At 44.5% G+C, this 256789-nt stretch overlaps 6 protein-coding genes across 14 annotated transcripts in view; 5 read left to right on the forward strand and 1 right to left on the reverse strand.

Moving 5' to 3' along the window:
* Positions 1 to 7937: 7937 nt before the first annotated feature.
* USP7 (ubiquitin specific peptidase 7) lies at positions 7938 to 94264 on the reverse strand. 6 transcript variants are annotated; one of them, XM_078600591.1, is made up of 32 exons: positions 93831 to 94264; positions 84344 to 84445; positions 80085 to 80283; positions 78434 to 78572; positions 72195 to 72283; positions 68878 to 68986; positions 64008 to 64138; positions 61991 to 62045; positions 58342 to 58422; positions 57866 to 57956; positions 56011 to 56093; positions 55460 to 55569; positions 50011 to 50167; positions 48699 to 48843; positions 48498 to 48590; positions 44805 to 44935; positions 43574 to 43708; positions 41563 to 41664; positions 40442 to 40547; positions 40248 to 40340; positions 39450 to 39517; positions 37755 to 37855; positions 35165 to 35315; positions 34128 to 34195; positions 31889 to 31991; positions 29014 to 29091; positions 27653 to 27753; positions 15801 to 15900; positions 13390 to 13509; positions 11336 to 11407; positions 10146 to 10236; positions 7938 to 9046 (listed from the first exon to the last, which is right to left on the reverse strand). In XM_078600591.1, exons 1-32 carry the CDS (start codon positions 93907 to 93909, stop codon positions 8940 to 8942), a joined length of 3390 nt encoding a protein of 1129 aa, XP_078456717.1. In that variant the 5' UTR covers positions 93910 to 94264; the 3' UTR covers positions 7938 to 8939. The 6 variants fall into 6 exon arrangements, with proteins under 6 accessions (XP_078456717.1, XP_078456708.1, XP_078456699.1 ...); XM_078600582.1 differs by having other exon boundaries at positions 31889 to 31997; XM_078600573.1 differs by having other exon boundaries at positions 40248 to 40358.
* Positions 94265 to 102261: 7997 nt separating this feature from the next.
* Positions 102262 to 117257, forward strand: MAP2K4 (mitogen-activated protein kinase kinase 4). Of its 3 annotated transcripts, none has more exons than XM_078600623.1 (13): positions 102262 to 102358; positions 106323 to 106364; positions 108006 to 108111; positions 108915 to 108992; positions 109253 to 109427; positions 109814 to 109930; positions 110316 to 110435; positions 111154 to 111205; positions 112018 to 112145; positions 113938 to 114015; positions 114574 to 114722; positions 115100 to 115145; positions 115367 to 117257. In XM_078600623.1, the coding sequence occupies exons 1-13, from the start codon at positions 102304 to 102306 to the stop codon at positions 115478 to 115480; spliced, it is 1260 nt and encodes a 419-aa protein (XP_078456749.1). In that variant the 5' UTR covers positions 102262 to 102303; the 3' UTR covers positions 115481 to 117257. The 3 variants fall into 3 exon arrangements, with proteins under 3 accessions (XP_078456749.1, XP_078456757.1, XP_078456765.1); XM_078600631.1 differs by having other exon boundaries at positions 108918 to 108992; XM_078600639.1 differs by lacking the exon at positions 108915 to 108992.
* A 23755-nt stretch (positions 117258 to 141012) lies between these two features.
* On the forward strand, positions 141013 to 169413 carry LOC144722405 (myosin heavy chain, skeletal muscle, adult-like). Its single transcript, XM_078600652.1, has 41 exons — positions 141013 to 141056; positions 141196 to 141235; positions 142506 to 142710; positions 143140 to 143283; positions 143657 to 143813; positions 144270 to 144297; positions 144685 to 144793; positions 146350 to 146442; positions 146546 to 146609; positions 147630 to 147728; positions 148261 to 148364; positions 148862 to 149000; positions 149939 to 150057; positions 150690 to 150839; positions 151021 to 151191; positions 151822 to 152131; positions 152901 to 152968; positions 153126 to 153213; positions 154664 to 154781; positions 155791 to 155914; positions 156525 to 156661; positions 156907 to 157162; positions 157469 to 157711; positions 157945 to 158121; positions 158723 to 158868; positions 158990 to 159080; positions 159226 to 159615; positions 159854 to 159980; positions 160553 to 160671; positions 161338 to 161534; positions 161831 to 162014; positions 162606 to 162771; positions 162904 to 163028; positions 163160 to 163468; positions 163969 to 164172; positions 164710 to 164835; positions 165534 to 165704; positions 165835 to 165939; positions 166703 to 166798; positions 167820 to 167957; positions 169273 to 169413. Exons 3-41 carry the CDS (start codon positions 142516 to 142518, stop codon positions 169285 to 169287), a joined length of 5802 nt encoding a protein of 1933 aa, XP_078456778.1. The 5' UTR covers positions 141013 to 141056; positions 141196 to 141235; positions 142506 to 142515; the 3' UTR covers positions 169288 to 169413.
* A 5035-nt stretch (positions 169414 to 174448) lies between these two features.
* On the forward strand, positions 174449 to 211230 carry LOC144718456 (myosin-4-like). The gene is made up of 40 exons (XM_078593919.1): positions 174449 to 174643; positions 176604 to 176747; positions 177179 to 177335; positions 178335 to 178362; positions 179251 to 179365; positions 179481 to 179573; positions 180193 to 180256; positions 180397 to 180495; positions 180911 to 181014; positions 182207 to 182345; positions 183643 to 183761; positions 183874 to 184023; positions 184708 to 184878; positions 185667 to 185976; positions 187061 to 187063; positions 187792 to 187859; positions 188255 to 188342; positions 189855 to 189972; positions 190438 to 190561; positions 191029 to 191165; positions 192603 to 192858; positions 193692 to 193934; positions 194796 to 194972; positions 196180 to 196325; positions 196844 to 196934; positions 197276 to 197665; positions 197884 to 198010; positions 198181 to 198299; positions 199877 to 200073; positions 200196 to 200379; positions 201316 to 201481; positions 201896 to 202020; positions 202348 to 202656; positions 204101 to 204304; positions 206162 to 206287; positions 206852 to 207022; positions 207801 to 207905; positions 208018 to 208113; positions 209036 to 209173; positions 211222 to 211230. The coding sequence occupies exons 1-40, from the start codon at positions 174449 to 174451 to the stop codon at positions 211228 to 211230; spliced, it is 5805 nt and encodes a 1934-aa protein (XP_078450045.1).
* A 6473-nt stretch (positions 211231 to 217703) lies between these two features.
* Positions 217704 to 240577, forward strand: LOC144722414 (myosin heavy chain, skeletal muscle, adult-like). Of its 2 annotated transcripts, none has more exons than XM_078600664.1 (41): positions 217704 to 217883; positions 218050 to 218085; positions 220299 to 220514; positions 220928 to 221071; positions 221444 to 221600; positions 221748 to 221775; positions 222490 to 222601; positions 224083 to 224175; positions 224313 to 224376; positions 224497 to 224595; positions 224948 to 225051; positions 226159 to 226297; positions 226892 to 227010; positions 227152 to 227301; positions 227439 to 227609; positions 227743 to 228052; positions 228467 to 228531; positions 228824 to 228911; positions 229537 to 229654; positions 230143 to 230266; positions 231039 to 231175; positions 231832 to 232087; positions 232207 to 232449; positions 232918 to 233094; positions 233564 to 233709; positions 233825 to 233915; positions 234032 to 234421; positions 234812 to 234938; positions 235077 to 235195; positions 235450 to 235646; positions 235935 to 236118; positions 236234 to 236399; positions 236674 to 236798; positions 236964 to 237272; positions 237449 to 237652; positions 237780 to 237905; positions 238018 to 238188; positions 238681 to 238785; positions 239112 to 239207; positions 239869 to 240006; positions 240452 to 240577. In XM_078600664.1, the coding sequence occupies exons 3-41, from the start codon at positions 220320 to 220322 to the stop codon at positions 240467 to 240469; spliced, it is 5805 nt and encodes a 1934-aa protein (XP_078456790.1). In that variant the 5' UTR covers positions 217704 to 217883; positions 218050 to 218085; positions 220299 to 220319; the 3' UTR covers positions 240470 to 240577. The 2 variants fall into 2 exon arrangements, with proteins under 2 accessions (XP_078456790.1, XP_078456798.1); XM_078600672.1 differs by having other exon boundaries at positions 217859 to 217887.
* Positions 240578 to 243823: 3246 nt separating this feature from the next.
* Positions 243824 to 256789, forward strand: part of LOC144722428 (growth arrest-specific protein 7-like) — a 37568-nt gene continuing 24602 nt past the window's right edge. Inside the window, exon 1 of the mRNA XM_078600684.1 lies at positions 243824 to 244195. Coding sequence (XP_078456810.1) covers positions 244016 to 244195 — 180 coding nt within the window. The 5' untranslated portion in view covers positions 243824 to 244015. The remainder of the gene's footprint in view (positions 244196 to 256789) is intronic.

A 256789-nucleotide genomic window follows, 5' to 3' on the forward strand; every position in this document is an offset into this window, starting at 1 on the left:
GGTGAGGGTGGCGAGGGTGGTGAGTGTGGCGAGGGTGGGGAGGGTGGCGAGGGTGGTGAGTGTGGCGAGGGTGGTGAGTGTGGTGAGGGTGGGGAGGGTGGCGAGGGTGGTGAGTGTGGTGAGTGTGGTGAGGGTGACGAGGGTGGTGAGTGTGGCGAGGGTGGGGAGGGTGGCGAGGGTGGTGAGTGTGGTGAGGGTGGTGAGTGTGGTGAGGGTGGTGAGGGTGGTGAGTGTGGTGAGGGTGGTGAGTGTGGTGAGGGTGGTGAGGGTGGCGAGGGTGGTGAGTGTGGTGAGGGTGGTGAGGGTGGCGAGGGTGGTGAGGGTGACGAGGGTGGTGAGTGTGGTGAGGGTGGTGAGGGTGGTGAGTGTCAGGCTGTAGTGTGGTGAGGGTGGCGAGAGTGGTGAGTGTGGTGAGGGTGACGAGGGTGGTGAGTGTGGTGAGGGTGGTGAGTGTCAGGCTGTAGTGTGGTGAGGGTGACGAGGGTGGTGAGTGTGGTGAGGGTGGTGAGTGTCAGGCTGTAGTGTGGTGAGGGTGGTGAGGGTGGCGAGTGTGGTGAGGGTGGCGAGGGTGGTGAGGGTGACGAGGATGGTGAGGGTGGCGAGGGTGGTGAGTGTGGTGAGGGTGGTGAGTGTGGTGAGGGTGGCGAGGGTGGTGAGGGTGACGAGGATGGTGAGGGTGGTGAGGGTGGTGAGTGTGGTGAGTGTGGTGAGGGTGGTGAGGGTGGCGAGGGTGGTGAGTGTGGTGAGGGTGGTGAGTGTGACGAGGGTGGTGAGTGTGGTGAGGGTGGCGAGGGTGGTGAGGGTGGTGAGGGTGGTGACGGTGGTGAGGGTGGTGAGTGTGGTGAGGGTGGTGAGTGTGGTGAGGGTGGTGAGGGTGGTGAGGGTGGCGAGGGTGGTGAGGGTGGTGAGTGTGGTGAGGGTGGCGAGGGTGGTGAGGGTGACGAGGGTGGTGAGTGTGGTGAGGGTGGTGAGTGTCAGGCTGTAGTGTGGTGAGGGTGGCGAGTGTGGTGAGGGTGGCGAGTGTGGTGAGGGTGGCGAGTGTCAGGCTGTAGTGTGGTGAGGGTGGCGAGGGTGGTGAGGGTGACGAGGGTGGTGAGTGTGGTGAGGGTGGTGAGTGTCAGGCTGTAGTGTGGTGAGGGTGGCGAGTGTGGTGAGGGTGGCGAGTGTGGTGAGGGTGGTGAGTGTCAGGCTGTAGTGTGGTGAGGGTGGCGAGGGTGGTGAGGGTGGCGAGTGTGGTGAGGGTGGCGAGTGTGGTGAGGGTGGCGAGTGTCAGGCTGTAGTGTGGTGAGGGTGGCGAGGGTGGTGAGGGTGACGAGGGTGGTGAGTGTGGTGAGGGTGGTGAGTGTCAGGCTGTAGTGTGGTGAGGGTGGCGAGGGTGGTGAGGGTGGCGAGTGTGGCGAGGGTGGTGAGTAACGTCTTGAGATTCAAATTAAAAGTGAGCGCCCGTCTTGGGCTGACGCGCTCACGATCTGTGATGGGCCCCGCAGCCTGAGAAGCATTCTCGCGGCGGAGACGATTCGAGAAACATCGCCTCGTTGTAAACACCGGCGAGAGATATGCAAATTATTTTGTCAAGGCGCCCTTCCCCCCTTCCAACCCAGCTTAAATATACGCTCCAAGCGTGGTTGGTGTTTCATTCAGACGCTGTCTCCCCGACAGACCTGTTCTGCACCTGAGGACGGCTGCTTGCGTTGTGGCCGAAACGTCGTGAGAATTATTTTCTTATGTTTTATTTTTATTTTTTTATTATTTCCCTTCTACGTGACTTTACCGACGAAAGAACCAAGAAGATAGTGTGCGCTGTTTATTATTCTACGCGGTTCCTTTGAAGTGTAAGAACACTTTGTTGTATTTACGTTATGAGGATCTGATTCCCGCAAGCGTAGCGCGTTCTTGTTGTTTAATCCCTCAAACCCACGCAGAGCGAGCACCAACTTCCCCCAGGCCCTCTGAGAAACTTGTTTAGAAGGAATATAAATGCCAATGCTGAGGTGTGCTCATCACGTTGATAGCACTGCGTGGCCTTAGATTTTTTTTTTTATAATATGCGACGTTTCGGGCAATGAGCCTTGATCCTCCCTTAAACCAACCTCTTATCCCCTCGCCCATCCTGCGACTGCTACTTCCTCAACCCCACTCCGCAGCTACGGCCAGGCCTACCACTACCCCTACCCCTATCACTACCCCTATCACTACCCCTACCCCTATCACTACCATTACCCCTACCACGACCCCTACCCCTATCACTACCCCTACCCTGATCACTACCCCTATCACTACCCCTACCCCATCACTACCCCTATCACTACCCCTACCCCTATCACTACCACTACCCCATCACTATCACTACCCCTACCACTACCCCTATCACTACCCCTACCACTACCCCTACCTCTACCACTACCCCTATCACTACCCCTACCACTACCCATACCACTACCCCTACCCTGATATATATATTTAAACGGCCTTTAACTTCCCAGCACGTAGATTGGAGATTGCTGGGCTCAAGTGACGACCGTGGGCTCCATACCAGCCGGGCGGGCACGTCCGCGTTGCGCGGTGCACACTCGCCGTCGTGGCATCACGCCAACAGAATCAGGATGTTTTCATCCTGGAGGAGGAATCCGATGAGCTATAAAGCTTTTTTTCACAGATGTTCAGTAGGGGCGGGTAAAGAACATCGCAACAAACAGTACAAAACACATGATAGTCGTGTCTAAGGTAAATCAATAAGCTAGATTTACAGCTAGATCCTCACTTGAGACAGTAAATCTGGCTGTGACGGTCCCACCTGATGACGGAGACTTGTGTTGCCTCCGAAACGTCGTGATTTATTATTTTATTTCTATTATTATTTCAATTATGTTTTATTATTATTTTTTTACCTACGTGACTTTACCGACAAACCGAAGAGTAAGCATGGCTGGTGTCAGAATCGGGATCTGTATTTGTACTGGAGTACCCCGTTGAGCGATAAAGATGTCCTGTGCCTGGGCCTCCTCTCTGGTGCCAGGCCTCAGCACGGTCAGCATTCGTCACCGTCGACTCACGGAGACACCGGCGAGAGGCGTCGTGAGCCAAGCTCCTGGGACACGCGTGTCGTCTGGGGTGTTGGCTACCTCGCCTGGTGTGCAGGAGGTCGTGGGTTCGATCTCGACCCTGACGCCTGCTGCTGTGTATTTGGAGTTTGCATGTTCTCCCCGGAGTCGCGTGGATTTTTCTCCGGGTCTTCTGGTTTTTTTCTTCCACGTTTAGAATGGACATCACGCGTTCAGAGTACTTGGCTGCTGTACATTGCCTGCTGTACATTGCCACGTGATAAGCCACTTCGTTCAGCTATCATTTGTGTCCAAGTCGCTTATGAAAAAAGAGATATACAGTATAACTGTGGGCTTTACCTCGTAAGAGAAAAAAGTTGTTGTCTTGTATATTTAAATTATTTGTTTACCTGCCCTATATGTTGCACTCTATTCGTGTTTTTGTGTTGTTGTTGTTGTAAAGTTCTGGCCTGTCTCGACACTGGACAACTGTGAAAAAAATTGCTTCACAGCTCATCGGATTCTTCCAGTATAAATACACATTTTGATTCTGAACTCAGCAGGCCTTACCTGGTAAAAACCAAAGTTAAAATAAAAAAGTTAGCACGGCGCCTGCTGTTCGTGACACGCGCCAACCCGCATCACGGCGACCGAGAGGGCTTCTGCTATCGGCCCACGTGGCAGAGCAGCGGCTGGTACCATGACGGGAGGCGGTAGCAACTCTGTCGGAGTGTCGTGTGCGATGTCTTCATCACGTGCAATTCATTCATTGCGCACGGACAGCGAAGGACCGCTGCCGTCAAACGTGTGACCTCTTGCGACAAGCGGTCCGCTCAAACTGCTCTTTGCCGTCATGCACCGATGTCTCGAGCGATTTGTTTGAGCCACGGATCACGTGGTCAGGGACATTTCCTCTGCTGAAGTAGTAACACATTGGCACGTTTTTGTTTAGGTGACGAACCGTACTAATTGGCTGTCGGGTTGGGGCGGATTTCACGACATTTAAATTTAAGCGATCTTGGCCAAAAAAAACAACCCCCCCCCCTCTTAATTCTGGATCTGTTTTTCGCATTTCTTTATACGTTGGGACACGTCCACATCGACTCCTCTGGAGAATGTGGATAGCGCATGTCCAGACACGAGCCACCCCCATTCCTGACGCACAGTCATCGACCACCGACCGGCAAACCTGCGGGGAGGGGGTCCCACTCCACCACCCCCCCCCCCCGATCTCTCTCTGTCTCTGTCTGTCTGGGCCACCCATGTGCTGGGTCCAACCGGGAGTCCAATCAACAACGCTTCCGATGGGCCGCAATGCTCGGCAGGCGTGTATACAACAGCAGCTCGCGAGGGAGGACATGATCTTCTCCGGTGCAAGTTGCGTCCACGATGCTAGGGGGGAGTTTATATGGATGCTGTGTTGGTGGAAAAAAAGGTTTACGACTGAACAAATTATTTTGTGATGCTGTTGGTGCTGCGTTGGCAACGGTGCACACGCGTAAATAACAACCACACATTCGTCAATAACCGTGGCCTTAAAGAAGACGTTTCGGGCAATGGCCTTTCATACATTGTAATGCTAATTTGACACGCTATGAAGACGGGACATTGCCACGATACGTTGCGAATCGATGGTTGTCCTTTTTTAAGGGCTACTGTGTTGCACTTTTGCACCACTTCCAACACAGCAGCAACATCACCAAATAATTATTTAAACATTGCTTGGTTTTAAATCCCTCTCGGGCCATATTTAATCAGCTTGAAAAGTCGCTCACGCCCACCCTGCCTTGGGAAGTTTCTTGCTCGGATTGAATCTGGCTGACAATTTTTTTAAACATGCAGTGGTTTCATCTCTACATTCGTGCATACATCTCACGGGGGGGAGGGGGATGACAACCGCCGTGAGGCTGAACACATCAAGGGGCAGCGCGACTCCTCACGTCGACCTCAACGTTTGCACTGCACGCAGCTACTGCTGCTGCAACCTGGCCACGTTCGTGAAGCCGCCGCGAGTTAAATTGGGGTCAGCCCCCAGCCCCTTTCCACGCGCGGGACGACGATGTCAAAGTGGGCGGTTGTTTTGCTCGGCGTGGGGATAATCATTTCGACGCGTGGATGACGGGAGCAGCGCGCGACCGGTTTGACCAGGTAGGAATTAGTCTGTGGCAGCAATACGGATGAACACAAACATCGTCAGGGTCGCACCGAGAGCGCCAGGGCAGACGATCGCGTTTTCGGGACGGACCTCTTCAAATGGAATGGGGTTGATGATTTTAGATGACACCACGACAACTGCCTCGTTCAATAAGCGATGTCCAAGAGTGTAATTGGGCGCCTGTCCCATCGAGGCGGTTCGCAAATGTGCACACTTTACTGTAGGGTCAGTCTTGGTTAAACAGGGCACTGCGGGCTCATCGTTGGCACGTGTATTGGGGGTAACATGGTTGGGATGTTGAACAGCATGAAAGGGTTAGTGGGGGCCTCATTCACGTAGGAGCGATGTTCTGGCGGAAAGCCGTGACAACAAGAAGCAGTGCGGATTGTGGAGAAAAAAAAAGTGGTGACAGCCGTGAGGTCAATCACAGCTGCCTCTCGCTAAAGGCAGGGGCCCGTGTGGCATTTCCTCTCTCAAGGCTGCAGCTGTCACGGGCGAAAAGATGCCAATTGAACGGAATTTCAACAGCAGCACGGATATCCAACAAGGATGGAACACTACGCGCAAAACTGTTGGTCCCGTTATATCACCTAGAAATTAATCAAATATCATCTAGAGTATGGACCTACAATACTGTCAATGAGAGTATTCGCTTTTACTGGAAGGAACCTCCTGGTTACACCAGCCCACAGGGGATTATTGTGTCCGTCGTGCAGGGAGGGTCTGGGTGGGGAGGATGGGGCTGGGTGGGGAGGGGAGGGTAGGGAGGGGCTGGTCACCCCGTGGTGCTCTTATATAACTCAACGTTTAACCTACTCACGCCGGCTTGTGCCCGCCCTCACAGTCGGGCATATTTGCGGAATACACCACGCCGCCGTTGACCCTGGCCATTGACCGAGCAACCCAACGTTCCTACCAGCTCCCTCCGCAGGAATGTGTTGTACCAATTGCATTTTAAAGATTCAATACGGAGAGCTCTTGACGATACTTTGACCCAGATAATTCACACGTTTGAAGCTTTTTTTTAACTAGGAACAGAACCTTAAACCTATTCTACAGCACACCTAAATAAGCTAGCTTTTTAGAATGTTATCCTTAATGTTTAGATATTGGGAGTTTTGATTGATCTACTAAACGGCATTACAATAAAGAATGAAACAGAGTTGTCCTCATTTCTTCACTTTATTTGTTGCAGTTTCTAGCAACCTTGCCGACAGACTGCATGTTGTATTACACAGCAGCAGCAGCATGCTGCCCGCAACAACACGGAGCAACCTACGCACGGACATACTGCACAATAGACTGTAACTGTATTTACAGTTAAGGAAAACAAAAACATTTTTAACATTATACTAATTTTATTAGAAAAATCTGCCGTCTTCCACAAACACACGACTTTTTTTTCCAGCTGGAAAAAATGCAACCGAGTAAACACGAGTCGCCGCCCTACATCATCCCACGAGAGAGGAAACAAGGTGCAGCAAAGTAATTATTTTATTGGTCAGCTCCATCGCTCCAAAACTTACATCTGCCCTGCCACTTGTCTCAAAGCGCTAAAACTAAGAACATGGTGTGAAACTCAAGACTACACTTCTTAAAATGTTGCCAATGACAGCTGAGATTTTTTTTGTTTTTTCCCTCTCTAAAACTTTTTTTGGCATTTTAACCTGGTTTTTTTTATGAAATGTCTACACTTTAGCTTCATGTGGCTGTGGCATAAAACTAGAGGGGGCGGTGGATGAGGGGAAGGGAGCGAGGCCTTCGGTAACGCAAACAGCAAGTACCGCAGGGATGCAACGTTTAGGTTCGGCAGGTCTCCGCGATCCTCTTGTTAACAACGCACAAAAGCGGGGGGGGGGGGGGGTTACATTAGTTGGGCCAGGTCAAAAGGTGAACAGAGGAGGTGGAGAGGTAAAAAAAAAAGAAGAAATTTTATTTTTAAAAGTCAATATAGGATGCGTATTGGAGATGTCAAGCATTTATAGGACCGTGAGAAAGTTGCAAGATAACACTTCAGGCGATGTGCATCTTGTGTGACTTGCGAAAAACACGCTACGCTAAAGTGGCACCGACACCCATACAAAAACGCAACGGAGGGGGGGGGGGGTAAAACGTAATAACACGCGGCGATCGTTCGCGCGAGCCAACATAACGCGATTGGTGCCCCCCCCCACCACCACCAATACCATTTAGCACATTCCTAGCCCTCCTCCTCCTCGATCCACGTCGGGGTGCTCCTCTTGACGATCCAACATCCACAGAAATGCTCCTTTCTCGGTCTCTACCCATCGTGCCGCCCGCCCTACCTCCTGTACACTTGTGAACCTCTCCTCTCCCCTCCCCTACACACGTGGGAACTATGTTAGATTTGAAAGGACAGAATTTTTTTTTTACAACTTACACTGTACACGAGAGATGCAATTCACACTCGCAGCAGGAATCCCATGAGCATTTACTGAAGAACACCTTTTGCTCCATTATTATACATACCTTTGATCTTGTCTCTAAGAGATGTTCTGGCACCCAAAGTTGTCGGCTCTACATGTCATCGTCACATGGAACATTGTTATTCAAAACCAGTTGGGCAAAAAAATGCCAAATTTATCATTAAATTTTGGACACAAGTGGTATTTTACAGACCTGGGCCGAACAGCCTTGCAGACTCAATCATGCGATTCCACTCCAGCAGTTCAAAACAGGGTACAAAACCACCCACTCACTCTCTTCCACACAAAACGGGGTGAAGGAACTTTTTTTTTATGTACAGCCAAAGGCTATGCCATGCGGTAGTGCTCTATACATCACATACTAAAAGCAGGGTCGGGAGCCCATGTAAAATGCACCTCTTCAGACGAGGCTATTGAGATTTTCAAACCTGCTCAAAACACGTGCACTGCAATCTCAAGGTACACTCTTTGCTAATCTTTAAACATTCATGAAACAAAAAAAAAGCCTGTTAAAGCGACGTCGCAATCGACGGTCGTGTCTCCACCCCTCCCCTGCGTCTCCGGTTTAGATCTTCCCTCTCGGTTGTGTCGCCGACAAGCAGGGGACGATAAACGGGGATTGGTAACTCATCGCACCCACCGGGGGGGGGGGCAGGGGGACGGGGGCTACACCTGGGAACGCAACGTCGGTCGGTACCCCGTGGAGGTGGTGTCGCCAACGAGCGCGCCGGTGGTACAGGCGCACAAAACACTCTGTCCTTTGGAGGGTCCGAGGAACCGCAAGCAACAATGTGTCAAAAAAGAAAAAAAACACATTTCAACGAGACAAGGACACTTTAAATACTATTACAGATGGCCTTGCAACCATTTGGAAAAAATGAAAAAAAAAACCCAATGAATCTAAACCGATGTATACTGGGGGATTGAGCATGAGGACACAGATTCAACACCATCCAAATTAATTTCATTAAACAAAAAAAACATTGCTTCAATGCGCAGGCGAGGTCCTATACATTTGCAAGAGTTAAATTCACATCCAGTCCAGCTGTCAAATGTGTACACCGGTGTGTGAAAGCTGCTGGTTGTTGGCTGCACGGCGGAGAGAAGACGCGCGTGGGGACAGTGCAGGAGGGAACCGTGTTGTGGCGCGGGAGAACGAGGGGAGACGGCGGGGGGCTCTGGGGCACTTCACGCAGACTGCGATGACGATGACAGCGATGATCAACGTCAGCTCGCGCTCTCTCTCTCCCTCTCTGCCAACCCCCCTCCACTGCCACCCCCTTTCCCCGTCTCTCGTCAGTTGTGGATCTTGATGGCCTTCTCCAGGTAGGGGTAGCGACTCCTCTTGGGGGCCTTGTTGAAGTGGTCCAGGCCCAGCCACGGCCTGGTCTGCACCATGCTCCCTGCCGTGCACGCGCATGAACAAAGTGGCAAGGTGGTTGTTTAGAAACCGGATCCGGCAATCCTTTCTGTAATTTTTTTAAACTGTTCAGACAGAAATTATTCCACGCGACAGTAGACATTTATGTACTGGGGGTATTTACATCTTGCCACGGTGGGGAGATGTTAACTACCTCGCCTCGTATACAAGTCGTGGGTTCAAGCCTGACCCGGATGCCTGTATATTTGGAGTTTGCATGTTCGCTCTCCCCAATGGCCGTGTGGATTTTTCTCCGGCTCCTCCGGTTTTACCCTCCACATTTAGAAACATGCATTTAGAGCTGCTATAAATTTACACAAGCCACTTCGTTGCGCTATCATTTGTGATAGCCAGGTCGCTTCTGAAGAAGAGCTATATAAGCTCGGTGGGCTTTACAGGTAAAATAAAAAAAATTTTGTTGATTTTACAGCAGGTTGAAATGCAAACACGGGAGGGCCTCTCCGCGTCAAAGAGAAGCTCGCTGGGTGGCACTCATCTGCTGGGGGAGTCTGAGCCAGGGTAGCGAGAGGGGTTTCTGTTCCCAGGGGCAGGACTGGGCCACCCCTACTGCTGATTTTCTCAACAGCAGTGCTCATTTCAGCAGCCCCGGAGCGATGATGGGCAGGGAATTGTAATCGTCCCACGAATTTACTTCTAAAGTCTTGTTTAAATATTATCTTGTTATATTGTAAGAACCGCTGTGTCATGTTTTTTTTCCTCGAGTGCTAATGTTGCACTCCATTCTTGCCCAAGTTACATCTTTGTTAGTTTGTTATCCTTCCCCCGCACCTCCGATTAGCATAGTTGGCAACGTATGGTGCGAAAGACGTTCAACATACACACATACATCCTAGAATGTGAGACTTCAATGTCTCAAAGGAGTATTTTTTCAATCAACATACAACATACTCTTGGTTCTTTCAGTAAAGTCACGTAGTATAATTTTATTTTATACCTACGTGACTTTACTGAAAGAATCAAAGAGTATGGATTCATGCAGTCACGAAAGCTTCAAATCAACATACAACATGCGAGCTGAACAGCGGCACGAGCATTCACGAGCCTCCACGCGCAGTGCAAACCTTGCTGTGGCTCGAAGTCCTTCAGGTCGACGATGTATTCATCCTCCTTGATGTACTGCGGCCGACCCATCATCACCACGGCGAACTTGAACTGCCGCGCGTGTCGGCGACAGACGCACGCAAACACCAGGTTAGTGGCGGCACACACACAGCCCAACTTGTCACGAGCATAATGGCGTTTTCCAGAAAAACTCTCTTACGCAAACGTTACCCGTCACTGCAACAACCAAGTTGACACGGTTAGTGGAGTCGCAGCTGTGGCATCGGTTCAACCAGACGAGGGACGGGTGAAATGCATCACGGGGCAGCGTTCCCCGAACCCGATCCACGATGCGACATTCATCCGCAAGGCACCAAATCCCCGGAACTGGCCACATCGTGTTTGTGGTTTGCTGCTGGCTTTTTAAAATTTATAATCAGAGGGTGGTGCAGAAAACTCAATCGTTGTATTGTACCATGCTCCCACATCTACGCTGCCCATCTTCCAACAGCCTGCACTGGGTCAAACAATACCAACGCGACCTGCACGGCACGGGGCCTGAACCCCCTTCAGCAGATTGACCAAGCAAACGTGACGGTGGGAAAAAAACTTTTCTTGCACGATGCACATTTACAATCGCGGCAAAGGCAACTCGATGTTCGAGGCCGCACGTGCATTGGATTTAACAGACACGACAGAGAGTCAAAGGGAGTCCGAATGCAGGAATTCAATTCACCCAGAGGATCCCTTCACTGCAAGTGAAAACAACGCAGCTCGCTCTCCGTTGTGCAGAAGGGAGGGAGACTAAACCAGGAATTCTTCTTTAACCAGAAGCATGGAGCAGCGGAAGATCTTTCTCACAAGTAAAGCAGGGGGTTGCGAGTTCAAATCCTGATGAGGAATCGACTCTGCTCATTATACATCTGGGGCTGATAAAATAGTTAAGAGTTTAGAGGGCAACATTGCTTTTTATTATGGATATGCTTGCCGGTTCCCCCGCCCCCGTCATGAGAATGTGGAATTTCCACCACCGGTTCAGGGCTGCAAGCCAAACGAGAGCAGAAAACCACTGCCTTTGTTGACATGGCATAAATCGAAGGGATTGTGGGTAAAGTTGAGGGCAGCCTTCACAGCCCAGGCTACTCTTACACACACACACGAGGCAGAAACAAATGTACACTCTGCATTAAACTAACAAACGCAATTTTACCTTTTCAAACTCCTTGTCAGGAACATCCAGAATGGTTTGAACTCTCTTCGCCACCTCTTTAAAAGGTTCGTCCTGCCACACAAGACAGCAGGGTGGGGTTCTAAATGAGGCACTTTCATTCAAGCAAACGTTGACTGCGGCACCATTCGGAGTTTGCACATCGTACAGGAAGCATCCATGTTGTAAAAACACAGCATCAGAAGCTTTGCAGTTATTCGTGGAGAAAACTTGTCCGCCCTGAACACAACAAGACGTTAAACGAAGGCAAATTGCTTCGATAAAATGTTATCCTAACATTTTTTTACCCTGACATTTTCTTTTTTTACATGCTTCGTTTATGCAAATTATGTAATACATTGCATTGTGTGCTAAAAAGTTAGGAAGGATTTGCAAGGCAATTGAAAAAAAACAATCAGGATAAATCATGCTCACGGATTAAATGTTCTGTCACCAAACCCAGGACAATTTAATGGCAGATTTCAGACTAAAACATTACCCGTCCTATTAATGCAAAACTGGTTTAGAAAAGCATTCCAAATTAATATTCTTCTGTGCTTCTTTAATTAATGTACTGAGAATTCAAGATAATGCCTGCTACCAAACCACTCAACTTTGTAGAAATAATCTTAAGTCCTTGGACAATTCAGAGTTATTTTTATATTATTACAAATGTCATTGTGTGGCGCATGACAGCAGGAATTTAATTAAAATGTCAACGCAGCAACCGACAGAGCATCACGTGTCGGCACAAGATAGAGTCGTGACTTTAGACCACCACTTACTAACTTATATGAACCCTTTAAAGGGAAACTATTGCAAAAGCTTGCTCACCAACGCTTGGGATTGATCTACGATGGTGCCTGTATCATCCATCTTGCTCCATGGAGGCATACGACACCAAACACTTCCCCAACTGCACTCAGATATTTATTTGTGGCATCAATTTGCATATTACAAATGGTTACCATTGCCAAGTAATTCACCGCGTGAACCATGTATTACAGATGTATCAACGTCATGGGCCAATGATTACGACAAATGGCGAGGTGTCGTCTTTGGTCATTCTTTAAAGTGTAACTGTAATGTTTTAAATATATAACTGTATAACCTATTGCTTGTTATTGTTTAAAGAAATGCATACACCCTGAAGCGGAACACCAGATATTTCGTTTTTACTCTGAAAGGAAACCAAGCATGAGAAAAAATATTTCAAACTTTGCACACTTCCACCAATTATTGTACGGGGAAAAAAAACCCCAGCAGTTTTAAACCCAGCGAGAAAATAAGTTACTTTAGAAACAAAGGGCAATTATATAAAGTATCTGGTATTGTTGCAATCTTCACCGGATCATTGCCCATAGCCACACATTTATTTTTACTACATACAGCCAATTCTGACTAAACTAAAAAAGAAACTATTTTTTATTTTTCCAAGTAAGGCCCAATAAGCTATATAGCTCTTTTAGGAAGTGACCTGGCAACAAATGATAGCTTAATCTTAATTTTAGAACTTTCGTGACTGCAGGAATTATTATTTGGTTCTTTCGGTTAAGTCACGTCTAAAGATAAAATAATAAATTAAATTAAATAATAGAATACGACGTTTCGATTGCAACACAAGCAATCATCATCAGGTATAATGAAATAGCGACATAAAATCTAACCAGAAAACTATAGACAGACATATTAGCAGACAGATATCACCAAGATACATAGCAGGAGCAACACAGGTAACAGAGAGGGGTGATCGTCTCTGTGGGGTGGCCTTAAATAGACAGAGGGGGGGGCGGAGGCAGAGAGAAGGAAGGGGGGTTAGAGAAAAAATTAGCATATCAATGAGTGGTCAACAGACGTGGTGCTGCACGGCAAGTAAGCCTGCAAATCAGGAGGACACACTAAAATTAAATAACCTAGTAAAATATCGAAATGTAATGTAATACAACACATCGGATCCACGACCTCCCGCATACCAGGCGCGGTAGTTAACATCTCGCCACTGTGGCGCCCACGGTGACGAGATGAACGCACTTCTGCGCTGGAGGACAAACACCTACTTGGCATATTCGCAGCAGAAAAGGAATCCCGAAGGTGCCGAAGACCTCCTTGTGGAAGTGGGCGACTGGGACCAGCATCTCTCGCTCCTTCTCAATGTCCACCTGGTCCACGGGAGTCTCCTGCACGCGTCGGGGCAAAAACCCAGGGGCCCAACGGCGTCAAACGCAACCCGAGCCACCGCAGTCGGCAACAACATACCGCCGTGAAACACTTGCCGACACCGAGTTCGACTGCCCAGCCAACGGCCAACTTCAGTAGGCTGCTTGCGAGCGATATCCGAAGCGGAATTCGATTGGACATATGCCGGGTTCCCAAAAGCGACATCAACGACATCAATTGGGGGAATTTAAACAGTATATATTATTCACACCTGAATGTTAAAATTGTAGTTGTTGTTCTGCATCGACATCAGTCAAGAAGAACATTCACACAAGGAGAGCGGTGGTGCAGCGGTCAACGCAGCCCGCTGCGAATCCAGCAACCCAAGTGTGATTCCCAGCCACGCCAGCCCTTGGTAAGTGGTTGCAAACAGCATTTGCAGTGACTATATGGGGGGGGGGGGGATAGTTGTGTATTTGTGCATTCACGTGTATGTGCGGGTGAGAGTGGCAGTGCATTAGTTAGCGCGTTTCCCTATAAACCTCGCAAACGAGAGTTCAATTCTGAGCCAGCGCACACATGAGTGGTGAGTAATATCCAAGCCGATCCTGGGCCTCCCCACTCATCAAGCTGCACTGATCAGTGCGGTGAAGTATGGTCAAACAATGTCCATGACCGACAACACCCAGTAGTAGACTTACAAAATGTGTACACTATTGATAATATATAAAAGGCACTAAAAATAATGATCATAATTGCAATCATTATAAAGATATTAAAATAAACATACAATGAATACACAGCAGCTTCAACTAAGGTGACACGTAAAATGTGTTTCTGAACAAAGGATGAATAACAGTAAAGTACATTTATTTGCGCAACTGTTACAACATTCATTACCACAACTACCAAAATACCCACATGTACGATTATACATCTCAATTGTAAATCAGGGGAGGAAATGACACATTTAGTGGAGACGCAGTTCCTGAAATTTTGAAACATGCTGTTACTTGAGATTATGCCAAGTAAATTATTTTCTAACTACAAATGTTTATCCAATACTCCCAGACAAACGCAAGAGAGTTAAGATTGTAGGAAGCACTGTAAATAAACAATTTTTTATTTAAACAATTTTTTTTATTTTACCAGGCAAGTAAGGTCCCACTAAAGCAATATCGCTATTTTTCAGAAGCACCCTGGCCACAATTCATAGATCAACAAAGTGGCTTATCACGTGGAAATTTATAGCACTCTAAAACGAATGTTGAGTCTAAACGTGGAGAGAAAAACCCAGTAAAAATTTCCACGCGACCACAGGGAGAGAGACCTGCAAAGTTCAATTATACAGGCGTCAGGGTCAGGACAAACCCACGACCTCCTGCGTACCAGGCGAGGGAGTTAACATCTCGCCCCCGCGGCGCCCAACGTAACGCTCGGTCAGATAAAAGACTGAGCAGGAACGTCACACGTTACGACAGTAGACGAATTTACAATGAGTACTGATTCACAGTAGGATACAGTACAACAGACAAGACGGCACCGCTGCCTGCTTTGGAAAAGTGCTAAACTTTCACGACACGCCGATCCCGACGTTCGCTGCCGAGGGGGAAGGAGGGAGATTGCACGCCGAGGTTAAAACACAACCAAACGATGGCTGCTGTTGAAAGGGCTGGGAAAGCGCCGTCCGCTTGGTGGCACGTCCGCGCGTGATGGAAGGCAACAACGAAGGACGTTCAAGTGGCTCTTCTTTCGGAGTGCAGCGGTTGAACACAAGTCAATCGATGGAGTGCCCCTGCTCGTTTATTATCGACGTGAAAATGGCCCCAGCCGCGTCCGATAAAGGAAGGCCCTGACGAATTGTTTCTGCCGTGCAAAAAAAAAATCGACTGCAACCGTCAACGTCTCTCTTAACAAGATGCCATCACAAGCTGTCAGCGCCGTAATGGAAACTAAGCGACCCGGACATAAATAGTAACCCTTCAACAAAAAAACCCGTACAACATGGAGCCGCGCAGCTCGACAACACCAGCGTTGTGGCATGTGGTTATACCAGGACGGCTGTAACCCTCGCCCCTATCTACAACGTGGGTTGTAAACGCTAAAGTGCATTCGCAAGGAGTGAGAGAACGCAGCTGCACTGGCATTTGGAGAGCCATTCTCAGGTCCTCAAAGGGCTACTGTTTACTCCAGCGCTCAACTGTGAACCGTGCTGTGTGATGTACAGTATGTTGAACTTCTATCGCACCATACATAGCCAACCAATCGGAAGTGCGATGGGGGGGGGGGGGCAGAGCTCGTGTTGACCCACCTCTATTCTGTAGGTGCGACTGGTCGCGGAGTTGATGCATTCCAAGAGTTCATCCTCTTGGCGCATGCCAATGATCTTGTAGCTCACGATTTCCAGCAGCCTAGACAGAGAACAGATGCATACACAGGTTCTAAAATACATACACAAACACATGCACGCTCACAAGCACGCACACACAAACATCTGCCATGTAGTCTGAACAGGATATTGAGGCGAGTGCTGTTAGCAACCACCTATTAAAGGCACACGATGGAATGGTGTGGTATGGCTGATGTTTGTAGACTGCACCAGGTACTTGTATAAGGCAGAGTCAACCTAGGGGAGAGGTCTGGGCACAGTTCAATATTCGTCACCGATTATTGCCATAAGAGGGAATCAAACTCGGGTCACTGAGTCCCATTGGGCAGTTCACTAACCACGACACCACCACTCCCATAAATCACAACGTTACATGCACGAACAAACACACACATTACAAACACACACTTAAAATCGGAAAAAATAAAAATACATAAACAAACACATCGGGGGTTGCTACTGAGGCACATCACAGGCAGTTTTGAGTTTGAGGCACGCAAACACGAAAAAATGTAAACACATGCTCTGCTGTGTGATGGGGATGTTATGGAAAAATGGCTTTGCAATTTTCATGCGAGTGGGCAGTAGCACCAGAAATGTAAAATCTGCTTGTGTAGTCACGCCGTGTTGATTTCATGAACTGCACTGTCATCGTCTAACATGTACTGTGTGTGCTGTACAAACACGGACGCCCACAAGTGTGCAGAGCGCAAGGACGAGAGATGGGCGACTTAACCAAACACTTTTACAAACAGGGATATCATATCTGCTCCTGCTGTTGTATCAACCTTGGCGCCCAGAGTCTGTACAACTCGGTCTGCTTTAATCCGTTGCGAGATCACTTGTAATAACCATGCACAAACAATACGTACGGGGGTGGATGATTCTCCATTACAAACAGCTTTGCTTAAAAAGCTCACCTCGAATGGCACAAGCGGCCGTGGTGACGTCACCACCACTTTATTGTTGTGATGACAAAACAAAGGCAACCCACTAAATAATGTTACATTTCTCTGCTGTGATGCGAGATGGAGTATAAAAGCAGGTGGGATGATGAAAGGGAGACTATCGGCTTTTACCGCAATTGCTTTTGAAGTAATTTACGTGTTATTCATTGCACTTGTTTACCCTCATCATGTCTCAAGACAAGTTTTTGCAGTGGGGAGGGAGGTGGGGCAATGTTTTAGTGATCTGTTTAATCTTCCTACATTTTGCACTTCTATCGTGTATTGTACTTTTTGTTGTTGAACATCTCTGACCCGCCCTAACTGGACATCTGTGAAAAAGAGCATTATAGCTCACTGGATTCCTCCTGCAGTACAAATAAAGAGTCTGATTCTTCTGCAGGTTATGTGTAATTTCAACGAAATAATTTCCAAGTATTTTTTTCAGCTTTGGGATGTTTGGCCAATACCAGTAACATTGTATGGTTTTTTTTTTATATGAGAGGAAACCAAAGAACTGCATGTAGAACATTGGGTGAACACAAAAAGAACACAGAAAAGGCACCCAAGTCTGGAATTCTAACCCAGTCCCGTAATGCAATGCGCTACTCCGATACGTGACAAACCGGGGCTCTTGAGACTCGGGTGTATACTCGCTTCATATCCTGGCATTGCGATCTTTGTAGGGACGATCAGAAGTGTTTTAATCAATCGCCTCTGGAAGATCCTGTTATGAAATGGGTTTCTTGTTTTGGGTTGGAGGGCACGTATAAAACTATTGCTTTTACAGAGAGGAAACAGGATTTTTTGCAGGGGGGTGTGACACCTATCCTGATATCGAATGAAGACTTTATTTATTAACATGCGGCTGCAAGCGCAAGTCGGGCAAAACACACTCGAGGTATTGATACGCCTATCTCGCCAGACAGGATATCATCAACTTCAACTGACAGGCGTGGAAATAGGTAAGTGATACCCAGAGCCGAGCGAGGTCAATGTCTGTGTTGCACCTGGCCTCGAGCAAAGATGTCAACATTAATGGAACGTAAAGATTTTACGAGCTCAATTACACATCTACCCTACACGTTTCTGCACTGGAGGATTAACCCTGCAGATGAAGTACGGTTAAACAAATCGCACAACTGATATGGAGGGGGGGAGGGTGATTATTACTTAGCAGCGGGTTGAAAAAATAATTGTTAATTTTTACTGTAAATTCAACGATGGTGGGAAAATTGAGATTCTCATGATTGCTGTGTTGCGGTGCCGATGAGGTCTGTCTGTGTTCTCTAGCGGAGACCGTGCGGATCTCCACGTGTGTCAGCGGGGTAGTGACCTGCACACAATGAAGACTTTGTGCAGGAAATACACGAGAGCATTCTGTTACCAGTAAGATGAAACTGAATTAAATGTTAAGAGTATTTTCGCACAAATGATTAAGGGAACAGAACATGATCCAGATAGAAGAGGATTTACGTGCAGTTTAAGATATTAATAGAAAATTTCCGTTCACCAATTAATTTATGCACATTTTTTGTTAAATGGAACCAGCATTGCTTAAATGTATAACGCAGATCACGCAAAAACTACGTTGTGGTTCAATAACAACACACACTGCCAGCCGCGCTCACTCGGTGCCAACAACACAGCAGCTCACTTGAATACAAAATGAGTAGGCCAGGCTCCAAAACCAACATCGAACAATTGTGATTTAAAGCGTTCGTGACTGCAGGGATTCATATTCTTGGTTCTTTCGGTAAAGTCACGTAGAAGGGAAACAATACAATAATAAAAATATAAAACAATACAATTCTCACGACGTTTCGACTGCAACACAAGCAATCATCATCAGGTGTGAAATCCACAGCAAGAAAATTTGAAACGTCGTGAGAATTTTATTGTTCTATATTTTTATTATTTTATTGTTTCCCTTCTACGTGACTTTACCGAAAGAACCAAGAATAAGAACAATTGTGTCAGTTCAAATGGAATTCGCACAGGGGTGGAAAAAACCTAATTTGAGGATTAAGGTTCAAACCTTAATAAACCTCATGGTTTTATTCGCAATACTCCCAGACCAGGTACTAGTCCTCCTCCGACGAGTTCCTGTCGTAGCTCTCGGACATATAACTGCATTCGGCGAATGCCGCAAGTCGCTCTTGAGGTCGAGCAACTTCTCCACCGAACTGGGCGCCAAGCTGTTCCTGAGCTTGCTGTGTATGAAGCCCATAGTTGAGAAGTTGCAGAGGATGTCGCCATTGTGAACAGCTTGACGCCGATCTTCTGATCAGGCCAGGCCACGCCGTTAGACTGCCAATACTGCTAAGGTGTCTTACATCCCTTGAGCAGCATAATGAATCTAAATATGCCGGCATCTTTCTCCTGCTACGCCGAAATTACATACTCGGTGAGCTGCATAAAGAGCGCCTCTCGTCATCAACTGCCATCTCATCGTCGATCGGTGTGTCCAGTAAGATGTTATCCAACTCTTTTCGATTAGCCAGGCTCAAGTCCTCTCCAATGAAGCGAGGATCTAACAGATACGCCAGTCCATCGACCTTTCCGTACATGAACTGAAAGAGACTTGCTGCCAACTTGATCAGGTAGTTGATCTCTTCAGTGCTCGCATGACCATCTTCGTGCAGTTTGGCAAACTCAGCGGGGAGGGCGTGAAAATCCGGCAAGACTTCAGAGACTGGTACAGAATCGGATTGATATTTGACAATCAATGCATCGATGGGCGTGAGAATGGAAAGGGACTTCTGCAAGAGACGAAGTCGTCGCTTGTAATGATGGTCTTGATTCGCATTCGCTCGGATTTCTGAGCTGCCGTCCCCTTGATGAAGTTGCGAGCTGTGACAATGGAATGCAGAATCATCTCCGACGACAACAGCGTCTCGCAACAGCCTTTGATCGTTCCCCAACGTGAAGGAGCCAGCCGGACCAAAGCTCGAACGCCAGCAATCTTCTGTTCAGCCTGCAGCTGTGCCTTGAGAATGTGACTGTTGTGAAACAATTTGACCGTGTCCTTGTACCCCATGATGAACTCGAACGGATATTCTATCGGGTATGTGTTCTGGTTGGCCGGGTTTGCTCGTCTTCGTGGAAGAGAATATGTCCTTGACAAGCAAATGCAGAGCATGTGACGTACAGCCTTGGAAATAGGATGGGTGAGCCTTCGAGAGCTGTTCCCACGCATTCTTGTTGGTGGATGTGTTGTCGGTGACCGTGCCAACGAATGTAGTCTTCGGATGGGATGCCATCACAAGTTTAAGATCCGAGGCGATCCAGTCAGCGTTGTGGCCCTGATCTCCAGGGAACACCGACTCGAGAAACAACGTTGTGGACGGCAATGTAACCATGCAGTTCACAATCGGTTCATTCTTGATGTTTGACCACGCATCAGATGTCAAGCAAATGGTCTTATTGTCCAGGACGGTGTCATCCTTCTTCCTGTCGATCAATGGTCAGGCCAGCCTCTTCCTGTTCGGCAGCACTGCATCTGGGTGAAGGGCCTTCACAGCGATGACCAGGTTCTTCTCCGACCCACTGGAACGACGTGCCCGAGAAAATGTAATGCATTGCTATGGCCTGCTCGAACTTCTACTTCGTTCGCTTATGGAGCTTGGGTATGAGGTGATCTTTGATCGATCCTCGCTTCATCGACGAAGCATTCGATGTAGATGGAGTTGAGCTGCCACTTGCCTTCGATGGCTTCGCCCGCTTCTTGTTCGACGCATACCACTCGGGACGATTATCTATCTCGGTGCCATTCATTGCCCTCCGAAAAGCGGCGCATGCATTCAGGTGCCTAATCGCCTGCTCACTCTTCTTGTGATGGTTGAATCTGGTGCGACAATGGTTGCAGACGCCACTCTTCAACTTGTGCGGTTCCGGATCATCGATGAAGTAGTGCCAAAACTGGCCCATCGAGCGTCCTCTGACCTTCCCTGCGTTCGCCGACAACCCGTCGGCCACTCTATCCTTCTCCATCACAATTACGACATCACTATCACATTCTTCGGAATCGAGTAAATCCTCATCCAGGTCCTGATCCATGATCCTGCTCGTGGTGGAAATTGGGTTCGTTTGATGACACTAATAACTCAGGGAATGCCAAGATTTCTGATTTCCGTGCTCCGGCCTTCCGCAGTCCGTTACTTCAGTCAGACTTCCTGCAAAAACCAAAATGGCGTCTTTTTATAATAAACCTCAAAACCTCACCCTAACTGGCCCTTCGGGATATTGAGTTTTATTTATTTATTTAAACCTTATGAAACCTAATTGTTTTAAACCTCGCCTTGCCACCCATGATTTCGCAACAAATTCTCCACACAAGCATGGAGCTGTGGTGCAGTGGTCGGCCGGTCCAACCCACTCCTTCCATAAAGGGGCACTGCCCTGTGTGGTGAAGTATGGTCAAACGACCCACGTGAATGACATACAAGATGCGACGCAAAACACCAACCGCACAAAAACAGGCAGCACTAGCGAAATGGATTTTCTAAAAACATTTACAGAAACGTAATGCAAACAACTAATCAATTCCCCAGAGAAGAGGAAGTAATAACTTTCATACAAAAAGCAAATAGTAAAAATCTACGGGGTTCATACATATGCACCATTGACACTTCCACAAGGACAATTACCGAAAACCGTTCCACTGTGTACATACACAAACAAACATCTATTACACGCCTGTCCCAAACATTCCCCCTCTGGCAGATTACAACGCACCTATGTTGTTTATTGATGGAGAATAACCCTTACACAGCAGCGCAGGCCTGGGCACTGGGTACAGAGCGCCCCTCACTACCCTCGCCCAGCCCCCCCCCCCCCACTGGCCTCACCTGGCAATGGCCCAGACAGCGTGACCACAAACCCACAAAGCAATCCCAACGTACAAACCCAGCCTGGGCGCACGCACAGCATACCTCGCTCCTCTTTCTCAACCCAAGCACGTTGTCATTTTGTACAGCGCTCGTCACCTTCTTGCCTCGCCACGCGCAAACGCACCTAGCGCCGTGTTGCCGCGTGTGGCCGGTGTGAGCTCACCTGTGATTAATCACGTGTATAATTGTGCACTCTGCAGAATGGTTCATGTTCCCATATGCTACAGAGCTACGGATAGCCAAGTGCGTGTTTGTTATCCTGCGGAGTGCATCTCAGCACCTCGCCTGTCGCCCCCACAGATGTCCTCTTCTCTCCCACACCCCCAAAGTGTGCAGATAATATTTACTCTGTTGTATGTAAATAAGACAAATAATTAGGGGGGGGCGACAATTGTTGTAAACCTATTATTGGATCAACTTTTCACCCCCACATCCGAGGGGGGGGGGGTTCACTTTCTATAACGTTTTGATTCAGGCCTTCTGAAAGTCTCTAATAATTTAGTTGACGGATAAACAGACAAAATGGACAAACGGAACCCCGAGCTTTTATAAATCGATTATTATTTAAGATTAGGCAATAGTGATCAAAGGTTGGACCCTGAGCCCTCACGTGCACAGTGGAGTCGGAGGCACATCCCAAATGTAGATCTGGACCGGTAAGCTGCACTCTACATTAGCTACAATAATATATAACTGTTAAATTGATATTACTTGAATGTCAATCGACTGACAGGAACTTGGTAATGTTAATCGACTGTTGATTGAGTTATTGGCAATAATGAAAATATGCACAATTAAGACTTCGATATTAAAGTTGATTTCAAAATATCAGCACTGGTGCTCAATCCCACTGACAGAGAGATTCAGCTGCAGTGTTGTGACGTGTGATGGTATCTTTGATCGCTATTGCAGATACACAAATTGCCCTTCTGAAGAGGACTTTTGAAATAAAGTTTTGCCGTTTCACAAACCCCCCCCACCCCCCCGCCCCGGTGCTCAGCCGTTGTCGAGTCGCCCACTTCTCCAGAACAAAACGTAGAGTCTACTCATCATCTCAGAACTTTGTTAATTATATTATTTGTGCTCTAGTTAGCTGACCTGTCCGCCCCCCCGCCCGCCCACCCCCCCTCGAAAGGATTCACGGGGGTGGGAAGAGAGCGGACACGGCAGACGGGCTACACGTGCGAAGTTAATGCACCTTAAACATCCATCTCATACTTTATCTTGCCACTTAAATCTGTTGAGTCACGGCTCTCAACTGAAACTATCAACTATTGGCGGCATATCCCAAACCCCCCCCCCACCCGCCATCGACTAAAATGTGGTAACTTTTTTTTCTGGTAGAATTTTGCAAACAAATGGAAGCGTTTTACGTGGTTCACTCTTAAACGGTAAATAACACGGTTCATTATTTAACAAAAATGCTGGAAATCATAGCCAAGTGAATAACTGCCAAAGTAGCTAATGTTATTGATATTTAAGAAGAAATCACTGCGAAACACAAATAATAACTGCCTACACAGGTGGATAGAAGCGGAACTTTGCACGGGTGCGTTTCTTAAACTCCCGACTTAAAAAGCCACTCTAAGATCGAGGAAACCTTCCGATGGCAAGACAACTTAGCCACAGCCAACATTAAAGTTAGAAGCAGACGTGACGAAAAAAACATTCATGTCAGGTGGTTTAACAAATACGCTGTTTCAGAGTTATGTGATCTGGACCCGGTGTCTGTGCCGGGCCTCTGCGGACAGGCAGACGATGCTCGGGTGAACCACCAAAAGGCTCTTGTGCAACTGGGTTGACAAAACATTTTTTTCTCAGTTGGCAGTTAGTTTTTCACACACGGAAAACGAGCCGGGCCGTGGATCTCGGCCAGCGTGCCTTGGCAAGCCTGTGCCTCCTCGCTCTCAACTTTGGCCTAGAGGGAAAAAAAAACCGCAACAACACTGCACAACAGCGGCCCCGGAAAACGACCATGACACTTCTGGCTTGGCTCGGTGCCAACAATAACCAAAGCTTTGCTGGAAAAACAGCTGTAGGAACGGCGGGCGAGCAGCTTCCAAAGGAAAAGCTTTAAGCAGAAAAACTGAAACAATGCGTTAATTGTGTATACATTGAGGCGCTGCTACGATCGCGACAACCCCCGTCGCCACTGTGAAGGTGAATACAAACGGAACGTAGACATGAGCAGCGAAACTATAGTACGACGACGATGCTGGGAGAGAATGTGCTTTAGTCGATGAACAAACGACTCCCACTCATTCAGTAATCAACACCGTACTGTACTCCCCCAGATGCCAGACAATGGACAATCAGCTTAAGGGTACAGATGTCATCTATTAGGTAATGGTCTCTTCCAAACCTTTCGTTGGTTACACATTAAAAATATTATTAGGTAGTCAATGCAGTGCGCGGAACTTTAGAAGGCAGAGCTTTTTGCAGGAACTCATTCGAGCAAGGCAACTGTGTACGTGTGCTGACCATCCAATTAAAATTCTACAAATCATTATCTTTTAAAATTTTGCAATGGAGAGCTCCAAGAAGTGGACCGCCACTCAAGACCTCACACTCTCAACTGGTCACAAAAAACCCTGCCCCTTGATGGCCCGCACTGCCTCTCACACAACAGATCCATCTCTACGCGGTCCACCAACTCCAACCTCTGCAACACACACATTCCTTGAGCAAAAGCAGAGAAACGCACAAGCTACGCAAGCAGCCTCAGCGATGCTTGCTGTACGAGAGGGGGGGAGCACGCCGGCGACGATTACAACTGACAAAACAATGTGCGGGTCCCCCACCCCGGTTACGGGCGAACTCTATATAATTAGCACGCAAGCAAAGCTTGACGCTTTTTAACACTGCAATTAACTATAATGGTGAAATAGCAAACGGCCGTTTCAACATTTTTTTTGTATTATCGTTAATGTTCTCAAGCAGGCCCCTTGTCCCTTTTTAAACTTCTGCTGCAATGACATGACCCAGCAATGTGCTAGCACAATGAGAACGCAAGTCAACAGGAAGGCATGACAGAGGATGGCTCTGTGGAATAGGCCCAACCCAGCGGACAGCATTTCCCCCCACCACCCCCCGTCCCTCCCCCCCACCACCATGAACAAGAGCTGCTTCCCATTCCTAGAATAAAGGCTAAAATTATAATACAAATGGAAATAGGCCACATCCACAAATTGTAAAGTTTGGCAAGTGAAACGGGCGAAGTGTTAAACCATCCTAGCAAGACAAATCAAATTCACAAACCTGTCGTTTTATAGTAATAATAATGAGAAACCCCAACCCTTCAAAACTGTAATTACGCACTTTCTGGGTGTTTATTTGTTGTGCACAGTCCCCGAGTTACGGAAGGGTTAGGGTTCCCGAGAACGACCCGTAACCCGAATTTTCCGTATGTCGGAAACTGAACAATTTCCCCCCAAAATAAAAATTCCATTTACTTTAATCCTAGCGAAGCTCGCTCCACGGAATTAATTCGCAACCCCACCACGCTGCACCACTTGCCCTTACGTAACTAACGCAAACATTTGTGTGTGTAGAATTTTTTTTAACATGATTTATGGGAGCATTTCTGTAAGGTTCGATTTCCGTAAGTCGGGTCTTCCGCAACCCGGGGACTGTCTGCAATCATGCTGAACAGAAAGCTTGAGACAGACTGCTTGTGTAGAGCCATATCATTGGAATCAAATCTAACTGCACAATCCTCTAAAATTAAAGTGATCCCCAGCTCAAAAACTCTTCTGACCGAGCGATTGATGTCACGTAACGCTCAGTGAGCGGATGGCAACGCTCCTTCTCGATTATGAACATGACCGATACCGGGGATTTGATACAACTCAACTCACGTGGGCTCTGTGCTGTACCGACAATACACCGCAGCTGCATCGATGCCTTTTATACGAAGGCATAAAACATTACTGCAACGTTTTAAATAATACTATACTTATTTTTAGTGTCGAGTAAACAGTCACGAGATTTGTCTATTTGGCGTTTGAACATCTTAACACCTCCCGTGTTATTGCCAGAAGGACTAAAAGCCTATTTTTATCTCCTCATTTTGACATTGGCAATAAAGATTCGATAGATATAATTGCTCAATCCGAGCTATTCATGCTTTGATAATTGCATTGCCTTAGCACCGTTTGCATTTTGGCATTCTCTGGTCTAACACCAGTGAGACGAGGCCGTCTCTGGTGTAGGCCAATCAGTTTCAAAGACAATGCACACATTATGACATTATGAGAGCAAGTTTGTGTGCATGTTTCGCCATAAGCAGGTGTGGTCAATGCAGACTTGCAATAGGCAGGTGTCTATTTTATGTGTCAACATCTTAACACCTCGTGTTATTTGCCAGAAAGGGGAAACCTATTCGTCTTATTTAATCATTCTGATAATGGCAAAAAAGGTCCCGTAGATTTGTCATGCATCCTCAAATGTGTGTTCATACAAACATCTCACAACGCACACGTCTGTGCCCTCATTCCCCTGGAGTAGAGAGAACATGAACACCAACCACTCTGCAGAGAAGTCAACAGTGGTTGTCCGATGTACGTGTGTATGTTGAACTTCCTTCGCACCGTACGCAGCCAACACAGCCAACCACGCGGACAAGGACAACAAACTAAACACAAAAACCACTGGCTCTGGGAAAATCAACAAGACAGCACCACCCTTGAGCTCATCAGGGTAAGAACACTGACCCCCCCCCCCACGGCTACTGACTGTATCTGCGCTTTTTAAAATATATATAAAAACACACTTGCAGAATATTACAAGCGTGCAAAACAAACAAAGGGTAGAACGGCAGCGGTGAGTAAAGATGTGACATCACACAAGAACAAATAAGTCAACAGTGTTCGTTTTTGACGCTGGTGAACTCTTTTGCCCCCTTGCAACATTTAAGTGTGAATTCTTCGTGACTTTGACAAGACAGATTTAGCAATAGAGTGGATTATGCAAAATACAGATCAAGGTTTTTGAGTATTGGAAAGCTCATCCGGAATAATGGTATTTCCCAAAACACTCGTGAAAACAGCCATTAGTCATCAGCTCCTGACTGATGCCATGTGTCCACCTCCCAATGCTCGTTGATGTGTGTAAGACATTATCGAAGCACCGCATAAGGCTGTGAAGAGGATGCTAGACACGGTGCAATCGAAAATTATGAAAAATAATAATAGGTTTTAGCCTTTCTGACAACAAAACAGGTGTGAAGATGTTCAAACGCCAAATAGAAACCTTTTGCAAGGCACAACATCCGCATTAACCACACGTACTTGCGGCATGTTTGTTTGCATGTTTTGCCACATTAAGTGGTGAATGCAGAATTGATGCTATGCAAAAGATGTCTATTTGGTGTTTAAGCATCTTAACCGCTTCTGTTTTATTGCCAGAAAGGGTAAAAAAAAACCTCTTCTGATGTTTTATAATTTTTGATTCTGGAAAAAATGTCCCATAGATACCGTGGGTCTCAATCACAAAAGTAGGCCACAGTTTCAACATCGTAGCCCAAATCCGAGATTTAAAAATGTAGCCAACTAAAATGCAAAGTGTGAGTAACCATCTCCACAGCAACAGCCACCGACATTACACTTGAAAACATAACATTACGACTCTAAACAGGGCCTCACCTTGTCAAGCCAAAAGTCACGAAGGCTCAGACTCTCCAAAGGCAATTAGCATGCTTGTGCTAATCCGTGCTTTATACTTATAAAATGGCAAACTGTGATCACCATTACAAGTGTGTGGGTCCAACTATGCCACTGAGTGCACTCGGAGGGGGATTTTTGGAATTCCATTAAATAGCACAAATAGGACTGGTGGAGAGTGGGAGAAGCAGGACTTGTGTAGAGTGGTACAAACAGGACTTGGTGGAGAGTGGCACAAACAGGACTGGTGGAGAGCGTTACACAATTGGGGTAGCGACCTGAGTTTGCCGGAGCTGGTCTCCGAGAGGGTGACCGTCTTCTTGCACTCCTCGAGCAGGTCCTGCACACAGCCGTGCTTGTCCGGGTAGAGCGTGATCTCCTGCGGGGCAGGAAACTCAGCCGTCACTCTAAAACTAAACAATTTTTTTATTTTGCCAGGTAAGGCCCACTGAGCTATATAGCTCTCTTTCAGAAGCAACCTGGCTATCACAAATGAGGGCTCAACGAAGCGGCTTATCAGCCAGAAACTTATAACAGACAAATACTCTAACTGTATGTTGATTTCCAAATGTGGGGGGAAAAACGGGAGGACCCAGAGAAAAATCTACATGACTACAGGGAGAACACGCACACTCCAAATATACAGGTTAACTCCCTCGCCTGTTATACCTTCTGTATAACAGGCGAGGTAGTTAACATGGTCACCGTGGCGCCCGCCACTTGTCTGCCAGCCGTCTAACCCAGCCACACTCAAAACAGTCAATGTGCTTCCTACTCAAAAGAGCATTGATGCTGCTCATCTTCGATATACAGCCCTGAGCCAATGGTGGAAATTACACATTGTTATGGCAGGGGCGAGTCTACCCATAGGACAACCGCTGTCGACTAATAACCAAAGTGGTAAACATTTTATCATCCAGAGGGATGATGGTGGGGGGTGCACGACTGCGAGTGGCTTGCTCTAACGCCGAGCGACCCAGCAGGTACACGTAAGAATCAAGTAATGCATGCCAATTGCATATATGATAAATGTATTATAGCTTGAGGATAATGGAATCAACACCACATAACACGACACACTATATAGATGAGCACAAGAGAGTACTTCTTGAATGTAATCGTGGCACTGAATCTTGACGGTTAATTGTTAAGTGGCCCACCAATACTGGCTGTGACTCACAATCAGAGGTCGCAACCGGGTACCCGATACCCGTACCCTACCCGATACCCGGCTACCCGGCCGGGTACGGGTACGGGTACCTGTTTGCGACCCTGGTGCGGCCGGGTACGGGTAGGCCGTGAGTCACTGGTGAGTAACTGTTTGTCACTCATTTCCTAACGTCTTGTCTCTTCTCACAATTCAAGTTCCTAGAATCATCCCACCCGTGCCTGCAACATGTCTTCATCCCAGAGGTCGCAATCACGTACCCGATACCCGTACCCTACCCGTACCCGGCCGGGTACGGGTAGGGTACGGGTATGGCCGGGTACGGGTACCCGTTTGCGACCCTGGTGCGGCCGGGTACGGGTAAGGAATCAAAACCCATTTGCGACCTCTGCTCACAATCTGGGCACATGGGCTACAGTGAAACAGGGCGACTCGTTAAACGGTGGGCACGAGCAGAAGGTGCAAACTTACCTCTTCCACAAAGTTGCTTTTCAGCCAAACGCATTTGAAATTCTTTTTGTTTTCAAAGTCCGTTATCTTCATCTTAAGCTGCAGACACACCGTCACAAAGTCGCATTCTTTATTGTAACATCGGGTTAAGATTCAACGAGACAATGTTTCATCAAAGAACTAAAACAAAAGCACAATACTGGTTGCAGTAAAATTATAATGGATAGACTCAAGTACTGGGAACATCTGTCACTTTGAAAAATGAAATCAATACAAGACATGCACTACATCCTGAAATAATGTTCATATTTGTTTTTATAATACTCACAATCTCTATTCGAAAAGGCTACTACATGAGAATTATTGCACCTCTAAAAGGATGTACAATAAAGGAGAGTCAGGATCTCGGGTTCAACGGGAATATAAACGCGGTTGTATCTCACGAGCGCTTAAAAAAATATATAATGCGCAAATATAACGACAAGTTCGGAAAAAACAGGCATTTACATGGTAACATAATTCCCTCGAAATTTACAAACTTGCTATTCTCGAATCGCATCTGGAACCCTGCACGACTGCATCGAGAGAGAAAGTGATGAGATTAAGGGATTAGATTAAGTGATGTGATAAAGTGGTGAAATTAAGCGATGACGTGATGCAAACAAGTGATGAGATCATCACCATCGTTACTGCATCCTCCTACTGTACATCATCATCAACATAATTGAAGGTAAGTTAATTTATAAAGTATTATTTAATATTCTATGGTTCTTTCGGTAATGTCACGTGGATAGAAAAATAATAACAATAAAAATAATAGAATTATCACGACGTTTTGATCGCCATACAAACGGTCGTCATCAGGAACTGATGAATATGAATTCCTGCAGTCACAAAAGTGTTAAGTCATTATTATTTAATACTTTCATATTTACTTTATGTTTATTATAACGAATCTAAATGTTTTTGTGTCGTAATTTGCATTTATTTAATAGCATATTTACATATTTAAGGTAATTTTAAAACATTATCCGCTAAAAAATGCTATTCACAAGCATCTCCGGAACGTATCTTTTGCAAATAACGAGGGCATACTGTATACATTATCCGGATTATAAGATACACACCCACAACTTTTGTTTTAAAATCAGAAGGTGTATGTATGGAGAACTCCTTTCGCACCGTACGTAGCCAACTATACTACTCGGAAGTGCCCCTTATAATCTGGAGAATACGGTAATTAACTTTGTTTTCATACAAATCAGTAGCGTCACAACAGCCGGACTCTTTCACAGCTCATTTCGCAGCCATGGTGATGTAATGAGAACAGTGCTTACAAACTCTTCTATTCAGCAAGCGGAACGGAACATCCCTGACAAGTACTCTGCTGCCATGTCGTACGTACGTAGAGCTTATTTTGCACAACGTACGCAGCCAACCGTGCTTATCGGAAGTGCGGTTGAACGTTATCAAAATTGGGAGTCATAATCGTCACTCCCTCACGACTAAGTAAGCCAACACTGGCATTTCAGCCGACATGCATGTTCGAGGATGTGCTGTATATCTGCTTTTGCAGTATCTAATTAGCCAAACACCCCCAACCGTTCATGACATTTCTTAAAGTCATGCCCGATTTTAATGATGAAACCCATACTTTGCAGAGGCAATTACATGGAAATCACACGGCCTGAAACTATTGATTCAAAATTTTCCAACCAATTATTAATTAATATTCTGAGTGCACATGACCACGTGCTGCATAAAAAGACCCGTGGCTTTCACAGCACGCACTGCCAGTCCGTGTGAGACCATGCCCAGCCGATACTTCACTGCCAAGAGCCAACGCACTATGGGTGGCATGTGTCCTCCGGTGGAAAATCACCAGGAATCCCGCTGCGTACGACAAAATTCCAGACCTCAAAGTGCTAGCATCAGCGATTGCCTTTTAAGTTATAAAACCCCATGGACTCAATGGTTTCTACATCTTTCAGGTCACACTACCTTCACCACTCTAGAGCCAAGGGTTTTTCATTGGGCATGCTCTGAAAATATGAGCTCATAAAAACCAAAAAAAATGTGAGTAGGTGGTACAGGGTGGTGGGATGTGTGTGCAGGGAACACGGCGGCTGGTCACAGATGGAGGCATCTGAATTGCGCCCAGAAGCCGGAGGGCCAAGGGGAAGGCCTAAGCCCAGATGGTGTTGGTGATGAGGTGGTGAGAGCGATCCCATGGAGGTTGTACGTCCCCCCCCACTGTGCTACGGCTGTGGGATCTAGCATAGAGGAACAGAAGTGCAGTTTTATACAAGGGCACCAGGGTGGCAAAATGTTAACTACCTCACCTGGTATACAGGAGGTCATGGGTTCGATCCCGACCCCATCGCCTGCTGCTGATTTTATTTGGAGTTTGCATGTTCTGTTCTTCCCGTGGTGGCCTGGATTTTTCTCCAGATTCTTCCGTTTGTCCCTTCGCATTTAAAATCAACATGCGTCTACAGTATTTGTCTGCGATAAGTTTACAGATGATAAGCGATTTCGTTGAGCTATCATTTGTGATCGCCAGGTCACTTTTGAAAAAGAGCTACATAGCTCAGCGGGCCTTACCTGGTAAAATGAAAATAAACTAAATAAATAAAATATGAAATATTGACATCACCTCTTGAGATCGACCGACGTTAAACTGAAGACGTAAAAAATAATAAGAACGTACATTCGGCTCAACAGTTAAATTGTTATGAAATTGAAAGCCAGGCCACGAATATGTGCGGAAGGCGGGGCCACTCGCTGCTGAAGGCCTGGGGCTGTTGTGGTGGAGTGCGGAGCGCACGGCGTTTGCTGCCGAGCGACTGGGAAGCCGGTTCTACCCGCGTAGCCCCCCCTCCCCCCCTCCCAATACCTGTTGATAATAGAGCTTCTTGGGTTGCCTGGGCTTGAAGTACTGCAGCAGGTCTCGCAGGGTGCCCTCGTAGGTGTGTCGCAGCGGGTTTCCAGGCCCATCCCTGTAGCTACAAAGAACAGATCTGATAAACAGCTTGCTGTCCACCCCCCCTCACGCCGTCCAAAGGGCTCCCGCGCACGCGACGGCAGGCGCGACGGTGGAGCGGAATTGCAGACAAACTGGCGAGGAGGCAATTATCCAGCAGCTAAGACAACTTCTACCGGCAACTTCTTTTAGACCTTCACCAACCACTGAACCAGAAACTAAGGCTGCGCTCATAACGACGCATTAGACAAGGCTGCACGATCTGTTGGCTGGTTTCTCAACGGTTTGGTTATTATAAAACGTCCGTCTCAAAAATGTGTGTGCAAGGATTTATTTAAAAGCCACCACTGCGACTAAGCATGAGGCAATTTACACTCGAAGTTACACCAATCAAAAAAATAAGAACTTGCCAGTGTATTTCACGTGATATTTTTTAAAAGTTTATATAATCGGTGTATAGATTCCAGGCAGATTTCTACACTGCAGGATTGTGAGGGATGGGGGGTCACCAGTGGGTGGACCGTGACTGATGATGATGAAGATATTATTTTACAAATCATACCAATGCACATTTAAGGAATTCATGTCAATTTAGCGCTCCTGCGTTTTGCACTACAGAAACTACTGGGCTGCTTAAACAGCTGGGACAAGTTTGCACTTCATGTTCATGTGTTAACCGGATGGGTGTAAATACAGTCTATTCTGCTATAACGTTCGTTTTCATAACACAAATTGGATATGACGCCATTAATGTATGAGGGAACACATTTTTTTCTAACGCGGACGCGAACTGGATATAACGCGATTGAGTGCACGGAACTACGTCTTGTGAGTAGGAATAAGCGGTTGTATGGTTGCCTTGGCATAGCATCACACAAGGCAGGGGAGATGATACTGGATGCTTCTAGATGTTACCCAGCCTGCATACGCATCTCACGTGTCATCGCGGACCTTGCTTTATCCTATATTATCACGTAATTTTTACATAACGCGCTGTTCTTCAGGAACGCAACTACTTCCACGTTATAGGAGAGCAGTGAACAACATGGACATCCTGCAGCAGGCCGATACATAAACCAATGCACACTCCGGAGCAGTGGTTCTCAACCGGGGATTCGCAGACCCCTGAGGGTATGTGTCAATGACCCAGAAAGTACACATGAGGTGATTTATAAATGTGTGAAATTACATCATACATGAGTCACTGGTGAATAATCATGTATGAATCTGCCAATATAATATAACTACGATAACATTTGAAGCCATATGGTAACCTATAATTATGTAAAAGGCCTTTCTAAACTCACTGATCATAAACAAGGTGGTTTCCAAGAGGAACTAAGCGATCGCGAACAAATTATGTCATGAATGCAGAGTGTCCTTAGAATTTTTTTGTATTCGCTTGCAGTTACTCGCAGCGAGTTAGGGATACCTCACAAAATGGACAATTGGTTAAAATACTGATGTTCGTTATTCATACATTTATTTCTCAGAACCACGTTGAGTTAGGCAAGGGGAGGTACCTGGATGAAACAAAAATCAACAAGGGGTACATGCAGTAGCCAAACAAAGTTGAGAATATAAGAGGTTTTTGGGTTAGATTGAGAAAAAATATAAGCCTCTATATAAGGAACGAAACAGGTGGACTTCTCCACAAATCTGGCTGTGGTCTGATGAAGCTAGTTGTAATTACTGGCGAAACGTCGTACTCAGATTGTAAATGTTGTGGCTTGGCTCTCCAACACACCGGTGTTGCTGTACTAGTGACGAATTGGCCACGTTCTCTTTACGTGACAACCCTTACTAGTTGACTGCGTCGGGTGGTGGCTGGTTTAACGACACATTTATATATTTACGCGATCGAACCCAAAAAACCTCTATTATGGATAAGCGTGTCGTTAAACCCGGCACCACCCGACCACAGCCAATTAGTAAGGTTCTTCGCATGAACAAACTCATGCCATTTCGTTACTAGCTCAGCACAGTCCACTCGCCACTTCTCCGGGAGAATAGATTGAGGCCAGAGGGAGCGGACTGCAGCAAGACGAGGCTCGTCAGGTTGGTGGGTGGGGAGCGCAGCCTTCCCCGGCGTGCCCTGGTGAGCAACGGGCGCCACCCACTGACCGCACGTCGCCAATACCACAGCACGTACCCTTGCGATTTGAAGAACTGGAGCAGCATGGGGTCGGTGTTGAGCCTCTGCGCTACCGTCTTTGCCACCTGAAGAACGATAGACACACAAGGTGTGGCAGGTGTCTTGCGCGTGATACGTATGTACGCATGTTGAACAACGCTTCGCACCGAAACGGTGCTAATCGGTGTTACATGGGTGTCTGTCACGCATGATTCACGGGTGTCTCTGTCACTCATGATGAACAGGTGTCTCTGTCACACATGACACACAGGTGTCTCGGGTGTCTCACAGATGTGCACAGAAGAGACCCAGAGCAGAGGGCGTACATGAGTGTGAGGCCTTTTTAAACACCACAGGAGTAAATAAACACAATTAACTGTAGAGCCTGGCCTCTCGGTCATGAAGAGTTCAATGGAAACCCGTCATCCTATTTCAAGGATTGTCCCAGGCTCTGTCTGTGACCGTTGTAAACATTATTTCTCTGAGGTGTTCCTAATTTTATTTTGATGTTAACTACCTGGCCTGGTACACAGGAGGTCGTGGGTTCGATCCGGACCCTGACGCTTGCCTGTATATTTGAAGTTTGCGTGTTCTCCTCGTGCTTGTGTCGATTTTTCTCTGGGTCCTTCGGTTATTTCCCTTACCCCATTTAGCAACACACATTTAGAGTATTTGGCTACTGTACATTTTTATACAAGCCACTTTGTTGAGCTATCGTTTGTGGCAATGTCACTTCTGAAAAAGAGATATATATAATAGCACAGTGGACTTTAGCTGGTAAAATAAAAAGTTTACTTTGTAGATTAGAATGGCAAAAAGCAGCTCTGGGTTCCAAATGCCAATGGGCCCATCGTAACAAATCTCCATTAAAATAGATATTCCACTCGGTGCCTCTATAATGGTCTACCCTGTGAGACTGCTCCCCCCTATTTGATATTTAACATGAGGCACACGAACCTCAAAGGTGGATTCCTACCAGAGATAACTTATAGGACGTAAGTCTAAGAGGGCGAGAAATGCTGGCCCGGGCTACGTCACAGGCATGGCAACGTTACCTGGAAGTAGGTCATCCTGTTTGAGAGTGTGACGACAAAGCCGGGGTCGTTGGGGATGGTTTTGTCGCAAAAGGTGACGTCCACACGGTGGTACAGGTCGTGGAAGTAGTCCCTGGCGGTTGGGAGCTCGCTCGTGTTGTCAGGATCGTCCCTGTGTCATTGGTGGCACAGGACACAACGTGCTCTCAGTAAGCACACTTGTTCAATGGACAGCCCTTGTTCTCCTTCACACGAATTCTGCGGAGGCACCTTTGCGAATATTCAGACAATGACCCTCGTTTGTGATTCATTGAAGGTTCATTCTGCAACTTCACATCAAAGACAAAGATCCCCCGTATAGCCTTAACAGACTGTTGGGGCAAGTGCTGTTAAGCAAGCACCAATGAAGGCCTGGTACGGCATACTCGGGGGTTGATGGCTGGCACCACACCTGGCCGCCTTTGTCTCCCTAGTGGCGATGTTTACACACTGCACCAGGTACTCATTTGAGGCCGAGTCGACCTAGGGGAGGCCCAGGACCGGTTCAGATAATCGTCACTGGTTTTGGCCGTGAGCTGGAATCGAACTCGGGTGGCCGGGTTCGTAGTGCAGCACGCTAACCGCTACACCACCGCTCCCCACTTCACAACAGGCATTGGCACACACCCATGCCCAAGCCATGCCTGATACAAATTTGAAATAAAAACTACACTTTCTCAACGTAACGAAAATATAACACACTTTACAAATGTAAGCGTTTATCACTAGATGAAGCCATCATGTTTCACATTTCTACATAAATAACACACTATTGTCCAGTGAAATAAATGTGAAGAGTTAATGTGAGAATAGCTTAGGTATTGCCCCTATATCCTGAAATTGATAGAACGTTCCAGAAAATATATGTTTTGGTATATGCACTGCCGGAGCAAGTACCAGAAAATATACTTTTTAAGGCAAACAGTAATAACCAAACAGTGACACGTTGCTCAATACAAATAAAATAAGGGATATGAAGATTTGAGTCACAAAAAATAAATATCACATGGTTTAGTTCAGCCCAGTGATCAGCTGAATCAGTGGCAGCTTCCACAGATGTCTGAGGATGTTTATTTTGCTGGCACTCAAAGTAATGTGTGGCTCTGGCCTTCACATTTTGCCTTGGCCTGCACACATTTTCAAATTATAAGGATCTCCATTGGCTCGAGAGGGGACGTTTGCTCGAGTGGTGTAAGATGATTGGTATGTCTCTCGACTGCCAAGCATCTTACACATGGGGCGCTGGTGGCTATGCTGCAGGTCTGTAATCCAGCACTGCTGAGGCAAGGGTTGGTGGGTCACACAAGTTTGTGAAACTCCCTACCCAAGTGCATATCATTGTCTCCATCTCCTGGCTCGTCATGGTATGGCAGTATAGCAAATGTGCTACTTTCCACCTGTACAGTAAAACCTTGGATTGCGAGCATAATTCGTTCTGGACACGTGTTTGTAATCCAAAGCACTTGTATATCAAAGCACTTGTATATCAGTTGTGATCACGTGACGCTCGGCAAACAAAGCGTATACACGTACTACTCGTATTGCAAGACCTCGCTCGTTCATCAAATAACAATTTATTTAAAAAAAAATAACCCGTAAAAACAAAGTTTTTCACTATAAATCCTTTATATGCGTGGCGGCTAGAGTCCTCTCGTCCTCTGGCTTGAGATGGCTGCCACCTATGGGTCAGATGATTACATGGCAGCATTAAGCAATTGGTAATTAAATAGAATTTATTTTTTCCTAAAAAGTGTAACATTTTAGAAAAAATGTTCACGAAAATAAATTGTCACGCACAACGAGTGTGCAAAATGTCAGCTCGATTGGATCACGGGAAGTGGGTTAAAAAACGACCGAAAGATTTGCACGGTCGTAAGCGCGCAAGCAAGCAAGTGAACTTCATATAAAGGATTAAAAAATTGCTCGTCTTGCAAAACACTCGCAGACCAAGTTACTCGCAATCCAAGGTTTTACTGTATTTCATCTGTACGGGGGATCGAGTGTTACCCCCCCCCTGGGTACTCCAGTGTCCACCTGCACGTATAAACTCATGAATGGAGCTGGACAAATATCCACAATATAGGACCACAGCGCTGGGGCATTTATTGGTGCTGGTTCCGACTGCATTCCCGCTTGTCTGCGGTTTCCCGCGTCCCTCGCTGGAAAATACAAAGTTAATTTATAATTTGATATAGCTAACTGCTAAGGGATCGGTGTACCTTACATTGGAATGTACTTCAATAGTAAGACGAAATCATGGGCTGGAACAGGACATGAAGCAAAGCAGGCTCTGATAATAATTTATACACTGCTGCTGTGTATAACGCTTGAAAAACATGATTATTAAACTCGGTTGAACCCTAACACAAACTTTTCAGGATAGATTGAGCGCTGGATCTCTGCGTCTCATGAAAACTAGACTTTGCCTGAGAACACTCACAGAGTTTTTAAATAGACATATTAATAAACACTTCACACATTTACTCCCGACTTTGAAAGATTTGAAGTCTTGTCGAAAGTGGAATGTCAGCGGGGTTTTGTGATTTTAGTCAAATGCAATGCGGGCACTAACTTCTGAAACACGATGATGTCTCCATCCATGAGCTCGTCCAGTGCCTTGTCCAGGCAAAAGTCGATCTCTTGAATGCGCTCAGTGAGATTTGGTTTAACTTCCTGTGGGGAAGAAAGGAAAGTGGTTCAGAGTCATTACGCGCCACACACAAAATTCCAACCCGTAACCACAACCAACTCGAGAAGCACAAGCCAAAGGATCAACAGTAAGAGTAGAACGCAGAACCAGGGATGACGTTTACAACGACTCAAGATTGTCAATGCACATCAAGTAAATTGTTTAAATTTTGACTTTAAACTTTCGTGACTGCAGGAATTCATATACTATGGTTCTTTCGGTAAAGTCACGTAAAGAGAAAAAATTATAACAATAAAATAATAATAAAATCGAAACGTCGTGATATTTTTGTATTTTTTTTTATTCACTTAATTTTTATTATTTTACTGCTATTTTTTCTCTCTACGTGACTTTACAAAAAGAACCATAGAATATAAATTAATTTAATTTCAGTTGTGTAACAAGCACAATGAATAAAAAAAACTCGCATTTGTCAATCACACTGTGTCCTTAAAAGGAACTTTGGAACAGGCAACATTTTGGGAAATGGCCCTTCTGCAATGGCACATAAAACTCACTTGTGTGCCATCAAGGGTCGTTGCCCGAAAGGTCACAGACTATGTAATTTTTCCTTTTAAAAAGGGAACCCCCCCCACCCCCAGTGGCAACTCTCCCCTGTGCAGCTCGACTCTAGCCTGCAAGTGGGCATTGGCCTGTCAGTAGGGGAGAGGGGGGGCAATGATCACTGTATGTAATCCACATTGAGCAATGTCATGTTTATAAAGGACATTTAACATGCAGTCGTGAGAGTTGGAATCGAACCCACGATCTCCTGTATATCAGGCGAGGTCGTTAACATCTCCACTCTTAGTTTTTTCGTTAAAGTCTTGTAGGTAAAAAATGAAATTAAAATTAATAAAAATAAAATAAGAAAAAATCACAACGTTTCGGAGGCAACACAAGTCTCCGTCATCAGGTGGGACCGCCACAGCCAGATTTGCTGTATCAAGTTAGGCGTCACTTGATACAGCAAAAACTTGATACAGCAAATCTGGCTGTGACGGTCCCACCTGATGACGGAGACTTGTGTTGCCTCCGAAACGTCGTGATTTTTTATTATTTTTTATTTCATTTTTAACCTACGTGACTTTACTGAAAAAACTAAGAGTATTAATCCTTGCAGTCACGATAGCTTCAAATCTAGAATCGTTAACATCTCGCCAACACAGCACCCCACTACAGAGCATGGCTTTTGACAGAACACGTGGTGGGCATAAAGTTTTCATTGCGAGACTGGCACTGATCTGGCAGTGAAAGGCTACGTGTGCACGTGGAGACTGCAAACACGCTCAAATTAAATTTAGATATAAATGAAATGAGATAGTCAGAGTATACACAGGGCTAGAATAACACACGAGTAAGTGACACTATTAAGGCATGACTTGGACAGAGCATGCCCTTCAAGTTATTTTACACCTAAGAAACACCAAGCTCAATTATGATTTAACAAAGTAGAGGCAGTCTGTATTTTACAATAGACTACTACGGATTTTCCGCTACTGTATTCTCCTTCGACACACACACACTGCAGTCAAGTGGCAATGCTGCGACAAAACAAATGGCAGAGGTGGCACTGACCTCATAGAGGATAAGGTTCGTTCCCTGTGGGAAGCCTGCTCTCTCACACATCACTGGCAGCAGATCTCCTGGCAGGGCAATTGGGGAGGGGGCGGGAGCACACAACAAAGTCGGCGTAAACACATTTTTGAAACCACAAAAAAATTGACAATTCCATAACTGCAAATACAATCTTCTGGATAACGTTATTTGTAATTTCCACAATCAGAAAGTTGCGAGTTTTCATCCTGGAGGTTGTGACTCAGCCCAGCATCCCTTCGGGGTAGATAAAATTAGTTCCACTTTGTGGGGAAGTCTAAAAACTCAACTATTTTTTATTTTACCAGGTAAGGCCCACTGAGCTATATAGGTATTTTTCAGAAGTGACCTGGCCACAAATGATAGCTCAACAAAGTGGCGTATCATGTGGAAATGTATAGCAGTAGGCAAATACTCTAAAAGCACGTTGATTCTTAATGGAGGGAAAAACCGGAGGACCCGGAGAAAAATCCACAAGGTCGCGGGGAGAGAGACATGCTAAGCTCCATATACAATAGGCATCAGGGTCGGGATCGAACCCATAACTCCTATATACCAGGCGAGGTAGTTTACATCACCACCGTGGCGCCCAGAGTTGTCCTATAGCAACACTCGCTCCCACCATATGAATGTCAAATTTCCTCCACCTGCTCAGGGCTGCAAACAGGTGATGAGCGCACTGCCTTCATGCTCATTTGGATAGGAAATCACTTTTGACTATCGTTTGGTCAAAGCTACGGTACACACTGCAGAAAGAAATGTGGGGGATGGAGGACTTACTGATTTTACACGTGATGGGCGTGTAGATGTGCCCGCAGTAGTTGAGGGTCTTCGTCTTGGGGTCGTACATCTTCAGAAACAGCATGACGTCCCCTGAAACGTGATTTCGCACTTTTTACATTGCGGGTTTTTTTAGAGGCTGGTGTGCGGGTGCCGAGGGAGCCGGCAGGGAGTCATTAACTGGCGTGACTCACGATCTTTGTCGAAGGGGGGCAGGGCGCCGCCCGAAGCCACCGTCTCTGCATCCACCGTCTCCAGGAAGATCGTCCACGGGTTCTCGTTCTCGCTCAGCTCGATCATCTGGGTGGCACAAAAACAACGCGCCGCCAGTCAGCACCATCGGCGTCGCCGTACGCTGGGAGCACCACGGGAGAAAAGTTGGGGGGGGGGGGCGGGCGGAGTGGGGTAACGGCAAAGGCCGTAAATGTTTCAATGGGAAGGGCAAGCAGTGTGGCAGCCACAGTGCTTCTCAAATCTTTGTTTGGCTACTGTACACTACAGTTTTTATATTTTGTTTCAACTGAGTGACCCCCCCCCCCCGCCCCTTGCCTGACCCCAGCATGGTTCTGAGAAATACATGTATGAATAATAAACATCAATACTTAAACCAATTGTCCCATTTTGTGAGGTATCCCTAACTCGCTAACTGCAAGCGAATATAAAAAAAAATCAACGGACGCTCTGCACGTGTGTACTCTTGGAAACCCATCGTTTACGATCAACGAGTTGAGAAAGGTATTTTATGTTGTTCGAGGTTACCATATGGATTTACATTTAACGGTAGTCATTTTATATTGGCAGATTCATACATGATTATTCACCAATGACTCTCATGTATGACATAGTTTCAAACATTTATAAATCAGTTCGCATACACCCCCTTGGGCATTGACCGTGAACTAGAACAATTTTTTATGACATTGACCGTATGTACAATTCAATCACGAGTTCCCAAGATACAAAAAATTCGACGTACGAACGGGTCTCAGGGATGTAACCCGCTCGTAAGTCGAGGACTGCCTGTACACCTAAAACTGCCCATACAATGTGAAGGATAATGAGATGCTTACAGCATCAAACCAATAAAAGCGCTCACAAATTAGCTATTTTAACCGGAAGATGAAAAGTCAAATCAACTACAAAGTGGCCTCAACCTTTCGATATTAAATATTTCCATTTCTGTGCACGCTTTCATGATGACAGCACTCAAAACTCACTCGCCCCCCACCCCCCCACATCCTTGCCGTCGAGGGTTGAAAGAAAAACGGGCGAACTGCGGCCTGATTAGGAGCATGCGTGCGAGAGAGCGACTTACGTGGCGCCCGTTCTCCGTCTCGTAGTCCTGCATGGCTGGCCGCCGGGTGCCATTGCGCCGCGCCTGCATGGGCCACAGCCTCATCTGCTCCGTCGAATATCCCTGCAGGCATAGAGAGAGCCACGCGCACGTGAGCAGAGACAACACAGATCCCCCGCGCAGCCTTAACAGCCTGTTGAGGAAAGCGCTGTTAACAAAGCAGAACCTATGGTCCACAACACAATTTTTTTTGGGTTAGTTTGGGTGAATATAAGTGTCGTTAAACCCGCCACCACCCAATACAACCAATTAGTGAGGTTTGTCACCTGAACAGAACATGCCAATTCTTCTCTCCAAATTTAGAAACATGCGTTTAACAGTATTTGGCTGCTGTAACTTTCCACACGATAAGCCACTTCGATGAGCTATCATTTGTGGCCAGATTGCTTCTGAAAGAGCTACATAACTGACGTGATGGACACCACGTGACACGGATAATCAGGAAATAAAAACAAGCCCTCTGATTGGTACTTAACGGGCCTGAAAGGGGATTGGCTAAAGGCAGGGAATTGAAGGGAATGGAGGAGAAATACAACATGGAAAGGGTGGGAAATGGAGGATGATTGGACAGGGCAGACGGTTGGAATCCATTACACAAAGTGGATGGTGATTGGCTGAAGGGAAGGCGGATGGTCAAGGAACCTTTGGTAAAAGGGCTTGAGGGATATAAAGAGTTAGGAAAGTGAGGGAGTTCGGAACGCTGGGAGTGAAGTGAATCCTCGATGACTGTCTCATGCTGAAAGTAAAAAAAACGTATCTTATTGAAGACTACTGCGTTAGGTGTCACTACAAATGTATCATTTGATTTTGGATGATAAACGCAAGCTTCGTGTATGTGGCGTCTAAACGCTTGGTGGGTATCACAAGATGCGGAAATATTTTGCGCAGCTTAACATTATTTATTCAATCTACGATTAAAATGTTTTCTTACATTCACATACTTCAAATCGTGCACGTAGGCGATTTCCGATTGATGAAAACTACAAGCAAATTGTACTGTTAAGCCATTTAAACCAATAGCACAATACAGGAGACGTAACAATACAAACACAAATACTTCCTTCCTGATTCATACGCCGACCCCGAATAATGAAAAATAAACGAATTGTGGGGGAAAAAAAACATTCCATGCTGAGTTTCAGCTTTCCCCCATGTCCCCAATCTAGTAGAATAATTTCCAAAACGCCACTACTGAATGGATTCAATCAAACAAACAACAAGCGCCCCGTAGACGGCTTTCCATTAAGCCATCAATAAAAGGGTGACGTCCGCTCCCTGCAGGGTCAAGATGACGCCACCTTTGTGGAGCGGGAGAGCAGGACTGCCGCCGCTACCGCCGCTCCCCGCTGCTGCCGAGCGTTGATGCGGCGTGTGCGAATGGCCCTCGCTGCTGCGGGTAAGTAAGTGAGCGAGTCCTCTCTGACCGCAATGGTAAATCCAGTAGCCGCCTGTGTCCGTTGAAATGTTGAACATTTTTGTTGTTGCTATTTTCCTGGAAATTACCAGAACGCGGCAACGGGCCAAATTTGTAGCCGACTAAAATGTTGGTGAGGTGTGTCATTATGGTAGTCTGGCAATGCCACTGTGATATTAATGCAGTATATAAATCACTATGAGGCTACAATGGATCGCTTGACAGTAACAATGTATATAAATACTTTGTAGTATTTATATCTCCTATCTTCGTGCATGGCGCACAGAGATCCCTAGATGATTTGCGCCTTATAAATGTTAATTATTATCTCCCAAGTCTCGATGTATACACACTGCACCAGGTACTCATTTGAGGCTGAGCCATCCTAGGGGAAACTCAGGACCAGTTCAGATAATCGTCAAAGGTGTTGGCCATGAGCGGTAATCAAACACGGCTTGCTGCATTCGTAGCACAGCGCGCTAACCTCTACACGACCGTTCCCCACAACACACACAATAAAATACACAGTGTGCCACGGTGTTAGCGAGCGTCACCCACCATCGTCTGGGAGAGCGTCTGCATGAACTCGTACAACGTGCAGTTCTTGAGCACCTTGAAGATGGCGTACTTCACCTTCTCCTCGTCGTACATGTCGTTGCCCTGGTGTCCGCAGAACTGATCTTCGGTCACTATCTGGAGACCGGACAGCAGCAAAAACATCACTGCAGCTGCGCGACCACACTATCCAATTCGCATTATGAAAACAACACGGGTTATTGGAGAACAGACTGTCCCTATGCGAAAGATTTCCTTGCGTTTAATAGCTATCGAACAATGCTTGGGGTATACAAATAGAACCACGAAATTATGCAATAAAGAAATGGATGTGAAAGGTAGGAGTAATGTCTGTGCGAGTGTACGGGGTCGCAGAGCGGACATTAACGTGCGGGGCGACGACACGATTGTTGCGCACTTGTGGATAGGCCGTTGAGTTTTGAAGATAGAAATCTGTGGTAGTGCACCCACAGCACTCGTTGCAGACAATGCTGTCACAGCAAAGTACCCTGGCAGCCCTCACTTTAGTGGAAAATGTTAAGTTTTAAATAATTAAAAGATTTAAAACTTGCGTGTATCGCTACCCAGATATACTAAGCATACTGTCCACATGCAAGCACGTGTACAGAATGTGAGGACATTTAATGGAAGAATATCATCTCCTGAAAAGCGTTCGGATACAACAAAGAAAGATATTAACCCTTTCCCGTTCCAAGGAATGCAAGTTGCAGGGTGCGTCCCGTTCACCGTCGAATCTATGAATGCGGAAGCGGCTCTGCGTTGATTTTATTTAGAGAGGCGTAGCAGCGCCGTTGTTTTTAAAGACACTGTACTCACTGCAGAGAACCGTAGCGACACGACCGCACTCTACGACTGCTGGCGCCAAAGTGTGCCACACCCTCCTGCATGGTGTTGTGGGAGCCTCGGTACTAATAAAGTTATTTAATTTTCTTACTTCCGGTTAAGTTTTGATTACGTATACGTATGTCATCGGAACGGGAAGGTGTTAAATTGGCCAATGAAGCCTCCATGGGGGTGTACTAAACAATTTTATTTTTATTTTACCAGGTATGGGGTCGGAATTGACCCCACGACCTCCTGTATACCAGGCGAGGTAGTTAACATCTCGCTACCGCGGCAACATCTGGAAATCATCGGCCGGAGAGCGCGAGCGTGTGTAGCGATGGGGAGTGGGGCCTGTCACCCGCACCCTACCCCCGCACGTGTGCCGCACCTGCAGCTGCATGTACAGGTGAGCCTCCTGCCGCTCCTTCCTCTTCTGAGCCTCCACGCGCTTCTCCTCCTGCAGCCGGTCCACCAGCTGCATGGGGATATCCGTATCCTTCACCATCTGCAGCACGTAGTCTGCGGACACGGCCACGCACGCACACACCACGGTCAACTGGAGACATTTGTAGGGGCTGCTATGCCACTTGTGTGTTAAACAGCAGTGTGGGGGGGAATGGGGGGGAGGTTGACGCGCGCGTTTACCGGATTAAGTATGCGGGCCCCGCAGAGGCAGGTCCACAAAGTGACTCGAATATAATTCAGACACATGCTGGTGAGGCAGTCTATTTTCGGAGCCTCAATATTGTTGGAACAAGTGCTGTTAGCGAGCACCTATGAAGGCTGGCACGGCACAGGACAGGCGGAGTGGCCAGCTCCCCAGTGGCGATGTTTACACACTGCACCAGGTACTCATTGAGTCAACCAAGGTGAGGCCCATGACCAGTTTAGATGACCTACCGCTCCCCACACATGCCATGACACACACAAAAAAGACAAATAAACAAACACGCGCACACACACAGAGTGTGTGAGCTAACACCCACGCACTGACATTATAATGCACGTGCGCAGATCACAATGGTCAATTTCTCTAATCCATGTTCCACCTTCTAATCTGCAGTGAAATTCAAAGCATGTTTAGTTTGTCCTTCCCCCGCACCTCCGATAAGCACGGTTGGCTACATACAGTGCGAAAGAAGTCAAACATACATACAGCTGTGTATCTCCATCATGCGTCTTTTTGTATTTTTCAGGTGTTGTTCCGTTAAGTACGCACGCAGAAAACTATAACAAGTTGATAAAGTAACCAAAATGTTATTGTGCAGAAATGTATAAATTCCAACAAGACAAAAGAAAAAAAAATGGAGGCTAAACGGCTGTCGGCAGACTCAGCCTTTCACAATAAGTGAATAAAAAATCGGCACACACATTAACATCACCAGAGACATCATCCTGGGTAGGTCTAACTGAACCCAGGGAAAGGCCCGCATCTAACAATAGTTTTATTTTACTGCGGTTGACCAAAGCCAAGCCGGTAACATTTCAGCCGCTAAATCTAAGTGAATCTTCGTGACATCCCACAGGTCCCCCCATGTTTACAGATTCAGAATTATCCAGCGAGAAATACCGATAACACGGAGCGCAGAAATGGCACGATACTTGCATTAGCTACAAGTGGTGCTGGGATGTTAATTTTTGTGACAAGCTAAAGCCAATGCGAGGGAGGGGGGAGTCACTGAGTGTATCAGCTGCAGCATCATCGGTTTGGAATGGCCTTGCCTCAAGGGCCCAAACTTCATCTCTTGATGAAAAACGATTTCACGTTGCCAGCAATGAGAGCTATCGCTTGCAAAATGATGCCAAACAATACGGACAAACGACCTGGGCACGTGTCATGCTGTGTTGAGACAAGGCTAAAACAATCACATAGTGACAGTGAAAAGTAAGAATAGGGTTTTTCCACTTTTTTTGGAAAACAAAAGTGAAACATTTTTACGAGGAATCATGTCTGCATTAACCACAATACTTGTGGTCAGATTGCAAACAAAAAAAACTCTGATAATATATGCATTGTCCTTGAAACTGATTGATCCACACCAGAGACAGCTTTCTTTTGAGCCTCGTCTCAAATGGTGCTAGGGACCAGAGGACGCCAAAAGGCGTACAGCTCAAAGACAATGCACTATCAAAGTAACGAGGGCTCGGGGTAAGCATTTTACCTCTTTTGCCAGTACCAAAATATAATAGGGGTTTTCCCCTTTTCTCTGGCAACAAAACTGAAACCTTTTACAAGGAATCATGTCTGAGCTGTACGCCTTTTGACGTCCTCTGGTCTAGCACCGTTTGAGACGAGGCTCAAAAGAAAGCCGTTTCTGGTGTAGACCAATCAGTTTCAAGGACAATGCATATATTATCAGTGTGTTTTTGTTTTCAATCTGACCACAAGTATTGTGGTTAATGCAGACATAATTCATCGTAAAAAGGTTTCAGTTTTGTTGCCAGAAAAAAGGGGAAAAGCCCTATTCTTATATTTTGGTACCTTCAAAGGAGGTCAAATCATGAAGACAGTTCTACGTGTTAACATGTCAGACTGATATAGTTTTAGCAAATATTAATTGTGTTTCCTTTGTTTCATTTAACGTCCAATCACATGATTGATCTCTTTAAAAAAAAGGTCAATTATTTAATCTTATTTAGCACATTCAGAATTGAATTACTTCTTTATTTAAATGTTATATTTAGCGTGTAAATAACACTTTCTTAGGATTGCAATAACCAACAAAATTGCAGATGACATTACAAAGGCAAGTACATGACATATACAACACAATCAATCGTATACAACTGCAGGACTGTGGTATCTGCACACAAACTAATGACAATCATGTCATGATGTCTTTGACATCCATTTCACAGCCGAGTCGATTGATAAAACCCCGGGAGAAACCGTCAGGCCGCATCACAAAACGGATGACTCAGTGCGGCATGAGTCAGCGACGGCCACGCAAATCTCTCAGCTTCCCAGTCACGTGGCAAAGAACCGAGAGATTTGAGGGCTTCATCAGCTGTAGCAGCTTTTGGCTCGGCCATCGAAAAAAATGACCGTCACTGCATTCGCATGCTTTCGGATGTGCTGCGGCCGTCTGGAACGCTCTTCTTTCCGACATTAGGAAGCTACCGAAGCTATGTACTTTTAAATGATCTAGATTGAAAACTCATTTATTTAAAACTACTTTTTGTGTTTAGTTTGTTGTCCTTCCCCCACAACATACGTGCATAAGTCACCGGACACCATCGAGAGACTCACCGAGAGGCGAGAACCAATGTGCTCGCTTCACCGATCGACATTGACCAATGTGGTCAAGTATGGTTGAACAACGCCCGACGATTGGTGCATATACATATTAGTAATAATCGATATTTATAGAGCTCGTCTTTCATACCACAAGGTTCAGGGCAACTTGACACGAGTTAAAACAACAAAAAAGCTATTACAGAAAAGGGGGTAAGAAAAAAAAAAGACTCGGAACGTTATAGTACATTGAGGGGAAAGGGAAACATTAACGAAACAGTAAAACGATCATAAGATGCTAGAATAAATCAGCATCGTCCTTGGTAATCTTGCTTGGGGCCCATAAGCCATAGGCCCTAGTTCCCTGCAGCAATAGATCCACGAGCCATAGCGTACTCTGGGAAGGAGGAAGCAGTGGGTGCTAACCAGAATCAATGGGTATGAACAGGGGGCACAGCTTTTGGAGTTGCTTATCGCCACATCCAACACGTGGGACTCTGTCTGGCGACTCAAATCTTGCCGAGATAGAGCTGAGGGTGTGATGGAGATGGAACTGGGAGAAATAACTGGTACACGGTTGGACTCGGTAGGTTGAGGAAGAAAAAAGGGGAGAGACCCGAATACAAATTTTTACCATCGAGGGAGGGCCCACAGGATCTACGCCACAAGTAGAGTTGCCGGTCTCCAGAAGTCAAACAAGGTCTTTCGATTCAAGAGTACAGTCGGAGCTTGTTATAAACGAAGCAAGCTTTCACGCAAAAATACATTATTTTTAATGAGAAAAAAATGCAAACATTTGGTTGGCCCAAGCACAGATTATTAGGTGGATGTTAGGTGGAATATTACATCGCACGATCATGAGAGATGGCGGCGGCTTGGGGAGGCCTTCATCCAGCAGTCGACTGACCAAGGCTGATGGTGACGATGGCTCCAGCATCTCTGTACAAATTATAAGACGTTTTAACGAATGAGAGACACGGCCGAGCTCCCGGCCCCTGGCCCACAGACGTAGCGTTGAGAGTGTGCGTGGAGTGGGGGAGGGCTCACCGAGCTTGCTCTCGCGAATGTAGACCAGCATGTAGGCGTTGGTGCAGTGCCGCACGGAGAAGTCGTCATCCAGCCCGCCGTAGTTGTGCTCAATGGCCTCCTTCTTGGTGCAGCGCGAGACGACGTCGTCATCAAACTTACACCACTGCACGAACACAAACCCCCAAGTTGCTTGAACAACTCCTTTTAGAATTATTATTGTGTCACGACCAACTATTACCTCTTCCATTATCAACAATAATAATATAGTCGTAAAATAAGATATCTACTTTGTGTTCAAGAATAAACACAAACCGCAAGTCCCTTGAACAACTCCTTTTATAATTATAATTGTACTAGCCTTTTGCCCGTCCAAGGACGGGTGTATTGCAGTAAATATGAAACTTGCAAGTGAAAAGCAGACAGCGACGTGATATATTCATAGCATTAATGCGTGTGCAGTTTGTCAGGGCACAGTGACAAACCTCTTTCATGTTAAGGTTATAATCCCTTGTTCATTATGACGTCCTTTTTACTTTGATGTCTCAACAGTGTTACGGAGATCGCGTGACGTGAGGGTTCTGCCTTTGTAGTGAGGGTTGTAAGTTGACGCCGAGGAGGGGGGAGGAGGCGCCTCGGCCCCCCATGTGGAGTGACGTCACCCGATAATTATTATGAATGGATGTCCATTTGGAGGACGTCACCTTCTCATGAATATTGAGGGAGAGTTGGTCGATGTGGAGTGATGTCACGTGCTCATGATTATTAATAAGGGAGTGTGCTCCATGTGGATTGACGTCACCAACTCATGATTATTAATGAGGGGGGGGGGTGTCCATTTGGAGGACGTCACCTTCTCATGAATATTGTTGGTAGATGTGGAGTGACGTCAATAGCGTTAAGGACATTCCTGGGTGATTATAGTAGGTATTACTACGACGACTACCGCTTCCACTATCAACAACAATAATACATATATTGATCATTTATATCTACTTTGTGTTCAATAATAAACACACGTCTATGTGATCAAACAATCCTTTCCTCCGTGGCGTCGAACTCCAAAGCTTGTGCCAATTGCATGTAATGGCATCGACAGAGATAACTTTTTTTGTTGTGTTTAGTTTGTTGTCCTTCGTTGCCTTCAAACGTTGTATATTTTTACAGTGAGATTGCTTCCTTTGAACATGAGAAATGACATTGTCTACTTCAAGGTCTGAGCCAGCTGTGGACGCTGCTGCGCGCTTGCGGGATGGCCCAATCGCGAATCCCCGACGCTGGCCCCGAGCCGTCACCAACGCGGTGGTGCTCACCTTGCCGTCGCGGTGCTCACCTTGCCGTCGCCCATGGGGTTCAGGTAGACGACGTAGTGACCGCCGTGGTTGTCCCCGCTGTGCACCAGCACGGCGTGCAGGATGTAAGTGGCCGAGTCCTCTGCGTCCAACTTCTGCAGGAAGTCGTCGAGGATCAGCCTCTCGGGGAACTCGAACCTGCCAGGGCATTGAGCAGCAGCGAGCAGCAGCAGCAGCAGCAAGCAGCAGCAGCAGCAGCAAGCAGCAGCAGCAAGCAGCAGCAGCAGCAGCAGCAGCAGCAAGCAGCAGCAACAAGCAGCAGCAAGCAGCAGCAGCAAGCAGCAGCAGCAGCAAGCAGCAGCAAGCAGCAGCAGCAGCAGCAAGCAGCAGCAGCAGCAGCAGCAGCAAGCAGCAGCAGCAAGCAGCAGCAGCAGCAGCAGCAGCAAGCAGCAGCAGCAAGCAGCAGCAAGCAGCAGCAAGCAGCAGCAAGCAGCAGCAAGCAGTAGCAAGCAGCAGCAAGCAGCAGCAAGCAGCAGCAGCAGGGACAACATTGTGTTAACGTCAGCAAGGCCAAAAGATGGCTTAGGAGCCTACACACAGGGCTCTACAGCCTGTTCCTTCTTCTGTACGGCTGCTGATGGAGATGCAGTGCAAAGCAACTACAATTCCACGCTCAGGTGGTCAAACCGGATAACTGCGTCAGGAGTAGTAGCAGAGTGTATAGCTGTGACATCTCCTTCGTATTTGTGGATCGGGCATTGCGTTGTTCTACGTTGTACGATCTGTTCTGGATGACCACCGTCGCGCACTACTGGAGAGTTTTTAATTTTCCATTCGTGAATCAAGTATCTGCATCTACTGCCATGGTTTGTGCAGTGGATGCAGTTTAGAGTGAACCATGAGCTTCGTGAAAGATCAAGCCAGGGATCTTCTGCTCTACAGCCAACCACTCCAGAGACTCCATGTATGTAGAACTTGTTTCGCACCGTAAGTCACCAACCGTGCTAATCAGAGGTGCTCCCATGGACACTATTAAAGTTGCAACCGAAAACAGCAAGTGTAATTTTCATTTATTTTAATACGTAGGTTTTCTCAGCCGACACTTGCATTCATAATTGATGTTTAGGTTAGGCCACATTACTGATTTTGCGATATTTACCCTGCACCAGTATGTTTTATGGACCATCTTATAAGCACAGAAATAATTCCAAATACTTATCTCACCGAAACATGTAACCGATTGGAAAGCTATGGGAGATTTCACATCTAAATTATTGCAAGAAGTTAATATGCGGGGTCTCCATTACTAAGACAGCAGTGCAATACACCACGCCAAAGTGTTTTTGCTGCTTTGTCAAGATGTGGATGCGGCTCTGCGCGTGGCCTTTCATAGGTACTCACTAACAACAACACTTGACCAAAACAGTCTGGTCAGACAACGTACTATCAGAGTAATGAGAGCTCGGGGTAAGCCTCTACATCATGAGGCCTCCTTGCCAGTACCAAAATATACTAGTAGGGTTTTTTCCCCTTTTTTCTGGAAACAAAACTGGTCGAACACCATTTGAGACTAGCCTCTAAGAAAAGCTGTCTCTGGTGTGGACCAATCAGTTTCAAGGACAATGCATAAATTATCAGAGTTGTTTTTTGTTTGCATTTGACTGCAAGTATTGTGGTTAATGTAAACATGATTCCTTGCAAAAGGTGTCAGTTTTGTTGCCAGAAAAAAAGGGGAAAAACCCTATTAGTACGTTTAGATTTAACAACACCCAAAGGTGGTCTGCAGTGAATGTACCTCAGCCTTATCCAGACCACCAAGCTCAAAAGCCCCAGTGTGGCATTTTATTATCCTAACAAATTATCATTAATTTGAATATATTTGAATGCAAATCAATTAATTATATGACTGTAAATTGACATTCTAACATAAAGGAGAATGGCAGGATAACCATATTTTCTCCACTTTTTGAGATGGTGGTCCGGATGACAAAACTTCACACTTTTTATTTTTTGCGAATTGTTTCTGAAAAAAAGATAACCGTTATCTTATCAGGCTCTACCCCGGGGGCCAGGTAGGTCATTGATTAATGGATCAATTACAATTCACCGCGATAGCTGCTAGATTGTTAAATGCCGGAGGACAGTGACACATCAGTGTATTTTTGCAAGCAGCTGCAACGATCTTGCTCAATGGAGCTGTCCCCAACAACTCGTTCGAGGGAAGTTCTCTTACAAAAGCTTAAATATTCATCGAAATAACCCACAGCGTGGTTTAGCAGAAATCATCATCTCACAATGAGGGTGATGCTGAGGATACAAAAGATGATGGTGGTAATGATGAGGACTGTTGAAGATGATGGCAAGGATAGCAACTGATGCTAACCGATGCTGAGTGCACAAAAGTCCAGTGACTCAGAAATTTACAGAATTAACACGAGACCAGACTCAGTATTGTATTTGGTACATTGGATTTTACCGACTTTCATAATATTGAGCATTAAGAATTGTATATTAATCATTTCTATATTTGAAGCATTCGTGACTGCAAGGATTCATATTCTTAGGTTTTTTCGGTAAAGTCACGTAGGTAAAAAAAATTAATAAAAGTAAAATAAAAAAATTAAATAAAAATCACGACGTTTCGGAGGCAACACAAGCTATCATGCTGTGACGGTTCCACCTGAAGACGGAGGCTTGTGTTGCCTCCGAAACGTCGTGATTTTTATTTTATTTTTTATTTTACTTTTATTAATTTTAATTTTTTACCTACGTGACTTTACCGAAAAAAACCTAAGAATATATATTAATCATGAATGTATACAAGACTAAAACGGATGAAGATCAAAACATTAAGGTCCTAACATTTTGTAGAAATGATAAATAACAGACGTTGAATTTATGACCATCGGGGGGGGGCGTCTTAGAGCTCTTAACACACAATAAGAGACTAAGATAACATCTCATAAAAATATTGGAAAGGGGACCCCCCATTGGCAGCTGTCCCTGTGGGCACAAGATGTGTCAGCACCTGACCTGCAGCATAAGAACATTAGTTTACAGGTAGGGGGGTGACGATTGCTGTGTCATCCCTAATTGAGTAACTGGTAGCAATTTTTTATTTTATTTGGCAAATTTCGGAGCATAACGCCAGCGCACTTTGCACCACTGTTTACAAATTAGGTCACGTGATCTTAATATCCACTGTGAAGCAGCTGGCGTGTGTAGTAGTATTTGTATGTATGTAGTCCATTCTCCTATAATGCGTGTTTTCGCGACGCAAGTTGGATATAACGCGATGAATGTATTATAGGGAACACGTTTTTATAGCGCGGATGCGAATTGGATATAACACGATTGAGTGAGCGGAACTAAGTCGCGCGAGTAGGAAAAAGCCATTGAACGGCTGCCTCGGCGTAGCGTCGCAAGGCGGGATTGCTGCTGGATGCTTCTAGATGCTACCCACGTGAATCAGTCTTTTGTTGAGCCTGCGTATGCATCTCACGTGTTAACGTGGACTGTGCTTTAAATCGAAATTCATTTTATTATAACGCGATTTGTCCATAACGCGGTGTTCTTTAGGAACGCAACTACTACCGCGTTACAGGAGAACAGACTGCATGTTACATTTATTTCGCAGCGTACGTAGCCAACCGTGCTAATCGTTATCACACTCCGAGCGTGAACTTGTGCAGCTAATGACAGGAAAGATGGACACGGATAATGAAAAATCACGGATAATCCAAAAATAATCAATTTCTGCGGATCTCTATAACAAACACCACTAACATAGGTATAAATTACACTAGCAATCGACAGACCACAAATCGGATAAACCGCACGCGGATAAGCGATAATCTACTGTATTTAGCATAAAAATGTAAAAGAATATTTCTGACGATTTGACCAGAACGGCCTTTTTCTCTGGTAATGCTACATACGAGACGTCTTTGCAACCCGGGGGGGGGGGGGGGGTGATTCCACGGAGGGTTCTCAGGGTTGCTTTAAACAGCGATGCTGCCATCGCACAGCTATTCATAGAAATGCTCAGGTGGGCGCTGCACAAGGAGCAAAGGATCCTGGGTTCCCAGGACTCTGCAGCACATCAAGCACAACGTCACCGCCAAAGTAGCAAACGCCACTTTCGCAATTAGATTTGCCAGTTCGTTTTTTTTTTAAGTTGTGCTTTCGTTTATTTATAGCAGTGCTGCTCACAAGTTTTTCCTCGTGCTTACTAATACCATCGCTAATAACAGCCAATTGATACGACGGTATATTCTTACCATAGCGCTTACTCATACTTACTATACATAGGTATTTACGAAGATGAAAATTATTTATACCCCCCCCCCCCCTGCCTCCAGCTGGTGCTGTCATTCGCGACGCACCACAAACTTTGCATTTTCAGTTTTCCTGATGCCACGGTTTACCCCATGCGTGTGCGGGCACGGTCTATTTGGGGTTAAAAGCGAAGTGAAAAATGCCCTCGTGAGGCAATCTCCTGGGACCTCCTCGTATCGTCATCGATAACCTCCTCAAATCACACAAGTTACTGCGTCAATGGCTCTGCGTGTCAGTCACAATGCCCCGGTATGTTTAACGTCACCGAGTGTTGCCTCATTTTGACTCCAAGATACTAGAGACGTATTATGGTGTTGACCAGGGGTCGGCAACCTACGGCTCCGGAGCCGCATGCGGCTCTTTACGGGCTGCTTCTTGACGATATGTACGTATGTACATAGATGCATTGCGGCTCTTGAAATACTGAATTTTGTACCGAATTGGAAAGAAATGGCTCTTCTTGTTATTTTGGTTGCCGACCCCTGGTGTTGACGATGAACTAGACACGACATGCGACTTTTGACCTAATTCTGATCGCGATCAGTGGTGCGCTGTCAAGTGGACAAAGTGAGGTAATGCATGTCACGTAACAGGTCTAAACAAAACTAAAAAACATTTTTTTTATTTTACCAGTTAAAGCCCATGGAGCTATATTGCTCTTTTTTTTCATAAGGAACCTGCCCACAAATGGTAGCCCAATGAAGAAGCTTATAGTGTGGAAATGTAGAGCGGCCAAATACTCTAAATGCACGTTGATTCTAAATGTGGAGCGGAAAACCAGAGGACCCGGAGAAAAATCCACGCGGCCACAGGGAGAACATGCAAACTCCAAATACACAGGTGTCAGGGTCGGGATTGACCTCCTGTATAGGAGGTGAGGTAGGTAGCATCTCGCCACCGGGGATTCACATTGTTGACAATTTAGATTTTACCTAACAATTTAGAACATTATGACGAGTGACTTGGAATTGGGCATCACAAAACTGTGAGAGAAGGCTAAGGTGGAAGGAGGCATTCACCGAGCAGTGGATCGATCACGGTTCTTGAACACGATCAAACACACGACTTAATTCTTCAGACTGTGCCAACAAGTGTGATACCCGGCTCTGGGGCGCCAAACGGCGAGTAGTGTGCGTGGCATCGCTAACTCACCGGTCGTTGATCTTTATGTTCTGGTCGGTCTGTGGGTCGTACATGAACCTCATGAGTTGCAGGTGCAGCACGGGTGGAAATGACAGGAACTTCACACCCTTCTCTGCCTCCTGCACACAGCATGTCAACAAAACGCAGACGTTCTCAGATCTTTAAACACGCTGCTCATATTTTATCTACCACAGATTATTAATTATTTACAATTTCCTGCAATTGTTTGTGGCTATGTTGTGTTTTATTTACAAACCAGATATATATTTTTTATTTTACCAGGTAAGGCCCATCATGGAGCTATATTGATCTTTTTCATAAATGACCTGGCCACAAAAGATAGTCGAACGAAGTGGCTAATCATGTGGAAATGTAAAAAATACAAATAAAACTTAACTATTCTTTATCTTACCAGGAAAGGCCCACTGAGCTAATGCCTTATTTTTCAAAAGCGACCTGGCCTTAATCATCATGTGAATATTTATAACAGTGGCCAAATACTCTAAAATAATCCCAAGGAGGGGAACACCTTGTGGCAGAGGGGGGGAGGGGGGCGGCACCTGTAGGCCGTGCTCCCCAGCGTCGTATTTGTTGTCTCCGTCCAGCTGCTCCACAGCCACATAGTCGTTAAACGACTCGTAAACTGGGGGGGAGGGGGGGGAGAGGAGCGAATACGTGGTCACCAACACTCACGACGACGCCTCTTGCCTTGCATCACAAAATCAAGGCTCGCAAGAGATTTTCAGTTAGGCGACGTACCAACCCGGTCAATATTTGCGTTAAGACCCTCCCCGGTGACTTCACTGCATTGACGTTCGTTTTAAATGTACTGGAGTGACCCCACAGTGTTTGACTCAAAGTTGGAGAGCCTACAGACACATCTCTGGTGCACATCTCTCCAGAATAAGTTAATACCCTACCACCACCCAACACAGCCAAGCAAAGTAAAATATCCTGCATGCAAGCGTTTAACATGTCAATTATTATTGTTTCATCTCGTCAGTGAGTTCAAGCACAATTCTCACCACGAAATGTAGCAATTAAGGTAGAAGTTCCGCTTGCAACCGAATCAAGCATCTTCAGGATAAACTCATAATCCAAAAATCTATTATGAATCATAATGCAGTAATTCCTCATTTAACGTGGTAGATGTGTTTCTGAAAAGTACCTAGTTAAGCGAAAACTATTTCCGAATAAGAAATAGCGTAAAAGGTGGGGTCTGCAATATGTACGTGTGTATGATAAACTTATTTTGCACCGTACATAGCCACCCGTGATAATCGGAAGTGCGGGGGAAGGTCTGGTGCAGACAGTGAGATGGCGGGACAAAGTGAGATGAGGGTATGTCGTGTACTGCGTCATTCTGCGCGCATACCCAGAATTCCCACACCGCTCAGCTCACGCGCATACCCAGAATTCCCACACCGCTCAGCTCAACAAAGTAGTTTGTCGTTAACCGCTCAGAAAGTCCGTTAAAACGGGCACGTTTTAACGTTCCCCGACAGAAGAGCCGCGTCATAGCGAAAACGCCTTGTGCGAACACGAGTTAAGCCAGGACTTGTATTAGCTGGGCTGTGGTAAGATAGCCAAGTTATGTATGGAGCCAAAACTGGGCCTCTGGGGTTCGAGTTTACGGAGCAACACCAACATCGGCGGCGAGTGCCATCTGCACCGATCCTAACCAGTCCATACGTCACCAGTGTGGTAAAGTATGGTCAAAACAACCTCCCGAAATCATTACTATTATACAATAAGAACACTTTGTATGCTGTAAACACACCTCTTGTAAAAACGCAAAGCGCCACAATATGGTATTTCTAAGCATGCACTTAAAATGATAATGCAAGTTTCATTTCCAAATTTATCCAGTACAAATACAGAATATTCTGTTTGAATGACAGTTATTACATATCTATCATACCCAAAACTCTCTATTTTGTACAATAAAACATTTTTCCAAAAATGTTTAAATTGCTTTCCTCAAGTTCTTTTCACATTTGTCATTATTTTGCCACTTTCTTTAAGCTCTTTTGAGACTCAAGTGAAAAAAACAAATCATTTATGTTACACATGTCGCACAAACTCGCCGAGTGCCGGTTGCAACCCGTTAAGCTCTTCCGTAAGCAAGTTTCTTTTTTGTAGATTTGGTTTAATATTCAAATATGGGATTTCCATTATGCACCGACTTCACAATGGATGACTCTTAGAAATGGTATCATAATAGGGAGAGGAGGGGGGGCTTTATTCACAACTTTGGTGGAGGGTTGGATGTTTACTTTTAAAGTTCCAGATATTGCTGGACAACCAAGGTATACAGGCCACTTATGTGGTGTGCATGCTGACAAATAACATGTCCAGTCTACAGGGAACATATGTGGGTATGAAGAAGCAATGCTGCAAATTGCCAACACTCACTGTTTTTCTTGCCCTTTATACTCAGCTGGATGTCATAGTAATCTTCAATCCTTTCTGAGCGGTAGTCCACATGCTTGCACTGAATGTAGGACTGAAAAAGGAAGAGCATTTCACATCCTGAATAACTCCGCAGGCACCTAAGTGGACACATTCGTCAACAATAACGACGCCTTAAAAAGAAGACAAAAATACATCTGGAAGATAGCGGTGACGTTCCAAGCAACGGTCCTTCATCGCAGCACGTCAAGGTGATTTGCCCAAAATGTCGCCAATTAATATAATATTCTTTGAAGGTAGTGTTGTTGATAAGTGTGCCAAGATGTTTGTTAATTGTCTTTGTGCACCATCACCAATGCAGCAGCAAGACGAAATGTGTTTGATTCTAAAGCATTCAGATGACCTAATCATTTGTTTATAGAGTGAATGTGTGTTTTTTACATTGAAAGTTTTTTTTTACACAAGTAAAAAACACTTACCACCATCTTTCCTCCAAAAAGCTTCGGAATGGTACCTTCCACGCACGTCCCTTTCATCTTATTCTCTACGTTGTCAAGCAGCTGTGCGACGGAGAGAACACGTCAACAATGCAGCAAGGTGGTGAAGTGTGCGCTGGTGTGCCTGCACTCTAAAATGCGTCGCAACATTTGTGCAAGATTGACTTTAAACATGTTTTTACTCCCTCCATTTCTTCCATTTTCTTCCTCTTCCCCATAAATAGACTGCTCACGGACACTAACCCGACCTCGCATGGTAGGACGGCATGCCTGTATGCTTTTGTTCAATCCTCAATCTCGAGGGTGCATTACGTAAAGCTTGTTACACTTCTCGTGTGAAATCCACATTGTTTTCTGGGTTCTCTAATGACAATGAAAGATTAAAAAAACAACTTATTTTTACATTTCTCAAATGCACAAACATAGCGCAGAATTATTTTGGACAATTTAGTTGTTACTGCACTGAACGGCAACGTGGCAGCGTTTGTGGATGGTGGTTGCCAATAACAGCAGACCAGAAGACAGCAGAATTTGCTGATGACAATGGGAGAAGTCAAAACCAATGCCGAGTTTCACAAAGTTCTATTGCAGCCAAGTACAATTGACCAACTACTTTGTGCCGATTAGCTGAAGATGCATTATTTGGAATTGTTAAAATAATAGTTTTATTGCTTGGCTGTATTGTCTCATTTATACTGTTTTGATTATAGAATATATGGCGTCTTGCCTGTACCGTCACATGTGTAATGCCCGACTTGTCAGCATTTTCGTTTGTACTTCCAATCTCATTTGTAATGTCTCCACCTTATTTGTCTGTTATATCCATACTTTTTCCATATCATTTTTATAGCCGTCTTTGTTGCTAGTACTGCCTCACCTGTTACTGCCTTGTTCTGTATCATTATAAACGTCGTTTATTTGCTTCTGTAATGCGTCTGGCTTGTACCATCTCCTCTGCTTCCCATATATGTAGCCTGACTTATTTGTACCGTCTTAGATTGTTTTGTCATATGGACTGCTGCGAAACATTTAATCGGCATGGTCTGAAATATTGGCCACGTCTGCCCTGTGCGGTCTGCTGGTTCGGAATGCTCTATGTGTCATCTCCAATGTTCTTTGGCATTCCATCCAACTATTTTATTGAAAAGAAACATTTTAACAGCATTTGTATTGTATAACTATCGCAATTCGAATGTATGAATTGTTTCGGGCTCGTAGAGCGAATCGATTTTCATCCAAGAATCATTACAGGTCCAGCCTATGTACCGTGTCGCTTGACGCCCTTGACACCCTTGCAAACAAGGTGGCATTCCACCAAGGGACATCGGGTACATGTTTGAATAATTAAATAAATGCAAAAAACATTCCAGGCACATTCATCTGCTATTTAACTTTCTGCTTGGTGGGCCGCTATTAATCATGTGCAGAGGATTTAAAAAATCTTGTGTTGTCAAGGGTTGCTTTTACTATGTTACTAAATGTCAAATTACAGCCGATATAAACTATTAAAAAACATTATTTTACCAGTTAAGGCCCACTGAGCTATTTAACTCTTTTTTAGAAGTGACCTGGCAACAGATGATAGCTGAACCAAGTGGCCTTATCATGTGGACATTTATAGGAGCATCCAAAAAAGCCTCTAAACGCATGTTTCTAGCCACCTAACACCACAGTGACACGATGACCCATGAAGAGACATTCTCAACAAATTGTCCCTTGAGACAAATTAATCCCATGACCGTGTCATCCACATTTCAAATACCACTGCATATTCACTTAAACAGCAGTACTTCAAATTTCACTTCGTGATCAGAAAGCATTCCTTAGATTAAGCTTCGCATGCATTTTTCCTGTCACTATGGTTCAAGGAAAATAAAAAAAATAGCGATGGGATACTTTAACCACTCCAAATTTTAACCACCGAACCAACTAATCAGATTTTTATTTCCCAATGAAGATTAGTACAATCATGTTAATATAAGCAGATAAGCGCATAATTGTGGTAACTGGTACGTAATGGAATTCCTAAATGTATTTTTTTTCCTTGTATGAAAAACGATTTAATTATAGCGTTTGTCTTGTCATTCGAATGGAAAATTCTTCAAATGTCAGCATTACAGCACTATACGTGGTTGTATATGGGCTGGAAAATTTGTAGGAGCACCGCAAATGCACAATCACGCTAAGTAAGCTTTCAAAAACGCAGCGACGAGATGCTTGAGGCATGTGTAGTGTAATAGCGCCGGCTAGTGACCAGCAGCGGCCACTGCGATGGACAAACAGTACACACGCCGGTGAGCATATACACGGGTGTGTCGGCAGGGCGGAGGAACTGGGGCAAGGGTCATGGAGGGCCCTATCTGAAAGCCCCTGGAACTTGCTAGTGAGTTCGAGAAGTAGCACAAAAGGGGCCGAGAGCGGGTGCTCGAGGCTGCCGGTTCTGTGATTGGGTCGTCTTGTCGTTGCTGTCGTGTCGTCGCCATTGTCGCTGCCGTCTTAGCTCGATATTGCGCTGCTAGATAGTTGTTGGCCGTCTCCATCAGCGCCGTCGGTGTTAGATGGCGAGTGTTGTATATAGGCTAGCGACTGTAGAGTGTGCAGGCGAGATTGTGTGTTCAATAAAGGAGGTGCCTCTACAAACCTCGTCTCCAACTCACTGACACTACACATGTACAGAGCATAGGACCAACAGCAGGGATAGACCAAGGGGAAGCGAGTCGCCTTTTGGCCTAGGTTCCATTATAGGGGGACAAGACAATACCCAATGCCAATATTCTTGTCATTATCAACTCCACCACCTGACAAGACCGATATGTTTCCAAAGAAATTATTTATAAGTGCCAATTTTTTAAATAAATTTCTGATCAATAACACCACCACCACGCACTGAAATGTTTAGTCATGACCAGCATGCTTTATTGGTCAGAATTTGATCAATACGTCTTAACTACATATTTATAAACTTGACAATTCTGTCTGGCGGTGGAGGGGGGGTGAGTGACAATTTTTTGCAAAACTACGTGGCCTTGATAAAAAAAACAAATATGGACCATAGCATTGGCTAAGCAAAAAGCTATATTTTAAGTTAACAAGACAAATTATTTGTTTTCAGTCAATGAAAACCGCATTGGTACATTGCCAACACCGGCTGCGGCTGACCCCTGGGCCACAGAGGGTAAGGGGTGAAAGAGGCGGTGAGGAATGAGGACCAGGAGAGGGAAAACAGTGGAAGGGGCTGGCTCCGAGTGGCCGTGGCGATGAGGCATAATGCACGACAGGAAGCTCGTTAAGAGCCTGCTGCTGTCAGCCTGTCAGAAACGTTGCTCCTCACGCTACAAGGGTGCTACGCACACCAAATAACCAATTGAAAATCATGAAAAGCTGTTCCGATTGCCTTTTGCACATGCAGCATCCGGATATATATGGGGTAATATTCACATCGTGTTGATTAGCGCGGTTGGCTACGTAGTGTGGAAGAAGTTCAACACATGTACATATTCATTAGATTTTTGCAATGATGTAGATATCAAGACGGGAACGATACCCATGGTCATATTTAAACGTGTACAGATTCACATTGTAAATGTGGCGACCGGTCATGTGCATGTCCAGGAAGGGCGCATGAACTTACCACTCGGCTGAGTTCTTGTACATCGTGCTGCATGAAGCTGTCCAAAGTCTCCCAACTGTGTAACAACAAAGAGCATTAAAGGTAACTATTTTACTTGGGTGGCACTTGGGAGGCGGGGTGGCGCAGTGGTAAAACTTGTGTGTCACAGCAAGAAGGGACCCGAGTTCGATTCCTGACTTGGGCGCCTTTCTGTGTGGAAATATGTCTGTTCTCCCCCTGTTTGGCACGAGTTTCCTCCATGATCTCTGGTTTCCTCCCATTGCATACCCCCCCCCCCATAACTTAACTGGTATTGGCCAAAACATCCCAATGCTGAAAAATTACCTGCAAATTACTCAATTAGGATTACACATATCAGCATTGCCACCTCCTGCAAAACAAAAACACTTGGCAGGACGATCTTGGATTGCCCCTTTTATAATTCGGTTGTATTCCTATTCGTGTAGAGCCGTGTCCTGCATTGCAAGGCCAGCGACCCATTGGCGGCTCCTGGTGGCCTTTCGTGTGGCCTCCGTCAATACAAATGTGAAAACACCCCCAATCATGCTGTCAAACCCAATGGTTTCAAATGTGTGGCTGCCTTCGCACTGATGATGTCGTATCACGGAAAGTGACCCCCTCTCTGAAAATGAGTGAAGAACACTGGTGGAACAATCATGTTTTTCTTCTCTGTTATTGCTCATTTATGGGTTTGTTTTCGTCCCAAGTGTCTGTTATTCTGCAAGCCATTTTCCTTCATCTCCATGTCGTCTCTCTGCCTCCCACACCTGCCATGATCCTGGTTGCCATGGCAGCCCCACTGCTCAGCTGCTCCTGCTGCTGTTGCCGCTCGCGGTCTTGCACCCTCAGGACCTGGCTGCTTGACGAGGCTTCCTAACGCCGCCTCGCATGAATCATTTACTTTTCTGACCCTACTACAGTCCACAGCCTGCTGCCACTCCTCACACTACTGGTGCATCTTCATACTGGCCAATGTTTATTATTATTATGATGGGTTTTTTTTTACCCACCCAGCAAAGCCTCACCGAGTAGCAAGACTCTTTCAGGAGTACGCTGCCAAGTCTTTGCGCAGGGTGTGATATTGCCATGCGTCATTCCAATTGGGTAAATTTGCATGTATTTTTTTTGCATTGGGATGTTCGCCCAATAATATTTAGCATTGCAAATTGATTTTAGCTACCGGAGAACACTGGAGAACCCAGAGGAAGCCTATGCAGAATGGAGGGAGAACATAAAAAATTTCATACAGAGGCACGCCGAGTCCGGATTCGAACCCTGGCCCTTCTTGCTGCGAGGCACAAGTGTTACCATTGTGCCACACTGCCAATGTTTGTTGTCATTAGCTAATTCCTGCTGCCTTTTGCTGCCAAAACCCTACTTCCTGAGGCTGCCTGCGGCCACCAGCTATCGTGGGTAGCCTGCTGCCACCCTCGACTCCCCTACAGAGTCTGATGCCATCCTAGACTCCCCGACAGTTCCTGCTGCTAGCAGCTATTCTGAGTAACCTAGTCCCATTCTACACTCTTACAGGGCGGTAATGCCGTGCAAGCGCATGCGGTGCGCTTCACACCGCTGCTCTACATATCTCATCCAGGGACACTCTCGCCTTGCTGGCCGTACAACACGAACAGCTATTCTTACGCACGCCAAGCCCTTCAAATACAACTGCAATGCCCGGACTGGATGCAACCAGTGCAGTCTCTTTCCTCCTTTGCCAACAGACAAGGATGCTGGCAAAAATACATGGAAGACCATCTCTATGTCCATATGGAAAGGGGATAACACCTTAGGGAGAAAGTTAGGCGAGGTCCACGGGACCACTTTTTTTTGTTACCACCATCACGAGTGGGCGAGCACCAAGGAGAGTGAACCGCACACACCCTACATGCCGTTGCAAAGCTAACGAGAAACACCATCTTCCAGGTAAGGAACTCCCCCCTCCCCCGCACACAACGCAAGTGGTTGAAAGGGTGGGTCGCACGGCGCATTCAGCACAAGTGCGCGCGGTGCCACTTGCCCAAAAGATTTGGTTAACTTCTTTGTTCCCACGGGCTTGTCGCTGTGCTGCAGCTCGTAGAAGACCCTCTGTAGCGCCAGCGGGACACTCTTGGAGGAATCGTCACCCTCGGTCGGCATTTGATAGACCGCCTGCAGAAACAGTAACCACCGGTTAAAGGTATTTGGAGAAAAGCTGTCCATCCTTAGCGCACTTGTTTCAACTTGCAGTAATCACCACAGCTGAATGTATTATCTCTATATATGGCAAGACAAGGCAGCAATAATGGCAATGCTTCATCTCCCTTTTCATTTTTTATATTACAACAAAACAGAGCATTCCTGCACCTGTACCTAATTTTTTTTCTGGCGCCTCTTACGCTTGACAATTTTCCAAACTGGTCCTGGGCCTACCCTAGGTCGACTCAACCTCAAATGAGTACCTGGTAAGGTGTATAAACATCGCCACTAGGGAGACAAAGGTGGCCGGGTGTGGTGCTGGCCAAGCAGCCTGTGTGCAGTGCTGGCCTTCATAGGTGCTCGCTAACAGTACTTGCCCCTGCAGTCTATTAAGGCTACATGGAGGATCTAAATAAAAAAGAGCCTATTTGCACCTATACCTAATTTTTCTGGTGCCTCTTGCATTAGATTTTCAGTTTTTTGATTAGCATGTTTAATTTACGACCATCAAATACTTTGTTAATCGAGCAATATTCCTCAAGGAGCCTGCGCTCATTCTCTGAAATAATAATCATGTTTTTGTCTTTTGTTAAAAGCGTGCTCAAGCACCACAGGTCTCCCTTGTAAAATATCTTGGCAACTGGCTAAACAGGACCACCGGTGTAACACACCAAATAAACTCAAAGCCATTAGTGACAGAAATAACAATAATTACATTTGGATATAAAGCTTTCGTGACTGCAGGGATTCATCTTCTTGGTTCTTTTGGTAAAGTCACGTAGAAGGGAAATAATAAAATAATAAAAATAAAACATAATAAAATGTCTTTCCGACAGACCTGTTCTTCACCTGAGGACGGCTGCTTGTGTTGTGGCCGAAATGTGGTGAGAATTATTTTATTGTTTAATTTGTATTATTTTATTATTTACCTTCTACGTGACTTTACCGAAAGAACCAAGAAGAACAATAATAAATCTTTAATGAGACAACATTTTTCAACATCAGTTTAAAAGACAAGGGGGGCATTCCCGCTCGCCCAAAAGTGAGACGAGGCTCATCGTCCACTCACAGGCTTGAGGCAGTCGAAACAAAGTACGCAGCCATTTGCCTGGAGTGAGTCTATCTCTGGGGTCAGCAACCTGCAGCTACGGAGCCGCATGCGGTTCCTTAAGGACTGCAGTGTGGGCTCTTGAAATTCGAAATAAATGTCTCTTTTTGTTATTTTGGTTGCAGACACAGACCATGAGAGATCCAGTTCACCATGCAAGTCCAATTTACTATGGGCAGGGATCGGCAACCTGCGGCTATTTAGGGAACTGCTTCGTGACGTTATTTATTAAGGACCATCGTCTCTCGTATTCACACGCATTGCGGCTCTTGAAATAGTTTGTTACCTAATTTAAAAAAAATGACTCTTGTTGTTTTGGGTGCCGAATCCTGGTCCACCTACCAGGAAACCAGCGTCGATTACTCAAAAACGTGGTGCTCAATTATTCAACTCTGCAGGGATGAACAACGGAAATAACCACCAGTTGGGATTGGAATTTTATGATTAAAGTCATGCGCCCCAACCACTATGCCTCTCACCTAGAGCCAATTCAGTAAAAAACACCCGTTTCTGGGATTAAAATTGCATAGCACACGATTATAAAGAAAATAAGACCCGACAAGTTCACACTTTTTTTCTCACGCTTGTTTTCAACCAAAAACCTAGAAGTGATAGCGTAGTGATATTTAAGGAATGTTTTGAAAATTATAATTACTATTTATTTCACTTCCATACTTTCATTGTATTCGTTTTAAACTTCCAACTTTAAATGTTGCTCAATGTTCATTTAATGCAAAATCTATTAAATAAAATTACTACAATATGTACCTATTAATTCTAACTGAGATTCGTTTAAAGCATTATTAGGCAATTAATGTCTTACAGTCACAAGAGTTTTTAATGCCAAGTTAACAACATTTCTCAACTTGTACAACAGCATACGTCAGCGGGTCTTCTCGGGGACCAATGGCATTGTGGGTGGGGGTCACCGTGTGGTCTGTGCACCACTCCTCCCCGTTTAACCCTGCCTGCTACCTTTCCACGTTTTTCTCGGTGTGCATCTTTCCGCGTTAATTCATCTTAATGCGTATAGGTGAGCATTTTAAATGCTTGTTTATATGAATATATAATCACTCTCTTGTATTAACTTTCATGTTTCTGTCAAACACACCAGGTTTTCATTATAATCGCAATTTAATAACCAAAATGTCCATACATTTATCCACAAACGTTGAGTAATTGATTTTCAAAAAACACATTTTCTTAACAGCTCACTTTGGTAGTCACTATGACTTATGAACGGGCTTCAGAGTACGTCCCTGAATATGACCGTCATAATTGGGCAGAATTAAATAATTGTTTCTTCTCAAAACTCTTTCACCATGTTCTTTAATGCATGCATTAGAAAGGAATGTCATTGTATCCTCTGAAACAAGTGTATTTTTGCAAGAACCTTTTATGCAGCTAATTGATTATCCATTCAACTTTTAATTAAAGCAATTACACTGAATCTAACAAGCAGTCAATGTCCGTGTCTGTCAATGCCTCACCATGTCTGCATATCGGTCTCTTCAACTAGCTTCATCTGGCTGTCGCCTGATGAAGCTGGTTGCAATTACTGGCAAAACGTCGTACTCGGATTGTAAATGTTGTGGCTTTGCTCTCCAACACACCGGTGTGCTGTACTAGTAATGAATTGGCATGTTCGGTTTACGTAACAAACCTTACTAATTGGCTGTCGGGTGGTGGAGGGTTTAACGACATATATTTACGCGATCTCGCCCAAAAAAACCTGTATTATGGATATTGGTCACAAAAGCCTACGTGTTGAACATACCCATATCGCTTTGCCTGCGTCTCTTATGTTAGTTCCACGTCCCCAAGGCCACAGGTCTGTCTCTGCCAGTGTCACCCACAGTTACCCGACTTCAGGGCTGTGTCCATGTCTTATTCACCATGTTTGTTTATCTCAGTCTCATGGTATTTGCATACACAGTCTATTCTCCTATAACGCGTGTTTTTAAAACGCAAACTGGATATAACGCGATGAATGTATTAGGGCACACATTTTTTATAACGTGGATGTGAATTGGATACAATGCGATGTCACGCGAGACGCAATAAGTGTTTGTATGGCTGCCTCGGCAGAGCATACGCAAGCCAGGATGCAGCTGGATTATTTTACATGCTACCCACGCGCCTCGATCTTTGTTCAGCCTGCATAGGCTGCATAGGCATGTCACATGTTATCGTGGACTGTGCATTACCCTATATTATAACGTCATTATCCAATATCCATAATACAGGTTTTTTTGGGCGAGATCGCGTAAATATATGTCGTTAAACCCTCCACCACCCGACACAGCCAATTAGTAAGGTTTGTTACGTAAACCGAACATGCCAATTCATTAGTAGTACAGCACACCGGTGTGTTGGAGAGCAAAGCCACAACATTTTTACATAACGCAGTGTTCTTCAGGAACGCAACTACCGCGTTATAGGAAAACATCCTATACATATACATCTCCCAGTGTCTCTGAATCTCAAATTTGAAAAGTCCTCACTGCACGTATCTCTCAATCTCCTCCCGCATCTACCTTTCCGCATTGCTCCAACTAAATACAAACTTCGCATCTCATTACAAGAGGCTCTCGATCCCCCAATGCAGCCCTCTTGACACCCCCCATAACATTTTAACTGACAATTGTTATAAAGTCTAGATGTGCACGTATCTAAAACTGTGCATTTACTACTGGTGTTAAAAATCCACCTGAATTGAAGCACCACAGTTCCTGTCATGGAATTAATTTATAGGGCAAAATATAGTATGCAAAAACTGTTTTGTCATTACAAAAATAACGCATCACTCAGTTAAAGCTATCCCCACAGGCAGTCAATGTTTCTAGTCTTAGGTGGTTTTTGCTGACATTCAATTTCAGATAGGGTCACGTCTGACGTTAATCAGACATCAGTTTTGCTCCAAAGTGAAATCTGCTCCAGATTTTAACGCGAGACCACCATTGGCATGTGCTGCCCATTTTGGCACTGAGCAAAACAATTCAACCGTGGACAGCTGAGCCATAGATCATAAGATTTGGTTACATTAGATTGTCAGTATTAAGTTAACCACGGTGTGTGCATGCAGATGATTATTTTTGCAAGTGGCTCCATCACTTAAATTAGCTTTAACATTTGAATCTATATTGGTCTATACCCACTCACGGGCTATCCCAGTTTTGGAGCCAAAAATCCCACGCAGTTTTCACGACATATTCACATGTTCCAACCTCACCATCTTTTCAATCATGCCGGTATTAATTGAGCACTTATAATTAAGAATGAAGCATTGGAGTGAATTACACATGCAAATTTCAGCTCCTTCAAAAGAGACTCAATGAAAGTCTGAACAAAGCATCAATTGTGACATTCACACTTGCGGACTCAATAAAAAAAATTCAGCTTCTAGAACTAATGTACAACAAAAAAACACATTTATAGGTAAATCCCCATTTCTGACACAAACTTGACAGAGTTTTTTTTTTTAAATAACCAGTGTATTTCCGAGTGCTTTGCAGATCGCTTTAGTTACTGCAGTGCATCGAACAGCCACTGCATACGCATCACTTCGCAGGCAAAACAACGCGCGTGTTTGTGGCTACAGTACCTTGCGCAGCTGGTTTGTGAAGTAAAGAGTTTGTAACAGGCTGTTCATATAACACGTAGCGCCTTGGTTCTTCAGCCCAACGTAGCCAGTGTACTTCTTGGAGTCCCACCTGCAAACGCAACACGAGGCAATTTACCCAGCTGTCAAGAAGGATGGCGTCTGTGCCCCGCGGCACTGAGTCAGATGGGTCATGCTGCTACTCTGTACGCTCGCAACCGCAGGTGGCAAATGACGCAAATCGAATGGTACCAATACCACGAGCAGGTTATAATCAATCGGTCCATAGCTACAACTGGATGCTGTCCAAACCGTGCTGTGCCCAAGCTCCGCTAGGTCATCAGAAACTGCGTCGTCTCGTCCCCCTCTCTCGTTCAGCGTCTCTGCACTTTGCATTGCACATATCCGTACACTCCCTGTCCACACGTCCTCCCCCCCCCCCCCTGCATGGTTTGTGATAGCTGCACGGTTGCCACAGCTGTAGCTCGATTCGTCTTATGGCTAATTATAATGTCCATTACAGGCCCCGTCATTCTTTCCATCTGCAGAACAAGTGTTATGGCAAACATGGTACGGTCATTTTATTGACTCCCTTGACCTCTTTGCCCGTGTCAGTTCCCCTTGAACTACCATGCATGTGGAGTTAATCCAATAACCAAAGTGTGCAAAGAGTTTGTTTTAACTGCCACCTCCAAAACTGGAGTAATTATTAACTCCTGTTTGGGGAGTGACTTTTACCAAAACTATTGTTTATTTTACCAGGTAAGGCCCACTGAGCTATAGAAAGCTCTTTTTTCAGAAGCGACCTGGCCACAAATGATAGCTCAATGAAGTGGCTTATTACGTGGAAACTTCATAGCAGTCCAAATACTCTAAACGCCCGTTCATTCTAAAAGTAGAGGGAAGAACCAAATCATCAGGAGAAAAATCCATGTGACCACGGACAGAACATGTAAACTCCAAATATACAGGCTTCAGGGTCGGGATTGAACCCACGACCTCTTGTATACCAGGCGATGTAGTTAACATCTCGCCAATGTGGCACCCTCTCGCCAGGACTGCCTTGTGTTCCTAGACTAATGCGGACATCTGCCTTCAACACAACTGTCCAAACAAGTTCCAACATTAAGGTTCCCATAGTTATTTTAGCACAGGAGATGTCAGGAAACCCTAAAATCACTGTACTGCTATCTGCCTGTCTGACTGAATAAAGGATCTTTCCCATTGGTATTAAAGTTTTTTTGTGGCCAAAAGTAAAGTGTTTTAAAATTGCATTAGTTACCATTGCCTGAAAATTAACACTAAAATGTCACCTCCTATAAAACACATGTGAAGGCACTGTTGAGTCCTCATGGCAACCAGCACAATTCAATGACTCTGGCTATTTTCCACTGACAACTGAAATAAGGGAGTTATTATGGATGAAAAAGACAATATTACTAATAAAATAAACTACATCGTTCTGCTAAAATAATACATTTTATGCAAGTGTCAATCCACACAAGTGTAAATAATTCCAAATATGTTTCCACGTAGCATCTAAAGAAAGTGCATCTTTCATCGGTGAGGTCATGATACTTAAGTCGCTGGGTCAAGTGCCATGGTGATTCTGCCTTCCTGAATCTTGTTCTGATGTGGCTTAATTAAAAAAAATGTCAAATTGAATTGTTAAATTTAGTGAACATTGCTCTTCAATTAAGCAGTGAGTTGGAACAATATTCATTTGCACAGCAAATTATATTATTATTGTGCACGTGTAAAGTTGCTTTGCTGTGCCGGGTGGAAATTCTTAACGACAGATTTGTTCAGATTATTCCTATATGGCCGAATCAAAAAATCTATTATGAATCATATTGGCTGTAAAAACCGCCTTGTGAAGTTAAGTGCAAATGGCAACACAAGGTCATGGGTGCAATTCTAAACACCGAGCCAAATTGGGAGTTATAATCACATGTTAACTGCCTTTTCATACGGAGCCACACAGAGTGGCCAGATTGGTAGAGTGATAATGACCATTAAATGGTTGTTAAATTTTTTCATGCACATCTCTGTTCAATTGTATATTTTGTACCTATAAGTACATGCATGCCTGAGACAAAATAAACACGTGATTTTTCCTTTGCTGAACACAGCGAAGCTTTAAAAATATTAATATGTACGAGTGCCGCTTTCAAATCGAACGCAGGAATAACAACGGCATCCGAAGACGCACGTTGGCTGGTGACGAAAACAATGGAACACAATGAACCATATACACGTGTAGCTGTGGGGGGAGGGGGGAGCACCGGGACGACACCCCGACGTCTGTACACACACAAAGCTCCGTTTACAGCACAGCGAAGTACGCCGCAGCAAGGTGCTAAATTTAACTATTTTTATTTTACCAGGTAAGGTTCACCGAGTTATATAGCTCTTTTTCATTAGTGACCTGGCTACAAATGATAACCCAATGAAGTGGGCTTATCGTGTGGAAATGTATAGCAGGCAAATACTCGAAACGCACATTGATTCTAAATGTGGAGGGGAAAACTGGAGGACCGCGGAGCAGAGGTCGCAATCGGGTACCCGACACCTGTACCCTACCCCCCGATACCCGGCTACCCGTACCCAGCCGGGTACGGGTACCCGATACCTGGCTACCCGTACCCAGACGGGTACGGGTACCCGATACCTGGCTACCCGTACCCAGACGGGTACGGGTACCCGATACCTGGCTACCCGTACCCAGACGGGTACGGGTACCCGATACCTGGCTACCCGTACCCAGCCGGGTACGGGTACCCGTTTGCGACCCTGGTGCGGCCGGGTACAGGTAGGCCGTGAGTCACTGGTGAGTCACCGTTTGTCACTCATTTCCCAACGTCCTGTCTCTTGTCACAATTCAAGTTCCTAGAATCAACCCACCTGCGCCTGCAACGTGGCTTCATCCCAGAGGTCGCAATCGGGTACCCGTACCCATACTCTACCCGATACCCGGCCGGGTAGCCGGGTATTGCGACCCTGGTGCGGCCGGGTACGGGTAAGGAATCAAAACCCGTTTGCGACCTCTGACACGGAGACACACACGCAAACACGAAATATACAGGCGTCAGGGTCGGGATCGAAACCCACAACCTTCTGTATACGAGGCAAGGAATTTAACATCTCGCCACCATGGCGCCCCAGCAAGTCCTGCAGCAGCAAGTCCCGCTGCTGCTGCAGGACTTGCGGTTTGGTCGGGTCAAAGTCAACGGCACCGCCACTTGGCACCCAGCAGCGACCTCCTCCCTGCTGAACAAGCAAAGACAGCTTCGCTCCTCAATCAAAACTCCATTACTTACGCCACTCCGTGGGGGGCGTCCGCTTGAACAGCTACCTCGAAGGTGACTTTGTCGTCTTCGATAAATCCCTTTTCTGGATCTACAATATCCTTTCAACATAAACAAACAAAAAAAACATGTAAATACATTTAAACGGCGAGGCTGAACGGTGCCACCACAAGTGCGTGGATATTCTCGACAAGCAAAAATGAGAACAGTTGTCGGGAAACATTTTTTTTAATGACATTGCGCACACACCCCTTAAGAGTACCTACAATAAATCGCACACACTCATGAGTTGCTATATTAATACTAAAACCAATATTTATCTAGTTTTAAAGCATTATGTATGAACTAAATGTCGTTGTCATCGCAAAAATTTTTTATACAGCACAAAACACTTGGCTGCCATAAAACCAGCAAGTATCATGTCAAGCACCACATTTACCCGGGTAGAGTAAGTGTAAATCATGGTAAAATTTGCCGTCAAACAACTGACAATACAATCCGATGCTGTGCCTTAGCGAAAAGCCCCGAGAATCAGTGAGACTTAGCCGAACAGGAAGAGGACATTCTAAAGGCGTCTCTCCCTAAACGAGCGTACTTTCTTCGAGAATTCGCTATCACGAGCAACTTGAATTTATACCGATTTTATTTGCAAAAAGAGCAAATGCGGGAGATCGATCTAAACATATGCATCCCGTGGCGGCAGGGGGGAGTGGCCCGTAGCTGTTTGTTTATCAGCTTTCCTGTGCTGTGCCCGCATGTCACAGCTTATCTCCACCCTTTCAAGCTTAATATAAATGACACTTTAATGTGTGTTTGCTTATTGTGTCCTGCTAAGCACTGCCGGTACACTCCCTGCACACATAGGTGCGTGCTACATTCCAGAAAGTTTTGCATTTGAGTGATTTATGATAGAATTTTGACACTGAATGTATTTTCAGGGAGTAAAATGGAACATTACCTTGAAGAGTAATTTCAAGTGTACTATCTTCAATGCCAACCTTTGTAGTATGCTTGAACTACAATGAGACTTGAATTATTGGACAAAAACTTGAGTCTACAAAACATAATTTATTGCTATACATTTTATTTAAGAGGCCTTAATCTTTTCCAAAAACGTTTTTACTTATCACACAAACGAACCTACATCATGTAGTTCCGTGGTACACAACACCAACCAAATGCCCTCCCATGGCCTTGAGAATCACGTGATCATGCCACGCATGCATGATATTTTTTTGTCATGCCAACTCAAGCAAAGACCATGCCCTCTTATTGCAGTGGCTATGCATGCCTGTCATCCAGCACTGTGGAGGTAAGGGTTGGCAGGTCACAAAAATATTGCCAAACTCCTCTCCAATGGCTGTTAAGCTGCTATACTCGGCTTTGTCAGGACAATATAGTACAGCGAAAAGGTGGACTCCACCTGTTCCTTCTGTTTGGCAAAGAGTGTTTCCCCCTTGCACATGTGTTTTTTATCCGTGCGCTCCAGCTTGCTCCCAAATGGAAACACTTCTCAATTGGTTAACACCTTAACAAATAGAGGACGACAGAGCTTGGCCAATTTTTTTGTGCCAGTTCACAGCCTTCCCGCTGTCCGTGGTTCCTCGTGCCTCCACGTTGTTCTCTATCGCTAAGAGCGAGTGAATACTGTGCGTCTTACAATTTGAAATTATGTTGAGACATAGCTGGGGTAGAGCTAATCCACATTGAGAAATGGGGTGAAAGAACTCCCGAGTGGGTGCAGACGAGAGTTGAGTCTGCACAGATTCCTCAATTCCGGCGTAAAAGTCTGGGGAAGCATGATGTCTGCAAAATCCATGGAGATGCAACTTCATCGATACGAATAGTGAATTTTCGGATCTGTCCTTGAGGCTCACGGCTCGAAAAGGTATCCTTGAGTTGCCCTGGATGAGAAAAGCTTCCAAGTCTTACTTAATTATTGTATGAAATAGGCAAGCCTCTTCCATTATCGCTATCTACCTGACCAGCATGGACATGTGATGTAGGAGTGGTTGACCAAGCGCCATTTGATCTTATCGAGTAAGACAATACCATCCTTGGACAATTTCTTCTTGCAGATGGTACCCCAGGACAATATGCTGGTATTTTAGCCAGTAATAGTTTAAACGTTATAGCTCTCACCACAAGGTCTTCTTTGTTCAGCCACCAAAGAAAATGTTGTAGGCCTGAGCCAAGTAACACTTGGAACACATTATTTGATGTTCAACATTATTGGGTTCAGGAGATTTTTTTTTTAGATTGCTCTTGTGCAGTCATTTTGGATATTGATGCCAGCGGTCACAGCAAGGGGGGGGGGGCATGTTTTTGGCTGGTATTGTTGCTTTTCATTTTAGGTCTGGAGTGCCCTTCAGAACATGCACTGCCAGTTGATTGTCTCAAGATGCAGCACTACTGCTGAATACTGCACTTGGGCATGTTGAGAACGCAGCCATGGTTGTATAAATATCAGAGCAACAGATCTGAATGAAGAGATCGCTACCAGCGGATATGGTTGCTCGAATAAAGGCAACATGCCTTTATCGAAGGGCTTCAAAACAGGCTGACCAACACTTCTAAGAATACTTTTTGTCAACTGCCTATCAACAGGTAAGACTTTAAAACTGGTTGTTGTTTTGGGTGTTGAGCCACAGACTCAACTTGAGGCGTACTTCCGTAGGGATATGCAGATATGTGGTAGGTGGTTAAATCGGGTTTGTTTTGATCTAGCAGCCTCGGCGTCCTTCCCACCCTCAAAATAGATGTTTTTTTTAAACTGTCTCCTGAGCTGATTGAACCGTGTATAGTACTAGAGAATGGAAAGCCCAGTTTAAATTGAAATACATTTTCGTTACTTTATTTTAATAGTATATTAGGGTGTACCACCTTCTTTCGTGTCTCAGACAAGACAGGCTTGTTCGAGATGTTCTATGACATTGATGACACCTTGAAAAAAAATTCCCCCCAATTTTCTGTGACTCAAGAAACTGCAGCCCTCTGTTAAAAGCTTCCATTAGGACCCTGGCCACCTGAGCCACTACCCATGACACCGGGTCCAGCCTCCCAATTTTCCTTTAAGAGCCCCTGCTCTGACAATACACCAGACAAAAAGGCTTGCATTTATACTCCAAACTTATTACCTCATTGAAAAAACTCCAATGGGGATTCCTGCCAGCAGACACGGGAAGCTTAGCCACCAAGGCAGGTTCCACACATTACTGCAGGACACGCATGTAAGAGTTTGGCCCATGAGACCATGTCCTCTGTAGGCACCACGTGGCCTAGGACAATCACGAATCTTCTTGCACTTCCTCCTTCGCCCTTCAGCAATGTGTCCCGCCTTCATCAAGGTCCCCAACTACTTCCTCAATCGGGAAAACCTGACCTGAGTGTCTATGTTTGCCGGAGACTGCATTTGGGTCCATTTAAAACGAACCAGTGGTTTTGTAATGACCAGACCACCTCAGGTGGTCTGGACCACCTCAGGTGGTCTGGTCATTTGCGAAGGCTGCCCTTATCAACAAGTTATACAGATGAGGGTAAACGTGATTTCTGCTCTTGGTGATCGACGCCAGAGATTCCATCTTAAATCGATGGTTTTGGGTATGTCTGTTCAGCCTAGTGAGATGCAGGATGGCTCTAAGCCCTCGATGCTTTGGGTACAATAAAGTATAACATGGGTAAATGCAAGAACGCCACTGATCCCTTCGGATCTCCTTTATCGCCCCTATTTCGAGAGACACTCAACCTGGCCGAATCTTTGCAAGGTCACCGCCTAGCCTCTCCTTCTGCTCTCTGATAGGGTCTCAACTGGCCTCGGCGCAGCCCCCCCCGAGTGCACGATTGTGCATCACCTCTTGGGGGCTGGCGCTGATCAAGACCTGACTTGCCCTCGCCGTCCTGCCACGTGTGGGAACAAGATTCCCGCCGATGCCACCGCCTGACAAGCCACACGGCCCCAGTTGTTGCACCGCAGGGCTGCTCCCCATGCAGGAGCGGTCGGGTTTTCTGACCTGCTGGCCATGATGGTGGGCCTCCAGCTGAGGCTTGATCAAGTCAGAGAGAGGGGAGTGCCATGCCAGGGCCTACATGCACTTCATTTGAAGGACTTGACATTGACAGCGTCAGGTTTGAAAAGTCAAGCATTAGTGCAGGACTTCATGATAAAACATATTTAGGAGACAGTCCACGTTGTGGCTATGCAGCTCAAATTGGAGTAATTTCCACCCTTGGTGAGGTACGGCTTGGACCTGGTATCGCGTGGGTCATCGCACGTAGTCAGGTTCTTGGAGGCGGCATTTAATAAGTAGCTGTCCCCTTAGTAGACCCTGAGGGTCAGGGCATCGGCAATCTTGTCCTTCCATGATGAATTCAAGGAGTTGCCATTGCGTTCAGATAATATGCTCTTGATACTGTTTAGAGGGACGAAAGAAGAGAGGCCCTTGGTGCAGATGGGTATAGCCCCCCTGAATATTGCACCTGCCTCATTGCCCTGTGCAGCCACCACCGTTCCAGCAGTGTGGAGCGCACCACACTTTTTACACGAGACACCATTAGCCAAAATACCTTGGTTTTCCAAGACGGGTTGTGGGGGGGGGTAGATTTGGGAGAGCTGTCCTTTCAGCAGTTGTTCCCCAACAGAGATTCCCCATTGACAGAGGGCTGTCAATGGCCATTGTTCCCGCCTATTACAAGCTCACAACTCGACTGATCCGGAGCGTTTAAGTAGGGTTTTTGGTATACTTAAGTTAAACCCGGTTTTGAATAGATGGTCACGGACACGCTCTGTGTCCCTCAAAAAGGTCTCGCCCATGTACACATAAAAATAAAAAAGAATGTGTTTATTTAGTTAAAATGCACAAATGCGTGTTTGGAGGTTGTTGGTTGTAATGAGTTAAACATGTTGAAACTGGACTACTTATTTCTCGCAGATGTATGCTTTGTGGTGTCGCCCTCCGCTGATTGGCTGGAAGAGTTATGTCACCGAGCTCGGAGGGCCATGTGGTACGAACGGGGGCTTACCCCCTCCCCTCGAGGGGGGATGGGTACAGCCCCTGCATGGCTATTGCATCCAATTAATTATTGATGTGCACCATTTCTAAGTGTCCAGCACAGCACGTAGTTTTTTAAATTGCTCCAAGTTGTAGTGTCAGTGACAACCTATGAAAACCCGGGATAGCGAAAGGACTAAAACTCTGTATTTCTAGGCAATTACTCTAAGTCTCAGACTCTATGTACAGGAAATGTGGAAATGAGCACATTCATCCAATGAGATGTGAAAAAAGAGTCCCCAACATAGCATCAAAACTAACACACACACCCGCTCTCAGCCTTACATGGCTAAACAAAGTTGTCTTTAGATGATATACACATCCAAATCATGGTGCATCTTATATATAAAGGACATTATCATTATTATTGCAGACATTAATAAAGACAATTTCACAAATAAACAGAAAAATCACAGGTCGACATTTGAAAAGAATAAAGCTTACAAGATAAAATAGAAAACCAATTTGACCTAAATCCCAATACTAAATTAAATATAGGCTAAGCCAATGTGGAATAGTGTGCCTCTTGAAAATAAGTGAAATGGAGTTGTGCGATATTGTTTGCAACGTGGGTTTCATAACTACTTCCACCGCAGCTTTTGCCATAGAAGCAGTTGCTCGTTTTATTGCACTTACAATCAATGGGCACGCACACTCAATTACTGGTGATTAAGTGTCTCGGGTAACTTTGCAGTTAGAGCAAAACAGTACGAGTCATCTAATTCCAATGGATTCCAGTCAGATGTGGTGCACGTTCACTGCTGAATACAGGCCGAGAAGTTTAGTGATTTACAGCTGTACTTTCCATTTCTAAAGTGGGAATTTGCATTAAAAACCACGAGCTTATAATAAGAAAAAAAATTCACACATGACCAAAGAAGAATACAAAATATACATGTCCATCAGCAATAATGAGAAGGGTTTGGAATTGTTAAACATGGCTTCACGTAAAGTTAATATCAATTTGGACTCAAAATTCAACTTCTCTGGGTTTTTCAGACACGCAATTTGGTTCGACACTAATGGTTTCAGCTGGTGCAGATTAAATAACTGTTGTACAATTCGCAAGGTTTGGAATTTTCCATTAAGAATATGAACGTTACATTACAATGAGTGAGTGTGTGTATGAGATTGGCTTAAAAGTGAACTGTGAGGCTATGGGTGGTGTGGTGCAGGGGTTGACCAGGTGTGGCGAGTACTCACATTAAAAGGGATAAAGCTCGAATAACCCCAGTCATTCTCTTTGTGGAAAAAGAGGTGGCTGATTTTACGGGTAAAAGACTTCTCTTCATCTTTCACGTTGATCACCTTCAACACTGCTTGGGCATTACAAGACCATGACCTAAACAAAAACCAAAACAGTCATGTCATCATTGGCAGAAACAAAACAGGAAATATGTAAACTTTGAATCACGTACCGTACAGTATGCACACTCTTGTTTTGATGTGTCGTGTCATGTATGATCAACTTATTTCGCACCGTACGTAGCCAATCATGCTAATTGGAGTTGCAGAGGAAGGACAATAAGCTAAACACAAAAAGCAGTTTTAAAGGAATGAGTTTTCAATCAAGATTTAAAAGTGCACAGCTCCGGTGGCATCCTAATATCGGAAGGAAGAGCGCGTTCCAGACGGCCGCAAAAGCACATCCGAAAATGTGTGATGCGGAAATATCTTATGGTTATAACCAATGAACAAAAGCGCACACGGGATTTAACACGTGACAATAAAATAGCGACAGTACCAATAAACCGTGGCGTGCGTCCCCCAATTGGCTGCATATGAAGTTCCTGGCAAATCCTGGACCCACTGGAGGTGTGGTCAAATTAAGGTGTTCAGAGCAGGCGAAAGAAAGGACACTTGCTTTAGTAAAGTAATAAATGCAATGTTTCTGATTGGGGAGCTGCTTGCGAGATCTTATCTGCCTCGCCTGGTATACGGGAGATCGTGGGTTCAATCCCGACCCTGACCCTTGTATATTTGGAGTTTGTGTCTCGCTCCCTGTGGTCCTGTAGATTTTTTCTGAGTCCTCCAGTTTTACGCTCCACATTTAGAAACTTGCGTTTAGGTTATTTGGCTGCGATACATTTCCATGTGATAAGCCACTTCTCATTGAGCTACCATTTGTGGCCAGGTCGCCTCTGAATAAAAATAGTTTAGCTTCAGTAAAGAGTTGACTTGATGCTCCCAGTTTGTCATTTGCCGAGTGTGGTGGCTGGCGAGTGGTGTCTGATGAACATGTCCGATTAACGTGTCTGGTGAATGCTCAGTCGTCAATGTCGAGTGGTTAAAGTGGTGAGAGGGTTAGGCGAGAAGTGAAAGTCTATTCACCGTTAGGCGAGTGCCGAGTGTGAGGATTAGGTGAGTTGGTGAGTGTCTGGTTAGCGGTGTGGAGAGTAGTGAATACTATCAGATGACAAGTACCAGGCGAGTTTAAGGTGAGGATCAGGCGAGTGTCACATCACCCGGTCAGCCGTAATACAAGAGACCGAGGCATGTAGTGACATGAGCAAAGCTCGCATTACGTTGGATATTACTAAGTGATGTCCAAAAATCATTCGCACATATAACTTGCGCCAAAAATATCATGAAGGTGTACACTAGGCTAAGTAATGTGATTCAGGAAGTTTAAAATAATGTCTTATTCATATTTTATTATCGTTACAATTATGAACTTTTCCTCAATTGACCGCTTCTATTATTCAAGTTTTCTTACGACACCTTTCCTTACATCTTTACCAAAATACAAACATGTTGCCGGAAACGCCAATAAACGTTACCCCAGTTTCACAAGAGGAGCATGAAAACATTTACAAACACTGTCTTATTTTAAAACCAAAAAAATTCTGCTTACGTGGACTCAGATTCTGCATTGCACTGCAGGAAAAAGCCCAAAGTCTTCTGGTTAGGCCTCTCCTGGTGGGTACGTGGCATCACCATGATCTTCCACGGCAGGTTGCGCACATAATAAGCCGAGCTCAGCACCGTGTCTGATAACGTGCCGAACTGCTCCACGGTAAACCGGAACGTGGCCTCGGATCTCCAGCTTGTATCTGCAAAGGAAACATTTTTTGTCAGCCGCAGCCAATGACCATTTTAAGGCGGCGCATTAAAACTTTTAGCATCATCTGTAAAACATGTAGGTGGAAAAAATAAAATAAACATTTAAATAAAATAAACCTTTAAAAGCAGGGCTGCCCAAACTTCCTGCCAAGTGCCAAATTGACTAACGTACCAAGAGTCGTGTATCAGACATTTCATTTTTATTACATTATGTTGTAAGTTAAAGGAAACAAATGCATGCACATTTGAGATATGTCACAAGAGCTATACAGGTTAGAGATAATTCAGAAGAAAGAGACAGGGGAGAGACAGGAGATCGATGCATTTATGAGAGATAAAATAGGTATATTCAGAAGGCATAAGAGGTAGGAGAAATATTTAAGAGATGCATTCAGAAAAAACAAAAGAGAGAGGAGTGCGATGTATTCAGAAGAGATGAGAGAGAGGACAGATTAACACTGGCCATTTGAAGCCATGGGACAGATTAAATTAACTTGGCAGCACAAATGAATAGCCCTGCTTTAGAGTTTTGGATGGGAATAAGGAGTTTCTGACGGGAATTATGTACTCTGAAAGAAACGGAAATCTCAATAATATTACGTGCCTAATGTAGACCTCGTCATTGTAAGCTTAAACAATCACGAGAGAAATATTTCTGGAATGATCTGCTCAGCACGAAACCAAATACTGCTCATAATGTATTTTATACCAGTGCCTTTAAGGCTCAAACAATAATAATGAATCTAAAACAACGTAAGCGCCCTTGAGTATGCGTCTCGGGAGAGCCATGCGCCGCATGCGAGACCAACGCAGAGTGGACCAGACAGGTGACGTGCCTGGGCTGGGCTGCAACCAGGCCACACATCGCAGACATTTCTGAGGCGGATCCATGGATTCAAAAGCAGGCTTGTGCACAAACTGTATTGTATTACGCCTAGTGGGCTAAAAAATAATAAACAAAACTACTATAAAAATCTAAAATAACATTTAGATGTGCCAGAATATAAGCCTTCATGACAGCATCTCGATAAAACTAGTTATAGGGTTTGCTCACTTGAACAAAGCCGCTTGAAATCACTGATCCAGAGGTCCTATGGGTTGGCAGACTTAAACGTTACTTTATTTAATCTTTTGGTGGTGGAGCAAACCATTGTCTATTATTTATAGCATCAAAAGCTATCTATGCCAGGACAGTATTGGCCTTCTCAGCCACGAGACAGCCCCATTTATGAGCGTGCCTGCAGGGACAGCCCTGAAGGTAGTGGGGGACATGACATCACCTGCTTCACTAAACAACTCAACACAACCCCAAATGAGATTAAAGCACACAATTAACCCAAGTACCCTTAAAAGTGACAGCTTTTTGGTTATCACAAGAAAAACATCACTATTGTTTCAGCAAAACAAACCTCTTCCCCTATAGCGTGGTTGTTTCTTTAACCACGCATTAAATCAGATTGCAAGATTTATGCATGCTTAACACATCTGAAATTGCTCTAACAACTATTTTAGAGGCGTTATTGTGCCACTCACGAATTGGCTTCGTGCCTTGAGTTAGAAACTTGAGAATACATAAACCCACTGTCTGGAACACACACTGGGGTTGTGGCTTATACTCTGCTTTATCACCAATTGGTTGTAAAGATTTTAAGACCAGAAGCACGGGAGTCCAGGAGTAAGACGACGAACCTGTCTTGATAACTGGCAACACAGCAGCATTTGTTCAATCAGGGCTTTTGTTGGCTCTGCTGACGAGACTCAAAGTTGTAACTGGCCCAATTTCATAAAGTAGCTTTTACTGTGACAAACAAGCAGACTGATTTTTTAATGTATGCTAGGATGGTGATTGTTCATGCAGTTCGTGTATTTCAAACAACTGACTTATTTCACAAGCTCCATTAAATTTGCATGATGAACTTCTTTCGCACTGTACGTAGCCAACCGTGCTAATCGGAGGTGCGGTCGGAGGTGCGGGGGAAGGACAACAAACTAAGCACAAAAAGCAGTTCTGAAGAAAAGAGTTTTCAATCAAGATGATTTAAAAGTGCATAGCCTCAATGGCTTCCTAATATCGGAAGAGCGTTCCAGATGGCCTCAGGAACGCATCTGAAAGCATGCGATGCAGTGACCATCTTTGTTCGATGGCGAGCCAAAAGCCGCTGCGAGGATGAACGGAATTTCGCGTCATGGTTTATATGCTCCTTGATGAGATCAGATAAAAACTGGCGGTGCTAGTCTCTGTTGGGACATCCCAGCCAAAAAAGCGATGTTCTGGCCACGTCTATCAGATGCTGGTAAAGTGGACCATTCTACACATTTACCAGCAGCCAAACACAGGCTCGATGTAGCAACGTGAGGAAGATAGGATGTCACAGCCAACCCTACGTGAAACTGTCAGCAGCTGCTCAGTCCTGTTTTGCAGATGTACATTGCTTGCGCGTACGTACAAACATTGCTTGCGCGTACATCCAGCATTGCTTTGCTGAGCCGAGCACGTGACACGATTGAATATGCAGCAGGGCCACTACCACCACAGCGAGCGGTGGCAACATCCCACAGCGGGTGGCTGAGGAGTGGGGAAGGCTGCTCGTAGGGTGGCCTGTGGGGCTCACATCTATTCCTATTTTGTATTTTACTGGGTAAGGCCCACTGAGATGCCCCGTGGGAGTAGGTCAGAATGTTACATTGGCTCTCATTGTCTCTTTTCCTAAGTTCTTATAACGTTTCTCAGTTCACAAAATGTATATTGGCTTGAATCCGACAACTTTACTTGATTCCAGTAGTTATTGGCCACTTGGAATGTTGGGTCATTTGGAGCCTGTGCTCAAAAACTGTGATAATAAAAATGTCACGCCATCTCAAAAAACAAAGCTGCCACTTTGGAAAAAATAAATATTTGCTAAGTTTTCTTTTTGTGCTCATTTTTGTACAATTATTTTCTTCAATAACGCGCAGATTTTTGAGAAAACGGACACAAAGAGCCATCCACTTGCCACTAATATCTCGATAATAACATCTGCCAACATTGTGCCACTCTCTAATTTCTAAAAGAGCCAAGAGGAATATTTTTACTGCCCAGGGAATAAACAAAATAACAAAACTTCTCAAATAATTGCTATTAAACTGAAAGTGAAGCTAACCAAAGTCAATTCCCAGCTCCGTTTACTTTTTTGGGCAAAATTGGCAACCAAACACTGCAGATATTTAAAAACATAAACACTTATCAGCAATATTAATGCTAGAGTGCCCCCAATGTGTGTGTGTATATATAGTGTAGCGGTTAGCACGCTGCGCTATGAACCTGGCGAACCGGGTTGGATTCCCGCTCACTGCCAACACCAGTGACGATTATCCGAACCGGCCCTGGGCCTCCCCTAGGTCGACTCAGCCCCAAATGAATACCTGGTGCGGTACGTAAACATCGCCACTGGGGAGACAAAGGCGGTCGGGCGTGGTGCTGGCCACCCACCCCCTCATGTGCCATTCCGGTCTTCATAGGTGCTCGCTAACAGCACTTGCCCCTACAGTTTGTTAAGGCTATACGGGGGATCTTTTTTCAAATGAGTTTACGCATTCCCGTGCATATACTTATTTGCCCAATTGAATCCCATAACACATTCCCCCCGCCCCCTTGAAGAACTGTCTTACCAGCTTGTACTGTTATTAATTTGATAAGTACATTGCTCTGCCTAAGTACGGCTCTAAGTGTTTGAGTGTGACACTAATTTAATAAGCACTACATTCGACGTTGCTCACCTAACATGGTTAAAAAACCAGAGTTCTCTCTTCAACCAGATTCATTGCGTGGAGACTCAGGCTCATTATCCAAATAACATATTTCGAATTTCATGGGTTCCCGTAAAACCCTGCAGCTAAGAGATGCCACATTCACCACTATGGGCAAAGCAGGAAGTTATAGCTTCTGCGGTCAAAGCTCAATGACCCAGAATCGTCACAATCCACTGACGATTCATGATTCGAGGGTGGGGGACAATCGTTGACAGTCTCAAGTGCCGAGAAATGGTGTGGGTTGGCCAGCGCACACTTTACCTTCCTCCATCTCCGCATCCTTGATGCCATTTCCATCTTCCGGAATTACGTTGCCGTTGACGATGGGAGTGGGAGCATCGTGCTGCGCTTCCTCTGCACCTGCTGAATTAAAGGCAACTTGTTACGCACTGAGCACCACAGCGGGGCACGCCACATTTTGTACAATTTTTACTGTGCTAAAACAGCCACCCTCTAAGTCTCTAAAGAAAGCTGTCTCGGGTGTGGACCAATCAACTTCAAGGACAGTGCACATTATCAGAGTTATGTTCTTTTGTTTGTATTTTGACTGCAGGTATTGTGGTCTATGCAAACATGACTCCTTGTAAAAAGGTGTCAGTTTTGTTGCCAGATAGAAGGGTAAAAAAACAATTATCATATTTTTACTGGCAAATGAGGTTCCCATAGAGCCACCCGACAGTTGTTCAGAATGTTTATTTATCCTGCAGAAATCCCATGAGCTCTGAAGCTCTTTCTCACAGATGTTCAGTTGGGGCACAGGGTTATAACAAGTTACAACAAACGAAAGGAGTGCACTGTATAGGAAATGTAAGCAAATCACTAAATGTAAATAAAATAAAGTATACACGTTCAAATTGTATATAATGTCATGCTAGCCCAGCAGCATTTTCTTAACAGGTCACACTGCCGATGAGAATCACAGAACCAAAAACAGTCCAGATGTTTAATTGCTTTTAACAAACCGTTGGAAAACCTTGGTCACCGCAACCTACAGGGGGCTAAAAGGTTATTTTATTGTATCGCTATGTGGTGAAACAGATTATTTATATTATTATCTTTAGAAAAACCTAAATCCACCACAAGAATACATCATACATTTTCAATCAGAAAAGGTAGAAATTAACTACGCAGCGACACCCTTTAACAAGGGTATCCTGTGAACAATTTCCACTGGAAGTATTAAAGGGTTGGAAGGCAACACCGCATGGCCAAACTGTGCAGTGCCAGGGAAACTTGAGAAGAAAACAGCAACATCTACAAACAAAAGCATGTTGCCAACAACATGGCTATCCGGGACTGCAGGTGGCCCGAAAATTACAAAAGGTGTTTTGGCATGGTCATGTCAGGAATAAACGAAGACACGATTTTACAATTACTCACATTACATTGATCATATAAAACGATGATTGACGAAAATCATCTGCAAATTAATTACCTGATGCTATTGTATCAATCTGAGATATACTAATTACTGGTAATCTTAACTGTGGGATTGTAAATTCTTTATTTTATGTTTTAAGGAAGCGAATCCAGCAAGCATTGTTCTTTCGGTAAAGTCACGTAGGTAGAAAAATAAATAAATCACGACGTTTCGATCGCAACACAAGCAATCGTCATCAGGTGGAAAGATACAGCAGTAGAGAACTGCTGTTCTACTAAATAAACACGGATGGGAAGACAGTGTCTAAAAATAAAGTACACATTTTTTTTCGAAAACCACAGCCGCTATGAATACTACAGCGTTAATAACAGCTACCACTGTTACATATTCATTTACAGGTCAACACTTCCTTGCAGGATACAATTTGAGAACTACCGTTTACAGACAATACCACTTGTTATAATGCGGCACTGTCCAACATTTGTATAAGGGGGGGCAACTGTTTACCAAACGTAAACACAAAGCTGGTGTTTGGAGGCATCATATTACCGTTCCTTAATGTCTGTACATTCAGCAAAGACAAAGAACCCAAGTTTAATAAAAACAACTATTCATTATTTTACCAGGTAAGGCCCACTGAGCGGGATGGCTCTTCTTCACAAGCGACCGGGCCACAAATGATAGCTCAACAAAGTGGCTTATCATCACGTGGAAACTTATAGCAGCCAAATATTCTCAACGCGTGTTTCTAAATGTGGTGGGTAAAACCGGAGGACCCTACTCTGCCATATCTCTTTTACAATGAAGAGACATGTAAAGCGTCCAGTACAGTGCATCCAACAGTGAAATGATCACTCCAATGGGACAGTGAGCTAATCGTAAAAACACAATGTTTTATTTTTTTACCGAAAGAACCAAGAAGAACATAAAATATGATAATTGGTTTTTTACCCATTATATCTGGCAACAAAACTGACACCTTTTTTTTACAAGGAGTCATGTTTGCATCGACCACAATACCTGCAGTCGTAATGCAAACAAAAACATAACTCTGATAATGTATGCACTGTCCTTGAAGTTGATTGGTCCACACCCGAGACAGCTTTCCTTAGAAAGGTCAGTGCATACATTATCAGAGTTATGTTTTTTGTTTGCATTACGACTGCAGGTATTGTGGTCGATGCAAACATGACTCCTTGTAAAAAAAGGTGTCAGTTTTGTTGCCAGATAAAAGGGTAAAAAAACAATTATCATATTTTTCTACTGGCAAATGAGGTTCCAATGGTATAAAATGTGCAGTAAAAGCATGTGCTCAACGGATAGTTTACACATTATCTTCAAGTAAACTATTACCTTACTCACATTGTGGGTCGGCTACATCCTACTTTCTTGTTTTGTGGTCCACCAGTCCCTAAAAATATCCGATAAACTAAACATGGCAACTGAGCAGGCAAGGCTGAGATCCTTGGCTCAAATCCAGGCAGTGGCTTGTGATTAGGTTCTCAAATGTAACGAGTTGATGGTCTCAGCCCGGTCACAAAAAACGATGCAAAAAATTCCATCACGTAAAATGTTTTTAAAAACAATCAGTTGCATTGTCATGCAACAAACATTACTTTCAGTAGCAGGGCAGGTGGGAAAGTACTACCCTTTATCTTGTCGAAGAGGTCACTTGGAGAGATCTCAGAAGTAGATGTGTGATATTTGGTTCTGCAGAGTCTTTAACGACGTTGTGCAAAAAAATCCTGAAGGACATTTTTTTCAAGACGTGAGACCAAAAGTACAATTGTGATAAAATTGAGGGCGGGGGAGGGTGGAAGATAATAACAAAAATAATAACAAAAATATACAAGCAAGAAAATCATGCATGCTTGGATTGTGAAGTTATTTTCAACATGTGTTTGTCCTTGAAAGTATTTGAGCAATTATGACATTGCAATTAAAGCAGCACGAGACAGTAAATGGCACGTGTGTGACGTCACACGTAATGGTGTTATCTGGAGGGAGATGCGTGTGCAATGGTCGTGGGAGAGAATCGTTTTGGTTTCGGAAACCCTTTGATTCATTTTGGCTGGTTTAAATAATAGCAACACAACTTCATACTAAAAAGTTGTTTTCGTATGGGGTCATCTTTATAACAGTTATCATGCCCCCTTCGCCACAAGCAAACACTCAATGCATTTGCGCTTTCAACTTTAGATAGCGTAATACAATCTTAATAAGAATTTGCTGACTTTATAATATAATCCATAAATTGAGTTTGTTTTACTCTTGACAGTTTCTTTGATCATGCCGCACGAGGTAAACACTACCAGCACGATACATAATAAGCCTACGTGTTGAACGGACTACTGGTACTATAAATAATAAGCCCACGTGTTAAACCGACTACCGGTACTCCACATGATGTCTACTGCTGCCACCTTCATCCTCTTACAAAACTGTTATGAATTGAGCTCCACCTCGAAATTATTACCTTTCTGGTTCTGTTATAAACGTACACAATTTGAGGGATTAACATTTACTTGTAAATATCATTGGGCACGACAGTCCGGAACAAAACACGACTATCTAAATATGACATACATGTGACAGCCAAAGAAGAACTCAAGCAGATCCTGTGTGTCCACTAGAAATCTGTTACACAGCCATTTATCCCTCAATGTGTCACCGTACTTCCTCATTCAAATGCCGCTGCCTTATTTCCCATACTTATCACCGATATTATCTTGTCCACATTTGCTCCAGTAAGGTAAGCTGAAGTTTAACCCCTTGTGTATGAACTGGCTATTTAAATCGATGCATCGTATCATGGCTACTATAAAAAAAAATTTAATGACTGAACGATACAGTGCCTGTTTTTTTATACTGCTATCGTTGATGTCACACAAGTGTTCGCAACGGGTAAAAATTATGAAAACGTTGCATTATGGAAAACGATAGTGTCAAATGACAATACCGTCCATTACAGTATACAAAGGCCATTCTTAATTATTAAATTAATGATCAACTACAATGGCGACTATTTGCACACGTATGTTCACTTGGCAGTTGCATGCCATATACAAACGTTCTGCCAGGGCGAACAGGGATGATTACATTGTTCATCGGCCTATTATGCATCACAAATGGCTTTTCAAACGTCCAACTGTACTCGCAGTCCTGTCATATTGAGGTCACTGCTGCCTCTTGTGTGGAGCTCCCTACACCTTACGGTGGCGAGATGTTAACTACCTTGCCTGGTATACAGGAGGTTGTGAGTTCGATCCCAACCCTGACGCCTGTATATTTGGAGATTGCATGTTCCCTCCGTAGCTACATGGATTTATCTCCAGGTCTTCCGGTTTGTACCTTCACATTTAAAAAAAACATGCGTCCAGATTATTTAAGAGTATCTGCTGATGTAAATTTCTGCATGATAATAAGCCACTTCGTTGAGCTATCATTTCTGAGAAAGAGCTACATAGCTTAGTGGGCCTTACCTGGTGAAATGAAAATAGTTGAATAGTTTTTGCACTGCGGGAGACTTCCCCTGTCTGACTGCCCTCATCTCCTCTGCCCATGACCGATTTTGTGAGGTGCCTTCCTATTCATCCATGGCATCCCATCACCCCCCTACCCCCCCTCGTTCTTAACCTTCTGAAAATATCCCAAACGACAAGTTTATTTTTGCCGTTCCCAAGATGCGCATAAGCACATTAATAAAATGCGCAACTCTTATAACTTCGGTTATCATTTACTTACTCCCACATCTGCACATCTAAAGACTCGGTCATATTTATATGTTCTATCTATATTGTATTGCACATTGTATATAGAGAACTGTTTTTTTAAACGATCTCCCCAATGCAACAACGTAGTTGTCAATACTGTGCTTGCACATTGGGTAAATGTTGATGAAGACGTAACTTACTGCAATCACTGCAGTCTGCATTTTAGGCACACAAAATATGCTTTATAGTATACACATGTAATTAAAATAGTTCAATTCAAATTCCTCATTATATTTGCAAAAGGTAACAACTCACCTCAAGTGACCAGAAATTAACCTTTCGAGTCAAATAAAATGAGCAAGTGAGTAAAAAGTATGCAGTTCAATTTTGCTTTTATTTCTGTCCTTAATGAAATATCTCAGCTTCGGACCAACATTAGACAACTGCACATCCCAATAACGCCTGTACAACTGCCAAGAGACAGCCAGATTCCACAACTGGTATATCTGGACTTGTTCCTAAAATTACAAATAGTCTGCACATGCATTATTGTTAGCCAGCTTAGAATAATGTTTCCATCGGCATCACGTCACTGGCACATGCAGCAGTCTGTTGCCGCCTGCAGTAAAGTTCTAGCGGCCAGTTTCACACTGCAACGACTGAGAGAGGGCAACACGTCGCGTCACAGCAATACAATCATGTCATTCACACCAAAAGCCGCTCAAATATGCGGTGCAACTTCCACCAACCAGAGCAAAGTCAGAGCTGGGATTATAACTGTTGTTGGTCATGCATTTAGCACAAATGTTGTGATGATAGACAAAAAAAAACAAGACTGGTCAAACTCGAAATGTACAAAGCAACAATTTACATTTTAACCCAAGCCGGAATGCTATCGGGGGATCTTGGGAAGGTCGTGTTCCCCAAATGAACAGCACTATCCATATGCGTGCCCCGCCACCCATTCAGGATCGCTGGCAAGGCACTTAATATTTAATTGAAGATGTCAGAGGATGCCACATCTCACAATAACTTCCTAACTTTTGCCTCATCCTAAGACAACACTTGCACTCAACACCTGACCTCCAAGCTTCCTGCGTTTAGCTTGTTGTCCTTCCCCTGGCACCTCCGATTAGCACGCTTGTCTATGTACAGAGCGAAAGAAGTTCAACGCACGTACATACAGCTTCGGCTGTCGGTGTGTCCCACAAAATTAGTTTTACGTTGAGGGTGTCAATAAAGGTGGGTGACCTACACGATGCCCCTTGTTCTCCGGGTTATAAAATCGCCACTCTCAGACAGGAGCAAACACGCAGCGGGGAAATGACTTCCTCAAAAAATCCTACACTGCAATGATTCCATACAAGAGCGGCATTGCCACATCATTACCGCCTCTAGGGCCCTCAAAAAGGTAACAATCTGCACTCTGCGACGCTCGCCATTACGATGCCACTCACCATTAGCTTTGGTCGCGCCACAAATCGCCTTTCCCATTCTCTCAACACAGGAATAACCATTTCTGCTGGATGTCGAACGCAGAAGGCACACGTATTCGCACTCTGCCGACAACACGAGCGAAAGCGGTTGCACAGAAAAGGTGGCGGTGTACTGAGACGGGGCTCACCATCCCCGACAACACCCACGGCATGGAGAGAGAGGAGGAGGGGGGGCAATGATCTGATCAATGACTGCGGGAGGAGACCGACTTGGCCTGCAGTGACGCGTGACGCCTCCAGGGAGCAGCTACCGTGGGATCCGTGCCCGGAAAACACACACGCTAACACACACACTCACTAACACACACACTAACACACACACACTAACACACACACTCACTAACACACAGTAACACACACACACAAAAACCAAAGACCCCCCCCTCCCCATAGCCTAAACAGACTGTGGGGGCAAGTGGTGTTAGCGAGTACCTATGAAGGCCGAGACGGCACACGAGGGGGTGGGTAGCCAACACCACGCCCGGCCGCTTTTGTCTCCCCAGTGGCGATGTTTACACATCGCAACAGGTAGTCATTTTAGGCTGAGTCGACCAAGGGGAAACTCATGACTGGTTCAGATAATTGTCACTGGCGTTGGCCGTGTGCAGTAATCGAGCTCGGGTCGCCGGGTTCATAGCGTAGCTCAATAACCACTACACCACCGCTCCCCACAACACACACACACACGAACACACACACAAAGATCCCCCGTATAGCCTTAACAGATTGTTGGGGCAAGTGCTGTTAGCCAGCACCTATGAAGGCCGGCACGGCACACGAGGGATGGGTGATCAGCACCACGCACCCACACGAACACACATTCATGCACACTGACGCTCACACCTATAAGTGTTCATAGCCACATGATATATATCTTTGCATTCAATAGTCCACACACTATTTAGTGTACATAAACAAAGGTTCATTAAGGCATGCCTACATACATGCGAACAAACAAGAACATTTAAAACATGAAGACACACAGAGAGACCCACAATTCCAGCGAGAGTTTTTTTTATCTCTTGACACCGAGCAGCGCTAATTATATACAATTTAGGGAGTTAAGCCAGACATGTCATCCGTTTTACAAATCAACACCAGGAAGGGACTTTTGCGAGATAGGAATATACACACACACACACATACTGTACACAAACACTTACACACATAGACCCCAAACATCATCTTAAATATTGTTGTAGCAAGTGGTTATCAGCACCTAATTTGGACAGGTTCACACTCAATCCACAATTCTCCATACAAATGACATGAACACACAGATGCACAGACATCACATCCTAAACTATAAACAATTGAGCATTTTACCAGGTAAGGTCCAGCTCCTATTCAGAAGCGACCTGGCCACAAATGATAGCTCAACAAAGTGGCTTATCATGTAGACATTTATAGCAGCCAAATGCTCCAAATGTGGACGGAAAAAACGGAGGACCCAGAGAAAACCCCATGCGACCAAATGCAAACTCCAAATATACATGGTCGGGATCGAACACACGACCTCCTGCATACCAGGCGACGGAATGAACATCTCGCCACTCATACCACACTTCTCCAACATATATACACACACTCACATGTAGCCTCAGCTACAAATAACCTAACACGCACATGAGCACACCCCAACACACGTGCACCACCCACACATTGTATTTGTGTAAACCCGCACAAACACAACACCCATTTGTACACACACTTTCACATGCCTACTCCTGACACGTACACCGTCTAACAAATCCATAAGTTTCCCAGTTATCACACACACACACTACCTCCACCAGACACAAAACACATACAAGCTCACCTCTACCCATCCACACACAAATATGCACAAACACAAATATTACCTCCCACGTAAATAAACGAATACAGAAACAAGGCCACTTCAACAAAAACAGCCCACACGCATGAGGCCTCGACACACAGTAGTAGTACAGCGGCACATGCACACACACATGTTTACAAACACACACAGTCCAGGGGTGGCCTGGACCACGATTGGCCGTCTTTGGCTCCCTAGTGGCGATGTTTACCACACCAGGGACTCGTTTGAGACCGAGTAGACCTAGGGGAGGCCCAGGACTGGTTCAGATAATCGTCACTGGTGGTGTTCGCCATGAGAAGAAATCGAACTCGGGTCACCGGGTTCGTAGCGCGCTTACCCCTACACCACCGCTCCCCACTCACTCCAACAACAGTAACACAGCCACTTTCACACACCAACATAATACACTCACAGTACTATACGCACATTATCACACACATAGTACACTCAGATTAGACAGACAAATACAGTACACACAGTACATCTAAACTAAGTCTACACGCATAGAGTATATACACATACAGTACGTAATGCAGTAATACACAGGACACGCCTAAGTACACACTCAAAGCATACGCACAGCACACACTTACACAGTAAAACGTTCTAAAATTGTTAATATACCGTACCGAGTACAAACACGCATAAATAATGTACAAAGAAACTGCACGTGTACAGTGGGACAAAGAAAATAAACAAGGTACAGTATACACTAACCATACAGTACACAACAAAAACAGACGTACAGTATCTATAAATATAGCACAGCACACACAGAAACACGCAGACATAACACACACACAACACAGAGACACACACACCCAGAGACACACACAGACACACACACCCAGAGACACACACACACACACAGAGACACACACACACACAGAGACACACACACACCCAGAGACACGTAGACATAGCACACACAACACAACAGAGACACAGACAGAGACACACACACACAGCCCACACACACAGACACACACAAACACACAGAGACACACACAAACACACAGACACACAGACACCGCGTGTACAGTCCCCGCACGCTGTGCACGCCGCCGCCGCCATTACAGCCGCTCACGCCGCCTCGGCCTCTCTCGACCCCCCCCCGCGCCTCCTCCTCCTGCCCAAACAACCCTCGAGGGAGCGGTGGGGCGTCAACATCGGCTTACCAGCGACACCATCGCAGCAAGTGCAACAATTAAAACAAACAGCCCCTCACCTCGCCCGACGCTAAACAACGATAACGCGGCCGCGAGACGACGTCGGTGGTGGGGCCCAACAGTGACGAGCCACTCACTCACTAACTCACCTTCCATCTCCATCTCCTCGGGTTCGCTGAGCTGCTGCTGCTGCTCATGCTGCTGCTCGAGCTTGACGCAGTTGTTCATCCTCTTCCTTGGCGCCAGGGAGGAGGGGGACGCGTGCCTGGAGGGGACGGACACTCGGACGTACTTGCTCGCTATTCGCCCAATGTCTGCGCGCGGGTCTCGGGCCCCGTTTCTCGCTAAAGCGGGGGGTGGAGGGGTCGCGGGTGCCTCTAACGAACGAGGCGCCTTGCGTGTTGGCTGTGGCGATGCTGGCTGCTGCTGCTGCTGTAGCTGTAGTAGCTGCTGTAGCTGCTGAGGGAACGCGGAGCGAGTGGTGATGGGACGCCGCCTCTGCCCCCACTCCTCCTCGCCGCTGTCATAGGCGGCGTTGACAAAATGGCGGCGGCGCGCTTATTGGATTTCCCACTGCGCATAGGCGGCGGTGGAAAAGGATTTACATTTCATATCGCGGATAGGGCGACGAGGCCTCACACATTCCATACAGTCGATAGGCGGCGTGGTTATACATTCCCTACAACGGATAGGCGGCAAGTTGCTACATTCCCTATAGCCGATAGGCGGCGTAGCTCTACATTTCTTACAGCGGATAGGCGTGGTAGCTCTACATTCCCTACAGCAGATAGGCGGCGTGCTGTGTTACATTCCCTACATTAGATAGGCGCGTGCTGCTACATTCCCTACAGCGGATAGGCGGCGTGCTGCTACATTCCCTACAGCAGATAGGCGGCGTGGCTCTTACATTCCCTACAGCGGATAAGCGGCTTTGTTTTACATTCCCTACAGCAGATAGGCGGCGTGCTTCTACATTCCCTACAGCGGATAGGCGGCGTAGCTCTACATTCCCTACAGCAGATAGGCGGCGTGTTGTGTTACATTCCCTACAGCAGATAGGCGGCGTGCTGTTACATTCCTTACAGCAGATAGGCGGCGTAGTTCTTACATTCCCTACAGCGGATAAGCGACGTTGTTTTACATTCCTTACAGCGGATAGGCGGCATGCTTCTACATTCCCTACAACGGATAGGCGGCATGGTTTTATATTCCCTACATCAGATAGGCGGCGTGCTGCGTTACATTCCCTACATCAGATAGGCGGCGTAGTTCTTACATTCCCTACAGCGGATAAGCGGCGTTGTTTTACATTCCCTACAGCGGATAGGCGGCGTTGTTTTACATTCCCTACAGCGGATAGGCGGCGTGCTTCTACATTCCTTACAGCGGATGGGCGCCATGGTTTTACATTCCCTACATCAGATAAGCGGCGTGCTGTGTTACATTCCCTACAGCAGATAGGCGGCGTGCTGTTACATTCCTAACAGCGGATAGGCGGCGTAGCTCTTACATTCCCTACAGCGGATAGGCCGTGTGCTGCTACATTCCCTACAGCAGATAGGCGGCGTGTTTCTACATTCCCTACAGCGGATAGGCGCGGCGTTGATTTTTTTTTCTTCTCGTGGTCGTGCGGGTTTTCACATCCACGTGTATAAACATGCATTGATATATCGATGGTTTTATTGCTGTGGATTTCCACATGATAAGCCACTTCGTTGAGCTATCATTTGTGTCAGGTCGCTTCTGAAAAAACAAGTCCAAACCTCAGTGGGCTTTACCCGGTAAGATGAAACATAGTGTAGTTTTATTTATATATGTTTAAATTATTTGTTTACCTTTCCAAAATGTTGAATTGATATCGTGTTTTTGTTGTTGTAACGTTCTGACCCCTTCCCCTACTGGACGTCTGTGAAACGAGCTTCATAGCTCATCGGATACCTCCAGGATAAATAAAGTATTTGACTTAAACTTGAAGCTTCTTTCCTGACTGCAGGAATTCTTCTTCTTGGGTCTTTCGGTAAAGTCACTGAGATAGGTTCAAAGAAAATAACAAAAAACTACGACGTTTCGATCGCAACACACACACTCGTCATCAGGAGATGACGATTGCTTGTGTTGCGATCGAAACGTCGTAGTTTTTTGTTTGTTATTTTTTGTTATTTTCTTTGAACCTGTTTACGTGACTTTACCGAAAGACCCAAGAAAACAGTCCAGATTCCCTATATCGGATAGGCGACGTACCTCTGCATTCCCTACATCGGATAGGGCGACGTAGCTCTACATTCCCTACATCGGATAAGGTGGCGTAGTTTACATTTCCTACAGCAGAGAGCGGCGTAGCTCTACATTCCCTACATCGGATAGGGCGACGTAGCTCTGCATTCCCTACAACTGATAGGGCGACGTAGCTCTGCATTCCATACATCGGATAGGGCGACGTGGCTCTGCATTTCCTACAGCAGATAGACCGGCGTAGCTCTACATTTCCTACAGCAGATAGAGCGACGTAGCTCTCCATTTCATACAGCGGGCACGACACGGGATGGGGATGAGATGGACTGCACCGGTACGTGAGGATGTGCAGCTGAGTGGACTTGCTTGAGACTGGTACCAGCGGTGGTCAAGATTGGCCTCTGTGGAGGAGGCTCGTGAAGGACGCTGCTACTGGGCAGTTGGAGGCAGTCGCCCTCCAACAACAACGGAGGGCGGAGGAGCGACGCTCACAACAACGAGCGGAGCGCCGGGTGGCTAAAGCACACCAAGTTGGCACAGTAGAGGGGGTACAGCTGGTGCATCTGCCAGTCATCTCAGTCAAATCAGCCAAGCCATGGCACCCCCTGGGCCTGTTCCCTAGCCTCCTGTCAGCAAACCTTCGACACTTCACGTGGCCTGAAGGTGCACCTAGCCTGGCACCGGCGCCGCGGTGACATCTCCGCCACTTAGTGGCGAGTGGCGGCTGTTGAAGTTTGGTTATCGGCGTCTCTTTTATTCTTTCTTACGGCTTGATGGTAGATGCAGAGCAACGACTACAATTTCACATTTCAAGGTGGTCAAGCTTCAGACAGCCACGTCAAAGTAGCTTAGTAATGTAGCATCGCTGTGATGACTCCTTCGTATCTGTGGATCGCAGGGGCATTGCGTCGTGACATGTCGATGTTACGGTCTGTTCTGGATGACCAGAACGTGGGCAGTGGTCTACTAAAGCTCCTTCAAAAAAAATATTTAAAAAGACTTTAAAAAAAAAACACGCTTTAATGAAATGTACTGTCTGAGCTGCCCAGAAACAAAAAATAAATAAATGTGTTACACAGTGTTATTAATGGAGTGGATTATGACCTTTGCTTTTGTGCCCTGGTCACAAAAAACAAAGTTTGTGGGAAATAATAGCCAATTTCTGTACTTTTGAGGCATAAGCAATTATAAAATAACACTTCACAGGAACATTGTTTTTGTTACACAGTGTAATATAATGCAGATTGACTCACCCACCACTCTTCAGGTAGGCAACAACAACAACGCATTCACCCACTCACTACACTGCAAGTCACAACATCCCACTCACCCACTCAGTCACCCATCTCCACACTACAGATCACATGTTTTTATTGTATTTCTGATTGTTATATTTTGCCGTTATTACAAAATAAACTGGAAGTGTGTATATGTATTTATTTTGTTACTTATATATTCGACAAAACGCTGATAGTTGTTTTGTGTTATGTATTCTATAGTTCGGTTAACTCAAATTGCCCATCATCCTCTGGGATCGATAAAATTGGTACCACCTTGTGGGGAAAGTCAACAGTTTTTTTTATGGATAACCTCGCCCCCGTCATAGGAGCGTTGAATTTCCACCACTGCGATCAGTGCTAGAGCCAGACGGGCACCACAGCAATGCTCATTTGAGCAGTAACTCACTCCTGTGTGGTGTCGAACTAGGGACTGGAGACTTTACCTGTAAACCAGTGGTTCTCAACTTTGTTTGGCTATTGTACACCACCCCTTGTTGAATTTTGTTTCAACTGAGTATCCCCCCCCCTCCCCTCCCATTGCATGAGCCAACATAGTTCTGGAAAATAAATCTGAATAATGAACATCAATATATTAAATAACTATCCCATTTTGTGGGTTATCAATAACTAGCTAGTACTGTAATTGCAAGCGAATCAGTGGACGCTCTGCATGTATGGCGTAATTTGTTCGCTGGTTACTCTTGAAAACCACATTTGATAATTGGTTATGTTTTTTGTTTGCATTCCGACGGCAGGTATTGTGGTCAATGCAAACATGACTCCTTGTAAAAAAGGTATCAGTTTTGTTGCCAGATAAAAGGGTAAAAAAACTATTATCATATTTTGTTACTGGCAAATGAGGTTCCAATTATGTAAAAAAACACATTTTTTACGACCAATGAGTTTAGAAAGGTATGTTATATCGTTCTAGGTTACCATATGCATTCAGTAGTTATTTTTTATTGGCAGATTCATTGCATTGGTTCGAGCCTGGCTGCTGATGAGACACTGCATGTCAAAACCGGTCCAGACTTGGCTTGTGTTGAACCAATGCTGCTGAAATGTAATCTCAGAAAGCCGTGTGGATGATGGGATGTGTAAACATATATATGTCTGTGGAGGGGCAGAAATTTCAAGGTGGAAAGTTAACTCATTTATTCTGTTTCATGAATGATGGATAATTTAATGTTACAGTGCACACAGACACTGGTTTAATATGCCAGTACACATAAGCAATAGGTTGGTGAATTTCCAAATGCATATGCAATAACGTGCTGAATCTCCCAATGCACATAGGGTCATAGGCAATGACGTGATGGATTTCCCAATACATACTCAATTTCTTGGTCAATTCCCCAATCGATTGGGCAATAGCTTGGTGAATTTCCCAATGCACATAGGCAATGGCTTGGGGAATTTCCCAATGCACATAGGCAATGGCTTGGTGAATTTCCCAATGCAGTCAGTGGCCTGATGAATTTCCCAGAGTGTATAGGCAATGATTTGGTGAATCTTTCCAATTCAATAGTCAATGGATTGGTGAATGTCCCATTGTCCAAAGGCAATTGGGGCCGTCCATAAATGACGTCACGATGTGTGACGAAGGGGGGGGGGGGGTTGAGAAATGTGACGTCACATTAAAATGCACAACTTTAAATATAGACAACACGTTCTACTTAATTAGACTTTAAAATAAATGTTTCTCCTACAACATCAGAGTGCAGCGCCACATTAAATACGCACTACAATGACAATAGTTTAAAGCGATTTGAATCATGTTTTATTTAAATAATGGTAATATGGTTTTGGGGGGGGGGGGCAGAGCTTTGTGACGTCATACTTGACGGGGGGGGGGGTCTGACTTCTTGTGACGCCGTGTGACGAGGGGGGGGGTCAAAAATCGTCCAAAATCGCGTGACGTCATTTATGGACGGCCCCATAGCGCGATGAATATCCCAATGCACATAGGCAATGGCCTGGTGTGAATTTCCCAGACTTCATCGGTGCGCGCAATGGCGCGCGGTCGCGCCTCATCCCATTGGCTCGTGCAAGGCAGCGTGCGCACGTCACGACGGCTACAGCCAATGGGAACGCGCGGATCCCCGGAGCAGTGGGAAATGTCGCGGGAGCGAGGCCGCGTCCCAGCCCCCCCCGCCCCTCACCTCTCACCCCGCCCCTCCCCGCTGGCCCCTCCCCCCCCTGCTGGCCCCGCCCTCCCTCCCCGCTGGCCCCGCCCACCTTGCTGGCCCCGCCCTCCCTCCCCGCTAGCCCTGCCCTCCCCTCGCTTATGGGGTGGCGTGAGCTGACAAATCTGCCTCGCAAGCTTGTTGTGCGCATGCGCGCCAACACGATTTTGTTCCAGAGGTCGCGCGGGACCAAATTTGGCATGGCATCGTCCGCATGCCACATTGGAGGATTGTACTCTCCCATATGCCAAAATAGTTTATTTTGATACCGTTTGACTTGGTTAAATTTAACATTTAGATGGCCCTTCTTGTAAATAAAATCCAGATTTGGAGGAGTTCTGAAGAATAGGTGGTTCTGTCGCGTGTGTAAAACTTTCATGGCCAAAATGAAAACACTCAGAAGACAGCCGCTGTCTCTGTTCACGGATTGCGGATTACGTTCCGTGATGTCTCGCGGCCAATACCCACAACCACCAGACCTTTCTCACTTGCTGCACCACGCCTCGAGGTCAACATCCCCCGAAGCAAAAACGCACCGTCGACTCCGTCACAGCGCTTGAACTCGTGCCCCGACTGGACAATCTGTGAGAAAATTACTTTATAGCTCATCGGATTCCTCCTGCAGTCTAACACATTCCTGCGGAGGGAGCTGGTAGGAACGTTGGGTTGCTCGGTCAATGGCCAGGGTCAACGGCGGCGTGGTGTATTCCGCAAATATGCCCGACTGTGAGGGCGGGCACAAGCCGGCGTGAGTAGGTTAAACGTTGAGCTTTATAAGGGCACCACGGGGTGACCAGCCCCTCCTCACCCAGCCCCACCCCTCCCACCCCCCCACCCAGCCCCACCCAGCCCCTCCCTCCCCACCCAGCCCCTCCCTGCACGACAGACGGACGGACACAATACTCACCTGTGGGCTGGTGTATCCTGGCGGTTCCTACCAGTATATCCAGGTAGAATACATTATTCAAAATGTTAAGTGGGTCTGGTCAAGGACACGTCTGTAGAAGAGATTGTCAGTGATCAAAAGGAATAACTGAGTAGCATCCAAAAATATAATTTGAAATCAGCTCGTGTGCAGGTGTTAGGCGAATTATTACATCGCAATATCACGAGGGGACTGCCGCTTGGGTTTGTCTACATCAGCAGTGGATTGACCATGGTTGATGCTTATGGCTTTAAAATATATCGTGCATATTTTGGGTCAGTCGACACTGCTTGACAGTTGTATAGATGAGTCTATCAAAACATTAACATTCAAATTAAATGCTGGACAAGAATGCCACCTCACCCCCCCCCCCCCCTCCAACTTGATTGTTCTTCAGTGGCAAATGATCAGTGGCCAGCTAAAAGCCAGAAACAGGAAGAAATGGCCCACGAGGTTATTTTGTCAACAGCATCTGCATTGCGAAATACAAACGTGTCTGTGTTGTGGAACGACGGCAAATACCGTATGCTCGGGATAATCTCGACAGTTTTCTTATGTAACGTAATGCAAACTATGGGGGGGGGGGGGGGGGAGGTCTTATAATCGGGTAGATCTGTGAATTTATTGACATCTAGAGAATACGGTACAAAAATAATCGGTGGCTCGTAATCCAAGTAGCTGCGTGACGATATTGTATTGAATTTTGATTTAAAGCTTTCGTGACTTCAGGGATTCATATTCTTGGTTCTTTCGGTAAAGTCACGTAGAAGGGAAATAATAAAATAAAATAAATATGCATTTTTATAGTTTTATATTTATATTATTTTATGATTTCCCTTCTACGTGACTTTACCGAAAGAACCAAGAATATGATATTGCATTGATATTGCAGTCATTTTGCTGCGAGTTTTGGGATGCGTTTTACTCTTAATTTACTTGATATAATATGGTAATAATAAGTCAGTGGGTCTTACTATTCAGAGTACCTCTTACTCGGTAGAATACGGTAATAATACGTTAGACTTAGTGGGCCTTACTATTACGAGTACTTCATACTTGGTAGAATACGGTGATACGTCAGTGGGTCTTATTATTCTAAGTACCTCTTACTCGGTACAATACGGTAATACTACGTCAGTGCAGGCTGCGCACGCAAGCGGAGTGGGAAATCCAAGCGCCCCCCACCGCCACCACTCAGCCGCTCCCTCTTCCTCGTCCGGTTACAGTTCGCAATTTTTTACAAACTCCAGTTTGAAACAAATACATATATTTGTTGTTGTTTACAGATAGTTAAACTAATATTTTTTTTGTTTAAAAGGGTATCCGTGTACATATTTTTTTCTGTAATACCCCCTCCCCGTCGCCGTTAAATGTATTTGTTGTGAAATGATTAAAATTACGGGAGAGAGAAAAAAACCTCGCGACGCCCGAGCGCTGCGCGCGTGACGCCTGGGCCTGAAGTCGGGCAACCCCCTAACGCCCCCCCCGCTCCTCACCCCCCCCCCTCCTTCATCCCCACCCTCCTTCACACCCCCCCCACCTCATCATCTCCCCCCCACATCACTCCACCTCACCCCGCGTCATCCCCCCCCAACCACATCCCTTCTCATCTACCCCGCACCCCCCACCACCTCATCCCCCCCCCACCTCACCCCTCATCACCCCCCTCCACCTCATCACCCCCCCCCCACCTCATCACCCCCACCCCACCTCACCCCCCCCCCCACCTCATCACCCCCCACCTCATCACTCCCCCCCACCTCATCACTCCCCCCCCACCTCATCACTCCCCCCACCTCATCATCCCCCCTCCACCTCACCCCCCCACCTCATCACGCTTCATTCCCCCCCAACCACATCCCTTCTCATCTACCCCCCCCCACCTCATCCCCCACCTCACCCCCCCCACCGCCCCCCACCCATCACTGCCCCCCCACCGCCCCCCACCTCACCCCCCCATCACCGCCCCCACCTCACCCCCTACCCCTTCCTCACACAAATGGCGACGCCGAACCCAGGCAGCGCCTCGCAGCACAGCAGCACCAGCTTCCCCGGTAAAAAAACAAACACCCCCACCACACACACACACCGCTCTCTTCTCCACGCTCGCGAGCAGCTGGAGGTGTCGCAGTTGTGGTCATTTATTCCTAAACGCCCGCCTAGTTTCGGTTCGGGAAGCGGAGGGCCTCCCTCGTCCTCCCCCCTCCACCATCAATGGCCGGGGCAAGGCCCAAGGCTTTTTACGACGTCGCCTATTTCCTCTGCCGTGGGGAGCAGCGCCTTCCGCTGGGCAACGGAGGGGCCGCAGCATTGGGTCTTGACAGATGTTGTCTCTCCATCGCTGCATTAGTTTGACTGTGATGTTTTCACCGCAGTGCGTTCGTTACAACAAGTTACTCCGTTAGATTAATGTATTTTGCTATATCCTTTGTCGTTTTTCGACAATGACTATACTGTACATTACAGTATCCTGGATACAATTAGCTTAAGGACAGTGTCGAGATTAATGTCTTTCACGATTACAATGTTCGCTTCAGTATATGTGACGCTTATGTGTATCGTATCCATCCTGGTATACGGCAGTTTTACTATAGCGCTTCTGTACAATGCAGTTCCCTGCATACAATTGCTACAATAGGCTTACTTTTTACTGTGATATAATATAGCTGTTATACAACATCTTTACTCTATACAATACAGCACTGAATTACAATTACCTTACTGTAATGTACAGCATGTTTAATATAGCAGCTTTATCACATCCCAATCGCGGTAGACTTATGCCTACTATAGCAGATCGTATGTTCACTATCCTTTATGCAATCGCGTATCTACAATGTTTTTACCACAATGTTTTCGTTAGTGTTTACAACAATAGAATTGGTCTTTTTTTTCTATAATCTTACGTAAATATCTTTGCTGCAGCATCTTTACTGGATACTGAATGATATATAACTGGAATTTACTACTACATGGGTTATACTTGTAATTATAATATTTTACCACAATATATGTATTGTACTTCTAGCCCTACCACAATGTTTATACCAATATTATTTCTAAAATGGTGCTACATCGCATTGAATGTAATTTTCCTACAATATCCTTATTAGAATGTACTACTACAGTGTATTTATTGTAATGTTAGTTTAAATGTATTGATTCCAGTCGATTCACGGTAAAAACATTATTTTTTACCATATTTCGCAATAGTTGTACTCTTACAGCGGAACTCCAACAAAAACAATCTGCCGTCCAATAATTCGCGAAGTCTTGCAATGTGCGGATTATATCCATTTGCCTTTCGGGAACCGATCTTGAAGTCCGCGAAAATTAACTCGGGATTTCTTGAGCTCGGAGTGGATTATTACATTTGTAATCCGCTGCTTGCCTTGACGGCAGCGCCCGTGGATTGTAATCTTCATTATAATTAATGTGCAATTCAAAGTCTTTATTTAATCCCTTCGCATTGAAAAGAGGCTACTGGATTTATTTTGCTAAAACGTTTTCCACCTTTCCTTCATCTATTCATCACTTTCGTCAACTTAAATATGCACCAAGGGTTTTGGTGCATTACCACGCGTAGGCCGTATGATGAGCAAAACGTTGCAATGGTCATCCATTTAGTTGCTTAATTACTCAAATTTCCCGCACCTCCGATTAGCACGATTGGCTACGTACGGTGCGAAAGAAGTTTAACATACGTACGTATAGTTTTATGACCAAGGTGCGACAAGATTCGACACGACTGCGGACGAACAAAACAACCCACATCGCAGGGGACACACAGCTGCATATTTTCACTGCGCCATCAGTGCAGTCAAACCAGCCATGGACAACGATTTAACAAAAACTACTTGGACCATGCAAATATTTAAAATGTACCTACTCTTCCTATTTAAACAAAATTAAAGTACATTGAATGGAGATCAAAATTGTTATGCATATGTTTTTGTTGCACACATACTGCCAATGCTGTAATCTGAAAGTCTGGCTCCATTTCAGATGTCACGATTTCCTGTAATTGTGAGCCTCTTGTATTATGTTTATCGTAAATTATATTTTGCTTTATGTTCTGGCCATACCATGGAGAGCCCTTTTATATTGCATCTTTTGTTATTTTAGATTTCATGTCCTTGGGAATTTCAGACCGCATTCAATCTTGTTTAATATATATTGTGTAAATATCCTTATCCCTCGCCAATATAACAAACGCCTCTGCATCCTATGTGACCTGTAATGTTACATATTTAAGCACATGCTGCTAGCTATTCTAAAGTAGGTCACACATTCATCTTATATAACATATTGACGAATAAATATTGACAGTTTATTTATACCAAAGTTGATGTCCCCTGAAATTAGTATTCAAATTGGAACTGGTATTCAATGTAGCTGACAGAAACTACTTTTGACAGTTGAATGTCAATTATTATCCCTCAACCTTTTACTTTTGTATTTTTGAAATCTTGTAGAGTTAATCTTGTGGTGTGAAATTAATCGTGTGGTGTGAATGGTACGCTATGCAACTGAACGATTGAAGGTATTACAGGATATTTATAAGGGGGTGACTCATGAACAGATGGAAAGTAGTAAGCTTTAGAAACACCGCAGTTTTCCACATATATTTACCATCAGGCAAGGTGTGTTAGTAAATTGTATTTTTGTCAGTTATTACCGTGTGGGTTACTCCATTCGGTAGCCAAGCTAGGAGTTAACAGTTTTGTTTTAACAATGTCATCTGATATTCAGTTTCATTTTTTATAATACAGTATTTCAAAAATGGATACTGTAGGAAAAAGACATTTCTATGGTGAAAAGCAGGGTTCAAACGGCTGAACCTTGGACCCTAGAAGGTGTGACCTTTGAACCGGCCAGACGATCGTAAAATTGTGAAAGTACAGTCGTGAACATAACAAGGAGGAAAAACTTAAATTCAGCTGCGTATGTGGCAAGTGAACCGAACGTACAAAATTAAACTGTTTTTGAATTAATTGCATCAAATAAAATGTCAACTTTTGATTTAAAGCTTTCTTGACTGTAGGGATTCATATTCTTGGTTCTTTCGGTAAAGTCACGTAGAAGGGAAACAATAAAATAATAAAAATATAAAACAATAAAATTCTCAGGACGTTTCGACTGCAACACAAGCAATCATCATCAGGTGTGAAATCCACAGCAAGAGATTGTATGTCAACTGTGAATATAAAATGAGTACAGTAGTGTGATATACCTGTTGTAATCTTCAAATATATCTGTAGAGTTTGCAGAGTAGGCGTTTCTGTCTGCAGTGGACTTGACAAATATCACAACATCCTTTACCGAGTTGTTTTATTTCAATATAATGACACCATTTTAATTTCCTGATTGCAACATGCTCTGTTGCTTGTATTTGGGCATGATTTCTGATTATATTTTATGTAGGCTGTTTATTCTTTCAAAAAGAAAGATTTTTGGCAGCTTTGGACATTTCATATGTTTTGTATATGTTTGCGCTCTAATGGCATTTGTATACATTACTATATGTTGAAAATTGTGCTGTGGAGCGAGCAGTGCTAAACAGTTAGTGTTCTCCATTATGAACCTGGTAACCCAAGTCCAATTCTCAGCCACAGGTAACATCAGTGGTAAGTGATATCAGAACCGGTCGTGTCCTTTCCCCCCACCAAGCTGCACTGACCAGCCTGGTGAAGTATGGTCAAAGAACCCCATGGCCAATATGAATGAATGGCTGGGATTTGTTTTAAATTCTATTAAAAAGTTCAAAACATAAATTAATCTACAATAGATGTATAATTGATCATAGATGTTTTATTAAATAAATGCATCTGCTTGTGCTTCTTCAATATGATTATACACAGCATATAATTCCAAAGTATCAGCCTGAAGTGGACATCAATGCACTACCATAACTTAAGCTTGTGCACATCATGTATCGGAGATGTTTGCATCGGTTATGTAAAATATAAATTGACTTTTTACAATTTGTATTATAAACCTGTTTGTGCTTGAATGCAGGTTTCTGTTCTCTCACAAGTGGTGGAGATGACGGAATCAAAGGTAGTAACAAATAAACTATAGAATTACTGCCCTGCATCACCAACCAATACAAATTACATTCTGGTTGATCCCGCAATGTTACCAAAAATACGCGTGTATGGAAGTTTGAAATAGAGTACGGTACTTTGCAAATGCATACTCTGACCTCGGTTGAATGGGATTTTATTTACCGTAACCTTGGCATAATGGGATGATTGTACTCAATGTTTTGTACTCGATATTAATGTGGAATGTATTGGTACATATGTCGTTTTAATTACGTGGTGTTATCGTATTATATTCAAATTGTGTTCACATTTGTATAACATTGAGCTAGGTGTGTGAATATAAAAATGTAACAATTACTTGTACTGTATTTGCACGTTTATACTTGCATGCACGTGGATTTAATCACTCGTTTTCCTTTAATATAGTGGAGCTAAATTTAGCATCCAAAATAGGTTTACACGAAGACTACGTGCAGAGTCATTCAATTACTGTACAGCCATAAAACTATAAATCTATATAACTCAAGATTTGTAGTTATTAAATTAGTATTCCAATACCTAATTTGGGTTACGAATATACGGTACATATTTGTTCTTGTCGAAGATATGGCCGTTTTCGTGATCACCGATGTCATGTGAGCAAACCATTCTTTTAGGTGAAATGCTGCTCCAGCTGATATGTCGTTTCAGCTGAAAACCCGTGTGATTGTCCGTTCCATACAGTGACAAATTCCCACCGTGCAGCGGCAACTAAAGCAGGCAAAACGTGCACAAATGTGCAGAGTTGGTGTACATTACCTGTTTATCTGATGTTGTAAGATACATTACAATACTTTGGCCTTTTAAGTTGTTTTGTTTGCCTTGACTTGTACGTGCTTAATTTAAGATGCCAATGACAAAGTGTAATGCTTGGAGCTTTAAATACTGTTTTTTAATCATATTTATGATTAAAACATACTCTGGTCTGGAATACTGCTTTAACAGTGATATTTACTGTCGGAATATCAGTCACTCACTATTTTTTTTATCTAAACAACTTAAATATGTTTTGATTTAAAGCTTTCGTGACTGCAGGGATTCATATTATTGGTTCTTTCTGTAAAGTCACGTAGAAGGGAAATAATAAAATAATAACTTCATTATATGCAGGATACATGGCGTTAACTTTATATTATCATTACATGTATCTGTGAAATGTTTTTACACATTTATGGAAGCTTACACAATGTATATTTATGTAAATAGGTCCTGTATGCAATCAGCAATGAGATTGAATACTGTGTACTGCATAGATGCCAATGGATGTTTATATGATGTTTTTGATATCCAAAGAAATGTCTGAAATGCATCCCAGGGCTGGGATGATTTTCATTTCAGGAAGTGGTCCAAAGAATGTTTTCTCTTTGGCAGGCATGAATGTTACTAACCGTATTTACCAATTGATGCTGTGTTGAATATAACAAAATGAATCAGTCTGGTTCTCATTTAAAATCTGCTCAATAGTTATGACTTTGCAAAGCAGAATAATGATATGCATTCTGATCATGTCTCGATGTGGTCACATGTAGATGTTTAACGAATTAAAATTATATTAAAATTGTAAATTGCATTCATATTCAGTATATTGTTAACATTTCTTTTCTTTTCCCCACAGCAAAAAGAAAGGCTCTCAAGCTCAACTTCGCAAACCCTCCATCCTGCAAAGCTGCACCAAAGATTATATTCAATCCTCAGCAAGTGGTTCCCAATAACCCTCACATGTGAGCTACATACTTTTATCTTGTTTCTAATTTAATTAATCTTAAATGTATACAATATTATTACGTGTTCTAAGATTGGTAGAATGAGATCTGTTTGTTTAAAATTATATTTCACAATCAAATATGCTGCATTGTCTGCACTATATACGGTAATGAATAAGTGCTTTCTACAAAAATGAACTAGTTTTAACAAATTGCATGTGTTGCCTATGTAGTAAATTCCTCATTTATGAATGAACAAAGGTGCTCAAACAGTGGAAGTGTGCCACTAATGCAGAAATGTTCCTTGACAGTTTGTAATTTCTAGATTTTATGCGAGTTGTTAATTTCACTCTGTTAACGGATGTGACTCAGCCTTTTTGTATTTGGCTGCCTGCCTCTACGAAGGTTCCATAGCTTGAAGAGGCGGTACATACCTGTGGTTTGGAATGGTATTTAGAGGGTCCTGAAAATTAATTAATAATTTGAAGTTTTCGTGACTGCAACGATTCGTACTCTTTGGTTCTTTCGGTAAAGTCACGTAGGTGAAAATAAAATAAAAAATCACGACTTTTCGGTATATGAATTTTCACACTCGAAATTCATACTTGGATTGCCATCGCTTTTTCCCCAGTGAAATTCAGTTTGTGTTTCCAACCAAAGCAAAACAATCTTTCTACATGTCACTGTTTTGAGAACTTTAAATATTGAGTTTGACAAAGATGTTTGTAATTGTGACGCTAGATTGGAGGGGCTAATTCCCCCAGGCTCCCTGTATACATTTAAGGCTGAATCAATTATTGTCCCTGTTCTCCCGTATGGAGAAGTTCTTGTTTCAAACAGGATCCGATTCCTCGACCTTGTGTCCCCAAGTCAAGCGCGCTACCCACTCTACCACCGAGGCAGGCATTATGTTTGGATAATTCATATGCGGTCAAGAATCAACAATAGATTATACAAGTTATAATTTCGTGCATGAATGCATTTCCTGCTTACCTTTTTTCTCTAAACTAACACCTTTATTGTATTTGATTGTTATTAACAAAATTACCAATTCCTGTTTCAGGGTCATTTGCAGAGTTGTAACGCTTGCGTTGTTGGTCATTTCAATGAATGAGATGGCGATTTTTTTTAAATGTTTGTATTTCTTCATCTTGCATAGTGAGCGACTGAGGACACACAGCATGGAGTCGGCAGGCAAGTTGAAGTTGTCGCCAGGGCAGCAGTACGATTTCACTGCGGATGACCTCAAAGATCTCGGTGAAATTGGCCGGGGAGCATATGGCTCTGTCAACAAGATGCAGCACAACCACAGTGCCCACATCATGGCTGTAAAGGTGAGTTGTGTTACAGATTTTTCTTTTTTGAATATTATTGTTTCCCCGCTTTTGCCTTTAGCTGTGTTGTTGTTAACAGCGTGGTGTCACTGTACATGCAGCGATCATGCATAAACAATGTTCTTTTAAGAATGTTGGCTGCAAGAATTTGCATTTAAAGTTGTATGTGGCTCTGGAACATGCAACTTTTTTCAAACCATTTAAAAAATTTAAATAAAATTACATGTAGGATAGTTGCACTGTTTAACTTTCAAGTTGTGTTTTTAATGTTGTTTATTGCATGACTGGTTAATGATTTACATGCTTTAAAATGTTTATCTAAACATCTCAAGCTACGTAAAAAATGTATAGTCCTAAATTTCCAGTTTGCTGTTTCTCATTTGAAGCGAATCAGATCGACGGTGGATGAGAAAGAGCAGAAACAACTTCTGATGGATTTGGATGTTGTCATGAGCAGCGATTGCCCTTACATCGTACAATTCTTTGGAGCACTGTTCAGAGAGGTAAACTGGTTCTGTTTATATCTACATGATTTCAATGTATTTCAGCGTTTTCACACCTTGGGGATGCCTTTTGTGCTATTTAATACAATCAAACTAATGCATAATTCACAGCCCTTTGTTGATCCATTGGTGGGTGAAGGCCTTTCCCACAGTGCTGGCCATGGGGTTGTTTGACCATACTTGACTGTATGGTTTGGTGAAGGTGATGGACATGCCCAGAACCACTATAGATACCATTTGTCACTGATATCCTTAGGCGTGAATTGAACTCATGTTGCCAGTCATTGGGCAGGATGCCAACCACTGCACCACTTTCCTATCAACGAATAATACGGGAAGTTATTGTGATGAATGTATGGTATTTAAGTTATTATTTCTTCTTCAGGGAGACTGCTGGATCTGCATGGAACTCATGTCTACCTCGTTTGACAAGTTCTACAAATTTGTGTATTGCACATCAGACGATGTCATCCCAGAAGAAATATTGGGAAAAATAACACTGGCAGTAAGTTATATTAAATCATATTTTTTCTGTTAAATTACATAAAATGTAAATTTTTATTTAACTTTCGTGACTGCAGGAATTCATATTATTTGGTTCCTTCGGTAAAGTCACGTAGATATAATAATAATACAAAATAAAGTTAAAAATAATAAAAAACACTAATGTAGACTTAGACTGTAGCCTGGTTATTAAGTTTGGTGAGTGTACTGGTAGTCTATAATGTGGACTAGCCTGGTTTTTAAGCTTGTGAACACTTGGGCTATGCCCATCTCTAAACCCTTATAAACAGTTTGCCTTTAGAGGCTACCCCCTCTATTCCTGATGACGACCGCTTGTGTTGCGATCGAAACATCGTGGTTATTGTTTTATTTTATTTCTTGAAAGAACCAATAATAAGTCTACATTATAGACTGCCAGTACGCTCACTCCGATTAAGAACCAGACTACAGTCTACATTAGTGTTTTTTTGTGTTGGTATTTTAATTAAATTTTTATAATTTTTATTTTTACTGGCTTTATTTATTATTATTTTTCTGTCTACGTGACTTTACCGAAAGAACCAAAGATTATGCATCAAATGTATTTCCTATTTTTCGTGGGTAACATGATTGACATGTTACGTTTTTTTAATGTAAATTATAAAAATGGAATAAGTAAGTTTGTACATATTCCATTTTCATAATTTAGTCAAAATGTAAATGTTTTATCCTCTCTGTAGACTGTAAAAGCACTCAACTACCTGAAGGAGAATCTGAAGATCATTCACCGAGGTTTGATAATCTTTCTTCCTCTTCTGATGCATGTTTGTAACGAACCATTTGAAACAAAAAATGCTTAGGAATAAAAAATGACGTGTCTGTAAATGCCAATAATTACGCATATATACAGTACAAGGAAAATCAACGTATGTGGTATGTAATATAATTTTTCCAATATTTCTCTGCCAATGTGAATAGTTATTTAATGCTTTTTTCCCCTTGAAAATATAATATGCATTTAATAGTGTGTGGCTTGATTTATAATTGTTTGCACATTTTTGTTAATCAAGTGTTAATTAACACTAGTTAGTACATTTCTGTCACTTGTGCTCCATTAGAATGTAACATTCTATTGTGGCCTTTAAGGTCACATAGTCACACATCTATTCAGATGAGATTACATGTTTGATGTGTTATATAAAATATTCATACATTGAAAAGGGATTGCTGTCAGATATTATACTGCTGATTCAGAACATTGTTCGCTTGGTTCACATCAATAAACCAATAAACAGCGTAAAGCAGTTTTAACACGTAGTCTTATAACATTTCTCTATGGTAAAGCGTAAAGGAACCATAGCTTTTTTTCATATGGGCATTTAGAATATTTCTGTTTAACACTTTGAATTACCTAATCAAAATTACTTTAGGGTTACATTCAGATGTTTGGTATACAGATAAATACAGCATTATCGCTGATAATGTTTTTCAGAAGTTTGTAAACAGGATTTTTTTTTTACAAATCGAGTGATTGACTTTATTTTTTTACCATTGCTGAATCTTTTAATCACATTTTTTTTGTATATGTCCCTTTCTCGCCTTAGATGTCAAACCTTCAAACATCCTTCTCGACCGCAGAGGCAACATCAAGCTGTGCGATTTTGGCATCAGTGGGCAGCTGGTGGATTCCATAGCCAAGACAAGAGATGCAGGCTGCAGACCCTACATGGCTGTGAGTCATAATAAAACATACTTTACATGTAGCGAGTTTGACTTGAGTACATACATCTAACCACACATCATCACGGGGCCTCCTTTGCCAGCACCAAAATATGAGAATAGGTTTTTCCCCTTTTATCTGGCAACAAAACTGGTGTTAAGATGTTAAAACACCAAACTGAAACCTTTTACAAGGAATCGTGTCTGCATTAACCACAATGCTTGTGGTCAAAATCGAAAAATATGACATCAAACTAGTTAAGATTAGTTGAATGAATCCATGTGGAGGGAGTCCATGCACATGAATAACATTCCCTTGTCGTCTTTGGTATTTAGGCCACTGGTGTCATCCAGTGGCAGTGTTAATGGATACAGTAAAGTCAAGAGATTGAAATACTGGTATGATTCTAGATTTGAAGTTTTCGTGACTGCAAGGATCCATACTCTTTGGTTCTTTCGGTAAAGTCATGTAGATTAATAAAAAAAAAATCTAAATAACTAAATTAAATCACGACGTTTCGGAGGCAACACAAGCTTCCGTCATCAGGTGGAACAGCCACAGCAAAATTACTGTAGTGAGCACTATAGTAATTTTGTTGCCGAAACGTCGTGATTTAATTTAGTGGTTTTCATTTTTATTTTTCATCTACGTGACTTTACCGAAAGAACCAAAGAGTATACTGGTATGAGTAAACGTGGATTGCTCGGAATAACGTTTCACTTCGGGACTAGGATAACCATAAATGTCCAATGAAAGTCAAATGTTAAACAAACTTACTACGTCATGATTTTATTTATATAATAGATACATCGCTCAGGGATTACTACAATAAATAATATGCCCCTGCACCTGAATAATAGCACGATTGTGTAGTATTATTTTGTAGAATTAATAAAACAAACATTTCAGCATAATGCATGTGAACAATGCATGCAAAATTAATATCTACATTTAAAGAACAACTACTGAAATGCTTTTTTAAACGTATTCATGGTTATGACAAAGACTATTGTTGGCTTTGATTATTGTGAGGTTGTACAACATACTCACATGTAAATTGTCTTAATGGTCTTATAATTTATTTACCATTTTGGTTGGAGCAAGTCTCTTGAAATGTTGTCACATTGCTAGGTAATAATAATCGTTGGTGGATTTACTTTATAAAATGCTTATTATCCACAGTTGATAACAAAATAATTGTGCTCAAGTCATCTTAAAAAAAAATAGATTTTAAGTCTAAAAATAGATTACTGGTTAGAACTCACATTTTCCTTTTGTGGGAAGAACATTCGCAGTAAAATGACCCTAAACATTGCGTATTAACATTAGTGTTTAATTTCCTCAAAAGATATTTCATTTTTTGTAAAGTGGTGACATTTTGCCAAGGTATTTCGCCTTTAGAATTCTTATTACTCTATCATCTGATGTCACTTGTGATTAATTAAATGTCTGGCTGCTCTGCCCCTGTTGAACTCTTGTACAAGCACTGATGTAATGTGCTAGGTTTAGACTTCCAGTCCCAAGGTTCCAAGCTAACGTCATCAATGGTGACATCATACCCTAATCTTGGATTATATAGGTATTTTCCCTGGTGGGTGACGTCAGGATAGGGCAGTTAAGAGCTGGTAAGCTCAGCGTTTAGGCATGCCTGGAATTGCCATTCATTTCATTTGACTGCTTACTGGGTGAGGTCATAGTAGGAGCTCGGTGTGTGCTCAGCACAACATTCCCCAGTTGTATCTATTGTTTTAAAATTAACATATTGGTATCGCATGTTATGTCAAATATTTTCTGCACATTTCAGCCTGAAAGAATCGATCCAAGCGCATCAAGACAAGGCTACGATGTTCGCTCAGATGTTTGGAGTTTAGGTATAACATTGGTAAGTCCATGTAGATTTTGGTGTCAACGTTGTCATCTTGAACAAAATATTTTATTTTTAAATAAAGCCTATAAAAAAAAACAGGAAAGATTAAAATGTTGCTTACAAAAGAGTCAACATCTTCATTTGTGCATCATAATCGAGATTTGTATTGCCACTTAAGCCACTTTACTAGGTAGCATGATTTAAGTCAAATGTACATAATGTAATTTTTTTAAACAAAAGTTCACGTGCGTTTTAGAAATTAAAGTTTTATGTAGACTTATTTCACATTCGCATAGTTTCAACTTATAAAACATTTCAATTTCGAATGTTATGTAATCCACAGCTTATAGAATTACACAGATTTTCACTAAATATGAAAGCATCTCAATATACATGTATGTGCCATTCAACCTATCCAATGCACTCCAAACTATCCGATTTACACGAAGCTCAAACAGTTTAAACCACTCAAATGGGTTTTTGAAACATCGACCATTCTAACAGTTAATACGGTTTCAGGTTACGATGTACACACTTCTTTGGCTAACGGTTATTTCCTGTGGTGACGGACAGATTGAACTGGCGACAGGGAAGTTTCCCTACCCGAAATGGAACAGCGTGTTTGACCAGTTGACCCAAGTGGTCAAGGGAGATCCCCCACAGCTATGTAACTCTGAGGAACGACAGTTCTCGGCTAGCTTCATCAACTTTGTCAACAGCTGGTAAATCAAGATGCTCGCTCACTCGCTCTCTTACATTCTTACCTGCTGCTTTGTACCATTACACAGTCGATCACCATCTCGCGAATGGTGGGGTTAAAGTGTGGGTACCCCCACCTCCTTTTTCAAGATGTCTGGCCAATGTGTCGGAGTAGGCCAAATGCCTTCTCGAGGGGGCTGTAAAGAGCTCCCTCTCATGGGGGGAGGACCCTTCCTCCAGCAGTGGTGTAATACACTTACGTGGGTTTCACCGTTACCTTTCATTGAACTCGTGACTTTATTCGTACCTTCAGTGGCCGCTATTCTTAGAACTTTTTTGTTTGTTACATGTAGCTAATATACAATCTTCATTAATTCTTAAACTTGTTTCTTTTTTGAAGCCTTACCAAGGACGAATCACGAAGACCAAAATACAGAGAGCTGCTGGTAAGTTTAAAATAACTCTTGTTAAATTTTCATTTAAAGCTTTCGTGACTGCAGGGATTCATCTTGGTACTTTCGGTAAAGTCACGTAGAAGGGAAATAATAAAATAAAAGAAATACGTGACTTTACCGAAAGAACCAAGAAGAACTCTTGTTAATTTCCGTTTTGTATTTTGTGGCTTTCTCGAACGTCATTGACACGTGTTTTATCCGTACGACTGCAGAAACATCCGTTCATTCTGATGTACGAGAGCCGCAACGTGGATGTGGCTGTGTATTTCTGCAAGACCCTGGATCGGATGCCTCCTTCTCCTGTCTCACCCATGTATATCGACTGAATTGTCCTCGGTGTCTTTCAAGAGAAATCAGTACCAGGAAAAGGCCTTCCTCTTTCCCGTCATCCCAATCTATTCCCTGTGCAATAAGTCTGTGCAAAATTCATTTATTCACACACGGCCTCTGGAGATCCCAATCACAATGCAGCTAGTTAGTGTTTTGCGAATGTAGAATTCATTGTTCCTGGATATCCCTGTTTTTGTGCACACCTCACTGGACTATGCTAGTTGTAATGTCTCTTCACTTGGTGTGTATCCTATGTACCGTTATGGGTTACTATGAGCTTTGTCCGAGTCAATGTTATTTAGGGCTATTAATTCTCTAAATTCATTGGTGAAGTTAATCAACCTATTGATTATTGAATAATGCAGCCAATTTAATGTATGTAAACAAATATTTAACTACATCATTCAACATTTTCTGCTAGGTAAAAATGCGTTCAGCTTTCCCGATGCAAAAGTGTGTTAGAAAACTGCTTGTGAAATGTTTTTAAACCTCATCACTTTTCCTAAATGGATTAGAAGAAAAATCCTGCAATCCCAATACATGTTCATCACCTTAAGCAAGAAAAAAGTGCTGTTAGCATGTGTTGCAGTTTTAAATGCTTCCAGTTCGGCTGTTTAAAAATATTAACTTAAATTATTAACTATTTAACAAAGGTTTGGGCTCAACAGTTGGAAATGTGCTGTGTAAGAAGTGAACACTTGGGAAGTAATTATATGGATTATTCCTGATATTTCATGACTACAAACTTATTTTTCTGCATACTTAAAGAACCACTGATCATAAAACACCATGTTGACTTTGTTATTTTTGTTAATACCAAAAAAATACTTTAAAAAAAATCTACATTACATAGTAATTACCTAAGTTTTTTTCTGTGTAACATAACATACTAACTTTAAACACGGGGGTAGATATTTTAACATGTCACATTATAAATTAAGGTTAATGTTCTTATTGTGTGTTTCATCTGGTCCTTCCATACAGCAGTGAATCAGACCAAATATTAGACAAATGTAATGTGTAGAGGTGTTGCAGCATCTTGGCTTAGTTGAACTAAGGCAGACACATTTCTCGAAGGCAAATTTATTTGACAACATTTAAAATAGGGTTTTAATAAGAGTAAATGATTTCTTTCAGTTTATCTGAAATGCTGTATGCCTGTGTATTTTGATTTTTTTCCCTCACTGTCTCATAGAGGTTTTTAAATATCACTATTGTTTTGTTTAAATTATGTAATATTACTTTCAGGTTTATTGAAAATAAGAGTTTTTATTTTAAAACACGTGGAAGAGTTGCATTTGTCGTGTTTCACTAACGCTACACAGTTGGGTTGTATAATAATGATAATAAACAAAAATAGATAATGTTTCATGTAAGATATTTGGATACTGTGAAATCCAATGAGTATTCTGCTTTGACATGGCTTTCAAAACTCTGCTCCAACCTTTAAGGCAATGGAAAGTATCAAACGTGTAAACCGATGCTGCATTCTCTACATGTGTTTGTGTTGTAGATGTGAACTTGTTCTGAGCCCCTGTCTATTAGAAACCTGTACAGTGCCTGCTTGGTTGTGTTCCGTACGTTTTAGGCATATCGTGCGGCAGTCTTTGGTTCTGAACTCTGCATTTATTTTGTTGGAAAAGTGGACTGACACTTGCAACATGTATCTGCAGCAATGCCAGATACTCGCCGTGTGTTCATTGCAAGTTACATTTACTCTTCTACTGGCTTGTACATAGTGATGTAATAAAATTGGGAAATGGTTTAAAACAATCTTGTAGTCGTTTGATAATGTTCAACATTTCATTTTATGCAAGTTCTCCAAAGTGCAGTGATATATCTTGAAGGCAGAATAAATAGTGGGGATAGCCTTCATTGTGGGGATGTCTTGGATACTGCAAATAATGTGAGTAAATTAATGTTTACATTCTATTCATATTTACATAGAAAATTAACACTTAAATACTTGAAATATTTACAGTGTAATTACAAATTTGCTCTTCAATTTAATCTGAATCATTCCCTGGAGGTGGAAAGCCGAAAATGTTTTCTTAGCATTTACCCTGATTGGTTGCATCCTTTTTAACACGGATTTGCTCAACACACCAGTGGGCTGTACTCGTAACGAATTGGCATGTTCTATTTACGTGACCACCTTACTAATTGGATGTCGGTTGGTGGCAGGTTTATCGACACATTTACGCAATTTAACCCCAAAAACCTCTTGGATGGTTGTATCCTGGCAACAAATCCAAGCGAATCACCTAAAGTTGGGATGAGACCTTCTAAGAGCATCGATATAGCAAACTTTTAAAATAACACATGCGGGCTTTTTTTACTTTTCCCATGAAAGAGAAATGCAACCATTCAAAATACATTTCATATTACCGACTAAAACAATAATTAATAACAGCTATATATCTACGAAGGCAGAAGCTCGGTAAACGTGGGACGGTGAACCAAATAACCAACGTGCCAACAATTCCAACCCACATGTCAACGTTGGCCCAACGTTAGACGCTTTACCGGGAGGCTTTTGTTGCAGGGTCGACACGAACTTGTGCGCATACATCTCAAAGTAGAACATAACTTACCAGAGAGTACAGAACGGCACAGGTCAACGCTCAACTGCAACCTCCGACGTACTGTTAACAATTGTCGAAGCATGATTTGTAATATTTTATTTTATCAATTTTTTTTCCAACATTGAAAACAAAATGTTTTTGTACGGTATACCTAGATATCAATCTATTTTTCGTTTACCCATCGCCAAGTTCTATGGAAGAATGGACAAAAAAGTTGGTTAATCTGCCCGAGGGCTCGCTATTGCAAAACAACAGAGACATGGCTCTAATATGCCGCTGCATCACACAACACTCAAATCAACATGGGTGCTTAATTCCCCATCATATGAACTGGCAATTTAACAGTGAATCATTCTGTGATGTAACCTATATCCCTTTCTGATGTGTGCTCGGGTCGTTAGCACGTGGTGTTCAAAAAGCGCTTTATAGCTCATCGGATTCCTCCGGTATAAATGAATATTCTCGATTCTGTTCGGCATATTGTCCGATGCTTTCTTTGCTCCATGTATCCGGCATTTTAACCCGAAAACGCATTTGGAAGAAGCTGCACGGCGAAAACGCGACAACCCGAGTAAGAAAGCCCATTGTTCAGATTTTGGCACAAGTGATTTACCACTGAACAATGAACAATATCGAAAAGCGATGCCAATGTGGATACGTCTATTGTGGCCGCGGATGTACTGTACAACGATAGGAAACGAAACACTGTACTGCAGTAAAAGTTGAGCTCGGTGGAAACTGATGATGAATTGTATGGTTATATACTCTAGTTCTTTCGGTAAAGTCACGTAGGTATAAAATAAAATAAATAAAATCACGTTTCGATTGCAGGTTCTACCGCTCACACACACATGTACACACATACCCACAACATTCATAATAGTCACTCGTAAAAATGATAATCTCATTAGCCCCTCTGTTTGACATCAATCAATGCACTCTATGTGCAGATTCATATTGATCAATATTCATCAAAACACTCGCGGAGGGGGGGGGGAAGCAATTGGCCCTGATTTGAATGCAGACCGCAGTCAAAATAATAATAATAATAATGTTGATACTGTCACAATTAACTTTTGCTCAAAGTCGTTTGGGATTTAACTTTTGTATTTCGTTAGTATCTAAATTCTGCACGTGCCAAGAGGCTGAAATAATATTTGAACTTGCACAAATGATCTTCAAACTAAACTCTGTTTATTCAGTCCTTGGGATATATATTAACTTTAAAGGGCATCTTGATGTTTAAAATCGCTGGCTCAATTTAGCATTCAAATTACTCTATTGTTTGCTCTATAATGTGGACCACTGGCTGTCTCTTGGGAGCAGTACAAACAGCGGTAAAGGTGCAGCCCTGAAATTGCTCACGATTAGCACGGTTGGCTACGTACGGAGCGAAAGAAGTTCAACAAACATACATCCAAGAGAGAGCTCAATAGAGCCCCTCTAGAGCAGTGGTTCTTCTTATCCTGGGGTACATCTGGCACCCCCTGGGAGTGCGAGGTGCCCTTTTCTAGGGGTGCGAGACATGGCACGATTTTTTTCAGCAGGTAAATAAATAATCGAAATACAAATTAAGTGCGGGCACGTAAGTTACAACTACATTTTCTTTAATCAAATCGATGCACTTATTACCATGATACGTGTTTTAACGATTGCGAACTAGGGGGGGGGTGCAAGGCTGGAGTAAAGGTTAAGAACTAGTGAACTACTGATCGAGAGGATATCCTAGTAACACATTGCCAACGTTGAGGCAACCTTGGCAATGTGGCTAGAACGCTGGGCCCAAATTTTCATGTCGGCTGGGGATTTTACCAGACCCTTACACGCAGTGCCGGATTAAGTTAGCGCGGGGCCTGTGGCATATGTTATGAAGGGGCCCTAAATAAATAAAAAAACACATACATATTAAAACACTAATTTTTACCTTGCATAGTAAATTGTAGTTTTTCATTTTCTATACAGCCAGATAATGCGACAAATCGCTAACCTTGAACACCCAGTCGTTCATCAAAGTTGAAGGCAGTGTAGTACTACAGTAATCGAGCAAGTGCACAATCACCGAACTGGAATTGATAGCTTGGAAGCATTTAGCGCGGGGCCCTTGAAAGTGCGGGACCCGTAGCTACTACATGTGTAGTAGCTACATGTGCAGTAGCTACTACATACTACATGTGTAGCTACTTTTGCTACGAGGATAATGCAGCACTGTTCACACACTATCCAGACGCCTTGAATGCCCTTCGTGGTCACCTGCCCTCCACGTTGCTTCTCCCCCGTCCTCCATCCTGCACTCCCATCGCAACCTCGCCTCGCACTGCACCACCCCAGGGCAATCCCAATCGACAACTCAAACAGGCGCAGTCACGCACAAGAATGAGTCGGTGGGTGTCAAGAAGAACGCGAGTTCGGTGGCTGCTGCGGCGGCCTCGCGTCTCTGCCAGGCTGTGCCCGTGTGACCTTTACTCGAGTTCACTGGCACGCGAACCCTCGAAAGTCCCCCATGGAACTCCTCCGTACGAGGTTACACGTTACGAAATCGCGGGTGTAAGGGGCCGTCCATAAATGACGTCACGCGATCACAAGTCAGACCCCCCCCCTCAAATATGACGTCACAAAGCTCTGCCCCCTCCCCCCAAAAGAAAACATGCTTCAAATCGCTTTAAACTATTGTCATTGTAGTGCGTGTTTAATGTGGCGCTGCACTCTGATGTTGCAGGAGAAAACATTTATTGAAAAGTCTATTTAATTAAGTAGACCGTGTTGTCTATATTTATTTTAAAGTTGCGCATTTTGATGTGACGTCACATTTCTCACCCCCCCCCCCTCGTCACACATCGTCACAAATGTCTGACTCCCCTCCCCTAGGTGCGTGACGTCATTTATGGACGGCCCTTAAGATAAAACGAAAACAAAAAATTGCAGCCCCCGCTCGCTCACGTCACGGCTGGCGGAAGGCCCGCGAGAGGGCGCTCGCGAGTGTATTTGGTCTACTCTTCCACGTTGGCCAGACGTCTTGGGGAAATGTGGGGATTCATATTCTTAGGTGTTTTCGGTAAAGTCACGTAGGTAAAAATTGTTTTAATAAAAGTAAAAAAATATATATAATGAAAATCACGACGTTTCGGAGGCTACACAAGCTTCCGTCTTCAGGTGTGTTGCCTCCGAAACGTCGTGATTTTTATTTTATTTTTATTTTACTTTTATTAAAACAAATTTTACCTACGTGACTTTACCAAAAAAACCTAAGAATATGAATCCTTGCAGTCACGAAAGCTTCAAATCTAGAAAAAAATGTGGGGAGTAGACACCACCCCCCCCACGCGTTTACACTCCACCACGAGCGAGCCGCCGATACGCACTCTGTGTGTGCGCGTTCTACACTGCTGGGCGTACACAGAGAGGTTGGAGGAGTTGAGAACACGTGCCACCCCATCAGTTTAACTGGCCCATTGCATGGAGAGATGGAACGGGCAGCCTCTGTCTGGATTGCAACGCGCAGCGTGGGCCACGAACACGCAGGGAAGCGTTCCCGATAGGGGGCGGCAATGCTCCGCGTTTGACATTGTAGGAATCTTATTCTGAATCACTTCCCCCACAGAAACAACACACGAATGTGGATGTATGTTACGCATTGGCTCGTACAATTGAGAACGTTAACACAAAGCAGTTTCAAAGACAATGCATGGATTATAATCAGTGTGTGTTTGTTTGCATGTTCAACACGAGTACGTGTGGTTAATGCATCCCTTTTTATAGTCTGCAGGCAATTCGCTGGTTATCTGTGCACGGTAGCAAAATAGGCTTCCTTATTGTAATACAGTAGTAGAATACTGCACACTCATTGTTATAATTCAGTACAATAGTTGATTGTGTGTCCTGAGAAGTTTAGTTCTTAATTTCCGGAATTGGGTGGCGTATTGTGTTTTTTACAGTGTAATTTATCGTTTACCTAGCTACGGCCATAACATGTTACATTAGATTTCGATTTAAAGCTTTCGTGACTGCAGGGATTCATCTTCTTGGTTCTTTCGGCAAAGTCACGTAGAAGGAAAATAATAAAATAATAAAAATAAAACATAATAAAATAATTCTCACGACGTTTCGGCCACAACGCAAGCAGCCGTCTTCAGGTGGAGAACAGGTCTGTCGAGAAGGCAGAGTCTGACATTAGCGCACGTTTCTTCTTCATTTATAATCACACGAGGCACCTGTTCCCGTTGAGAGGCACGATCTCATCGTGTCGACTCAGGAAGTTCCTGCCACCAAGCGCCAACATTTGTGGGCCTCACCAGAGAGTGTGACACCCGGTCTCTGCGACATGGCCAGTGATATTTAAAAGTCAGCCTCGAGCTACCCGCAGTCGCCTTACAAGGTAAGGAGGCTTCGCGGGTCTCCCACTAAGCTGGCTAATTGGAACTGGGTGGGGGGCTGTGCAGCAACTGTGACATATGTTGCACCCCCACTCTCTCTACGAGACAAGCGTTGTAGCCCCCATCATTGATTGCATTGGGGTTATGTTTTCCATAGTAAAGTTTTTTTTTAGGTTCGATCGCGTAAATATATAAACGTGTCGTTAAACCCGCCACCACCTGACACAGCCAACGAGTAAGGGTTGTCACGTAAACAGAACGTGCCAATTCGTCACTAGTACAACACGCCGGTGTGTTGGAGCACCAAGCCACAACATTTACAATCTGAGTACGACGTTTCGCCAGTAATTACAACTAGCTTCATCAGGCGACAACCAGATTTGTGGGGAAGTCCACCTGTTTCGTTTCTTATATAGAGGCGTGGATGTGGTGGCCACGTTTCTGCGTTCTTGTGCAAAGTGGGGGGGGGGGGGGAGATTAATGAGTCAACGTATATTACACTATGTAACACAATTTTTGTTCCTGGGTAGTAAGTGTTATTTTGTAATTGCTTATGCCTAAAAAGGATAGAAAATGGCTATTATTCCCCAAAAACTTGAAATGTACCTATATTCAATGAGAAAATGGGCAGATTTGTGTCTTTTCGTTCACATATAGTCAGAAAAAGCAACATATAAATCAAAATTAACATGTATTTATACTAAAGTAATACAAACATTACTACAAAAGATTTAGAAGTGAATAGCTTTTCGAGATTTACGATTATACTGTAAATCACTTTCACGAATCAGCCCCCAAATGTAGTCTCCCATCATGTTCTCGTTATACTGTCCTTGGTAGCGGCGTTCAAAGTCCAGTATATCCTGGTGGAAGCGCTCGCCTTGCTCCTCCGAGTACGTTCCCATGAGCATCAAGGATATGGACTTTGAGGGACATCCTACAGCCTATTGTGCCGTAGTTCTTAATCAGAGTCGCAACCAGCTCCACATAGTTTTCGATCTTGTGATTGCCCAGGAAGCCACGAACCACTGCGACAAAGCTGTTCCAAGCCACTTTATTCTTACTAGTGAGCTTCTTGGGGAATTCATTGCACTCCAGGATCTTCTTTATCTGTGGTCCGACGAAGACACTGGCTTTGACCTTTGCCTCAGACAGCTTAGGGAATAATTCTTGAAGGTACTTGAAGGCTGCCAACTCCTAATCTACAGCTCTGACAAATTGTTTCATAAGGCCCAATTTTATGTGCAGTGGTGGCATCAGCACCTTCCGGGGGTCCACCAGTGTTTCCCACTTGACGTTGTTCCTCTCCACAGAGAACTCGGTCCGCTGTGGCCAGTCCCACCTGTGGTAGTGCGCCTTGGTGTCCCTGCTGTCCCAAAGGCAAAGATAGCAGGGAAACTTGGTAAAACCGCCTTGGAGACCCATCAGGAATGCCACCATTTTGAAGTCTCCTATGACTTTCCAGCCGTACTCATCATACTTCAAGGCGTCCAGCAAGGTCTTGATGCTGTTGTAATCCTCTTTGAGGTGCACCGAGTGAGCCAGGGGAAGAGACGGGTACTTGTTACCATTATAGAGCAGCACGACTTTGAGCCTCCTGGATGAGCTGTCAATGAAGAGGCGCCACTCATTCTGGTTACAGGCAATTCCGATTGCCTCGAACAGGCTGGTCACATTGTGGCAGAAGCATAGCCCATCTTAACAGGTGAAGAAACTGCAAAATGGTTGGTGACGCTTCCTCTGCTCTGCGACTTGCACACTTTTATCCAACAAGTTCCACTGCTTGAGTCTAGATGTCAAAAGCTCGGCATTGGAGTTAGTGAGACCAAGATCTCTGATCAAGTCGTTGAGGTCTTGTTGGTTGGGGTAGTATGGGTTTCTCTCCTCAGCTCCACCTCTGAAATTGTCATTTGGATCTACAACTTCTTCCTCGCTCTCTGACTTGCTGCTCTCTTCTAAAGACGGCTGCTCTCTCTCCGGAGGAGTGGGTACGGGGAGCTCATGGCAGTGTGGCACCAGGGAGATTGATGAAGGAAGGTCTGGATACGTGATAGCAGGTGCATTCTTGCCAGTCCGACGTGTGGAAGGGTCCACCATGCAGAAGTAGCAGTTGCTTGAGTGGTCAGTGGGTTCCCGCCAAATTCTTGGGATAGCGAACTTCATGTCTCTCTTTTCCCCTCCGTACCATCCTATAAAAATACATTTATTTCACCCATGACTAATGTGTAAGAGATTATCGCAAGATTTTTCATATATGATATATTTTTTAAATAACATTGAAAATTGTAAAACATTTTCAAATTAAAAACTTTTACAATTTTCAAAATTGTAAATAGTTTCATAACATAAAATTCCGAGCAACAATTGTCCATCTTACCTTCCAGAGTTTTTCGCAATCTCTCTATTCTTTAGGGACATTGCAACTTTGTTTATGATTGCAAAACTTGTTGTTTTGCAAAAAGCCCTCCAACCTAATGTCTTCTTCCTATTGTTTTATACAGCTTATCGTCCATCAATAACACGCCAAGGTACACACACCCTGATGTGTTCCCCGGCCGTGCTCTGCGAACTCATATCGATTGTTCAGTGGATTCGTTTGAACTCGACTTGTTTTGCTGAAGCCCACTTACTTTTCTTCAAATAAAAATCAAATGTGATGTCTTTACTTCACAACTCTGCAGCGATCTTTTTCAAGCTGTTCCCACCGCCTCCGCGACTGGGAGACCATAAACACTGCCCTTGTTCGCATCCGCTGGTCCGTCCATCAAAGCAATTCGTCCACGTGGATTGGGCGCATAATGCTGCTTCATGCGCTTGAACCTTGTGGACAATTATGGAAGTTTTTTTTAAAATGTGCATTACGCAGAAGTGCAGTGCTTACACCCGGTCCAAACGATCATATCAATCGTGTCGTTGACCTAAAATATTTTTTTTACATTTTTATTTTTATTACTAATAATATGCTGGGGTCCCCCTGAATGCATAATGCCCAAACTCTGGTGGCACTTTGCTCTTATTTAGTAAATTGGAAAACATATGGAAGGAAGGACAAGATCAAAAAGCTCGCATAATGCGTATGCATAACAATGTTTAACAACGTTTTTTTTGTTCCTGGGTAGCAAGTGTTATTTCCTAATTGTTATTTCCTAACACCTGTTTTATTGCCACAAAGGATAAAAGCTATATACTTATTGTTCATACTTTAACACTGGCAAAAAGGTCCCAGGACATTGTGTATATGTACCTGCAGTAGCATTTATCTTGGACGTTGACGAAGAGAATAGCAGGAAAGGTGAAACACGTGCAGGGAAGTGTGCACGTGTGCATGCTTGCAATAACACCCAGAGAAAGACAAACACAAGGCTGAGAGAATATATTCGAGTAAAAGACACCGTATTTATTTTTAAGAAAAAATAAGCGGGCTTTGGGGGTTGAACGCCGCTATTATGAATTATGGCTGGCGGTCGAGATTAATGGTGGAATAGCAGCTAATTTGCGGTTGACACCTCAGAGTATACCCACCGTGGAGATGGAGTGATGAATTGTGGCAGCACAAGATCATGAGAGCTTGGGAGGGAGAGGGGCATTCAGCCATCGGTGGATTGCTCATGGCTGATTATGGCGATGACATTAAGAACACCGTGTGTGACACGCAGGCTTAGTTAACAAACTTATGGCTTAAAATTGGCCCGAATAATATGGCCTTGGTTCATTGACCCTGCTGCTTCAAGCCCCGCAAGCCAGTCATCCTCCCGGCCCTTTGCCAAGTATGGGGCCTACTTGGCCACTTTCCACCGGCCCTAGTTTCTGCTTGGCTGCTGGCCCTGGTCGACTGCTTGCCCTGGCCTCCGTTCAGCCCCCATAAATCTGGTTCTTGGACATGCGGCCAGCTGAGGTCTCTCTGCTCCCTTTGTCTCGACCATAACAACGATTCCATAGAGCACAAACCATCACCTCGCAAACTCCGGTCTTCCCGCAGCGGGTTTTCACTGGCCTATCGAACAAAGATTGAATATGACGTCACAAAGCTCTGCCCCCCCCCCCCCCAAATAAAACATGCTTCAAATCGCATTAAACTATTGTCATTGGAGTGCGTATTTAATGTGGCGCTGCACTCTGATGTTGTAGCAGAAAACATTTATTAAAAAGTCCATTCAATTAAGTAGAACGTGTTGTCTATATTTTTATTTAAAGTTGCGCATTTTGATGTGACATCACATTTCACATTTCTCACCTCCCCCCCTCGTCACACATCGTCACAAATGTCTGACCCTCCCCCCCTTGCTGCGTGACGTCATTTATGGACGGCCCCTTTTGTCAGAAAATGCAGATGTGATTATAATGCTCTCGAGTTTACCAGGTTCCCCTCACGAAAGAGGTTTTTTTTTTTAAATCTGGTTAAGTAAAGGTGAAATAAAAAGTACAGCAAATAAACAATGTTAACTACCTCGCCTGATATACAGGAGGTCGTGGGTTCGATCCCGACCCTGGCGCCTGCTGTATATTTGGAGTTTGCATGTCTCTCTCCCCGTGGTCACGTGGAATTTTCTCCGGGTCCTCCTGTTTTTCCCACCATATTTAGAATCATGCATTAAGAGGATGTGGCTGCTGGACATTTCCACGTGATTCCACTTCGTTGAGCTATGCTTTGTGGATAATTCGCTTCTGAAAACGGGCTATAGAGCTCAGTGGGCCTTACCTGGTTATAGATATATTTCAGAAGGCATATATTCTTCTTCTTCCGCATGGCATCACACCCGATACCATTGCCAAGGTGGACCCAACACTGTAACACGGTCAGAATAGCAACCGTAGAAGCAGACGAAGACATTTATTCAAGGCATGAACTCACTGACAGCACGAACAATAAATAGAAAGTGGAACGGCACTTTGGCTGTGATTCTCGCCGAAGCCGCGATTAAATTGGTACGGTCACGCCTACACTTCGTTCGCAGATTTTTTTATTTTTCCTTTGTCGAAATTTCGATAATTCGTGACTTTCATATTTGTATGCCATTCTGTCGCCCCTTCACACTGATGTCCATCCCAGGCAGCTGCTACTAAGCACAGTTTTCCCTGCACCTGTTTGTGTTGTAACTTGGCTGACCCAGGTGCCGTCCTGCTGGAATCTGTGGAAAAGAGCTTGGTAGCTTCTTCTTCTTGGTTCTTTCGGTAAAGTCACGTAGAAGGGAAGTAATGAAATAAGAAAAATAAAACATAATAAAATAATTCTCACGACGTTTCGGCCACAACGCAAGCAGCCGTCCTCAGGTGAAGAATGAAACACCACCAAGCTTGGAGCGCATATTTAAGCTGGGTTGGAGGGAGGAAGAAGAGCGCCTTGACAAAATAATTTGCATATCAAGAGGAATTTAGCATATTTATGGGAAATGCGTAGGAGGTGGGCGGGGGGTTTCAAAGTCATATTATGCCCGTGCATTATGCAGGATTAGCAGCATCAAAGGGAGGGGATGGGGGTAGCATAACAAAGGGAAGGAATGTTAATAGTATGTAGCTGCAGTTACTAAGCAACCACGTAAAAAACTAAAGTATAAACTACATAGTATCATCAGTATACTAAATATACTCTCCAATGAGCTGAGCTACTAACAGTAAGTAATACATTACAATTCAGATTGGTAGCTTTTCGGGATTACTCCTCCTGCAGTCTTAAATCGAGATGTCGTATTCGTCACTGCAACTATAAAGCGCAGCCAATCACCCGAGGTTGATTCCCGGCCACGACTAAAACGAGAGGCGAGTGATATCCGAACCGGTCTGGGTCCTCTCTTCACCCACTTGAACTGACCAGCTTGGTGAAGTATGGTTGACAATCCCATCATTCTTAAATTTGGAGCTTTCGTGACTGCAGGAGTTACTCTTTGGTTCTTTCGGTAAAGTCACGTATAAAGACAAAATAAGAAATTAAATAATAGCATAGTATTCAATTATTTAATTTATTATTATTAAAATGAGAAATTAAATAATAGCATAGTATGCTATTATTTAATTTATTATTTTATCTTTATACGTGACTTTACCGAAAGAACCAAAGAGTAATCCCATCATTAACACAATGGGCATCATCCAGCAGTGGACGTACAATTATGATGTTGTAATTATGATTACGTAAACTTGACAGGGAGGCTTTCGCGACCAATCATATTCATAATGAAAGTTATTGTATTTGGGTGAGATCGCGTGAGTATAAATGTGTCGTTCATCCGCCACCACCCGACACAGTCAACCAGTAAGCCTCGTCACGTAAACAAAGACATGCCAATTAGTTACTACTTCAGCCCACCGGTGTGTTGGAGCGTTAAACCCACAACAATTACAATTTGAGTACGACGTTTTGCTGGTAATTACATCCAGCATCATCACAATTCTGGCAAAATCGCTTGATGACGCTGGACGTACTCACCAGCAAAAACGTCACGCTACTCAAATTGTTAATGTTGAGTTACTCACCGTGGTGCCTGAAGTAGTAACTAATCGACACGTTCTGTTAACGTGACAAACCTCACTAATTGGCTGTGTCGGGTGGTGGCGGGCTAACGACACATTTCTACTCACGCGATCAAACCCCCCAAAAAAACCTTTAATTATGAAGTACGTAAACTGTCTACGAATCGAAACTAAAATTTTTTTTAAACATAATTTCTTCTAACTGCACTCTCATCTCGTATTACCGTAAATAATGGAATGCTGGTGCCTTAACAGCGGCAAGGTATGTCAAAGGGAACCACATCCAGCGATTTAACAGACACCGGCCTTGCATGTGCATTTAAAGTCAATAACGGTGCGTGGCAGTGCCTCCGCAAAGCTCGCATTGGATGTACGTTTGTTTTTATTCATCGCTGCATAAAACACCTGCTTTAGAGACGCGCGCGTTAATCTGCCGTGAAATCGATTGGTTAATTGACACGTTCCACTTGCACGGTCTGCCAAATGGCCAGCATCAGTGGCGACATAAGATAGGGGACAGGTGCTACGATAACGCGTGAAAATGATCCCTCTGTGGTTGGATCCCAACCAAACGCAGCAAGGGCCAAGAATATCGTTGTATCTGATGTCTCGGTATTCATGCCGGGCGGATCGCTTGTTATTTACAAGACAAAATGTGCCGCATCTTACACGCTGCTGTACCGTATGTGTATGGTTATTGAAATACATTCAGGGATGCTGCCGTCGTGTTAATTGTGGCTACGCTAGACCTACGATGTGAATAGTTACCCAGGAAACACAAAATCGTCTCATTGCGCCGTGTTCCCTGAAAGCGTTTTAAGATGTCGCTTCGAAGTGGTTGTAAGTCGAGAGGTCGGCCGTTCGTTCTCCCGGCGTGGCAGTCGAAACGAGTTTCTTAAATCAGCATCTCCGATTAGCAAAGGTTGCCAACATACTGCGCGAAAGAAGTTCAACGTACGTACGTGAAACTGGGTGCACCATAGTTGGTCGAATGCGGTGGGGTAAAGTGTGGGTAGTCCCACTTATTCCGAGACGTCTCTACGGTGCAGAGGGCTTCCACAGAGCCCTCTAGAGTGGATGCCCTCATGCCAGCAGTGTCGCGAGCGAGACATCGTAGCGCTTTACACTTTTTACTTTAAATAAAAGTTTTTTTTTTTAATTACCAACGCCACTCCTTGAGGCGTTACATCTCTTGAGCATAAACAATTATTGTTGTGTACCATTAACCTCTTCCCTAGCCTGCTCACCCCGTCCCATTCTCTCCTGCACCTCCTTGCACTCCTTCAAAAGTGCTCGTGTGTGTCTGTGCGTGTGTGCGCCACAAATGCCACGACTGTGACTTGGACCTTTATTAGGTCTGACAGCTGATGGCTCCGAATACTTTTAAATAGAAGTGACATCAAGAAGATGCACGACTTGGAGGGCATTCCAGACGCAGGGACCTTCTGTCATTCTTTCCACTGCTCGCGTTCATTTCCCTCGCCTTGTAACTGTCCTCAACTTCCCCACGACATTTGTTCCTCGCTCCTTACTCGTTCTCAGTTAACGCCCAATACTGGACGGTCTTCTGCATTGAATGTCACCTGCCATAAATTTCGATTTAAAGCGTTCGTGACTGCAGGGATTCATCTTCTTGGTTCTTTCGGTAAAGTCACGTAGAAGGGAAATAATAAAATAAAACTTTTTACATAATAAAATAATATAAAATAAAATAATAAAATAAAATAATAACCTGCCATATTGGGGCTGTCAGAGCTGTCCCTACCTCATAGAACGGGCACATTAAACGCGTATAATTTTAGCCTTGATTATATGTACGTGATGATAGAGCCAAGGCTGTATTTGTTACATTTCTCATATTTTAATGGGTGGAGTGGTGGCGCATACACAATTTTAGACAACTTATTTGGTGATGCAGCGTTGGCAGTGGTGTGAAATGCACGGGTAACAAATAGCTCTGCCTTATGAAAAGAAACATATATAACAGATGACGTTTCGGGCAATAACCCTCGTTAAGTACTATGAAGAAGGGTCATTGCTCAAAACGTTGCCTGTTATTCCGTTCCACCATTAAAAAGCATCTCTGCTCAGTTGACTATCCCACTGCTACTCGCTCTCTTGGCCCCCTGGCTACGACCAAGCCTACACCAACCCCTACCCAACCCCTATAACGACCCCTACACCAACCCCTACCCCTATCACTACCCCAACCCCTACCACTACTCCTATCACTACCCCAACCCCTATCACTACCTCTACACCAACCCCTATCACTACCCATACACCAACCCCTATCACTACTCCTATCACTACCCCAACCCCTATCACGACCCCTACACCAACCCCTACCCCTATCACTACCCCAACCCCTATCACTACTCCTATCACTACCCCAACCCCTATCACTACCCCTACACCAACCCCTATCACTACTCCAACCCCTATCACTACCACAACCCCTATCACTACCCCTACACCAACCCCTATCACTACCCCTACACCAACCCCTATCACTACCCCAACCCCTATCACTACCCCTACACCAACCCCTATCACTACCCCTACCCCTATCATTACCCCAACCCCTATCACTACCCCAACCCCAACCCCTATCACTACCCCTACACCAACCCCTATCACTACCTCAACCCCTATCACTACCCCAACCCCTATCACTACCCCTACACCAACCCCTGTCACTACCACAACCCCTATCACTACCCCTATACCAACCCCTATCACTACACCAACCCCTATCACTACCCCAACCCTTACCACAACCCCTACCTCAACCCTTATCACTACCCCTACACCAACCCCTATCACTACACCAACCCCTATCACTACCCCTACACCAACCCCTGTCACTACCACAACCCCTATCACTACCCCTATACCAACCCCTATCACTACACCAACCCCAACCCCTATCACTACCCCAACCCTTACCACAACCCCTACCACAACCCGTATCACTACCCCTACACCAACCCCTATCACTACCCCTACACCAACCCCTATCACTACCCCTACACCAACCCCTATCACTACCCCAACCCATATCACTACCCCTACCCCAACCCCTATCACTACCCCAACCCCAACCCCTATCACTACCACAACCCCTACCACAACCCCTATCACTACCCCATACACCAACCCCTATCACTACCACAACCCCTATCACTACCCCTACCCCAACCCCTATCACTACCACAACCCCTATCACTACCCCTACACCAACCCCTACCCCTATCACTACCCCTATCACTACCCCTATCACTACCCCTACCCCTATCACGACCCCTACACCAACCCCTATCACTACCCCTACCCCTACACCAACCCCTATCACTACCCCTACCCCTACACCAACACCTATCACTACCCCTACACCAACCTCCTCCTTAACCACTTCCACTGTCCTCCTAACGGCACATCTACACCAGCACCAAGACTAAGCCCCACTCTTTATTTGAACCACGAGCACCTCACGTACCTCATGTACAATGTTATTATGACTGTAGGCGCTATATATTATATATACATCGAAATAAGAGGCCATCGAGGAATGTGTCGAGGTTGATTTGTGTTAATTGTGGTGCAGCAGCTTCACCAAATAATTACCGTGTTGAGATTGATTTCGTTTTTGAGTGACCGCCTCCTTCCTGTTGTTAATTGCCGTCGAGGGCCATACATTTGTTCGTGGTACCGACACAATATTTGAAACGGCGAACACTGTAGCGTGTTAGAATCTCGATAATAGACCGTCAGCTTTCATGTAACTTGAGCCGCAACTTTAATACTGCGTCTAGTATATTAATACAGGCCCAATGGTACTTATCTATTCTAGATTTGAAGCTTTCGTGACTGCAAGGATTCATATTCTTAGGTTTTTTCGGTAAAGTCACGTAGGTAATTTTTTTTTTACCTACGTGACTTTACCGAAAAAAACCTAAGAATATGAATATGGGTACTTATCTACTCACGTTTCTTCTCATAGTTTTACCGAGTTACTTTCTCGACAGCTCGCATTGGCCAAATGGACTTGAAAACACTTCAACCGGAGCTCAAAAGTTATTTTGTTATGATCGTGAACGCAGGTCACTGCCGCTCTGAACTCACTTGGGATTGTTTGTTCGAACTCTGGAGGATTTAGCACGTATGAGCACACATGTGCTCCAGTACGTGCATTCCGTGTGCCCCGACATGTAATAATGCATTTACAAGTTACACCAGCTGCCAAGGCGCAAATACTTTTCTATTAATAGAGCATATTTTTTGGTTTGTATTTCAACGTTGTTTTTTTTTCTCGGTGGCTCCTTTGGATGACTTTTGTTGTTGTTAAATGTATGGTTGGTCTCCAAGCAAATATTTATTTGAAGGTAGCAAGGGGGGTTTTGGTTCGCATGATGTTTTTCACTGTTCACAGTTTGGCAGAGGTGCGTGCCCCAACCCGTGCTGTCTTGCAGTAGTCAGTGATGGATACAATTGCCATTGTCTTTTATCAGATTTTTGTCATTGTTTCTCTGAACATGCCATCGGAAGTTGTACTTAAAAAAAGCCTTACTTAACCTCTTTATTATTCTCTGCACGTGTTATATCAATAGGCTCCAAAATTCCAAGTTTTTTAAGGATGGCCGTGAGTGATGGCTCTTGTTTATAAATTGCAGACAGCCGGGCATGGTCTTTGTGCAGGAGTCAGGTTCTTCTTACAGAACCCGACACTTGGGAGCAAAAGTTAAGACGACAGTTCATTTTACAGCAACCTTTTTGTCAAGCCATTGATGTATTACGGTAACGCCCCATCGCTTGATCGGCCACGAAGGTTACTGGGCATACAGACTCTTTGGTTTTTTCGGTAAAGTCACGTAGGTAAAACAATTCAAATAATTTAAATCACAACGTTTCGGACGCTTGTGTTGCGCCCGAAACGTCGTGATTTAATTTATTTAAATTTTTTACCTACGTGACTTTACCGAAAAAACCAAGGAGTATGAATCCTTGCAGTCACGAAAACTTCAAATCGAGAATTACGGGACATACACTTCACCGTGCCCTTTCGTGTGGAGCGATGGCGCATTGGTGAGGCCTGCCTCAGATATTGCTCGTTATTCACGTGGCAGTTATTACTGCACAAAGAGAACAACGGAATGATGCAGCATTGGAGTTGTAAGAATGGCATAAAGTTATGGGGATAAAGGGCTTGTTATTGGTAAACTAGCCTTTTGCCCGTCCTAGGACGGAAGCTGTAATATTTACGAAAAAATTTAGCAGAGTATAATTGTATATCTTGTGTAAATTTAATGGCAGTGAATCTTGCACAAAAGTACGTCATCAAACACTTCACTTCATGTCACTGTAGCACTGTATTAATGGCAGTGAATCTTGCACTTAATGTCACTGTACCACTGTATATAACTGACCTTCAATTTGTTCAAATTCACTGCTCTGATACTTTATTATCTTCTGCTTTCGGTCGCTGGGGTTGAAATTAATTGGAAATCGATACAATATCTAGAAAATTACCGAGAAATGTCTATTTTACCACAATGTATAGGAATATATTAGAATTACCCTTTGTCTCAAGTGCTAAAGAAATAAAGACACCAAATCCACTTTGTTGCTGCGTATAATTATTTATTAGATTCACTTTCAATAAAGAAACGTCAAACTTGAAGCGAATTTGCGAAAAAAAATCTTTCTTCTCGACCTTCTTCTGCGTGAATGTTAAAATCCACCTGCTCATGAATATTCATGAGGGGGGGGGGGTGCGGAATGTGGAGTGACGTCACGCGCTTTTTACACAAACAGACATTCTTAGCTCATTATAGTCATAAGAACAAAAACATACAATGTCGCAATGCTTGAAGTTAAAGTGTAATGCATGATGTCAATTTGTAATCATCATAAAATATCAACAATTTTAATGGTTGTAAAAGTCATGAAATGAGAAGAGTCAGATACAACCAATTTGATGGCACAAGTTGCTATTTTCTGTACACTCATTGAACTCTTTAATCGATCACATTTTTACTTTGTTTTGTACTTTTAAACTTCATTGGCCACACTAAATCATCATCGCCATCATCATCATCGCTTTGAAAGTGTTTGGAGCAATAAAAAATGTCTTTAGTAAATTACAAAAAAATCACAACAGACATGATCATTAAACTTTTCCCTTGTCAAATGTGTCGAGCTTGTATCATATACCGCACTTGTAAGTGTCCTTTGTTTTAAATTGTTGAAGCTTGAAATGTAGTTTTGGACCAAAAAACCCAGCGGGCAAAAAATGTTCCATGGTGAAGTTTTAATTGTATCTTCACGTTGTGTTTGGAGCACAAAAGGGCAAGAGAATGGTGTACAGCAGTGGAGAGAAAGGAGTTAAATTAGGCCACGGGGAATGGAAGGCTGTGCGCTTTGCGCGGCGCTGTGATCGTATTCTGCTGGCAAAGCAAATGGAGGCTACAATTCGGTGACCAAAAAAGGCCTCCCCTAATCCCGGCGAGTGCACGGGGATTGACGTTAAGGGACCTTGGCCGTCCACAAGTGGTGGCAGCTACTGACTGAAGTGGTATCAACATCCTTAAAGAGGTTTACAAATCAACGTGGCCGGGTTGTCAGACAAGGCGTTAACACGTGGTGTAAGTGGCCATGAGAGACGAGGCATGTGTCCTGTTTTTTCTTCGAGTTCTCACTTACGCTTTTTGTTACAGGGCTTAACTTTTCTTGATTTTTTTTGTCCAGGGCCTCCCACCAGGGAAAGATTTGTCTGAGCTCAACCCACAAAACAGATCCGATTTATAATTAAGCTCAGACAACATACGACGATTGTGCCGTGATGTGAATTGAGTAATAATTTGTACAGCATTACGACAGTATTGCAAGTCGTCATCAACATCTTTATTTCAAGTTTGCAATACAAATCTCAGTGCAGAGTCTCAAGAAACGCGTTGACAGCTATATATATGTAATACACCGTTTATACATTCGTACAATAGTAATGTAGGAATCATAATTTTAACTCTTTATAAATCTACTCCTGGACGAAAGCCTCCACCACGACGTGTTGTTAATGGTGGTTGTTTGACCATACTTCACCATGCTGGTCAACGTGGGTTATTGAAGGGGAGGCCCCAGGGCAAGTTCAGATGTTTCACGCCACCGATGTTTCCCATGGTTGAGAATCACACGCAGGCCGCTGGGTTTATAACGCAGTGGGCTAACCACTGTGCTACCGTTACACCTTCACGGACTTTACAATAAACACGTGGCATTGACTGTCAAACCAATGACATTTTTTTCTTGCTGTGGTTGTCCCACCTGATGACGATTGCTTGTGTTGCGATCGAAACGTCGTGATCTATTATTATTCTACCTACGTGACTTAACCGAAAGAACCAAAGAACAATAAAATTATATAAAGTAAAAATAATAAACCCAAAGAAGAGTATAGCGGTTCATCTTCTTGGTTCTTTCGGTAAATTCACGTAGAATGGAAATAATAAAATAATAAAAATATAACATAATAAAGCAATATAATATATTTATTTTATTATTTCCATTCTACGTGACTTTACCGAAAGAACCAAGAAGATGAATCACTGCAGTCACGAAAGCTTTAAATCGAAAAAAAAGTATAGCGGTTATCCAGCAGAAGATCCCTAAAGACACTCCGTGGGATTTAGGACAGAAAACACAATAGTCAACAGTCAAATACAAGCATGAGATGGATAAAATTGACTAAGCGATTCAACTCCTATCCACGGAAAAGTGTGTATCACCTTTGAAAGTCTGTCAATAAATATTGGAAAATGCACCCCTGTTGTTGTGTGTGTCTGAAAGACATGAGAATATCACTTATCTACGGCCCGATTACCCACGACTCCTCCTTGTAGGCAACATTGTTCGTGCAGTTGAGTCAACCTGCAGGAACTGCGGTACTCTATACTCGCGAGAGGACAGCGTGTCATATGGACGTGGTGGATCTTACACATCAGCCTTACTCCCCCCCCCACCCCAATTGACCACACTTGCAAGTCACCACTTACCGTCTTCCTGAAGATAGTTGAATTCGTCCATAGATCCTCCTCCAGCAGTCTTCCATCTTCCATAAGTGAATAGGATGCAATGGGGATCATTGCATTCCGTGGGTGGCACGGTGGCGAAATGTGAACTGCCTCGCCTGGTATACAGGAGGCTGTAGGTTCGATCCCCAACCCTTCCTTTCAGCTGCATATTTGGAGTTCACATGTTCTCCCCGTGGTCGTGTGGATTTTTCTCCGGGTCTTCCGGTTTTTCCCTCCACGTTAAAAAAACATGCGTTCAGAGTGTATTGGCTGCTATAAATGTGCATATGATAAGCCACTTGGTTGAGCTATTATTTGTGGGCAGGTCGCTTCTGAAAAAGAGATATATAGATGAGTGGGCCTGACCTGGTTAAATAGAAAAAAATGTTTCGTAGTTTTTTTTAGAGAAGATGCATTTTTGAATGACCAAATACCTTCCAGAAATAATCTACAAGATACTGTAAATAAGCGTCCAGCAATGGGTCACGTGTCTACCAGCCAGTTTGTTTTCTACCAACAGAATTATTATATCGGGCATCATATGAGAACGCCTATTGCTCATCAAACACGAATCTTATTTCTCTGCGGACTTTCGGTTCCCGTGAAAACTTTCCAAACTTTTGTACAAAGGCAAATCAAGACCGACCAAGATCAGCCGCATTGTGACGTTTTCAAATGTACACCAATCACAACGTTTTGTACTTTAAGAAAGCCGTTCATTGAGCACGTTGATGTTTGCGCCATTTGCACACTGCAAGGCAATCGTGTTTCATGGACATTGTCTGTATCCGTTGCATGTTAGTGGGGCGATGTTTTTCAACCCAGTCGAGTATTTTGCAGATCCGTTGTCCGAATTTGGCAAATTTGGATGATGACGCTGGCACACAATGGCCTGCTCATTTTGAATGTTGCGGGAGGACCTTCGAAATCCAAACACGAAGCAGACGGTGCGCAGTATTTAGTAGTCAAGACACCACCCAGCAATAACCAGGGAGACTTGCCAGATTCTAACCATGAACCTCCTCTGAAACAAGTGGAAAACGTCCTATTGCCAGACGTTCACACCCCCACCCAATCGACAGTTGATATGTATATACAGTATATATATTACTTTCTTAAATTTTCAGAAAATTTTACGTGGTGCAGTAATGAAGCACATTTGAAGAACATTTGACAATTTATAACCAAAAAAGAGGCATCATGGGGCCTCCTTTGCCAGTATCAAAATATAAGAATAGGTTTTTATTGCCAGAAAGGGGAAAACCTATTCTTATATTTTGATACTGGCAAAAGATGTAGCTGCTCACCCCGAGCTCTCAATGTCCTAATAGCGGCATTGTCGTTGTGCTGTTCGCCTTTTGGCGAAGTCTTCTGGTCTAACACTGAGACGAGGCTCTATAGAAAGCTGTCTCTGGTGTGGACCAATCCGTTTCAAAGACAATGCATATACTGTCAGAGCATGTTTTTTGTTTGCATTCTGACCACAAGTATTTGTGGTTAATGCAGACATGATTCCTTGTCAAAGGTTTCAGTTTGGTGTTTTAACATCTTAACACCTGTTTTATTGCCAGAAAGGGGAAACCCTGTTCTTAAAAAAGAGGCATGTTTGAGTCTTTGTTCAATGGAAAGCATACTCGTGTAGACTAGCTTCACCCGCATAAGGAAACCAAATATAGACCGTTTCCAAAAGAAGAAATCCACCTGCTTATAACTTTAAGATTATGTTTCCAAAGCTGGCTCTAAGAACTCGACACTGAAATTGATAGCAGTTAAACAGAGCATGCCCTTGTGGGTGGTTTAGTCGTGGGTCAAGCAGCGCGCTGACTTAAGTCAACGAGTTCTACGGTGGTCGGATTTTTTTCTTGGCATTGTGTCCAGGAACAATACCACTGGTGATTATTACCAAGTGAGAATGTGTCTCTTTTTGCGTCGTTTATTTCCGATTGCAGCCATTGGCATCATGCCATGAAACAAGGCGTCCTTTCAGATATATTGTAGGGAAGTGTAATGGCCCACAGAAGTGGATATGACAGCTACCTCTGAGATCCCTTGAAGTGACGTGTGTCCCACAGAGTAAGTGGGCACTACTTTACACCTGCACTCAGACAGACCGAGAGCAAATGTTTGTCGCATGACAGTCAAATTGACATTTTAAATCCTAATTTAGTATTTGGCCAAGTTAAGTACACAACCAAATCTGCCGTCATGAAGGGTGTTCTTTAATTGGTGACCAGGTTGAGACCATTCACCCACTACGCACGCTGCTTGGATTCAAACCTCCGATCTCAGCAGTGCCACCGAGCGCTCTGAAACCATGACCACGGCCACCTCAGATGTTTATTTCATTTGAATATTTTTTACGGTGTTCGTTAAAAATGTGAATGATTGACGAGTGGGGTGAAGTGGTGGACCCAGCACCTTCTCAACCCATCGACCTGAGTTTTATTCTCAGCCACAGTGAGCAATGGTGAGAGACAAGCGATATCTGAACCGGTCCTGGAATCCCCCTAACCTGGTCAAACAACCCCTGCGTTCAAACACGGCGTGGGGAAAGACCTCCTCCATCCAACAGTGCGTTTGCAAAGGCCCGTGCTCTATAATTGTTAATTCAAAAGCGTGGCCTTAAGTGTCCCGGTATATAGGAGTGAATTATGCTCTACCCTATTTTTAAAGCCTGCATATAAGGCGTGCAAGTGCCAGTGGTAAAAGGAGTGGGCAAGGGAACGGTGGTTGGGACGGGCTAAGGATCGAAACGTAACCCCTTAGAATAAATGAACATGTATACGTGCCCCTTCAATATGCCAGAGTCAGCACAGACGTGAAATGAAGGCTTCTCTTTACTTTTTTCTCAGCACCTGGATTTACACACTCGCATTTTTGGGAACTCGCAAACTCTTGCCCTACATTTGTTTCTGAGAATCCGTTTTCCGCACGTTTGATTGTCAAACGCATGGCTTGTGTCGTTTTAGAGCGTTCGGTCTGTTAATGCCTCAATAAAACACAGATTATAAGTTGCCGGGTTCCCATTTTTGTTTAAACCCGCGGTATAAGTTTGCGGAGCGAATGTGCACATGAATGATCTGGGTTTTTCTATACATACCGCTGCGAGGACTGCTCTCAAATTCCCGTTGCTTTTCTTGAGGGCAGTAAGAGTCATGGTGGTCCTCGTATGTACATAACATGTGTTCGAGGCTCAAATGAGGTCAACATCGCACATGCACGTACACGCGTGGCGCGTTTCTTAAGATGCGACAAGCTAACAGCTGCAAGAACTAATTACCGTTGCAATGCATCAGGCGTTTGTTTTGAAGACGGTGTTTAGCTGAATGCACAATGTCTTCTTGAACGCTGCCATTATAATTATTTCGGACTTTCCACGTTTGCCGTTGTTTGGTTGTTGTTGTTATTATTTTTGTTTGTTTGTAACGAACGTTGCTTCTTGTGTATCTACGTAAATGCACTGGTAAGTGAGCACAATAAAACAATAACGATGGAAAAAAATTAATATATCTTTACTGTTGTCAAGTAATTTTCGTTTGCTTTTTATTGTGAATGTCGCTTTGATTGGGATGACCGGCGTCAATAGGTAGTCGCACTAGGTACCAATTGCATATGTCTTATATTCGTATGATATGGTGCATGTGAAAATGTAAATGTTAGTGCCACCCCTAGCAATTGTTGGTTAAAGAAAACCACTGGCCGGGTAGTCCATATGTACAACACCTGTTTCCAAAACGTCCAAAAAGTCTGCACGCCAAAAAACTGTTTGAATACGCTGCGCCTCTGAATGTTTTATTTAATGTTGAAAGAAATAGAAGCTGAACAGCTATAAAATATACTCGGACTCATGACCGGCGGCCCGCGTCTATGGGCGTGCGGTGCTAGGGGATATTTTTAGAAAGCGCTGAGTTGTCGCATTTTTTTTTTTACCAGTGCAGGAATTGATGACCCCAGCCTTTTTTTAACACAATATCTCAGTAGAAAGTAATTCCGTTGGCCCAGCCTACAGCATCTCACAAAGTATATATAAGCCTCTCCTCACGAGCAAACGTCCGAGATCCTTGGTAGCTTCTTGCAAAGGTGAGTTCCGTCTTTTGCAAAGCCAATAAGTGTCGATAATCCACCACGCCCACGGAATGTGGTGATTTTATTGAAAAATATTACGTTTAAAATAAAATACTGTATTAACGATTAATATTGTTTTTCTTTTTCCCCCAAGGGTTTTCAGTATTTGCTGTGATATAGAGAAGCCCTTCAACGTACGTATATGTAAAATAGCAAACACTTTGCACTCACACTTTGCTTTTATTTTTAAAAGCTTAAGGCATCAACATTGCCTGCTTATTCCGTATGAATGGTATTGCGGTGACAATAGCCACAAGTGCCTCTTGGCACTTTGCTTCTGCTTCATGTAAGTTCTTGCAGGGTCTGTGCTGGGGACCCTGCAGATGCTTCCGTGGTTGCATGTACAATGCAATTTGGATTTGCATCGCTTCTGAGTGCAACTACATCTCAACATGCTGTACAAAACCTTGGGAAAGGAGGCATATCCATGTGATTTATTTATACGAAGAGTCAATCAGAGGTTAGGGCAGGCAGTAGGTAATTTTGCATGAGATTTCCCCAGTTAAGAGTCATGTTTTTAGGCTTGTATATAGTCTCTAGAATTTGTATTCATGTGAACTATGGGCGAGCTTTGAAGACTATTGTACCAGCCAATGGTTTGCAGGGATTAAAGAATACGTGCTCATAGTTATAGGGGAATTTAATTAAAACGCATGAAAACCTTTTGATAACATTAGAATGCAATTGCCATCAACAAGCTCACTAATGATATCAGGCAACACCAAACAATCAGCATGATTGTGGAGAACACAAAAAAATCAATAAATCATCACACAATACGTCTCGACTGGCTTCTGGAAGTTCATCAGCCTGTATTATTAACCGAAGCTTCTGGAACAATGTCGTCCTGGAAGGCCATGTGGTCAATGGGTTGTGTCAAAAAAATACTTTAAAATGTTTACCTGAAGAGAGGGATATCGAAAGGAGACGTACTGTGTGCACATTTATTTTGTTAATAATTTCAAAATTTTATCCATATTATCTATCTCACTTTCATGAAAGGGGCAATGAAAGATGACTGACTTTGCCCTATTGTTGAGCATGACTGGTAAATGATATTCAGATTGTTAATGTTTCGGGCTTTGCTCTCCAACACACCGGTGCGCTCTACTTGTAACAAATTGGGGGCGTTCCGTTTACGTGACAAAGCTTACTAATTAGCTGTGTCGGGTGGTGGTGGCTTTAACGACACATTTATATATTTACGCGATCTAAACCCCCCTCCACCCTACCTATATTACGGAGCTCTCCGTGTATGTTGTCGGGTCGTACCACGCGCGCTGTTTTTTGGCAAAATGTCTGACAACAATTTTTTTTATACGGAGCGGTGATATGTAAAAACAAAAACAAACGGTCATTTATTCATTTTGTTTCTCTCACCGCAATCCCCCCAAACACCTAAAGACCAGGCAAGATGGGAGACCTGCACGAGTTCGGGAAGGCCGCTCCCTTCCTGCGCAAGTCGGAGAAGGAGCGTCTGGAGGCCCAGACTCGCCCCTTCGACATGAAGAAGGAGTGCTACGTGGACGACCCGAAGGTCGAGTTCGTGAAGGCCACCATCAAGAGCAGCGAGGGTGGCAAAGTCACCGTCGACACTGAGACTGGCCAGGTATGCATTACGAAATGTGTTCCAAAGTTTTCAATGGCCATTATTTCGAGAATACCATTATATATACACATTTAATTTTATTTTTATGTTACAATGTATAAACAAATTCTTTGGGTCATTCGGTAAAGTCACGTAGATAGGTTCAAAGAAAATAACATAAACTACGATATTTCGATCGCAACACAAGCGTTCCTGATGACGACCGCGTGTGTTGCGATCGAAACGTCGTAGTTTTTTTTGTTATTTTCTTTGAACCTATCTACGTGACTTTACCGAAAGACCCAAAGAATATGAATTCCTGCAGTCACGAAAGCTTTAAGTCAATGTATAAACAAATCAATGTAACGACCGTCCTGGATTAATTCGGATCAATTACCTCAACAGTGTGACGTAAAATGTGTCTGACATGAGTTATTCTCTCCCCCGCAGACTGTGACAGTCAAGGACACCCAAGTCCACCAGATGAATCCTCCCAAGTTCGACAAAATAGAGGACATGGCCATGTTGACCTTCTTGAACGAACCGTCTGTGCTGTTTAACCTGAAGGAAAGATACGCAGCCTGGATGATTTACGTAAGGAACGGCACTCCGAGTTTCATGCACAGTATTGTGTTGCTGCTTGTAGTATGGGTTGCCCCCTGTCCTGGTGTTCCTAGGATTGTCCTATTTTTGACAGTATCCATCCTGGGAAATTTGCGACTCTTTAAACATTGTCAGCCATCCTGGGAAATCTGTGAAATCTGCGAATCTTTAAATATTGGCGTCGAGTTCTCCCCTCGACTGCTCTTGTGAGATATTCTGCTTCTTCTCACGATATGTCCGGGGGGTTGTAGCTTAGAGGTGGCGGACCCTACTTTGTTGAAATTGCTTGGGATGACCCAGTTCTGGGGCAACGACGCCGTGTGGGTGAGCGCCGTGTAACGTTGAGCGTCGTGCTGCTTTGTAGACCTACTCCGGCCTCTTCTGCGTCACCATCAACCCATACAAATGGCTGCCGGTGTACGACCCAATCGTTGTGGCTGGATACAGAGGGAAGAAGCGTCAGGAGGCACCTCCTCACATCTTCTCCATCTCTGATAACGCTTATCAGTTCATGCTGACTGGTACGTTGCGAACACACGCTTTGTCTCACTGTGGTGGCACGCGCAAGCGCTTATGGGCGGTCAAGTGAAACTGCCCAACTATTACTGCTACATAATTTAGACAATTGATGTAATTTAAAGGTGACGCTGATCATATATATCCACCTGTAAAATTATTGGAGATGGAACGGAATCATTCGCAAGGGACCATCGTCTCAAGAAGAGAGATCATTTTGGGAAAGTGATGGCTCCATGCCTTACGGAGGATAATAAGATGTGATGTAATACGCGTATATTGAGATTTGAGGGAGATACGGAAGCTTTTAAACGAAGTTGTGTTCTCAATAATGCATCCTTATTTTAGTGGGCTATCTATAAACCAATCACCCTGCATATAGAGCGCGATTAGTATTGTATTTCAATGTTTTAGTTTATAAGGCTGTGCATTACATATTCTGTAATTTATATCCCTTACAGATAGAGAAAATCAGTCTATCCTCATCACGTAAGTCATTTAACATTTTTTTACACGAACAATTCCTATAAAAAGTGATAAAAACTCGGCACGTTCATTAGTGACTATGCCTGAAAATGATGTTTTTCTACAGATAAATAACAGCCACCATCCCTGGGAAATGGGTCCTTCTTCGTAGCGCATGATGGGCCGTGCGTTGTTTAGTTTTGCTGTTTGTCCATCGTGCACCATTGCCAATGGCAGTCACCAAATAATTTGGTTACATTCCATCAACAAGTAGCACTGCGCCCAGCGCATCCTGGGGGTGATATGACACCGGGTGCCGTCTGTAGGAGAAACATGTAATTTCGCCCGGGCACTATGAATGCAGCTACCGATCCACAGTGACCGTTTTTTTTTGGTATTTTCCGTATCTAGCGGAGAATCCGGTGCTGGTAAGACTGTCAACACGAAGAGAGTCATCCAGTACTTCGCAACAATTGCGGCCCTGGGCGACGCCACCAAGAAGAAGGAGGAAAGCAAAAAGGTAGGTTTTTTTCCCAACGTTTTAATAGTAAAAAATGCGACGTTTTAATTCCTTTACACCATTGGAACCTCATTTGCCAGTAAAAAAAAATATGATAATTGGTTTTTTATCCTTTTATCTGGCAACACAACTGACACCTTTTTTTTTTAATAAGGAGTCATGTTTGCATAGACGCCTTTTGGCGTCATCTGGTCCAACACCATGTGGGACTAGGCTCTAAGGAAAGCTGTCTCGGGTGTGGACCAATCAACTTCAAGGACAGTGCATACAGTATCAGAGTTATGTTTTTTGTTTGCATTATGACTGCAGGTATTGTGGTCTATGCAAACATGACTCCTTGTAAAAAAGGTGTCAGTTGTGTTGCCAGATAAAAGGGTAAAAAACCAATTATCACGTTTCAATTCCTGTTACAACGTTGTTAGTCTCCACGACGGGCTTAAGCGACGGCAGTTACTGTCACTGACGCGTACTCGTTCGTGGACACTGGATACGTACATGCACGTGGAGGCTGGCTCAGGGCTGATGATGGGACGCATTGAGCACGTACGTTACCAGCCAGAGATGCATAAACTTGCCAACATTTATATTACAATGATAATACTTTAATTCTACATCGCGCCATTCATGCCGACAGCATGTGCACACGTGAACAATAATGCATCGTGGAGGTCAGTTGAGATAGCGAGAACACGTTCTAGTTTGTATCAGAATAATATATGATTACCACCCACTTTTTTTGTACGATCAGGGTGCAATGTGTGGGTGAGAAGGCTTACCTCTTAACTTGGTCAACGACTCAATGTGGGCTTCCTATGGGTGTTACTGTGGGTATTTCCCCTTGCAAGTCACTTGAAACTCATCAGATCACGTGATGAGCTGCAGTGGTGGTGCTGGTCCATTACGGGCCCAAAAAGGAAATATATTTGTTTGCGATTTCCCCAATTCAATTGTATAAACTCCTAAGCGAAATTACAGAAGAGACACGGACAAGATAAAGATGTGTCGCGAAATAAAAGAAATGCAGACAAAGACAGAGATGTAACGAGATGAAAGCGATGTAGACCAGATATAGATCAGTTTAGATGAATTCGCTTTCATGTTAATTAGATGTTTTAATTTTTTAAAAATAAGGATCTGAATTCTGGCTGATGCTCGATACACCGCTATTCTTTCACGATACCCAGGCCCCCTGCACCTGCATCAGGCCCGAAGATGTTGCTTACTTTGCTTATTCATAATCAACGTTTTTGGGTTTAGATCGCGTTATTTATAAATGTGTCGTAACCCTCCACCACCCGACACGGCCAATCAGTAAAAAAGTGTCACTAATTTGTCTTTTGTCAACGTGACACTTTTTTACTGATTGGCCGTGTCGGGTGGTGGAGGGTTACGACACATTTATAAATAACGCGATCTAAACCCAAAAACGTTGATTATGAATAATATTGGTCGCGAAAGCCAACGTGTTAAACTACTTTGCTTATTGTTAACACCGACGGTGATCTCTTTTTTCCCCCCAAAGTCAATCGTGCTCATGGTTTGGTTTCACTCAACAGGGTACCCTTGAGGATCAAATCGTCGAGGCCAACCCTTTGATGGAAGCTTTTGGTAACGCCAAGACCGTGAGAAATGACAACTCGTCGCGTTTTGTAAGTGAGACAACTCGCGCAGGCTTTGATTTGTTTTTCTTTTTACACGCAAACGCCACGAGTGCGAGTATCATGTCACTAAACCGACGTTGTCCCCTCACAGGGCAAGTTCATCAGAATCCACTTCGGTGCCACGGGAAAACTATCATCCGCAGATATTGAAACTTGTAAGTTAGAAAGCATGCACGCATACACAAATATATTCTATTATTTGTCAATTGAATGGGGTCGTCATTTCATTTAGTTGGAGTGATGTGCTTATATGTAAAGCATAGCCTTTATATTCAGGGGATATTAAAAATAGATATTTTTAAAATGTGGGGTTTATTATTTGATTACCTTCTCAAGACTCAAATAAATGAAAAAGGAACTTTAAAATGTGTCAAGCCTGTTGCATGCATTGGTAGGGTAATTGCAATATTTTTTTTTAAATTTCTAAATGCCAGCCATTCTGGGCACGGTTTGCTTGATTTTTATGAATAATTTGCTCCAAATAATCATTAAATAGTTCATTGCATATTAATAACAAGTGATGGCTGTGCTGCAATACTTAATAGTATCTCTAATTTGAAGGTATTATTGTAAACAGATAAGCTAGGTAGTCTTGGCTGCATACTCACTTACCATGGGCACATCACAATATTCTATTGCTTGAATAGGCCTTTGTGTGTCCGTGTCTTAGTCAAATAAATCTTTAGTTGGAGAAAAACATGCATTATTGTATATTTGGTAAATATGCTTAATGTGCAAATATAATAAGAAAACAGTTTAGTCTGTGTGTCCAATAACATATATATTAAATATGTGGACAAAAGTCTAATTGGCAACCGTTTAAACATTAAAATATAGGTTTTTTTTAACAAAAAATATTCTTTAATCGATAGGTCACATGCGGTGGGATAAAGTGTGGGTACTCTCACCTCTGCCAAGATGTCTTGCTGTGTGGAAGAGTAGGCCAATACCTTCTAGAGGGGCCCTCTAGTGGAAGCGTTATTCCCATAAGTGGTGTAAGCAGGACATTGCAGGGCTGCACCTTTACCTTTTCCTAAAAAGAAAACAACAACAACAATGCATTTGAGCCTACATTGTTGTGTAAAACATACTTTAAAGCGGATTCAGTAAACGTAAGACATAACACAAATCTTCATCAATGTGATTTTATTAATTTTAATGACACTGATTTTCAGATCTCCTGGAGAAATCTCGAGTAACATTCCAGCTTCCAACGGAAAGGAACTACCACATTTTCTATCAAATTGAATCTCAAAAGAAGCCAGAACTGCTGGGTAAGTTTTCACGAGAGGTTTGCTTTTTATTAGATTTTCATGGGTAAAAGAAAAGGCGTACTCATCTTTTGAAGTTTCAGTTTTTTGTCAAGACACACTCTTACGGTATCACTCACCTTCATAGGTTTTTCTTTTTAAATCCTTTATATTAAGTTTACTTGCTTGCTTGCGCGCTTACGACCGTGCAAATCTTTCGGTCGTTTTTTAACCCACTTCCCGTGATCCAATCGAGCTGACATTTTGCACACAGACTCGTTGTGCGTGACAATTAATTTTCCACTTTTAGGGAAATTTTTTTAGGGAAATTTTTTTTTCATATTTAATTTAAAATACCAATGTGATCAAAATGAAACTCTTACTCAAGAAAAACAGAAATGAATAATAAAATAAAACCGATGCCACGCATATAAAGGATTTATAGTGAAAAACTTTGTTTTTACGGGTTAATTTTTGCATTTGAAGCATGGATCGCAAGTTTGTTTTGCCTATCTTACAACTGAATTTTCTCTCCATTTTATATCGTTCCTCACAGAAATGCTGCTCATTACCAACAACCCATACGACTATGTCTTCATCAGCCAGGGTGAAATCACCGTGCCGTCCCTCGATGATGGAGACGAATTAATGGCCACGGATGTGAGTCTTGTCACGTAAATCATCAATTCACGTTGATTACATTTTTCATCTGGCCACAGTGGAGCTAGGCCTTGACTTTTGGGTATGGCCGGAGGAGCTCATTGGCGTACTGCATTGCCAACCCCATGTACAACTTCTCCCACGATATCGCCTGCATTGCAACGTTCATTCTCAATGGTTATGGACGATAACGTTGCTGCACTTTGTTGATTTCATTTGTTCAGCGTTTATTGGTGTAACGACAAAAATGAAAGCTTAACTAAATTTACACTGCTTTGTCATTACTCACTCTCAGCACAGATTTGCCCTGGATGTTTGATCTCTATATAGCAAAACATATAGTTGGTTTTCAGGATATCGTGGACCTTAATTATTATTGTTTTATTTCCATTGGTCCTAATATATATGCACACACACATGCAGAGTACAGGCAGCGGTGTTGCGTTACATTTTAACATCCTAATTATATCCTTGTTTTTCTTTTCTTCCACGTACAGAGCGCCATCGACATCCTGGGCTTCACCAACGATGAGAAATTGAGCATCTACAAAGTGACCGGTGCCCTCATGCACTACGGCAACATGAAGTTCAAGCAGAAACAGCGGGAGGAGCAGGCGGAGCCCGACGGCAATGAGGGTACAGCGAACTTCCAAGTGCAGAAATGAGAATTTCCATTTCTCCCCCAATTACCACCGGCTTTGTCTTCCTGTCCCCTAATTGTATATAATTTGGATACCTGATGCACGAATGGAGAATTAAAAACTCTCCAGTAGTAGCGTGCGACTGTGGTCATCCACAGCGGAGACCGTGTAACGTAGAACGACGCAATGTCCGATCCACAAATACGATGGAGACACGGCAGCGATGATTCACTACTCCGCTACTGCTCCTGATGCGGTTATCTGGGCTTGACCACCTGATTGTGAACTTGTAGTCGTTTGCTCTGCATCTACATCAGCAGCCGTACGAAAGAAGTAAGAATAAAATAGAATTTGCACGGCACGGTGGCACAGTAGGCAACACTCGTGCCTCACAGCAAGGCATACCTGGGTTCGATTCCCTGCTACCTTTCTGTGTGGAGTTTGTATGTTCTCTCTCGCCCACTGCTGAATGGGATTCGTCCAGGTTCTCCGCTTTCCTCCCATAGCTAAAAAAAATACACACACAATATAGCTGATATTAGCCCAAAATATCCCAATGCTAAAATAATCGCTTAATGTGGATCGCGCGTATCAACATCGCCCCCCTACTGTGAAAACTTGGCAGGAAACTTCAGAAAAAGAGTCTTGAGACTCAGTGAGGCTTTCCCGGGTAAACAAGCGAAGTAATACTCATCTGTACAGCATTATTACTTTAGTTATTTCTCCCCTATTTACGAAATCATTTTGGATATATATATTACAAAGCATCCCTCATATATGTCATAATCCTGCAAATAATCACGTGAAGCTCAGCACTTGGTTGTGGAATATTAAGGTAGGCTTACATTTAGCCATTGTATGAACACAAATCAACAATTTTCTTTTTTTAACACAAAGGTATTGCTCCACGTGTTGTTGTTGTTGTTGTTTCAGATGCTGACAAAGCGGCCTATCTCATGGGCCTCAACTCCGCAGATCTCCTCAAAGGTCTCTGCTACCCCAGAGTCAAAGTCGGCAACGAATACGTGACCAAAGGTCAAACTGTCCAGCAGGTACTGTGTGATCTTCTCTGCCGTCCTATTCCGGACAGTGGTGGCTAAACATATCGGTGGGGGGGGGGGGGCACAAAAAGCCTCTTGGGGATGAGGGGAAATGGCGCGTGGAGAGGGAGGGTGTGTGAAGGTTATCATCTTAATCGTTACGAGCAGATAAGTATTGTTAGGGTTTCTTACTTGGATCACTCGTGGGGCATAGCCTCACCAGCCCCTGAGTACGAAGCGTCACTGATTATGGACTTGATTATGAATTAAGCTATTTTTTGCGGTGTATCAGTTTGATCTTCTACTTGATGCAGTTGCATTATTAGTATTGTTATTGACTGGTTTGGTACTGCACACTTGTAATCCACCGCTTTGGAGGCAGGGTTGATAGATGCACAGAGGTTATCTGAAGTTTCTATCCACGCAGATACAGGGTTTATAGATGCACAGAGGTTATCTGAAGTGTATACACTTTGTAAAAAAAAGTTGTTTTAGCTACTTCAAATGTGTGGCGCTAAAACATAAATTGCCAAATGTCATCGTGAGACACGTTGAATATTTGACGGACGGGACAAGAAAGTCGACGATAAAACAAATTGAAGACAATTTTGCTCGTTAACGGAAAACTTTCTTATTCTGTGTAGGTGCACAACTCAGTGGGTGCCCTGGCAAGATCCGTGTTTGAGAAGATGTTCCTCTGGATGGTCATCCGCATCAACGAGACCCTTGCCACCAAATTAGCGAGGCAACACTTCATCGGTGTGCTGGACATTGCTGGCTTCGAGATTTTCGACGTGAGTGCGGTCTGCATTGTTCACCCTGCACGTTTAGTGTGACGTTTATATCCGCGCATCTGGTGAAATATCGAATTAAAATCACTCTCTCGAGCGCTTAGCATAATTGGATAACAAAAACTACAATAGAAGATAAACCACATTGCTCTGCGTGCCAAACGCCTCTCTGTCCTCTCCACAGTTCAACACCTTCGAGCAGCTGTGCATCAACTTCACCAACGAGAAGCTGCAGCAGTTCTTCAACCACCACATGTTCGTGCTGGAGCAAGAGGAGTACAAGAAGGAGGGCATCGACTGGGTCTTCATCGACTTCGGCATGGACCTGCAGGCCTGCATCGACCTCATCGAGAAGGTTCGAGCCTTGAATGCCGTGGCGTTTTAGTGTTTTGCAACGGCCAGTGCTGCGCTGTTATTCAAAAGAGAGACGCTTCGTATGTTATAGCCACGGTTGGCGAACAAGAGTTATCCACGGTCATGCCGGAGGTATCATGTGCGTTCTGGCACACTGGGATGATGCCGTTTTATAACGGTGAACACACTGGACCTGGCAACGCAGAGATGTGCCAGCTCGATTTGAACTTCTGGCAAGGCAGTTGATACAACGGGCACATTTTTTTTTGTTTACATCGTCCTGCCACTGTCCACCCAGCAGTATAAATGTGTACAACCACACTTAGTTCGGCAGGCCGATGTGGTGGGGGTGAAGCGTGGATGCTCCCACCCCTTCCAAGATGTCGATGTGGCCATTGTGGAAGCATTGGATAAAATATCCCAGAGATAAGTTTTCTAGAGCTCCTCCAGTGGAGCCATTTCTGACAGCAGTCACGTGAGCAATTGCAGCGATGCACCTTTACCGTTTACGTTGCGTTAACCCATCGCAGACCTCTGGTCTCTGTTTGCCGATCCTCTTAATTTTCAAGCCCACTGCGTGACAACGCCTGTACATGTGACGATACTTAAAATGCTCGTCGTATTGTTTCAGCCCATGGGCATCATGTCCATCCTCGAGGAGCAGTGCATGTTCCCCAAAGCCAACGATCAGACCTTCAAGGAGAAGCTGTACGACCAGCATCTCGGCAAGAACCAATTCTTCCAGAAGCCCAAGCCGTCGAAGGGAAAGCACGAGGCTCACTTCTCCCTCGGCCACTACGCCGGCAACGTGGACTACAACATCGGTGGCTGGCTGGAGAAGAACAAGGATCCACTGAACGACTCTGTGGTCCAGCTCTACCAGAAGTCAGCGCTGAAGATGCTGGCAGCTGTTTACGCTACCTATGCTAGTGTTGATAGCGGTAAGGATTTCCCATACGAAGTAGATAAATTAATGTCTTAGAGGTTCTAAACATTTCTGTAGGTGTATTTTTTGTAATGCCTAATTGTAAGACATTGTCCACTGCCCGAAATCTTAAAGAGCCACTTTACAACATCATTAACAAAAAAAATCTCATGCTTTAATTCGAAGCCCCTATTTTTGTCAATCCACTGCTGGACGACGGCCTCCTCACCCCCTCGCAGGTCTTGCGGTTTATTTGACCATACTTCACCGCGCTGGTCAGTGCTGGTTGGTGAAGGCATGGAGCGCAGATGCTGGGGGCTTCTGAACTGAAGAGCACCAGCGGGTTTTGCTGCAGTGCCTACTGACGACGATGTAGCCTTGCAGCAGCCTGCAATGGCAGCTTTGTGCAGGGTGGTCACCCATCCAAGCACTAGTCCAGACTTAAATCTGCTTAGCTTTCAAGGTCTGATGAGGTATAAGGTATATTTTCGGTGATTTGGTTACAAGCTTGCTTTGATTCGGAATGCTTTTGGAAGTGGTGATAAGCTTATATTTCCGGCCCGTGGAATTAGTTGAAAAAATTTCATTTTCGCAGCGTGCTTCCTAAAAACGTACATTAGATTTGTTACGACCCTTCACGGCGAACACGCAAAACGCATTTCTTTCATACGGAATCACATCGAGCTTGATCTCTGGACAAACGCGTGCTTCTTTTTTGGAGCACGTTTAGCTCAACGCGTTCCCCACCCCCCCCCCCGTTCTGTTTCCGTGGCTCGTTTGTGTAGACACCGGCAGCAAGGGAGGCAAGAAAAAGAAGGGTTCCTCCTTCCAGACCGTGTCTGCCCTGCACAGGGTAATAAAGCGTCACGGGAACACGTGACACTTCACGTTGGCTTCACGTCAGCAATTACAAAAAAACTGCGCTGAGCATTGCCGCCGACTGGACGCTGCATTCGTCCTGCCGGGAGAAATATTGAACTTGCATCCGTTGCATTATTTGTCGTTCGCAGGAGAATCTGAACAAGCTGATGACCAACCTGAAGACAACTCACCCCCACTTCGTGCGTTGCATCATCCCCAATGAGACCAAGACTCCCGGTTTGTTTTGCAATGCCCACGCTGACAACTCTTACGCGCAGCAATGCCTAAAATAGCATTTTTGAATCGGTACAAGCAACAAAGGAAAACTCAATATTTCAATAACCCATGCAGCATTTTTATTTGAGGTATTCTGATGTTGTCATTTATATTAGAAAAAACCCGGATATTATTGACCAAATGTTGGGTTTCTCCCTTCGCTTTCACTGTACAGGGGTTACTCTTTGGTTCTTTCGGTAAAGTCACTTATAAAGATAAAATAATAAATTAAATAATAGCATACGACGTTTCGATTGCAACACAAGCAATCATCATCAGGTATAAATGAAATAGCAACAAAAATCTAACCAGAAAACTATAGACAGACATATAAGCAGACAGATATCACAGAGATACATAGAGAGAGAGAGCAACACACAGGCACACAGAGAGAGAACGTCTCTGTGACGAGGCCTTAAATAGAGAGAGGGGGCGGGGGCGGAGAGAGGGAGGGGTTAGCTCCAAATTAAGATTGTACAGGGGTTGACAACAGTGCCACCTGTGTTTTGTGTAGCGCAGATGTGGCCAGGAGCATGCGTGTGGGAGGCAGACTCAGAGTCTTAGTTTAGACTTGGGAATCCGAAGAGCTGTGAAGCTCTTTGTCGGTTTAGCGCTGCTGCATCGATTCAATATAATTGTAGTACAGCCGTTAAGTTTGGTTAAACGTGTGTATTAAATAGGTTTTGGACAAAAATTTGTATCAAATCTGTAAATGACGGGAAAACCCATAAGAACAGAAAAAGCACAGTCCGGAAAACTAAGGGTTTCAACAACACACAAACACATGCACTGTTGTGTATAGAAAATACCTCTCAGCCCATTTAAAGTACCTTTCAAGTACTGTATTATGCAAAACCACTTGTTCCTCAGGAATTGCATTGTGGTCATCTCGTCGAAAGTCACCATCGGTAAATTTAGCAAATGTGACTAATCAACAGGCAGCGGTGAGACAATGGCAGCTGCAGACCGGTTTCATCATTATTAGGACTCATCAGTACAGCCACCAAGACTCACCGAATCCAAACCTGCCTCTGTGAAACCTCGTATCTGTAGAGACCCGGCATGCACATTGCGGGGGCAATTTTGGACCAAAACGTCGGCACACAAAAACCTACTCTCCTTCCAATGACATCAGGCATCCTTCACGTCTGCTACGAAGCAGATGGCACGGACATTATAGCAAATACACCCGCGGCATTAAGCAGGGCGGCCTGCCGGATCCGATCCACCGAGTCTCTGCAGCAAGCGGCGAACTCGCTGCCGCTGGGATGTGCCACCGCCAGAGAGATTGAGTCTGTAATGTCACCGGTAACCAACAGGGAGCAACCGCTGGGGTAGGCTGTTTCCAACTACCGATGTGTGGCTGCATCCCCGGTGAGGGTTATTGACCTGTCATGCGTTCCATCTCCAGGTACCATGGACAATATCCTCGTGATGCACCAGCTGCGTTGTAACGGTGTGCTGGAGGGCATCAGGATCTGCAGGAAGGGCTTCCCCAACAGGATCGTCTACGGTGACTTCAAGCAGCGGTGAGTGCAGACAGACGTGGGACGTCGTTGTAAACTCGACCGCCGTACCCTTTGGCGCTACGTAGGTCACAATCAGGGCCCGATTAAGATTGTGTAGGCCCCTAGGCTCCAGGTACTGTGAGGCCCCCAGTAATATTTTCCAAAGGATAAAAAAAGTTAAAGACATTTTATTTTTATTTTTACAAGGCTAACAACAAATAAAATTCGGCATTCACAAATTAAATAACTTTTCACTTAATCTCTGGAGGCCCCCTCCAGCTGACGGAGGCACCTGGGCTGCAGCCCTTAAAGCCCCCGTGCCTTAATCCAGCCCTGGTCACAATACGTAAAGGCCCCTCTGGATATTGTCACCGTTATTGTCACTGGCAAAGTACGATGGAGCAAAAGCCACGGCATACCTGAGAGCGAGGCTGCAATAAAGGTGAAACTGATACAAGTCCACTCATATCCTCCATTATAAACGGTCGCTTTTGTACACGACTGAAGCTGTTGAAGCCCCAGCAGTCTATTATTATTATTTATTTTCAATAAATTATTTTATTATTTTGACCCACTTATTACAAATGTGCTGTCAGCATCATGTCACAAGAACCCCATTGTACATTTGCACTACGTGGTGTTGTTTCATAGTCACTGTGTCAATGATATTCAAAGCTAATTACAACAGATTTATTTTGTTAACATGTAATCACTTGCAGAATTATAGACCACCCCCCCCATCAGCAGAACATCTCTTCTCGAATGTATTCTGGTTTCAAGAGGTTTTACTGCAGTCGTTAATGACAGGCTGCATCTTACTTCACTTGAGAACTCCGTATGATCATGGCTGACTCACTCGATTAGAATCTGTAAGTTGTTGCTCTGCATCTAGAAGCCAGGATCCGAGCGCTACAACTACAACCTCCGAAACACCCGGTCACCTCCAGCAGTTTGTCGTTACAGGCTGTGCCGTGCAAACCGTGAGCGTTAGCGTCACACGTGAACCCGCGTGCTCTCTCGTGCCTCGTAGGTACCGCGTGCTGAACCCCAACGCCATTCCGGAGGGACAGTTCATGGACAGCAAGAAGGCCTGCGAGAAACTCATGGCCTCCCTGGAGCTCGATGACACTCAGTACAAGTTCGGACACACCAAGGTATGCAAGGCCAATCCGTGTGTAGTATTTCTGCCGTTGTGTGTCTCGTGTAGATTATACTCTAATCCGGTTGTGAATGTAAACCGAGGGTTCTTTGAGGGTGTATAGAATCAGAATATTAATTTATACTGGAGGAATCTGATGAGATATGGAGATCTTTTTCACAGATGACCAATAGGTCACAGTGAAGCTCTCATAAATTAGAACGATTGCAAGATATAACAACAATTACTTGGTCACAAACATGAATCACGAACATTGGAAAACCATGATAATTGGTTTTTTACCCTTCTATCTGGCAACAAATTGACACCTTTTTACAAATTGACACCTTTTTACAAAGAGTCAATTTTGTTGCCAGATAGAAGGGTAAAAAACCAATTATCATATTTTTACTGGCAAATGAGGTTCCCATAGTATTGGAAAACCACACAGCTATCACCGTCCCACCTCTTACTGACAAACAAAAATTATAGCAAGAAACCTCCTGAAATGGAGATTTATCAGGCTCAATGAAGCATTCCTGGTTAGACAATCGTGTTCTCCAGCATATTTTCAGTTTTGCCACTCAGGCCGATACTCACCTACTCACCAATGCCGTGTCTCTCAGGTGTTCTTCCGCGCCGGTCTCCTGGGTACCCTGGAAGAGATGAGGGACGACCGCCTGTCCCTCCTGCTCACGCGCACCCAGGCCCTCGCTCGTGGCTACCTGAGCCGCGTCGAGTTCAAGAAGATGCTGGAGAGACGGTAAATAGGAGCTGTTGTTTAGTCTTCCTGAATGTCTTTTTTTTACACAGCAACAATAACAGCCGCCATTCGCCACTAAGTGGCGGCGACGACACCGTGGCGCTTGTGCCAGGCTATGTGCACGTTGAGGCACACACACACAGACACATACACACATTCAACAGCAAGCCACTCTCTTATACAATAATTTATGTAACTATGGACAATGTCACGTCATCTTTGTGGTTCGTTGCTTCTTCCTACAGCGAGTCTCTGATCATCATCCAGTACAACATCAGAGCCTTCATGGGTGTGAAGAACTGGCCGTGGATGAACCTGTACTTCAAGATCAAGCCTCTGCTCAAGTCCGCCGAATCCGAGAAGGAAATGGCGAACATGAAGGAGGAGTTCATCAAGACCAAGGAGGCCCTGGAGAAGTCGGAGGCCCGGCGTAAGGAGCTGGAGGAGAAGATGATCTCCGTTATGCAGGATAAGAATGACCTGCTCATCCAAGTCCAGAGTGTAAGTTCGCACTCATTACTGTTGGTTAAGACACCTGAGTGTGATGTGAATACACTGAAATGTGACTCTTGCAGAGTTTGATGTTTTAATATAAAGTATTACAATAACATGAAATGCCTCGATTTGGATAGTTTTTGTTGTTATGTATTAATAATCATGAACCTTAAAGATATATTAATATTCCTGTAATCTAAAGTCTGCTACAGTCTGAGTGTTGAGTTATGTTTGCATTCTCTACGTCTTGTCCAAAAAATGTAAACATTGAGGTGCCACGTCAAATCAAATCAATCCCTTCTCTTGACGCAGAGCGAGGAGACCCTGAATGACGCAGAGGAGAGGTGTGACCAGCTGATCAAGACCAAAATCCAGCTGGAAGGCAAGATCAAAGAATTTCAAGAGCGAGTCGAAGAGGAGGAGGAAATGAACGCCGAGATGACTGCCAAGAAGAGGAAGCTCGAGGACGAATGTTCCGAACTGAAAAAGGACATTGACGACCTCGAGCTGACGCTCGCTAAGGTCGAGAAGGAAAAACACGCGACCGAGAACAAGGTGAGTGCGCCGCATTCGCAGATTATCCAACGTGCTAAGCACAACGCGGCCCCGAGACAACAGCCAAAAATGAAAGGCATTCAAATCGATCGGCTGAAAGTGGCTTGTCCTCTAAATGCGCCTTTGTCCATTTTGACTCTCCTCTCCAGGTGAACGCGTGTCCGCTTCGCCACGATCACATGTTCGGCGCTTCTTGCTTCATTGACTCAGCTTAATTTCTTTCTCCTCTCCAGGTGAAAAACCTGACCGAGGAGATGGCCGTGCTGGACGAGAACGTATCCAAGCTGACGAAGGAGAAGAAGGCCCTGCAGGAGGCGCACCAGCAGACGCTGGACGACCTCCAGGCGGAGGAGGACAAAGTCAACTCCCTCACCAAGGCCAAGGCCAAGCTGGAGCAGCAAGTGGACGATGTAAGATCTCAAAATTATTTTATCGTTTTAGAAGGGGGGGAGGTGGGGGGTGGTGTGTCTTTGGTACAGCATTGACAAGTGACATACACGCGCAGAAGCACTCGTACCAAAAACTCAACACATTAGGCTTTAACAATGCCCTAGAAGGGAGAAAAAAAGCATATTCCGGCATCTCTCAAGATGCGCGTGATCATCTCCCAAGGTGTGATCAACATAGAGGGACCGAACCGAAACGAGCCGCGCTTGGGCAACAACACGGAGAGCGTGGGAACCCAGTCCAGTGCAGTGCGAACAGCACATGGTGCAAGACCGATTTTCCCTTTAACAGCGCACACCTTCGAGATAAAAAAAACGTCAATGCGAATTTAACGTAACGTATATCGAATTCCTTCCCTTATTCATAAGTCACGGTTTTAGGAAAATTCCGTACCTCGAGTTGCCTTCAAATGAGGGATGACTGTATAATAGAGAACATTTTCAGGCAATATCATTGCAGAGATATGGTCATGCATGGCTTGCAGTTTTAAGAATGCAAGTGTTCGTTCGCGATGCTTTTAACGACAATGATGCGCCTTCCACGCTCTCCCCTTGACACATCCAGCTCGAGGGCTCGTTGGAGCAAGAGAAGAAGGTCCGCATGGACGTCGAAAGAACCAAGAGAAAGATGGAAGGGGACCTGAAGCTGTCCCAGGAGTCCCTCATGGACCTGGAAAACGACAAGCAGCAACTGGACGAGAAGCTGAAGAAGTACGTGCTCCTGTTGCCCTTCGTCCCGCCAATACGCACCTGCGTCACTCTCAGCTTGCGAGCTGCACATTGACTAACTAACGGCTGGCGTGATCTCCCCATTCTTCTTCTTGTCCATCAGGAAAGACTTTGAGATGAGCCAGCTGAACAGCAGGATCGAGGATGAAGTCAGCCTGTCCGCTCAACTGCAGAAGAAGATCAAGGAACTGCAGGTGGATTAAGCGAGCGTGCCGGCACAATGGTTTACGAGTTTGCACGAACGTCGTGCGTTCCTTGAAGTTTTTTTTCTGGGAAAATAGTTTGCCGCGGTTTTGTGTGTTGTTGAACTGCAATGGTAACACCGGTCTTCTGCCGCAGGCCCGCATCGAGGAGCTGGAGGAGGAGATCGAGGCGGAGCGTGCCGCTCGCGCCAAGGTGGAGAAGCAGAGGTCCGACCTCTCTCGGGAGCTGGAAGAGATCAGCGAGAGGCTGGAGGAGGCCGGCGGAGCCACCTCGGCTCAGATCGAGATGAACAAGAAGAGGGAGGCCGAGTTCCAGAAGCTCAGGAGAGACCTGGAGGAGGCCACCCTGCAGCACGAAGCCACGGCCGCCGCCTTGAGGAAGAAGCAGGCCGACTCCGTGGCCGAGCTCGGGGAGCAGATCGACAACCTGCAGCGCGTGAAGCAGAAGCTGGAGAAGGAGAAGAGCGAGTTCAAGATGGAAGTCGACGATCTCAGCAGCAACTTGGAACAAGTCACAAAAGCCAAGGTAACCTTTTAAAATACAAACTTCATGAGCAGGTAACACTGAGGTCCTAAGTTAGAATGCAGGTGATTGCGAACCGGGTTCTCAAGTGCAGTGAGTTGATGATCTCAACCCAGTTATTAATGGCTGCACACACAAAAAATACATGATATCAAATTTGGTTCTGAACTTGAATTTGGAATAATTCTAACTTTGATGTGTTGAACCTAACAATGACGTTTACGCATCTTTTAATGCGCAGGTCAATCTTGAAAAGCTCTGCAGGACAATTGAAGACCAGCTTTCTGAAGTGAAGACCAAGGAAGAGGAACAAATTCGTTCCATTAATGATATTAACACTCAGAGGGCTCGGCTGTTGGCGGAGAACGGTATGCACATTTGTTTCCCCTCTGTCTAAAGGCAGGTTCTTGGCTCAAGCCTTCTCCTTAGAGTCCAACATCATCCTTCCTCTTTTGTTCACAAATATTCCTTTCCGTTGTTCAAATCGACCTGTAGCCCCTTCTTTTTCTGTCTCTTGTTATTTTACCCAGAATCCTCCATTCTAGAGCTTGCTTCGGCAAGGTTTTGCTGTCTGACAATGTGCCCCAACAAGTTTACGCCGCCTTCCTTTAAGAGTCTTGGATCAGATTTCCTCCTTCCTGAATCTGTCAAAGTACCGACTCATTCGTTTTCCTTTACCCTCCAGCTGATAATGTTTAAATTTTACTCTACCGACATATCAAAACTCAGTTTACAGATATGTTTCTTTGCGCATTGTCTGGCTTTATGCAGGGCACGCCAACACTGCGTACCGTAGTAATCACATAACGTTGATGAAAAAGGCAATTACGTTTTTTTAGTTGCCAACACTCGTAGAAATTTAGCGACGATAATGCCAAACACGGTGCGTGAAAAAAAAAAGATTCGCCTCACAAGTTTGCGTCTGTGCATTTTATCACAGGCGAGCTTTCAAGAAAATTGGAAGAGAAGGAAGTCCTTGTGGTGCAGCTTTCCCGAGGGAAGCTCTCCTACACACAGCAGGTGGAAGACCTCAAGAGGCAACTGGAAGAGGAGATTAAGGTGCGTGAAACAGCTGCCTCTCGGGCAAGGAGATGTTTAATTGACATGTGATGCAAGGTAAAAGGTGTAGCCCTGCCATTTCTTGCTCGTGCCACTGGCCGGCAGGAGGACCTCCAAAAGAGAGAGCTCTAGGGGGGTATGTGGCTTACACTGATCTTGGGGTAGCTGGGATAACCCATAACCGTACCCACAAATGTGGCGTACCCCCACTTGCACTGCTGTAGGTATATATGAACGATTAAACTTCTTTCGCACAGTACGTATAGCCAACCGCGCTAATCGGGGTGATTTAGAGGCCGGGGAAATTTAACGATGCTTGCCCCATTTTGTCAACCGCCGCGCCTGGAGATTGAACTGAATGGTGACCTCCCGAGCACAAGTCTAGTGTGCTCACAGTTACGATAATGGCAGCAAATATTACGTCAACGAAAACAAAGAGCAGGTGCTGGCACCAAAGACAAAATACTGCAGCGGCAGCATAAGCAAAGTGTCTGCCTTCGATGAAAGAAATGGGTGCGCAGAGCTGACATTTTAATTTCAACGCTTCGACACGGATCGACATGGTAAGAGACGAGCATTGACGTTGACCTGGACACGCCGCCATTGCACTGCCATGGCAGCGCCCTACGGAGCGAGCTCACGATCCGCGTCTCTGCGACCGTGCAGGCCAAGAACGCCCTGGCCCACGCCGTGCAGTCGGCAAGGCACGACTGCGACCTCCTCCGCGAGCAGTTCGACGAGGAACAGGAGGCCAAGGGCGAGTTGCAGAGGGCCATGTCCAAGGCCAACGCCGAGGTGGCCCAGTGGAGGACCAAGTACGAGACCGACGCCATCCAGAAGACCGAGGAGCTGGAGGAAGCCAAGTGAGTAGTCACTTCACATTTGAACGCATTGTCGTACTTCTACACCACCAACGACACCTTCAACAGCCTGTACCAACCGGCGTGGTGAAATGCAGTGTAATGGTGAGGCCCTCATCCGGCGGTGGAGTGACACAAGGGCTGGGACTAAAACAGGCCTTGTTTTACAACGCGCTCGCGTCACCTTTGCAAGAGCCTTGCTCGCTACGGGAGTGGCGCGAATACCGGGGCGCGGCTAAATGACAACGTCGCTCTCGTCGACGCGAACCCGACGGTGTCCTCTTGTGCCGACCGTGAAGGAAGAAGCTGGCCGCCCGTCTCCAGGAGGCGGAGGAGCAGGTCGAGGCTTCAAACTCCAAGTGCGCCTCCCTCGAGAAGACCAAGCAGCGTCTGATGGGTGAGGTGGAGGACCTCATGATCGATGTGGAGAGGGCCCACTCAGCTGCCGCTGCCCTGGATAAGAAGCAGAAGGCATTCGACAAGGTAATGGCCCCTGACCCCACCCTCAGCGGCACGTGTCGCGTACTGCTGCTGATGAAGAAGAGTCCGCATGTGCACGCCGGGCAGGCAGAATGTAGAGTGAGTTGGTACAGTAGGGGAGCACAGGTGGTGCATCGGCCAGTCATCTCGGTCAGTCGACCCATGGCACCACCTTGGTCTGTCCCGTGACCTCCTGCCGGCGGGCGTTCGATAGTTCACGTGGCCTTAAAGTGCACATAGCTTGGCACAAGCGCCGTGGTGATGTCACCGCCAGTTAGTGGTGAATGGCGGTTGTTGTGATGTTGAACTTCCTTTGCACCGTACGTAGCAAACCGTGCTAATTGGAGGTGTGGAGGAAAGACAACGAACTAAAGAAAAATAGCAGTTCTAAAGAAATGACTTTTCAATCTAGATTGAAAAATGCATAGCTCAAAGTGGCTTCCTAATATCGGAAGTAAGAGCGTTCCAAACGGCCGCGGAAGTGCATCTGAAAGATCGCGATGCGGTGACCGCCTTTGTTCGATGGTTGGCCAAAAAAAAAATGACGTCTTGCGTAATTAACCGATGTGAATATTTTCTTTCAAACCGCGACAGGTTCTGTCAGAATGGAAGCAGAAGTATGAGGAGAGCCAGTCCGAGCTGGAGGCGTCTCAGAAGGAATCGAGATCGCTCAGCACAGAGGTCTTCAAGCTTAAGAACGCCTACGAGGAGACGTTGGATCATCTGGAGACACTGAAGAGAGAAAACAAGAACCTGCAGGGTAATGCAAATGTGACAAAACGTTCCCTTGCACAGTGGGCGAAAACAGACGTCGCTCTGTTGGTGGGGGGAATACAGACACAAGAGTGGACCAATGAGATGCTTCATTTTGCGTTTCCATCTTTCGTTCCAGAGGAGATTTCGGACCTCACGGAGCAGCTCGGCGAGAGCGGAAAGGCCCTGCACGAGGTGGAGAAGAGCCGTAAGCAGCTTGAACAAGAGAAACTTGAAATCCAAGCAGCTCTCGAGGAGGCAGAGGTAAATGCACCGGTAGAAACGGGGGGACTTGAAGTGAATCCAGCTGACGTGCTCTTCCAATCACCAGTCGGTAAAGTCCTTTGATTGCGAAGGGTCATTAATGCATTTTCCTTATGTTTTGTTTCTCAAAGGCGTCTCTTGAGCACGAAGAAGGAAAGATTCTTCGTATCCAGCTCGAGCTGAACCAGGTGAAGGCAGACATTGACAGGAAGATCGCCGAGAAAGACGAAGAACTCGACCAGCTCAAGAGGTCGAACCAGCGCACCGTGGAGTCCATGCAGGCCTCGCTGGACGCGGAGACCAAGAGCAGGAACGAGGCCCTCAGGCTGAAGAAGAAGATGGAGGGAGACCTCAACGAGATGGAAATCCAGCTCAACCACGCCAACAGGCAGGCGGCCGAGTCTCAGAAGCATCTGCGCAACGTGCAGGGACAGATCAAGGTAATGCTCCGCGATTGCTACTGCGTGGGTATCCGTGGTCACGCTGTATGTACAACGTTATAGAGGTACGCACACAAGTCTGGTACAACGTGCCGGGAGGTGTCAGGGGAGGGGTGACAGAAAACAACGACGAGGGGGACGGTGGGGGGAGCTGTCCAGCACTCAGCACAGATCTCGGGATGGGCTAAACAATTACTCGCAGTGCACCCAGAGGACGGGGGTCCTCTCTCTCCGGCGCGTGTTACGGTTGTGCCGAGTGGTGTTTGGGCGCGATTGTCTGACGTTTCGCGCTGCTTCTTCGGCAACGGTGAGCTTCCAGCAGGTGGGGGGCGCGAAACGTCAGACGCAATTCCCGAAAGAAAAAAAACCAACACACGCGGGGAGAGTTGAAACTCATCGACCGTCGATTGTTTCCGCCGCAGTCTTAGTCCCCGCCGGGGTAGCAGCGCTGTGACGCCACGCACGAGCGCTCCCGTTAAGACGCCTTTTGAATCCGCCAGGACCTGCAAGTGCACCTGGACGACACCCTGCGCAGCAACGACGACCTCAAGGAGCAGGTGGCGATGATCGAGCGGCGCAACAACCTGCTGCAGGCCGAGGTGGAGGAGATGCGCACCGCCCTGGAGCAAACGGAGAGGGCCAGGAAGGTGGCCGAGCAGGAGTTGCTGGGCGCCACCGAGAGGGTGCAGCTGCTGCATTCCCAGGTGCTTGTAGACAGGAACCGTAAGGAGGAGGGGGGGGCAAAAGGCAAAAACCGTCCCGCGATCGATTTCTCGCACCGCTGCTGCAGGCGGGAAGGAGGTTTTCTCCAGGGTGGGATCTCGAGAGGGTGCCCTGCTAAGAGGCGATTTTATTTGCCTGCTCTGCCATCCTGGCCGGATGTCTTGGACGAGGTGTGGGTGGAATAGCTCCACCACAGGCGATCTGCCGATCGACTAGCCCTGGGTGGTACGGGGTTCGGGGGCTTTAAAGGTCAATTGCTGCGCCAAGGGATTGAACCTGCGACCCCTGCATGCGCTCACCATTATACCGTGGCAACATCCCTCACAGTAATGTGTGTGTATAACATGTTATACCACTGTTCTGTTTGGGCATATATACAGTAGGTAGGCACGGATTTGTTTGTTAATTAATTATGCGTAAATGTAAAGGCATCACGTTAGCTTTGCGGTGCAATCTTTAACCGCGTGACCGTACCTACTTAAAATGCCCGTGTATAATTGTTTTTTTCTTCTTCACAGAATACCAGCTTGATCAACACCAAGAGGAAGCTCGAGGGAGACATCGTCCAGTTGCAGAACGAGTGCGAGGAAGCCATTCAGGAGAGCCGCAATGCTGATGAAAAAGCAAAGAAGGCCATCACTGATGTAAGATAGCTGTGCTTGTGGTCCTCTCCATCCCCTCTTTAATGACACCCACAACAACATTACACGTCACCGCGCATCACCGCATGATCGACTACAAGTTCCACGTAACCTTACTAACACTGGTCAACAAAAAGAAAAATTCTGGCCTGGACTTTTGCAGCTGTTTTAGACTAATTTCAGGGTGCTGATTCCAAATCTGATCTCAGATTTGCTTTATCACATCTCATTTTATGCTATCGGCATACCCCATTTTCATTGATTTTACCCGAAATTAACTCTGTCACTTATGATTGCAAGTTGTTGCGAGTCAGTGACTGCTTTAGTGTTAAAATATGGTGCTGTATTTTTGGATAGTGTGTTTATAATATAATTTTATGTAGATATCCACATTTATTTAATATTTTTCTTCTGCAGTTTTATTGAAAATGCAATATTTGATATCTCAAAAACCTGATGTGATAGACAAAAACTGATGCCAGATTTGGAATCAGCACCCCAAAATTACCTTAGAACCGTTGGAATACCTTATGCCAGAAAAAGTGTGTTGTCCAGTGTAATTTATAACGTCCGAAATTTCCAAACGTACATTTGTGTCGTGGCAATTACCTCGAAACGCAAAAAAGAGAAAAATAACGTTTCCCACACCGCGTGGCCTCTCCGTAAGTCGCGACGTGACGGATTGTCGTCCGATTGTCCAGGCCGCCATGATGGCAGAGGAGCTGAAGAAGGAGCAGGACACGAGCGCTCATCTCGAGAGGATGAAGAAGAACATGGAGCAGACGGTGAAGGATCTGCAGAACAGGCTGGACGAGGCCGAGCAGATCGCGATGAAGGGCGGCAAGAAGCAGATCCAGAAGCTCGAGACCAGGGTGGGTGACCATTGCACCGGACAACGCACGATTGGTTCGGTGCATTAACCCACCGGGGCCCTAAGTTTGACCCCCTTCCGATGCGTGCGTCCGTGTTAACGCAGCCATGTTGTCTCCTCTGGCTGTTAAGGTGCGTGAGCTGGAGTCCGAGCTGGATTCCGAACAGAGACGCATCGCCGAGACGATCAAGGGAGCTCGCAAATACGAGCGCAGAGTCAAGGAGCTGACTTACCAGGTGACGTGATGTATTTCTCGCCAAAAGGCAACGCAGTATTTTTACGAATGGTCCTAGTGTATCAACGAAAAATGTCCATTCAAACGGGTTCCATCTTTCCAATGGAACAACTCATTTATTTACGAAAGATTACAATAATAATGTTGATTTTAACTACGGTGGAAACAAACTCGACGGCTGGCTGCTGACTTGGCTTCTGTTCACCGCAACACTAACTCTGTTGTTAGTGGCTGCGGGGCCGTTTACACCAAAACCAGCTGGGTAGCTGGCTACACGGGATTTTCAGTGTAATTTATTTTTTATTTTTATTGACTTGAAACGGGGGAAGAAATTTGGAAGACAGTAATAGGTAGCGACACACCGAAGAGGTAGGAGTAGAAAAGTGACACGGTTCCTTTAAAATCGCTACAACTTTTAAGTTTGCGATCTGATTATGCTTCTTTCTCCAGAATATTCTTTAGATCGTGGAGAAATATTGAAAAAGAAATCCCTCGCAGTACATATTATCTTGCCATTTTATTATTACGTAAAAAAGCAGATTCGTTTTAGTGAGTCCGAATCACAGGAGGATTGCGAGAAGAGAGTGACATTCATGATGTAGGTTATTCTGGATGATATTGGTCGCGAAAGCCTACGTGTTAAACTGAGAATGACATTGACAGCTGCAACCGATTTCCCGTTGGAGAACAGTAAAGATTCAAAACGGATCAATTCAGAGATCTCTGTAAATGATGAACTGATCAGAGTGACGTTCCCTTGACAGGCCGAGGAAGACAGGAAGAACAACCTGCGACTCCAGGATCTGGTCGACAAGCTGCAGCTCAAAGTGAAGACTTACAAGAGGCAGTCGGAGGAAGCGGTAAGCATCCGTTTCTCGTGCTGTTCGCCTTGAGCAGGTGCTTTGCGGCCGCAGGCTAAGCGTTGTCTGCGCGCGTTACGCGGGTGACTTCGGCACGGTGTGTAGCGCGTTCGTCGAGGCCGAGCTTCTCGGTTCATGGCCGGCGGCCACCCTGGTCAATACCGCCACGCCATCTGCTTCGCACTGGGCGTTACGGATCGCGGAACCCGTGACGTCATTCTGAAATGGGTAGCCCACGTGCGCTGGAGATTGGCATTCGTGTTCGATGGCTCCGGATTTACCCAATTGGGTTAAAGCCACGTTACGACGTTTCGATTGCAACACAAGCAATCATCATCAGGCATAAAAGAAATAGCAACAAAAATCTAACTTATTTTTAGACGTGACTTAACCGAAAAGAACCAAAGAATAATTCCTGCAGTCACGAAAGCTCCCAAATTAAGATTAAAGCCACGTGTCAACGTCGTCCCCTGCTGGCAGACCGACGCCCATTTGTCGGGTGGGTGCTGCGTTCACCCTGTGCCCGGGCAGGGGCAGCTGCCAGTCGGGGTCCCCTGCCGCTGAGCGATGTACCTGCATGGGAAGGCACGGTGCGTGTATGTACCGTACGTTGAACTCCTTTCGCACCGTACGTAGCCAAGCGCGCTAATCGGAGGTGCGGGGGAAGAACAAGAAACTAAACACAAAAAGCAGTTCTGAAGAAATACGTTTTTCAATCTCGATTTAAAAGCGCATAATTCACAGAGGCTTCCTAACACCGGAAGGGAGAGCGTTCCAGACGGCCGCAGAAGCGCATCTCAAAGCGCGCGATGCGGTCACCGTCTTTATTCGATGGTTAGCCAAAAGTGTAGTGTATAGTGTAGTGTTTTGTATCGGATAAAATAGTGTATAGTGAGGTGTATAATAGAGTATAGTGTCGTGCGCATAGCCTCTCAAAGCGTGCGACGCGGTGGCCCTCGCGGCGACGATCCGCCGCCGAAAGCTGTTCTGATTCGCTTCGCTGTTCCCTCCGTGCCCACAGGAGGAGCAGGCCAACACCAACCTGTCTAAGTACCGCAAGATGCAGCACGAGTTGGAGGAGGCCGACGAGCGTGCGGACATCGCCGAGTCTCAGGTCAACAAGCTGCGCGCCCGCTCCCGGGACGTGCACCCAGCCAAGGTAACTTAGCTCAATCGGAGCTTTATAATCTTTATTTATACTTGGAGGAGGAATCCGATGATGCTACAAAGCTCTTTTGTCACAGATGTCCAGTAAGGGGAGGGCCCATGGAGGGGTCAGAAAGTTACGATGACAAACAATGCTAACCAACCGGTCACCCGCCCCCCTCCCAAAAAAACGAAAGGAGTGAAAAGTCTAGGAAAGGTTAAAGCCAATCACTGAAAAAGGTCACAAGGTCACGAACGCGAGGTGCCCTGCTACAGCATCATCCACCGCGGCGCAGCCCACGTCCGTTAGGCGAACGTCGAATGTCGGCTCTGAACCGAGGACAACCGGTGTAGCATGACCTTGTCGAAAGGGGCCTCGGGGAGAAAGCGTGCTCAGCATGTTGCGTGACAGCCAACGCCATGGGAAACGTTGAACACGTTAAACGCCAAACAGAATGAGCAACGGAACGTGGCCTAGTTTTGTCCACCATCTGTTTCGCTCTAGCTCCTGGCCGCCGCGTGAATGTTGCACCGACGTTGTTTAGACTTGGCGACAGGATATGGATTTAGAAGGGGGACCCTGGGCCTTGATGGGGAGGGGGCTCAGCCATCCCCTGGAGATTATGATCAGATGCCTATACAAACCCTATCCGGACTTTCTTTGAAAATTCTCCAACCTATGCTCTTGTTTTCTCATTAACAACACTTGCAATAGCTTTCCGAAATAGTTGTTTTTGGGTTAGATCGCGTAAGTATAAATGTGTTGTCAAATCAGCCACCACCCAATTGAGCCAATTAGTAAGGTTTGTCACGTACACAAATCAAAATTGTAAATGTTGTGGATTTACTCTCCAACACACCGGTGGTGGGCTGAAGTAGTAACTAATTGGCCACGTTTTGTTACTAATTGGCTGTGTCGGGTGGTGGTGGGTTAACAACACGTTCATACTTACGCGATCTAACCCAAAAAAACCCTTAGTTATGACAAAAAACGCAAATTAGTTACTAGTTCAGCACACCGGTTGTGTGTTGGAGAGTAAACCCACAACAACATTTACAATTCGAGTAGCGTGACTTTTTGCCGGTAATTGCAACAAGCAGCAGCATCATCATCAGGCGACGTCCAGAGTTGTGGAGAAATCCTCCTGCGATTGATCTGCGATCGCCGAAACGCAGACTCACCATCACTCTGTTGCGTGCCTAAAAGTCCAGCTGCACCAGCTGACGCAACCACTTGTTTGCTTTGGGTGGAAATGTCGAAGCACTTGTCACTGGATATGCAAGGCAGCTGTAAGTCTGACTCTATTTCCACTTTTGTTCCCTTGCAGGCTGAAGCCGAGTAATGCCAAAGGTATCGAACTACCGTAGAGCAATTCGCCGTACAATACAGCGATTGACTTTACTGCTGCTTAGGATCTACACATCTAATGTATGTAAAGTGCATTAAAAAATAAAAGAAACTAATGAAACTGCCTTGGTGTTAAGTGCCTTCTTGTCTCAGTCGTTGTTATTTTTTTTAAAGTGACGCATTCACACGTTTTTTTTTGCCGGACTCCACGCTCACCCGCAGTTACGTCAATACTCGACACGATATGGAAATAAGCTTATGTCACGTGCGACAAACCGCGTAGCGTGAGTTTATCGATATATGCCAGTCACTATTGTGTGTTGGGTCTGCATCGTTTTTTTTATTCGAGCTTCTGCAAGTACGAGTCGACATCTGCAGGTCAACTATTCAGCACTGGGCAGTCTCGAGCGCTAGAGGGCGGCAGAGACTCTCTCTTTGACTCTTGTCACGAAACGATGGGGGTGAACGTTCACCGTAATAAGTTCATGCCAGTGGTGCAGATGATGCACATATTCCCACTTCCCTCGAACACTACACAGCGTTAGGCTGTAATCTCCCTGATGCGCACGATTGCACTGGCGGTCATTGTTACATCTGCGACCACTCCGTCGCAATAATGTCACTTTTTACCAAATTATCAGAGAATTCTGTATGGATACTGCAAACTTACGATGTAGTTGTCAGTCTCCACCAAAAAATTAAAAGTCACTCCGTAATTATAATTTAACATCCTGTTTGCCATTGTATTTTAAGGCAAACAAAGAAATCGCCCAAAATGTATTTACACCTGCAACATGGGAGCATTTATAAACACTTAGAAGTCATACATTGTCCACCATCTTATTAAACTTTAAGGGCCAGATAATGTTGGACAGTGGACAGAATATCAGAGACAAAACCAGAACTGTTGGGACCACATCACTTGCTCCGTAAGCTTTTAATTGCCACTAAAATGTGGACAAGAAGGGAGTGTACACATGCATACTCTGAGTGCGCTGACTTGACACCTCATTTATCTCGTTTAACCACTCACGCACACTTTTATGCGGGTTTGCGAGATATAATCCCAATACCACATCATTCAAATTCCCCCAAACAATGATAGCACCTGTATTTATCACGATAGGAATGTTATTAAAGTTTTTGAAGAGGTTAAATGAAACATGTGCGAAATTAATGTACTACAATATGTAATATACTGATGGTTATATGTAATATTTCTATATTTTGAGACAAGTGTATCACTTGACAACCTGTACACTTGCAAATGAGATATTCCATCTGAAGAAAGTAACCAAGTAAAATGTTTTCATAAATAAAAGGAAAATGTTACAGGTTATTAAGTTTCAAATATATTTCCCTTATTAAAAATGCTCTGACTATAATTGCTGTGATGAGGTAGTGGGGCACAGATGCTATTTTATTATTTGACAAACCTAACGAGAGTAGAGGATGGTAAATTGCAATCGGTTAGAGGACTGGAGTAGCCACAGGAAATAAAATTCCAAAGTGTGTATTTTTGGGCGTTTGTAAATGTGCCATCATGGCCATCAAGACGGATGATTGAGCCAAATGGGCTGAAGGTTGTTTCAACCTCCTTCGGTTGCACGCAGGTTATGTGGCTGCAGGCTAATTTTATCGTCAGATCTATATCAATTAACATCATTAATCTCACGTGAACATCTTCACATTCCAAGTAATGTGGGTCAGTTTCAAGATTACGGCGGTCACGTGGGACATATTGCACCTTGAAATGTGCACGCAATGAAACCCGGCTGTATTTTCCAGTGAATTTAAGCGATGATTTTTGTTGATGAATTTATTCAATTGAGCAGAGTATATAAATAGGAATTCGCCTGTTACTTAGACGGCACTATCCTTGAGTTTTATTGAAAGTCTTATTCCACTGCAAAATATTGATATTTAATGTAGTACCAAGCAATGTGCTTTAAACGCACGTAAAAATGTGTAATATGTTTAACCATTCCTGTCGTGAACATCAGTCACAATACAGCCCGACCTATGCCCGTGGGAAATTAAATATGTTTTGAATCAGTTGCTGGGTGACAGAGTTAAATGATGGCTTTGGCTGTGGCATGAGCCGTTCCATGTGCAAGTGTGCCATCAGGTTGCCATCAGCTCAGACCGAGGAGAAATTAGATTTTAGTTTATTATCCAAGCACAGCAACCCCATTCCAATGTTTTCCATCTCTTTTCATTGAGCTTTCGGTCACGGTGAAATTTCATATTTTCAAAACGTTTGTTCAGTGTTTTATTTTATAGTCACATGTTTGTTTTTAATGAAATACTGCTCCAGACTCCATATGGCATGACACACAGTGTTAATATCAACTCTGAAATATTTCAAACCCACTTATTAAAATTTTGTTACAACTCATATTCGTTTAATGTGCCTGGCTTTTTTTGAAAGTTAACGTCTCTGTTTTACAACCATATATATAAACGTAAGTACAATGAAGGTAGTTTATGTACGATGTGCATGTACAACCAGTTTGTGAACCCACTGCTTGGGTGAAGGCCCTAAACACGTTTTTCGGGTTATGGTAAATATTTGGTCATACTTCACCACGCTGGTCAGTGCGGGGTGAAGGTGGGGGGAGTCGACTTACAGAGCTACCGTGGATTTTGTTGCACTGCCCTCTGCTGTCTACAACGTAGCTCCCCAGCTGTTACAACATCCACATAACGCGCTTCAACATGTTACATAAGAGAACACTGATGCAGACAATTAAGTTCATCGGTCCATTGTGTTTACCTTGGAGAAGACGTTCGAAATGTTATTTATGCACGCATAGTGGGTGCCACGTGAGGTCACAATGATTGCAGATCATTTGACTGTTTATATATATCATACCTTTGTGCGTTTTCACATTTGTATCAAGATTTGTAACTCATGAAGCAAAAACTACGTAACACAATATATGGATTTAAATGCGAAAACTAAAGTTAAACATAACCACTGTCCGCGAAGCTTGAAATTATTATGCCAAACAAATGCGAATATATTAAATTAGAAATTTTTTGAATATATCTGCGTGGCTTGAAACAACGTGGGCATTTACATTCCTTGATGCTTCGTGTAAATACATAAATACAGTCCACACTTTTCATGACATTTTTAAATAGGTTATAAAAAAAACACATTTGAACAAATTTACGACAATTTCGCATATTAAAAAACAATAACTCTAAACATAATTAAAAGTTTATAGCTTTCAAAGGCAGCAGACAACCTACCATGACGGAGCGCCCTTAAGTTGTTGCAGTCGAGGGAAGAGTGGCTCATGAAGGTGCACTGCGTTTACTGGAATGGCAATGTGCTGTAGTAATTTGAGCGTTTCGCTTGCAGAAGACATTTTTAAAAAAAATTGCTGTGAATGGCGTTAAGTAATACTGTAGGCTGATTATGAACCAGCTGCTTCTCGCGTCAGTCATCCAAGAGTTGATGACTATGAAGGAATGCTTCATTTTGGCTGTCACAGCAGGATCAGTGGCTAGCCCCATGTAAGTACGCGGGACCAATATAGAGTTCGCCGTCTTGACGGTGCGGATTTGATTTCACGCTAAAAATGTAAAACCCCCACCACCACCACCACCCCACTCTTGAAAGTCAAGCCGTGCGCAGAGAAAGGTCGTTTGTAAATGAGCGTCTGCAAGCGGGTCAGATAAATTAAGCACGCTCAAGTCGGTTTAAAACGTTAAGGAAATCTAACAACAAGGCCACAACAACAACAACAGCAGCACACGGGTTTTAATTAAGCGGTCCCACTGTGCGTCTGTTTTGTAATTGAGTTTGGTTCCTTGCATGACATTGTTGAACGAACATCTTGGCAGGCTTAAAGTAGTGATCGGTCAGGCAAGCTTGCTGGCTTTCTTGCCAGTCGCACAGAGGCTCTTTCTAAACTTAATTTTGTGCTAACAGATCTACGCAAACAGTTTTTTTTTACAAAGTATGTTATATGGACATGATACTTGATGTACAGTTTTTAAAAAAAAGAAGAAGACATGAGAACATTAAATTACAATGTTTTAAAACAACTTCATATCTTAAAAAGAGCAAGCACATGCAACACGATGCAATCCTAAATATATCTCAAAAGAGATGACATTATAGCACGCGTGAGTTAGTAGTCACGCGTGCATAGATAATTTACTCTGACACATTCACAGCTGGTGTGTATGGAGAACGGCGTGTCGATGGCTTCTCCCGTGTGTGATGTCCTCTGGTTGTGTTTGCGTGTTGTCGGCATGTCGATGGCCTCTCCAGTGGGCAAACACTTTGGCGGAACCAAGAAGGCTACACACAGCGCCTCTCCGCAGCGCTTTCTAAATTTCACCCCCGAGAATTGTAGCCGATGCTTTCATCATCTGTGGTTACGAGCTCCCAACGTCCATCAGCACACGTGTTTCCCCTCCGGGCCCATAAGCCACCACGCGGCTGTCTTGCTATAATCCTTGGTCACGTGAAGGCAGCACGATTCACATTTTCTCATTTTTCATGTAAGCATATAAGCACCCAATTAAGAGCACGTCAAATTATGCAATAGGAGGTCAATTGGAGCGTTCTTCCTACGTGCGATCGTGTTTTGCTGCTCAAGATCAATCTATCTTTGGAAATTGAATTGTATGATTGGAAAGTGACGGACCAATTTTCCAAGTGAATTACCGATGAATTAACGCCTTCGTTAATTAGTTTAGCTATTTGACGTGCAAGCAAAAATGACCATTATAAAAGTACACCGATACATTTGTGGGTAAACGCCGTGGTGAGCTTCAGCCAGTGCAGTGTACGTATCTGGCTTCATTCATTTTCTTTCCTAAAAAAATGTTTTCGAATCTCTGTATATATTGTAGTCATACGCATAACCATCTTTGTAAAAGTCAATATTTGATATTTTAAGTTAACTGCATGCAATGACAATATTTTCATATTGTATGCATCGAGAAAGTGTTTGTTTTTGATGATGATAAAAATGCGTTCTCTATATATATGTCTTTAGAGAGAAATTATTTTTGAAGCTACACCAAAATGCGTTTGAGTCTGAAACAACATTATAATTGTTGTTGTTGTCTTTTTTGCCGTAAAAACGTTCAGACACAGTTGCTTGCACTCTGTGAGAGATCGTCCGCCAAACATGGGCGACCTGCGTGACTTTGGGGAAGCCGCTCCATTTCTGAGGAAGTCTGAGAAGGAGAGATTGGAAGCTCAGCACCGTCCCTTTGACACAAAGAAGGAAGTTTACGTGGTCGACGTCAAGGACATGTACGTTAAGGCCACGATCAAGAGCAGTGACGGTGGCAAGGTCACCGTTGAAACTGAAGATGGCCGGGTACATACCATGTGTGTGTCCACTTCTCCGCACCGTGTCAACCCATCACTGTTCACCCCGGTTTCTTGCACGGGGAAATTTAGTTTGCAGGTCCATACGGCGTACAGCCGTTTCAAGACGGGCAAAAACACCTTTTTTGTGTCTATTTGTTTGTGTTTCTCCCTTGTGATGGGACTTTGTAGGATGAACGTTGAGATGTATAAGGGGCACGGGGTGACCAATAAGGTCTGAATTGGTCTGTGATAAAGTAGGCACTGATAAGGGATTGACAGGTTTGTTATACACTACTATACACTACACTATACACGACATTACTACACACTGCACTATACACTGCACTGCACACTACACCACTGTACACTTATACTACTATACCATACATGTCAACCCATACGGTTTACCACGTATTCTTGTACAGTGCAATTGAGTTTTCAGGTCTTTTCGGCGAGCAGCCATTCAAATGCGTGCAGAAAAAGTTGAGTAACATGTTTTGTGTGTATTTGTTTGTGTTTCTCCCTTGTGATGGGACTTTGTAGGATGAACGTCGAGATTTATAAGGGCACGGGGTGACCAATAAGGTCTGAATTGGTCAGTGATAAGTAGGGCACTGATAAGGGATTGACAGGGATGGGTTTCTGTTGGACACACCTGATGATATATGTGTAACAGGGTTTTCTCGTGATCGAGCCGTTGTAGTTTCTTCGGTGTGTGCTTTCGTGCTGTTGCAAACAAGACACACACGCAAAAAAATGTGTGTAAAAATCACACAGCCATCGTGTGCATGCCAAAGAGCGTCAACGTTTCCTGAAGAAATGCATTGTGGTACATACACTTGTTTGAGATCATCAAAATGCATGTGAGGAAATTGATGGCAATCTCAGACAAGCGAACCACAATGTCCTTCTTCAGGAAATGCTGATTGTTTGTTGCATATGCATAATGGATGTGTGCTTTTTATGTGTATTTTTTATCCGTAATACAGGATTTTTTGGGGTTAGATAGCGTAAATATGTAAATGTGACGTTAAAACCCGCCACCACCCGACAAAGCCAACTAGTAATGGTTGTCACGTAAACAGAACGTGCCAATTCGTTACTAGTACAGCACTAACCGGTGTGTTGGAGAGCCAAGCCACAATATTTACAATCTGAGTACGACGTTTTTTCTATGCCTAGTTTATAGATTGTTATGCATAGTTTGAAACGTAGTTTCCAGCCTGCACTATTAAAGCAAAAAAAATATATATGTTTCTGTATTTTTATAATCAATTAGACATTTGATGAATGTTCGATGTTACACTCTGCGTGCTGGGAAAATTACGTTCCTGAAGAAGCTCCCAGCACGCTGAGTGAAACGTTGGACATCGTGCAGAACAACACGTGGTACAACGTGAAAAAACATAGGAGAGAAATGTTTAATATTGATTGTTAAAGTTACTGTAGTTGACAGGTAAAAAGAAAATCTATCTGTTTTGATCATCATTGGTAGTGGGGTGTGTCTGCTTTTCCACCAGCTTTCACATTCTACAGGTACTCCGTGGGAGGCAATTTACTCTGTTTACTGATGATGGGGATCATATACGTTAAAGTATTTAGCATGAGACGTGAAGCTATGGATAGATTTTGGCTGATGCGTCCCGATGAGTGACACCAGTCAACCGCTGGGCTGTCACGTAAGGGAGACCCAAATAACAATCAATTTGTGAATAAAGATCTGACTATTATTGTGCCAAATGTAATCGTTCTAGCCCTTGTAGAAATGTTATTTGCAATCGTCTATATGAATATGATAACGTTTTTTTCTTTGTGTGCTATATTTCATGAACAAAAAGAATGCTCATAATTGCTTATTAATGTTCAACGTGTGCATAACGTTTTGTGTTGCTACATTGCAGATGTTTCGATTGTTCTATTGTTCTCATTGTGTTGTTATCGCATGGCCTGTCAAACTTTGCCCAAAGACCGTCACAGTGAAGGCAGAGGATGTACACCAAATGAACCCTCCCAAGTTTGATAAAATCGAGGACATGGCGATGCTGACGTTTCTGAACGAAGCGGCTGTCCTCTACAACCTCAAGGAGAGATACGCTGCCTGGATGATCTACGTACGTTCTACGACTAACGCGTGCATATTGTTGGCACGGTTGTAACGTCAGCGTTTGTAAAAGTTTTAACTTCAGCCATTGGTAAATGAATGAAAATTATGAAAGTGGCAAAGGAAAAAAAAGATATCTAAACAATTGGAATGGATTAATGCACGAATGAGATTCTTTAACCTGAACAAAGTTACATAATTCCAGCTAAGTATATTAACCGTGGCTCAGTACCGTGGATACATTATTAAGATGTCAACGCGACACGTGTCAGAACGTCGTGGTCTCGTCTGAAGCGTTTTAATTGGAAAACATTCCTCACTACAATTAGCCTCCAGAGTCGTTTGGAATGTGCGAGGTTTTGTGATCGCTGTCCGCACTCAGCGTGGCATTGACAGACTCTGAATTGTCACTCTCTGACCACGAAACGTTGCAATCTCCAGACCTACTCCGGGCTCTTCTGCGTCACTGTGAACCCATACAAATGGCTGCCCGTGTACAACAAGGAGGTCGTGGCTGGATACAGAGGGAAGAAGCGTCAAGAGGCACCCCCTCATATTTATTCCATCTCTGACAACGCCTATCAGTCCATGCTGACAGGTGGGTTGTACACGATTTTCATTTTTTGCACAGCCAAAGCACTTTGGGAGAATAACAACAACAAAGCAAGCAGACTACTCGCCTGCTTGCCGCATCTGTCCCTTCACATAAACGACATGAACATTAATATTATTGGTTCTTACGGTAAAGTCACGTAGAAGAGAAATAATATAATTATAAAAATATAAAAAATACAATTATCACGACGTTTCGACTGCAACACAAGCAATCATCATCAGGTGTGAAATCCACAGCAAGAAAATTTGAAAATGTATTTCCCTTCTACGTGACTTTACCGAAATAACTAAGAATATGAATCCCTGCAGTCACGAAAGCTTTAAATAAATAAAAAATGTATATTATTGTTGACACGTTACATCAGCCACACGGCCTTCTGAGAGTGTATCATCTAAGTACCATTGGGTTCAACACAAGCAAACTCTCGATCGGTTTCAGAATTCAGTGTCTCATCAGTAGGCTTGGTTGAATCCATGCTGTTGAACTGACAGATGTTTATAGATAGGCAATGACTCTCTGTGTTAGATATAGGTCCCAGTTCAACGTTCAACCATTTCATACATAACACAAATGACCATTAGCATGTTGTGGAAACAGCAACAAAATAATCAAGTCGACTATTCGGGCGATGGGAGGAGGCATATCGTCTCCTTATTTACATGCTTTATTTTATTTCAACAGTTGCCATAACATTGCAGAGCATTCTTTGTTGTCAGTCACGTGCTGGTACTGGATTATTGAAATTCATGCAGAAATATATCATTGCTGGAGTGAATGTGTGACAATTGAATGAGTAGAAAATATTTGAAGGTTTATATACATATTTTTTTACAAACACGTGAAGACCTGCATGGACTTTAGCTGCACATTACAATCATTTGTTTCGGCACATCCAGTGTCTGTCCCATAACGCCGCATATTGTGCATTTGCTCTTCTTGTCACACTTTAACCGACGCTTTTTTTCATATCCCCGTCGACAGACAGAGAAAACCAGTCGGTTCTGATCACGTGAGTAAAGTCGCGCGCGCTTGTGTGGTGTGCAACAATCGTATAATCCGTGAGAAGAAGAAGTAAAAAAAATGCTTCTCGCAACGTATTGAATCAAAGTGTGAGAGTGAGAAAGTGAGTTCGGTTTAAAGAGGCATTGGTGCAGCTGGGGGGGGGGGGTGCGGGAATGGCAACCACACCGAGACGCACACAGCCCAGAGTAGGGGACCCCAGGCACTGGGCCTCAAGGAGAGGGGGACATTCGATGGAGTGGACCCTGAATTGATTCCTTGGCACCAGGGCCCATGCCAACCACGCGGACGCCACTGGTGACGGTATTGTTGTGTATTCATATTCTTAGGTTTTTTCGGTAAAGTCACGTAGGTAAAAAATTAAGATTAGAAATTTTGAAAATGTCAGAACGTCGTGGTCTCCTCTGTGTTTTGATCGGTCAAAGGTTTGGCAAAGGCGCAGGGCTGCATCGGCTTGCTCACGCCACTGCTGACAGAAAGGGCCTCCACTGAAAGAAGCTTTGTGTTGTGTCACAAAAGTAAAATTTAGAACGTGTACTGTGAATATTCTTAGGTTTAGATACAGCTATCGTGCTGTGACGGTTCCACCTGAAGACGGAAGCTTGTGTTGCCTCCGAAACGTCGTGATTTTAAGTTTATTTTACTTTTATTAATTTTAATTTTTTACCTACGTGACTTTACCGAAACAACCTAAGAATATGAATCCTTGCAGTCACGAAAGTTTCAAATCTAGAACTATGTACTGTGAATGTTGAATCACTACCAATGCGATATTTCTTTTTTATTAAATGTGCTTATACGGTTTTAGACGGCACATTGCCCATCGTGACGCCTTGACAATTATTCGACATTACCACCGTGCCTCTGACTTCCTCAGCGGAGAATCCGGTGCGGGGAAGACCGTCAACACGAAGAGAGTCATCCAGTACTTCGCGACAATCGCGGCGCTGGGCGAGTCCACCAAGAAGGAGGCCTCGCAGTCCCAGATGAAGGCACGTCAGACCCGCAGTCACCGTTACGCGCGCCGAGTGTCTCGATACGTCCGGCGCAGTGGTATTTGTCGGCACGTCGCAGAGGATTGAGCGGTGTTTGTTTTCAATGCTGCAGGGCACCCTAGAGGATCAAATTGTCCAGGCCAACCCTCTCATGGAAGCGTTTGGCAATGCCAAGACCGTCAGGAACGACAACTCCTCGCGTTTTGTGAGTATGCTTGTGGGTAGGTTTGTTGAACTTCTTTCGCAGCGTACGTAGCCAACCGTGCTAATCGGAGAAACGATTTTCAATCTCGATGATTGAAAAGTGCATCGCTCCAGTGGCTTCCTAATATCGGAAGGAGAGCGTTCCAGACGGCCGCAGAAGCGCGACTGAGTGAGTGAGCAACGATGCACACGAAATTGTAATATTTCCCGGGTGGTTGCTGCATAATGATTTCTGCTGTAATATCGAGCCCTCTGTCAGTCAATCCGCTGCTGCCGGATGAAGGTCTCCCCCCACAACCGACAAGGTGCGGGTTCATACTTCACCACGCTGGTCGGGTTCCGGTTGGTGAGAGGGTTGTTGGGCAAGGGGGGCGGGGAGAGGGTGGGTGAGCGTGGGGATCAAGACGTCCCCTGCCACTGATGTTGACCGTAGCCGGGAATAGAACTCAGGTTTTAGGGATTAAGGATTGCGCAGAGCGCAGCTACTCTGTTACACCCCCCCTCCCCCCTAACGCCCCACGCCAGTTGCTGTTTCGTGCTGCTGAATTGACTGCACGTGACGAATCTCCCATTGTATATTTGTTCATTATTATCATTAATCACGGTTGTTTTTTATTCAGGGAAAATTCATCCGAATCCACTTTGGAGCCTCCGGAAAGCTGGCTTCTTGCGACATAGAAACTTGTGAGCGCAAGCCTTTGATTTTGTCACGACGTTGATTTGGCAAAGTCACAAACACCGCCGCGTGGCGTTTTTTTTGTGCGAGCGGCGATGTCGTTGCCGTTTAACGATTTAATCTGCCAACGAGCAATGCGTCCTCGCAGATCTGCTGGAGAAATCCCGCGTCACCTTCCAGCTTCCCACCGAAAGGAACTACCACATCTTCTTTCAAATCATCTCTCAGCAGAAGCCGGAGCTCATCGGTGGGTTTTTATTTTATTTTAATGGGCCAGTCGAAATGTCGCGGGGCCGATGTTACGTCTCACGGTCATTTGACAGATGAAGGTGTTTAGGTTCTCATGGCTCTCCCCTGTTAGCCGACATTTCTCTCCATCTGGAAACTGGCTCAGTCTTGTTGTTGTTGTTGAATGTCCAATTGTTGTGTTTGTCTTCCTCTCCCCACTGAATGCACCCCCGCCCGTGTCCAGATAAACTTTCCACCTCCCTTCTGTCCACTTCTACTATCAATTAAATTAATAACATTTATTTGCGCAATCATCAAGTGACTTTGAATGCAAGTGTAGTATTTAGATGCTTCGGAAGCTCCAAATTGCGTCGTGTTATTATTCTTAGTGTATCTGTATTTGAATGCCTTTCGTGTGTTTGTTTGTTTTACAGACATGCTGTTAATCACTACAAACCCCTATGACTATGTATTCATTAGTCAGGGCGAAATCACCGTGGCATCTATTGATGACAAAGAAGAGCTCATGGCAACTGATGTGAGTAGAAACAAGAATCAGCAAACGTGTCTTTGTTACTTCACGTGCAGGCTGGCACGTATCGACCTTGACCAATTGAAGATCCGCATCCAGTGCAGTGTTTGTGTGCGGTGGAAATACCGGTTCCTTCCCATCACACCTGTCAACCCCTTATAAGTGCCTACCTTAAATTTCGATTTAAAGCTTTCGTGACTGCAGGGATTCATTGTCTTGGTTCTTTCGGTAAAGTATAAATAAAACGTAATAAAATAATTCTCAATTATTTTATTATGTTTTATTTTTATTATTTTATTACTTCCCTTCTACGTGACTTTACCGAAAGAACCAAGAAGATGAATCCCTGCAGTCACGAAAACATAATAAAATAATGGAGAATTATTTTATTATGTTTTATTTTTATTATTTTATTACTTCCCTTCTACGTGACTTTACCGAAATAATCAAGAAGTGCCTACCTTATTACTCCAGACCAATTCACTCAATGGTCACCCCGTGCACTCTCAACGTTCATCCTACAAAGTCCCATCACAAGGGAGAAACGCAAACAAATAGACAACATTTTTGCCCGTATTGAAGCGTACTCTTGGGTTTTTGAAACGGCTGTAGCCGCATGGACCTGCACACTCAATTTCCCTGTACGAGAATGTGGGTTAAACCGAATGGGTTGACAGCTATTCCCCATGGACATTCAGACATCTGACTTGTTCCGACTTGCTCGCATACAGTCATGCGCCCTTCATCTCGCGTACATTCACTTAATTCCAAAGTACGGTAAATAACTTTCCACACACGGCAAAGTACGTTTAAAGCAGCTACAAAATGTGACCTTTTTGCCAGTATCAAAGCATGAAACAATAAGAATAGGTTTTACCTTTCTGGCAATGAAAACAGGTGTTAAGATGTTGAATAGGTAAAAATCCATTATTCTTTCACGTTCAAAGCAGTTTGCGCTCAAATTTTGTGTCCTGCAACCCATATGCGTATCGTACAACCGTTACCTTCCAAAGGTGATCTCGCACCTTCCTACTCCTTCACACATCCGTCCATCCGTAAATCTCCGAGCTGGCGGGGGACATCTGCAGCGTGCTAACGCAGGAGACCCCGTCGCTTTGGCCCATCAAAGCGCCGCCGTCGTTACGGTCGGGTTCGCTACCCCGCGTCGACCGACCTGCGTGCCATTGTCTACGTACAGAGCGCCATCGACATCCTGGGCTTCACCAACGATGAGAAATTGAGCATCTACAAGCTTACCGGCTCCATCATGCACTACGGCAACATGAAGTTCAAGCAGAAACAGCGGGAGGAGCAGGCGGAACCCGACGGTGTGGAGGGTACGTGCGTGCGTGCGTTTGCGTGTGTACGCTGAACTTCTTTCGCACCGTACGTGGCCAACTGTGCTAATCGGAGGGGCGGGGGGGGGGGGACAACAAACTGAACACAAAACAAATGAGTTTAATAAATAAAAATAATAGTCATACTACAGCACCTTTCTTACCCCAAATACAACACGAAGTGTCTACCATTTGGTTGCTTAAACAGTTTTACATTTTAAATTTTTGACAATTTTTCTGAGTCTTCAATCTAGATTTAGAAGTGCATAGACACACTGTATAAGACACACACATCTCGGTGGCATTCATCGCATCTGCGCGGGGTTAAACGTTACCACCGTCAACATGAACTGGAGGCATCGCCTCATTAAAACCTGAGCTTAAAACCAGATCGACATTTGAGAGAGCCGTGGTTTTCCCCAGTAGAATATAAACCCGTTAGGGCCATCACTGGGGATTTTAACCTCATCGTCATCGGCCATAGCCAATCCACTGCTGGATGAAGCCGCCGTCAAGCCATCACCATCCCCCCATGAATCTACAAAGCAACAATCCACGCAACAACCCACGCGCGAGCTGATGCCATTGCTCCATCTGTTCACTGAAGGCCTTCTCGGATGCGTTCTACTGCTTGGCTGCCACTCCGTTGTTATTCCTGTCCATCTTCCCTTGTAGCGATGTGTCTTTCTCAAGCCCACTTACTTTTTCTGAACAGTTTGGATGATACCATTGGAACCTCCTTTGCCAGTAGCAAAATATGATAATTGTTTTTCTACCCTTTTATCTGGCAACAAAACTGACACTTTTTTTTTGCTTAACCCGAGCTCTCATACTCTGATGGTGCATTGTCTTTGAGTTGTGCGCCTTTTGGCTTCATCTGGTCCAACACCATGTGAGACTAGGCTCTAAGAAAAGCTGTCTCGGGTGTGGACCAATCAATTTTAAGGACAGTGCATACATTATCAGAGTTGTGTTTTTTGTTTGCATTCCGACCGCAGGTATTGTGGTCAATGCAAACATGACTCCTTGTAAAAAAGGTGTCAGTTTTGTTGCCAGATAAAAGGGTAAAAAAACAATTATCAGTTTGGATGATGTTATTAACCCTCGTATGTTCTCTTATTCATGTGGTTCTCTCCTAACTGGCTCTCAGTGCGATTCCAAGCAAGTGTCTCTCCACGCTTCATGCTTATTCTGGCCATAATAATTTTAATTACAGTTTTTGAGAAAAATACAAACCACCCTCCCCCTCCACAAAAGGAAGTTGGCGACGTGTACGTCCGTTTTATTTGACCGACAGATGCGGACAAGGCTTGCTATTTGATGGGCATCAATTCTGCTGATCTCCTCAAAGCCCTCTGCTACCCAAGGGTCAAAGTTGGAAACGAGGTTGTTACCAAAGGCCAGACAGTCAAACAGGTGGGAGATTAAAGCAACGTTGCAGGCACTCACAACAGACACGTTTTGGTTGATGTTTTAAGTGGCGTTTGAACCGTTTTTTTTATTATGCCGACTTAAATCTCTCTCGCAGGTGTACAACAACATTGGTGCTCTGGCAAAGACTGTTTTCGAGAAACTCTTCCTGTGGATGGTCATTCGCATTAACCAATCGCTGGACACAAAGAAGGCGAGGCAACATTTCATTGGCGTGCTGGACATTGCTGGCTTTGAAATATTTGATGTAAGTACCAGTGTCATTGTTGTCTTTCGGTCATTACCATCATAATAATAGTAGCTAACACTTATTTGTTAAATCCACACTGAATTCCAATACACTTTTTTTCCAGGAAGCTCTCCCGTTTAACACATGTGAAAAAAGAGCTTCATTGCTCAGATAATTTTTCCAGGATCAACAGAGATTCTGAGATGAAACATATTGCTGTATATATGTGAAATTCTGTTTATTTATATATTTGTATTTTTTTTAACCAGTTAAGGCCCATTGAGCTATATAGATCATTTTCAGAAGCGACCCGGCCCCAAATGATGGCTCAACAAAGTGGCTTATAACGTGGGCATGCTCTAAACGCACGTTTATTCTAAATATGGAAAGTAAAAACTGGAGGATCCAGAGAAAAATCCACGTGACCACGGTGAAAACATGCAAACTCCAAATATAGAACAGGCGTCAGGTTAGGGATCCAACCCACGACCTCCTGTATACAAGGCGAGGTAGTTAACATCTTGCCACCGTGGCAAGATGTTAACTGGCTTTGATTCTTATGTATCAGCTATGGTAAACAGGCGTGAGTATTTAAAATTATGTTTCTTTTGCAAGAGATACTCGATAATTACCGATTTTTTTCAACAATTCATGCGCTTTGCATAAGTACTTTCTCAATCGTTTTTGTTAATGCATTTTCAGTATAACACCTTCGAGCAACTTTGCATCAATTTCACAAACGAAAGGCTGCAGCAGTTCTTCAACCACCACATGTTCGTGCAAGAGCAGGAAGAGTACAAGAAGGAGGGCATCGACTGGGAGTTCATCGACTTCGGCATGGACTTGCAGGCCTGCATTGACCTCATCGAGAAGGTTCCGTTCGCACACAACGCCGGTCACCGCAACTCGGAGCGCGAGCGATTTTCCCCAGCAGTCTCTACTGCGGTCCTGGGCATTGTGCCCATTCTGGAGTGTATGCCGCAGCTCGTCCATCAGCAGGTCAAACGACGATGACCATTGTCATCGTCGTTATCATCCTTATCAGGCATTTTTAGTTAACGTGACAAACCTCACTAATTGGCTGTGTTGGGTGGTGACGGGTTTAATGACACATTTATATTTACGCAATCAAACACGAAAACCTCTATTATGGATTTTAAAGATTGTTGACTTTTTTATTTAAGAAGACGGTGATGATTATGATCATCATCATCGTCGTTATCAGCCTCTGTTGCATGAAGACCTCCCCCAAGCTGTTGCCATCTCTCGTGATCCTGCCACGCAGCGATCCGCCTGGCACAGCCGATTTCTTCGCTTCCATGCCCTCCCGCGGTGGATGTCCTCTCAGATGAGGTTCCCACACTTGGCTGCCACTCAGCTACTTTTTTAATTGACCCTCTGCCATCATCCCTTCGAGTGACGCGTCCTGCCCATACCCGCGTGTTCACAGTTTCAGGAGGTGTGGAGGAATTGGTCAAAATCTCATCTAGAGGAGCCCACTAGAGCTCCGACTAGTGGAGGCCCTTCCATCGGCATTGCTGCATTGCACTAGCCATTGCAGACCCATGGTCTCCACGGTTGAGCCTGTGAATTTCCATGCCCACTGCGTGACACGAAGGAACGTGTGACGTGAACTTGAAACGCTCGTCGTATTGTTCCAGCCCATGGGCATCATGTCCATCCTCGAGGAGCAGTGCATGTTCCCCAAGTCGAACGACAGCACCTTCAAGGAGAAGCTGTACGACCAGCACCTCGGCAAATCGAGCTTCTTCCAGAAGCCCAAGCCGTCGAAGGGAAAGCACGAGGCTCACTTCACCCTCGGCCACTACGCCGGCAACGTGGACTACAACATCTCTGGCTGGCTGGAGAAGAACAAGGATCCACTGAACGACTCTGTGGTGCAGATCTACCAGAAGGCCAGCCTCAAAGTGCTCGGCGTTCTCTTCGCCAACTTTGCAAGCGCCGATGCCGGTAGGCAGCAACGATTCTAATACTACAGCTAATATTCATGATTTCTATATATATTACATGCCGTGTGTGTGTATATAGATCTATTGTGGGGAGCGGTAGTGTAACGGTGATCGCACTGCTCTACGAACTCGGCGACCTGAGTTAGATTCCCGCTCACGGCCAACATCGGTGACGAATATCTGTAACCGGTTCTGGGCCTGCCCTAGGTCGACTCAGCCTCAAATGAGTACCTGGTGCGGTCTTTAGTAAATATCGCCACTAGGGAGACAAAGGCGGCTGAGCGTGGTGCTGGCCACCTACCCCCTCGTGTGCCGTGCCGGCTTTCATAGGTGCTACTCGCTAACAGCACTTGCCCCAACATTCTGTTCAGGCTATAGGGGGGATCTTTGTCTTTATATACATTTATCATGTTATGTAAGATAAAGCATTCGATATATATTTATTTTAAAATAATCATAAGTTAAATAATGCACAGCCCTTTGGCCATCCAAGTGAGAACAAATAAATTAATTAACATTTTCAAGCAAAACCTGTTCAGATAATAATCGCTTATTATAACACATTCCTGTGGAGAGAGCTGGTAGGAACGTTGGGTTGCTCGGTCAATGGCCAGGGTCAACGGCGGCGTGGTGTATTCCGCAAATATGCTCGACTGTTAGGGCGGGCAACAGCCGGCGTGAGTAGGTTAAATGTTGAGTTTTATAAGGGCACCACGGGGTGACCAGCCCCTCCCCACCCAGCCCCACCCCTCCCACCCCCCACCTAACCCCACCCTCCCCACCCAGCCCCTCCCCACCCTCCCCTCTCCACCCAGCCCCTCCCCACCCTCCTCACCCAGCCCCACCCTCCCCCACCTTCCCCACCAGGCCCCTCCCCACCCTCCCCTCCCCACCCAGCCCCACCCCTCCCACCTCCCACCCAACCCCACCCAGCCCCTCCCCACCCTCCTCACCCAACCCCACCCTCCCCCACCCTCCCCACCAGGCCCCTCCCCACCCTCCCCTCCCCACCCAGCCCCTCGCTCCCCACTCAGCCCCTCCCTGCACGACGGACACAATAATCCCCTGTGGGCTGGTGTAACCAGGAGGTTCCGACCAGTATTATAGGCATGTGTCAAGCCATTGCTGGGTAAAGGCGACTGGATAATTAGCCACGCGTGGCACTCAAACTCAGGCCGTGTGGCTCAGAGCACAGCGCAGTCAGCACGGAGCCAGCGCTCCACCCGACAGTCACTGATTTACAGTGGTACCCTGGAGATCGAACTTAATTCGTTCCAGAAGGCCATTCGAACACCGATTTGTTCGAACACCGAATTAATTTTCCCCATAAGAATGAATGTGAATGACATTAATTGGTTCCAGACACAAGAAATCTCTCATTATAGAGCATTTTTACATGAAGTTTACAGTAATTACATGCTTAAAATAATACAAAAAACAAGAAACACAATAAATAAATGGAATAAATGAATAAATATGTGGAATAAATGAAATAAATGAACATTGAATTTCACTTTACCTGTAGTAAGGAGAGTTGATGGCTTGAGTGGAAGGTGTTGAGGAGGGGGAGGTGGTAAAACCTTTGTCTGGGCAAGCGTCATGCACGCTGGCCATACGCGTCTCAGCCGTACAGGTTCTTTCAAGTCGCGATTGGCCGTTCGACCTCCGAATTTCGTTCGGTTTCCGGGGCGACATTTTTTCAGAAATGTCGTTCGAACACCGATTTGTTCGAGTTCTGGTGCGTTCGATCTCCGAGGTTCTACTGTAATCTGAATGCACGTCCAGCCATAATCTCTCAGTTGTCACGTGTGCACAGATGCCGCAGGTGCAAAGAAGGCAAAGAAAAAGGGATCCTCGTTTCAAACTGTGTCTGCTTTGCACAGGGTATGTTGGTGCATTCTAGATTTGAAGTTTTCGTGACTGCAATGATCCATACTCTTTGGTTCTTTCGGTAAAGTCACGTAGGTGAAAATATAAATAATAATAAAAAAAATTGAAATAACTAAATTAAATCACGACGTTTCGGAAGCAACACAAGCTTCCGTCATCAGGTAGAACAACCACAGCAAGAAACACAATTACTGTGATTATTTCTATTTTTATTCTTATTTTTATTTTTGTTTTCACCTACGTGACTTTACCGAAAGAACCAAAGAGTATGTTGATGCACTTGACGTGGCTGTTGTACAATTTTTAATTCGTGGCAGTTAAAAATCTGTGCGCGAAAAGGGGGGAAGGGGGGGTGTTATACTCGCAACGAACGCGTTTCTTTCCTGTAGGAAAACCTTAACAAGCTGATGACAAATTTGAAGACAACCCATCCTCATTTCGTCCGCTGCCTCATTCCCAATGAGACAAAGACTCCAGGTGCGTCCGTGTGTCACTCGCGAACGTTCGCACCGAGAGCGCCGCACTCGCGCCCTGACGTTTTCATCGGCGTAAACGTTTCACTCCAACACGCCACGCAGGTTAATGCGCGTTTTTTAAAGATGGGTTTAACACGCAGTATTATCCATAGTCGAGGTTTTCGGGTTAGATCGCGTCAATATAAATGTGTCGTTAAACCCGCCACCACCCGACACAGCCAATTAGTAATGGGGTTTGTCACGTGAACAGAACGTGTCATCTCAAATGCCAATTCAATTAAGAACGAAACAGGAGGAGGATTTATCCACGAATCTGGCTGTCGCCTGATGAAGCTGGTTGTAATTACTGGTGAAACGTCGTACTCAGATTGTAAATGTTGTGGCTTGGCTCTCCAGCACACCGATGTGCTGTACTAGTGACGAATTGGCCACGTTCTGTTTACGTGACAAACCTTCCCAATTGGCTGTGTCGGGTGGTGGTGGGTTTCACGACACATTTATATATTTACGTGATCTAACCTAAAGAAACCTCAATTATGGATTTTAAAGATTGTTTCATTTTAGATTCAAGCAGATTGCGATGATGACGATGATGATCATCTTCATCGTCATCATCGTTATCGGCGTTGGGCAATCCCCTGCTGCATGAAGACCTCCCCCAAGCTGTGGCCATCTCTCGTGATCCTGCCACGCAGCGATCCGCCTGGCACGGCCGATCTCTTTGCTTCCATGCCCTCCCGCGGTGGATGTCCTCTCAGATGAGGTTCCCACACTTGGCTGCCACTCCGTTACTTTTTATTGACCGTCTGCCATCATCCATTCGAGCGACGGGTTCTGCCCATACCCACTTTGTTAACAGTTTTGAGTGATCTCATAATTTTGAGAATAGGTTTTCCCATTTTTTATGGCAACAAAACAGCTGTGTTAAGATGTTAAAACGCCAAAGTGAAACCTTTTACAAGGAATCCTGTCTGCATTAACCACAATACTTGTGGTCAGAATGCAAACAAAAAAACATACTCTGATAATATATGCATTTAAATTTAGATTTAAAGCTTTCGTGACTGCAGAGATTCATATTTTTGGTTCTTTCGGTAAAGTCACGTAGAAGGGAAATAAAAGAATAATATATTTATATATTATTTGGCAAAGGAGGTCCCATGATATATCTCATAACCTGTCTAACGTTCCCTAACCCAAGTGTTCATTTTTCGACCTCGCATTGCAATTCCAAGTGTGCTTATTTTTGTGCTTTTTCAGTTTAAGCTCAATTTTAATTTGTCTGCTAATGACCATGTTTCTGACACGTGGTGTGGTCACAGCAGGTCGTGTGGGCTAAGCGTTCCCTCTCTTAGGGACTCCAGTCACCTGCGGTTTTCAGACTCATTAATCGTTGCCCTCAAAACATCTCAAATGCCAATTGGGACCCCCCTCATAATCTCATTAGTCCTACAATCGATGCACTTCTGAAATGTAAAGACCATTGGTCATCGATGCCCCTGACTCGCTCTAGGGGTCATGGACAACAACCTCGTGATGCACCAGCTGCGTTGCAACGGCGTGCTGGAGGGCATCAGGATCTGCAGGAAGGGCTTCCCCAACAGGATTCTCTACGGGGACTTCAAGCAGCGGTGAGTGCAGACAGACGCGGGCGCGCGTGTCTTGAGCGGAGCGTGATTTTAAGTCGCGGGCTTTCGCGACCAATATTGCGACGCATCGGTGATTGATGGGTGAGATAGCGCAAGATGAACGTGCGACATAGGACCACGTGGAGGAGGGTTGACTTTGCTTCAAACTACTGCAATTACTTTTGATGTTCAATTCTGCACCTCCATCATTAATGATGACAGTCAATTGTTCAGTTTTTACTCTAAATTTGTATTTTTTATATATATATACAACTACCATTCTTGAAAAACAGATTAAGGCTGAATGTTTCTCACCCGCATAAACAAAAAAATATAAAACCAGTCAAATCAAATGATATCTAACGATCATAAAACTGCCAAGTCAACCGATGTGATGAACATTCTCTGACCACATACATACTCATTAACGTTGTGTTGTTGCTAAATTCTGCCACCGTTCATGCGCAGGTATCGCATCCTTAATCCGAGTGCCATGCCAGATGGGCAGTTCATTGACAACAAGACTGGATGCGAGAAACTCATGGATTCTCTGCAACTGGATAATCTCCAGTACAAGTTTGGGTACACAAAGGTAATTTCCAAAATGCTCAAATACATTTAAAATCATGTACGTAGATCCAATACACGCTGCATACTTCCTCCTCTTCAAAGGCATCTGGGCAGCATGGAAGAGTCAGCTGATAAGAGAGAGGGATCATAGAGAGAAGGGAGATGGATCATGGAGAAAAGTGAGATGGATCATGGAGAGAAGGCAGATGGATCAAGAGGTTCGACTCTTGAGTCTTTGGGACACAAATTGAGGAATCCTGGGTCACTCTTGAAAGGATTCAGCACAGCTTAAGTGTACCGTCCAGTAATCTCAGAACCGTAACCATCTGTAAATACAGCACGGCTCCTCGTCCCTCTGTTCTCAAGAAGTGCCATTGCCCAAAGTGTCACCAGATCCCGCGCACAGCCGCGCACTCGATTGTAATTTGAATCCGCCGCCCGCGTTAATTGGCCCCCTGTAAGTCCCCTCGACTCGTTCCGTGGCTCCAGATCGTCTTCCGAGCCGGCCTCCTGGGAACCCTGGAGGAGATGCGGGACGACCGCCTCTCCCTGCTGCTCACGCGCACGCAGGCCGTCACGCGCGGCTACCTCATGCGACGGAAGATGAAGCAGCTGATGGAAACAAGGTTGAGCGACGGCGTGTGTGTGTGCGCGTGTGTGCATGTATGGGGAGCGGTGGTGGAGCGGTTAGCGCTACGCTGCGCTACGAAACTGGCGACCCGGGTTCGATTCGCGCTCACGGCGAAAACCAGGGACGATTATCTGAACCGGTCCTGGGCCTCCCCTAGGTCGACTCAGCCTCAAATGAGTACCTGGTGCGATGTGTAAACATCGCTGCAAGGGAGACAAAGGCGGCCGGGCGTGGTGTTGGCCACCCACCCCCTTGTGTGCCGTGCCGGCCTTTGTAGGTGCTCGCTAACAGCTCTTGCCCTTACAGTCTGTTAAGGCTATACGGGGGATCTTTGTGTGTGCGTGCGTGTGTGTGTGTGGGGAGCGGTAGTGTAGCGGTTAGCGCGCTGCGCTATGAACCCGGCGACCCGTGTTCGATTCCCGCTCACGGCCAACACCAGTGACGATTATCTGAACCGGTCCTGGGCCTCCCCTAGGTCGACTCAGCTTCAAATGAGTACCTGGTGAGGTGTGTAAACATCACCACTAGGGAGACAAAGGCGGTCGGGCGTGGTGCTGGCCACCCACCCCTTCGTGTGCCGTGCTGGCCTTCATAGGTGCTCGCTAACAGCACTTGCCCCTACAGTCTGTTAAGGCTATACGGGGATCTTTGTCTTTGTGTGTGCGAGCGTGCGTGTGCGTGTGCGTGCGTGCGTGTGCGTGCGTGTGCGTGCGTCTGTGTCCAAAAAGGTTATATTTGTAATACTTATATTAAAGTACTGTAGTTTAGTTTGAACTCAATTGCTTGGGATGTGCGTGCGTTTACGAGTGGGTGGGGAGTGGCGGTGGCCACAATGATGAATACGGTGACATGGGTTCAAATCATGGCCGTGGATATCATGATTTTACATGTGGTATCTCACTCAGCCTGTCCTGGACTACTACTAGGTCAACTCAGCCTGAGATTAGTATTTATTCCTCTGTGGAAACATCAGTACAGCACTAGGAAGACAAAGTCAGCCAGTCTGGGCAGAGTGCTGGCAATACCACCCACATGTCCTCACAGCTGTCAACCCCTTGTCAGTGCCCTACCTTATTACAGAGAAATTCAGACCTTATTACAGACACACCCGTGCCCTTACAAATCTCAACGTTCATCCTAGAAAGTCCCATTAAAAGGGAGAAACGCAGACAAATAGACATTTTTGCCCGTATTTAAACGGCTGTATGGACCTGAAAACTCAATTTTCCTGCACAAGAATACGGGGTAAACCGTGTGGGTTGACAGGGATGTGTCCTGTGCTTTAATAGGTACTTGCTAACAGTACTTAACCACAGCAATCAATATGGCTATATGGGGATCTTTGTGTGTGTCCGTGTGTCTAAGAGCAGGGCACTAAATGGGATGTTTGCTTCGCGTGTGCGCGCGCGCGCGTGTGTGTGTGTGTACACAGGGATTCAATAATTGTTATCCAGTACAACATCAGGGTCTTCATGGGTGTGAAGAACTGGCCGTGGATGAACCTGTACTTCAAGATCAAGCCTCTGCTCAAGTCCGCCGAATCCGATAAGGAAATGGCGAACATGAAGGAGGAGTTCATCAAGACCAAGGAGGCCCTGGAGAAGTCGGAGGCCCGGCGTAAGGAGCTGGAGGAGAAGATGATCTCCGTTGTGCAGGAGAAACACGACCTGCTCATGCAAGTTGAGAGCGTAAGGTTACATCGTCGTCTTTGGCGAGCGTCATCCTCAAAACGAGCGTCTCCTTTCTAATCATCGGGCACCTTAATGCTTCAACCGCCACAGCATTTGTCACAGCACCATTCTCATTCGCCAATTGTCTGACCGCTGCCCCGCATGCCGTCACCAACCCTCATGGTCCCACGCTGCTGCCAACATCGATCTCAGCCCTGCGTGTGAACTGAACATATCGATCCGGTTCCACAGAGGACTGCGAGAAGAAATTCAAATGCACTGAGAATACATGGGGAAATATACTCAATACCGTTTGTCAGCGTGTCAACGTATCAGGCCCCTTACATTTTCTTAAAATAAGATTAGAATATACGTAGAAAAAAATGCGCTTTCAAAATCACCATATTTGAGTATTCGAGTGATTTAAAACAACGTCCTAATTTCTAAATTTTGATTATTTAAAGCTTTCGTGACTGCAGGGATTCATATTCTTGGTTCTTTCGGTAAAGTCACGTAGAAGGGAAATAATAAATAATATAAATATAAAACAATATAGTTTTATATTTATATTATTTTATTATAAAACAATATTGTTTTATATTTATATTATTTTATTATATTTATTATTTCTCTTCTACGTGACTTTACCGAAAGAACCAACATTGTAAAACAATATTGTTTAATATTTATATTATTTTATTATTTCCCTTCTACGTGACTTTACCGAAAGAACCAAGAATATATAGTCCTAATTTCTATTTAATGTAACTCCTGAAAGATCGATGACTTAAAAAAATATGTACGTAACTTCTAATACATAACAACAACGACGGCATCACCTTGTGCTCTAGGTTGAAGGAACGATGTCTGATGCGGAGGAGCGATGCAATGAGCTGATCAAGTCGAAAATCCACTTGGAAGCCAAACTCAAGGAAGCGCAGGAGAGGGCCGACGAGGAAGAGGAACTGAATGCCGAGCTGACGACCAAGAAGCGAGCGTTCGAGGACGAATGTTCCGAGCTCAAGAAGGACATCGATGACCTCGAGTTAACCCTCGCCAAGGTCGAAAGGGAGAAGCACGCCACTGAAAACAAGGTGGGTTCAACCATTGGAACCTCATTTGCCAGTAAAAAATATGATAATTGTTTTTTTACCCTTTTATCTGGCAACAAAACTGACACCTTTTTTTTTACAAGGAGTCATGTTTACATAGACCACAATACCTGCAGTCATAATGCAAACAAAAAACATAACTCTGATAGTGCACATTATCAGAGTTATGTTTTTTGTTTGCATTATATGCGGTGTCAAAGTATTTGGCGACGCTCTCGTTTGCAATGCAGCTTCATAACGCATCAGATTCCTTCAGTACGAATACAGACTGTGATTCTGATTCTGCAATGGTACACAAGCAAAAAGTAACACAAACGCAAATTGAGATATTCATCAAATATGTGTGCAGCGTGCCCATGGACAGAGATTGGGGTGGGGGGCACTGGGGGCAACCCCCCCCCCCTCCAGGCTGGACACCTTTATTAATATATTTTCAGTAGTTTCCAATTAAGATTCAAAATAAATTAATTATATGCACCCACGATTCCTAATATGAAGGACAAAGTGAACCCCTGCCCTCTCCCCACCGCCGCCCCCAAATATAGGAGTCAAAAACTCCGCCTATGAGCGGTGCCTTGCAGCAAAGAAAAAAAACTAACCAAAAACAAACACATTTTTTACAAAAATCAAAAATAAACAAACAAAAAATAAACAAGAAAACTAACAAAAAACCCTAAAAGAAACAAGCAAAAATTTAAAAATAACAAACAAAAAAATTAACAAAAACTAGCAAAAAACTAAAACAAAAATTAAGAAAGAAACTAACCAAAAATTTAATAAACAAAAAACAAACAAACAAAAAACTAACAAAAAAACAAACCCACACGTTTGATTGTCGCGCAGGTGAAAACCCTGAGCGAGGAGATGGCAGCGTTGGAAGAGAACATCGCCAAGCTGACGAAGGAGAAGAAGGCCCTGCAGGAGGCGCACCAGCAGACGCTGGACGACCTCCAGGCGGAGGAGGACAAAGTCAACTCCCTCACCAAGGCCAAGGCCAAGCTGGAGCAGCAAGTGGACGAGGTACGTCGACCGTGCCATGGGGCAGCCCCGCGAGTCGTTTGCTCACGCACCACTTTTCCCCGATGGCGTTTGGCCGGCCGATCGACCCAACGGTGGTCAACCCGTTTAAACTGCTCAGTGGACAGAGGTGCGATGCGGGGAGGGAGGGGGGAGGATTCAATAAACTTGCCAAATTAATTGATCACGACCATGGATCGTGACGATCCCGCAAATTAGCTGGGTGTTGTAGAATTCTAGATTTGAAGCTTTCGTGACTGCAAGGATTCATATTCTTAGGTTTTTTTTCGGTAAAGTCACGTAGGTAAACAATTAAAATTAATAAAAGTAAAATAAAAATAAAATAAAAATCACGACGTTTCGGAGGCAACACAAGCTTCCGTCTTCAGGTGGAACCGTCACAGCACGATAGCTGTATCAAGTGAGAGAAATTCCAAGAAAACAGTCCTTGTATATATACTGGTTGAGGGTGGGAGGAGCCAAGGTAGGCCCTGAATATTATTGTTGTGAGGTTCGACAATTCTTGTCATGAACCCTCCCACCACCTGACAAGATTGTCAGGTATTATTAGTATTAGTACTCGAATGGTAAATGTTGTGGGTTCACTCCCCAACACACCAGTGTGCTGAACTAGTAACACATTGGCACGTTTTGCTTCCGTAACAAACCTTGTTGATTGGCTGTGTCGGGTGGTGGCGGGTTTAACCACACGTTTATATTTACGCGATCTAACACCAATAACCACTATTATGGATTATCAGTATTATTATTAATACGTTGCCAATGTATTGACCAAATTCTAACCAATCAAAGCTCCTCACCGGTGACTTCAGACTTTTCACGGCTGAATTCAACATCAACGCACGATCACGTTTCGCTCAAACCGCTTTGAATTTCATCTGACAATGAACTCAGAAAGCAATGGCAGGTACATTACTGGTTGAGGCAACAACACCACTAGAAATGTGCCTCCGGGCTTTGGAGACCACCTGGAGAAGATTCCAGGCACGTGTTGACAATGATGGCGAACAAGTGAATTTGTAAAGTTCTTAACATACATTTGTTATCACGTTACAGTGTATTATCCGTTCTTTTTCAATAAAAAAACGATAGTCCCATATTAGTGTTATGCAATATTAATTTATTCATTCCAGGGCAAAATGCTAATGTGTACAATCATTCATTACGCCCTACATTCATTTCTGCGCAGCTTGAAGGTTCTTTGGAACAGGAAAAGAAAACTCGCATGGACGTCGAAAGGGCGAAGCGAAAAGTGGACGGCGACTTCAAAATGTCCCAGGAGGCTGTGACAGATCTAGAAAACGACAAGCAGCAGCTGGAAGAGAAGATGAAAAAGTAAGTCGAACACCGAATTCATCTCGCGAAGCACCGCGCGTGGCTGACCGTTCGGAACCCTCTCTGTGCCCCGCCGTGATATCGTCTGTGTGTGCCATTCGCACGCCGCCCACAGCAGCACCCATTACCATTCACGACCATTTGCAATGTGAACTTGCGTGGCAGCTAAACGCAACTGCATATGAAGAGGCTGTACACAATAAGAGGGAAGTGCATTTGCACGTGGGGAAATTGGGCATATATACGCACAATAATGTTGGGTTGTCATTTCAAATGAGTGGATGCAGGTTAAATCTGCAAGACCGCTCATGCCGTTGTTACCCATGATGCTTTGCTTATTGTAAGATCAGTGCAGTTCTTTGTCTTCAGCTTACACGGGAGAAGGAGCCCTGTTAGCAGAAGCGTGAATCGCACATGACATGCCCAGTTTGAAAATCCTGCTTTTGAAACGTGCGTGTATATGCACGGTATACTGCGCATTACAACGTGTAATCATTTTTTGGATTTTGTTTATTAAGGAAAGACGTGGAAATCGGACAGACCAACTCAAAAATGCAAGATGAAATGGCCCTCTCAGCTCAGCTACAAAAGAAAATCAAGGAGCTGCAGGTAAAAGGAGGGCGCCGATAAGACGACTTCACTTATTATTACGAACGCTGAAGCTCAACCGAGGGGTGGCCTGGGGGAAAAGAAAGATGACTCGTGTTTAATACTTAGCTAACGCACACCGACGCAGGCCATGGAGACCTGCTTCAAGAATCAATTGGGGTCACGCAACGAGATGATTGTAGGGGCACAGCTCATGGCTCACACACCACCACCCCCCCCCCGTCTAAAATTTGGGGGCGTGATGCACCCACGTTTCGCCCCACGTTGCTTCAGTTGCACGTCGGACAACGCGCGATGCAACGTAAACTTCCACCCCGTGGAATCCCCCCGTTGTATTTCAGGCACGCATCGAGGAGCTGGAGGAGGAGATCGAGGCGGAGCGTGCCGCTCGCGCCAAGGTGGAGAAGCAGAGGTCCGACCTCTCTCGGGAGCTCGAAGAGATCAGCGAGAGGCTGGAGGAGGCCGGCGGAGCCACCTCGGCTCAGATCGAGATGAACAAGAAGAGGGAGGCCGAGTTCCAGAAGCTCAGGAGAGACCTGGAGGAGGCCACCCTGCAGCACGAAGCCACGGCCGCCGCCTTGAGGAAGAAGCAGGCCGACTCCGTGGCCGAGCTCGGGGAGCAGATCGACAACCTGCAGCGCGTGAAGCAGAAGCTGGAGAAGGAGAAGAGCGAGTTCAAGATGGAAGTCGATGACCTCAGCAGCAACTTGGAGCAGATCACAAAGTCCAAGGTGGTCAAACTCGTGAAAGCATTCTCTCTGTGTATAGCATCGATGAATTTTGTTTCTGGCCGGTACTGAGGCAGGCAATTCCAACAGCAGATCGTGTTTTATCCTGACCGGTTTAGGCAACTGTGGCTGTAACACCTTTGCTACCTTTTTCAGCTGTTTATGGAGTGCCCATTGTGTTTTATTCGTACTTTCATAAGCTCTTTTTCTTTTCCTTGCAGATTAATTTTGAGAGGTTATCCAGGTCTTTGGAAGATCAGATTTCTGATTTGAAGTCAATTAACGAGGAAAAGCTCCATTCCGTGAATGAACTTACCACTCAAAAAGCCAGAATGCAGACAGAAGTTGGTAAATATTTATTCTATCATCATGAATGCATTAAAATATTCATGTCAAAATACTGAAAAGAAATCAAACGGTAAAGTTCAACTTCCCAACATTGTATATAACGTAACATTCACATTTAAAATGCTTTCGACTGTGTTTATTTTTTTACACGACACGTTGACCGCCAACAGGCGAATTATCTCGTAAGCTGGAAGAAAAGGAGACTCTGACTGGGCAGCTCTCCAGAGTAAAACAGTGCAACAGCCAACAAATTGAGGACTTGAAGAGACAACTGGAGGATGAAGTGAAGGTACCAACGAAACCCGAGATGCCGACTTGGATACCGGCCATCGTCATTGCTAATCATCGCTTCACTCCTCATGAACACCTCACGAGTGAGTCTCTCCCCGTGACCATTACCCCCCCCCCCCCCGTTCCTCCGCATTCGCATGCCTTTTTCATTTCATTTGTACACACACACACACACGCCGACTCATTTCCCACTCGCTTCCCCATCTGATCGATTGACGGCTGCCACCTTCGCCCATGATTTTCTCCAAGTTGGGCATTTATCCCACGCGCATCAGAATTGCATCCCGTGGCCAGTTGCATGCAGTCACGGAAATGTACGTGGAGCCGGCCGTCGGTCCCGTGCATTTTTCGTAAAAGAAAAAAAAAGTTACGGTGCCAACCAGCCGAAAGCTTTAAGAATGTCTTATGCTGCAGCTGTCCCTTGGAGAATATCTCGCTTTGGGAATAACTTGCTATTATTAGACTCGACAGGCCCTGGTGCTATATTTAGCACGCTCGGTACGCACGTGGTCCCCTGCGAGTGTTTATTTGCGTGGGCCTCAAGGAAGACAAAGTATATATTTCAGCCAGTAAAATTATATAAGCTCGTGATTGTAATTATGGCTATGGGAATCTTAGAGGGCAGGAGTGGCACCCCCCCCCCCACCACCACAAATGGGTGCATTATTTCCAGTACTCATTCGTAACAAGTAATTGCATATGGGAAGCGATGCTTTACGTGGTGTAAAAGAGAGAGAGTAACCTTCGATTTAAAGCCTTCGTGACTGCAGGGATTCATCTTCGTGGTTCTTTCGGTAAAGTCACGTAGAATGGAAATAATGAAATAAAAATAATAAAACATAATAAAATAATTCTCACGACGTTTCGGCCACAACGCAAGCAGCCGTCCTCAGGTGAAGAACAGGTCTGTCGAGAAGACAGAGTCTGAAGTAACCTGTAAACGTGTTGTGCATTCACTTTTTAACACAACACGAAGACGTAATTTTCTACCGACATGTTTTGAGGTGCTACCTTTGCGCTGTTTGCCGTGATGCGCGGTGTTTCACTCCACACGGCGGGACGTTGTACGGGAACGAAATTTACGAACGCGCCCAAGAGGCCCTCCTCCGTTCGTCATGGACACGGAGTGCTGAAATCAGCCCATATCTGGGAACGAGATTTATTTGTGCGTCGCACCCGTCCGTGAGATACGGCGGCAGATTGATCATGGCTGATGATGATGATGATGATGAAATTGAGGAATTTTCCACAATTATGTCTGTCGCCTGATGAGGCTGGTTTTAATTATCGGCTAAACGCTGTGTTCGAATTGTAAATGTTGTGGGTTTACTCTCCAACACACAACCGGTGTGCTGAGCTCACAACTAATTGGCACGTTTTGTTTACGTGACAAACCTCACTAATTGGCTGTGTCGGGTGGTGGCGGGTTTCACGACACATTTATATATTTACGCGATCGAACCTAAAAAAAAAACTTTACTATGGAAAACATAACCCCAATGCAATCAATGATGGGGGCCCAAAAAAAAACGTTTCCGTTATTGACGAAATTAACGAATATCTCGGAATATTTAGGCCAAGAACGCCCTGGCCCATGCCGTGCAGTCGGCGAGGCACGACTGCGACCTCCTCCGCGAGCAGTTCGACGAGGAGCAGGAGGCCAAGGGCGAGTTGCAGAGGGCCATGTCCAAGGCCAACGCCGAGGTGGCCCAGTGGAGGACCAAGTACGAGACCGACGCCATCCAGAAGACCGAGGAGCTGGAGGAAGCCAAGTGAGACCAGCGATGAGATTTCGCAACGCAACCCGGGCACCCTCGGACACGTGGACGGGGGCGGTGAGGCACAGAGCGAGCTCAAGGACCCGTCCTCGTTCAATGTTGTCGCTGCCTTGCAGGAAGAAGATTGCAGTCCGTCTCCAGGAGGCAGAAGAGCACATTGAAACGGCCAACGCGAAGTGTGCTTCTCTTGAGAAGACCAAGCAGCGTCTGCAAGCGGAGATCGAAGACCTCACGACTGACGTGGAGCGAGCACACTCAGCTGCGACAGCTCTCGACAAGAAACAGAAATCCTTTGACAAGGTAAGAACACATCACAGCACAATGCGAACGACGACATTGCGCTGTGATGTGAGATGCCGCCGTGGTGTTCTAGCACCCTGGACTTGCGACCCGGAGGTCGCCGGTTTGTTCTCACGCGCGCGGCAATTGAAGCAACGGTGCAAGTTTCTTAAATCCTCTGCAGCGCCCTGCGTCCGTCCACCCAGCAGTGTAAATTGATACTCGACGGTTAGTCGAATGGCAGGTCCTGGATGGTGTGGCCAAGGAGTTGTGCACATTTAACATCTTAACACCTCCTGTTTGATTGCCAGAAAGGGTAAAACCTATTCTCATTTTTCATACTCTGATACTGGAAAAAAAGGTCCTCATAGATATATCTGCTCAACCCGAGCTGTCGATGCTCTGATACGTACATTGTCTTTGTACTCTTCGCCTTTAGGCATTCTCTGGTTTGACACTGGTGAGGCTGTCTCTGGTGTAGGCCAATCCGTTTCAAGTACAATGCCATATATTATCAGAGCATTTTTCGATTTAAAGCTTTCGTGACTGCAGGGATTCATCTTCTTGGTTCTTTCGGTAAAGTCATGTTCATCACAAGTACGTGCGGTTAATGCAGACTTGATTCCTTGCAAAAGGTATCTATTTGGTGTTTAAACATCTTAACAACTCCTGTTTTATTGCCAAAAAGGGGTAAAACCTATTCTTATTTTTAATACAGTCCTGATGTGGTTGATCACCGATATGTATTTGAAGTATGGTCAACCAAACCCCATGACTGAAGCAGCAAAGAGGAGGCTTTCACATGACGGTGGACTTACAAAGGGCTGGAAATGAGACATTTTATTCCATTAAAAAAATCTGTCACAACGAAACGGCGCAGATGTACATATTGCGCACGAGTGGATAAAGTTGTGCCGCTGTGCTTCTTTGGATGATGGCCATGTAATTGTCATCCAGGTTCTGTCCGAGTGGAAACATAAGTGCGAGGAAAGCCAGGCTGAGCTCGAGGGGTCTCAGAAGGAAGCACGCTCGCTCAGCACGGAGCTGTTTAAGATTAAGAACGCGTACGAGGAGGCGCTGGATCAACTTGAGACAGTCAAGCGAGAGAACAAGAACCTGCAGGGTAGTAGCGCGTTGTCTTGCGAGCGCATCATTGTCCTATTGCCGACTGAAATAATTACAACCGTTTTTGTGATAAAAAAAAAAAATGCCATTTCGCTCTTCCACCGCGTCGGCCCTCGCGCTCTGCGGTGTGATTTTCGGGGCAGCACCACGTGACGTTTGGCAACAATGTCCGTCGCTTCGCTGCACGTGCTGGGAGCTTTTTCAGGAACGATTCCCGTGCTAAGAGGGAAATTTCAGACACCGCGCCAAATGATACCGCACCTCCGATCAGCACGGTTGGTTACGTACGGTGCAAAAGAAGTCCAACGTGCATACAACACGTGGTAGCGCCTGGAAGAACGCACCGGAGAGTCGTTTCCCTTTGTACGTTTGAATCGACGAATTAAATGTTAACTTTTTTTTTGAGTTTCAGAAGAGATTTTTGACTTAACCGAACAACTCGGAGAGAGTGGTAAGAATGTACACGAGCTGGACAAGTACAGGAAGCAGCTCGAGCAAGATCAGGCTGGCCTGCAGGCTTCTCTCGAGGAAGCGGAGGTGAAGGCCGACGTGTGAGCGCGTGTCCGGCGGCCTCGATTATCAACCGCATCATCTGCAGTTTCTGCAGAATCACTGTAAATTGCATTACAAAAACGTCAACACGTTCATCAATAACAGTGCCGGAATAAAGAGGAAAAATATAAATGTTATTTTTTATTGATTCGGAGATTCCATTATAAACCACGGGGCTATAATAATACTAATATATAACCAAATATATAACTTCAAGGACGGTTTTTTTATTACATTAAATGGCAAATTAATGGCTATCTAGCATTAGATATTAATAACGCAAGAAAATGCGGTTTTAATGTTTGATTACAGGCTTCTCTGGAGCACGAGGGAGGCAAGATTATCCGGGTGCAGCTCGAGTTGAACCAGGTGAAGGCAGAGGTCGACCGCAAGATCGCCGAGAAGGACGAGGAAATCGACCAGATGAAGAGGGGCTTCCAGCGCACCGTGGAGTCCATGCAGGCGACGCTGGACTCAGAGACCAAGAGCAGGAACGAGGCCCTCAGGCTGAAGAAGAAGATGGAGGGAGACCTCAACGAGATGGAAATCCAGCTCAACCACGCCAACAGGCAGGCGGCCGAGTCTCAGAAGCACCTGCGCAACGCGCAGAATCAAATGAAGGTATTGCTCAGTGCATCATTCACCAGCCTATATTTGACACGTTACAAGTACAAAGCCTGGCTTTATTTGTGTAAGACTGCACCTCTACCTTGGTTGGGCCTTTTCACTGAAATATTTATTCAATGTAACTAATCATCCCTATTGGTTGATAAAAAAAACAAGTACTACTTTGTGGGATGCCAAGAGTGCTTGTTGTTGGCTCTATGGCAGGGGTGGGGAAATCATTTCCTGACTGAGGGTTGAACGGCCCTTTGGCGGGCCATGCATTTGCACAAATACAAAGATCTCCCTATAGCCTTAACATACTGTTGGGGCAAGTACAGTTGCGAGTAGCACATAGGAAGGCAAGGCACTGTGGCACACGAGGGGTTGGGTGGTTAACACCACGCCTCGCTGCCTTTGTCTCCCCCAGTGGTGATGTTTCCACACCGCACCAGATACACATTTGAGGTTGAGTCGACCTAGGAACCGGTTCAGAATAATCGTCACTGGTGTTGTGGTGGCCGTGAGCGGGGATTGAACTCGGCTTCGCCGGGTTCGTAGGCTCAGGGCGCTAACCGTTACAATACCATTTGCCACCGAAGACAAAGGTTCCCCCGTGTAGCCTTAGCAGACTGTTGGGGCAAGTGCTGTTAGCGAGCAGCACCTATGAAGGTCACGCATTTGCAGACACACACACACAGCTCAAGGTGCCCTGCAAGGTGCCCGAGCAGGGGCAGAAGTGACTGAGGGTGCTAAAATTAGAAACACCGTGGTGGTGTTGTTGTTGCCGGGTACAAAATGTGATCCTGCATACTAATATAACACATTCCTGCGGAGGGAGCTGGTAGGAACGTTGGGTTGCTCGGTCAATGGCCAGGGTCAAGGGCGGCGTGGTGTATTCCGCAAATATGCCCGACTGTGAGGGCGGGCACAAGCCGGCGTGAGTAGGTTAAACGTTGAGTTTTATAAGGGCACCACGGGGTGACCAGCCTTTCCCTACCCAGCCCCACCCCTCCCCCCACCCAGCCCCACTCTCCCCACCCAGTCCCTCCCCACCCTCCCCACCCAGCCCCTCCCCACCCTCCCCTCCCCACCCAGACCCACCCTCCCCACCCAGACCCACTCTCCCCACCCAGTCCCTCCCCACCCTCCCCCCCCAGCCCCTCCCCACCCTCCCCTCCCCACCCAGCCCCACCCTCCCCACCCAGCCCCACCCTCCCCTCCCCTCCCCACCCAGCCCCTCCCCACCCTCCCCTCTCCACCCAGCCCCACCCCTCCCATAGCGATAGAGAACCCATGGGGTGCAAGGCTGCAGTCAAGGTTAGGAACCACAGCTCTCATGGGTAGATGCTTCCACTCGCGGTGGCATTATCAACAGCAACAAAAAAGCAACACCGCGCACATTTATCTCAACTTTTTTCCCACTTCCCACCCCTCTCTTTCAAATGTGCCCCGATTCCAGGATCTCCAGGTGCATTTGGACGAGGCGCTGCACGGCAACGAGGACTTGACGGAGCAGAACGCGATCATGCATCGCCGCAGCGACCTCCTGCAGGCCGAGATCGAGGAGACGCGGACCGCCCTTGAGCAGACGGAGAAGTCCAGGCGGGTGTCAGAGCAAGAGCTGCTTGCCACCACCGAGCGAGTGCAGCTGCTGCATTCACAGGCAACAACAAAAATGTTAAATGTTTAAAAATCACGCTTTAATTCAATGCACCGTACGAGTAATGGCAGAACTCAACGACTCCAGGAAGTGGCCCCGAGGCTTGCCATAACGTAAAGGGCTGTGGGCAATTACAGCCAACGTCAGTTGAGCGTGGACAACTAGACCCAAGCCGAAACAAAACATAAAAAAGCAAGTTTAATTTTTTTTATTTTTATTTTTAATGATAGAATATAGTATTGTCATCAGTATGACATGCGTATACCACGTTTGCAGTCGATACGACATTGGGAAGTGGGTTAAAATGTAGTTACAAGATTTGAGGATACGACAACAGACAGAGTGAGTTTATCAAAAGCTTGTAAAAGAATGTTTTAAAATATGTTTTAGATTTTTTTATGATGGAATATAGTATTGTCATCAGCATGACATACGTATACCAAGTTTGCAGTCGATAGCACATTGGGAAGTGGGTAAAAATTGAGTTACAAGATTTGAGGATACGACAACAACAGACAGAGTGAGTTAAATAAAAAGCGTATAATAATACAAATTCGTATAATTCCCGTGATTAATCGAGAAGCTCCAACGGTGGTGCTTGACCGATTTATTCCGGTCTCAAATGACCATGAACACACACACACACACTCTCTCACTCTCACACACGACTAAATGTGTTTGATGAGTGACACGCAGTACATCTGAATTCTTCCACTGTAATATCAGGCGTGGGGTTTGAAGGGTAAAAATATAACGCGCCATTTCTGAGCACAGCCCAAGGGGACTCCCCGCGGGGTGAGTGAAGGTGTCGTGAACAAGCATTGCAGCAAGTCTTGATTTGAGAAATATTATAGAAACTTCGAAAGAGAAATGACCAGAGGGAGAGAAAGAGTGTTTGGGGCCTGTTGTCACTTGCCGCGCTGGTTGAACACAGCATGGATGAGACAAAACAATAAAATCTTAGACAGTGCAGATATTTTAGATATATCAATTTTGTAAAAATATATTTTATACAATACTGTAATCGCACTTGAAACAAGTATAATGTAGCATTAATCCGTATTATGGACAAGTAATTAAAATATGCCACACTTAGAGGAGCCAGATTCTCATCGTGATGGGAAAACCCGAAGTGTGTAAAGTCGCAGTGATTTTTTCCCGTATTGGTGGTGCATTGGAACCGTGGGTTGGCACACTGCGGCGCAAACCCAGTGACCCCAACTCGATTGCTGCCCATTTGTGGCGATTTGATATCTGAACCGGGACTGGGCGGTCCTCCCAAATTCGCCAGCCCGTGCTATCCAGTGTGACGGTGGCGGTGGTGGAGTGGTCACAGAGCGCCCTGAATGAGTTGGCATGGGGAAGGGGGGGGCTTAATCCAGCATTGGATTGACAGATGGCTGTAAGTCAACAACAACAATAATAATAATACTGTGAATTAGCTCAATGGTAGATATATGTTTTAATACACAGGCTTGTACTCCTGGTTTATCGGTGACGTGAGTTATTGTAGGTTCGGCATCCTGTATGTACCGTTAATACTTTGTACGATGAATCTAAACATGTTTGCAAAAAAAGCGTTTTTCTAAATATACGATACAAATAATTCCAAGTTAATATGTAGAATACTTAACACGTTTATTGATAACTTTGTGGCCTTTAAATGAAAACTATATAATATTTTACATTTTCGTCAATGGGTTCAGAGGGCATAGTGATGGAGTGGTTAAGAGTTGTGGCTCGATCAGAATAGAGAAATCAAAAAGGTGTCTTGATGAACAGTTTTTTTTTTATTGTGAATAATAATGATTGACATGTGCATATAAAAACATGTGCCGTCACGTCGTTCTTTTTTTTCAGAATACGTGTTTGATAAATTCGAAGAAAAAACTAGAAAGCGACCTTTTCCAACTTCAGTCTGAGGCTGAGGAAGCTCTCCTGGAGTCGAGAAGCTCGGAGGAGAAGGCCAAGAAGGCCATCACTGATGTGAGTAATCGCATCGCTCCGTTCAATGTTGAACGTTTCGCTGAGGGCAGAGCAAACTCCACCGATACGGTTGCACACGAAACAACATCACGTGATACGAACGTCCACGTTACGAGTCCGATTGCCACGGTCGGCTACGTGCGGTGCAAAAGAAGTCCATTTAACACGTAGGCTTTCACGACCAATATTATTCATAATCAACGTTTTTGGGCTTAGATCGCGTTATTTATAAATGTGTTACAATTTGAGTACGACGTTTCGCTGGTAATTGCATCCAGCATCATCGGGCAATTCGCCAGAATGGTAAATTGTAAATGTTGTAGTTTCACGCTTCAACACACCGGTGGGCTAAAGCAGTTAACTATTTGTCTTTTGTCAACGTGACACTTTTTTACTGTTTGGCCGTGTCGGGTGGTGGAGGGTTACGACACATTTATAAATAACGCGATCTAAACCCAAAAACGTTGATTATGAAAGAAGTCCACCATACGCACGCGAGCATTCTCGCGATGTCAGTGTCTTTATTAAGTCGCGACGTGACGAATTGCCGTCCCGTTTGTCCAGGCCGCCATGATGGCAGAGGAGCTGAAGAAGGAGCAGGACACGAGCGCTCATCTCGAGAGGATGAAGAAGAACATGGAGCAGACGGTGAAGGATCTGCAGCACAGGCTGGACGAGGCCGAGCAGATCGCGATGAAGGGCGGCAAGAAGCACATTCAGAAGCTCGAGGCCAGGGTAATTATCCCGTCGGTTGTGTTAGCGTACTGCTGGGGGATGGAGCAATGGTGCAGTGGTCGGTACACTGCGCTACAAACCTGGTGACCTGGGTTCGATGGCTGTTTCACTGATAACATTCAGGATGAGTGATATCCAAGCCAGTCCTGGATTCCTTCCTTCACTAACCCGTATTGACCAGCGTGGTGAAGTATGGCCAAACTACCCCCGTGACAACGCAGTGTTGAGAAGAATCTGCAGTAGTGGATTGATAAAAGACCAACACTATAAGACTGGAACTAATGTTAGTCGATATCCATCTCTGTATCTCATTATGCACATTAAATTACCGAGATAGAGGATTCAATCGGAACTGGGTTCAAATGCCAAGCAGAGTTGACTCAGTCCGTCACGCATCTGCGATAAGTGACTCCACATTCTGTGGGAAGTCACCAGTCGTCATCCTCTACTGAGACTTGGTTGAGTACTGTCAGAGGAATTTGGAATTTTCAGAAATAGTTGACACCCAACTTCAGAGATTCCTCTGATAGTGCTTTGGCCTTTTGGACTGATGGTGCATGGCTCTTTCGCTTCACGAAATCTCCAGCCAGTGCTCTTTCCATTTTCTCTTTGCACATTGCTGCATCTTTAAACCGAGATAGATTCCATGCCACGTGACACGCCAATCATTTCTAAGTCAGTGTATTTCTGTAAGGGAGGCATTCCTGCTCTCGCCTGCTCATATGCTTGTTTGAAATAAACACACCAAGGCAGCACCGATATAATTTATGATTTCCAGGTGCACGAGTTGGAGGCTGAAGTTGACGCTGGACAAAGACGCAATTCTGAAGCCGTCAAGGGGACACGAAAGTACGAATCCAAAATCAAGGAACTCTCCTTTCAGGTAACTGCTGTGAGCAGTATTGCGATAAACCCAACAATAGACATTTACCATAATGTATTCACATAGATTGTAAGCATTGCTTGAGTTCAAGGGTGCTGCGATCTATCCACAGGCTGAAGAAGACCGTAAGAATTTGCTGCGTCTGCAGGATCTGGTTGACAAGCTACAGCTTAAAGTCAAAGCTTATAAGAGACATTCAGAGGAAGCTGTGAGTTGTAACAATGCCCAGATAGGTCACTTCTAATGGGGCTCCACCGAACACAATTACAATGTTGCACTTTAACAAAAAACGTTTATTCATAATATAGGTTTTTGGGTCAGATCGCGTTATTTATAAATGTGTCGTAACCCTCCACCACCCGACACGGCCAATCAGTAAAAAATGTGTCACGTTTTTCAAAGGACAACTTAATTGACTTCTTTAGCCCACCGGTGTGCTGAAGAGAGAATCAACAGCATTTTAAAATTTGAGTAGTACGACGTTTCGCTGATAATTACAATCAGCTTCATCGGGCAAGAATGGCGAAACTCTCCTGTTGCTTCCGGTCTTAAATAGAGCAGCATCAGGGTGACGTCATCAATTAATTCAATTCAATCTGTCGAAGGCTGTCCTTCGACACTGGCCAGACAGACATGCGACCAGCCGATAGACTAACCGTGGCTTCGCCGATTTACCCAACACGCTGCGTTTACAAATCACCACGGGTGAAATAAATAATTTAACCTGGAAATAAAAATGTACAGTACTTTAAAAAGTGCTAAATATAACAAACATAGGCGTAAATCCTTCACTCAAGAGGAATCAACATGTGATGTTCAACAGGTTATTAATCAGTCTGGGATGTTATATTAAATTCACACTATTTACAGAGCAATTGCATTTCACTTGGGACATTAAAAACAGCTATTCGATCTGGCAGACGCAGTGGTTTCAATTTCAAAAAAATGACAGCCACCAAAGCGTTAGTGGCTGCTGTAAGACATCACAAGCGTCGGTATTTAATTTACTATCTTCAATTCCATGCTCCGGTGAAATGTGATCTTGGACGTGTAGCCCTAAAATGTTAAGGCCCCATAAACCCACAACCTTTGGTCGCTGTAAAAGCTGCATCCCATCGTCCGCGGTGCAGGAGGAGCAAGCAAATGTGAGCCTGTCAAAGTATCGCACCCTGCAGCACGAGCTGGATGAGGCTCAGGAGAGAGCTGACATCGCCGAGTCTCAGGTCAACAAGCTGAGGGCCAAGTCTCGTGATGTGGCCAGTCAAAAGGTAAACAAGTATAACCCGTAAAAACAAAGTTTTTCACTATAAATCCTTTATATGCGTGGCGGCTAGAGCCCTCTCGTCCTCTGGCTTGAGATGGCTGCCACCTATGGGTCAGATGATTACATGGCAGCATTAAGCAATTGGTAATTAAATATGATATTTTTGTCCTAAAAAGTGTAAAATTTGGGAAAATTTTTTTTCACGAACATTAATTGTCACGCACAACGAGTCTGTGTGGAAAATGTCAGCTCGATTGGATCACGGGAAGTGGGTTAAAAAACGACCGAAAGATTTGCACGGTCGTAAGCGCGCAAGTGAACTTAATATAAAGGATTTCAAAAAGGCAAGGCCTCGCAAATGAACTCACTGAGGCAGGCCGCTGCTGGTGTGAAGGGGTTCAATAGAGAGCCTGAGAGGTGGGATCGAAGCAGCAAACCTCTGGATTGCAAGCACAGGCTGCTAACTATTTCACTTCGGCAGTATCCCGATTAAAAAGTACGAGAAAGTACTTTGTGCAGAAAAAAGACCACGTCCATAACAGATCGACACAGCCAACTAGTAAGGAAGACCACGTGTTCAGACAGAGACTTCCCCCTGTTCCCACGAATTAACAACTGGTTAATGGACGTCATCGTCACTAACTCAGTGCCAATGTTGAGAGAGAATAAAAATGTTCACACAAATACAGATTTTACATTGCAACTATTCACTTGTGATCATGTTGTTGTTTACATGTTATTACGTCCTTAACGCAAACAGTTCTTCGTACAATTGAGCTTCAAATGCATTGGTAAATATTGACGTCAGTCTGTTGACATGTTTGCTTCATCAAAAGTGCACCGGGCAGTTTTCAGGCAATTGCATGTCGTTTTTATTGGAACAGACGAAGTGCTTTTGGGAAGAAATCAAATTCTGTCAACTCGAGTTGTGTTATTTTTTTAAACAATACCAGAACACGTAAAAAAAGTGGGAAAAATTCTGCTGCTGATAATGCACCACGTGATGGGCTCAGTAGTGGCGTGTGCAGAGTAAATGTGGAGGTGGAAGTGTGGCGTGGAAGGGCATGACGGTGTGTCACACAAGCTTCGCAGAGACTCGACACCGCACATTAAAATACGAGCATCTTGCCAGGACCCAGAGCAGTTGTTAAAACATCGGTGACACCACACAAAGACTTTAAAAAGTATACTCGTTGGTTCTTTCGGTAAAGTCACGTAGGTAGAAATAAAATAAATAAAACAAATCACGACGTTTCGATCGCAACACGAGCGAACTTCATCAGATGGGACAACCACAGCAAGAAAATGCTGAAGTGGGTGCAAAAGTGTAAACGAGCCAGCTAAGATTTGTTTTACAAAAAGGTTATAACATTGATTGCTATGAAAATGGGTGCCATGGTGGTGAAATGTTAACCACCTTGCCTGGTATACAGGAGGCCGTGGGTGCGATCCCGACCCTGACACCTGCTGTATATTTGGAGTTGGCATGTTCTCCCCGTGGTGGCGTGGATTTTTCTCAGGGTCCTCTGGGTTTTCCCTCGACATTTAGAAACATGCTTTGAGAGTATTTAGCTGCTATACATTTCCACACGATAAGCCCCTTCGTTGAGCTATCATTTGTGGCCAGGTCGCTACTGAAAAATATCTAAAACGCTCAGTGGGCCTTACTGAGTCAAACTAATACAGTTTTTTTAATAGCTTAATAGTTCTTGAGCAACATGTGTCTGTAAATCAAGGGTTTTAAAGCTTTGAATAGTTAAATAAACAAATAACATTTTAGCTCTGAAGGAAATGCTTCGATGGGTGAAACTTAAAAAGAGGACATCTGAGACCGTGAGCAGAGAGAGCAGCTGCAGGCACTTTGCTTGAACCCATTCCTCACGACCCATCAGCCACGCGACGTTGATGAAGTCAGCACAGAGAAAGACGTGGTTAAGCGCGGCCTTGAAAATAAACTTGCTTATGTCACTGCTGGAAGCAGGGTCGCAACGAGAGGGAGCCATAGAGAGACCCTATTCGAGGGTGCTTTGCCTACTTTTCCGTGCTGGACAGACGACTTGAAAGCGGCGCCGTGGTGGCTAGGAGATGTTAACTACCTCGCCTGGTATACAGGAGGTCGTGGCTTCAATCCCGACCCTGACGCCTGCTGCTGTATATTGGCAGTCCGCGTCTCTCTCTCTCTCGACGTGCATTTAGAGTATTTGGCTGCTATACATTTCCACATGATAAGCCACTACGTTGACCTATCATGTGTGGCCAGTTCACTTCTGAAAAAGAAAAGTACGTACGCATGGAGGGGGGGAGTGGGGGTGAAGCCTCGATAATAATTTGTCTACATTGGCCTTCAAATTCGTTAGATAGTTCGGCAGTGGACTATTTGTTTGCTTAAACACGTTAATATTATTAATCCTTGATCGTTTCTGCGCGGATTAAATATCGGCCGTTCTATAGGATTTGGGGGGGTGTCAAGTTTTGACAGATTTTGCGTACCTACTAAATGGATGGCCTCTTACCTGGTAAAATACAAAAAGCTTAGAGGTGGGAGCACCCACACTTTACGCGAACTGCACTCAACGAACTGCGGTGTGCCTATTTATACTGCTGCGTGGACAGAGACGTGCTAAGAATTTAAGAGATTTACCCCGTTGTTTAAACTGCTGAGATGGGACAGGCAAACTCTGGTTTACAGGTCAAGTGTGCGAACCATCACCCGACAGCAGCGTCCCTTGTAAGCGGGAAACAACGAAGTCCACGTACGCACAAAATTCTTCAGCGCGTTGTATTCACATAGCTCCTCTGATTAGCGTTTGACAAATCTTTATTTCTTGGCAGTGGTGGTGCGGGCCCCTTCGGGAGGCTCTAAGTAGATTTTCTTTTTTGGTGTCTGCCCTTACACGCTGTGTGTTTTTTTTATAAACCCCTCGTCACACGACAGAATAGATGCAGGCAAGAGATGGAGATGCGGTGAGCTGAGAGGAGATATACGGATGAGGAAGATCAAGAGCAGTGACACATGGAGTTAGATGAGAGTTGAGATTACCGGCAAAATAACGATGAGAGATTTGATTGTTATGATAATCATCTATGCATGTGTCGTATCAGGATTCGAATTCGAGCTGATATTTGGTTCGCCAATTTTTTTTTCTTGAATGGCTTTAAGGCGCGAAGCGTTTGCTTCATTTGCATTTGTCGAGCGCAGCGTTCTTCACTAATTGCAGAGGAGGGCCACTTTCACCGATAAGACATCATCAGCGTGAGGTGCTTCCACACGTTTGAAACCATTGGGGGTTTGCCAGCAGTACGATTACGGTGATGGCTGGGGGGGGGGTGTTGACACTGTGTCGATTGTCGGGGTGGGAGCGGTGGTGTAGCGGTCAGGGCTATGCTGCGCTATGAACCTGGCGTCCCGAGTTCGATTCCCGCTCACGGTCAACACCAGTGACGATTATCTGAACCGGTCCTGGGCCTCCCCTAGGTCGACTCGGCCTCAAATGAGTATCTTGTTGCCATGTGTAAACATCGCCACTAGAGAGACAAAGGCGGTCGGGCGTGGTGCTGGCCACCCACCCCCTCGTGTACCGTTCCGGCCTTCATGGGTGCTCGCTAACAGCACTTGTCCCTAGAGTCTGTTACAGGCTATACGGGGGATCTTTGTCTTTATTGTCGGGGTGCCACGTGTCAGGGGCCGCGCTAAAGGCCTCCAGGGGCCGTCAGTGACCCGCGGGGCCTTGCAGCGAAGAACGCCGCTTGAGCATCACCACTGATCCTCACTTGATAGGCAAATGACCCGGTTACCTGTGGCCAACGAAGTAATGTATCCTGATGTAATCTATATATATGTCTTTTAATGGAACATATCTTTGAATGGTAAGCACACCTCATGACACGCAAAGTTGAGAGAGCTCCATATGATGATGGTAACAACGGCAATTTCAGTTGAAATAGTTCAACAGTTTAGAGAAGTTTACATTTTGGTGAAGGCGTGTGGTTTTGGATAACCGCAAGATAATATTTGACAGGAATTATATTACAAAATACATTTGTAATGTTACTTGTGATAACACAAAAAACACAAGACAAACAAGTATATTTGTTTTTATATTTTATTGAAATCAGGTCAAAGCATCAGAGATTCATGGCTGAATGAATAAGAAATTGCATAATCCACATACATCTAATATTCATGTAAGAGGTTCTTCAGAATTATCGCATTTACAATAACATGTTGATCAGTTATTGTGGTGTTATCGATGTAGGGCACGGTTAATGACTTTCATGATAAACAAAAAGCCGATTTGAATTACATGTACTGACATGAATCCACTCTATCTAATTACAGAGTTTAGAGAAGTAGTTGATGAATGGCCCTAACCAGGGAGTTAAGAGACAGAAAAGGGATAAAACAACCGTTCATTCTAGATTTGAAGCTTTCGTGACTGCAAGGATTCATGTTCTTAGGTTTTTTCGGTAAAGTCACGTAGGTAAAACATTAAAATTATATTATATTATTTTACTTTCATTAATTTTAATGTTTTACCTACGTGACTTTACCGAAAAACCCTAAGAATATAAAACAACCGTGTCATTTGTTCAATAACTTTTTGGAAAATCTGTCCAACGTTTTCAAGTATCATCAGTAGTCACGTTCTACCCGCTGCTGGGCGAAGTCCCTTGCCGTGCCGTTGCCATGTCTAACTTTTATTTGCGTCCCATCGAACCGTCCCCCCCCTCCTCCTTTGACTGCCGCTCTCTTCTCAGTCATGAACCACCAGCCCAAGCACCTTGCGTTATCTTCTTGGTTCTTTCGGTAAAGTCACGTAGAATGGAAATAATAAAATAATAAAAATAAAACATAATAAAATAATTCTCACGACGTTTCGGCCACAACGCAAGCAGCCGTCTTCACCTGATTTATTATGTTTTATTTTTATTATTTTATTATTTCCATTCTACGTGACTTTACCGAAAGAAGCAAGAAGATGAATCCCTGCAGTCACGAAAGCTTTAAATCGAGACCTTGCGTTAGATTTCATCTCAATTATTTCAGCGCGGAGTGGCGTTTTTGTTGGTGTTGCCTCAGGGAGACCCCCTGATAGTAGTTCTCTCGCTCCCTCAGAGGTGCTATGTTGTTACCGATGTACAATTGATTTTAACGCGTATCTTTTGTGTGTGTGTTTTTTTAGGTGAGAGGTGATGCTGAAGAATAAAAACAGCACGTGTATTGAACTGTACCCATTGTTATTATTGCATGCCTACTACATTTATGTTCTCAAAGAATTCAGATATGCAGTACTTTGGTGTGAGAGGTACAGTCATAAAATAATAATAAAATAAATCAATAAAAACACTGAAAACTGAACTGTTGCTTACTTTTTCCCCATCTTATATTACTCTACAGAACTCAGTTGCACAGCTGCGGGGGGGGGGGGGGGGGTGTTTTTTGCACTTATCAAAGGCATTTTGACATAGTTCAGTGTGTGCCTAATTACGTTAAAAAAGTTAACCACATTGATCACTCATTTGGCTTCTGAAGGCCCACGCTGCCTTCGGGAGTGCAGAGCTCGCGTCTGGCACTTCCACTGAACAAGACAAAGATCCGTCCTGTAGCCTCAGCAGACTGTTGGGGCAGGGGCACAGCACACGAGGGTGGGGGGGGGGTTCAGATAATCGTCACTGGTGTCAGCCGTGGGCAGGAATCGAACTCGGGTGGCCGGGTTCGTAGCGCAGCGCGCCAACCACTACACTACCGCTCCCCACAACAATGCAGTGCGGGCAGGTATCCACATTCAAATGTCCCAAATGTTCATTGCATCTGCAATCCTATTTGTGTTTCTGACCACGTATGTGTGTTGAACTTCTTTCGCACCGTACGTAGCCCCCCGTGTTAATCGGAGGTGCGGGGGAGGACAACAAACTAACACACAAAAAGCAGTTCTAAAGAAATTCGTTTTTTTTGTATCTAGATTTAAAAGTGCACAGCTGTAGTCGCTTCCTAATATCGGAAGGAAGAGCGTTCCGGACGGCCGCAGAAGCGCATCTGAAAGCGCCGCGCGATGCGACGACCGTCTTTGTTCGATGGCCAGCCTTGTAACAGAGACACACACATATGTTCCCCGTGCCGAATGCGGTATGAGCAGTCTCGTGCTGTGAGAGGCGGCAGCGAGACGTGTGCATGAATACATTGCCTCCTGAGTGGCGTCGAGATGGGAACACCGTTTTAAGAAGGGGGGTGGGGAAACAACACCTCTGCATCGTAGGGAAATTACTGATCAAGCTTTGTATGACGCTTCAAATGCCTAAGCAACTCAAAGCACCTTACACCTCATCTCGTCCGAACCCTTGCCGTGCTCTGCTGCAGTCTCGCCATGGGGCCCCCAGTGGCAGGAGGCCCTGTGCGGCACAAGGATTTTGTTTGGCAATTCCGCAAATAGTGCCCGAAGGTCCTGTGACACCGTTTCCAAGAGGAGGGCCCATTGCGCCTCTGATGTTGTGCCGCAGTGATTTGTGCACTCCACTATATCCCCAGCCACAGCTGACATCGGCAGTGAGTGATACATATTTTTGTTTCTTTCATCATTGCCAAGCACGGCAAGATGAACGTCGAGTGATAACCGAACTGGTCCCGGTGTCCCGTTTCACCAAACCGCACTGACCGGCGTGGAAAAGTGTGGTCTGCAACCTCCATGAATAACACTGTGGGGAGCCCTCAAACAGCATTGGCTGGACAGAGACCTCCAAATTATTATTACGATTTAAATTTTGGACAGTTCCCTCCCTCCGCTTAAGATTGAATTCATTTCAGTGGTTCTCTCCCGACTTAACAATGCTTCGTATTAGCAGCAATTTATTGACACAAAACCCAACGTGTGATTTCCAGCCGAGGAAATGCGCCGTACATTTTGACCAGGTTCGGGAAGGAACGTTTGTTCAAGTCATCTTGCAAATTCGCTTGCATGGGCTGTCCCTCTTCACCCCTTCCTCGTGACAGCGACACGTGTGACTTTGCTGGACTCCGTGAGTGGCAGATGCCCCACGTGGCCCTCATTCAACATGTCAAGCTGTCATGCTCCATGTTAAGTCCTCTAATCGTGGAATGTTAAGTTTGAACGGCTGAAAGGAGATCAACAAAAATCTTGAAAGGTGTTCAAAGTAATCCACAATAATGTATGCACATTGGTATTGTTTTTTTTACAGATACTGATTTTCTTAAAAGATGCTTATTACAGATTCTCTCTAACTCTGTGCACATCCTGTATACATAAAGCATCGTCTTCAAAATGTCACTTTCACATTTACACTTTCCACTGGCTTGGTTATATGTTGAGAAACGCTGCGCTCACAGCCATTGTAACCCAATAAATGTCACCAAGTATTTTGATTCGGCTTCCTTTATTCATATTTGCACGACGAACAGCACAAATTATACAGAGTGTTCTTCAATAGTTGTATTGTCACACAGCCCCATGCTAGCGACAAATACTTCACCCTGAATATCGTTCACGTTAAATCTGAAATCATAGCGACTACTTCGGGCTCTCAGGAAGACACTCAGTGGACAGGTATCAGACCAACACTGAATTGCACGCAATTAAGATTGTAAAAAAAAAACCCCGCGATAACCCCTGCGATTCAAAACCTTTGCTTTACTGAACAATATTAGAGAACTCGCCCGAAGTCGATTTAAGCGAGAAAGCCACCTTAGAATGTAAACGCCGCCACCACGAAAAAGTTGAGGACTTCATTTGCTTTGCACTCTGCGACATTGACTTCAGCCTCGAGCGCTGAGCCTGGCAGCAACAGCTGCTTGTCACTTGCCTGTAATATATTGCGTAACAGATGATCAAATTACAGTTAAGCATGTCTTCTTGGTTCTTTCGGTAAAGTCACGTAGAAGAGAAATAAAATAATAATAAAACAATAATAAAAATTAAACATAATAAAAATATTTTTTTTTATTTCCCTTCTACGTGACTTTACCGAAAGAACCAAGAAGATGAATCCCTGCAGTCACGAAAGCTTTCAATCGAAAGTTAAGAATGTCTTAAGCGTGTATACTGGCGGTTGCCGATGTAATTGCGGAGTACTCTTAAATAAAATGAATTAACTATATCGATACGTACTTTTCGCAGATTTTCTTCTTTTACACCTTTTCGTTTTTTTGTTTACAACTTTCATTCAATAAAACGTTCATTCAAAAAATACGTGGCCACGAATCGACACGCGCACTATACATCGCCTCTTTTCGTGCGCGCACCGCAGGCTACGAAATAAAGATGTGAAAACGCACCAGGACGAATCAAAGGTTACAAACGAGTTCAGCGCGCCGAGACAAGAGAGCGTTGTCCCCTGCAGAGCCGCAGCGGCAAATGAGGCAGGAGCTGTAGGGGGGGAGGAGGAGGAGGAGGGGGGGGCATCTTCCTTCTCGCGACAGTCACGGAGTCGGGATGTCGCTGAATCAGAAAAGGGTCTATTTTTAAAAAAAGAAAAAGTTAAAGTGGATGCTAACGACCATTAAAGGCAACGGACCTTGCCACTTGTGGGCGTAACGGGGTGAGACAACGGGTGGCAGCTCTGTCAATCTCTGCCTCTCTCTCTCGTGCCCGCATGCAAATGAGGGCGTGCTCGACGTTTGTGCTGTGTCTGGAGTAATTCTTGCCTATAAATTTATCACCGCAGCGTCTCAGAGGGCACAGACCCTGGGGTGGCAGCGGGAGGTAGGTGCGTGGTCGGCCCACCAGCGCCGTCTCTGTCTGTGTCTCTCTTCCTCCGTGAACTTTTCGCAAGCAATTGGTACATTTGCATAGCATCACACTTGATTATAAAAAAAAACGATATTTCACGAGACGTATGTGGTAACTGCTATTTTTTTTTCCTTCTAAGGCTCAGCTGCTGCTTTTACCTTCAAGTTATACAAAGGTGAGTTTTACTACATTTTGCGTTTTTGAGTATTTTACGTTTGCACGTAAATGCACATATTACATTTATCAAAGAGCTTAGCTTAACAACAAAAACAATATTTTTTTCTACGGTTCGAACACAACTGGACTACACATTTGATTTAGCTGCTCTGATTGCATCACATTGTAAAAGAAGATATGAAAACGCAGCAGCAGCAAAGTACTGCATAACCATCCCACGGGAAAATTCAGATATATAATAACGATTGATTTTTTCTACCTACGTGACTTTACCGAAAGAACCAAAGAGTATGGATTCCTGCAGTCACGACAACTTCAAATGAAGATCAAATTAAATAGTTTAAATATAATAATAATTACATATATATAACGATTTCCATCAAGGATCACAAAGCGCTGTATAGGACACTCAGCATAAAAATAATGTTATAAAAACACTTCAATAATCATTTACTAAATGAACTAAACGTTTAGTAAGCGGAAGCATATAAATAGGTTTCAATGGGCATTTTACAAATGTCCACAGGCTCAGAGAGATCCCTCATATCTCGCGGAATAAGAGCGTTCCATAGCCTAGGGGTGACACGGGAAAAAGCCCGGTCACCCATAGACCTAAATCTCGACCTGCGAATTCAGAGAAGATCTGCATCTTTATGATATTCGGGACCTTGGGGGGAGATATGGGTGCAACATGTCAATGATGTAGGCTGGGGAAAGATGATTCACTGCTTTGTAAGTTAACAATATGATTTTAAACTTATTATATGGCAAACTGAAAGCCAGTGCAGTGAGGCCAAAACGGGTGGAAAATGATGTGAAGGTGTTCCGGTTAACACCGTAGCAGCCGCATGCTGCAAATTGATTAGCACCTTAGCCACGCCAGGGAGGAGTACGACATTTGCAGTATGTCTATGCGAGCTGAGATGAAGGCATGGACCAGCTTTTCTGCATCTAAGGCAGAGAGAAGGGTTCGTATATGGGAGAAATTCCGAAATCGTTAAGTCACAAGGGTGGATCAGTGGGTATGACCTTTTTTACCCAAGTTTTGACTTCTCGCCATGGCTAAAAAAATATGGCAAGTGATACCTGAACTGATCCTTGGATATATATTGCCTTAATATTTTTTTATTATTTTGTTATAAATCATGAATGCTCAGCACAGAAACAATGGTCGACAGCACAAAGCAAGCAGCAATCAATAGGACAAATGATGGTAGAGCAGAACATAACTTTTTTTTTTATTGAGCAATGCTTTGGGATGTTTTGTTGTTGTAAAGACACAATGGGAGGTAGTTCCAACTCCAAAGACAACGAGGAAGTGAACTGTTGTTTCATGCAATACACTAAACACAGTTAGAATGAGAGGCTGCAGCTGTAATAGTGTTTGATACGACTATTCATTTTTCATGAAAAATATATTTATCATTCATAAGCTGGGAAACCAACTTGATTATGTTTCATGGGAACAAAAAACGACACGTGGTTGCTACACAGAAAGGATTATCATTACGTTGTAGGTCGCTTTCAAATTTGAGACACAAAGTAAAACACTGACATGAACATTGCCTACTCCAGACAAGTATGTTTTAGAGTTTAAAATTAGCTTCAGAGAAATGTATACAACTCGAGTTCATATTTACATATCTATGCGTGCCGGAAGATTTAGAGCTCATAACCTCAACGCTAAACTGGACCCAATTTGCATGAAGTCCCCGCTTCCAACTGCTGGTCTATTCAGCCACCAAAACATTAATTTTAATTTACGTAGTGCAATATGTTTTAGGCCATTTTCTAATGTACACTGTGGAAAAATGCAACCAAAGAACGTAAACCTAAAAAACGTATTAAGTGCTAAACGAAGATCACATTGCTGTTGGTTGGCTGTAACATCAGACAATTATCAGCATTCAGCAGAGTGAACTCGCTCTGCTGGTGAGCCTTAGAAAGTTCAAACTGGGTCCAGAGAGATTCCCTGCTCAGTGCTGAAACAACATTGCATCAGAAGGCTCCTAGGTTCATGGACTAAAAACTTTTCATTCAATTTCAATTTCGGATTGACAAGACGTATTGTATATTTATTAAATCACTATCATAACCCACTTGTCTTTTTTTTTTTTATAAACGTCTAATACGCATTTTATTTTGAAGATCATGCACACACCAGATTAAGATTATATGTTTATGTACCATTCCTGCATGTGTTGTCCTTAGCACGCCTAGAAACCAGGCAAGATGGGAGACCTGCACGAGTTCGGGAAGGCCGCTCCCTTCCTGCGCAAGTCGGAGAAGGAGCGTCTGGAGGCCCAGACTCGCCCCTTCGACATGAAGAAGAATTGCTTCGTGAACGACCCGAAGGTCGAGTTCGTGAAGGGCACCATCAAGAGCAGCGAGGGTGGCAAAGTCACCGTCGACACTGAGTTTGGCCAGGTATGCATTATGAAATGTGTTCCAAAGTTTTCAATGGCCATTATTTGGAGAATACCACTATATATACACATTTAATTTAATTTTTATGTTACAATGTATAAATAAATTCTTTGGGTCTTTCGGTAAAGTCACGTAGATAGGTTCAAAGAAAATAACATAAACTACGATATTTCGATCGCAACACAAGCGTTCCTAATGTTATTAACTACGTCGTAGTTTTTTTGTTATTTTCTTTGAACCTATCTGCGTGACTTTACCAAAAAACCAAAATAATATGAATTCCTGCAGTCACGAAAGCTTTAAGTCAATGTATTAACAAATCAGTGTAACGATTGTCCTAGATTCATTCGGATCAATTACCTCAACAGTGTGACGTAAAATGTTTCTGACATGAGTTATTCTCTCCCCCGCAGACTGTGACAGTCAAGGAGGACCAAATTCACCAGATGAATCCTCCCAAGTTCGACAAAATTGAGGACATGGTCATGTTGACCTTCTTGAACGAACCGTCTGTGCTGTTTAACCTGAAGGAAAGATACGCAGCCTGGATGATTTACGTAAGGAACGGCACTCCGAGTTTCATGCACAGTATTGTGTTGCTGCTTGTAGTATGGGTTGCCCCCTGTCCTGGTGTTCCTAGGATTGTCCTATTTTTGACAGTATCCATCCTGGGAAATTTGCGACTCATTAAACATTGTGAGCCATCCTGGGAAATCTGTGAAATCTGCAAATCTTTAAATATTGGCGTCGAGTTCTCCCCTCGACTGCTCTTGTGAGATATTCTGCTTCTTCTCACGATATGTCCGGGGGTTGTAGCGTAGAGGTGGCGGACCCTACTTTGTTGAAATTGCTTGGGATGACCCAGTTCTGGGGCAACGACGCCGTGTGGGTGAGCGCCGTGTAACGTTGAGCGTCGTGCTGCTTTGTAGACCTACTCCGGCCTCTTCTGCGTCACCGTCAACCCATACAAAATGCTGCCGGTGTACGACCCAATCGTTGTGGCTGGATACAGAGGGAAGAAGCGTCAGGAGGCACCTCCTCACATCTTCTCCATCTCTGATAACGCTTATCAGTTCATGTTGAGCGGTAAGCACATCATTACTTCACTGCTTTTTTTGTTCCAATCACAAATTAAACATTGTTTTGGACCGACTATAATAAACATGTTTTTTTAAATTGTTGAATCGTACTGATTTTGTTCATTGCATCTTCTTGCATATTCTCCCCGTGCAGACAGAGAGAACCAGTCAATCTTGATCACGTGAGTGTAACTCATTCTCCATCACACAGTGTGGCTTAATTTTTTAGTATACATGCAAACAATAAGCAGCGAACACGACGACCTATTGACAACTGGAATGTGATTACCCTAGGTAAAAAGATTACTGTGATAATTTGCTCATTTGAACAAAATATATTGGACAATTTTCAACACTTACAATTTTCCTACTGTGGATGTTGTAATTTGTAAACTTTGCAATGAAAAAAAAAATTCTGTTAATGTCGAGAAAACTCATCACAACAGAAGAATTAGTGCAGCCCTGAATTTATTTTAACGGCACACACATATGTTTACTGCCCAATGCCCTCTGCATATGTGAGGCTCGCAGCGGCAGACGGCAGCAGTGAACATTTATACCTTTACAGGGCTGGCACTTATGAGCCCTCATAATGATGATGCCGGTCTACAGTTGTCTATTTTACTTCTCATTGCTGCCTGTCGATTGCAAATATTTTTATTCGGTCATTTATTGACGGTAGGCTTCGACTAAATGACCACAATGTAGTTATCAACTGGTGGCTTTGCACGTTGCGTGAGGTTGAGGGTTTGTCGTACATGAAACGCACACTTTTCCTGCGTTAAATACATTTAAAAAAATGTAAGTTACTCATCGTACTACGTCAAACGGTGAGCGGGCATGGTGCTACTGTGAAATGTACCAATTGTTGTTGTTGTTGTCATTTTATGCCACAGCGGAGAATCTGGTGCAGGGAAAACTGTCAACACGAAGAGAGTCATCCAGTACTTCGCAACAATTGCGGCTCTGGGAGACTCTGCTAAGAAGAAGCAGGAGGGGAAAATTAAGGTATTGTTGCTGCAAATAGCCACTTTAAATAGAAAATGGCCAGGGTCAACGGCGGCGTGGTGTATTCCACAAATATGCCCGACTGTGAGGGCCGGCACAAGCCGGCGTGAGTAGGTTAAACGTTGAGTTTTATAAGGGCACCACGGGGTGACCAGCTCCTCCCCACCCAGCCCCACCCCTCCCACCCCCCACCCAGCCCCACCCTCCCCACCCAGCCCCTTCCCACCCTCCCCATCCAGCCCCTCTCCACCCTCCCCACCCAGCCCCTCCCCACCCTCCCCTCCCCACCCAGCCCCACCCCACCCTCCCCACCCAGCCCCACCCCACCCTCCCCACCCAGCCCCTCACTACCCACGCAGCCCCTCCCCACCCTCCCCTCCCCACCCAGCCCCACCCCACCCTCCCCACCCAGCCCCACCCCACCCTCCCCACCCAGCCCCTCCCCACCCTCCCCACCCAGCCCCTCACTACCCACGCAGCCCCTCCCTACACGACAGACGGACGGACACAATAATCCCCTGTGGGCTGGTGGAACCAGTGGGTTCCTACCAGTAATATACAGAGTTAAACACTTGTGTATTATTGGCTCAATATTGTAGCTTGTATTAAAATGTAAATATAACCTCACGACCCTTCGGATAGGGCAGTTGTGTCGCTACGAAGTGCTACTTACACTGGAGGCCGATTGGGTGGCAGGGTGGCAGCGTGTCAACCACTTGCCTCACGTCTAGCGGGGTCTGAGTTAATATCCTAACTCAAGGTGCCGTTCTGTGTGGCGTTGGTTTATTCTGCCCCTCTTCTGCATGGGTTTCCTTTGCGTTCCTCGGGCTTTCTCCCATAGCTAAATGAAAAGCATGCAGTGGAGCTGGTAGTGCCCTAACATTCCGATGCTCCATAATCGAGGTTTTTTTGGGGGCGGTTAAGATCGCGTGAATATAAATGTGTCGTTAAACCCGCCACCACCCGACACAGCCAATTAGTAATGTTTGTCACGTAACAAAAAAAACATGACAATTAGTTACTAATTCAGCATGAGAGTAAATATCCAAATGCTGAAAGATTACCAACAATTTAGTCAATTGGGATTACACAGAGCAATATCGTTCCCTAGCGGGGATACTTGGCAGGACCCTTCTAAAAACAAGGATCTTGAGACTCAGTGAGGCATTTCTGGGTAAACAAGCAGAGTAATAATAGTAAAACTTTTGTAATACAAATCAGGTGATAACCGTGAGAAAAATATAAACAAAACTATAAATTGGCCTTAATGCATACATGTACAAAATGTCCCTTTCAACGTGTGTTAAGAATATCACAACTATTGTGTAAGCGAGCACATTACATTATATACTGTATTACACGCTATGCACTGGTGATATAGATACGTAGTGTGTGGGTTTGCAAACAAAAAAAACCCAAGTGCTTGGCAAGTTTGAGTCACAAAAAATGTATGTTGTGGTGCTGTGTTGCCTCTCTAACAGGGTACCCTTGAGGATCAAATCGTCGAGGCCAACCCTCTGATGGAAGCTTTTGGTAACGCCAAGACCGTGAGAAATGACAACTCGTCGCGTTTCGTGAGTATTCTCTCTATTTCATTTTCTTATTATTCCTTGCTTCACATCTTTGTATCAACTGCAAGCGAATGGCGGTTCATCGGTGTCTCAGCCAATGTCATAATAATCGTGAAAAAATGTGTCTTCCAACTCTCCAGGGAAAATTCATCCGAATTCACTTTGGTGCCACTGGCAAGCTTGCATCTGCAGATATTGAAACTTGTGAGTATTAAACACCGTTCTGCAAATACCTTGCATTGTGTTGGCATGGTACAACAAAAATGAACACGTGCAATGAGTATATTTTTTGTTTATGATATTTCACGTTCTAAAATTTTACAGATCTGCTGGAGAAATCCCGTGTCACCTTCCAGCTCCCAACAGAGAGAAACTACCACATCTTCTTCCAAATCCTGTCTCAGCAGAAGCCTGAGCTCCTGGGTATGTTTTCCGTGGCACGTCCTTCTCCACAATCATGCTCTCTGCATTGTCGCGAAATGCCTTTCACCAAGTTAGGTCAGAATGTCACATAGTGAAACAGAAGTAAACTGAATGCACGTGTGCTGAATCGGTACGGCTTACATGACCACGATCCCCAGCACGTATGGTTAGAACCTTGTTGAGAACAATGAAATAAACAATCCTCGTCCATTAATTTTTGTCTAGAACCAACCTGAAGTGCAGGTGAATGCGTGTGTCAAATATTCCTGACAAATCCACGCTTCATGTCGTGTTTCAATGCCTTCGGCTGATGCCCGTGTCTGTTTCCATGGATGTGACTGTGCGTGAACAGATATGCTGCTGGTCACCACCAACCCTTACGACTACCCATTCATCAGCCAGGGTGAAATTACTGTCTCATCAATCGACGACAAAGAGGAATTGATGGCAACAGATGTGAGCACGGCAGTGTACAACTAAAACATTCACTTTGATAACGTTGATTTGTGGAAAACGAATTATTACTGGCCAAGACTAGTGAGAAGATCTATTGATCTTGAGAGAAATAAAATTAAAATTTCAACCATTTTGAAATAGCTATAGGCTCGGTGCTTTTTGGAAGAGTCTCATTAAGTAATAAGAGCAACAGATAGTTAGTGTACCTCCATTGAAATGGATATAGCTGCAATATAACCACTATCAATTTAGTATCTTACGCACAAGACCATGTGCCATGCACACATTAACATAAACAATTAGAATTTACACGAATATTATAACCCCCGGGGTCCTTTGGACTTGTAGGGACACTTTAATGACATGAACTTACCCTATTTAAGACCAAAAACAGGAATGCTTTTTCACGAATCTGGGAACTGCATGATGTTGTTGGTTACACTTACCAGCGAAACGTGAACTCAGATTTTAAATGTTGTGGTTTGCTCTACAACATACCGTTCTGCTGAAGTAGTAACTCATTTGAACGTTTTGTTCACGTGACAAACCTTACTACATTTTTTAAATAATGAATAAAAAATGTTTTAAGTGATAGGTAAATATGTCATATTGGGTGATGGCTTATCATTGGGGACCAGCTCCCACTAGCTAAAAACATTATGGAAGAAAACCTCAATTTCGAAAACACTTATCTGTTAATTATGTATATTATAAGCAAGTAATTTATAACACAAACATGATAAACTACACAGAAACCCCCATGGGCTTGCATGCTCCAGCAATGTATATACATATCTTCTTGGTTCTTTCGGTAAAGTCACGTAGAAGGAAAATAATAAAAGAATAAAAATAAAACATAGTAAAATTATATAAAATAATCAAATTATTTACTATTATTTTATTATTTTCCTTCTACGTGACTTTACCGAAAGAACCAAGAAGATGAATCCCTGCAGTCACGAAAGCTTTAAATCGAAATTTAATGTATATATATATTCACCCACCGGCTACCACGGGGTCATGCTGGTTAAAACGATAGGCACTCAGCAATTTGCGGATGTATAAAGTTACAACGCCTGTGCAATGGTATTTTCTTTTCAATTTCAGAGCGCCATTGAGATCCTGGGCTTCACCAACGAGGAGAAAATGAGCATCTACAAGCTGACCGGCTCCATCATGCACTACGGCAACATGAAGTTCAAGCAGAAACAGCGGGAGGAGCAGGCGGAGCCTGACGGCTCAGAAGGTACGAGACACGCGTCATCAATGACGCCCCACCAAATGTTTGATGCCAAAAGTTAATCTCAATCTCCAAACGATACCTTCCCAGTTGTATGTTATCGTGTTGAACTTAAGGTAAGACGAGTGGAGTCAAAATGCCCATCTCCTTTGCGTTCCTAAGCGTTCGTTCGTTTGATTCTCGGTCCGCTTGTCCTGGTGAGGGTCGCTGCAGCAGCAGCGTGTTGAGTAGTGGCGGTCCACACCTCCCTCTCCCTGGCGACAGACTCCAGCACTACACTACTATACACTGCTATACACTACACTATACACTACACTACACACTACAATACACACTAATATACAATACTACATTATACATTTATATACACTACACTACTATACACTATACACGGCTATACACTACTACACTATACACCACTATACACTACTACACTATACGCTTCACTATACACCACTATACACTACACTATACACTACTATGCACAGACCTGGAAGATCGAATCGGATTTAGCAGTCCAGCTTGTCCTGATCAGTACATCATGGCATCATCCCAAGTAATATATTCACCCTCAATACAAGTATGCATCTGCATTCACAGATGCGGACAAGGCTTGCTTCTTGATGGGAATCAACTCTGCCGATCTGCTCAAAGCCCTCTGCTTGCCAAGGGTCAAAGTCGGAAATGAGTATGTCACCAAAGGCCAGACCGTTCCACAGGTACTTTGATTACATTTGTGGGGTGGGGGGGGGTTACCCTTTTTAAAGTTGCATTAAAATGTGTTTCTCCCATTGTTCGTTATGCATCATCGTAAATTATATTCCATCATCTGACATATTCTAAATTTACCTTTCTTACAGGTGTACAACAACATCGGTGCTCTTGGAAAGGCTTGCTTTGAGAGGCTCTTCTTGTGGATGGTTATCCGCATTAACCAGTCACTGGACACCAAGCAAGCCAGGCAGCACTTCATTGGTGTCTTGGACATTGCTGGGTTTGAAATTTTCGATGTAAGTGCTTTTTTCCCCTCTTTACAATAATTGCATCAAAACAAATCTTTACATGCAATAGAGGCCACGTGTGTATTGGTCTCTGCACTGCGAATCATGCCTCCTTGAGAACCATGTCCCCTCTGTCCTCTCCACAGTTCAACACCTTCGAGCAGCTGTGCATCAACTTCACCAACGAGAAGCTGCAGCAGTTCTTCAACCACCACATGTTCGTGCTGGAGCAAGAGGAGTACAAGAAGGAGGGCATCGACTGGGTCTTCATCGACTTCGGCATGGACTTGCAGGCCTGCATCGACCTCATCGAGAAGGTTTGGGTTGCACAATATTCAGATTCCGTAAAGCACCGCTTGGCACTTATAGTGACAGATTACAAACAAGTACGGCGATAAGACATCTAAAATGATACAATTGTATTCTTCCCATTTTCTTTTATACTTACAGCCTCTGGGCATCATGTCCATCCTCGAGGAGCAGTGCATGTTCCCCAAAGCCAACGATCAGACCTTCAAGGAGAAGCTGTACGACCAGCATCTCGGCAAGAACAAATTCTTCCAGAAGCCCAAGCCGTCGAAGGGAAAGCACGAGGCTCACTTCTCCCTCGGCCACTACGCCGGCAACGTGGACTACAACATCGGTGGCTGGCTGGAGAAGAACAAGGATCCACTGAACGACTCTGTGGTCCAAGTCTACCAGAAGGCCAGCCTCAAAGTGCTCGGCGCTCTCTTTGCCACCTTTGCCGGTGCTGATGGAGGTGAGCGGTCAACGTGGGAACTATCTTTGTGTGTACGTCACGAAATCTACGCAGTTTAACACGTAGCAGGCTTTCGCGACCAATATTATTCATAATCAACGTTTTTGGGTTTAGATCGCGTTATTTATAAATGTGTCGTAACTCTCCACCACCCGACACGGCCAATCAGTAAAAAAGTGTCACGTTGACAAAAGACAAATTCTGGCGAATTGCCCGATGATGCTGGATGCAATTACCAGCGAAACGTCGTACTCAAAAATTGTAAATGTTGTGGTTTCACGCTTCAACACACCGGTGGGCTAAAGCAAATCTACGCAGTTTGTTATGATCCGCAATGCTGCAGTGGGTGTTTTAGTTAACTCCGTTACCTCCGCCGCTTCACCCTAACCTTGCGTGTTTGTGTCACGCAAATAGATTCCGGTGCCAAGAAGGGTAAGAAGAAGGGCTCTTCTTTCCAGACCGTGTCTGCGCTGCACAGGGTGAGTCACGCAAAGGGTGACAATTGCATTTTGTTCATCGAAATGATTCATGCACGCATCGAATACATCTTTCAGTAAAATGTTTTCAGTGGCTATCGTCGAGGCAATGCGCGTGCCCGTCACGCCACGTTGTGGCGCACGCATAGACACCGTGAACGTAAACTAAACCGAGTGTGAAGAGCCAGGGGATAGAGAGATGGGGAGCAGACCCACTGGCCCAATACCCAATGCATATTTTGAAGAGTGACTTGGCGACATTTAACGTGTTTTTGTTCTAAATCTTTGATTATAGGAGAATCTGAGCAAGCTGATGGCCAACTTGAAGACAACTCACCCCCACTTTGTGCGCTGCCTGATCCCCAATGAGACCAAGACACCCGGTTTGTTTTGCAATGCTCACACTGGCAATTCATACGTGCAGCAATGCTTAAAATGCATTTTTGAATCGGTATAATATTAAAAATAATGACATCGTCTGTTCTGTACAACATCGTCCCATAGTGATTGCCGTTGCTGGTTGCTTTTTCCTTAAATTATGTTATAACTGACTAAATATTTACGAAAAAAACAAATAAAATTTTCCATTAAATTAGCACTTTTTAATAGTTGCCTAGAGTAATGGTTGGTGGTTATAGGGCATCATACATTTAATAGTTAATTAAATTTTGTATTTTTTAAGTTGCAGTGATCATAAGACATTGCAGGCTTATATTGAGTGCAACGCAGTTAAATAACTTTAAAGAAATCCGTATTAACACGTGAAGCACAGCAAAGTACAAAATAAATGACAAATGGAAAATTACAGTTATTGTACGAAGCTATGAGAAACCTACATCGCGGTAATCATCAGACCGTGACATTTTATAAAGCATATCATGGAAATTGATATGAGGGCAAAGCTACTTACGACTATTTCTCAAACAAATATGACCCAGGAAAAAAAAAACGACGTGAAGGTTTTTTTTCTCGCTCAGTGGCCTTCATTGTTCATCGTGATTTACCCAGGTACCATGGACAACAACCTTGTAATGCACCAGCTGCGTTGTAACGGTGTGCTGGAGGGCATCAGGATCTGCAGGAAGGGCTTCCCCAACAGGATCGTCTACGGTGACTTCAAGCAGCGGTGAGTGCAGACAGACAGTCAAACCGATGTTTTTTAATTTATTTTCAGAGTTAAAATTTCGTCAAATTAATGTCACCACCAAATGTAATATGATAGATAGCATCTTGACTTAAAGCTTTCGTGACTGCAGGAATTCATACTCTTTGAGTCTTTCGGGAAAGTCACTGAGATAGAAAAAATAATCGTTATTTTTTCATTATTTTTCTATCTACGTGACTTTACCGAAAGACCCAAAGAGTATGATAGATAGCAGTCGTTAATGACAGGCTGCATCTCACTACACTTGAGAACTCCGTATAATCATGGCTGACTCACTCGATTAGAATCTGTACGTTGTTGCTCTGCATCTACATCAGCCATACGGATTAGAAGCCAAGATCCGAGCGCTACAACTACAACCTCCGAAACACCCAGTCACCTCCAGCAGTCTGTCGTGAAAGGCTGTGCCGTGCATCACGTGAACCCGCGTGCTCTCTCGTGCCTCGTAGGTACCGCGTGCTGAACCCCAACGCCATGCCCGAGGGGCAGTTCGTCGACAGCAAGAAGGCCTGCGAGAAACTCATGGCCTCCCTGGAGCTCGATGAAACGCAGTACAAGTTCGGACACACCAAGGTAAACGTCGTCGTGGTAGTCGTCATCGTTGGCCCGACGTGTAACCAGCGGTGACTGAAGGCTCCCAAAGATAGTGCCACCCCATATGCTCTCATGACGCAAACCGTGCATCTGGTTTCTGGTCGTTAGCCGACCCAATGAATCCATCTCCGCAGCGTTGCGTGTTTTATCCTCTCGTCTGTATTGATCGTTGATCATCATCGTCACCATCATCCCGTCAGGTGCCCAAGCACACTTCCTGTTCTTAACGGTTATCGTGTCCCTAACTTAATTAATGTAATTACGTGAATGGAAAAGCTATGAGACTGCAAGAAATACCAAAACTGAAGGGGTATCACAAGTACCCTAGTCCTAGTAATAGGGTTTTACCCTTTTAACTGGTACAAAATATGACACCTTTATACAAGGCATCATGTTTGCAATAACCTCAACACAAGAAGTCAAAATGCAAACAAAAAGAAACAACTCTGATGATGATAATGATATGCACTGTCCTTGAAGTTGATTGGTCAGCTTTCTTTAGAGCCTAGTCTCCATTGGTGTTGGACCAGATGACTATATTTTGCCACTGGTAAACGAGATCTCATAGTGCAAATATCCTAGTCTTGTGATGTCACCTTCCCAGAAGATGTTTCATACCGTGCAGTTGTGGCGCACTGCCTGGACGTTGAGAATGAAGCTTTTCCTGATACTCATAACAGGACACCCATGAGCATTCGAAACGGACAAAAGAGAAACCTCATTTGGCCTTCCGCTTCATTCTGTCTCCCAGGTGTTCTTCCGCGCTGGTCTCCTGGGTACCCTGGAGGAAATGAGGGACGACCGCCTGTCCCTCCTGCTCACGCGCACCCAGGCCCTCGGCCGTGGCTACCTGAGCCGCGTCGAGTTCAAGAAGATGCTGGAGAGACGGTAAATACACACACACACACGCATCTCTTTCGATATTTACACACCGTATAGACGCAGCGTATAAACGAGTAATTTACAGCTCCTTTTGTCAATCCACTGATCGATGAAAGATCTCCCACGCCGTGCAGGGCAGGAGGGGCTGTTCGACCATACTTCGCTAACTTTGGCCAGTCCAGATGGAAAGGGGAGGGTGGCAGGACTGGTACAGACAGATACGACTCACCATTGGTGTTCGCTTGTGGCCAGGCATCGATCTCGGTTCTCTGAGTTCACACTGCTGCCCCCCTACATGCTATGCTGAACATATGTAAATACGGGATGCTTGATTGTGTGTGTGTATATATATACGATGTTTAGAATTTGTATACGACGAACAATGATGATGCTTACAAATAAACTGTAGTCTCTAATGTCCGCTGTAGACCTAAACAGTGCAGTTTGGTAGATTGGTAGTTCTTTGCAATAATCATTAGTTAGCTACTGAAACGGAGTCATTAACTTTTCGCAAACATGCGAAGCCGCGAAAATATCACCCCATCGGCAATCTGGCTCCTTGTGTAAAAGTATACACATTGAATATTCAGTTTTTTATGCGTCTGGAAATTGGGAGAAGCTATTGCTTCGTGAATAACGATACATTTCTTTTTTCCCTTCAGCGAGTCTCTGATCGTCATCCAGTACAACATCAGAGCCTTCATGGGTGTGAAGAACTGGCCGTGGATGAACCTGTACTTCAAGATCAAGCCTCTGCTCAAGTCCGCCGAATCCGAGAAGGAAATGGCGAACATGAAGGAGGAGTTCATCAAGACCAAGGAGGCCCTGGAGAAGTCTGAGGCCCGGCGTAAGGAGCTGGAGGAGAAGATGATCTCCGTTGTGCAGGAGAAAAATGACCTGCTCATGCAAGTCCAGAGTGTAAGTTTGTTCGCTGAACCCACATACCACAAACCACACCGATAAAAAAAAAACAGATACACACTTAATTTTACCATTCACAAAAACCACGTACTTACGTTGTTTTGTGCCTCTAAAAGGGGGAAGACTCCATCAACGACTCTGAAGAAAGATGCGACCAGCTGATCAAGGCCAAGATACAGCTCGAGAGCAAACTGAAAGAAATGCAGGAGCGCATTGAGGAGGAGGAAGAGATGAATTCGGAGCTGACGGCCAAGAAGAGGAAGCTTGAGGACGAGTGCTCTGAGCTCAAAAAGGACATCGATGACTTGGAGCTGACTCTGGCCAAGGTGGAAAAGGAGAAGCACGCGACTGAGAACAAGGTTTGTTCACCACGGCGCTGTACGACTCGCACCGTAATTAAACGTTGAGAAGAAGGAATTGCACGGCCAAGATGCCCGTATCACATCTCACCTCAACCCACTGCGGCGTCCTGCTGGGGTCTAGCCAAGGGGACCCGCAGTGGGAGTTTTGCCTGTGCCGCACAAGGTGAATGCAGCAATGCAAATGGGCATTAATCTGCCAGTAGGGAGAGATTGCGTCGCTGTTTTCCCCCAATAAAATAGTGTATGGGGACAATTGATGAAATTTGGACCGTTGAATTTTCAACATCCACCATGAAGTGGTGGATGTCTACAGATATAAGAGCCACAGTCATCACCAGGGTGGCCGTTGTGGCCAAACTAGGAACCTCTCTGAAATAAGCGGTAAACGCGTGTCCGCTTCGCCACGATCACATGTTCGGCGCTTCTTGCTTCATTGACTCGGCTTAATTTCTTTCTCCTCTCCAGGTGAAAAACCTGACCGAGGAGATGGCCGTGCTGGACGAGAACGTATCCAAGCTGACGAAGGAGAAGAAGGCCCTGCAGGAGGCGCACCAGCAGACGCTGGACGACCTCCAGGCGGAGGAGGACAAAGTCAACTCCCTCACGAAGGCCAAGGCCAAGCTGGAGCAGCAAGTGGACGATGTAAGTCATTTGGTGGAGAATGGATGAGCTGCGGCGTGAATTAAAACTTGAACAATAATTGCAAGTGTCAGAAACCTGCTGCCCTCGTATCTGGAATTCCCTTTGACTTGCCCACCACCTTGGCCGATTCTCCCTCCTGTTTTCTTGCAGCCTTTAAAGTACTTTCTCTCGCCACGAAGTGCCTCCATTCACACCTTTACCATGCTGTCATTTAAAATCGGTATTTTTCCTGTAGTATTCCACCTGTAGTGTTACTTTCCCCCAAAAATAAAACATCCTTTAAATGATTGATAAATCAAATTTGTGGTCTTTTAAACAGCACCTACTTTTGGCCATTGCAGTTTTTTGTTCACTATATATTTTAACACGCATATGTTTGACTTATTTTAAATGCATCTTGCGAAATTGGTCGTGCGTGTGTCTCATCTTGGGTTGTTGTTGTTTTGTGTGCGTTTGACACTTTGCGCAGTTGGAAGGATCATTGGAGCAGGAGAAGAAAGTGCGTATGGACATTGAGAGGACGAAGAGAAAGCTTGAGGGCGACTTTAAGATGGCCCAGGAGTCCATCATGGACTTGGAGAATGACAAGCAGCAGATTGATGAGAAGACAAAGAAGTATGTGCTCTGAAATTTCACAACACAAATTTATTTCGTATCAGAGCAGTCGCCGCGCACACGCGTTTGTATTTGTGTGCAGGTAACACATTTTTTTTGCGCGTTCATTTTTCAGGAAGGACTTTGAAATTAGCCAGCTGAACAGCAAGATTGAGGATGAGCTTGCCTTGTCCGCTCAACTGCAGAAGAAGATCAAGGAACTTCAGGTGAAGTTCTTCAATGTTCACACGCCGCACGAAATAAAAATCTCTCTGAACTTTAAAACGAGTTCACGAGACAACAGTCCTTACACAAGTGCTTTGTGTTTTGATGCCAACCGCAGGCCCGCATTGAGGAGCTGGAGGAGGAGATCGAGGCGGAGCGTGCCGCTCGCGCCAAGGTGGAGAAGCAGAGGTCCGACCTCTCTCGGGAGCTCGAAGAGATCAGCGAGAGGCTGGAGGAGGCCGGCGGAGCCACCTCGGCTCAGATCGAGATGAACAAGAAGAGGGAGGCCGAGTTCCAGAAGCTCAGGAGAGACCTGGAGGAGTCCACCCTGCAGCACGAAGCCACGGCCGCCGCCTTGAGGAAGAAGCAGGCCGACTCCGTGGCCGAGCTCGGGGAGCAGATCGACAACCTGCAGCGCGTGAAGCAGAAGCTGGAGAAGGAGAAGAGCGAGTTCAAGATGGAAGTCGACGATCTCAGCAGCAACATGGAGCAGATCACAAAGTCCAAGGTACTCAAATCACTTTGGATATAAAGAAACAATTGGGCAAGTAATTTACTAAAACCAGTTTACCTAATCAACTGTTGATAACGCTGACCTCATACATTGTTTTCAAATGATAGACAAATATACACTGAACATATTATCACGACCCACTTCTGAAGAGACACTAACGAGCTCACTGACGCACTTTAGTTCTCATTAGTGATCATACGCATGGAAAAAAAACCTGTAAACTTCATTGCAAGCTCAACTCTGCTTGCTGCCTCAACCGTTGTCCGCTTCTAAAATGAGATACATTATTTCATAATAATTTATTTTCCTTTGTTTTAAACACGTGTGTGTGTGTACACCGTACACTTAAAAGCGACGCTCTGGGTTTTTTGTTGTTGCGTGCAGGTGAATCTTGAGAAACTGTCCCGGTCACTGGAGGATCAGCTCTCCGAACTCAAAACCAAGGACGAAGAAAACATCCGCACCATCAATGACATCACAGCCCAGCGAGCAAGGCTCCAGACTGAATCTGGCAAGTGCTCCGCAGCAGCGGTCGTTCACGGGCGCTCAATGAAAGCAGCCTTAACGTTGTGTTGTCAATGAGGACTGCGGTTGAACTGCCACTTGAAATGACCACGTCCGTGTGTCGCTCGCTTCGGTAATCCAACAGGTGAGTTGACGAGGAAGCTCGAGGAGAAGGAAGTTCTGGTTGTTCAGCTCTCCAGAGGAAAGCAGTCCTACACCCAGCAAGTCGAGGACTTGAAGAGGCAGCTTGAAGAAGAAGTCAAGGTATGTTTACGGGACAATCTCCTCAATTGGACCTCCTTATTCGTATATTTAACTACACGGTATATTTCAATGCAGTGCATATTTGCCTGGTGTACGAATGCTGCAAATATAAAAAAATGACGCCGTATCTTACTCCAATACGATCGACATGGTAAGAGACGAGCATTGACGTTGACCTGGACACGCTGCCATCGCACTGCCATGGCAGCGCCCTACGGAGCGAGCTCACGATCCGCGTCTCTGCGACCGTGCAGGCCAAGAACGCCCTGGCCCACGCCGTGCAGTCGGCAAGGCACGACTGCGACCTCCTCCGCGAGCAGTTCGACGAGGAACAGGAGGCCAAGGGCGAGTTGCAGAGGGCCATGTCCAAGGCCAACGCCGAGGTGGCCCAGTGGAGGACCAAGTACGAGACCGACGCCATCCAGAGGACCGAGGAGCTGGAGGATGCCAAGTGAGACCTGCAATGAGTTCTTACATTAAGAGGGTGATGCAGTTCTTCACGAACTGTTGATGTTTTTTTCTCTCCATATTGCACAAGGCCGAGTGTTTTATGTACACGTGTCTGCGTGTTGCTTGAGACTATTATCTTCACTAAACGCTTCATATAGCGCTTGCACAATGAGCATTTAAATGAGAGGTGATTTCGATCGGAGGTCTAGGCACTAAACGTGTCTCTTTCAACGCCTTGATTTCGATCGGAGGTCTAGGCTCTAAACGTGTCTCTTTCAACGCCTTGCAGGAAGAAGCTGGCCGCTCGTCTCCAGGACGCAGAGGAGCAAGTCGAGGCGGCAAACTCCAAGTGCGCCTCCCTCGAGAAGACCAAGCAGCGTCTGCAGGGTGAGGTGGAGGACCTCATGATCGACGTGGAGAGGGCCCACTCAGCTGCCGCTGCTCTTGATAAGAAGCAGAAGGCCTTCGACAAGGTACTTCAAATGCACCGCAGCTCATTGTCATTGCACACCTTTGTTGCGAACATTTATTGCGACGCATTGTGTGTATCGTAAAAAACAACAACAACTTTTGTAACCTCTTGACCAGGTTCTGTCAGAATGGAAGCAGAAGTTTGAAGAAAGCCAGGCTGAGCTGGAAGCTGCACAGAAGGAGTCGAGATCTCTGGGCACAGAGCTGTTCAAGCTCAAGAATGCTTACGAAGAGACACTGGATCATCTGGAAACGTTCAAGAGAGAGAACAAGAACCTCCAGGGTACGTTAAATATATATACTCAAATGTTACTTGTACGTTAATCATCATTTAACCTTGCCTATTTAACTTTCCATCCGTGCAAAATAGCATTTTGGAATAATCTATTGTGAAACAGGCAGATAGTTTTAAGAAAGTTTTGGTTGAATACAATTTAATGTCCTCAATTGAAGGAAAATTTCATAACCTTACTAAAGCAAGCCTATTTCAACGTGAATTGTAATAATATTCGAGCTGTGTTTAACGCAATGGTCCCGTGCGATGTTTATTTCAACAGAGGAAATTTCAGACCTCACCGAACAACTTGGTGAGAGCAGCAAGAGCCTGCACGAGCTTGAGAAGAACAGGAAGGCCATTGAACAGGAAAAGAGTGATATCCAGGCTGCCCTCGAAGAGGCTGAGGTAATGCAATGCAGCCATGGGAACAAAATGGATCGAGCAGCAAACTAAAATGTCTACAAATTATTTCACAGTTTGTAAAATGCACACTTTTTTTTGCAAACCTCACATGTTTCACGTTTGCAAAGCGAACTGATTTTTCAATGGAATCCCATTCCGAATGTACAGGCTTCTCTGGAGCACGAGGAAGGCAAGATTCTCCGGGTGCAGCTCGAGTTGAACCAGGTGAAGGCAGAGGTCGACCGCAAGATCGCCGAGAAGGACGAGGAAATCGACCAGATCAAGAGGGGCTTCCAGCGCACCGTGGAGTCCATGCAGGCGACGCTGGACTCAGAGACCAAGAGCAGGAACGAGGCCCTCAGGCTGAAGAAGAAGATGGAGGGAGACCTCAACGAGATGGAAATCCAGCTCAACCACGCCAACAGGCAGGCGGCCGAGTCTCAGAAGCACCTGCGCAACGTGCAGGGACAGATCAAGGTAAATATGAGTCACACATCTTCACAACCGATTATCCTAAATGTGAAATGTAGTATTTTCTTTCTTTCATACATCATTGGTAAACTATTAACTTCCAATAGTGAACTCGTTATAAAATGCCGTTCATTATAATTCGTCTTCACCGGAACTTAATTGCCGCCGCTTTGAATTTTCAGGACCTCCAAGTTCATTTGGACGATGCCCTCCGCGCAAACGAAGACCACAAGGAACAGGCCGCCATGCTTGAACGCCGCAACAACCTCCTGGTGGCCGAAGTCGAAGAGATGCGATCGGCTCTGGAGCAGACGGAGAAGGCCCGCAAGTTGGCCGAGCAGGAATTGCTGGGAGCCACCGAGAGAGTGCAGCTTCTGCATTCTCAGGTGACAACAAAAACTGAAGAAAAAAAACCCACCTTAAAAAATGTCAATACTAATTCTGAAATTGCACTGCAATGTTAACACGATGAAAACTGTTTCTAATGACAATGTATTTAACTTTCTCTTAAAGAACACGAGCCTGATCAACACCAAGAGGAAGTTGGAAGGTGATCTTTCTCAACTCCAGTCAGAAGTGGAAGAAAGTATTCAGGAATCGAGGAATGCTGATGAGAAGGCCAAGAAGGCCATTACCGATGTGAGCACGTACACAATGTTACATCCTCCGCGCGATAATTCCCATTGTGCGTTTACATTTGACGTGCTCGTAATTTTACGAGCTGAGCCGTAATTGTCGTCCATTTGTCCAGGCCGCCATGATGGCAGAGGAGCTGAAGAAGGAGCAGGACACGAGCGCTCATCTCGAGAGGATGAAGAAGAACATGGAGCAGACGGTGAAGGATCTGCAGCACAGGCTGGACGAGGCCGAGCAGATCGCGATGAAGGGCGGCAAGAAGCAGCTGCAGAAGCTCGAGACCAGGGTAAGAACACGGATTGAACGTGACATTTGGAAACTAGGAGTGTTAGTTAAATTAAGGTGTCGAGATGTTAAATTCCTCACCTGGTATGCAGGAGGTTGTCGGTTCAATCCCAACCCTGGCACCTGTATACTTGGAGTTTGCGTTTCTCTCTCCCCGTGGTCGTGTGGGTTTTTCTCCGGGTCCTCCAGCTTTTCCATCCACAGAGTATTTGGCTGCTGGAAATTTACACACGATGAGCCACTTTATTGGGCTATCATTTGTGGCCAGGTCACTTCTGAAAAAGAGCTATATAGCTCAGTGAGCCTTACCTGCTGAAAAAAAAATAGTTTCGTTTAAGTATTATTTTTTCTCTACTTAAATTTTACTCATAGGTTGGTGTACACATATTACATATTTCAAACGTGTCAGTGTTGGGTTTTCCCCTCGTTTTGTGTATTACCGCAGTGTATAGCGTGCACACCTTTGGCTAACCGTTTTTTGTTTTTTTAAAAGGTGCGCGAGTTGGAATCTGAGCTGGATGCTGAACAGAGGCGTACGGCTGAGACCATCAAGGGATCCCGCAAATACGAGCGCAGGATCAAGGAGCTGTCTTACCAGGCAAAAACTTGCACCACTTTTTCTTCACTCTTTATCTTCACCTTTTATTTTCACTTGACATGGCTATACCGCAAACAATTTTTGTTCATTGCCGTGAAGTGTTGCATTCTATGGGATATTTTGTACATATTAAAATTACATGAAAAATGTTAATTTTAACATTATATTTTTTTATTTTAACATGTACACACGTCAATAGGAGTATGCTACAGGTTGACACATTGTAAAACATTTACTTCATTGGTGCATTTCATTGTGACGAGATGAGTGTGTCACCTGCACTGAAGGCAATGCAGATTTCTGACCTGTGACACTTCATCTCACAGACCGAGGAGGACAGGAAAAACAACCTGCGACTCCAGGATCTGGTCGACAAACTGCAGCTCAAAGTGAAGGCTTACAAGAGGCAGTCGGAGGAAGTGGTAAGATCTTACCTGCATCTTTTCCATAGAAGATGGTGGCTAATTAATCTACCGATTTACCATCGTTCTCCTTTGTTTGCGCATCCCATTGTAATGCAGAGTAACACAACGAATCAAAGACTGTTACCGTATCCAAGACCAATGGGAACACCCATGATTTAGTTTAGTTTTACTTTCGTTTATATGCACGATGCACTTAGTTACATATTTTTTTATAGTTTATATGAAAATTGGTTTTAAAAGTACTGTGTTTGAAAGCCAATAAGAATCCCGATGAACTTCAAAAATAATGCATAGGCCAAAGCAAAACATCCAGTACAATATACAAAAAAATATTCGGAAACCTTAGCTATAAAAGCAAATATAATACTGTAATTGGAAATTCATATTTGGGTCACATTTGTAAAAGAAAATTCATCCGTAATCACCGCAGCGCAGGTATTCGCAGTTGTTTTATACAGCTCTCCGACGTGTACTCGAGTTGCACCGTGCCTTGTCTGGCACGATGTCCGACGTTTTTCTTCCCGGTGCCTCGGAGGAAGAACGTCGGACATCATCCCCGAACAACGTGCAGCACCGTCTGAAAACGCACGCGTCAATACTGCGCACCTTACCAATGCAAACCTTCACATTTGTATTTGCTGCTTGAAAAATCCCACAGGAGGAACAGGCCAACACCAACCTGTCTAAGTACCGCAAGCTGCAGCACGAGTTGGAGGAGGCTGACGAGCGTGCGGACATCGCCGAGTCTCAGGTCAACAAGCTGCGGGCTCGCTCCCGGGATAGCGGTGTTGTCAAGGTACGCTTTGTCACAATTTCAGTGAGAAACTCCGGTGAACACGAGTGGCTGCATGGACTGTGGACTCAATGCTTGTCAGGTCGCTTAGCTCAGCAATACGTGCTGCCTGGGTTTTAATGTGGGTATCCACAAGCTTTTAAATGACATTCTCAGGTCTGAAGGTAGTTTCACATGAAAACCCATCACTCTGGACAGAACAGTATTGTACCGAACACATGTCTAGGTCTTCTAAGTTTGTGTCTGTTGTTCACGATTGATGGGATAGGCACATGATCTATGAAAGTTACTCATGAACTGCGATTAAAGTCTGGTATTTGTTAAGCATTGTTCTTTGTAAATATCAAAAACAGCACTTAACTTTGAAAGTCACGTTAAGAGCTGCTGATACTGCACCGTTTAGACATTTTTGCAATGTGCTAATTTGCTTTTCTTGTTGTTGTTACAGGCTGGAGAATCAGAATAATTCTGAAACCCTTTGCACACAAGCAATGCAACTCAAGTACAGCACAGTAATTAAGTTACTGCAAATGACTTGATGTAGGAACTATCAATAAAATGGTTTCAAAGTCAACCTTTCTCTGGAGTTTTATTTTCAACGTATACACAACTCACGTGTTTAATCACCATAAACAGTCGTGTGTCAAGCTCATAACAAGGCAGTGACGGATTATCCTCAGATCAACAGTAGCTACACATGCTACGGGCCCCGCACGTTCACGGGCCCCGCGCTAAATGCTTTCAAGCTATCCATTCCGGTTCAGTGATTCTGCACTTGCTCTATTACTCTAGTACTATACTGCCTTCAACTTTTATGAACGACTAGGTGTTTAAGGTTAGCGATTTGTCGTATTATCTGGCTTATAGCAAATAAAAAATACAATTACTTTACTATGCAAGTAAAACATTTGTGTTTTAACATTTTACGTATTTAAAAAAAAATAGGGCCCCTGTATAACATATTCTACAGGCCCCACACCAACTTAATCCGGCACTGTAACAAGGGGGTCGGAAGTGTGTCTCATCACAAACTGTCGACCGCTCACTGGGTTCTGCGTCTACTTAAGTCCACGGGTGATTGCAGGTGCATTTCTCACCGGTGACAACTTGTCAGAAACAGACCTCTTCCATACACGACATCTTTTAGTCACGGGCCTCTCTCGGCGTTTCCACCACCAATATTCAGCAGCATTGTTAAGTAAGCAAGCTGTGGACCGGTCTCGACTTTCTGCCCTGTGGATCGCCTTGCTGCAGTCAACGAAAGGCGACTGATGGTTTCCTACTTTGTAATGCGTGCCATGTTAGTTTCAGCATGAAATCAGTCTCAATATTACAACAACAAAACACACTTTGTTTAAGGTCATATTGTAACATTTCTTTCCCTGCGAAAACATACCACTCATATTCACATTCTCAACAAACAAATATTTTATCGACGGCCACCAAGGGAAAACGTAAAGATTCTGAGTGGACAAACTCAAAAGTAAAGTCCTGTAATAGGCATTGCGGCCACGAGATGGCAGTGCAGTAAAGTCCATACGACAGGGTGGACCAGATGTCTTGTGACCCACATTTTATTTAAAAAAAAACTTCATTTATATTTTAAAAAATAGCGTTTATTTAAAACAGAAACGAACATGCAAATTAGGAAAAAATGTGAAGGGTCAATCAATTTGGGGGTCACAAGACATCTGGACCACCCTTTCCATCTCTCCCCCACACACATACACACACAACCACCAACCCGCACTAATCAGCGTGCGGTGAAGTATGATCAAATATATCCACCCTCAGGGTGAAACGCAAGGCGTGGGGGACGTAGCACCCCCCCCCCCTCTCTAAATCCGATCACTGACAAAAGGAACATACACACTGTCAAATCAATTTTACAGCGTGGTCCAGATGTCTTGTGACCCGCCATTTAGTTTTCTGAAACTTCATACATTTCTAGCAGTAGGGTTTATTTAAAACAGAATCGAACATGCAAAGACGATTAAAAAAATGTTGGTGGTGGTTGTGGTTGGTGGTGGTTGAGGTTGGTGGTGGTTGTGGTTGGTGGTGGTGGTTGTGGTTGGTGGTGGTGGTTGGTGGTGGTTGTGGTTGGTGGTGGTTGTGGTTGGTGGTGGTTGGTGGTGGTTGTGGTTGGTGGTGGTTGTGGTTGGTGGTGGTTGGTGGTGGTTGTGGTTGGTGGTGGTTGTCGTTGGTGGAGGTGGTTGGTGGTGGTTGTGGTTGGTGGTGGTTGTGGTTGGTGGGTGGTGGTGGTGGTTGTGGTTGGTGGTGGTTGTGGTTGGTGGTGGTGGTTGGTGGTGGTTGTGGTTGGTGGTGGTTGTGGTTGGTGGTGGTTGTGGTTGGTGGTGGTGGTGCCCCACCACTTCTCACACGCAGGGGAGACATTGCACGACACGAGGGATCACGCACACTGCTGTTCCACAGGCGGTGAGGTGGAGTGAAACACCGCGCATCGCACCTTGATCGCACAAATAACAACAACAATAACAACAACACCACGTGCACTCGTTATTGACGGTGATCATCACATGCGTACAGCATCGCTGGTCACAACAGTGGTCGCCACGCTACAGTCGTCGTCAAACTAGTCACGGCGATCATCATCACATCACACACACACTGATCACACACACACACTGATCACACACACACTACACACACACACCACACACACTACAAACACACCACACACACTACACACATACCACACACACACACACAATACACACACACCACACACTAAACACACACTACACACACACTGCACACACACACTACACACACTACACACATACCACACACACTGATCTCACACACACTACACACACACACTACACACACACACTACACACACACACCACACACACACACCACACACACACCACACACACTACACTACACACACTACACACACACTACACACACCACACACTACACTACACACACACCACACACACACACCACACACACACACCACACACACCACACACACACTACACACACCACACACACACACCACACACACACCACACACACACTACACACACACTACACACACACACTACACACACCACACACACACCACACACACACCACACACACACCCCACACACACACACCACACACACTACACACACACACTACACACACACACTACACACACACACTACACACACACTGCACACACACACTACACACACTACACACACACTACACACATACCACACACACACACAATACACACACACCACACACTACACACACACTACACACACACTGCACACACACACTACACACACTACACACACACTACACACATACCACACACACACTACACACACTACACACACACTGATCTCACACACACTACACACACACACTACACACACACACTACACACACACACTACACACACACACTACACACACACACCCCACACACACACACCACACACACACTACACATACACACTACACACACCACACACACTACACACATACCACACACACACACTCCACACACACACCACACACACACTACACACACACACTACACACACACACCACACACACACCACACACACACTACACACCACACACACACTACACAGTACACACACCACACACACACCACACACACACCACACACACACTACACACACACACTACACACACACACTACACACACACACTACACACACACACTACACACACACACTACACACACACACCACACACACACTACACACACGTGAGCGAGACGGACACTGGGTAGCCGCGCCTCCTAGCCGCTGGGAGAGCCCCCCGGGTCTCAGTCTGCAGCGAGCGGCATCAGCAGCAGCTGCATCGCACTCAACTCCTGCGCCACTCTCAAGGTTGTGTTGTTGTTCGTGTTGCAAGCAGGCCGATGCCACTGTCTACTTGGCTGATCGATTTCGAGTAAACAACAACAACAACAACAACAAGAACAAAAAGGATACATTAACCAACGCCACAAAAGGGCCATGGCTGGCACAATGTGCGTGGCAATGTACCAGTACACGGGCGATAGAAATCAGCAAGGATTGAGTTTTGGAGCAGGAGACACAGTCCGCGTGTTCCACACCACGGAGGATGGCTGGTGGGAGGGCGAGAAGGACGGCATCCGTGGCTGGTTCCCTGCGAGCTACGTGCACATCTTGGAGGTAAATTGAGCCCAGAATGAGTGGGGCATTGTAGCTACAACGTGGATGGGGTGGTGTGGTGTGGTGCTGAGTCCACCGTGAATGGTGATGAGAACGACGGACACGGGCGTTTGGAACTCCGTTGGTAAAACCTTGCCTGCCCCTGGCACCGTCGAATGCAGGCCAGTGTGTTTAACTTGTGAGTGTTTAAGCCGTGTATTTACGTGATATAATCCCCCCCCAAAAAGCCTGTTTTATATTATGGATTATATTGGTCGCGAAAGGCTAAAACGTGTTAAGCCGTGCGGTGTTGTATGTCATGTTTTGTATACATGCAGATGTCGGGGAAGACTGAAGCAACATTGAAGTTTCGTCCTTTGCCACTGAACATTTTTAATTCACCATGCCAACCAACGTTGCAATGTTCTTTTCTTAAATTGTATTTTTGAGAAGCTATTCTGCTTCCTTTGTGATCCAATTATCACCGCTATGGATACACGTTGAGCAGCATCTCTCCCCCAAAGGGCTGGCAGTTTTGAAGTATTCCTAACGTGCAATTGCTGTGGAGATGGTGTCCGACAATACTGATGCATCTCATCTTACTCGCATGCACCGTCTGCCTGAAACGTTATTGTGTTTGTTGTTTGCCCAGGGAAGTTTTCCAGTCTCGTGGCTTTTTCAGGAAAGGGGCTTGCCAAGTTTCGTCGCAGTAGGAGGGCGATGATTGAGATGCAGTTTTACAATTGAGTACATTTTCGAGTACTGTTTTCTTTTCAAATGTAGTAACAAAAAATTGTACCGTGAAGCTGGCGAAACAATGGGCCTACTATTTGTTTTTTTCTGGTAAAGTCACATAGGTAAAAAATTAAAATAAATTAAATCACGACGTTTCGAGCGTCGTGATTTTAAATTTTTTAAATTTTTTATCTACGTGACTTTACCGAAAAAAACAAAGAGTATGAATCCTTGCAGTCACGAAAACTTCAAATCTAGAATGGGCCTACTCTTGCGACTGCCATCACATACTCTTTAACGTTCACTTGTGAAGGAGACGGGGCGTATTTTTGTTACGGTTAATAACACCCAGTGTATTCACCAGGGCAGCCGCTGGAATTGAACCGTGAACCTTTTCAACAGTGGCGAACGTGCCAGGCCATTGTCACCTCTTTAAAAATAATGAAATTCTGACCCAAAGTTTAGACTTTTAGTTGTAAACATTCGAAGTCAAGCTCCAGCCTACTTAACGTGTTTTATAAGTAGTTCTACAGAATTGACACATATACGACATTTGTAATTATGAAAGTGACAATTGCGGTCTTCTTCTTCTTGGTTCTTTCGGTAAAGTCACATAATTGCGGTCTTCACGAAATATGTAATTCGTTGAACTTGCCATTTGCTGAACTTGTCATTTGCTAAGTGAATCATCGATAGTTGCCATTCCAGTCAACAGATAATATTGATCATTAACACTTCAATTAAAAGTAAAAATGGCATCTTCATGACCACTAACAAATAGGCAACAATATTCTCTTTTTGATTCAAAGCTTTCTTGACTGCAGGGATTCATATTCTTGGTTTTTTCAATAAAGTCACGTAGAAGGGAAGTAATACAATAAATAAAATACAAAACAATAAAATTCTCACGACGTTTCGACTGCAACATAAGCAATCATCATCAGGCGTGAAATCCACAGCACTTTTTTTATTTTCTTGCTGTGGATTTCACACCTGATGATGATTGCTTGTGTTGCAGTCGAAACGTCGTGAGAATTGTATTGTTTTATATTTTAATTATTTTATTATTTCCCTTCTACGTGACTTTACCGAAAGAACAAAGATTACTAACAATATTCTCTTCTGATATTTATTTTGACATATATGGGGTGTATACCAGGCTTACATGTCATGGGTATCAGTAGTGCACCTTAAATAATGTAGCAAAGCGATGCGCATATTTCAAGAGGCGATAGTGTATCGTGCAATGATGTTGTTCTTGTCTCAGGGTGGTTTGCCCGTGGGCACTGCAGCACGTGGCTTGTGGCCCTTCCCAGAAACATACACGAATGTTGCCATTCCAGTCGTATGGGGCACGTCACTCACTTGTTATGCCTTTACTTCGTTGTTAGTAAAAATGTACTAATATAGAGGCCAAGGGCATGATGTCACGGTACAGTATTAGCTTGTTAAGAGTAATTTTAATAATTTATTATAGCCGTTTGAGTAAATTAATATATGTTGTAAATTACAGCCCTTTATATTCTTAGGTTTTTTTCCGGTAAAGTCACGTAGGTAAAAAATTAAAATTAATAAAAGTAAAATAAAATAAAAATAACGACGTTTCGGAGGCAACACAAGCTTCCGTATCAAGTGATACAGCTATCGTGCTGTGACGGTTCCACCTGAAGAAGCTTGTGTTGCCTCCGAAACGTCGTGATTTTTATTTTATTTTACTTTTATTAATTGTAATTTTTTACCTACGTGACTTAACCGAAAAACCCTAAGAATATGAATCCTTGCAGTCACGAAAGCTTCAAATCTAGAATTACAGCCCTTTGTCATTTCACTGCGTTCTGGATTAAGGTCACCCTATATGCCGTGACCATACCTGACTACACTGGTAAAGGGAGTGCCCACGACTGGTCCAGGTACCACTCTCAACACTGATGTTGGCCATGGTCAGTAATCAAACTCAAGTCTCCCACGGTTTCTAGTGTAGTGGGTAAATCGCTGCTGATGCCACTGCGATCCATTGTATCTTTACAATTCCAGGATTAGACATTGCTCACTGTTTGGCCACGGTTCAACATTGTTTTTCTGATGTCAGCTCAAAAATATTTTTTTTGTCTAGAAGCCAGACTTCTTAAATGAATGTTTCTGCATGAATAATGCATACCCTTGCGCACAAACCTGCAAGCACACACACACAGATGGAGGAAATGCATCCTGATGACTCATGCAAATGTGGTAGTAAAAAGCCCATTCATAGATTCCCCCCCCCCCTCCTCAGGCTTTTAACACAAAGATACAAATACAGAGTTCCTCCATATTATATAGTATGTTTTGGGTTAGATCGCGTAAAAATATAAATGTGTCGTTTAACCCGCCATCATCCAACACAGCCAATTAGTAAGGTTTGTCACGTAAACAGAACATGCCAATTCGTTACTAGTACAGCACACCGGTGTGTGGGAGAACATTGACAATCTGAGTACGACGTTTCGCCAGTAATTACAACCAGCTTCATCAGGCGACAGCCAGCTCCTGTTATGGGGTGAACTTCGTGTACCTTTATCCGTGAGGTTGCCACCAAAGTGACTTCACTTTTCCTGCAAAAGAAATGTTGGATAATAGCCATTCTGCAAAGGAGGATGGGTAAAAACTTAGTTAATCGCAGATATTAAGAACAGGATTGTGTGTATAAGAGGACTTTCCATAATAGTTTAATCCCGTGAAAGAATGTAAACAAATTGTTTAAGGCAGCTGACAAGCATGACAACAGCCACGGTCTAAATCAAAACATTTGCGATGGTTTTCGTCAAGCCTATTCATACATTTTTACTTCCAAAAACTCAACTTTGGTCGGAATTGATTTAAGATGCGGTTAAGAGGCCAAGTGATTTCGTAATTGAGGGGCGTCGACTGAAAATTACGACAGGCCACATCCATGATTCGTAAATAATACTGCATGCATGTACCTGTATTTTGTACAAGAGAAACATAGCATATCATTGACAATTTTTTTTTCTAAAATACATAAATGCACATGCTATATGTGCGCAACCAGTCGTGAAGTGAGATGTAATATTTTGTCATGAAGTAACTTTGTATACTGTTTGCATATGCGGGCAGATTTACAACACGAGATTACTCATTGTCAAAAGCATATCCTGTAAGAACGGCGTATGTATGTTGCCCTTATTAAGTATTTCAATTGACACACACGAATGTGTTGACGCGTACGAGTCTGCCTTGCTGAAGGTTGTAAAAGAATTTGGATGAAGAAGATCGTTCGCTATCAAATACGGATATGCCTCTTTTCGGCTTGTAAAGCAAAACAGTTACAGTGGTCACCTAAGAAAACGAAATAACAAAACTACAAAGCTATCAGTCACGTCTGCTGTTCTCTGCGGGAGATTTGTAAAAGAAAGAACTGCTACGTGTACAGTATACCCCTTATTCTGTCAGGCGATGAGGATTTGTGTAGAAAGAGAAGCAAAATAAAAAAAGAGAATATTCGAATCAGCTTAAGATTCATCCTGACTATGCGTCAAGGAAGGCCACATATAAGTTGGCTGACCTGGAATAAATTGTCCCCAATTATTCCACTACAGGAGATTGTAGGTACAGCAATTACCACTGAAGGGTAGAGACAACAATCGAGATCCTTACCCCGACTTCCCTTCCCCCACGCAATAGAATGAAGCTCATTCCCGTAAAGTCTCTCTCGCTAATGGGTTTAATCGGGCACAGCAGTGATTTTCAAACCGAGTTGACGAGGGTGAAGCCCCCCTTTTTCGCTCTGAAGTCTGGAATGAAATCCACAACAGCACAATGGTTAAACCTTTCAGGGTACTAGCCACGACTCCAACAATGTAATGAACATTTTTTTTAAATGCAAATAAAACTCAGAAAGACATTATTCTTTTTGGCAGGACTCTTATATGTCGGAAACAGGAATCCTAACGTTAGGACTCATGTCATAAATGAGTCAGGGGTGGGGTGAATCATATACAGTACTTAAAATTATAAAGTTACCCAATTTGTATTTTCTCTAGAGACCTCATGATGAAAAATGTCTGGTCGTATGTATTCGAGAACACTTTTTTTTGTGGAAATCCATACTTTAAGGAATGTCCATGTATCATTCCTTTATTCCCACAGAAACCACCAAAACAACGGCAGGAAACACAAGGTATTCCTGGAACGTGGGAGTGTTTTAAGTGCAGACAATTGTGGAACATGCTTAGTTTGCAAATGAATGGGCAACAAACAAAGACGTCGAAATGTGCTGCTGCTTGCTTGCCATTGTAAACCTGTTTTAGTGATATACAAACAGGTCCTGCTGGGAAAAAGAAAGCCCCCACTCAGAGTTGTAAGCGTAGAGTAAATATGTATTCTTGAGTGGCAGTTTAAATTCATGACAGTGAAAAGTGTCTAAGTTACCCCCATAGAACATCCTGCAAGAGATGTATTCCCTTGCTGGTGTTACTACAGGTGTAGTGATAGGTTTTTACCCTTTCAACTGGTACAACAAAAAAAAACGAACACCTTTATACAAGGGATCATGTTTGCAATAACCACAACACAAGCAGTCAAAATGCAAACAAAAATAAACAACTCTGATAATGATAATAATATGCACTGTCCTTGAAGTTGATTGGTCCACACCCGAGACAGCTTTTCTTAGAGCCTAGTCTCCATTGGTGTTGGACCAGATGACGCCAAAAGGCGTACAACTCAAAGACAGCGCACTATCAGAGTATTGAGAGCTCGGGGTAAGTAAGCATTTACACTATGAGACCTCCTTTACCAGTGGCAAAATATAGTGATAGGTTTTTACCATTTCAACTGGTACAAAAAAAACAACTACTGTGTTTCTACAGGTGCTTGTTTTCATTACTATTTTAGAGGCTGATTGATAGTTTATGTGATCCACGGCTTGGTCATGCAAATGTAGTTCCAGGAAATCATCACATTATTTACTTATTTATGCAGGCGAGCCACACCTAGTCCGTATCACTCTACTACGCGCGCGAGGGGGCAACTCTATCCCCATACAGATGGAAACAGATGGCGACTAGTCCACTTGATTCACGACTGTACTGCCATTTCCTGGGTATGGGAGCTTCACAACATTCGTGTGATCCACCGACCTTTGCCTCCACAGCGCTGGGATGACATGCCCAAGTGTATGGCGCTGGTGGCACACTCTCTGCAGCAAGGACTATTTCTATAACCGTGCTTTCATTTATTTATTGGAAACGTTTAGCTGTGGGGGGGGGAAATAAAAACAACCCCACTAGTGCACAAGGATGTCATTGGTTTGAGCGGAGATGATTTATCGCGGTGTTTGTTTGTGCAACACATCCTACTGAGGTTAAAACCGTCACACACACACAAAAAACCACACATTAAAAAAAAATACAAGAATCTCGACCACAAAACCAGGTACCGTATATTACTTTAACAGACTGGCCAAAACTCTCCGGAATTCCTACAGTCAGTATGCTACTAAATATGTGCATATGTCAAATATCCAACTACTGTAATGGTCTCTTCTGCCCCACCTCTGGCCCATTTCCCCAAGAGCAGATTCTTATGAAAGCTAATAAAGTGTAGACGATACAGTACCGTACCATACTGTAATATACAGGATGTCCATAATAAAGGTATGATCTATTTCTAAAGAAATATACTTAGCAGCTTGAACGAGGTTGATACAAAAAAAGATGCACACACACTTGGTATAGTGTGAAGATATTATCTTTTGAGTTTAATCCCTCCAAACCGGCTTTGTATTCCTTATTGTGTTGGCAACACACACAGCATTGAGATTTGAGAGTTCCAGGCATTTGCTAAGCATGGTGTGATTATCTTCTTGGTTCTTTCGGTAAAGTCACGTAGAATGGAAATAATAAAATAATACAAATAAAACACCTAAAGAACCAAGAAGATGAATCCCTGCAGTCACGAAAGCTTTAAATCGAAACATGGTGTGATTACTCATATTCTTAGATTTTTTTCGGTAAAGTCACGTAGGTAAAAAATAAAATAAATGAAAACAACTAAATTAAATCACGACGTTTCGGGCGCAACACAAGCGTCCATCATTAGGTGGGGACAACCACAGCGAGAGAACATGGTGTGATTGTTTCAGGCACTCCTGTTATACGGTGTTGAAGATCACTCGAGATTTGTTTGTATTCTGTCGTTTTTAGGAATAGACTTTACCTTCACATCACCCCAACATTCAACTGCACCCCACAAACTGCTGTATAATTATACATCTTTAACAATGGGTAACACCTTCCACGACGAACGCCTTGCGTATACAACCATTGTCACCCGAACAAAAGTTTAAATTGTGGTTCTTGCGTCGGCGTACAATAGAAATGTGATGCTCTCCATTCTCTGGGCACTCGTGAACGAGAGTGGGATTTCAATTAATTCATTGACACGTGCTGTTAAATCACTTGGTCACGGGTGGCTTTCTGGATATGCCCTGTGTACATGCTGGGGTCCCAGGGAGAGCAAGTGTAATGCTCTTGGATGTACAAGCTGTTAACAAGAGCCACCATTCCTGTGGCTTGCATGCTGTCTAATTTTTTTTTTGGAAGCACGATGTGAAATTTGATCCATTCAACAAGTAGTACATTTTGGATACATCTAGTGTAAGTTGTGCTACATCACAGCACCCGAGAGAGGGCAATGCTTTGAGTAGGCTTTCATCCAGCTGTCGATGATTATAGTTGAAAAGTCAAGATGGGGTGTGAATGTTTTTCACAAATACTGAATAGTGATACTTGCAATATTAAAAAAAACGGCGTCTGCCATTCGTGGCATCAACCTGTTAGTCACAGGACGCGTTCTGTCAGTGTGGCATGTTTTGTAAACAGCAGAAGTGCAAGGCCATTTAATGCCAAGAGGCTAAAATAATTGTTGGAAGGGGCCCCTCTTTCAGTTAACGCATCCCTCTTGAGGTAGCAGAAGTGATACAGAAAAGACACAATCGAGAGATGTAGTGAATTCAGAGAAATGTCGACGTATATGTGTCACGAGTAGAAAGATGCAGGCATGACAGAGGATGAGAGAGATTAATTTGATTTTTACATTCATTTGTTATAATTTTTTAGGATTTTAATTTTGGCTGGTTTTTGATGGACCTCTTTTTATGAATCCAAGGCCTCTTGCGCTGTTTGGGGACCTCAGTTGCTCCATAACGCTGCCACTAATTGTAAATACACGAGACAACAGAGATAGCTAATTGCTGTGCTCTACTGTTAATCAGATTAGAGAATTACTGTCATCGTATTCACGTGCTCCATCTCGTTTGCCAATTAACACAACCAATCGGTTTAAAAGATTGGAAAGACACAGAAAAAAATAATTGAGATGAAATTTTGGATGTTATTTATGTCCAAGTTTAAGTTAATTGTAGACGAAAAGTACAGCAATGTACCGTCATATTTTGAATATTAGTGTGGTGGTCATTACAGTGTAGCAAAAACTGTTTATAAATGGTTTATGGTCACATTTTGCTCCAATAAACACGAAGCGGTCATTTGTGGTGTACTGGAATGTTAATTAGCTACAAGCCTGCATGTGGCCGAGACCACACCGTGCACATAAATAGTGCAGTTGCCTAAAAATGTGACTTGTCGTAAATATGAAAACACTGCCTGCAGCCATAACCTTAACATCAGCCACTGAAAGGCAGCCGCGCCAACTGATGAATTATGCCGTAAGATAACGAACACGCTGATAAATTATACCGTGAGGTAATGGATTTGGGGATATTGGCAAAATGTTTAAAGGAAACCAAGCTATGCTCTCGTGACATACTGGGGATGTGTATGTACCACCAGGGCCGGATGAAGGTTCTTGTAGGCCACTTGGCACTGCTTTATCATAAGCCTTGGGTGGTGATGACTTTCTACATTTGGTACTGCCAATTGTATGTTGCTACTACCGCCGTTGTCTGTGCCCTCATTCGATGGGAGCGCGCTGTGTGCCGCAGATAAGAAGATGAAGATTTAATTTGAAACACTGTGCCTATCCTTGCTATATGAATATATTTATTCGTGAAGATATCTTGGTTACATTTTTTTGCTATCATGCAAACACAAAAAGCACGGTGAACATTTTTTTCGTCGGCCCTTTCGTTTTCGTAGGCCCTAGGCACATTGCCTAATGTGGCCTATCGGTTAATGTGGCCCTGTGTCCCGCCACTGTGCACTCGGGAATATTAATTTTCACACATAGCCGCGTGCATCAAGGTGTGATAAAAAAGAGAGCGGTGTTATGCTGTAGTTGTACAAAAGTGTAGTTGTTTTTTTGTGTGGCTTGTGTTCTTGCCATCAATATTTATCAGCAGGAAAAAAATACAGTGCTGTACTGTGTAGACAATTATTAAAGCGTTGTTTGAATATGAATAAGTACCGCACTTTTTATTTACACCAAACGTATGCCTTTTTGAGTTTATGTTGATGAAGACAACACTAGGGGTAAAGAAAGTTCAACGGTTGAGTTTTCTGGCTATTATAAAATTATAGTATCATGTAAAGCTTATGCAGTCCCTTTTTGCAGCAGCAATATTCAAGCATGATTTAGAATGAATAAGGTCGTACTCTAATTTTAAATTTTGTGCATTTACTCTCCAACACACCGGTGTGCTATACTAGTAACGGATTGGCGTGTTCCGTTTACGTGACAAACCTTACTAAATGGCTGTGCCGGGTGGTGGCGGGTTTAACGACACATTTATGTTTACGCGATCTAACCCAAAACACCTCTTATGGATTAATAAGGTGGTACAACTGTGTATAGTAAGCAACATTTGTCCCTATTAGAGTTGGTTATATCTAATCTGTAAGTTAATTTACATTGGTTGTTATAATGACTATCATCAGAACATCTCAAGTGGTTTATTATTTTCTCCATTTATATATGTACGCATTTTTTATCTCCAGTTCTGTTTACTAGAAAACATTCCAATGTCCCTTTGAATAACTTTGACAGAAGCACTTTTCTCCTTCTCTGACTCCTCTAATAGTGTGGGCATGCTTACAATCACTGAGTTGATAGATGTGGTCGATTGTAGAGACACCTTACTGAACCTGGATTTGTCATGGAAATGGACTACAAGATTTCCTCTCACGTGACCATTCTCTACAAAAGTCGTTCTGTGCTTTTATTTATTGGAAACGCTTAGCTGGTGGAAAACTCCAACTTGTAAAATTTTGACACACAGGTGCTTTTTGGACGAGGATGTCATTGGTTCGAGTGGACATGATTTATCGCAGTGTTTGTGCAAACCGTCATACTCGGGTTTAAACCATCAATGGGAGTTGTTTGATAATGTTCATTCGTTAGTTTCTCAGTCTGCTTGTCCTGGTGAGGGTCGCTGCTATACACTACACTATACACTACCATACACAGACTCTAGCTCTCCTTGGGGAATTCCCAGGTGTTCCCAGGCCAGCCGAGCGACATCGTCCCGCCAGCGTGTCCTGGGTTAGCCCCGGGGTCTTGGCTCAGTGGGACGTGCTACCAGGTGCCCGAACCACCTCAACTGGCTCGGTCCGGAGGAGCAGCGGCTCGACCCTGAGGCTCTCCCGGATTATCGAGCTCCTCGACCGATCACGGAGAGTGGCGAGCCCGGCAACCATGTGGAGAACTTGATAATCAAAATCAACAAATTAATATTGCTCAGGAAGAAATATTTGTTTTCATGAGCGTAACCCAAAAAACTTTTATTATGGATAACATGATCGCGAAAGCCTCCGTGTTAATCGAAGTAGTGTATATTACCTCCTGTGTGACGTGAATAGGAAACGCGGGTATTGACAGCGAATGGAACACGAGCGCAAAGACGCATGGTTGAGGTGTGAGTTTGGAATTACTGTACAGAGAGGCTTTCGGAAAGGAACACATAAGGCGATATTGACTGCTACGAGAGGTAATTCAGGCTTGGGCAGGACACGTCGTGGCTAAGGGGGGGGGGGGGACGATGGCCTGTGCCCAGAGACCAACGGTGCTTTGGCAGCCCAAGGAAAGCGCACACGCCTGAGTGAATGTCCACTGCGGATATGCGGCGATGAAGTCAACCCTCATGCCAGAGCTCTGCAGACTGTCAGACCGTAATACTTAGAAATGGCGCAGGCCTTCATCTAGAAGTGGACAGGTCATGGCTCATGGTGATGCCATCCATAAGACAAATTACTTTAGTATGAGATCCCCATGGTTAGGATGTTTACCTTGCAGTAATTCACGGGTGTATGTTACGACTTTGCCTTTCCACTCATACACTGTATGTTGGATAGACCATAAAACTATCTGAGCTTCCAACATTTAAAAATGCCTCATTAAGTTGTGATGTGTGTGATATGATTACTGTCACTCATTAAATAATTTGCCGTATAAATTACGCATATTGCAATAATTGCAGCCCTTTGTTCATCATCCCCTATTGGATGAAGGCCTCCCAATGCCTTATTAGCCATGGGAGGTGTTTTGACCATACATCATCACGTTGTTTCAGGGAGTGTTGATGGGGAGCAATTAGCGAGCAGTTATCAAGACTGGCATGGCATCCGAGTGCTTGGTGTTGCTCATACCATGTCCGCCCGCCCGCCTTCATTGAAAACCAAATCCACCTAGGGGAGGCCCAAAACCGATGAAGCTATCACTCGTCACTCATATTAACCATGGTTGGGAATATAATTTGGCTTATATGTTTCATAGCACATTGTACTAACCATTACACCACCACCACTACATCCACCATGTGTTAACAATACGACTGTTGGTGCATTGATTTTCGTGTTTTTTTATGTTTATATTCTCCCAAGTCTGTTATGGAAATTTATTTTGTATCAATGGGCTTTAATCTGTTTTTAAATTAAGCTTTTAATGAATACAGCAAAATAAATATGCAACTTAAGCGGATAAGGCTGCGACAGAGGAAGAGATGTATGCCCTACACTTGATTTTAGTCATTTCATACTTTTCTGATGGCTGTTTATGTGGGGCTGGTTACTTGGGTAGCAATGCACCTTGTATTAAGTCCAGGTTTATAACAAAGACAACTTCGAAAATGCATTTAAAACGGCGTTTGCAATTCTTGATCTGCTCAAAATTTAATTTGTGATTAATAAAAAAAAATGCTGTACTTGCATACATCAGCGTCATCCAGTGCCTTCACGTGGAACCCAAGGAAGGAACTGGTTCGGGTTTGCTGCATATATTACCTCGATTTGGATTTACTGCTGCTGGTTCTGCCCCCCCCCAAAAAAACAACATCAAAAAGGGACAGGTTGTCATTATTTTCCTGTTTGTCATTCACGACCAAAGAATATCTGGTTGGCGAAGGATGATGGGAAAACTTGTGAGCCTAACGGACAAAAAAAATTGGCAAGTAATTGCCACATTCCAATGGGTATAATCCATGCCCAAACCGTTTGCAATTCTGCACAATAGACTTTGTCTCTTTGTGTCCAAATCTTGTGGTGGGTAGTCGTTATGCCGCAAGCCCCCCTGTTGAACAACACATGCAGCGCATTTCCCTGCTCTTGAAACTGACAAAAAAATGAATTATATAATTGTCTCTTGTTAAATATAAAACTCGTTTTTGCATCTAAGTGGGGCCCAGCCTTTGAATGTGTACTCAATGGCCCATTTCGCTTGTGTTTGACAGTATCACATGGCCCTGAACATAATGGCTGCATACTTTTTGACAGCCACTTAGCCATGCAGGCTGAATTTTAACACAGTCCAGCATGCTCATTATATGGCACACTGATTGATTGCATGTGATGTAAACTGCATGTACTTTACCCACCGAGGCTTAAGAGGATGTTTGCAAAATCAAATACTTTACTAAAAATAATCAACGTC

Source organism: Lampetra planeri, chromosome 1 (assembly GCF_965212315.1).
Source record: "Lampetra planeri chromosome 1, kcLamPlan1.2.h2, whole genome shotgun sequence".
Classification (NCBI taxonomy): domain Eukaryota; kingdom Metazoa; phylum Chordata; class Hyperoartia; order Petromyzontiformes; family Petromyzontidae; genus Lampetra; species Lampetra planeri.

Excerpts from the sequence above, each read along its gene's own strand:
- LOC144718456 (XM_078593919.1), top strand. The coding sequence starts at position 174,449 with ATGGGCGACCTGCGTGACTTTGGGGAAGCCGCTCCATTTCTGAGGAAG. Across the intron at positions 181,015-182,206 it reads AAGAGCTCATGGCAACTGAT|AGCGCCATCGACATCCTGGG; the intron begins GTGAGTAGAAAC and ends GTCTACGTACAG. Across the intron at positions 198,300-199,876 it reads AACTGGAGGATGAAGTGAAG|GCCAAGAACGCCCTGGCCCA; the intron begins GTACCAACGAAA and ends CGGAATATTTAG.
- MAP2K4 (XM_078600623.1), top strand. The coding sequence starts at position 102,304 with ATGGCGACGCCGAACCCAGGCAGCGCCTCGCAGCACAGCAGCACCAGC. Across the intron at positions 111,206-112,017 it reads TCTGAAGATCATTCACCGAG|ATGTCAAACCTTCAAACATC; the intron begins GTTTGATAATCT and ends TTCTCGCCTTAG. Across the intron at positions 114,016-114,573 it reads GGAGTTTAGGTATAACATTG|ATTGAACTGGCGACAGGGAA; the intron begins GTAAGTCCATGT and ends GGTGACGGACAG.
- LOC144722405 (XM_078600652.1), top strand. The coding sequence starts at position 142,516 with ATGGGAGACCTGCACGAGTTCGGGAAGGCCGCTCCCTTCCTGCGCAAG. Across the intron at positions 143,284-143,656 it reads ACGCAGCCTGGATGATTTAC|ACCTACTCCGGCCTCTTCTG; the intron begins GTAAGGAACGGC and ends GCTGCTTTGTAG. Across the intron at positions 158,869-158,989 it reads CTGGACGAGAAGCTGAAGAA|GAAAGACTTTGAGATGAGCC; the intron begins GTACGTGCTCCT and ends CTTGTCCATCAG.
- USP7 (XM_078600564.1), bottom strand. The coding sequence starts at position 93,909 with ATGAACAACTGCGTCAAGCTCGAGCAGCAGCATGAGCAGCAGCAGCAG. Across the intron at positions 56,094-57,865 it reads TATAAAGGGCAAGAAAAACA|TTTACGAGTCGTTTAACGAC; the intron begins GTGAGTGTTGGC and ends CCTCCCCCCCAG. Across the intron at positions 55,570-56,010 it reads CTGGGGAGCACGGCCTACAG|GAGGCAGAGAAGGGTGTGAA; the intron begins GTGCCGCCCCCC and ends TGCTGTGTGCAG.
- LOC144722414 (XM_078600664.1), top strand. The coding sequence starts at position 220,320 with ATGGGAGACCTGCACGAGTTCGGGAAGGCCGCTCCCTTCCTGCGCAAG. Across the intron at positions 224,377-224,496 it reads ATCTGCAGATATTGAAACTT|ATCTGCTGGAGAAATCCCGT; the intron begins GTGAGTATTAAA and ends AAAATTTTACAG. Across the intron at positions 232,088-232,206 it reads TGCTCATGCAAGTCCAGAGT|GGGGAAGACTCCATCAACGA; the intron begins GTAAGTTTGTTC and ends TGCCTCTAAAAG.